General features: G+C 40.7%; 1 protein-coding gene across 6 annotated transcripts; it reads right to left on the bottom strand.

Annotated features, from left to right (window-relative positions):
- Nucleotides 1-44,867: 44,867 nt before the first annotated feature.
- Nucleotides 44,868-273,753, bottom strand: St7 (suppression of tumorigenicity 7). Of its 6 annotated transcripts, none has more exons than XM_051175717.1 (16): nucleotides 273,515-273,753; nucleotides 155,063-155,145; nucleotides 144,073-144,232; nucleotides 132,892-132,946; nucleotides 131,585-131,700; nucleotides 129,670-129,745; nucleotides 127,436-127,504; nucleotides 125,415-125,569; nucleotides 123,093-123,190; nucleotides 101,861-101,975; nucleotides 84,881-84,953; nucleotides 83,268-83,370; nucleotides 64,173-64,323; nucleotides 55,298-55,390; nucleotides 52,698-52,837; nucleotides 44,868-45,222 (listed from the first exon to the last, which is right to left on the bottom strand). In XM_051175717.1, exons 1-16 carry the CDS (start codon nucleotides 273,663-273,665, stop codon nucleotides 45,127-45,129), a joined length of 1,734 nt encoding a protein of 577 aa, XP_051031674.1. In that variant the 5' UTR covers nucleotides 273,666-273,753; the 3' UTR covers nucleotides 44,868-45,126. The 6 variants fall into 6 exon arrangements, with proteins under 6 accessions (XP_051031674.1, XP_051031677.1, XP_051031676.1 ...); XM_051175720.1 differs by lacking the exon at nucleotides 273,515-273,753 and adding an exon at nucleotides 227,970-228,062; XM_051175719.1 differs by lacking the exon at nucleotides 273,515-273,753 and adding an exon at nucleotides 222,708-223,072.
- Nucleotides 273,754-285,126: the final 11,373 nt, after the last annotated feature.

Here is a 285,126-nt window from a genome sequence, read left to right as displayed (position 1 = left end):
GTTCTTGACAAAGACAACCTTGTGGATGCAAACTTTGAGAAAGGTGAGGCGAATGTGATGCTGACAGAGAGGTCTACAGAGCCTAGGATCCCCTCTCCCGTACCCAGATGCCCAACAGAGCTGTTGAGGATCCCACCAACCTTAAGCCCTGAAGCTTTTAATTATGTTTGTTTAATGCTTACACAATGAGGTAATAGTACAGCCTAGAGAAAATAGCACATAGCTTCACCTTTAACATTGGTAACACTAGTATATTATATATTGCAGGCAGTTTGCAACTTGGAGAGTGTATTTAAGTAACCCAGCTGTAGTTATGGGAATATCGATTTGGAAGTGATGATTGACTTCTGCCAGGAGATGACATTCAGGGAAAATCAAGAAGAGGCTGCCTGCTACATGTTTTATGTTAGGTTAAAAAAAAAAAGTGAACTTGATAAGGCTGCTTCTCATCATGCTGTACATCTTGGCTCTGTTCTACATGACTTCCTTATAGAGCTATATTAACTAATGGGATGCCACATGGTATACATCCAGTAGCAAATTGCTACTTGCTCATTGTTTCACACTTTGGTCTTCATCTTTCCATCCTTGTCTAGGTCATTCAGCCTGAGGCTCATGGGAAGTAAACTGGAGTTCTTTGTTAAAGCTGGTATTAGCCTCCTAGCCTTTTCAAAAATGACCCAACTCTAGTACTATCCTCCCGTCCTCCCTTTCTCCCATCCCATTCTGGTGATTAAGGTCAAACCAGGTCTTATCCTTGCCAGGCAAGTGCTCTATCCCTGACCACGTCTACATCCTTCTTCTTTGTATTTCATGTGCATGGTAAGTAGGAACAGTGGAGCAGGAGAGTGGCAACAAAGGGCTTAGCATGTGGAAGCTCAGGCTACTTCATAGCTCCCAGTGTCCAGGGTACTGCAGAAGCTTTCATGAGGGTCCTGAAGCCACTAGCACTTCTTGCTACTAGATGGAAGGTGAAATCATAAATCCTTGGGTATATTTAGTGTGGGGAATATTCCTAGAGGATATCAGCTCCTTCCAATATGACAGCACCAGAAACTAGTGGCTCTACAACAGCAAGACCTAAACATCCCAATGCAAATGAAGATGAAAATGGCCTTAAAAATAATTTTATGAAGATGATTGAGACTCTTAGAGAGGAAGTGAAATTTTTTTCCTAAAGAAATGAAGGAAGCTGGGCATTGGTGGTGCACGCCTTTAATCCCAGCATTTGGGAGGCAGAGGCAGGTGGATCTCTGCGAGTTCAAGGCCAGCCTGGTCTATAGGACTAGTTCCAGGACAGGCTCCAAAGCTACACAGAAACTTTGTTTTGGAAAAAGAAAAAAAAAAAAAAAGGAAATGAAGGAAAATACAAACAAACTGGAAGGAAATATATAAACAAAAATGAAGAAAAAGCAAACAAACAAGTAAAGGAAACAGTTCAAAACTTGAAATTTTAAATAGGAGCAGTAAAGAAAACAAAACCTGAGGGAATTCTGAGAATTGAAAATCTGGAAAAAAAAAAACAAAAACAAAACAGGAACTACAGATGCAAACATAACCAAAAGAATGTAAGAGGTAGAAGAATCTCAGGTGTTGAAGATACAATAGAGGAAACAGATTCATTCATCAAAGAAAATGTCAAGTCCAACAAATTCTTAACACAAAATATCTAGGAAATCTGGGACACAAAAAAAAAAAAAAAAAAAAAAAAACCTAAGAATAATAGAGATAAAAGAAAGTGAAGAAATCCAGCTCATAGGCATATAAAATATATTCAATAAAATTGTAGAAAAAAACTCTCCCAACCTAAAGAAGGATATGCCTATGAAGGTACAAGATGCTTACAGAACACCAAATAGACTGGATGATCCCAACTAACAGTCTAAGCAATAGTGAAGAGGCTAACTTAAATGCCCTTCCCTCATAATGAGATTGATGATACCTTATATGCCATCCTAGAGCCTTCATTCATTAGCTAATGGAAGCAGAGGCAGACACCCACAGCTAAACACTGAGTCAAACTCCTGGAATCCAGTTGTAGAGAGGGAGAAGTGATCAACAAAGGGATCAAGAACAAACTGAAGAAACCCACAGAGACAGCTGACCTAAACAAGGGAGAGCTTATAGACCCCAGTCTGATAGCTGGGAAACCAGTATAGGACCAACCCAGACTCCCTGAATGTGGGTGTTAGGAGGACTGGGCAGTCTATTGGGCCTTTGCTAATGGATCAGTATTTATCCCTACTATACAAATGGACTTTAGGGGCCCATTCCACATAGAGGGATACAACAGATGCCAGCCCAGACCACTATACTCAGCAAAGCTCTCACTCACCATAGATGGAGAAAACAAGATATTCCATGACAAAACCAGATTTTAAAAATATCTTTCCACAAGTCCAGTCCTACAGAAAGTACTAAAAGGAAAATTTCAACCCAGGGAGGTTAGCTGCACCCACAAAAACACAGGCAACAGATAACCTCACACCAGCAAACCAGAAAGAAGGGAAATACACAAACACTAGCAACACCACCAACAAAAAAATTATAACAGAAATCAATAATCACTGGCCATTAATATCTCTTAATATCAATGAACTCAATTCACCTATACCAAAACAGAATCCATCCTTTGCCTACATAAAAGAAACACATTTCAACCTCAAAGACAGACATTACCTCTGAGTAAACAGTTGGGAAAAGATTTTCCAATCAATTGTACTTAAAAAAACAAGGGATGTAGCTATCCTAATATCTAACAAAATAGATGTCAAACTAAAATTAATTAAAAGAGATGGAGAAGTACATTTCATATTCATCACAGGGAAAATCCATCAAGATGAAGTCTCAGTTCTGAACATCTATGCCCCAAATACAAGGGCACCCACACTTGTCAAAGAAACATTACTAAGCTTAAGTTATACATCAAACGCCACACATTCATAGTGACAGACTTCAATACCCAACTCTCACCACTGGACAGGACTACCAGACAGAACCTTAATAGAAAAATAAGGGAATTAGTTGTTATGACTCAAATGGACTTAACAGACATCTATAGAACATTCCATCCAAACACAAAAGAATATGCCTTCTTCTCAGCACTTCATGGAATCTTCTCTAAAATTGACCACATAACTTGGTAACAAAGCAAACCTCAACAGATTTAAAAAAATTGGAATAACCCTGTATCTTTTCAGATCACCAAGGCTTAAAGTTAGAATTTAACAACAATACTAAATTGTAGAAAGCCTACAAACTCAAGGAAATAGAACAATGCTCAACTAAATCATCACTGGGTCAAGGAAGAAATAAAGAAATTAAAGACTTCCTAGTATTCAACAAAAATGAAAGAACAACATGCCCAAACAGTGCTAAGAGGAAAGCTCATAGCACTAAGTGCCCACATGAAGAATGTGGAGAAATCTTACACTATGGACTTAAAGTACACCTGAAAATTCTAGAACAAAAAGAAGCAAACTCACCCAGGAGGAGTAGATGACAGGAAATGATCAAATTGAGGGTTGGAACCAATAAAACAGAAACAAAAAAATCAATGAAACAGAGTTGGTTCTTTGAGGAAATCAATAAGATAGACAAACCCTTCTCCAAACTAACCAAAAGGCAGAGAGAGAATATCCAAATTAACAAAATCATTAATGAAAATGGGGACATAATAACAGACATTGAAGAAATTCAGAGAATCATCAGGTCATACTTCAAAAACCTGTACTCTACAAAATTGGAAAATGTAAAGGAAATGAACATTTTTCTGGATAGCAGCATATACAAAAATTAAATCAAGACCAGAAAAACAATTTAAATAAACCCATAACCCCCAAGGAAATAGAAGCAGTCACCAAAAGTCCCCTCACCAAAAAAAAAGAAAGAAAGAAAAAAGCCCAGGAACAGATGGTTTCAGAGAAGAATTCTACCAGAATTTCAAAGACCTAATAAAACCAATACTCATCAAATTGTTTCACACAATACAAACAGAAAGAACATTGCCAAACTATTTTTACAAAGCTGCAGTTGCCCTGATACTCAAATCACACAAAGACACAAGTAACAAAGGGAATTATATACCAATTTCCCTCATGAACATAGATGCAAAAATACTCAATAAATACTGGCAAACACATCAGAAAAATCATCCACCATGATCAAGTAGGCTTTATCCCAGGAACTGAAGGATGGTTCAACATATGAAAATCTATCAATGTAATCCACCACATAAATAAACACATGATAAAAGAAAAAAACACATGATCATTTCATTTAGATGCTGAAAAAGACTTCCACCACAAATTCCAACACCCTTCATGATAAAGGTCTTGGCTTGGAGAGATCCAGGATATAAGAAACACACCTAATCATAATAAAGGCAACATAGAGCAAGTCAACAGCCATCATCAAACTAAAAGGAGAAAATCTCAAAGGGATCAAAGTAAAATCAGGAACAAGGATGTCCACTTTCTCCTTATCAATTCAATATAGTACTTGAAGTTCTAGCTAGAGCAATAAAACAACAAAAGGAGATCAAGGGAATACAAATTGGAAGGGAAGAAGTCAATTTTTTCACTATTTGCAGATGATATAGTATACATAAGTGACCCCAAATAGTCTACTGGGGAATTCTTACAGTTGATAAATACTTTCAGCAATGTGGCAGGTTACAAGATTAACTCAAAAACATTCAGTAGCCCTCCTAATATACAAATGATAAATGGGCTGAGAAAGAAATCAGAGGAACATCACTCTTTACAATATCCACAGATAACATAAGTATCTTAGGTTAACTCTAACCAAACAAGTGAAAGACCTATAGGACAAAAACTTTACGTCTTTGAAGAAAGAAATCAAGATATCAAAAAGTGGAACGATATCCCATGCTCTTGGATAAGTAGGATCAACATAGTAAAAATGACAATCCTATGAAAAGCAATCTACAGATTCAATGCAATTCCCATCAAAATCCCAACACAATTGTTCACAGACCTTGAAAGAACAATACTCAACTTCATACTGAAAAACAAAAACCCCAGGATAGTCAAGACAATCGTGAACAATAAAGGATCTTGTGGAGGCATCGCCATCCCTGATTTCAAGCTCCACTATAGAACTATAGTAATAAAAACAGCTTGGTTTTGGCATAAAAATAGAAAAGTGGATCAATGGAATCCAATTGAAGACCCATACATCTATTATCACTCCATTTCTGACAAAGAAGCCAAAATTATAGAATGAAGAGAGAGAGAGAGAGAGAGAGAGAGAGAGAGAGAGAGAGAGAGAGAGAGCATCTTTAACAAATTGTGCTAGAATAAACTGGATACTGTAGAAGAATGCAAATAGATCCATATCTGTTGCCATGCCCAAAACTCAAGTCCAAATGGACCCAAGACCTCAACATAAATCCAGTTACACTGAACTTGACAGAAAAGAAAGTGGGATATAGCCTTGAATGCATGGACACAGGAGACCATTTCCTAAATATAACACTAGTATTACAGACTCTGACAGCAACAACTAGTGAATGGGACCTCCTAAAGCTGAAAAGCTTCTATAAGGAAAAGGACATGGCCAATAAGACAAAATGGCAATGAATAGAATGGGAAAAGATCTTCACCAACTCCACATCTGACAGGGAGATGATCTCCAAAATATATAAAGAAATCAAGAAACTAGACACAAAAATAGCAAATGATCCAATTTAAAAATGGAGTATAAATCTAAACAGAGAATTCTCAACAGAAGAAACTCAAATGGCTGAAAGACATTAAAGGAATTGCTCAATATTGTTAACTGAAGAAAGATTTTCTGTCCCTCCTGGTCATGAAGACTGACTTAGTCCCAAATAAACACATAGAAGATTATATTAATTATAAACTGTTTGGCTGATGGCTCAGGTTTCTTATTGGCTAGCTCTCTCTTAATTATTAACACATTTCTATTAATCTATGTATCACCACATGGTCTTTGCATACCTGAGAATGCCTAGGCATCCTTCTTCCCCAGTGGCTGCTTGGTATCTTTCCATTGACTCACCCTTCCTTCCTCTTCTCAGCTTTCTCCAAATCTGGTAGTCCTGCCTATACTTCATGCCTGGCTACATCCTGCCTGTCCATTGGCCCAAACAGCTTTGTTCAACTCGAGATACCATCTCACACAGCTATCAGAATGGCTAAGATCAAAAAACACTGATAACAGCTTATGCTGGAGAGGATGTAGAATAAGGGGAACACACCACTGCTGGTGGGAGTGCAAACTTGTACAACCACTTTGGAAATAAATATAGTGGTTTCTCTGAAAATTGGAACTCCATCTCCCTTAAGACCCAGCAATACCTCTCTTGGTCATATGCCCAAAGGATGCACAATCATACCACAAGGACATTAGCTCCACTATTTTCATAACAGAATTATTTGTAATAGCCAGAACCTGGAAACAACCTAGACGCCCATCAAACCAAAGAATGGATAAAGAAAATGTGGTACATTTACACAATGAAGTATTACTCAGCAGTTAAAAAAATGACATCTTGAAATTCACAGGCAAATAAATGGAACTAGGAAAATAAAACAAACAAAAACATCCTGAGTGAGGTAATCTAGACCCAGAAAGAAAAATATGGTATGTACTCACTCATAAGTGAATGTTAGATGTAAAGCAAAGGCTAGCCAGGTTACAATCTACAACCCCAGAGAAGCTAGGAAAAAGGAGGACCCTAAGAAGGACACACATGAAGGGCCCCAGGAAGGGGAAATAGTTAAGGCCACCTGGGTATCTGGGAGTAGGGATAGGAGGAGGGATGGAAGATGGGAATATGAGGGTACATGTAGAATGTAGAATTCAGAGTGGGATGAAGGGAGAGAGCAATGAAAGAGATACCCATCATGGGTTAGGTAGAAACCTGGTGCTAGAGAGATTCCTAGGAATCCACAAGGATGGCCCTTGCTAAGACTCCTAGCAATAGCAAAGAGGGTTTTGAACCAGCCTTCCCTTATAATAAGACTAGTGACTATTCTAATTGTCATCATAGAACCTACATCCAGTAACTGATGGAAGCAGAGGCGGTGACCCCACAACCAAGAACTGGGCTGAGCTCTTGGAATTCAATTGAAGAGATGGAGGATGAATTGCATAAGCAAGGGGGAGGGGTAAAGATCATGATGGGGAAAACCACAGAAACAGTTGACCTGAGCTCTTGGGAGCTCATAGCCTCTGGACTGACAGCTGAGGGACCTGCATGGGAGCAGACTAGGCCTTCTTAATATGGGTGAGTTAATTCAGTCTCTTCACTATCTGAATACATAGCCACAACTCATTTTTTTTTACTAGTTTACTAGGTCTTTCTACAGAATAATCTTAACATGACCCTAAGATTAAAACTTGTTTGTGCTGCTAACAGTTGTCTATTATCTTGACACATGCTTTGTCACATTACCCTTCAATTATAAGACCCACATACATCAGCAGAAAGGGCAGGTACGGCCTGGCCAGTGAGGATGGTAGAGGCTTCTCTCAGACTGAATAACTAGCTTCTCTCAGGCTTCTCAGTTATGCTTCAGCCTGGTGACTCCCAATAAGGAAATGTTCTGGGGGCGGGGGGGGGGGGAGCATGCCTCTCCTTCCCTCAGGAATCTGCTGGACAGCTAAGGTAGGAACTGAGCATGGCTATGGCTCTGGGATTCTCTACTTAGGCTTAAGACATTTGAGGGAAGGACTGGATTCTTGAGTTTGGACACTGATTTCACACTGGAAATGGACCAGAACCCTCTTTTGTGCCTAGTTACTGCATTTGCATCATGGCTTCCTTATCAGAAGAGCAAGAGCCGTGCTCAACAAGCAAACTCTGCTAATTCTAAAACTGGAAAATAGCCTCTGACAGGTGTGTGTTGAACTTGTGGAAAGAAACACTGGGCTGTGGTCTTACAGGTAAGGCAAGTCAAATTTGACCTTCTGAGGCAGACAAAAGTTTCACTCACCCATAAGGATACTCTTGACATTTCTCTGGGGACCAGCAACGTGACAAGTAGTTTGCAAAATCCAACATGATCATTGTTTTCCTAAATGATAGTTATCCCAGCCCTGGCTATTTTGTTTTGGTTTTTTCTTTCGCCAGAATATTCCCATGGATTCCTGTTTAACCAAACTCCTACTTCCACAAGCTAATAAAAGTGTCACATAGGTTGTTATGAAGAACTATTGTTATTTAGAAGTCTGCATTCTGTGAAATCAAAACAAAATAAAGTGAATGTTTGGTGTTAACTTTGTTATTTTAAACTCTTGGTGATCTTGCCAGACTTCTGCTCAGAAATTGTTTCAGGTTATGTGAACTATTCCCTCATCTTTTCTCAAGACCATGATCAAGAGACATCTTTCATGTTTATAAAGAGTTTCAGAAACAACAACAACAGCTAACTCTCTTTGCTTATGGCTGTTTCATGTGAGTGAATAAATAATGCATACATGACATACATTCAGGATTGAAATATTATCCCCCTCCCCCACCCCCGGGTTTCACTATGGCTGCTACGTAAAGGCTTGCTCCTCTGGGTGCTGTTGTGATGTAGCCCTGGTGTCTCTTTGTAGTGTCTAATGCACTCTCACCAACTTTCCCACATTACTGCTCTTCCTGTAGACTGAGATGTCATTTTTTCAGCTTGATTGGAAAAGTGAGGTCACATGACCTTTCTTTACTAAATGCACATACTGAATGTGTAGGCTAATTATTTCGAGCTTTAAAGGTTCATTGCATAGTACAAATTCTCCCCCCAGCAAAGGCAATCCATTTTTCTCTTTCCTGCTAGTCTATGTTCTAACCATGATAATGATAAGCATCTCAAGGTGGACCTCCACAGTAGAGGTGCTCAGTAGCCTTCCAGGACTCTGTTGTCCCTTCTAGAAATTCCTATAGCTACTTAGGTTATCTGAAAAGGAGATGATTTACATACAGACATTCTTTATTTTTTTTTTATTGTCAATAGAATTTCCCTGTTCTTCAACCTTTTGTGTAAGTGAAATGACCTATACAGGGTAGGATATACAGAAGATAGTCTGGTCTATGGCTAGGAAGTGCCAGAAACAAGGCCCTTTGCTTCTAATTGTGACAACCAAAACACCCAGACATTAACAAAATGCCCCTGATGGAAGAGAAAGGGAGAAGGTGATATATAAATGGTCCTTAGCTACATGCCAGTCACCTAACATTTTGAACTAGTCCTCATAAAACTTCAGTTAGGAACACTTTCCTCCTTCCCATACCCTAGGATTCTCAAATAGGTGTGTCAGACTGGCTGGGAAAGAATCCTCTGGAAAATATAAGTCTTAGAGCCATCCCTCAGCCTATCACAGTACATAGAAAAGGGGCTACAAATTGAAGCCTACCCAGGCCTACGCTATATGTCCCAGGGGTCCAAGAAAGAACGAAGTGCCTTGGTTTTAGCAGCTGGAAGCATAATTCTTAGGAATCCCTTAGTTTCACAATGCTCCATTTTTGTTTTCTTTTAAGCAAAAAAAGAAGAAAAAAAAAATCCACAAGATGTGTCCTGGAAGGCGGGGGAGTAAGAACATTAAAACTCAGCATCAACTAGTTGAGTAATCTTGAGTTCCTCAATGCAATTGTAGGGGAGGGTAGGAACAAAGGAGAGACCGCAGAATACAAACGGTCTGCCTTTCAAATAAAGAAACGCTAAGTTCCAAGTCAAAGCCACAGTGCTGGTTGCCCCTACTGTAGCAGTAGATTGCAGGGAGCCTGGCCCACCAGAGCAGTAAGTAGTTACCCATTGTTAAAGCCCTGGCATTAGTTGTTTTATCTTTATTGTTACCAAACTGCCTGACAGAAACAGCTCAGGGGAAGAATAATTGACTGTAGCTTATGATTTCATAACGTTTTAGTCAATGGTGACTTGGCTACAGGTGTTTCTTTAGACCGTGGCAGTGTGAACATGTAGTGTAGGAATCTAACAAAAGGGTATAAGCAAGGCGCCAGGACAAGACACGGCCCAAGACATACACCCGGTAATACATATCCCAAGGCTCCACCTCTTAGCCTCTACCACGTCCTCCCAATGATGTGAGGGCATTCTGAATTCCTCTGGGGTTCTATCGTTCATTGGGTAAGAGTCCTTGTGATCCAGTTACCTCTGGAAATACCATCATCGAGACCTTTAGGGATGCGCTCCACACATCCTCTGATGGTTTTGATCCAATCAAGTTGACCATCAAAATTAAACCATCACAACTCTGTAAAATACTTTGAAATCACTGCTAATATTAATGGTAGACTTTATTTTGTAAGTATGCCATTGAATGCTTTTTTTTTTTCCTTTAAATAAGGTAAGATGTTGGGGGCTCAGACGACTTGGCTCCCTGACAGCTCTTAGCACTTAGTGCCCTAGCTGTGTTGGTAGAACCGTCAGCCAGCTAGACTACTTGTGCCAGCACTGGCTATCTTGAACATGCTGCAGATGCTTTGAAGAAGCTCCATGGCAACCATAGCTGCCTGCTGGAGCCTAAAACAGCTCTAGCTCCTCAAGGGCGCCGTCCCCCACACACGACTATTTCAAACTCAAGCGGCATTCATTGGATTTTTGTCATCATAAGTGTAATGTAATTATTATTATTTCTTATTCTGCAGACATTTTCACCCAGGCTAGGGTAGAGGATACTTTCAGGAAAAAGCCTGTGATTGGTTCAAGCACAGCACTTCATTTCCATGGTTCCATGGAAGTCAGCTATGACTGGTGCAGGGAACCTTTCTGCATCCTCTTTCTGGATATGTATGTATGTGTGTATGTATGTATGTATGTATGTATGTATGTATAAAACAGAGAAACAAACAAAACATTTGACTCATTTGTAAGCCAGTTTGGAGATGGCAGTCTCTTGGGTTGTCTTTTCTTGTCTGCTTTTTACTTTTATCATCACTAGATCAAGCTAAAAGGATAACACAGAGATGAAATTGGCAGAGCAGTAGTGGAAATGAAGCATCAGCATCAGCATCAGTGATATGAGTAGCAACGAGGGCACCAGTGGGCTACTGGAACACAGCAAAGATAATGAAAGCTGGGAAGAGCTGACGAGGGGAAACTGTGAACCCTACTAGAAGAGTTCCAGAGAACTACCAAGCCTTAAATGTCAAAGAACTCAGCCACAGCAACACTTTATAACAGCCATAACGCTACATGAAGTGTTATCATGTCAGATGCTGTAATGGGCTAAGGATTCTAAAGCACTGGGCCTGACAGCTGCAATACTTGTTGCTCTGTTGAATGCCCTCGCATTGGAAGACCGTGCAAGGGCTATAACAATTGAAGACACCTGCTACTACTTACTGCTGCTGTAGCCACCACCCACTGTTGTATGAGTTGAGGATTACAATAGCTTCCAAGTGCTGGGATCCACTAGGATTCAAAGCTCAGCACAAGAAGCCCCTCTAACTTGAGTTACTTGAGCCTTAAGTCTAGTTCCTAAATCCTTCAGCAATAGGGCCGGAGCTTTTAGCATGTGAAGTTCAATTTAGCCCTTAGGTCAGAAGCATTCTAAGACCCAGGATTTCCAGCATGAAAACAGCTTCCCCTCTCCCACCCACAATTCCTATTCAAGTAGTGCAAAGGGCCTTCAGATAGCTGGGCAGGAACTGGTGACCCTAGCCTTATGTTAGTGATAGTCAGATACCAAGGTAAATGGCACAGGGAAGGTGAGGTACATCGAGGAAGAAAGCTTGGTTGATGGATGACAAAATGGCTACCCCCAAGAACTAGGGAACTTGGGGCAGGTGGCAGCTGATTTATGGGAGGAATCTGAAGGCCTAACTGTTTGATTTGATAATTTTTTCATGGGCCAAATTACATTTCTATTTAATGCTGCCCAAAGAAGTAACGAACAGTGAGAAACACTTGCATGAACGTATAGTTCACAGTGTGTTTCCGCATGTTATCAACTAGTTCTAGATAATAGTAAAACTAAAATTAACATTTGTAACAACAACTAAAGAAAAAGAGTCCATGACTTTGAGAGAAAGTAGGGGAGAGGTGTTCATGGGAGGGGTGTAAGGAGGGAACAGAAGGGAGAAAATGCTGTAATTATGTTTTAATTTCAAAAAAATGAAAAGAATGGATTTTAAAACCTGATGAATGTAATCAGTTTGCGTTTGGACTATGTTTGGACTCTACTTGATTTTGTATTTCTGAGTACCAATTGGGCCTGTGAAAACCTTTGTAATTGAATTACAGTCTCCAATTTCCCCCCAGACAGTCTATCCATTCCTATTTTAACAGAGCCATGGGCTTTCTTAAGTTCTCAGAGGAATCACATTACTGTCTGTAAACCCAATTCGCATAATCAAATGACAAGGATGCCTCTGGTATCCACTCAGCCAAGTGTTCACAACAGTGGCTTTAGCAGAGCCTCACCATCCCATCTGTAAATATTTGGGGACTTGGGGTTACAGGTGGAGATCATCATCCTACCAAGTCACTATCAGGAAAAACAGACAAATCTGAACTGGAATCTCCAAAAGCCTATCCACCCGAATAAGCTTCGGTACCTGCCTCTTGCTCATTATTCTCCAACAGTAACGTAGGCCTTGAGCCCTGAATCACTACTTTGGAATCATGATTAATAAAGACAAATATTCCCAGACAAAGTAGGACTAGACAGAAGAGTGTGGGTTTCATTTTCCTATACATTGCTGTAACTATAAACAAGGCCTTATCTTCGCAACGATTCTCATGAAATGACACACACTGGTGTTTTTAAAAGTATTTACACCAGCCCTGGGAGATTTTCTTAGACTCATGATTCACAGATGAGAAATTTTCCTCTTCTACAGGGTTCGGTAATTGGCACAAGAATTACCCAGTAGACTGTCTATACAAATGAATTTGGATGCACCTTCAGTTAACTATTCATTGACTTTTAATTTTTCTCAAACTGACTAGAAGTTAGAGTCAAGATGATCTCCACTTTGCATACCGTAAACCAATAATTTGATGTTTTCTGAAAATTGTAGCTGACTCTTAAGTGGTGCAGTGAGATCTCACGGTATTTTCAGGATCCCAAGTGTAAGGATTCCTGGGAACACAGACTGTCACATTTGTAAGAAACTTTGCAGATCATTTATTCCGACCTTTACATTTTATTAATGTGAAACAAAAGATACTCCATGGTTTGGACTCTGATGTTAGCAAGAGACTCTGAATCATGTTTAGAAAAGAACATTTGTTAATCACTCCGTGAGTCTGCATTGAGCATCCCCCCGTGAGTCAGTCAGTGTGTTACATTCTAAAGACACAGCAGGGAGTGAGACAGCTATGCACTTGCTCATACTCACAAAAGACAACTTATTATTCACTCAGCGATTCTCTATTGAGCATCCCCGATGAGTCAGCCTGCATACTACCTACTAGAGATCCAACAGAGACCAAGCCTAGAACTTACTATTGTGTGCATTTGTTCAGGGGCATGGTTATATTCAGTACTTAAAACCATTCTTAGATATGGATATGATTAACCTCATATTTGAGCTGAGGCAGATTTCAGAAAGATGTAGTAATTTGCTTAAAGGACTCACAAAAGCTTGGAAACAGGATAACCAAGGAATCACTATGATTATTAATTCAATTTATATGACAACAAAATCCTTCACAATTAACAGAGCTCTATCAGTATTCACTATATATTTTAAAATGCATTTTGTCCAGACTCAAATGAGGTACACCTGAAAAAGTCATGAGAAATCTGCTTGTATGTGGAGAATCAATATGAAAATACTTCTAAAATATTATTTTTAGTGTAAAAGTAGCCCAAGTCATGATTTATTTAAAATTTCCCTAAACTCTTTCCTAATGCTTCATGGGCTAGGTGAAATGGACATACTAATGTGTGTGTGTGTGTGTGTGTGTGTGTGTGTGTGTGTGTGTGTGTGTGTATTCTTTCTTGCTTCTCATACAAAAAGAAGAGGGACAGAATTTTCTTAGCAACAATGCCAACAAATACTTTTCAGAATTGTCCTCAAATGTAATAATATATTTTGAAAACTTTTAAAGGCACAAAGTGCATATAAACATAATTTGGCATTCACTTGCAGTATCATTTTTACTTTGCTCGACATAAAGTGTGAGTCCTAGATATCTCCATAAGGAAAATTGGGAAGATTATTTTTTTGTATTACCAGGTGACCAGATAAGGGTTCCAGGAGCGACAGGTTTCCTGCCCCCCTTTCATCCAGCAAGCTTGGAAAAATAATGCAGGTTGCCAGTAGGGACCTTTAATTGACCCTAGTTGACTGTTCTAACCTGTGGCTGGGATTATTCTGACGCTGGCCAAATTCCTCAGCATTAAGTCCCTTCAGAAACTGAGGGGGCCTAGGGCAGGTCCTGACATGAACAGTGAGGAGTAGAGTGAGAGCCAGAGAAAGAATCTTGTCTAAGTGGAATCTTAAATGTGGGGGTCAAGGGAGAGGGTGGAGAACTTTCATTACAATTTTTCTAAAAGTGTATGGAACAGATTGACACTCATGTTTATTTATAATGCAGGAAAAACTACCCACAGACATGCATTTGGTTTGTGAGGAAACTGCCAGGATGTGTGAAATCATGCAGAAGGTAGTACTATAAACACGCAAATAGATAGCAAGCAAACAAATGTAAACAAAATATAGGGAGATTAATACTGGTTAGAACATGGCTCATTGCTTTGGAACAATAAACAGAGTGAAATAATATCCAAGAGCAATTTTTTTTCACTTATTGGACACATCAGCAAATTTTCCTTATAACTTAGTAGATTTTTTTTCATAGATTATATTGACACCCATGAGAGGCAACTCCTTTTATTTAGTTGCTCATTCATTCATTTTAATACATTTTTTATTAAAACAGAACTGCCCACTCCCCCACCCCTGTTCCCTTCCACAAGCCCCTCCAGGTATCTATCTTCAACCCCTCTGTGTCCCCAACTCCTACTCTTGTGTTATGTCTCCATATGCCCAAATATTTAGATACAGCCTGCTTGTTGTGTTCTGTTGATGTGTGTGTATATGGTTTCAGAACTGACCATCTACATCCCCCCAGTTCCTGTATGTAAGGTTCAGGGAATACCTCAGAAGCGGGGGAGAAAAAGTTGGAAGAGCTAGGAAACTGGGAGTCTTCTGTGAAACATTCTCTCCTACAAATGGTAACATAAATAAGACAGGAACAACAGCAAGATCAATAGATATGCCAAGGTGGAAGGGGAAATTTCAGAGTCACACACCCACACAAAAATCTATAGGCAACTAGTGCCTGCTGGGAGGAGAAATAAGCCTTCCCCAGGCAGGAGCCCCCTATTGGTCATTCCCTTTGTATTACTTTCAGTGGGGCTTAAAAATCTCACCCACACTTAAGGGTAGGTAGGCCTCATGCCCAGCAGAAGATAACTAACACAAATGAACTCAGCAGCGTTTTTGTAGAGTTTTTGTTTCCTATTGTGTTGTTGTTGTTTGCTTGGGGTTTTTTGTTTGTTCGTTTGTTTTGTTTTGTCTCAGTGGTCTTTTGCATATTATGCTTTCTGATTTTGTAGTCTTATAGGTTTTGTTTGTATGTGTGTGTGTGTGTGTTTCTGTGTTTTTCTTTTTCCTTCATTCTGGTTTGTTGTGTGTTGGTTGTTGTGTGTCTGGTTTTTTTGTTGTTTTGCTTGCTTGTTTTCCTGTTTGTTTTATAAAGAGAAAGAAAAAGTGTGGAGTTTGGTCGGTGGGAAGTGAGGAGAACCAGGGAGGAGTTGGGGGAGGGGAAATCATGATCAGACTATATTGCCTAAAAATATGTTTTTTTAATTAAAATAAAAAAACCAAAAAGCTCACCCTTGACAAAGTTTCCTGTTATTGACACTATTTTCTAAAATTTCTTCTGAAAATGTACAAATTTTCCTTTCTGCATTTATTTATATTATTTTTTGCCAGGTAATAAACCTAGCACTGTGAAACCCAACAGCCCCAGACCTACATTAGATCCTTTAGTAATTCCTTATTCAACAGCTACCCGGCACAATTTACTATCTGCCCATCATTTCCTTTTGTATTGGGATCTATCATTGAATAAGCATTTCTACTAATAAGGCAAGCCAAATGTTCCTTCCCTGCCCCCTGGAAATCTTCTTGCTACAAAATGTCCATGATTCAGGGAAGACAAGCATCCTTCAGAATAGCATGGGAACTCTACCAACACCCACAACCAACACAAGGATGTTTCTCAGGCCAGGAAAAACAAGAGGGAATTGAAGAGTCAAGCTTGGGTACTTTGTGGTGGTTTACTAATCTTTCCACCTGGAATTTGAGGTTTTAAAGACCAGATAGACACAGGAAATAAAGTCATAATTTTTTGTAATATAGAAGAATTGAAATTAGGAGGCAATGTACATATAGTCAGCACCTTCAAAAGGGTATACATTCAGTACAGGAAAATTCTGGATAGCAGCATAAAGAATCAGCAAGGAACTGTGATTATGCACTGCTTAACAATGGAGATACATTCTGTGAGATGCATCCCTGGAGACTGTCATTGTGCCAACATCACATAGTATAATAACACATAGTATAATTAACACAGGCTAAAACTGCTACAATGCCATTGAGTCATTTAATTCTATGAGATCATTGTCCTACATGTGATTCATCATAGATCAAAATATCATAGAGGGTATGACTAGTTTGTTGTGAAATGGGATTGTGGTAGACAGATTCGTCTGCTGCCCATTTAGAAACAGCAGCCTCTTCTCACTTTAATGTTGGAATTCATATAATTTGTATGTCTCAAGAATTGTCTAGACAAGACATTAGCTTTAAGGAAACAGTTTTAGACTGAGGTGCCTAGCTGATGCAAAGCCTCTTGGAAGGTGACATTTCCAACCAAGCAAAAGAGAATCCTCACATATCAAACTGCACCAAACCTGAGTTCATAATCCAGAATTGCAAAATACTCCAAAAAAAGCCACAATTATCACAAGACAAAACAAATTATATAATTAGACATTCCAAAATATCAAATATTAAAGTTATATTACTCTTCATTAAAATTTTGAACAAGATAACTAAGGACCAACCATTCCAGTCCTTGAATTTGTTTCATACTCCACCATGGCACAATAGATTCATCAGAAATAAAAGGCCATGTAAAGAAGAATAGTGATGTGAAAAGGAGATCTTGAAAAAGACGCTCAACAGATTCTCACAGCTAAATACTGAGCCAAACTCCTGGAGTCCAGCTGCGGAGAGGGAGGAGTGATGAGCAAAGGGGTCAGGACCAGGCTGGGGAAACCTACAAAAACAACTGACCTGAACAAGGGGGAGCTCATGGACCCCAGTCTGATAGCTGAGAAACCAGCATTGGACCATCCCAGATTCCCTGAATGTGGGTGTTAGTTATGAGGGGTGGGCAGTCTATGGAGCCTCTGGTAGGATCAGTATTTATCCCTAGTATATGAATGGACTTTGGGAGACCATTCCATATTGAGGGATACTCTCTCAGCCTAGACACATGGGGAAGATTCTAGGCCCTGTTCCAAATCAAATGATATGACTGTAAGGAGTACGGTTTTTCAACCCGCTGCCTGGTCTTGTCCCACCGCCGCACCAGCCCCAAATAATGCACAGAGACTCTGTATTTGATATTATGCTGTTGGCCAGTTACTTGTTTCTTATCGGCTAGCTCTGTCTTAATTATTAACCCTTTTCTATGTATTTCCACATGGTCTTACCAGCGAGAGTAGGCTGGCGGTTCTGCCTTCTCCAGACCCTACTCCATCTTGACTCCTCCTTACTACTTCCTCTTTCCTCCTTGTCTCCTAGTCCCTCCTATCTTCCTTTCCTATTGTCCAACAGTGCTTTTCATTAACCAGTATGAGAAACATTCCCGAAAATATGTTGGACACTGTTGTTGCTCCTGCTCGAGTTCATTCTCGCCTCAGCTAATGGCCTGTTGGGCAAAGAATTGCCCCCACCTTGACCACTGATTTGGACATGCAGTCCTATGTGTTTGCAGGAGACAAATATAGAAGACTGCTTGATCTTGCCAAGTCAGGGTAAGACAGACATTCTACCTCCCTGCTGTTGTTGTGGTCTGTCAAGTTCTCTTGGCCTTAGCCAAAACTGGGTGTACCAACATTGCTGAGAGACCTAGGGTGACTGTCCAGGTAGCTTGCTGTTTCTGTCCTTGCTGCACCTTTTGGAAGTTGCCCATCCGCATTTCCTGTCTACCCTAGTATCATTATTTTCCTTCTCAGGTCTTGATAAGGTTGAAGATTAAACTATCACAACTATAATTCTCTCTTCCTAGTTAGATGTATTAGGTACTAGACTTATGTTTTACAACTCTATTGTAAACTCCGTTATGCCTTCACCCTAGGACTAGATATGTAGGTCATTTTTTTCTCGATTTTCCTTTTCTTAGAGCACACTTGTTATTCACTGTTTTGTATATAGTTTTGTATCAAGCCTAAGTCTTTTCTTTAGACTAAAAGGGGAATTGTAGTGAGATATTTACTTTGTCTCTTTCTGTGGCACTGACCATGCCCATTGGGGGTGGAGCCATGGGTGGAAGTGACCTGTGGAAGGAGGTCTGAGGAAGAGCCAGGAACGCTCTCTTGCTGGTGGGACTCAGGAGAGCATCCAGTGGATGCTGGTGTTCATCTGTCTAGGTTGTAAGTTAGTTCTCCCTGAATAAATCTATTCGGCCTGATTGTTTATCCTGATCCTTATTTAACTGCAATAATATGACAGACTTTGAAGACTCCCCATGGAAGGCCTCACCCTCCCTGAAGAACAGAAAGAGGATGGGGTGGGGGTTGGTGCGGGGATCAGAGGAAGAGAGAGGGTGAGGGAACTGGGATTAACATGTAAAACAAGCTTGTTTCAAATTTAAATTTAAATTTAAAAAAAAGTATTTTCAAAAAGAAAAGGATGCTCAAGCAGTGCTCACTAAATACTCACTCATGGTCATATTTTAAATTAGTACAGAATTTTGGGAAACTGTGACAATTCTTTTTTTTTTTTAAAGCCAGAATTACTGTATGATTCAGCAGTCCTACTTCTGCATATATACCTAAGGAAATCAAAATCACCATGCAGAAGATACATCTGCATTCCTACATTCTTTGCAGCATGGAGTCTACCTCAGTATTGATCAACAGATGGATGGATTTTAGAAATAGTGGTCTATCTACTGACCAGCCCCCACGATTCTCAAAGGTTTCATTGTACTGTAAAAGGAATAAAAATTCAGCAGAAATCAGGCTACAGATTTCAATTTTGATATTTTCCTGGCCTAGCAACACAAAGGAGGGTTCTCTTACATGTGATGGGCAGGCACTGGCCACAAATGTAGCTTTCAGCCATACATGTGATCAGGTAGATGAGCACCTAATACTTGCCCTACAGGTAACTGTGCTGACAAGCTGTTTGGTGTGTGGTATTACTGTAAGTGTATTTTTGAGTTATAATATTCTCCAGTCATGATTGGTTCATTAGAACCTAGCCCATGGTAAGTCAAGGAATTAAATGTTCTTGCCACAAAGAAAAGTGGTCTTGAATATTGGACATGATGGATATGCTAATTAACATGATTTGAGCATTCTATAATGTGTACTTCTATCAAACATTATCTTGTACTTCACAAATATGGTGATTACTGTCTGTCAACCAAAAACAAAACAGCTACTTATAAACATGCTATTTGTGTGTGGCATTAGGAAGCCCTGTAAGAATTTATTTTTAGGACTACGGGAACATTGAATGGGTGAAAAGCATTACTGACTAGAGCAGGAGCAATACGTTTGCTCCTGAAGCTTTTGATATTCATAACCTCATAGATGTGATGATTTGGATGAGGATGGTTCCCATAGGCTCATATATTTGAATGCTTAGTCATAAGGGAGTACACTGTTTGAAAGGATTAGGAAGCATGGCCTTGCAGGCAAAAGTATGTCACAGGATTTTTAGAAACCTAAGCCAGATCCAGTGGCTCTCTCTTCTCCTGCGGCTGTGGACCCAGATGTAGAAGTCTTAGCTATTTGTCCAGCACCGTCTCCCTCGAATGATCTCTGCAATGATAAAAATGGACTAAACCTCTGAAACTGTAAGCAAGCCTCAATTAAATGCCTTCTTTTATAAGAATTGCCGTGGTCATTGCATTCTTCATTGTAATAGGACAATGACTAAGACAGTAGATAAAATGTCATTCACACACACACATACACAAAACAAAATAAAACAAAACAAACATGAATTTGCATCACTATGGATAAGGGAGAATCTTGGCAAAGCAAGAAATTGCCGGTGTCTTATACAAAACAAAGTGATTCTGAAAACTGTGGTGGGTACTATAGTCTATAAGAAATGGCAAGTTTGATCATGGAGGAAACTAGTCTGTGATACATCTGATGGCATCATATTGAGGGTGGAGAAGACTGCAGTGGACATAGTTTATTTTTCTAGTTTATTTCTCTGTTGCTAGGACAAAAATCTGACCATAAGCAACTTGGGAGGAAAAGGTTTACTTCCTGTTGAAACGTCCTGATCATAAACCATCACCGAGGGAACTCATGGCATTGAACCTGGTGGGAGGAACTGACACTAACATCATTAAGTGATGCTGCTTACTGACTTTCTTCCTCTGGCTTGCTGATCTGCTTTCTTTTGACAGCTCATGTCTGTGTGCACTGGTATAACACTGCCCACAGAGGCCTTGGCCCTCCTCTATCAATTAGCAATTAAGAAAATACTCGCACAGACTCAATGCGGTCAACCTGATGTATGCAGTTCCTCTTTGGAGTTTCTCTTTTCCCAGGAGGCTCTAGTTTGTGTCAAGTTAACAAAGACTAGCCAGTACAACTGACCCTTGTAAACATGAGACACAAATACGTCATTATTCAAACATAACCTTTCCTTTCTTGTTTTCCCCCCAGGATCCCATGTTAATATCACCATATAAACCCAAGCCAAATTTAGAAGTCCAAGTCATTAAAAATTTCCTTCACTTAAAAGCTCAGCTTCTCCATCTAGATTGCCTCCACACACGACTGAACATCCAGATTGGGTGCACTTTGAACATTAAGTCTTTGAACATTCCTCCCTAATTGTTTAAATGATGTGTGGATTTTGTCTTTAGCAGTTGGCTTCACTTTAACCTTTGGACAAATTGAAAAGGTTTTTGGTTTTTTTTTTTTTTTTTTTTTTTTCCAGTAAAACTCCTTTCTTCTTTGTAGTCTTAAAAACAAAACAAAACTAAAAGTTCAGTGCCTCTTTAAAATATTTCATTTCTTAACAGTGGGTTCCTATAAAATCAAGACAAATTAAATAATCTTATTATTTAATTAAATAGGTCTTATTTAATTAAATTAAATAGGTCCTGTTCCGAAATGGAGGAACCAGAGCACCGTTACAATCAAATCAAATCAAAACCAAAATTCAAAAGCACAAATGACTAGCACTCACTCACAATCTTCTAGTCTCCAAAGGGCAGCTCCCCATCTCCAGCTCAGGCATTCATTGTTCACATAGTCCATCTAGTAGGCTCAGCCACCTCCTCTTAACAGCGGCTGCTGACCCTGGAGAGTGTCCTTAAGTCCAGGCATCTGTGCTACCCTGAGGTCTGCACAGCAACTGGGCCCTCACCCTCACCCTCACCAACGATTTGCCTTTTCAAGGACTCTGACCCAAGCCTCAGCTTCTCTGGATGATCCCTTCAGTCCTGGGGGTCTTTCCACTACAACTGAGGCGGCACCTTCACCAATGGCCTCTCCTGGTCTCTCACTGTGCCAAGCCTCATACGCTTTCCATGACCCTTCAGTCCACCCGCTTTCATGCCATGAAATCCAGTACTACATGGGAGACTCTTACTCATCACCAAGTTTGGATGGCAACTTGAGATGCAGCCTTGGCCCCCCTGTGGGGCCACAGCTTCTATGTGCTGTGGAAATGCTTCCCTGGGGAAATACTTCTCAGAAGATTTCACCTCAATGATACTGGTTGTTTTGGGTTATCTGCTCCAACACCCCTTGGGGGAGGGGATGAGAAGACAGAGCACCAAGGATTCAGACACTGGGAGTCAGCGAGTAGCAGTACCCCCTCCCAAGGTCCCACTGGCTCAGGCAGCTGACTCTGCTGCAATTTCCTTTTCTCATTGGTGTCTCTGGTCAGCAGTCTCTGGGCAGGCTTTGCTCAGGGAGGAAGTGCCTGTGGAGCATCTCATGAGGGCTGGCCTAGGCACCTAGGCAGGGGGACTGCTGCTTGGGTAAGCTTGCCAGCAGTTTCTCCTACAGGTCTCTTAATTAATCACAGCTGATTCTTCAGGCCCAAATAAGCAGCATTGATTGCCTTAATCAAAGCACAGATTTCACTTCCATAGATCTGATTCAAATACATCACACAAAGAGCCCTGATAGAATCTTTGCTTCCCTGTGAAATTTCTCAAACCAGGCCTCCAATCATCCATTTATCTCAACCTTTTCTTTCAAGTGCCTGCAACAGTCCATTAAGTTCTGAATACCCATCAGTTTTCCCTGTAAGAGTTCCACAGTCCTCAACATATGAAACAATATGGTCAGATCCATCATCACAGCATCCTATACCCTAGTACCGACTTTCGTCCTAGTTACTTCTGCTGATGTGATAAACCCTGACGAAAGAAACTTGATGCAGGAGTTAATTTTCACTTATACATCCTGATCACAATCCATCATTAAGGGGAGTCGGAGTAGGAACTAAAGCAGAAGTAAGGTAGAAAGCATGCAGGAATGCTGCTTACTGGTTTGTTTCTCTGGCTTGCTCAGCTACTGTTCTTACATAGCTAAGGGCTGCCTGCCTTGGAATAGCACTGCCCACGGTAGGCTGGGTTCTCTTTTATTAAGTATTAATTAATAAAATAGCCCCACAGGCCAATCTGATAGAGGCCATTCTTCAATGGAGGGTCCTTCTTCCTCAATGATTCTGGTTTGTGTCAAGTTCGCAGAGTTAACCAAAACAGTTGTGATGTGTTTGGCAAGGATTTTAGCAATCATTCTAATCTCCAAATTGTGAACTTAGAAAAGCAGGAAACTATGAAGGCAGAGGCTCTGATCTGTAAAGCAGGGAAGGCCAAACCACAAAGAAAAGCTGGCTGTGATGGTCTGATATCAGCAGTCGCTATGGAAATAGTGGAACAATTGAATTTCTAGAAAGAAAAACAATAGGTACAGAATGAACAAGAAAGCTGTAGATTAAGTAGGTTGATGACCTTAGCCAACCACAGTGGGGGGGGGGACTACCTTCTACAGGTAGTTCTATAGACCATAAAGCAAAGACTGTATTTGTGTCTAACTTATTGTATATATTAAATGCAAAGTATCACAACAAAAGACCAATAAGAAATACTTTGGCCAGGTGGTGATGTTGCATGCCTTTAATCCCAGCACTCTGGAGGCAGAGGCAGGCAGACCTCTGTGAGTTTGAGACCAGCCTGGTTTGTAAGAGCTAGTTCCAGGACACCCTCCAAAGCTGTAGAGAAACCCTGTCTTGAAAAACAAAAATAAGCAAAAAAGAAAAGAAAAAGAAAAAAGAAAGAAGGAAAGAAGAAAGGAAAAGAAAAAAGAAAAAAATACTGTGAACATACAGAAACATACATAACAGAACATACAGAAACAGAACATACATGAGAAATATAAAATGTCAAGTTTTCACAAAAATTAACCCATTTATTGATCCCCATTTCTTCATACTAAATAAATGAGTGCTTCCACTATTCTTCAAGCAACTTGGATTTAACTTAAAAGACCACATTTGTACCAATCATGGAACACTATGTGTGAAGGTAGAACCCAGTTTTGACTCATCTATATAAGTCATCTTGCCAAGGTCATGATTGATTGCAATTGGAAAGTCACTGTAGAAAGTTTTAATGAGAGATTCAAATAGATTATAATACTTAATTATCATGATTGATCTAAGAGCCTGGAAGATTGTCCAGTTGGTAAAGTGTGTGAAAAGCAAGTTTAAAGATTTGAGTTTGGTCCCCAACACCCACTCAAAAGCAAACTATAAACCCAGTTCCAGGGAGGCAGAGACAGGAGGATTTTGGGGGACTGATGGCCAGCTACTCTAGCCAAATGGACAAGCTACTGAAAAATAAATATGTCTCCAAAATATGGTGGAGAGTGTGATCAATGAAGTCATCCAACATTAACTTCTGGCACATATATATATATATATATATATATATATATATATATACACACACACACACACAAACATATAATATGTCATATACCACATTCTTAAAATTAATCTAAAAATAACCAAAACTGATTAAAATATAAGAACAGCAACTAATAGTTCTAAAATAGTTGTTAAAAAGGAGAAAAATCTGATTTTAGGTCCCAATTTCAATAGCTCCCCATGTGTTAGATGGCTCATGAACTACCTTGAAATTTCAGAAGCACAGACATAATGAATGACAGACCTATGGGCATCAGAAATGCTGGTAAATTTTCTGTAGATGATCAAAAGAAACTCAAAAGCTTAATGGTCACCAAGGACTTATTTTTCCGAAGCACAAAAGTTCTACACTTAGAACTTCCTTCACATACACTATGCCTCCATTCGCGCTGCTAACAACTAAGCTAATTCTGTGTTAATGACTAGAAAAATAGCCTCCTTGATGTCCATTTTCTCTACTGGTTGTCAACACAGGCTGAGACCTGGACCAAGGAAAGAGTGTTCACTTATGAAATTGAGACTTAATACATCATGCTAACAATAAGGGGTGACTTGAAACCAGTGATTGGAGATCTCCCTTTCTCTCTCCCTCCTGCTACCCCCTCTCTCTGTCTCTCTCTCTCTCTCTGTCTCTCTCTCTCTCTCTCTCTCTCTCTCTCACACACACACACACACACACACACACACACACCACATTTATATTCTGTAGATTGATGATGAGGCAAAGGTAATGTAGGTGGAGACAGGATGTCTATAGATGTTTCTCTCTCCATGTGCTCTCATCGTGTTCCCTGATATCAAAGAGGCCCTACAGCATATGTAACAAGCCTGTGACATGTACACTGATGTGACTAGCCCCCACCTCCTTCAGTCCACCATCTTATATGAGTCTTGTCCAATAGTTAGGCCTTGAAAGTTTCTGCCTGGAAGTCAACACTTAGCACTTAAGAGACAGAAAGGAGACAGAGGTGTAGATGAAAACTTGAGCAACTAAGGCTGTTTGCTCCATCAGGAAGGATGCTGAGGAACAGGACTGGAGATGTGGACCTACCTTTCTACAGTCAATGCCCCCGGGGACAGTCTTCCTCTCAACTTGAGCATCCTGTACTCTAAGTGTGAATTTTATGTTAAGGATTGGTTTTGAGTTTTTGTTTTTGGTACAAATGGCCCTTTTAACACATAAACCAGTTACTCCTTCAAAGCTTAGGGCAGAGTGGGCAATGTTTTATCAGGAGAAGAAATACTGTTGACCATGGGAGTTCAAGGCTTCTTCTTGATGTAATTTGAATGTACCTTTCTTACTGACTTTAGTGTCTGCTTTCTGGGTAAACTGAGGCTCTGCTAGGCTTGGGCAATATCTTTTAAGAACTGTAGCTTGGGGTATACCTTCACTCACAGAAAGGCCCACAGGACTCACAAGCAGAGAATGAAGTGGTTCTTTGTCTACTTAGAAGTCCAGTTAAAATTGTGGATGCTTCTGTTTGGGGTTGAGGCGATGTAAATTGAAAATACTCTACTGGGCTCTACAGGGGAGCAGAGATTGCTCATTCTGTGGTCTCTTCATCCTGCAAGATGACATTAGTAAACCAGTCAGGTCAAATTCTCCTAACAGTCCTGTCCATCAGTGGAACTGTCTGGGGTCACGAGAAAATGTAGGCAAGAAAGCATTCAAATAGATAACCAGAAATGCTGACTTAAAAAAAATATGCACACCATATGGTCACATCTTCTACCTCATTCTCTGACCCACCCTAAACTACCAACCCTATCCCTAGCCACCACCCACCTGCACTGGGGAAAACTGGGTCTAGACTAATGAAACCAGACTGTCTGAAGATGGGCCAAGGAGAGGTGTATTCTGAAAGCTTCTTTGGTGATTGTGATGACTCCTGGAGCCTGGTGGCTGGTGACCACTGAGACACACTACCCTGACCAGCCTCAGCCACACTTGGAAAATACTCCGATACAGCAGCAAATCCAGTTCCAACATGCAATCTAGTACTTTTCCTGACTACACAGTCTCGTCAGTTAATGACATCAACTTCATGAAACCCAGAGAAGGGCAAACAGACACACGGAGAGACCTGTGCCATCACAGTGTGTTGGGAAACAGGGAAAACTCCTAGAGGATTTTTTTTTCTCCTGGAGGCAGACTCATTACTCTGTTCACTATCTCCACTCCCAAACTTCAGAATTATTTTATCGCGTTTTTCACCCAATATCTGTGTCTGACCCCATCTATTCCTTCAAAATAGTTCTTCCTTCCCTCTTTTTCATTGTGTCAGAAGCAAGGCCCTTAACAGCCATTTCTGAGGCTCTGTAGCAATGCTCACGAGAGCTTGCTCATATAACTCCTCTCTTCAGTCCATTCTTTCCATAACTCACTCTAAACCACTGGACTGTAATCTCCCAGAGTCACTCCTGCTTCTCATGTCAGATCAGGACCAAATACCCCTCTCCCAATCTAGGCTAAACTCACTGAGCCTCTTTCCAATTTGCTAGTCAGGCCATGCACTGTGTGTGGCCTTGCTCTAAGCACTGTCTTTTTAAGGCAAGAAGAGCTTTGAAATCAGATAATCCCGAGTTCAAATCTCATTCTCCCTGCCGCGTGCTGGGAAAGGATGGAGAGTTATTTAACCTCTCTGATCTTTAGGTAAGTAACAAATACTAATTTCATAAAGTGTGTGTGAGGAATAAGGAATGAACGGGTAGAACAATACAAAATAGAGACTTAGCTGTCGTGGTTGTAGTTACTGCTTCGATTGAAGGGTTTCCCCCTTTTAAGATATCCCTTCCCATTCTTTCCGACAGTAATTACAGAGCTGACCACTACTCAGAACCACGCCCTGGGCTGGGCTCTGCCCACTGAGCAGAGACATCAGCACATAGCCGCACTCCGTTGGACTGTTGAAAGAGATGCAGAAGGAGGCAGAGGAATAGAGGTGCTTAGCCGCACCAGCGCCATCACACGGGACTTATCCAAACATTCACATTTCCATGTTCCTACAGTCTGAGTCCTCCCATTGTCCCCCACTGGTCTCAGTGACAGCTGGCTGCATTGTGCATATCCTATCCCTGTCATACCTCTATGATCCCTTTCTCCTCCTCTTCATCTGCCGATTCTTTCAACTGTACATTCTTTGTCACCATGATTTGTCTGCTGTGTTTCTGTCCCATGACTTCTCCATTCCAGGCTGAATGTCCATTACAAGAACACCTCTCTGGCCTCCTGTCTCATGGACCCGCAGACTCTCATACTCACCACATGGACCCGCAGACTCTCATACTCACCACAGAGCTAGGAGGAACCTTGGGAATGAACTTGCAGTATGATTCTCATTTCTTGCAGGTGGAAACAATGAGCTGCAATACATCAAAGGTATGATGTGGGCCCAAGTCCCTCAGGCTGTGTGCCCGGACCTTGTATTTAGTGCCCAGTAGTTTTAGCCACAGCAGAATCACCTCCATTTCTTCCTGGGGGCTTCATTTGGCGGGCACTGCTTGACTTTGCTTCAGGCCCCTTTCTGGGAGACCACTACATTGTGATTCAGGGACTTGACCAAAAATTGTGGCCAGATACTGGAAACACATGCAGAGAAGATTCCAAATAAAGTTTATGAACAAATGATTCAATCGTGGAGAACTTTGAGCATACCTTTTCTCACACCTCTTAGTCACTCTGGATCACTGTTAGCGGTGATCAACATCTGGATCCAATAACAATGGGAAAGTGTCGTTTTATGGCTCCACAGATGCTGAGCAGCGCCCCCCTCCCCTCGCCCGCCCCCAGTTTGCTCCTTAAATGCAACAAAACACAAGCCTTCCGCGGGGGTTTGTAACAGTGTAGGTTCTACCCATTACACAGGAAGTGCATGTAAATTCCCAGCACAGTTTTATCAGGTAATGGTTCCACATTTGCAGGATTGGATATTAAAAGTTATAAATGAAATCTTAACTGAACAAAGTATTTTTTTTTTAAAGACATAGTCTATTTGTCAAATTTCCTTCTGTAAATTTGGCCATATTAGGAAACTCGTGAAGAATGCAAACGGGGACAATTGACCCGAGGAGCTTTTCCTCCCAGTGACTCTTGGGGGTGCCTCGTGACATGACAGCCTGCTACGGAGACAGTGTGGAACATTCAGGGAGTGTGCCCTGCTTGTCTACGCCTTTCTCCACTTCTCCAAAGCACCTGAGATTCTTTACCCAAGAGTGTGGCGTCTGTCCTGAATGTAGGCTCTGCCCTGGGATAAATCAGCAAAAGTAAGTCAGGTAAATGAGCAGCCCCCAAAGGGAGGAAACCGAGGCTCAAGGAGACCACCAGGAAGAGGCAGGCCTCTCTCACCACAGGCAGACAAGCAGGCATCCAGACAAAAGGGCTAGAATTTAGCTGTGGCCCATGCTGCTTAATTACATTTTCTTACTGTGACATTGCACTGGAATTTGATTTGGGGCTCGGGTTTGCAACAGGGTTCATTTTGTTCTATGCCCCCCACCCCTTGCTTTTGAATAGTTGCCAACCTTAAAATTTAGGGGTAAAGCATCCAGTGGACCAGAAAAGCATATGAAGACAAGCTTTTGCAGAAACACATAGAGTTCACTCTGGGCAGGCCACTGTGAGATGTGGAGAAGTAAGTTCTCTGGAGCCGAGGGGGAAGGTCTCCCAATTATCCGCAGAAGAGCTGCAGGTGGGGAGGGACACTGTTTACGTTCTGGGTACCCAGGTAGTACTCCTCCGTGCCAGTTAAATCAGAAAGTCTGTGTAGAGAACTGCTATAGAAGGATCTCCTCCTGATTTCAAGGGAACAGAAAGACTCAGAGCATTGGTTAGGAGAAAGGCAATAGGGATTAAAATTTAAAAGAAAGAAAGAAAGAAAGGAAAAAAACAGAAAAAAAAAAGAATTTTGTTGGCTTTCAGAGTCTATAATTCGCCAACTGGATGTTCTTACAAAGAAATATAAACTTTTCCATTTCAGTTTTTCCCTTTATCAGTAGGGATATCACACCATTTTTCAAGAGCTATGGAAATATTAAAAGAGTGCAGCATTTGCTAGTAAGGAAGCCTTTTTATGAAGGCTGAAGGAAAGTGACTGATCACAAATCGATGTATAGTCCAATTGGTAATGAACATTCTTTACCTCTTTTCTGTTGCTTATAGAAAATAAAGCTTAAACATCTATTCAACTATGTTCATAGCAGCATTATTTGTAATAATAAGTACCTAGAAGCAACCTAGATGCCCCTCAACTGAAGAATGGATAAAGAAGATGTGGTCCATTTATATAATGAAATACTACTCAGCAGAAAAAAACAATGGGATCTTGAAATTCGCAGGCAAATTGATGGAACTTGAAGAAACCAACCTGAGTGAGGTAATACAGTCACAAAAAAGGGAGCGTGGTATGTACTCATTCATATATGGATTTCAGACATAGAGCGAAGGGTCACCAGCCTATAATTCAAACTGCCAGAGAAACTAGGATACATGGATGATTCTAAGAGATCCATCCATACAAGGTCCATCACAGAAGAGGAAAGGAACAAGATCTCCTTAGCATATTGGGAGTGGGGGGGCAGTGAGTGAAGAGGGAGTTAGGAGAAAGAGAAGGAGAGGAGAACATGCGAGACCAGGAAGATTGAGTCAAGGAACAAATAGATGAGAGCAAGAAAAGAGATATCATAATAGAGGGAGCCATTATAGGTTGGAAGAGAAAACTGACTCTACAGAATATCCAGAGACCTACAAGGATGACCCCAATTAACAATCTGAGCAACAGTGGAAAGGCTACCTTAAATGCCCTTCTCTGATAATGAAATTGATAACTAACTTATATGCCATCATAGAGCCTTCATCTAGTAACTGATGGAAACAGAAGCAGACACCCACAGCTAAACACTGAGCTGAACTCCTGGAATCCAGTTGCAGAGAGGGAGGAGTGATAAGAAAAGGGGTCAAGATCAGACTACAGAAACCCACAGAGACAGCTGTCCTGAACAAGGAGGAGCTAATGGACCCCCAGACTGATAGCTGGGAAACCAGCATTGGACCAGCTCAGACCCCCTGGTCATGGGTCTCAGTTAGAAGGCCTGGGCAGTCTAAGGGACCTCTGACAGTGGAACCAGGATGTATCCCTGGTGCACGAAAGGACTTTGGGAGCACATTCCCCATGGAGGGATACTCCCTTAATCTAGAGGGAGGGAGGGCCCAGTCCCTACTGCAAATGACTTCACAGATTTTGATGATCCTTCCTGGAAGGCATCAACCACCCTGTGGAGTGGGGGGGGGGTGCGACAGGAGCATGGAAGGGAGGAAAGAAGAGGGAATTGGGATTGATATGTAAAATAAGAAAAAATAATAAATAAATAAAAGTAAATAAAAAAGAAAAGAAAAGAAAGCTTGATTTAACTTGATTTGTCCGGAGCACTGGCATGTTCACTGTTAGGGTGATACGCTGGTGAATTCTTTTCCTAGTAGAGACTCTGTCTGTCCCATGTCAGGGCAGAACATGGTGTGGTGACACAGATGACACCATGACACAGAGCATCCTAGCTCAGGCCTCTCGTCTTACAAAATCACAGGCGAATTGGATAAATGTCAGTGTGATGAGGTGAGAAGTCCTGACTAAGGAGAAACTTCCTCTTTCATTCTGTAAACAGTATTGACACTTGACTTTGTGGGTGGAATTCAAAGAAAGAAAGAGAAGACATTCCATAAAGTGATGGGCTATTTTAAAGGATTATCATTGTGGTAAATATATGCTATATGAAGTCTATCTTCTTGCCCTGTAATACATCCATTATGCTGTTGTAAATCAGTCCTGTTGTATCTGGAAGATTCTGTTTCCTTGGAGTCATCCACACCTCTGGGTCTTGAAATCTTTCTGCTTCCTCTTCTGGATAAATCCCTGAATCTTAGCCAGGCAGAGGTGGCACACACCTTTAATACCAGTAGTTGGGGGGCAGAGACAGATGGATCCCAATGAATTTGAGGCCAGCCTGGTCTACAGAATGAGATCCAGGACAGCCAGGATTGTTACACAGGGAAACCCTATCTCAAAAAGAAAAAGAAAAAAAAACTTTGAGTCTATTTTTTTTCCTTTTATTGAAAATAGCCATTTCTTCTCCTCTCACATACTGTACCCTGAGTATGACTTCCCCTCCCTCTACTCTCCCAGTTCCTCTCTATTTCCCCCTCCTACCTGGATACACCCCCTTTTTGTCTTTCACTACAAAACAAACAGGCTCCTAAGGGATAATAAAAAAATAAAATATAGTAAGATAAAACTTGTACATTGGAATAGGATAAAACAAAAAGCAAAAGAGTCCAATAAAAGATACAAGAAACAGAGATAGATGCAGAGAACCACTCATTTACATATCGTGGAATCCCAGAAAAAAAATAACCAAAACCTAGAAGCCATAACATACACACAAAGGATCTGTAAGGCAAAAAGAGATGAAAAATATAAATAAAATCAAGTAAAAATAAAAAATTAAATAGCCCTGACGTGGCTTTGTGAGACAAGGAACCTCCAAAGATGCCATTGAGTTCATTTTCTGTTGGCCATCTACTTCTGGGCACGCAGCCTCCCCTTAAGAATAGCTTGTTTCCATGGTAAGACAGCCTTGAAGAAGACTCAATTTTTGTTTGCAAGTGGTTATCAATTGGAGATGACTTCTGGGTTAGGGCATGTGTCCACTTCTTTTAGCTCTGGGACGGTACCTGGTGCAGGCTCTAGGCATGTGGCCTCAGTCTTTCCGTAGTATGTATGTTGAAACCCTTGAGTAAAGGGTCTTGGTTTTGTTGCTGGTGATTTGTTTTGAGTTTTTTTTTTGTTTGTGTTGTGTGTGTGTGTGTGTGTGTGTGTGTGTGTGTGTTGTGTGTGTGTGTGTGTGTGTGTGTGTGTGTGTGTGTGTTCCATGCCCTCTGGCATTTACACTCTTTCTGCCTTCTCTTCTACAGGGTTCCCTTCCCTTATCTCCAAGGAGAGGGATTTGGTGGAAACATCCCATTTAGACCTAAATATATTAAGGTACGTCACTCTCTGCATAAGGTCTGGCTGTGGATTTCTGCATTTGTTCCTATCTGCAAGAGGAAATTTCTCTGATGATAGCTGAGCAAGGCACTGATCTATGAGTATAACAGAATGTCATTAGGAATCATTCAGTTGGAAGGTTTGGGATTTTTGATTTAGAACAGTAGTTTTGCCCTAGGTCCATGGGCTCTCTAGTCTCTGGTTCTTTGTCATTCACGCAGTGTTGGGTATGGAGTCCATCTCATGGAGTGGGCCTTCAGTCAAGTCAGATATTGGTTGTTTGCTCCCAGAGCTTTGTGCTACTTTTACACTAGCATATCTTGCAGGTAGGACACCATAATAGATCAAAGAATTGTGCCTGGGTTGGTGTTTACATTTCTCTTTTGGTAGCATTCGGAGTAAATTCCTGTGCCAAAAACACTACAATGTAAGTGTGAAGGCTCTTTGGAGGCACCAGATCAACTTATCCCTATTCAATGAGTTGTGTAGGTGTTTTCGCTAGTGTGGGCCCTTACCATCAATTTATGGAGAGCAACCTACAGCCTTGGCATCAGATTGGGTTGTTAGGGGTTCCCACAGAGCCACTTTGGCCAACAATTCAATTATATGTAACCCAATCCTGGTGCTAGAAACTTCATTTGGTGACAAGTCATAGTTAGTTGCGGCTCTGTTTCCCAGTTATTTGGCAATTTCATCTAGAACCCCTTCATATATGTATATATTTTACAAAGCTTCTGTTGTATTAGGTTTTTAGACTGTCTTTCAAATAGACCTTAAGTTTAGCTGTCTCTCTCCATATTCCCTTCCTCTTCTTCCTCTGCTCTCTTGATCCTCCTGTTCCAGTCCACTCCATCATCCTATAACCATTCATAACTATCTATTTCATTTTCCTTCACTAGGGAGATCCATGTGGCCCCACCCAGTCTCTCACTTTATTTCTAACCTCTGAGATTCTATGGATTATACCTTGGTTATTGTTAACAGCTAATATCATCATATAAGGAAATGCATACCATATTTGTCTTTCTGCATCTAGGATACCTCACGCTCGACTATGTTTTTCTAGTTCCATCTATATGCCTGGCAATTTCATTATTTCATTTTTCAAACAACTGATTAACACTCCATTGTGTAAATGTACCACATTTTCTTTATCCCTTCACCTGTTGAGGGACATCTAGGATATTTCCTATTTCTGGCTATTGTTAATAGAGCAGCAATGAATATGGTTCAGCAAGTGTCTCTATGGTAGGATGAAGGGTCTTTTGGGTATAGAGTGGTGTATCTGTTTCTTGAGATCGATCAATTCTTGTTGCCACATGGATTTCTATAGTGACTGTGCAAGTTTGCACTCTGTCAGCAATCCACATCTTTGCCAGCATGAACTATCCTTTGCTTTACTGATCTTAGCCATCCTGACAGATGTAAAAGGAAATCTCAAAGTAGTTTTGATTTGCATTTCCCTGGTGCCTAAAGATATTGAACATTTCTTAAAGTGTTTCTCAGGCATTTGAGTTTCCTCATTTCAAAATTCTCTGTTTATATCTGTGCTCCATTTTTTAAATTGTTTTTTTTCTTGTTGTCTAGTGTTTTGGGTTTTTATGTATTTTTGATATTTGCTACTTATCAAATGTGTAGTTGATAAAAATATTTTCCCATTCTGTAGGATGTTGCTTTGCCCTGATGATGGCATCCTTTGCCATATAGAATGTTTTTCAGTTTTGTAAGTCCCATTCATAAATTATTAGATCCCTGAATCTTGATTCAAGGTATGATAAAGACATCCCATTTATGTCTGAGTGCTTCAAAGCCTTTCACTTTCTGCACATTTTCCAAATGTAGTTTGTGTCAGTTGCCATCGACTGCAAGAAGAAGCTTTCAAATGATGGTTGAATGATGGACTGATCTATGGGTATAGCAACATGTCATTAGGTGTCATTTTATTGCCATGTTTCTCTAGCAAAATAATAGTAATAGGTTTTCCCCCTAGTGGCCACAATTGGTGTTGTCTCCAATTCTTGGTATTATTAACACTGTCAACTATGAATTTCATACTCAAATATTGTACTTACATAATTTCCATGGTCTCACTGCTCCAACTTCTCTCAGGCCCCTCTTCTATCTGCTTCTCAACTTCATGAACTGATGGTCTGTAATTATTGTTGCTTTAAAAAAATAAAATAGATGCCTTTATTTTTATACACTTTATTGTAAAAGTCTGAAATAAATAAATACATGTCACACTAAAATTGACTACAGCCAAAGTCTATACAACTCAATGAACTTTTATAGAGTTGGAATAGGCATCAGGAAAGGAACCCTTGGAGCTACCCAATAAATTTTGTACTTTCAGTATAGAATATATTTTATGTACTTTTATACACCACTAAAACCAAAAAACACCATGACAGAATTACAACTAGAGAAGTGTGTGTGTGTGTGTGTGTGTGTGTGTGTGTGTGTGTGTGTAAATGCATGCACATATCCTACTGAATCTATTTAGTGTTGCTTTTATGATTATTTGGAACTGAATAACCTCTCAGAGAGCTTATTCCTGGAGAAAAACTGATTCTTCCTCTCTCAGCAGCCATTGCTTGTCCATAGCTCTTTACCTAGAAAAGAGGATTAGTGAAATTGCCCTATCTGAACTGGCATGCCAACTGGTTTGTCATTATGCTGATCTTGTTAGGTAGCCGTATTGTTGAGGTTTTATGGGTAGAGCTGCCCTGTTATGTCTAGAAGAGACTATCTAACAGTAGAGGTCTGGTCCTCTGGCTTGTACAATACTTGTGCCCCTTCTACCAAGATGTTCCCTGAGTCTTTGGTGCAGGAGTTACAGGAGTATTATATAGGTGTACTAACTGGGGTGGTCACTTGGTCACTTACTCTCCTCATTTTGACCAGCTGTGATTTTCTGTAATCGTCTCCATCCACTGAGAAAAGTTTTTCCTTTGATGAAGGGTGAGAACTACATTTTTCTGTGGTGAAAGGATAAATATTTCAAATACAGTTATAAATAATATTTGTTTAGGAAAATGGCAGTAGTAGATTCTTCTCTAGGGTCTATCACCTCTCCAACTACCAATTGTTAGCTAGGTTTACAGTATTATGTTTTATTTACCTGTCCGTAGGGTAAGTAAAGTTGCTTGCTTTTCAAAAACTCAAATACGTTTCTTAAATGCCTGGTTAAAACCTTTCTGAATGAAAATACAGCTAGAGAGAATTTTGAAGGCAAAATGTTAATGAGTTCAGAATGTACATGTATGAACCCATTTCCCACTGTGACCCAAAAGAAATATGTTGGCTTCATAATGAAGCTATAAATCTTGAGTTTGAGTTGTCTGTGGATATAAGCACTGCTGAATAAGGTATTGAAGTTAAAATTAAAAGCTGGCATAGCTGTTGTGGCTCAGATTTTCCAGTCTTATTTGCACCATGGAGAAGGCAGGCAGATTCCTCAATGACATTTTGACTTGTCTTTGGCTGAGGTGGTTAGTGATCACTAAACAGTCTTGACATTTTTTGTGAAGATACCTATTTGCTAACAGCTTGGCTATTTCTGGACTCTAATAGTTTCGGAAGTTCGAGACATTATTGGCAAAGAAGCTGAAAGGAGTTGAAGACAAAAAGAGACGAGCCCCTTACAGCTCTTGCATATGAAATGGCAATAATAGCCATCTGAACAGCTGATACCCCCCTCCTGGTGACAGCTGTAGGCACATGAGAGCTGGGACTGTTCAGCTAATTGAAGTACCCTGGAGGTTCTCTTTGCCCTCAAGAACCTCTCTGATAAACAGCTCTTGACCAGCTCCTTATATGGTTACAGAAAGCCCCAAGAGTCTGTGATGTATTTTGGATACAATCTGATTCTCATTTGTCAAGGGTCTCAGGCCTTCAGCTTTGTAGTCAAGGGAAACTGCTGTGGGCTCCAGAGACTCTTGTGCCCCGGTCCCATTGTGAGCACTTCTCCTCTGAAGATTCCCCTTATCTTGAAAGAGACAAGTGCCTGCAGCTCATCACTATGTTGGAGAATGGCTTGGATAATGTGAAAAGAAGCATGATGGGAGGGGGAGATCGGAACTGGCAAGCTTTCACAAGAGAAAAGAGGCTCTTGACTTCTTCACCTTTGGAAGGTGTTTGGAGTCCACTGAGAAGTATTACACAAGGCCCTTCAGTTATGACGCAGGCTCTCTGATTTTGCCCATTTACCACACTAAAGAACCATACCAGAAGGGAAGGTGGTGCTGGCACCAGCCAAGAGGCCCATATCCTATGAGCACTGGCCTCATATGATAAGCTCATACAGACTTTTTTTTTCAGCTTCCAGAGCTACAGGGAACCCAATGCATAAAGTCCACTGGATGAGGGAATCAAAGAAAGCAGGTGGCGGCTCATTAGAGTTTGGATCCTGCAGTAAATGCAAATAATAGTGTCATCATGGTGGGCTTTACTGGAGACATTAGAAAGATTACATCCTCTGAAATCCCGGAAACCATCTCTAAAGGATGTTGTAACACAGATGCTTAAGTGCACGCTGGCCACATGAAATGAAGCCTCCATGTCCGCAAAGGACAGAAACTCCTGCTGATGCTAATGTCGCAGAAGGAAAGACACTGTAGCTTTCTGTCAGTGGACATGCTGGTTTCTGGCACCCCACTCCCTTTGTGTCTCATCAGCACAGCCACGCAGGTGCAAATCATCACTGGCCCCCACAGAAGATGACAGGCACTCAGTCAACCAGATGCCACTTGTACTCTCCCTTCCAGAAGACTCAAGAGAGAAATACTTTTCACCTTCCCCAGGTAGACGCCTCTTACTGAAGGCACACCTTCCCTGAGGAGTGCTCAATGGAAGGAGGAACACTTCCAGGGAAAACAAGAAGCTGGGAATGGAATAGACAACTCTCTCGGGGTCCACTTGTGGCAGCCCATATTTAATGCGAAACTGTAACTGTGGAGTGTGAGCTATTCAGAAATGTATACCCTGGAGTGTAATGGTACATAATATATGAGCTGGCTTCGGAGTAACATGTAATATGCTTAACATAACATTGTAACCAAGGGAGCCATTTTTAAAAATGAGAACAACAAAGGAGAATAAATACCATTAATATAGAATGAGTGACATGGGAGTTCCCTGTTAGCAGGGGATTTTCGCACTCTGACATCAGATTTTAATTGCAGGGGGATCATCCTATTTGTCAGTAACCTGCTTTTTAAAATGTAAGATATAATTTGTTAGATATATTACCCAAAGGCTTTGGCAGTTAGTGGGATAGCTCCTGAAAACCCAACATGGTAGAGTTTCACTTGGTACATTCCAGAGGGAGGGATAGTTACTATAGGCTGGGTTTTTATAGGCTCTCGAAGAAGTTAGTGGGGTTTCTTGGGAGAGCAAAGACCATTTGAGTTGTGGCACTTGCCCTGATCCTGAATTTATCTACTTTGTTATGAGTAAGTTTTTTTTTTTTCCAGCCTGGACCCACCGTGGTGCCAGTGCCAAATAATACACTGAGACTCTGTATTTGATATAACGCTGTTGGCCAGTTACTTGTTTCTTATCGGCTAGCTCTGTCTTAAGTATTAACCCATTTCTATTAATCTAAGTATTTCCATTGGTCTCATCTTACCGGGGAGTGGGGCCGGTGTCTGGTCTCCCCAGTCTCTCCATGTTGACTCCTCCTTACTACTTCCTCGAATCCTCCTTGTCTCCTAGTCCTGCCTATCTTGCTTTCCTATTGGCCAACAGGGCTTTATTCATTAACCAGTATGAGAAACATATTTACAGAATGACATCTCCCATCTCCTCTTTTCTGTCTAAATAAAAAGGTTTTTAACCTTAACAAAGCAAAAATATATAACACAAACTTATTAAATAAGAATCACAGTTAACAATATTTAGTCCATTAACATTTAGCAAGATTTAAAGAAATATTTCAGCATGGAGAGACTGGGGAAAGCAGGATATCAGCCAGACTCTCCGGTAAGATGAGACCACGTGAAAGTACTTAGATTAATAGAAATGGGTTAATACTTAAGACAGAGCTAGCCGATAATAAACGAGTAACTGGCCAACAACATTATATCAAATACAGTGTGTCTGTGTGTTATTTGGGGCTAGCACTGCCGTGGGTCCTGGCTAGCAGGAAAAACCTTACTCCTTACAATTACTTTGTTGATGTCTATGAGCAGGAAAAAGGCTCCAAGCACTCTTGAAAGATCTGGTGCCATCATTCATGAACCAGACACAGGAGCATCCCAGGCAGGCTGGAGGAGACACAGAATGCATAATCCCATTTGAGAAGTATGGGCACTTCAGACTGAGCACACCCTGGGATGTCACTCTCAATCCTGTGTTGCTGGCTCCCTCTTGGGCTGGACGGACAAGATGCATATACTGATCACATGTCTTACTTGTGGGAATACCCTTTTGATTCAGTACTGCTCTAAGTCAATGTTTTCAAAAACAAATATTATTAAGATACTAATAAGTATTTGGGTGTGTGTGTGTGTGTGTGTGTGTGTGTGTGTCTGTCTGTCTTCTTTTTATTGTGAGACAGAGTGTCACTGTGTAGCCCATGCTAGCCTAGACCATATTGATACCCCTGCCTCAGGCTCCCAATTACTGTAATTTTAGGTGTCTGTCACCACTTACAGCTAGATACTAATAAGTATTCTTTGGAAGAGGGGAAAGAAAGTAGGGAGTCTCAGGCAGGCAGACAGGCAAGCAGGCATAGTAGGAGTAACTCAAGGTAGCACCCAATGTTTCAAGGCTCGAGGGTCCAATCTGGCTTCTCACTCTGCCTGTGTTTAGCTAACAAAACTGATTTGGAGGATTAGAAGGCATATACCTCAACTTGAGTGGGACATGAGCTGCCAGCTGCAGCATCATTTGAACCTGTTTCTTCAGGGCATTTGCAGTGATTAGCTTAGGATTGATGGGTTTGGCATCCACCCTGATATGAATACCATCATCCTATATCTACTGAAGAACTACATAGGAAAGATAGACTTAGGGCCAGTGAGATAGCTTAGCAGGTAAAGGCACTTACCACCAAGCCGGCCTAACTGAATTCTGTCCCTGAATCTACACACATTAGAACAAGCTGTCCTCTATGCCTCAAAAAGTTAGACAAACAGACAAAAAGAAAAAGAAAAGGAAGGAAAGGCAGAGTCAGGGCAATTTGCCCCTTCTTCCCTCCTGTCCTTTTGAGCAGGAAATCTCATCCTATCTTCTCTAGCCTGAGGTTTTCATCATGGCCTCTTCCAGTCATTAGACCATCAGACTCAACTTGAATCCAGTTACCAGATATCCTGCATCTCCAGCTTTAAGTCTCTCTCTCTCTCCTCTCTCTCTCTCTCTCTTCTCTCTCTCTCCTCCCCCCTCTGTGTCTGCCCATGTCCACATCCCACATCCCATCACCCCTGAAGCCCCCTCACCATCACTGTCCACGGAGTCTATTGCATAGTTTCTGGGTCACAACACACATTAGCAGTCATTTGAAGAATGTAGAATAGAAGAAACACTACCTCTCAGATAAAAATATTTTTAGTTCTGGGTGTGGTGGCACATGCCTTTAATCCCAGGCAGGCAGGTTTCTGTAAATTCAAGACTAATCTGGTCTACATAGTAAATTCTAGGCCAGCCAAGGCTATGTAGTGAATTGCTCTTTTCTGGGAGGGGGGTGGGAAGAGGGAGAAGGAGAGGGAGAGAGAGAGAGAGAGATGCACATGTGAGTGGTACACATGTCTGCATGTAGCATGCGTAGCATGTGTAGCAACCAGTGGTATCATCATCTTCCCCCACCCTATTGTTTTGTATGATAGAGTCTCTCGCTAAACCTGGAGCACACTGGTTGGCTAGATTAGCTGACCAGGGAGCTCCTGTCATCCTCCTGCCTCTGCTTTCTGGTGCTAAGATGACAGGAATGTGCTACCTCACAGAGATTTTTACATAGATGCTAGGGATCAGAACTCAAGTTCTCATACTTTCACAGCAGGCACTGTAATCACTGGACCATCTCGCCAGTCCCTCATATGAGAGTTAAAAGAAAAAAAAAAAAAAAAAAACAGAACAGACAAACCAACAAGTTAAAAAAAACTCAAAGCATTCTAATACAACATTATCAAGAGATATATACTAACTTGATTCAAGCTGAGGGATGATGGTAGGAAAATATTAAGTCATTCTTCTCCATAATTAAACTACTAATGTTCCTATAAGGACGGAAACACCAGAATTCCTAACATACAATAACCTTGAATCTGAACCAAAGCTTTTCAGGCAGTGTCTGTTGTATGACAGTACATGCAGAGCAAAGTGCACACATGTTCAGAAACAAGGCTGCAGTGTAGTCATGCGATACAACAGAGGCACTACCACATACATGTTAGATTCGGTGCACATGTTAAATTCATTGCACATGAGTTTGAATTAATTTTTGATAATTATATTTTCAGAAACCCTTTATTGTCATGTTCTTCCACAATCCTCCACGTTCCTTTATGAAGCCCCATATGGGGATTAGAATATAGAATTTCTAACTTTAAGTCATGATGGTGTAAAGATGAATGCCTGTAGTATTTTTCCATCTATCTCTCTACCTATACATCCATTTATCCATATAATGTTAGTTAACTTTCCATTATTGTGACAGGTACCTGAGATGATTTATAGGGAAATCAGCTCACTTTGGAGGTTTTGGTTCATCACTCACTGTCTCCATCTTTGAGGAAGTAGACTGTGTGTGACAGCACATTGTAGTGGGAGTATTGCTAGAGCAGAGCCTTCACCTCATGGCCTGGCATGAACTAGAGAAGAGGGTGGGGCTCTGTAGTTGCCTCCAAGGGCATGCACCCAGTTACAAGACCTCTCATTAGACCATCATGTCTCAGCAGTCTGTCCTGCGACCCAAACCTTCAGCACATGAGTTTCTGTGGGACAGTACACATCCAAACTATATCAAACATGGGCATTCAGAAGCAGAGCCTTTAACATAATTAAATATGTATAACATATTTTATATTAAAATATATAACATGTACAAAAACACACACATATATATGTGTGTGTATGTGTGTGTGTGTGCGTGTGTGTGTGTGTGTGTGTGTGTGTTTTGGGTTTTGTCCATAGCCCTGGCACTAGTCCTCATTGCTATATGAGAGTGTAATGAACAATTCTCTTATTATGGTTTCTAGCCTTTGTTTTCTGAAGGAGGTTTATTTAGAATAGCCTCAGAGGGATAGAGATGAAAGAGAATTAAGTCAGGACATAGCAGGCCTAGGAGAGCAAAGTTTCTTTACCCTCTCCTAACCTTATTTCACCCACCTCATTTTTCCCTAAGGTAGGCCACAGAAGCTTGCCTTTCTAGGAATATATTCTAACTCCTTCCTGATTGTCTCTTTTGAAGGTGGCCATTAGGAAATTCTTTCACCTGCCCATATAATGGTAGATCACAAGGCTCTCAGTGTTAGATTAGAGCTCACCTCTATCTGCAAGGAAGGAATGCTACCTGGAAAGGGAAAGAATACCCTAAGTAGACCAGCCTCACTGGGTATTAGCCGGTCCTCTAGTCACATATCTGTATATTTGTCCATCTTTCAGACATGGCTTTTGTTTGAAAATAAGCCTCCATCTGTCATGCTTAGCTTTTGTCAACTTGTTACAAAGTTACACATATCTGGGCAGAAGGAATCCTAATTGAAGGATTGCCTCCATCTTGGATTTTGATAATTACTGATGAATGTAGGAGGGCCCATCCCTCTGTGGATGCTGCCAGTCCTGGGCCGGGGCTGGATAGGAGAAGCAGCTGAGAAAGCTTGGGGAAGTAGGCCAGCAATCAACGTTCCCCCAAGGATTCTTCCTCAAGTTTCTATCTTGAGTTCCTGTGTTGGCTTCCCTCAATTATGGACTGTCAAATAAACCCTTTCCTGTCTCAAGTAGATTTTATTTGGTGTTTTATCACTGCAACAACAACAACAACAAAAAGCTAGTATACTATCAGAATCTAGGTCGGGGTTTGGAGATCACCTGGTCATGTGCACACTTACAGGAAGAAGGACTTTATCAGGCTCCTGCCTAGCGGGCTTCAGCCATCCTGATGCTCAAAAGCCAGAACCACAAGACTGATTTCTTTATAAAGCTGGAATGACTTTGACATTACTAAGTGCTGACAATGAAATTTGAAAGCAAGACTGTAGACCATTTTATATCGTCACGTATTGCCCTGTGTACACTGCTACACATAGCTAGATTTGACTGCTACACATAGCTAGATTGGTTTTAAATTTAGAATGATTGCATTTGTATTCTAACAAATACATAATAGATGAGAATACTGGATACTTATTGTTGGCATGGAAGAGTCTTCACAGATGAAAGTTCCCTAGAATGAGCTCTGATGGCAGAATGCAACGTGAGGAGTGTACCACCGTCTCAGTGAAGAGCCAGGGTCCCTCAACCTTAGGCCACAGGTAGGGGAAGTTGTGCAAACATGATCAACTTAAGAACTTTTGTTATTTTGGTTGTGCTGGCCTCTCCACAGGTTTGCATTAACCCTTTTAAATAAAGGTGGCTTGGGTGCTGGTTCTTTAGAACTACACAAAACAATGGATATGTGGAGAGCAGGAATAAGTCTTGGGCACATTTGAGAAGAGGCTGAAGGAGTTGGGAAGTAAATAGAAGAAGCTAGGGGATCAGGGCCTGTGTCAGAAAAGTGACTATGGGTTATTGGGTGAGGGTCTAGTGAGTTCACATAATTTGATATCCTTAAGCGAGTACTCATAATTTGCTGGTACCTGTCTCCTTGCCTGAGTAGCCCTTTAGTTCTGGAACTCATTTCTTCCAAAATCCCCTGTTCATCTGTCACCATTAGTTTGGGACTTGGTCTCTTCTATTGACTTTTTTTTCCTACCCAGTAATGCTTAAGTTCTGCCTACCTTTCCATGAACCCACTCTAAAATCTTGGTTGTTAAATTTGCTAAGTATATTTAAATCCTAGTTTTAGCTGGGCATGATACCAAACAACTGTAATCTCAGCACTCTAGGGGACAGGCAGGACTGAAAATTAGAGGTCAGTCTAAGCTATGTAGAGACTGTGTGTCTTAACCACACACACACACACACACACACACACACACACACACACACACACACACACAATCTTTATCTTGCATTCCTTGGCTTCATTTCCTACAACTCAGGATTTCTAGCAACAACTGGCTTTGAGCCATTTCCACTTCCCAGTGCTCCCAAGCCTCTCCTTCAGGACTTAGCAGAATCCAGAGTCCCAGCCCCCATAGACCCAAATCTCTGATTTCCTCATCCATTAGGTTAAAGAATTGTATTAGATAATTTGTTTGTTCAGCTCAAAAGTTGTACTTGTAAGCCTTCCATGGCCCTTCTCATCTGAACCACTCTCCTCTCACACAGATCAAAGTTTATTTGTGCCTGTCATGTCCTGCGCCACCTGACTCACCAATCACTTGAGCATCCACTCTGTGTCAAGAGTTGTCAACAAGGCAGGCACAGCCCCTACTCCCAAGAGCAACACTACCGGTATGTATATGGAGTCACCCTCTCAGTAGATAAGTTCTGTAAGGGCAGAGTCCAGCTGTACCTTCTCTTCATGGCTTTGCACAAAGTAGATACACAGAAAAGTTAGCCACTTGTAAGAGCAGTCCTGGTGCCCTGCAAATTACACACCCACCTCACTGCCCTTAGGTGGAGATCGGGAGCTCAAGTCCTGAAAGGAGACTTCGTGGTGCTTCCCAGAACACTGCTAGCCTTGATGTGCCTGAGGAAGAGCCAGGGTTCTGAATCAAAGAGAAAAGTATGCAAAAGACAGACTGGCCTGAGATGTTAAATAGAAGTACTTTTCACTTCAGATAAAGGATTTGTGTTTATTTATTTTTCTTCTTTTGCTTAACTAAAGCCAGATGCTCTGCGAGGTTTGAATCATGCACAAAGCTTTGAAAGGTGGTGAGGACAAATGACCATTTTGGTTCAGATCACTAAAATACTCAAAGAATGTTCAGATGAAAGTGTCAGGAATGCCAACATGACAAAAATTAAAAGGCACTCTCGGAGAAACGTTTAAAATGGTAGTAAGGGTGGAATGGCCAGGACTGTTGCCCTGTGTCGCTTCTCATCAGTGACTCCTGGAACTCCACTAAAGTCCATGAAGCTGGACCAACCTACTGAGGCAAATGCATTTGTTTCACTGGGGTGATGTTCCCCCTGGAAACTTAACTTCCGTGCGCCCAATTGGCATACGAGGATACTTGGTTTAGGCAAGGTGCTTCTGTGGTTCTATTTTCCTCCTTTCTTTTCGTACTTGTTTATTCATTCGTGTAAGTATGGTTGGACGCACAGAAACCAGGGCCCTATGCAAGTGCTCTACCACTGAACCGCATCCTCAGCCCTGAGATTCCATGTTCCAAGCCACCAACTCTTGGGTTGTGAACTCTGCAGAGACTAGTTCTGTCAGCAAAGAAAATCAGTGTGGATTTAGCAGACCCCACAGCATCAGAGGACAGCATAAACCCACGCGTTTGATGGGAATCGTGGAAAATCTAGGGTTGAAGAAAGATATCAGAAGACACACATGCTGCTGCAATACACAAAAGTTTATTATGATTTTTTTTTAAAGTTTTTCTTCAGTTTTGGAGGCAAAATAAAATAGAACTGAACATCAATAAATTTTATACAACAAAACCAGCCTTTAATATGGAACTGATAGTCCGTGAACAGTTTAACATCTCCGAATGGTTTCCCTTTTTCAAAGACATGCTTTCTTGCGGTCCATGAGAAGTTGGCACAGAAGAGATGGCGGATGGTAGGGAGAGTGAAGGATGGGAGGCTCCCTCAGATCCGAGTCAGCTGATGCCACAAACTGGAGGGGAGGATGCTTTCTACTTTCTCCATAACAAAGTTCAAGGGGGCAAACAAAGTGCTGAGGAACTGCAAGGAAACCAGACAAAGAGCAGTCAGGAGAAACCCTGTCAAGACTAGGGTCGACATCTCTAGCCCAGGCCAGCATCTCACAGTATTTCATTCTGAAAGCCTCCCAGGGCTACAACCCTCTTCATGTTTACAGGAAATGTCGGGAGAAAGTGGAAGACACATTCCAGCCCCACCCCCAGCATGACAGATAAGAAGGAAGTGTCTGCGGACAGCCTCCCTCACCCCTCTGACAGCTGCCACAGTTGCTAGGATCCTAGCAGTTTTCAGAGTTTACCCCCTGTCTATGGAGATGAGTATCATCCAAGGGGATGCTGGGTAGGTAGCAAGTGGGTATAGGGGCTAGACAATGGTGACAACTTAGGCCACTTGATTGTATAACTGGCTATACAGCTTACTTTAAATGGAAAAGGCAATATAAAGAGTCAAGTCTATAACAACAGATAGATTTGGTTTCCTAGTGTCCCCCAAGCATGCACACATTCTAGGCTCATTTCTAAATAGTATGCTTTGGGTCATGTGTCGGAGCTGAGGGTGGGTAGCAGGCAGGTACATTGGGAAGCCCTGTCCTGCAGGAAGGGCTGTTCAATGGACCCCTGGGAACTTTCTTACTTAGCTACAAAACACTTCTCTGCTTTGCTTTGGAGCCTGCCCTAGAACTAGCTCTTGTAGACCAGGCTGGCCTTGAACTCACAGAGATCTACCTGCTTCTGCCTCCCGAATGCTTCAAATCCATTTTGATGATGTTCTTGTGAACAACTGATTTCAGTTCCCAAGCTGGTATTGTGGTAGAAGCTATAGAAGACGTGTCTATCCAGGGAGGAGACTGGTATTGAAAAGGACTCTTTGTCTTCTGTAAGCTGAGAACCAAGGCCTTGTCTTGGTCACATTCTACACCTGATTCTTTATTGTGGTAGTGTCCTTTGCATTAATCCCTATCCATGGCACAATACTGACAATACTAACAAAGATTGTGCATTTAAGGGAGGGGATATAAACATTGGGTGGGGACATTGTTTTAATGGCAAACAAATGTCACAGGCAGTGCAGACAGTAAGCCTAAATCACTGTCCTTACTGGTCATATGTTCTATGTCTTGTGAACCTTAGAGTAAAAGGTATGGAAAGCAAGTGTCCCAAATTCAAGGACCTCAAAATGGTGTGTGTGTGTGTGTGTGTGTGTGTGTGTGTGTGTGTGTGCGCGCGCGCATAGGTATGTGTGTGTCTGCATGTGTACATGTTTGTGTAATGAGTATGGAATATACTAAGGAGGCCAATAACACTTTGAAATTGCATCATCAAAAAGAAATGGGAAAAATTTCTCTAGTCTGCTTTTTAAATCAATTATATACATTTTCTTGGTGAGGATACATGAGATAAAAGGACCCTAGGATAAAACTTCCCCTCTTGAAGGCTCAAAGCTGAGGGGTAAAGGAAGCAAGGGCTTTAAGATGTAGACAGAGCATGCCAGGTAGTGGTGGTACATTCTTTTAATCCCAGAACTTGGGAGGCAGAGGCAGATGGATCTGTGTGAGTTCGAGGCCAGTCTGGTCTACAGAGCTAGTTCCAGGACAGGCTCCAAAGCTACAGAGAAACCCTATCTCAAATAAACAAAAACAAACAAACAAAAAATGTATGGACAGAGCAAAGAAACACACACACACACACACACACACACACAGAGAGAGAGAGAGAGAGAGAGAGAGAGAGAGAGAGGAGAGAGAGAGAGAGAGAGAGAGAGAGAGAGAGAGAGAGAGAGAGAGAGAGAGAGAGAGAGAGAGAGAGAGAGAGAGAGAGAGAGGCCATGATAGCAGTCAGGTTCAGGAAAGGAAGAGAAGCCAGGCTAGAGTAGAAGGGAGAAGTGTTGAAAAGCTCAAGGAAAACACTATAAAGTAAGGCAATCTAAATACTGCAATAGACAAAAGAACTCAAGAAACTAGTCACCAAGACACTAAATAGCCCTATTAAAAATGGGGTACAGAACTGAAGAGAGAGTTCTCAACAAAGGAAATTAAAAAGGCTGAAAGACACAAAAGAACTTGCTCAAAATCCTTAGCTCTCAGGGAAGAGTATCATGGTATGGCAGAAACACCAAGGATGGCAATATAAACAAAGTAGGCATTCTAGATCTAACTAGTAGAATATGAACAAGGAAACCATCAGATGGTGAATAGTTCAGTTTCACAGGAATACAAGCAGAGCTCAGGCTGGCTGGCAGCCTTGAGTGCCAGGCAGAATTATGCAGGTGAAAAATAGACAGCAACAGGTGTGGTAATTCCCTGCACAATGGGTATTAGATTCACAGTATTTTCTGATAACCTGTAAGTACCATTTTGTGAGTATGCCAAAATACCTGGGAGAGTTATCCATCCTTCCTAGGTTAGAAAAGAACTGTGTCCCATCCTGAATGAAGCTGGAAGGCATTAGGAAACACTGGACTCTGGAATGAGTAACCCCTGCCTGGCTGTCTCTGAAATCCTGATATACACTGATCTCTCTAACACTGTAAAATTACATTTACAAAATCATAATGGGTATATGTGTCTGTAGCATACACCATGAGATGTGACATACACAATGATAGATGGCCAAGGCTGAGAAGGTGACAGTATTCACCTACAGTACTCAATTCACAAAGAGGATCCAACTGAGAAAACCATGGACATAGCAGAGGTTCTAGCAGGAACTGGAAGGTACAGCTCAGTAAGCAAGGTGAGATTGCTGTGGGCATCCCTGAGCAGCTTTGGGAAGACTGAAGCTGGAAAAGTGTAGGGGAGGAACTGCTCAGCACCCCCTGAGCCAGCCACGGGAGGAAAGGCATTCTCAAAGTCTGTACTCAGTGTTCCACACCCTAAACTGTGGGCATCAGGGGCCTCTACAGAGTGCAGGATGAAGGGGGCCGTCTGTCATAAGCAGCTTAACAATCAAAAGCAGTTTTGTTTGCTTGCTTTATTTCTGGGGAGAATTGACCTGACTCAGATAAAAAGCTTCACTCTAAGGTCTAAAAATTGCCTCCTTTTCCCCCACTACATGCCAAGATAAGCTGGCTTTCCTTACTATATTATATTCACTATATTATATCTCACTGAGGTTCTCTGAGAAATGACACTCCAGCCCCCCAAAACACATGCAGGCAATGACATACCCTTGCTCCCTTCTACCCCGATGGGTTATTCTTGAGGTGACTGAGGAAGGCCTCCTTCTAGCATTTAGCCCCATTTATTCACCTAAAGAACCCCAGCTGAGATGTGTCCCTCTCACACCCAAGCCACCTTCCCTCTAAGCATCCGTCCCCTCTCCCTCCTCCCTGTCCACACCACAGAGAAGCCGTGTAGAAAAGAGGCCTCTGACATGACTAAGATCTTCGACGTCCTAACAGACCAAAGTCAGTGGCTTTTGTCGGGAGTTACAAAAAGGTTTCAGGAACATGTCTTGGTCCTCTGGATGCCTTGGGATCCTCAGCTGTTTTCTTTAAATTGAAAAACAGTCAATACCTTCTACCAGAAACCCAACTAACGCATGAAGAAAAACAGCAGCTTTATTTCTAGACTAAGGGGGGAAATTTATTGCCTGAAAAGTTAAACCTGAATGAGCAAAACCAGGCAACTTGGATCAACCCATCTATCTCAGTGTCCAAAACTTCTGTCCAGAGGGCAGAGAGACACGGTCAAATTTCTAACCCAGGTGCCCCATAACTCAATTAGTGTCCACTGGTGAGAAAAAGCAACCGAGCTAATAAAAAGGAGAGAGTGACACTTCAATCGCCCGATCTTCCTTTTCCCAAGACACTGTTAGTTAGAGGAAGGTCACAGCTTGCAGCACGCTGGGTTCACGGTGGAAACCTCTTGCTTATCTGAATAGGTTCCAGACAATTGACATCCCACTGTAATCAATATCAGACTTCAAAGAGTCCAGGCCTATAAGTGAAGATGAGGCAGAAGTCAAGGGGTGCAGTCTCAGGGAAGGGGGGGCAGCAGAGGAGGAAAGACAGACCCTCAAGAGCAGAGGGGTCAGATGTTGACCTTCCCACGTTCGGTGCAGAGCTGGGTCTGCAGTGATAGCTTACTTATATGAGCAGCCTTATCTTAAGAAGCAAACATTCTCGGAAGAGTTAGTCCTAAGTCATCGAGGTAGATTAGATTGCGGGCAACTAGTCGAAGCCTCTCTACTCAGGCCTCTTCAGTGACTCACTGTCTATGAGTGTGGGGACTGGCTGTGTTAGTGAACAAACATGTTAGAGTTCCCACGCTGTGGAGCCTGGGGGGGTGGCAGTGCAATCTCTCTACATCTACTAAAAGTCATCACACTCAGGGCATTATCTCAGGAGAGGACTGAAAAAACTCACTTTCTCAAGCTGCAAATGGCTACAGACAGCCTGCAGGGCAGCTGTGATAACCCCCGGGGTGTCCCGCAGAGGCCTGGAGGGGTGAGGAGGTACAGATGAAGACTGCCCAGAGAGGACATGCTGGCCTTGTCTCCTTCATGCCACCCATCTTCCTTTCTTATTGGACCTCCCCGGACCCGGAAAATGATCCTTCAGGTAGAGGTTTAAAAGCACGTTTGTTAAAATCAGGAGTAGTTGACCAACTAACCACACCTGGGTAGAGAGTAGGAACACTCTGAAGCCAGATCTATTTCATTCAATCATTTGATGCTTGGTGTAAAACACATGCATTGGAAATAGAAATAAGAATAGCCACCCCCAATTTTCTGAAGTGTCTACTGCTGTTGTATGGCCTTTCTAGAGAATTGATTTGCTATCTGCCCTCCTTCGGATCCCTTTGCTGACTAAAATGGTCTCAAGCAACCGGTTTTCATTCCATTCATTACTGTGGTTCTCAGCCCTGATGGTATACCTGAATCTCCAGGGAACATTTGAAAACTCAAAGGCCTATGCAGCGTGGGGTCAGGTAGGCGAGAGGCCCTACAGGGAGCAGCTATCAGTAATCTTTAAGCTTCCTTGGTTGTTTCAAGGTATGGGCATATTGAGACCACTAATTCTGGATAGCTGTCACCTGAATAGCTGTGACAGTATGGCATAACTTCAAATGGCTTCTCGGTCAGACCACTTAAAAGGAAATATAATCTTCAACCCCCACCCTCAAAGGCTCATGGGGTCATTGGTGTGAACATCAATATCCTGAATTTTGGTAGTAAGGCCAGGAGCATTATTGCACACTGGAGGCTAAGAACCCCTGAGATCCCATCCCCCACCAAGTGTTATCCCTTAGTGTAATGATGAACACTGGAACAACGAGGTGCTTTTGCTCATGTTTTTAAAAATGCTTACGAGGGAAAAAGAAAAGGGGGAACCATAATTGTCTAGTTCCAGACCAACATCCCAACTATGCATTTTAACTAAATTACACTCTAATATGAAACTTTGGCAACAACTTTTCCTCAGAGGCTAGCGATGGAGAGGAAGGAAATGGTGAACAGCACAGGCCCTGCGGCTGAAAGGCATCCAGGGCAGCGACTCGGCTAATGCAGATTTTAGAAAATATGGAAGAGACGGAAGAAAACTTGATTTCCCTGAAGGAGGGAATTAGAACTTCAAGTTGGCCTTGAGTAGAGAAGCTCTCCTGAGAATTTTCGAAAGAAAGCAGATTTCTTTGGTGCGCTCCCCGAGTGTGAAACCAGCCTAGGTAGACGTGAAAGAAAGAGCGGAAGAGGTACAGTAAGGAGCTTGGAACGGCCACTGGTGAAATGGGCATGATCTTAAACAGGAGAAGCCCATGTACCACGGCACTCACAACGACCCATGCACACCAGTATTCATGATGCACCTAGATACACTCCTGTCACAGCAACAGTTGAGGCGCTTTGAGGAGCCTTTCGACTGTAAGGGTCTACGGTCTCAGGAGAAGGGAAGAAAAGCCAAGTGGTACCTGAGATCACTAGGCACTCACTTGACAGCCATTGACTGAGAACCTACAATGACCAAGGCTCTGTGTGAGGCTCTGGAGGCAGATGTGGAAAAGGCACCTGCTTTTAAGGAATGCACAGCCTCAGGGGGTACGGACAATTCCTTACCAATCACATATGATAATATGTGATAATATAGGCATTCATGGAACTCTGGGATCATGGAGACATCTTGTCAATTTAGGAGAAATGAGTACATTATTAGCTAAGAAAGAGCTCATTAGGAGTGGGGTGGTCAGATAAGGCATTCCATGCACAACAAACAGGACACATAAAGTCACTGAGATATGTTAGGCCCTGGCACATCCGGGCACTGTGATCACTTCACTATGGCTGAAAAGAACTGTGAGGAAGGAGGCTAACAAGGCAAGCAAGAGCCAGAGAAGACAAAAGGCTCTTTTAGATCAAGCAAAAGAAATGAGATTTATGGCCTGAAATAACAGGGAACCAGTAGATAACAGCTGGGAAACGGCATGCTTATTGGAAATTTAAAAACTCTTTCTTGTGTTAGTGTGAGAGACAGACTGACAACAATAAGCCCCGAAGCAAGGAGTCCAGCTGAGACAATTATGCAGCTCAGGCAAGAAGAGCGAGGACACAGGCTAAGGGGAGGCTGCAAAGGGAAGGGGAGCAGGACAAAGAAGGCAGGTTTACAGTGTGGGTGCTGAGCGCTGGGGCAGCATTTGGAAGTTGACCCAGGCAGCATAAAGGCAGTGAGGGGCCTGAGAGAGCACGGTGTTCGTGGCTTGAAATGACTCCAGGCTGGGCAGGGCCACTGTGGAGTGAGAAGTATGGAGAAAGGACATCCCTGCCGAAGCCATGCATCTCGAAATCAGATGTCAGGGCAACAACCAAATGCTTTCCTCTCTATTCCTTCTACTTAACACCCAGCTACGGCAAAATCAGCACACTCAGACCCATGGGCTTACAGAAATCATCAGGCCTCTCCAGGGAAACAGGTTCTTAGCACGCAGGGCAGATGGCTTCCTTACAGGGCTCTGTCTTCCACCATCTCACCAGGCTCTTTCTTAGTGGCTTTTCCTATTTCTAAGTGCCATGATGGTACACTTCCACTACCAGCTTTCACACTTTCTCACAGTTCATTACCCAAACAAGCCAAGAGTTTGTATCCATTTAAAACATCACAAAAATAATCTGTGGAAAACATAAAATCTCATCCTTCGTGAACGGAAGACTCCCAATAGCCAAAGATTAGAAAGTGCCATTCAGTACACACCAAGGTGAATCACACCCCTCCCACCTCTCATTTGTGAGGATTCCCTACATTGCTTCATTCTTTTGGACTTGATACACTCTCTGGAAGGTACCAGAATTCCTTTGGGAAATGGGGTGAGGCATGCACTAACCAGTGCTCTCCCTTGACCCTTTGGCCATTCATCGATGGCTCTGATGATAGCGAAAACTGAAAGACTCTCCAGGCCTTCCACTTCTGCACAGCAGCCCCTTCCCCTGAGCCCTTCCCTTGGCTTTCCCTGTCCACCTGCCCATTGCCCACCCCCATCCCCCACCAACCCCCAGGTGAACACTCACAGCTTTTGCGAAGACGCCCATAAGTTCCGGGAACTGATGTGTCAGGAGGGCCAGCATGGCTGTGAAGGAGCACAGTCCAGCAGTGAAGAGGATGAAGAAGGGGAGTTCCTTCTTGGGGTAAACTGAGACTTCATGGAAAGCTGAGGAGAAGGCCAAAGGGGAGCCATTAGGACACAAGTAGATGCACTTTAGGGACTCTGTTCCCCCTCGGCTGCAGTGCGCTGGCGATGATGGGCAGGACACTGGGCATTCCCCAGCTCTCGTCTGCCTCTGTTGCCTAGCTATTTCTCCCAAACAGAGTTCCATCTGCAGCACTTTAGTGACACCATCTATGTTTAGTACACAGTGTTCCTTTCCCAAAAGCAAACACAAAATAGCAAAACCCTGTCCAAATTAAAACACACACTTCCAGAGCGAATTCCCAAATCAAATGTGAGTGGGCAAGGCATCTATGCACATCTGTGCCATTTTTATTTTACTGTAGTTTTAATAAGGCAATATTAGTTTATCTTGTTTTTCCTCTTGACAATTCAAAGATGTCAGTGGAGGGTGCTACCCAATAGACATTGGGTGAAGTCTTCACATACAGACTTATCCGATCTTCAGCAGCAAGGATCACATTGCTAGGGTTATTTACACAACTGTAGGAGACGCCTGATGATAAATACATTCAGAACAATCATGAGGCTATGGGGACTAAAGGTCTTTAGGGTATCTTTCATAGCATTCAAACATTAAACACTGGGTTTGGGTAAAACCAAAAAAACTATGACATCAAAACATAAAGAATGTAATGGACTACTCTAGTCAACTCATCACAGGACTGCCTGTGGCTGGTAGAGATGCAGGCCAGGGGCATGGGGCTGTGTGCACAGAGAAGATACTGGGAAACTGCAGGTTCACAATACTTCTACTGGAACAGACAGGGCTGGCCCATTATCCCACCAAAATACAAACTCTACAGATCCTTCATTGCCCATTAAGTTTTGTCACTGAGCCCCAGTCAACAGGACTGAAAAAGAAGATTAGAAAGGATCTATCAGGAGGCATAGAGCACATGTAAGCAAGCCTCCCTGCACATCCCTGGAAGTCAGCCTGCTAAGGAACAAACCTGGGGTAGAGTGCACTTGGGGCCCCCTGTGCCAGTAATTATACTTTTAACACTCAAAGTATGAGTAGTGTTTACAACCACTAAACCTCTTTATACTTCACTCTCAAAATCCAGCCTCTAGGAGGTTCTGGAAAGATATTACACTTGGATCATGGCACCCATTTCAATAAATCTGAGCCACACTTAAAACATTTTAAAACATTGCACTTTTCAGAAAACTGACTTTCTACCAGAAAACTGACACTTTAATAAGGATCTCCCTCAAGGGGGCATCAAAAGGTGAATTATGGACCCATGCGGGGATTTCTGAAATCAAATTTAATGTCATGTGATATACCAGATGCCATTAAAAAGAAGTCCTGACAGCGGAACTCCACCGAGCTCTCCCAGCTCCTTAAACGACAAGCTGCAGGCTGGGGTGATAAGCAAGGAAACTTCCAGAGACCCCAGGCTCATGGCATCAGTCACTTTTGTATCCAGCTGCCGCCATTCACAACTGGCTCAGTAGTGCTGGCATCTGAAATTTTACTATGTGCCAGCTCTCCAAAGTTATGCTGTTCTGGAAATATTTATATATGCTGTAGCTATTAGAGACTGATATAACCAAGGCTAGTAAAAGGAAAGGAGGGTGACGGGAAAGAGGCAAAAGGGGATTAGTATCTGAGGGAGCAAAGTATTTCCCAAGTCAGGGCCACATGAAGAGCCTGGACATGGTCCTTGCACACAGTCTGATTGGATAATAGCTATTTAGCCTGGATTGTCAAAACAATGCTGTATTACAGTAAACCAAAATAATACTTTCCACATGTGGTGTGACCATTAGGCTGCGAGCTCCCAAGGCACCTGAGGGCAGGGTTTTCATCCTGCACTCTATGACACAGTGCTCAGGCTGCACGTGTGCTCTGCACATGTCAGCCAACTCAACGATGTGCAACCCATGAGAAGCTCACAGGGACTGCCTGGCCAAGAGCATTGCGTCACCATGGACAGCACAGCACCCTTCTTCACTCAGGACTCCGCCTCTGGCACCGATGCCAGTGGCCTGGCTCTGCCCTCCCACCTGTGACTCGACTGTAGCATCCTCTGACATCAGTACTTCCTCTTCAAACCCCAGCTGGTACAGTGCCCCTCTGACCTGAAGGAGAGCCCAAGCCGAAGTTTCCACATAAAGAAGCCTGCAGAGAAGCTGCTCTCCATCAGGGCTCTGCATGCCAATGTCAATCTCTGTGAGCTCATGATAGCTCATCTCTGCTAAACTTCAAGCCTTGGCATCTTTCCCTCTGATGGATGTGGAAAGACCTGGAGAAGCAGGAAGTCCAACCCATTCCCATAACTCATTTCTATACATATGCTATCAAACAAGACCAGGGGTTGGGAGAAACTTAACAAGGACATTATCAACACTTATCATTCCCACCTCTTCACATCCCATCTTCTGTTATGCCACCCTCCCTGGATGAAAGGAGGGCTGCCGAGGGGTGACACTTACAGGGAAGCAGCTCCCGGTCTGCTGTTTCTGTACAGATTGGGTATGGATAAAATAGGTGTCCCTTCTCCAAGGGATAAGGGATCATGCGGAAGGCTGCAAAGCAAAGACAACACATTAAAGGCTTCTGTTTACCTCCTAACTTCCCAACCTCAGAGAAGAGTTCCTGAGCATGTTTCTTCCTATAAGGCAGGCAAGACTCACCAAACTCCAAGGCACGCGCCAGACAAAATGTCAGAGGTGTACCGTGATGCATTACTCACACATTAATCTCACACCATATATTCTGGGCAAAACTCACAAAACTGGGTGGGGACAGAGGTGCAGAAGGGTAGGGAAACCATCAATATCAATGCCTAGGGTTTCATCATGTATAAAATATTATAAAAATGTTTTAAGCACTAATTCAGTAGAGCCCAGCCAACGGTAATAATGCAGACCTGGGGTGAAGTGCTTTCCCCAGAAGTGCATGTGGATTGACTTGTTGGAGCGTGCTGCAGATTGTACAAAAATGAAAGGCATTCTGCTGTGTCTGCTTTAAAACTATGTCTAAATGGATTACAAGTCCAACCAGGATGGATGAATACAAAAACTTAAAAACACATGATTGGAGAGGAATTTCTAAACTTTATGAAACTTTTAAATCTTTCAATATCATGCAGGGGAAAATGGCTCCGAGAGATTGATTGTCTACATTTTGATGATGTCAGGCCACCTAAATTCTGGGCCCCTGGCATCAGATGACATTACGCTTTACACTGAATTATGGCTTTCCAATCAATCCATCCATCCCCATTATCAGGTGTGTTATTCTCCCTGTTCCAATGTCATCGGCATGTTAGTCTCACTGTTCCTATGAGCACTGCTCACGGAGTTAATTGTTCTTCAACAGATGTCCTTTAGCGGCTGCACATTGTAGACACAGAATGGAAAAGCCATACACTACCCTGAGAATGTCAGTTAACAATCCTGGCCCATATGTGTGTTCGTGAGGGATGGTGAGGGATGGTGGCAATGAGCAACAATATTTATAGTTTTAAATGCTACACTTTAACGGATCATGCTACAACCTTAGCCCTTATCCTTACCAAAGCCTTTACAAAATGCTGTCAATGCACACATTTGTCTTTTGCATACTTATTTTAAATAAGAATCAGAAACAAAGAATGCCCTCCCTCACAAGAAATGACAAGGTCCCATTGTAACCAGCATCAGTGCACATATGGTATTTATTCTGGTGTCTGAATATTATTTAAAAGTAAAAACAGTATGTATGTGATTCCAGAATTTGGAATGCGGTCAATCTACACCACAGTGGTATCTCTGGGAGGTTACAGCACATTGCCATGGAGAATATAAATCACGATAAATGTGGGATTAGAGCAGAGCCATTTGCTGGCAGTTTGCTGAGGTAAAAATGTTATCAATTTTCTTCTTGTAACAGAAACCTCTTAAACAGATTAAAACATTAAAAACACCCTAGACTTCAGCTCTTCGTATAATGGGAGGCTCACCCTAGTTCAAGCAGACCCTTTCACACAAACAAAGATGACTTTTGCCCGTTAGCACAAGTGACAGAAGAGTTGTGTCATGGTTGTTAAGTCAGGAAAATCTTGAGGAGGAAGCCAACATCTCTCCCACCAGAACTAGGCTTGCAAAAGAATAAAAACAAACAAAATAAGGAAGGAAGGAAGGAAGGAAGGAAGGAAGGAAGGAAGGAAGGAAGGAAGAAAAAACTTGTAGCAATTGTATAGCATCCACCCACCTAAATCTCTTCACTTATTTTTACACTTAAGCTGCAATATGGCAGGGTTTCAGGACACCTTTCCATACATGGTAGTTTCTCTGAAAGCGTCCCCCACTCCTACTCTGTGGGTATGTCTTGGATCTTCATGTGTACCCCGGCTACCATATGACACCAAAAGAAAAAAACAATTTCCATAATGACTATTAATTTTGAAAAGTAAACTTTATTCAAGATTGAAGCTACTTTGAACATCAGGAAATTACTTTTTTAAAGAGAAATATAAGAGTACATAGAGGGAGACTTTCTCAGCCCAGACACATGGGGGAGGGTCTGGACCCTGCTCTACATGGTATGACAGACTTTGACGATCCCCCATGGAAGGCCTCGCCCTCCCTGGGGAGCAGAAAGGGGATGGGGGATGGGAGGGGAACAGAGGAGGAGGGAGAGGGAACTGGGATTGCCATGGAAAGCATGCTTGTTTCAAATTTAAATATTAAAAAAGAGGAACAAAGAGAGTACAAGGACTTGAGAGCACTTGACAATAGAAATATAATGGCAGACTGGCACCTTCAAATGAGAATTCTTCCTTCCACATTTGGCACGCACAGAGAACTTTATGCATCGATCGATTTTACTTCGATCGGCTCTCATCTTTTTCAGAAAGGGGGACTGTATTAACACACAACTTTTAAAAAATAATACAGACATGCTTCTTGCATGTTTCTGGAACCCTTAAGACCTCCTTTTCTCATGTCAGATGCCATTTACATTAAGTTCATAAAAATAATATTAAGTTTTGGCTTCACTAAACAAAAGCAAATACAATTTCTACTTGCAATTCTACCCTTCACCCACCCTGCTGCGAAGGGCCCAACAAGGACTGAGATAAGAATGGGGGTCTGAAGAGGGGAGAGGCACTGCACACTCCCTGCCTGCTCCCCCTCCCACCTCCGGTTCCTTTCACTGAAACAGGCACTGGCTCCATGAGCCTTGAAACAGTCACCAAATGCAACGCTTTTGCCAGTGTGGAGCTTAAGAACGTACCTCTTTAGTGGTTCAATAGGACTAGAATTAGATCATTGGCGATAACTATTTTACAAATGACTATGGATTTCCTAAAGGTCTTTGAAAAACATATTTTTTAGATATTAAAGTTGTACAGATACTGGGTTCAAAACTAAGCAAGAAACCTAGGCTGCTGGCAGTTGAAACGCAGCATACAAATGACATTTCACTTCACATGCACCCTCCCTGGCTTGATGTCGTTTGTGCCTTTGTTTAGAGGTGGGACTGAAGTCCCCAGTCACTTAAGGACCTCATGAAAACATCCCACACAACTGTGTCTGATGCATGCCTGTACTTGTGTCCTTCCCTGTCTGACCAGAGGCATTTCCTGGGCTCCAAGATGCTCAGGGCGGAGCAGCTCAGAGGGTCTCGTGCACCAACAATACCACAGATGACAGAAGAACGGAGACAAGAGAAAACTAATGAACTGTCCCCCTACCCATTAAACAGATAGAAGATACCTTTGGGTATTTATTGGACCTTGTTTGATGGTTTTTCTTTCAGATAGAACATTACGTATGGAGATTATTTGTAAGACGGAGAATTGAGAATGAACCCCAGCTCTACCTCTTATCGTTAGTCTCTTGTCAAAAGGTGTGAGTTTTTAACAACGATACTAGGTAAGCTAAGGACCCCCTGTCCCTACACTGGTGGATCTCATCAGACCCAAGTGCCAAGCTGCCCTGTACAGGTCAGAGTTCTCTTTAGCTTCCCTCTTTCTGCACTGAACCTACAGTCTTCACCTTCTCCACCAGGCCACACCATGAGTGAAAATGATGATGTATGCTAACAAATAGACCTGCAACTGCTACAATGGAAAATTATCAACAAAATACAAGTTTTATGTTCCACGTCCGAGTGCAGGCAACAGGCGAGGAGGCCACCTGTCTTCCATTAGTCATTTCAGTGCAGACATAAGGAAAAGACAGAGATCAAAGCCTGGCTTTTGATCCATATTCTTTCAACTACAACAGTGAAGTAAACTGTCCTTGAAAAACTCACTTTCCTTTGGTTGGATTTAAGCATGGTTTGTCCTAATTTTGAAGAATGAATTCTAGTGTATTACAGTGAACTTCCTAACTTTCTAGTGACTCCTCTGTTCCTAGAGCCATGAAGGCACTGCTTACACTATCTACCATTATACACAAATACATGTGTAGTTGATTTTAAACATATATGCATAAAACGTGTATGTGGAAAATGTATGTATACACACACACATGCTTCTTACAAAACATTTTCACCTTGGTATCAGCAGACATTAATGCCTGTTCCAAAAGAAGACTTCAATAATTGTTTGCTCAATAGAATATATGCATTCAGAAAAAACACAGAATTTATCTTTAAGAATTTAGATAAAAACCAAACAAGGCTGCAGGAGCCTGTACTATTCTGGAGACTGAAGCAGGATCACTGTAGCTTGTGAGTTTGGGGGCAGCCTTGGCAACACAGGAAGATCCTGACTCTTAAACAAAAACTTTAGGCACCCCAAATTATAGTGTGTTACCAAAACAAAACACATTTAGAATCAGGCTGGTTCTCTGTCTTGCCATATTTAGAGGCTGGTTTTCAGCAACTTCAACCAATAGCCACTTTCTCACAAATACAAATTGCATCCTCAGAGCTGTTTAGGGGCAGAGGCAGGATCAGCTAGAAGTGCAAAAGGTAGCGGCCTTATGAAGGGAAGGTATGGTTGGAGGAAATGCCCTAAGAACCACATCCTACAGTGAGGGCATTTACCATTAGGTTCAAAGAGAATAAATTAGAATCATAATCTCATCCTATGCTTCAACAATGGGCCATTTTCCCCTCTCAAAGAAAACACCCTGCTTAGTCCCCCTCAAAACCCACCTTCAAATCTTATACATTATTTAGTGGATTCTTTGGGGGGCTCCAAAAAGAAAATAAAGAGTTCTGTTTGGTTGGGTAGAAAAATATAGACACAAAGAAAGGCCAAGTGGTTTTTACCCCATGGCATAGCCCTCTTCTGATGTATGGAATGAGAAAATTAAAGTTCACAGCTGTGGTCAACAAACCACCATTCTTTCTAAAATAAATACTGACAAAGTAGAGCCTTGGAAAGACCAAGGTGGGAGGGAGATAAGGATGCATCAGTACTGAATGTAGGTAAAACAGATCTGCCATTTAAAACAGATGCAATAAAGTGCATTACCAGTGCCCCTGAAATGAGACCTTTCTTTCATTTATACGTGGTCTTTGTGTTCAGCTCATACTTGCAGTGGTGCACGTGTGTGAACATAACCAGAGCCAGCAATGTTTAAAACAAACATAATTTCGATAAGGTGGCCGCTGTGCAATAATCCAAGAAACATAAAAATCTTAATAGTTGAAATTCTTCCCCCTTTCTAATTATCTTGACTTTGAGGGACATATTGTGTGATTTTACGGGCCGGGACAGTATTGAATCAAACATTTTGGAAACCTTTGAAATGCTGATGTATTATGTTTGAGGAGTCAAGGGTGTTCCCTTCCCCCCCCCCCCTTAACTACCACATGCTGCAAACACAATCTCTGTTATATATCAGCTAGACTTTGGAGTTTGAAAAAAAGGAGGAGGGCTCCTTAATTGGTGGAAACCCCACTGAATTCTAAAGAATGACTAGTTCTGTAACATAATAAATTCACTGAAAGGGGGAAAACGCCTTCTATTTCTACCTTCAAATGAATAAGAAAGAACCAAGTTTGCTTAGTTTATAAAGATTTCTAAAACACAACTTGGGTAATGATCATTTCTAACATGGAACCGGGAATGGGAAGATCAGGTTCTGTTATCTTCTCTCCTGAGTTCTCTTTCTAATGAAACTGAGAAGTTTGGTGGAGTCAGGCAATGGCCTTACATTTCAGAATGAAGAAAAATGAATGACTTGGAAGAAAACCTCAACTCGGAGGCTGGAGATGTCAAAAGGTGCCACCAAGTGGCACACTGGGGGAAGTGCAGTGTCTTCTATTCAAGCTGCTGGGAGGAGGGCAGTCCGCCATCACTGGAGCTGCAGCAAGTGTGGACCGGAGGTCATCACCATGGGGCATTCATATGACATTCTGTTTCATATGGCGTCACAGTTTCTAAAGTTAGGACAGTAGGTACCACTATCAGTAGCTGAACCAGAATTCTAAGTCTTCTGATTTTAAACACAGCTATGGGGCTGGAGAGAAGGCCCATGGTTTAGAGTACCCTCACAACCCCCAACACACGCACACACAGAACTTAAAAATAATAAAAGTACATCTTTAAAACACAGAGATGTGAACCTCTAATGTAACTGAGACATCACCGATCTAGTAGAAATGTCTGCAGACAAACACTTGAAGCTGCAGTAGTAATTCTTCCTTCTACATTACATAAAAGACCTATAGCTTCTCTAAAATAGGAAGAATGGCTGAAAAGCACTTATCATGAAAGACTTTTCTAAATATGTATATAAGTATACACATATAAGTTCATATACATTTTGTTTATTGAAAACACATGTGAGTTGTACAAAATTTGAAGAGTACCAATTGTGCCATGGGGCAAACCACTGGCCTTTGATTGTGTCTATATTCAACAGTAGCAACTAAAGTTAGGTAAATCCATTTCAGCTTCCTTCGTTTAGACATACGTATCTATTCTTTTATTCCCATTGAAATGTTTGAACCAATATTAAATAATAGCAAAGTTTAATTTTCCCGGATGGGTAATTAAGACCCCATACCCTAGCTTATATGTAGTGATGGAATCTAAATTGTGACCTTCACTGCAGAGAAGAGCATTTGCCTTCTGGCTATCTGGACACAGGCTACAGCTACAAACTCACTGGCCACTCTCCTTCACTGTTCCTTCTGCTGGTGAACAGAGGCGACCATCTCTCTTCTGCCTAAGTTAGAACATCATCAGGACAGCAAGTAAAAAGATACAAATGGAAGGCAAATGAACACCATCCAGGCATGAAAACACGTCTCAAGGTTCCTGGCATTCAGATTTCGTCATGTGCTGCACAGTGAGCATACTCGTAGATCTAAAGTTGATTAGCATGGCTCTCTCTGGAAACTGAATGGCACTGCAACTGATTTGGGCTGCGATGACTATCTTATTTTCACAGGGAATGTTCATCTCTAAGTATCAAATCCCCAGTTGGTGTTTTCTATAGGCATCTGGTTCTCTTGCCTTACTATTTCATATATAAAAATTCACCCCCTTAGTCCCAATAAAGTATTCATTCTATCCATGTAGTTTGAGGTAATTCCTGCCAGTCCTCCTACTCTGCTTGATCTGGCACTTCACCATGTCACTCTGTGTCTCTTGACCCTTTCTGTTGCTTCAGAGAAACTATGTATTGCTGGCTGATTACCAACTTCCCAACAATTTCCAGTTATTATCCAACGGCTTTTAATTGTTTATGGTGATGTCATTCCTAATGCCATTTTTTTTTTTTTATCACCATCTGCTTTGGCCATTTTGGGTCCTTTCCAGTGGCTTGGATCTTATCAGTCAGGTCCAACTGATATGTTTCTACTATTATTCTCAGGGAGCCAACCTATAGGTACGTTTTTAGTTGCTAAGGCAATTGGTCTACTTAGCTTTCACACTAGATGCAATGTCTCGTATTTGATTCTGCTGGGCTCTTAGAAATCTTTCTCACATTTAATTAACATTTTCTTTTGTGTTTTAACAGAGAACCTTATAAGCAATGATCAGCACAAGCTGGAGAAGACTGTGCACAGGGCCACAGTCACTTGAGCGAGCTAGTCTACTGACCAGACACCTGGCTATATTGTTACACTCATCAAGGAGAGTGAGAAGCACTGGCAAGCCCACATCTTTCGAGTTATACACAGGAAATTACATAAAGAAAACATGTTAATTATCTGAGAAAAACATTTCAAAGCCACTACACAAAAAATTTCCAACCACCTTCGAACCTCATCTTTGTGGGCTTACCGCTACCCCCCCCCCCCCCCCCCCCCGCCACCTGTCACTTCCTCAACCAAGCTGGACTCTGGGTCTCGGAAGGGCAGGGACAGGAAGGAACAGGAGCCTGTCAAAGTGCAAACGGGAACAGAAAAGATAAAGAATGAAAGGGATTAAAAAGACTTGTTTGTGAGCCTGATCAGAGTAAGTGTAAACCAGAAAAAAACTCAGAGACTCCAGTACTTTTGGTTTTGATTTTATGTAAGAAATGCTATGTGTTGTGCTTGTTTTTGCTTAAAATGGTATTAGCTGTGTTTTCGTACATGTCATCCAATAACATACATGGGATTGGTTCTTTTTCCTTAATTCACAATCTCCCAACAACCCTACAACTCCACATTTCTTCACAATATTCTTGCTTACACTACTGCCTTGGTTTTCGGGGCTTGCTCACCTGTCACCTGACTCCTACAGTTACCCCTTGGTGTTCTAAGCTCTACCATCTTAAAAATCACCAGACAGCAGGCAAGGGCAGCCATTTACTCCCCTTCACTAGATGAGAATGTCAAGAGCCTACTTTCCTTACACAGAGTGATGGCCACCATAGAGGTCATGCCGGGGCTAATTTATGCCTCCATCTAACAGACATTTATTATTCACATGGGTTAGCATATATCCATAAGACATCAGTGTTCAATGGGCATCACTGTTGTTTTGAAACATATCTGGGGTACGTTTGATTATTCTTACTTGAGTGCAAGGTAACTGTGGCACGTATCCAACTCTACAACCAAGGCTTATAGGAAATGATAAGCAGAGTCCAACACAAGGCCTAAGCCTCAGGCAAAGGTTACTATGATGTCAAGGGGCTGTGCAGAGCTCCAGGGAGGGTGCTCAGAGTGGTACAACACTCCTCTAGAGTACCCAGCGTTACTTAGCTCTTGTATGGAGATACAATTCTAATGTAGAAGTGGCACCACCACAGAAACAGCCCATCTCTGGGGATCTGGAGCATCAACTAATCAACTAACCTGATAATATGACTTACTGCAAACAAAAGCCAGATGTGCAAATTCTCATTGTTCATCATGAACTGTTATGGCATAAACAGCACTTTATGTTCTTAACGTTTAAAGAAAGAAAACAAAATTACTTACTGCCTTCCCACGTACAATGCAGGAGATTCAAAGCCCCTTCTACCCTCTTCCAGTGTGCAAGATGAAAGAAAGCATATGCTATTGCTTCACTGTCTCCTCTCTTCAGGATGTGCTCTGGTGGGAGGATCAAGCTTTTCATTTCTAGCAGATACTGAAATGAAAAAGGCACAAGGCAGATGTGTCAATATGCACTGACTAGGATTTAAGGGAACAGACCAGTTTCCCCGAAACCACCATTCACAAACATTTCTCCACACACGCAGCCTCACTGCTACATTTGATGGCAATTACTGAAACACCCAGAAGTATCCAGTTTGTTGACAGCTGATTAGCTTTGTACTAAATTCCTTCCATGAAGATCAGAGACTTGTAGACTAAAATATTCTACTCCAAGAAATAAATATAGGTTCAAAACAGCAACAGGGAAAATGTAAAAGACATAATAATTTGGTATAACTTTGTAACCACAATGAAAATACATAAAATATACACATGAAATCAAACATGTTATATGTCTGAACAACCTGCACTAAAGAGATTTTGACTTTGAGTAGCACTACCCATATATTTTTTCTATATAGACATATCAAGGAAAATTCATTTCTTGAAAAGGACTGTTGATACAAATGGTGCTGGCACAATTGGATGAGGGTGTGTAGAAGACTGCAGATAGACCCATGTCTGTCGCCATGCACAAAACTCAAGTCCAAATGGATCAAAGACCTCAACATCAATCCAGCCACATTGAACCTCTTAGAAGAGAAAGTAGGAGGTACCCTTGAACAAATTGGTATAGGAGACCGCTTCTTGAACATAACTCCAGGGGCACAGACACTGAAAGAAACAATTAATAAATGGGACCTCTTCAAACTTAGAAGCTTCTGTAAGGCAAAGGACACAGTTGACAAGACCAAACGGCAGCCCACTGACTGGGAAAAGATTTTCACTAATCCTATATCCGACAAAGGGCTGATCTCCAAAATATACAAAGAACTCAAGAAACTAGTCAACAAAACACCAAATAACCCTATTAAAAAATGGGGTACAGAACTGAAGAAAGAATTCTCAATGGAGGAAATCAAAAAGGCTGAAAGACACTTAAGAAAATGCTCCACATCCTTAGCTATCAGGGAAATGCAAATCAAAACAACTTTGAGATACCATCTTACCCCTGCCAGAATGGCTAAAATTAGAAACACCAGTGCTGACTTATGTTGGAGAGGATGTGGAGAAAGGGGAACACTCCTCCACTGCTGGTGGGAGTGCAAACTCATACAGCCATTTTGGAGATCAGTATGGCGGTTCCTCAGGAAAATGGGAATTAGTTTACCACAGGACCCGGCAATCCCCCTCTTAGGCATATACCCAAAGGATTCACATCCATGCAACAAAGACATCTGTTCAACTATGTTCATAGCAGCACTATTTGTAATAGCAAGAACCTGGAAGCAACCTAGATGCCCTTCAATTGAAGAATGGTTAATGAAGATGTGGCACATCTACACAATGGAATACTACTCTGCAGAAAAAAATAATGGTATCTTGAAATTCGCAGGCAAGTGGATGGCACTTGAAGAAACCATCCTGAATGAGGTAACCCAGTCACAAAAAGAGAAACACAGTATGTACTCACTCATATATGGATTTTAGACCTAGATAAAAGGATCACCAGCCTATAATTCACATCACCACAGGAACTAGGATACAAGTTGTATTCTAAGAGATTCATATAAAGTCCCTCACAGAACTGGGAAGGGACAAGTCCCCCAGAGCTCAGGTAAAGTGGGGGAAGACAGCTAATGGAGAGAGAAGTAAGAGAAAATGAGAGGGAGGAGAGGAAGGCATGTGCAACCAGGAGGATTGAGCCTGGTTAGGAATGGAAAATAGGAAAGAGAGAGAGAGAGAGAGAGAGAGAGAGAGAGAGAGAGAGAGAGAGAGAGAGAGAGAGAGAGAGAGAGAGAGACAGAGACAGAGACAGAGACAGAGACAGAGAGAACATAAAAGAGGGAGCCAATATTGGTTTGAAGATAAAGTTGAACACAAAGAAAGGTCGAGGGAACTACAAGACTGCTCCCAACTAACAATCTCAGCTCCCGTGGAAAGGCTATCATAAATGCCCTTTCCGGAGAGTGAGATCAACAACTAACTTCTCCATGGAGTCCTCAACTAATGCCTGTTGAAAACAGGAGCAAACACCCATACATAAACACTGAGTCGAACTAGAACCCAGAAGCAGATGGAGAGGACAAGACCATGCGGTAGAAGTACATAGAGACAGCTTACCTGAACAAGGAGGAGCTAAGGGCCACTAGACTGATAGCTGGGAAGCCAACAGGGGACTGACTCGGACCCCCCTGAATATGGGTCTCAGCCAGAAGGACTAAGCAGTCTAAGAGACCTCAGACAGTGGAGCCAGGATGTATCCCTGGTGCACAAAAGGACTTTGCAAACATATCCCCCATGGAGGGATAACTGCCTTATTCTAGAGATAGGAGAGAACCCTAGTCCCTACTTCACAGGACCTGTCAGATCTACATGACCCCAACTGGATGGCATTCCCCTATATATGGTATTGTGGTGGGGGGTTGGGAGGGGAGGGTGTTTAGAGTGCATGGGAGAGGGCAGAGAGGGCAAAAGGGAGGGAAGGAGGGAGGGAGGGCTGGAGGGGAGGGAGGGAGGGAGGGAGAGGGAACTGGGATCGACATGTAAAATAATAAATTAAAAAAAAAAAAAAAAACGCTTTGACTCCAAAATTTAAGTTGAAGAACAAGTTACTGGGGAAAAGTATTTCTATTTTTGTTTCCACAGAAAATGAAAAGATGTGGATTCCTTCCAGACTAATGTGGTTTGATCACGCCAGACCGCCTGAAACAGAGTACCAGGTGACCCTATATTCCAAACAGCTGGACAAAACAGCCCTACAGACTACAGCTAGGATATCTGAATCTTCTTCGAATCCCCCAAGACAGCGCCCCTTACCAGCAGGAAGTAGTTTGGAAAGAACGACGCCCAAATTCCCAAATATTGTGTATAAATGTTTGTTTTCATTTAATTGGACTTTGTTATATAAAATAAATAAAAATAAATAAATAAATAAAAATAAAAAAGAAAAGGGCTGTTGATAGATGCTTAGCTGTGGGAACAAGGAAGGTGTCAGCGTGTGTGTAGGAAGATCCAGGAGAATTAAATACAGACTCCAAGCTGAAAGGAACTTGTGGATCTTTCCCAGATTGGAGGGACTTGAGGTACTGCCGTGACTGTATATCTCTTCATTCATACTCTATACAAAGGATCTGGGTTATGGGGCAAGAACAGGTGTCACTCTCCTGGAACTAAGAGAGGTCTAAATGTCCACTTTCATGCCTTTGTATTTCCTGTAGGATAGTCAGGCACACTTATTACAGTTTCCCGGCACTCCATCCTTCACTATCTTCCTGCTATAATCCATCCACAAATACATCATGTGCACACATCGCCACCACCGCACCACACTACCACTAACTATCAGTGTCATGGGCAACAAACGGTAGACCTTACAGTGATACATTTATTAACATGATACAAATACAAAAAAAATGCTATAACATATAATTTTTAATGTAAAAAAGAGCGGTCTGGTTTCTTTCTGTCCCAGAAATTTGTGAGAGAAGAAAATGTAGACGAGTTCTCATACAACAATAAAGGCCAGAACAGAGCTATTGCTGTTTCACCGTCCTCTAGCAAGAATTTACCCATTCGTGTGCCAATACCTGCCTTTAAGCTGCTCCCATGGGCAGCACACTCAGGGTCAAGGTACATGGCCAAGCAGGAGCCAGGAGGACATATGTGGGGGATTTGGCTCTGAGACAGAAAGGTGTTCCAAAGTTTGGGTCTGATTTTCCACATGCTCTCCAAGCCACTGGCCTTAGTACAAGAAGAGAACAGAGAGGGGAAAGAGGCTCTCAGAGAACAGCAAAAAGAGGAGTCACCCCTCTCGTAGGGCTGAAAGAGACAGCCCTCCTGGACAGAAGCTGTTGGCGCATGGACCTCTTTCCTGGAAAGTTTGTTACTGAGATGGTGACTCTTTGAACAGGAATCCCCAAGAACTTTTGGTCGTTTCCTTTTTGTGATCCCACAAGCTACCGATTTCTTCCTATTATTGTCTTAAACCAGTGTAAGACAAAACTCGTCTGGGAAAAGTAATGCTATCAATCCAACTAGCACTATGGTTATAATAAGAAAACATAAATCTGGGTGGTGGTGGGGCATACTTTCAGTTCCAGCACTCAGGAAACAGAGGCAGGTGGATTTCTGAGTTTGAGGCCAGCCTTGTCTACAGCGTGAGTTCCAGGACAGCCAGAGCTGTCACACACAGAAGCCATCTCAAAAAAACAAACAAAATTAAATTAACTGTAATATAAATACAAAAGGCGTATTTTGCACTCAGACATAGCTGGTTATCCTCTTGTGACTCTGTTACCTTAACAGAGTTCATTGTGATTTACATAATGCCAGTAATAATCTTATAAGCTCCCAAGGCTATGAATCACCAGGAAGATCTAGGAGTAATACAGTGCTATGGACTATACTGTTTTAGAGTAAGGAAGCATAGGAAGACCATTTTGCTGCCATCAGTAATCAAAAATCTTATCTAATGAGAGCCTCAGAATAAGATCTTTACCTGATATTTTAGAAAATATTCATAAATACCCTTCTAATTCATCAATTTCTAAACTGAGGAAAGTGCCATATGAATCTTGAAATAAACCAAATGTGAATAAACTGGTTTAATCAACCCAAGCAGAATGAAATCTCTTTCAGGTTGCAGAGAACCAGATGGTGGTGAGGGAAAAGTGTAAACTACTTTCCCTTTTATTTCTATGAGTAGGAAAAGATCTTAAAGCTGCATCATTACACGTGTTCCCTATTTGTGGGTCAAAAGCAAGCTAGCATATAAGGCAGAGAAAACATGGGTAGAGGGTCCAGAGAATTACAAACTGCCTGTCAATTGCCCTATCTGGTGGTTTATGTGGTTACTTAAAATTAAACAACATAAAATTCAGTTTGATTCTCGTCTCCATGTTTCAAATCCTCAAGTGCTACATGTGGCTAATTTTACTACTGCAATGGGAATTTTAGAGATTACTCCCATTATTATAGAATATTCTTTTGAACAGAGATGCTGTAGCCAGGGGCTTATAGTCTACAAACACCTAGACCAATCTTAAGATAGAACTCGTGCCTAGTATTATTATCAGGGCAAAGAACTTGGGACTAGACATAGGTCATAGGCCTTGGGGTGAACCTACTACTTTTATCTTACCAAATAGACATAGTATTAAATTGAATCATAATGATTTATCTTTAACCCAATGAATTCATGCATCTCTCAACCCTCAACAGACAATCTTCTTTTATCAGTAATGGCAATTCTGAATTGCCACAATTGGCCAACATGCAAACTCACAATTGGCCAACATGTAAAGAACAAGAGACTGCCATAAATGTGACATCTACATTATACCTCCTCCCAAAGCACAGGCACAATCAAAGGAGCAGCAGAAAGATTATAAAACCAAAGGCAATACATGACTACAAGGAAACAGTGTTTCCAGAACATGCCAGGGCAGTTGGACATATGAACTCACAACAGTTGTAAACACACAAAAGTAGCACAAGATCACGCCAGACAAAAATCCCAACAGAGAGGAGGAGGTGATCATGAAGTCTCATCTTTAGCTCTGAAACTACTGGGAATTGATGACTGATAGGAAAAGGAGAGTTAGTTTTCTTCAAGGAGTGGCTCCTGAAAGGGGATCCATGCTTCAGTAGATGTTTCTGGACCCATATACCTACTGACAGCGGGGAAGAAAAACAAACAAACAGACATGATGTTGGGAGAAGATAATGGTAGGAGGAGGTGAGAAAGGAATGTGGAGCACAGGGAATGGGAGTGACTTTGATTAAACCTCATTGTATAAAACTCAATAAACATGGAGAAGTTGAGCTGGTGCCAACCTAGAGCCTACCCTCCTAATGACTAGTGTTCATGGTATTGGAAGGTTCTCTATACACCACTAGAAGATAAAGGTAACCATCAACCCAGCTACCGATTCTTCAATCTACAATGATGACCTGTCTGCATGATACACTGGTGCAATTGTGGCACAAAAGTTGTTGGAGTAACCAACCACTGTCTAACTGTATTTAAAGGTCCACTCCATGAGATGGGACCCATTACAGACACTGCTCATGTGGCCAAGAATTAGAGAATAGATTGGCTGTGGACCTACAGGAAAATCAAATACTACTGTTATGGTAAAGGAATTTATCAATAAAAAAGACTTCTAGTTAACATTCTGTTATTCTCATAGATCATCATCCTGCTCAGCTGTTATCAGAGAAGCTTCCTCCAGCCCCTGATGAAAACAAACAGAGAGTCCCACAGCTGGACAATGTGAAGAGAATGAGAGATCTTGGACCACTCAGCCATAAATGTTATGTCTTCATCAAATCCTTCCCCTCAGATTTCAGACAACTTGCAGAAGAGGGGTTGAAAGATTGTAAGAGCCAATGGGGTTGGAGGACTCCAAGGAAACGAGGGTTTCTAGAAAACAACAAGGCTGACACACATAGGAACTCACAAAGTGTAGGGAAGCACACAAAGGGCCTGCACAGGTCTAAGCCAGATGGGGCCCCACTGCTGAGATACTGAAATGTACACAAATTCCCATCCTTAACCCAGAGGCTATCTCCAATTAACAACCACTTTCAGAAGAAAAAAATTAGTTTTCTCCAATGTAGCCTCACTGAGTATTACAAACTCAGTATTAAAAGTAGACCTGTGCTCAGATGACCAACATAAAACAAAGTCAATGTTAATTTCGGAGGGTTTTTGACTCCTTAACTGCCTTATCTATGCAGTTTTTGACCTTACAGACCCTTTGCTTATATATAATAACTTCCAATTTTCTGTTTTTACGGGATGTCTGTGTATGAGCATGTGTATCTCTGCATCTGAATGTGTTTCTGATACTTTCTCTTTTCTCATTTTTGCTTTCTATTGTTTTTTCCTTATCACTTTTGCCTATTTGTATTCTAATGAGAAAGAAAAGAAACGGGTGTGGATTTGGGTAGATGGGGGCATGGGAAGGAACTTGGAGGAATTGTTTGAGAGAGGAGAAATTCTGATCAGACTATATCATATGAAAAAATCTGTTTCCAATGTAGATTAAAATTATATTAAAATTACATTGTATGTATGTATGGAATTCTCAAACAGTAAGAGAACAATCTATGGATACCCATGGAAGGAGCATATACTCACTGAAAATGAGCATACATTATAATTAAAACTATAACAAATATAATACAAACTTTGATTTAAATCATTGTTGACCACTAGAACTTCTACATGCACTTGGAAAGTGATAGTAATGGTAGTGAGACAGACAGCTTCAGATGGCAAACTGAGTGCAATGCATGCATGTGGCTTCAAGGACATCATCCATAGCCCAGTATGTAGGCTGTGAGGTGACATTTAGTTCCCCTCTAAGCTCTGTCTGACCCTGATGTATGTATATGTAACCCCTTAGTTACACAAGTCCCTTTCTCAGCTCACTCACAAAATCTTCAGGAACATGAACCTTGCCAACTTTATGCAAATTTCTTACCACTCCCTTTCAAGCACCTTGCACGTATATATGCTAACTTAAATTCAACTCTTACATTCAAAGAACACTCCCAATGTGGACACTCCTGACCTGGTCAATCTAATGAGGTCAACAAGAACTCACCTAAGAGAATTAGCTCTGCCTTCTCACTGCGTCTACTTTATGGCAGGAATAGGTTATGTCTATAAAGGAGATTTATAGCCCTTTAGAGTTCCAAACAGAATGTTGGCTATAACCAACCGATGAAGGCTAATAACAACAATGTGCTATGTTTGGGGCCAAGCTTTAAATGGCTGGTGATATCAGGTCTCAACATGTGCAACATTTAAATTAGAAAGGCATGGAACAACATTTCACATCCCACTTGTCAAGAGAAAAATAAATGGAAGAGGGCAGATCCCTATCCACAAGTATGCAGAAATCAATTAGGCTAACTGCACTTTGCAAATCAGAGAACACGCTCTGCCTGTCTGCATTAGCGACTTGGCTTCTGTTAGCTAAGTCAGCATTCTGTGCTATCTTGCCTGCATCCTACCTCTAACTTCCTTCCCAGATTCTCAACCACATTAGCTGAAGAACAGTGCTTCTAAAGGTTTCGGAAGCAACTTTTCAAAGTCAATTTGTGTCAGAATTGCGCTCCTTATGCCTAATACATTAGCACGTAAAGCCACAGCGTACACAGAGAAGCAGAAGGCCCTGGAGTTGAGGAGTGGTGCCTGTTCCTGCATGGAGAATAGGATGGTTCATTTATGAGGAAAACCACCTAGATTCTACTCCAAGGGACAGACTGCCATGGTATAAAACTCCACAGTAACCTGAGGAAAAATGACTCCCCAGTTATCCTTCACATAGATATTAATGCAAAGGAATAACTTGTTCACATTTCTAGGATGTGTAATACCAAAAATACCATGAATCATATGAAAACCATCAATAAAAATACATGCATAAATAAAATATGAAAAACAGGGTAATTAAACTACAGCAAATTTAGGTAGTAGCCATCAATTACTCTCCAAAGCCCAAGAGTAAAAGAATATTTATTCTCGTTGAAAATCTTATATACTACAAAATGAAAAAGTCTGTTGTGCTATATATAACAGATTATTTTTACAATAAAATGTTTGTTTGGGAATTAAAGAGCATTGGAAAATGACAGAATAAAAGTTAAGAGTAGTTAAATAGTTATTATTGTGGGAGATAAATTTCTTCGTGATATAATTCCTAGATTTTCTGTAATAAACATTATTATTTTCATATATATATGGATAAACAGTTAAGAGCGCTTACTGCTCTTGCAGGGGACCTCAATTTGGCTCCCAGAGCCCATTTTGTGGCTCACAACCACCTGCAACTCTAATTTCAGGGGAACTGATGCCATCTTGTGGCCTGTGCCAGCTCCTGCAGGCACATGCTGCACATAAACATATGTACACATAAATAAATAAGTGAATAAATCTGAGGAACAGAGGAGCTCAAGGGGCAAAAGGGAAGGGTAGAAATGGTGTAAATACAGTATATTCATATATGAAATTCTCCTAAAATAAAATGCATACTTAGATTAAAAAAAAAAAACGAAAAAAACCTAGTGACATTTGGAATAAAAGCAATATATGCTGAAGTTCATTGATGACTGCTCCTTGGACTCAATGTCAATATAATAGGATTAAATAGCACAAGTAACTGGTCCATTCAGCTAGCAATGTCATGAGAAGAAGGTGTCTATCCATACCAGGGATCCTGTGTTGCTTCCTCCTACCTGCCTTAATGAACTACTGGTTAGAGTCCTACTCTGCCTCACTGCTATGACCTTGGGTATGGTATCTAACTGATTTGCGGTTCAGTTTGTTCATCTATAAAAACTGAACAGGAAAAACATGTTATTGGTGCTAAAGTTAGAAATGACATATGATAATATAAAAAGCATTTACAAAGTACCCATGCACATGTGTTCACTGAACAGCAGATCATTTTACTTGTTAGTAAAAGAAGAAATGCTCATGCTATTGTAAAGGTGAGTTCTGCTTTATGGGGGGGGGATCTACACATAACTGAGTCAGTCTCTAGGTGAAACACATGTGAAGTTTTATCATAGTAGCAAATCTGTGAGGAAAACCGGCTACTGCAGCACCAATCGACCAACAGGAATAAGCATGAAGCAAGACTGAATATAAGTGGACCCCGATCTACAGTCACAGGTACCTGCTTCTCCCTGCTTTGCTTACCTACTCACCAGTGACTTTGCTTCATCTGAAACATTTGCAAATCCCACACTATATCCAAAGGAAACATGTGAGAGGGCTAAAGTAGGTGTTGGGACAGAGATGGCCACACCCATGATGTTTTGCAGGTTCATAGACATGGGAGTAGCCACAGATTATCTGAAGACATAAATGGACACACAGTACTCCAAGAACAGACAGGACTATGTAAAGGGGCAAGAAGAGATATAAGAACACACATACTGTATCTCAAACACACAGATCTTGTATTATGCATAGTGTGCCCCAAAGACAAAGATATTCAAGGGCCCCAAATTTACCCCACGGGCATAAATGTGGATAACATTATGCCTCTACCTTGCTCCTTGATCCTCCATAACCTTTGTATAGAGGAGAAGGAAGCAGACAAAGATAAAGCATAGGCAAAGAAATTAGAACACATTTAACAAGGAAATAAACAGACTGAGCTGAGGATGGGGTGATGTCAGTGAAATTAAGTGAGCATGATTTTGCCCTACAAACATAGATGGGGAGACACCTGGGCTAGAAGCAAGGCTAGACCATGGTCCCGAAACATCATGGGGACTAGGTAGTACTTATGGTCTGGTGAAGTGTGAGTACTCTCATAAGTGTAACCACCTACATGAACACCTGACAAGCAAACCCTGGAGATGCCTAGGGAAACAGGAGGCTCAGCAGGCTTGGTAGCTTGCCCAAGGCTGCACAAGTTGCATAGGATAGCAGTTGCATTTAGAATCCAGCCTTTCTGCTGCTATTCAAGGAAGGGACACAAGGTAAGTCCACTCAAGACATCCTCCAGTGTGCCCTTGATCATGGAACCTTGATCATGGAACAGTTACTCTGGTTTTCTAACTTTTCAGACACAGAATAAACCTGGGGAATGTGGTGTGCGACCTGAAAGAGGTCTGAAACACTTAATAGCTTCTACAATGACAAAACAAACAAACAAGCAAACAAAAACCAGCAACAGGTTATGGGGAGTAAGATTTGCAGAGAAACCTGGGGAGGAAGCATGTACCAAGTCAACAAGGAGGAAAGAAAACCTTTATAAAGTCCCTGTCATAGTCAAGGGAAAACTGACAGGAGATAAAGGGACTCCCCCTGGACTTAGGTGTCTGACAGACACGAGAGTGGAAGAAGGAACTGAGTATGACTGTGGATGTATGTCACTCAGGACACAGACTCACCGAAGGTCCTCCCTCAGCTGGGATTCCAACTGCAGCAGCAGAAGTGGTTTAGCAGAGGGGAGGTGACAAGTAGACCATAAAGGATTTGCAGAACTTTCCTGGACAGATGGCCTGTGGGATTCAAGTGCCAGGCCTAAAGTCTGTGAAAGAAGCTGGAGACACATTCAGGCATTTGGGAACATAGGCAGGAGCTGAGCCATGGAACTTAGAAGACTCCCCAGGAGAGGGCTCCACATAAAGCCAGAGGAAAGGACAGAGGGGTGCCTACAACTCAGGAGAAGATGTGGGTTTGAGGCTGTCTCAAGATGTAAGAAGTGTCTGGAAGCTGGGTGTGTCTCACCCAGCTCCGGGGTTAATACCCATCATTTTCTAAAGACAAAGGGTGGAGGTCCACCAGTGGACCAAAGGCTGAGGAGAGAAAGAACAGGATGAGGGTTAAGAAGAAGCCATGGGACCTGGTGGCTGAGGTAGGGGCAACTTGTGCCCCTGGCTGGGGACACCTTCAAAGAACATGCTTTTTTAGAGACTCCTAAGAAACTTACTGTTCTTGAGAAATGTAACTTTAAAACTCTTTTCTGTTCATTTTCCTTTGGAGTGTGTTTCTACGATGTATCTCCTTACTGACTTTCAAAAAGGCTTTGGAACAAAATATGGCTCAAAGAAACGTATACTGAAATAATGTTTATGCAATATACTATCGATATACAATATCACAGACCATCTGCCAGGGTGTTTTGAATTTCTGCTTCCATGCTTCAAGTATCTTTAAATGCTAAAACTCGTGACACATTGTTTTCGAAATTGGGTTAAAAAATAATTTTCTCCTCTGTCAATCAGCTTTACCAAGAGATATAGAGGGGATTGCTTTAGTGTTTGCAAGAAGTAGAATTTCCTTCATGCTGCAATGTCCTGCAGACAGCTCATTAGCATATACAATTACTGAGATGTTTTCCTCCACAAGTCTCTTGAAATCACTGTGAAATGAGATTATAAACTGACAATGAACTTTTCACAAGCAAAAGGGGGTAAATTTTGAAGGGAATGTGTGTCTGTCATAACAACTTTGATCCTCATCTCGATTTTCTCATGTCTTTCATATTCTAGACAATGGTTTAAAAACTTAGTTATCAATTAGGTTAAGTCCTTGCATTATATTCAGAGCAGAACAGGGTGTCATGTGGGTAAACTGAGTTTTAGTGATGGGGCAAACATCCTTCTCTAAGGGAATGCCAGTGTCCCTCTTGCCTCGGTTGGCCCATTGAGAAGGAAACATGGCTCAGTGCTTTAAGATTTCAGGCAAAATTAAGACAAAAGCTTTCCGACGACTGCTTGTGATTTTTCTTGAATATTCCATCTATAATTTTTTGGCACCACAGGGAACTAGCTATGGCTCCCCAGTCCTGTGTATTCCTTCAGAGTGGGTATGGGGCCTCCAGTTCTGTAGGTGGGATCACAACCACTTGAGAATTTCTGTGGCAGCGGTGGCCTTTGGGCATCTGATGCATGTTCTCTAGATTGGATGCAGAGGTGCTTTGAGCTGCTGGTACTATAGTTTGGCTATGAAATGCCCCCACTGCCATGTGAGAAAGGTAAAGACCCTAGCCCATGGACCTAATGTAGTATGGTGGGACATTTCATGGGGGAGTTTAGTGCAAAGGAAGTTAGACCACTCAGGCGTGTCCTTGAAGGACTCCTGTGATCTCAGCTCCTTTCTGTCCTTGTTTCCCTGTACCTAATAGATAGGCAGTTTCCTCTTCCGTGAGCTTCTGCCGTGATGCAAAGACAACCACCAATAGGCTAAAACCTCAAAAAGTGCCAGGTAATCAAATCTTTCCAATTTGTAGGCTGATTGTCTCATTTGCTGGGAAGCCGACTGCCATGCTCGGTTAGTAAACTTCAGATTCAACCAGAGTAGCTCTAATTTTACCTGTTAGTCAAAGCTTCACAAACATGCAGCAGGAGGGAAATGTTTTCATTTCTACGCTTCTATGGCAATGAAAGCTAAACTACTGTGAGTAGTCTAAGTCAGCTGAGCAGTCCGGGACAGGCCAATGGAGCAGAGAACATGGCACTTGGGAGCCCTTCTGGTGACTAACTGCGTCACTTTCTTGTCAGCTGAGGCTCAATTCTGGGGTTCGGGATGCTTGAGTTTTCAGAGCATATCAGATGACTTGCTCGTCTGCACACAGTCAAGACAGCTTCACAGTGCTGGCCATGTGGAAAATTTTTAGAGCAGTCATCATAGGGGCCAAGAATAGCCAAGTCTCTTGTGCTAGCTCTGAATGTGAGCTCCCTACCTCCCTTCTTCGGGTCCCTGCAACATGCTTCCTATTTCACAGAGGTACTGCCTGGTCTCTGAACTCAAGAATGTGAACCGTGTCCCAGTGCCTAGTCCACAGCATGTGCCCTCGAAATGAACCTGACTGTACTATTACAGTACAAATTACTCAACTTTAGAATTGGATACCACTGGAGAATACAGAAGCCAATAGATAGCAACAAGAACATTATCCCCAAACTGGGCACAGTGGTGCATGCCTTTAATTTCAGCACTCAGGAGGCAGAGGCAGGTGGATTTCTTTGAGTTTGAGCCCAACCTGATCTACAAAGTGAGTTCTAGGACAGCCATGGCTGTTGCATAGAGAAACCCTGTCTTCAAAAAACAAAAAACGAAAATTATCTCCTTCATGATGAGGTGATATTGGCAGGCTGCCTCCCGATCATTCTGTTAGAGCAGAGTAATGCTGGCTAAGAGGACAGTTCTAACAAGCTATTGTTGATGGACAACCTAGTGAGGTGCATAGCCTCCAGGTAAAGGATGAATGCCTCTTCTGGAGCAGGGGAGTTTTCCCCCTAATAACAAGAATGGACGACACCAGTTGGAGAACACCAGAGAGACCTTAGCTTGGGAAATATAAATGGAAGTCTCCAACAGTACAATCACCAGTAAGGGAAAACAAGTGAATCCAGGTACTCTGCCTGTCAACTTGACTGGGTTGAGAAGCTCTTAGGCAATTAGTAAAAAGCACATCTCTGGGAATGTCTGTGAGCATTTTCAGAGAGGATTAACTAAGACAAGAAGGCCTGCCCTGAATGTGGGCAGCAGGATCCCTTATGCTAGGGGCCCCGATGAAAGAAAAGTAGAAAAGAAAGAAGCTGAGCGGCATGACTGTATCCATCTCTCTGTCTCTCCCCCTCCCCCCCTCTCCCTTCCTTTTCTCTTACTTCCCTCTCCCATTTTGCTCTTCTTAGCTGCCATGATGCAAGCTGCTCCATTCTGCTCTGCTCCTCCTCTAACGATGGGCTAAAACTATTAGCCAAAAATAAATGCCTCTCTTTTTAATTGCTCCATGGGGTTATTTTCCATGGGGGCAATAAGTCAAATGAGGAAAATTCATACTAGAGAAGTTGTGATGTTTGACAATGTGGTTTAGAAGACTTTGTAACTGCTTTGTAGCAAGGAGTTAGAAATGTTTGAAGAACTAGGCTAGACAAAGAATGTTACAAGTGAAGATTAGTAGGCAATTCTGGCTAATGTTCATAAGATGAGAATGCCTAGGAATGTGGATAGTGAAGACTATGATCAATAGGAACTGATCTGGAGGCCATTTGTATTACATTGTGACAAATAATTTCTCTAAATTTTTATCCATGTCTTAGCACACTAAACCAGGCTGGTTGAGTTTAAAGGTGGAAGGCTAATCATCTGGTAGAAGGAATTTCAAGGCAGCCAGTAATTCAGGTAATAGCATAGTAACTGCTTGCTGATTTTAGCCAAGTTTACAGTGAGAACTGTAATGAAAAAGCTCAGGGGGAAACTTTAGAAAAGCTTGCAGTGTGTGCATTCGGGAACCAGGTATAATTCGGAGGCCAAAGAAAGTATGGCAGGATAATTAAAAAGAAACTAAATACTTGGTATCAGGACAGTGAGAAGCATGCTTTGAGGCTATCTTAGAAAGTATCCAGACCCCATTTATCCCAGGATTACAGGTATAAAAGCTTTAACTAATGGGAAATATTTTTCTTTGCGAAGCAGACACTCACTCCAGTTCTCTGCTCTGCACTGAGCCACTACAGGAAGTGTTTTCTCATGTTCGGTCATCTGGGTTGTCACAGGCTACTGCAGCTGTGGTGGGGGACCTTCTCCTGGCAGAAGATTCTGAAATCACACACACTGTGCCAGTTTTGCAAATGTGTAGAAAGTAAAAATGATAGGTCATGCAATCTTCTATACTAATGTCTAAGAAAGGCCTGGGAGGCCAGGTAATGTCTGGCAGGGTCAGTTTCTCTTTGGGTAGCCTCAGAGAGGGAAAAGCTACGATGGCACAACCCAGAGGTAGAACCAAGACCCTTGGGAGTCACACTAGCGAACCAGGAACATATGAAAGGAAATTGCAGGCAAGGAGCAGCATCAGTCCAAGAGGGAGGCCTTGTGGGCTCCAGGCAGAAAGGGAGTAGTAAATGGGCTGCCACAGCCTTTGGGAATGCATGCCATGCTACCATGTGATTCAGAAACCAAACATAAAGTTTCCAAGATTAAATCTTTACCTGGGTTTTAGTCTTGCTCTAGTACTAACCCTCCTCTGTGTTTCCCTACTCTGTCATTCTGACATAGGAATGCCACTCTGTACTAAGATATATTCCTTATTTTTTTATTTTAAAGGATTTAAAGGCTAACCTTTTGTTTCAAATCCCAGCAAAGGCCTTGAGCTTGGGCTTTTGAACAACATTAGACTATTAAGAGTCTTGGAGATAGACTGGATGAATTCTGTATTGTAAGGAGGACATGGCCGTTTGGGTATTAACTCAGTTGGGAAAGAGTTTGCCTTACAAGAAAGAGGACCAAAGTCTGATCCCCCCCACCACCCCCACACACAAATGAAGTATCGAGTGTGCCCACATGCACTTACATTCCCAATGCTGGAGAAGTGGAAACCAGTGGATCCTTGGAGCTTAATAGTAAGTCAGTTTAGCCTACTTGACAAGCTCCAGGCCCCTGAGGAATAACACTGTGATAGTCCTTTAGCTTCCGCACAACGTGCACTACATACATATATGCGCTTACACACATGAACATGTACACACACATTTAAAAGGAAAAGATGGACATGAGCCTTTGGGGACCCAAAGGCGACTGCTGTGATTTAAGACATGTCAGCGGGGGCTACATTTGTAATGGCTTATCTAGGTAGTTGACTTCACTGGAGAAGCACCTAGGAGACTGGTGAAGTTCTAAGTGTGTCTCTGGGGGTATTTTCAGAAACCGTGGCAGCACTATTGCATAGACTAGAAGCCCCGATGGAAGGAAGGCAAACAAAAGCATCCCTGCACAGCTTTACTCCCTTCTTTCCCTCCCACCCTCTTCCTCCCTGCCGCCCTCACTCACTTATTCCCTCTCTATCTCTCTTCTTCCTACAATCCATGGTCTGACTTACACATCTGAACCAAGATCAGGAAATCCTGCCCCAGTAGGGATTAAAAGTATAATATACTCTCTTCTCTGCTTTCATGATTAGAAAGTGGAGGGACATTAAATTCTGAAATGTTCCCAAAGGAATGCTGTATGTCTGAGGTGAGAGATAGGACAATGTACTTAATGCGATCATTCTACATTGCATACATGGATTGAAATGCCACATCCTATCTCAGAAATATATGCAATCACCATGTATCAATTAAAGCAACACTTGAAAAATTGCCACTTTTAGAATAATTATAATTGGTACAAGTGTCAGCTGATTGTCAAATTTTTCCACAACAATTTTGAACTATTTCTAAGAACTTTAATGATTTCTGCTATCAAAGAATGACAACGCCATCAAAATATCTAAACAACAAGAACTGTATAAATTCCCTACCCAGGATTATAGGGCCCTCAGTAGAGTGTCTGGAGAAATTGGGACCTGTTTCCTAGGCTTGAGGGGCCACTAACAAACTAATATCAATTACTTTAAGCACTTATACATACATGGTATTCACATGTTATGGTGGTTTGAAGCTTCCATAACCTCAAATATTTGATATATTTGAATGCTTAATCACCAGAGTGGAATTCTTTGGTATAATTAGAAAAATTAGGAGGTGTGGCTTTGTTGGAATAGATGTGGGCTTGTTGGAAGAAGTATGTCATTTGTCACTGGAGTGGGCTTTGAGATTTCAAAAACCCACAAGGAGCTAGCATTCTGTGCCCCCCATACACACACACACACACACACACACACACACACACACACACACACACACCACCTCTCTGCCTATGGATCAGGATGTATCTCTCAGCAATTGCTCCTTCATAGCTCAATATTCCCTGATATTATAATGGACTAATCCTCTGAAACTGTAAGCAAGCCCCCAATTAAATGCTTTCTTTCATAGTACCTTGGTAATAGTGTCTCTTCACAGCAATAAAAGTGACTAAGACAAGTGTTTTGCAAAAATTTCAAATATTTTATCTCATTTAATCCTTATCCCAAAAGATAGGCAAGGCTTATAGTTTTATCATTTGGAAGATGAGTTCAGAGATATTTGATTCCAAGGCTCTGTGAGTAAATGACAGCCAGAACTTGAACCCAAGTTTTTATCTCAGAATCCTGGGCTCTGTTCCTCAATAATTCCTACAAAAGAGCCTTACTTATGTTTTCAGAATAGTTCTGTAGTTTGAAGGAGTATCCAATAAATATTAATAGATGACTTCACTATACTATAATTGAGAACAACTTTTATGAGTAGTTTTACATTTTAATCAGAGTTCAATCAACATTTTGGCTTAGGCTCAAAATATTGTATAAAGATTCATGCTTATAGCATCCTACATATAACCCCCAAGCCTCTGTAAATACTTTGCTGATTGGCCACTAGCACTGGGGTGGTTAAATACATCCTTATGCAAAAATGCCACTCTGGAGCACTCTTCAATTTCCTATTAAATGAAAACACAGCCTTGACTTAAAACCTTAGGAATGATATTAGATCACTTATCTCTACCATTCTCAATATTAACAAAACAAATCAAAATAGGTAACTACACACAAACTCACACACACATCACACGCACATATACACACACATACACTCACTCACACACACACACTCACACACACACACTCATACACACACACTCCACCCTCTTGTTGTAGTGCTGTCACAATGCAAGCAGACTGTCTTTATCGTTTGCACCAAGGTTTGCACCAAGGTCTTCATCAGATCTTTTCCCAAATACAGTATGCCATGTAAAATCTGATGTGAGCTGCAGGGTTAGTTTCTTAGAGGCTAAATGTTCCTAATATTAACAGACTGAAATAGACCCACAGCTAAATACCTACCACAGAGCAGATAAAGCCAGGGAAGCCCAAATATACATTCAGCTCATGAATAAAACATTCCAGAAATACCTTTTGCCTTGATTTGATTCTTTTAAAATCAACTCCTGAAAGAGTATGTAAAAAATATTGAGCATTTACCAACTGTGTATCATGGGGGTTTAACTATGAAGAGACATACTTTCTCTGTGTGTAAGTATTAAAGTGGCACTCACAAATCAAAACATTACATCCTCTGGGAGTTCTCCTGTTTTTTCTAGCCAGTACTAATTACCTACATTTATCTGTAGAGATGTCGAATGTCACATTAGTTGGTGTTTTGAAAGAGTTCTGAGCAAGAGGTTTATTTCCAGAATTTGCCTCACATAAGACCGAAACTGGTGTAAAATTCCTATCAAACTCACAAGATCTTCACTTCAGCTGGTTTTAAACATTCTTAACCTAGTTGCCTAAACACAGGCTATCAGTTTATTTTATTATGTTTACCCTGAAAACCAGACCCCTCCCCCAAGTTCCCTTGAGTATAGCTTTTGCTCAAAAATGAGGCTATAAATGCCTATAGACTGCACAGGTCCCAACTTTTGTTGGTTGCAATTCACTGCTTTATAACAGGGGATCCTGGGGAAAGGGGACTGTGGTTAGCAAATGCTTTCTATACTATCATAATGAGCTCCTAGGGGATGCAAAGACTCACTTTTGGCACGTGCGGATTAAATTCCACAGCTCTGTGAATGGCCTCTACTGCATTCATCTCTGCTGTGCTCAGTCCTCGCCGAGATGCAGCCTCTGGAGAGAATCTGAAAGGCAGAAAGACAATCATCATGCAATTGGGACCACTGCTTGGGCAGCTACCTAGGGAGCAAGTATACATCAAGGACCCCTAGGAGCGCAGTGAGCCAATGGCTTAAGCTCTCCAAACTTCCTCTATGGAGGACCTCTGAGTGACCCCTTCCACCAAGGCAAAAAAAAAAAAAAAAAAAAAAAAAGCCCAGCAGAAGCAGAAAGCGTGCGTACACTGGATGGCGGCAGGAATTATTTTCAGCTGTCAACTCACTGTCTAAATAGCTAATCTACATTTTCTGCAAGGTACCTGCTTAGGTGGGGGCGGAGGGAGGACTGACAAGGGCAGACAGTGTAGGAAAAAGAGAAAGCTAGGTTACAAAAGAGCTCACTTGGTTAAAAACAGAACTGGGGAGAATTTTAAGGGAGGCTCCCGACCCAATGTCAATGCTGTGGTGGAGGCTAATGGCCACAGCTTCAGCAACAGGCAAGCCTGCGTGGGCTGTTCCAGCAGGAGGGTGTGCATGCCCAAACTGTGGGCAAGACACCCACCCAAGGGAATGAAAAAAAAACCAGACCATGCAATCTCTTTCTCACCTCACACCCAGGGCTAACTCCAGAGCTGTGCTTGGCAGGCAGACACCACAGGGGAAGCTGTGACAACCCTGGCCCTGCCCTCCCAAGCTGGAGTCGCTGTGTAGGGAGAAAAGATGTTGCAGTAGGTACTGGCGATCTACAGGATAAAAAAGAATGAAAGAAAATTACTCCAGTTTTGAAGTGCACACACACTTAACAGCAAACCTGTCTGACATGGCAGAGGCTGCTACCTGCTCTCTGCTCTTAGAAACTGCAAACGGGGCTGGATTGCATGAGGGAAACGTAAGCATTTATGAACTCAAAAACAATGAATCCCTCTGTTCTCTTTAACCTGCCTGGTCATCTTTTGGAATGTCTATGCGTCATAGCCACCTGCCTCAATAAAATGGGCAAATGTCCCACTGAGATGGCATCTCCAAGTTACCAGACCAGGGGTGCTGCGGGAAAGGATGGGAGAGGACTATTCCCACTGTCATGCTTTAGGGCCCAGGAACAGACAGCAGATGGGAAGGGAACACACACACACACACACACACACACACACAAAAAAAAAAAAAAAAAAAAAAAAAAAAAAAAATGAGTACAGGGACAGCAATTTTTGTGTAAATCCCAAGAAGTCCTTTTGGTTCTACTGTCTGAAAAAAAAAAAAAAAAAAAAAAAAAAAAAATGTAAGAAAAAAAAAAAAAGTCACCCCAGAGGAATATAATTTAATGTCATTCTGCGTTAGGGACCACGCACCCTTAAAATAAGTAGGGACAGACATTTCCTTCTTCCAGTAGTGAAATAAAAGATCAGCTGGTTTGGGTAAATGCATGCTTTCAGGCAGGGTCACAAGGACCAAGAGAGGCTTCTGGAGGAAGTCCTCAGAGGCAACAGGTCTCCTTACATCCGGCCAGCAATGGGAACCACACAAGCAACCACTCACTTACTTGTCAGACACGGCTCTTGCTTTAAGTAGGGCGGCTGTGTAGCATATTGTTGCTGACTTTGGTAAGCTTATATCTGTTCAAGAAAAAGAGAGCAAGAACTCTTGTCAATTGGCAATCAAAGGGACAATGCTCTAAAAGCACAAGACTAATCATGTAAGATCAAGACAGTACAAATTAAGAATATTAAAGCTATTACATAAGAACCCCGGCTCGTTCTTACTGTGTCAAAATGCTGTTATTTTGTCAATAATTCATATTTAAAATCCAACTGACCCCATCTTTCAAAATCATCTTGTATTTTAAAATATGCACTTATACTTGGATTTTAAGCAGAGAATTAATATAGATACATAATGTAGTTATTATACAAATACTCCTGATATAAAATATAAATAGGACCTTTAATCAGTTATAAAAATTAATCTGAGTTTAAAATACCCACACAGCTAAACAAGTTATATTAATTTAAGACAGGTTTGCTTTGTATTAAATTTCAGAAATTCAGACACATTTTTAAACAGTATTTTTTACAAATCCAAGTCACAGTCAAGGAGAGATAGGGATCTCTCTGGTGCAAATAGTTTCTAAAGGATCCATGTATCAAACATTTTGACAAGTGCCCCAAGTTTTCTCATTCAAATCATGATCAGGCTTCTTTCATATGAAAGCCTAATTTGTCACCTAGAAAGACAGTTTTATAAAGTTCCTAGAAAACTACAGATGGAGGAGAGGAGTAGCTCAACTAAATGCAAATGACCTGAAGGGGGTGGTCTCTGGTATGTGTGGGGGGATAGGTATTTAAATTGGAATTCCCTTCTTTTCAAAATAGCAGAGCTGGTACCTCTTTAGCATTTGTTAACCCGATTTTTACTCTGACACAGAAATAACTCCCTTTTAACAATGGATTTGGAAGGACTATGAGTGTACCACAGCTCCTATGTGAAGATCACATCTTGCAGGGGTCCATTTTCTTTCACTGAGCCATGTAGGTTCTGGGGGTCAAACCCCAGCAGTCAGGCTTGGCAACAAGCACCCTTTCCTACTTCCCAGTCCCCCAAACATTTTCCTAATTCAACATAAACTAGGGCTGGAAAGAAAGTGTAGCCACTACAGGCAATTACAATGATGCTCTCTCCCACATGCCTCAAAAGTCACCTTTCAGATCTGAAGTGCCTGCAAGGCTATCTGCATCTTTGAAAAGACTACATAGGAAGGCTGTAAAGGGATCTCACAATTAGCCAATGGCGGCAGAAGAATGTAATTCCTTGAAAGAAAAATGATTCCTCTCGCACAATTGTACTCACCATCAATTCCAGCCTGGGAAACTCCTCTTTGAGAGTTTTCACAACAGTAGTAAATCATATCAATCATGGAAAATACTGAAGCCAAAAACTGAAACTAGACAACTGACTCCTGTTTCACCTCAGCTGACCTTGACCCCTCAGTAATGAGGGAGTATTTGCTCATTAGTACCATGACCAGTCATGGTGCCTGGGGAAGCTGCACATCTGTTCCATACATGTGTCATGTGTCAGGACCACTCAGTGAGGCAGGAAGCTAGAGGGACAACAATGATCTTAGCTCTTGGCATTTGCAGAACTGAAAAGCATCTTTGGGCCATTAGAATCAGGTGTGTGTGTGTGTGTGTGTGTGTGTGTGTGTGTGTGTGTGTGTAGGTGTGTAGAGCCCATGATCACCCATCTCCCATTAGAATCAGGTGTGTGTGTGTGTGTGTGTGTGTGTGTGTGTGTGTGTGTAGGTGTGTAGAGCCCATGATCACCCATCTCCCATATTAACCAACCTCCAGACAGATGGCCCTGTCGGACAAGATGGTCCTTGTCTCTTGCCATCAGCTAGCTGATCAGAATAAAGTTCCTCTCTGGCACAGCCTTGTCTCTGGACTAATTGGCTTCTGTTGTGGGACAAACAGATCCAGCCTTTCTTACATGTTGGCTGGTAACAATAAGAACACAGACTGAAAGGGAAGGAGGGCTTTGCAGTCTAGATCTCAGAATCCATATTCAAGCAAAATGTCATCACCACTACCACCCACACTACAGATGGTTGTTTTTGTGTGTTTGTTCATGTGTTTCAGACAGGGTTTCATGTAGCCTAAGCTGGCCTCAAAAGCATTATGTAGTTGAGGATGACCTTGAAATCTTGATCTGATGTGCATTACTAATTTCAGATATATTTAATATGGAAAGATATGAAGATTAGGTAATATCTAAACACCTTCAACTACTGCTTTTCTCTCTTCCTACAGCTTATTACATGAAAACTAAAATTGTAAATGTTAACAGCACTGCTAGAGGAAGAATTCTGTTGTGAGAAATGTATGAAACAGATTCTTTAGCAAACACATTGGTGGAATGGACACAGACAGACAGAGGGATAGAAGAACAGACAGATGACAGATAGAGGCATCAAGCACTGTCAACCTGCCTATCTAGCAGATGCACAATATTCAAACTCCCAGTGAAAGCTGGAATGCTCCCTTTGCATTGTGCCTGCCACAAGATATCACCTCATTAACTAATTTTAGCTACTAACACCCAAGTCAGAGGCAGAAGATGACATCTGAGATCATTTTAAGAAACTAGAAGGGACCAAGCAGTGATGGCACATGCCTTTAATCCCAGCACTCGGGAGGCAGGGGTAGGCATCTCTGTGAGTTTGAGGCCAGCCTGGTCTACAAAGCTACACAGAGAAACCCTGTCTCAAGAAAAAAGAAAGAAAAGAAAAAGAAAAATAAATTATAAGGGGTTAATTTATTATAGGCATCTTTGACTTCTGGCCCTGTCTCAAGCTTAGTAACTGCTGCCTAATACAAATTTTATGTGATTTTTGCTAATTGTAGGAGTACAGTAAAATGGGAAAATAATACAAAGACCTTTGAATGCTTCACTCAACTTCTATTCCATACAACCATGTTACCAAGCACCAAAAACTAAGCTGGCATTGCTACAGTTATTTGAATAACCTTTGGCTTTGTTCCATTTTGCCATGTTACATGTGCTTAAGTATGTATCTGTAACATCTAAATTCACGTAACCCTATCACCCCACCAAGATAAAGAACTACTCCATGGTGATAGAGAATCCGCTTGCTGGCCTTTTATGCTGCTCCCACCCTGCCCTTCCCGTACATTGTGGTCACAAATCTGTTTCCTGAAGTTTTGCATGGCCCTCTGATTTCATGCTTTGCCACTATGGAAGAGGATAAAATGACCAGATAAAGAAAGAAACCATCAGATTTGTCATGGGAATGGTAGTATCACAAGCTGTGCACAGAGGACAAGTTATCTGCATTGCTCATATTGCCAGGAACTTATGCAGAAATTTTATTCTGTGGAAGAGACTAAAACACAACTCTAAGTAGAGTATTTAGTTTGTTTTGTGATGGCAGACTAACTCTACAGTGGCTTTCTGCCTTTTACAAGGGGCATTTATCAATAATTACCATAAAATCCTCTTAAGGGCTGGAATTTTGGTTGGGGTATATAGTTCAGTGATAGATAGATACACACACACACACACAATTATAATGCAAAAACAAACACACAAAATTCACCCCATTACCCCCTATAGAAACAAGGTACACTAACTGTGTATTTCCCATGAGCCAACCTGAACTGCTGGCACCTGTCTAATTTTTCTTTGATTTGATTCCAACTTGTGTTTACGTAAGTTGTTTTCTGAAAGGGGAAAGGATTTCCCTATGTAAGCTAATATGTGAAATCAAATAGTCATCAAAATCTTCATTTAAAGTCCATGCAAATGGAAGCCCATAGAATTTCTGAAATCTATCCATATAACAGCACAGAATTACATTCCTTTTCATGGTTGAGTACTACTCATTACATGTATACACTAATGCTTATTCTCCTATTTATGGCTATTTGGATTGCTTTCTAGCTTCAACCTCCTATAATGAAGGATGTCATGACTTTGCTTATTATGTACACTGTAAAAATATTCATTTCTCTTGTGTGACTGAAGACAAAATGGCTGGGTTAAAAGGTGGATATTTAAATTTACTGCAGTCCTAAAACATGTCTCCACATAGATCCACAAATCTTTCAAAATTCTTATCTGATGGCAGAGAACAGGAAGTGGTTACTCAGGGATGGAGGGGAGTTCTTGGCTGAAGAAGACATGAGGCAATGTTCAGAAACGACAGGAAGTTCTACATCTTATCCTAGGTGGGTCACACAGGTAGCTATCTAAGTAAAAAGCCATTTCCCTGTCTATATAAGACTGCATGTGCCTGTGTAATTTCTACCTCAGGAATAGTCTGTTTGACTAAAACTGATAATCCAAAGTCATTTCTTTTAACAATGTGATCTTCCTCACATTTTAATTGACCTTCTATAACTTGCCCCAACCTCCACTTAGGCTTTCTTTCTGCAAGCCTAAAATCCACTACTTTTGCCTTCTATGACAAGACAGCATAGGATTATTTCCCAAGTTAGTCCTACAAACATTAAGGTAGTTAAAATGTCCCCCACCCCCCACCCTCTCTCTCAACCCCTTTCCCATGGTAAAAACCTTTAGTTTCTCAGCTATGGGAACTTTTACCTCGTTTTGTTCCTGAGCAATGGGTGGTTTTTAAAGTGAGAACTGGGAATAGCAGCAAGCCCCACACCTGTCCTGGAAGGAGCTTAAGAGACCTATGTGGCTCAAGGAGCCGCACCCACTAATACCCTGTTGAAAACCAGCCAGGGCCAGCGCTGGGCACCTGGGATCTCATTTGTTCCTGTGATTGTGTAGTCTACCCAACAAAGCCCCAGCAGCTCTTCAAATCTATTTCAGCCAAAGTTTGTTCTTTTCCTCTCATCCACAGAGACCATGAACATTTTCTGAAAGTTTGAAAACCTCCAGGCAAGAGTTGGCATGTGACTCCACTGAATTTTCAATCTTATTAAATCCATAACATTAATTTTAGAGCTTTCAGCATGTCAGTCAAGCTTATCAGTCATCTTTCTGATTCAAACTGCCACCCACAGCTTGACTCCATCCATGCATGTCACTAGCACACCTTTTTCTCCACATCACTATGTCTATCAAAATTGCTGCAAACAGTTACTGAGGGCTTGCTAGGGGGAAGACCTTGGTATTATTTAATTTTCAGTGTAACAGTATGTATTAGAAGCTGTTAAAAGGGGGGAATGTAGAAATATGCTGCTATCACAGCTTGAATTTTAAAAAATCATCTTAATCATCTTTACATGATCTTTAACTGTACTATCAGTCTCTAGAATGACTTAAAAACTATTGGCAGGTGGGTAGAGGCTTCAGGCCTATAATCCTTGCACCCTGGAGGCTGAGACAGAAGGATTTTAAATTCCAAATCATCCTAGCTATATAGAAAAGTCTCGGAAAAAAAAAAAAAAAAAGAAAAAAAGAAAAAGAAAAAAGAAAGAAAAAAATCAACAAATCAACAACAAAACAACAAGAGCAAAAATTGGCAATGGCAACACAAGGAAGGAAATCTGGGACTATGCTTCTAGGGATCACCACAATTTGCAACTGTTTGTAGTAATACATTTGCAACCATGATGCTCTGTGCTAGCTAAAAGAATGGCATTTAAAATACTAGCAAATGTTTTGTTTCAAGAAATAATCAGTTCTATGGCATCCATCCAATTCAGAAACATGAAAGAAATTGGCCACTTAAACTAATAAGATAAACATTTAAATACTATTGTATATACTATAAATATTTTCACAGCCACTATCTCATCTGTGTTTATTTGCTACAGAGTCTCTGGTATATACATCCTGGAATTTCAGTCACCTCTATCTCTGCTAAATGCTCATAAAACACATAAGTACGATTTTTAGAATTTTGCTGGGACCTTTTTATTTTCTCTCATTCTTAGAAAAGGACCAAAAAGCATTAGAGGACATAGAAAACAGAATGAGTAACTGTGACGTTTTACAAACATTAATACAAAATTTTCTGCTCTAAACAGTACTGCTCTGAAATAGGGTTGCTCTGGTCCTTCTGCCCAGTTCGTTGTTTGTTTTTGCTTTTGTTTTTAAGAAAATAGGCCCCAACAGGCAGAGTGGCACACAATTGTAATCTCAGTACTGAGGGAAGCTGAGGCAGGAGGACCTCAAGGTCAAGACAAGCCTGAATTATATACAGTTAAGACCCAACTAAGGGAGACAGATAAAGGGAAGGAAGAGGAGGGAGGGAGGCAGAAAGAAAGACCAGCAGGCTGGCTAAAAGAAACTCATGAGAGCTACTAACTAACTATTGGCAAAATCAATCTTGTAGCACATATCTTTGTCACCATCCCAAAACTACCAGTTGTATTGTTTGCTTTTATTTTCCTTCTCATATTGTCTTATATTTTATCCACTGCTGTGCATTGACCATGGCATCACACTTGTGTCCCTAAGATCTCCACTACCCTATACAGCAGCTTAATGCAATATACCTCACTTGTAGGTATTTAGCTATGTGTTATCCTTGTATTTCCTTTCATTTTCTGTGTATGTGTGTCTATGTGGTGTGTGTGTGTGTGTGTGTGTGTGTGTGTGTGTGTGTGTGTGTGTGTGTGTGTGTGAATGCATGGGCATCCACAGGGGTCAAAGGAGACATTGTGAGTACTGTTTTATCAATGCACGCATGATTCCCTTAAGATGGGATCTCTCACTAAATCTGGAGATAACAGTGGCCATCAATCCCTGATCTGCCTGTCTAAGCCACCATAGCACTGACTGACATTTTACATGGGTGCTGGAATCCAAACTCAGATTCTTGTGTTCTAGAAGCAAGAACTGAGCCATCTCTGCAGCCCTGCCATTCAATCATCTCACATGCTTTAATCACTGTACCTCCTTTGCACTTTGTTCCAAAGGGAGTAACTATAATTTCATTATTCAGAGTCAACCATATTTAATAAAATACTTTCCTGTAAAAGACATTTTTCCACATACCCTACCCTAAATCCATCAACACCAGATCAGTTATGTTCAATGAATCTCCATTCGTGAGTTCACATTCATCCTTCCCTTGAATTAAAGAAAAAGTGTGTGGCTTTCTGCTAGTGTTTCTTTTAAACTCAAGGAACAGTCCCATGCCTAATGCTCCTGTCTTTTACTTATGCTTAAGCTTCTCCATTTAAGAATCTACCTTTTGATAGAGCAGGATATCATTGATGGTTTGAACTACTTTAGCAATAACTTGAATGCTTGCAAGGCACCAGCCTACCAGACATTTTGATTATCAAGCAGAACTCACAAGGCTTCCTATGTGTTCACAGCTGGAGTTTCACTGTCACAAGTTCAGCTTGTAGGGTGTTTCGCCTAGTCCCTCCACCCCATACAACCCTGCAAAAGCAGGTAGGCACTGAAGGACTGTGTGGCTGAGCAGTCTCCCTGTGTCTTAGGCACACTCCCTGGAAGAGGAACTGAGGCTGTAGCTGTTTTTATAAGCTTCAGTTCCCTGCGGTTGGGAGAACAGCACAGAGCATACATGGATATAGCTTACAACAAGAAGACATGCTCATCTGGAAGACAGAAGAACATCCACATGTCTAAAGAAGAAAGCCAAATTTCACTTCTACAGACGTCAGCTGTTGGTTATGAAGCCCTCCAAATCTCCCACCTCGGATGCAAAGGTGTCCAATTGTAGTGTCAGGAAGCCATTACTTTTCAGACTATTTCAGTCTCAGGCAGGTCTAAGAGCTTTGGCACAATGTTCACTTCCCAACCACCTCAAGTCACGCAAGGGCAGAGTGTGGGCCATTATCCTACTCTTTACACTCTCGGGGATGGAAGTGTTCCTTTGAGGTTGACTCCTCATCACTCAAAGGCTTTTTAGAACAAAATCCCAGCCAGGCACAAAGCCTATCAGGTCTGTCTCCTAAGCAATTCATCCTACGGATCTGCCACTTGCTGTGCCCTTTGTCTATCCCCTTGCAATGTAGAAAATGGGGAATTTCTCACACGAGTCATACTGGTCATGGCCCCAGCTTGCACACATTCTCTTTATCAGCAGCACATTTGCTGTGCACTTCAGTTTCAGGTACCACCTCCTCCAGGAAGGATCTCTTCCCATCTTGCTGGATGACCTTTCCATCTTAGGTCAAAAGCCACTATCACAGTCCATATTCCTTCCAGTGACTATTTCTTCCCATATGAACTTCACTTGGTGTTCTGGAGGAAGTGGATGCTATGTATCTTGAATTCTTTGTAAACACAATATAAAGCAATGTCTGACATATACTTAATAGTAAGTGTTTACTGAATAAAACCCAAATTAATGTACACCCAAATTTGACAACATTCACATTTAATTGCTCCTGAAAGACAAAAGTGATCAGGGTTGAGGAGAGTTTTAAGAGGAGCCACACATGGTTTATGTCTCAAGATGTGGGTCTTGCAATTATCTTTGCCCCTAATGTTGCCCCTAGTCACAACAGGATGTGTGACAAGTTGCTAGTGCTCTTATCAAGATGCCGGCTTGAAATAGCAGAGGAAAGAAAACAGGGAGGGTAGAGAAAACATCAATGGCTGAAACAGGATGAAGAGAAGAAGAAACTTCATCCTGAAACAAGGAAGGCGACCACACCTCTTCTGGCTCCTCATAGACCTTTTACTGGAACGCTGCTGAAAGGTCATCTTAGGGAGAGTGACTCTTGAATTTTCCAAAGTTATAAAGGGCTCATGAGAGCAAAAATTCAATGCAATAATCTTGAAGAAGAATTCATGGAACGAAACTTCAGATAAGATAAAACAATTTAAGAGGCCAATCGCTTTGATCTCTTTTTCTTTTGTTCATCAACCAATGATAATGATCAAGATGTGGTTTAATGGATGATTACTGTACTTATGTATGAGACAGGTCAATGGGGGGGGGGTCAAGTCTCATATCTATGGCTCTAAAAAGCTTTGAAGGGTAGCATCCAGCAGATAAATAAACCCCAAATGGCTCACAAATGATACTACCACATAGTGGCATCTCCATTTCCAATTCATTCATTAACAACAGCTGTTCCAAATGTCTACTCTATTATACAAGGGCCTAAGACAAACAGGACACAGAGCTTGTTCTCAAAGACATTCTTTCTTGGCACAGTTTATGGTATGTTCAAAATAAATGCACCAAGTACTGGTTAGCCTTCATCAAATATATCATTTATGGGGTACACACACACACACACACACACATCACAAATTATGTAACATCTTTCTATACCAGAATAAAAACAAAGTGACATAGAATAGGTCACATTAATCCCTGAATCCAAAGGTACCTAAAAGTATCTTCTACATAATGTGTTTTAATAGATCTTTGATGAATTTGAAAAAAGTTAACCTAGTCACTCTCTACAATCCAGCACCAACTACAAGTTGAATATGTATGCTCCAAAGTCCAAAACTTTTAAGAATTCAAAAAAAACTTGAGATTTTAGAAATTTTTCAGAATTAGGGACTCTCGATTAGGCAAAAAGTCTAACCTCCAAAATAACAGCTTCCAACTATAAAACACATCTGGTTCCGAGCATTTCAGATATGGTATCCCATCTCCCTTCTGGCAACAAATTGGAATCACCTCTGTGAGACACACTTGAAGTTCAAATTAACTGAACAAAGGTAGTGTTCACAGATTCTCCTGGAACCCCGAACCAACAAGTAGAAAGGAAAGACAAAAGAAAATAACTGGTTGACTATTTCACTTTCATAACCGTTTGTGGACTGTAGAACACTATTTATGTCCTGTTATATGATGCTATCACCAATGCAGATGTATCCAGAAAACTTTATACATTTACTCCTATTCATGATATGATAGAAACAACAGCAATGTAGAATTCTATCCTTAAACGTTTGTTGTTGTTAGTTCCAAGCAGTGTGAGGTCTTTTTGCCACACCTTCAAGAAAGTTAATCCAAGGTCCCCTTTCAACCAAAGAGGGAAATTCACTGAAGAAATAAAAAGGATTGATATACAAAAATCTCAGAAAAATGTGCCATCTGGGATTTCAATGATTCAACCGGGAAATTCTACATGGTCTTAGTAATTTTGGGCAGGGGGAAGAGCAAGGAACATGCATTCAGCTACACCCAGAAAAATTCATCTTATGCTGCAAAGCCAAACACCAGATGTGATTTGCAACTTTTGGACTGGATTACCCTAGAAGTTCTGTCAAAGGGCCCTTCTGTGGCTGGTGCCTTGGAGCCAAACACGGCAGTTTCAGCGATGGTAATGGCTGGCTGGGGAGGAATGTTACCTTGGTAAATTATGATAACTGGGCAATAAGGATTACCAAAGCCAACATAAATTTAGGGGGTCTGTGAGTGTGCCAGCTATGTGAATTACAGATGTATGCACTTACGAACACTCTTCTCCATCATCAGAGACAGAATTTCCTCATGCATGCAATCCTTGTTGAAATGACATCCATTATCAGAACTCATGCTTACTATATACATGGCCCATCATCTGACAGTCCATCATTTGTTTTAAGTGATCTCATGGGCCTAGTCTTCTTGGCAGAACTACCTCTGGTATCCAAATCAGGAGGGCACCCAGTCCAAAGATGCTTATAAGCCTGAAGCCACAGCTCATGGTATCAGTGATGATGATTATTCTCATGTTGGAAGAACAAAATGGTTCATTGACCCATTTTTACACTAAAATTCTCTTTAATCACTTGCCTAATATAATTAATCTTTTCCATAGTAGCTAATCCAGGAGATGGAGCTGGACTAGGTTTAGAGTCACTAAAAGGGGTTGACAACCTTCATTTGTTAAAGCAGCCTAATTTTGTGGTAAATATTTCAGAAGGTAGGGGTGTGTGTGTGTGTGTGTGTGTGTTATCAAACTCAAGTTTACTGTTTGACTGCAATGTACTGTTTAAGGTCTGAATAATCCAATGATACTGACTATATATCTTTCTCACTGGTCATCTGACACCTCAAACACCTGTTTTCTTCAAAGGCAAACAGAAAGAGACTAACCATAAAGGCAGAATGTTCAGTGACCATTTCACAGCAACTTTGATAATGGGCAGACAAATGATTACAAGGGATTGGATGGTGAACAATCACATGACTTGGAACATACCAGCAAAGACTTGTTTGCTTAAGTCTCAACACACCATGACTTCTCTTTATAGCCTCTGCTTTCAATGTGTTGGGATGAAAGTACTCCCTCTAGTTAGAACCACACACTGTTCTAGAGCATACCTTTGTAAATTGCCAGCTGAAAGGCGGTAATGCTAATAAATGCAATAAAATGTCTTGATGCAATGCTATATTTATACATTTGTGACTATAAGAAAGACCAGCTTCTCCTTACAGGGGAGTTTATGTCCACCACTAAATTTAGGGCCATGCACATTGCTGTAAGGCTGGAGGGCAGGGACTCTTATGATTTGACTGTGCAATGTCCCCACAAGCTCATGTGTGTAAACACTTAATTCTCTAGCTGTTGTTGTTTGGGGGAGGTTAGAACCTTTAGCATATGGGGCCTATTTGCCAGCCGTAGACCATCAGCTGTGGGCCTTTGACGGTTATAACTCAGCCCTACTTTTGGTTCAAACCCTCTGCTTCTTCTTGATACCCCAAGATACAAGGAGTGGCAGCAGCAAGCTGCACCATAGTGGATGAAGGAGCTGCACCACGCCTTCCCCACACAGCAGCTGTGAGCCCAAATGGACCCTTTCTCCCTTAAGCCGCTTCTGTCAGATAGTCTCCTCATGCCAATGAGAAAAGTAACTAACTCTGAATCCAAAGGAATGCTCTGTCTCTGTATCAGGACTCAAGATGCATAAGGTTTCTGTTTACACCTTTCCGATTTGTTTTCTTATTTTACATATCATTCTCCCATGCCCCCCCTATCCCATTCCCCATCCGCTCCCCAGGGAGGGTGAGGCCTTCTAGGAGCGATCTTCAAAATCTGTCAAGTCATTTGGGGTAGGTCCTAGGCCCTTCCTCGTGTCTCTAGGCTAAGGGAGTATCCCTCCATGACGAATATGCTCCCAAAGTCCTTTTGTGCACCAGGGATACATCCTGGTTCCACTGTCAGAGGTCCCTTAGACTGCCCAGGCCTTCTGACTGAGACCTAAGTTTAGGGGGTCTGGGTCAGTCCTATGCTGGTTTCCCAGCTGTCAGTCTGGGGTCCATGAGCTCCTCCTTGTTCAGGTCAGCTGTTTCTGTAGGTTTCTCCCGCCTGCTCTTGACCTCTTTGTTCATCACTTCTCCCTCTCTGCAACTGGATTCCAGGAGTTGGCTCAGTGTTTAGCTGTGGTTGTCTGATTCTGTTTCCATCAGCTATGGGTGAAGGCTCTCACTCAGGGAATCAGTCTACCACAGGATCCAGCAATTCTACTCTTAGGTATATACCCAAAAGATGCACATCCATGCAACAATTCTGTTCAACTATGTTCATATCAGCATTATTTGTAATAGCTAGAACCTGGAAATAACTTAGATGCCCCACAACTGAAGAATGGATAAAGAAAATGTGGTACATTTACACAACGGAGTACTACTCAGCGGGGGGAAAATGACATCTTGTAATTCACAGACAAATGGATGGGATTATAAGAAACCAACTTTCCAAATTTTTAAGAATTACTTTTAGGTGGACTTAAGCCATTCTGCTTTTATAATCAACGATCTCTACATATGTTCTATTGTCTCTATTAGTTTCCATAATAGGCCATACACTGGCTTTGTGGGGGAACAGAACTGGTTCTTATCCTCTGCCATTTTATACATAGCTTTCTATTTATATGAGACTGATCAAGGCTGGGAAAGGTGAGGACAGAAGCTGGGCTCTGCAGACCCAATAACAGTGAACTCCCACTCTGTGCTCCACAGCTCTCGATACTGAGATCAAGTCTCTGTCTCTAACTCCTAAGGCAAATCACCTGCTGTGCTAACTTGTGCAAGTTACTGAAACTTCTGGGCCTTGACTCCATCTCCACAGAGGAAAGGAGACTGAGAAAGTTAAGTACCCCACCCATGATGCCTTTTACAATACCCAGGGATCATTAACTAAAAACAGCAGATCTAAATGCTTCTAAAAGTACCATATTGTCAGCACAGGCACTTCATTGATGCTGTAAGAGTCTTCTAAAATTGAAAAGCACATATTATAATGAATAGATGCATGGATTCTTTTCCACATGACCATCTTAAGCTTTGACAAAGTTTTCAACTGAGGTAGCTTCCTTGAAAAATGATCCAAAGCTTGTAGCTGCTTTCACAATGACTTCTAAAAGAGTTTCTGATGATTTCCTAATAGTGAAAATATTTCATGTGTAACAAATACATGGCTGGAAATTTATGATAAGTCTCAAATTAAATTAACATTATACATAAAATCCTTTTATTGACAAATTAAAAGGGTTGATTGAAGATAGGAAGCCATGTTTTGAAAATAGCATGAAAAAAGGCCAGCAAATATAAATGTGCCTATTTCCTAAAGAATGATTAAAAGGCAATTTAGCATCATGGAAATTGCACCACTGCCCCAGCTAAGACTCACACTTAGAGAAATACATGAAGTTAGAGCTGACGCTACCTGCATTTGAATCCTAGTCTGCAGCTGTCTAGGAATGTGTGACTTGCACGTTACATATAAATTCACACACCTCAGTTTCCACAACTATTGAAATGGACTAACCATCTTCTTTTTCGAGGCCACTGTGAGAATAATGGTACAGTAACAAAAATAACAAGAACCATGGTAATATGTATGGTAATATGTATAATAAAATGTATAAATATTGCCAAAAGCAGATAGTAAGTGATGGTGAAAAGGATAGACCTGGAGTGGGCAGACATGACTTTTATCACTGACTTCCTCTTTTCTTACAACATTCATATCATTTTAAACAGTGATTATTCACAATTGGCCTCTTTTATATCATTATGACTTTACTTTGAAAATTTAGGAGATTCCTATGAGTAAGATACTTCTGAGACACAGCACAAGCCTAAATGAAACTAACAACAGTATTTGCCAAATATGCAGTCTCATGAAGGCTTAGACAATGTCTGACACTGACATAAGAACCCAATATATGTTAGCTGTTACAGCTGCTGCTGCTGTTGCTTTAGTCATTGTGCGGAGGGCACTATGATGGTTAATAAACAGAAAACTGAAGAGAATGAAAACTCCTCAGAAATGGCAAGCCAGCATTGCAGACAAGATATTATCTCACAGACAAACTCAAAATTCAAATGCAGACCCATTAATCTGTAATCCTAGAAAAAACAGTTTCCAAAGGATCCATTGTAAGACGAATTTGTGAATATCAAGGGTTTTTAAACTCAAAACTTTCTTCTTCTTTTTATAACAGTAAAGAGGAACGAGGCAAGGGGGAATGCATTTTGTTCTCCTCTTCTTCCCAAAGCATGTTATTTCTCAGGTTTTTTTTTTTTTTCCTCTCCATTCTTGCCATTTTTCTAAATCCTCTTTGAAAAGGTCAGAAAAGCATCACTAATCCCTTCATATCACTTCCCAGAACATGACTTATAAAACTTAGCCACTTAACAAACAATAAAGAAGGACTGCTGTACCCATAAACCATCCCAGACCCAGCCACCCAACCAGAACATTCCAATTTGCAGAGATAACATAATCCTGTTGCTTTGGGTGTGACTCTATGAGAGGGACAGAGGGCTACAATTCAAAGTGCTGTCTCTAGCAACTTAGATAAGAATGACTGAACTTGAATCAGGGCAAAATACAGGATGCCCCATAAGCTGTCTACTCTTAAGCACTCACTTCCTTGTGCAGGGCCAGATAAAGGACCAGCAGCTCAGTTAAAATCCTTTGGATCTCCAAGAAAAGCATCAGGGATGAACTTTAAAGAACCATGCCATGGGGTGGGATAAAGAATGGGAGACATGTTTTTCCACAGTCTTAAGTGTCTGCAGCTCACCCTCAAGAACAGTAACTTCAACAGCCACTTCATTATATTTCTACTGTAAATGACACAAGCATAAGCCAAGTCAGCACCAAAACTCCCCTCAGAGTTTGGTGATGGGGTTAGGTCATCTGCATTCTATTGACAACTGCTGAACTCAAAGTCTCTAATGAGGCAGCTCTGCAAACTATGTGTCCTGCCACCAGTGAGACTCTTTTTCCATGAATAATGAACAAGAACATCATGTCTGTTGCCAGGTACACAACATAAACAAAGCTCAACATGGGCCTTGATAGGGTGAGTTTGTCCATTTGAAATACAGGAATTTTTCAAAGTGCAAGCCAAGTTTTAGTAGAGGGTGGGACAGGCTGTTGTAACAAGTAATGCGAACATATGTTATCAGAATTTAATAAATCAGCTTTTGATTGTTGAGGAATGGAGGCCATGCAATAGGCTACATTGAGACAATGAACAAATCCAAGTGAGTTCATTTCTTTACTTGGCAATCAGTTTTATAACACAAGGCTGATGATTTTTATAATGAACTGACATCTTCACAAAAGGAGTCCTGAGACTTGTGATCTCAAAGGCCTTTTACTTTTTAAGGCTTATCACGCTGAGTACAGATCAGTACTCATGATGAGAACATGAACTTTGCACTGGGCAAAGTTCACTGTCAGAGAGACAATGGCATAAGACTAACTCCTTTGGCACTAAAAGACACTCAGTATATGAGCATTGTGCCCACAATGCTGTATAACTTAACATCTCCAAGCTTCAACTGAACAGTGAGATTCTAGAGGATAAACAGAGAATAAAAATGAGCTGATGTGAAGGCCAAACAGTCTTGAGTTTGTTTACTTTAAAGTATTCCACAAATACTTTAAAATCAGCTCCATACTAAGTTGTGTATATCTTGTTACATGGGGTGTGCATATCTACACAGGCAAAGTGATGCCGTCACTGGCTGAAAGCCTTTGGTTTCCATCATTCTGAGCAAGACTTGGAGGAAAACAAAACAAAACAAAAACAAAAACAAAACAAAAAAAAAAAAAAACCAGGCACACAATAACTCAGTTTCCTCAACAGAAGGGGCAAATACCACCACCCCTTAGGAAGAACTTGTGTGTCACAAATAGAATCCAAATGACATAGTTTTCTCTCTGTGTTTGAAGAATTCCAGGAGATCTGTTATCTGAATAATTCTTAAATAGACTAATGAAGTGTACTAAAGAAGAAATATTTTGCAATACAAAAAATATTATATAGTATAAGTAATCACACCATAATACCAAATGTATAAGCAAACACATTTTTATGGAGAAAATTCTCGAAATAAGTCAGGAGAGTGTAGAACTCTACAGAGTCTAAGCATGGTAGGTAATTATGTATATAATTTTGTACTACTAATAAAATACTAAATTCACAGAAAACTACTATAAGCAAAATAGTTTTAAATTCTCTAGACTGTACCAATTTCTTTCCCTGACTCATTGGTAACAGGTAAAGTAGAATAAGTTCATGAGGAAGTAAGCAGGACGGTGAAGGGCCTCCAAAGGCATCAGCGCCATGTAAAGAAATGGAGGTAGTCTGTTACTAAGGAAGACCTATGGGAAAGGGAACATGACTTGTTCTTCAAACTCTTACTTCATCACTGTCACTCTTGGAAAGGCAATTAATTGTTCTATGTTGATCTAGAACATCAACAAGGCCACCAATAGTGATCACAGTGAACCTGCAAGGTGTCATGGGAAGACCTCTTGGTGCTGGCCAACCCCACATGTGCTGATGTGCTATCTCTAGATCAGGAGGGAATCAAGGAGAGACACACATCTGCCTGGATGGGAGTGCATCAAGAGAGTGTGTGGGAAGTATGGCTAAGAGTGGAGCACAGCCACATCATGTTTCTGCGTTAGTAAGCACTAAATTGAAGTCTCTAGAGAATAACCATCTAACGCTATAGGTGACAATTCTTAGAGTGTTATCAAAGTCCTACTTGAAGTGGTCATTCCTATCTAATCATTGGATTATATCAGGGAGAACTGAGTTCTCAAATGCATAAAAATACACAAGGACTTACCGTCATACTTTGCTAAGACTGCCTGGACATCGGCATAAGCTTGGAGTTCCAGAAGGGCTTCTAGAAGGTTTTCATGGATATTGAACATGCTTAGGAGGGGAAATTCTTTCATTAACTAGGAAACAAGAGACCAGGGGAATAATTAATATTAATATACATGACTTATATTTTCACATTTATACTTAAGGAATATAACATAGGTAGGGTAAAAGGATCCCTACAGTCAAGTAGTTTAAGAACTAGTACTTGAGGCTGGGGAAGTGGCTTAGTAACCATAAGGACTGAGTTCAATCTCTAGAACTGTTTTACAAACAAAGCAAACACACAACTCTAGTGTATGCCTGTGACCTCGGTGCTGTGTTAGCGAGGCAGGAGAATCCTGGGGCTGGCTGGCCAGCTAACTTAGCTGAATCAGTAAGCTTGACTTTCACTGAGAAACCCTATCACACAAAACAAAAAAGAAAAGAAAAAATAGACGAGGGAGGGAGGAGGGAGGGAGAGAGGAAAAAAGGGAGGGGGAGAGGGGACAAAACAAGATAGATATCTGACATTGTCCTCTGGCTTACACACACACACACACACACACACACACACACACACACACACACACACACACATGTGTACACGTAGAAAAGGAAGTATTTATTTTTATAGTGTAACAGATGATAATCACATATTTGTATAGTATAACAATGTAAGGACTAAGAAGATGGCTGAGTTGGTACAGTGCCTACAAGTGGGGGGGTCTGAGTTTGATCCCCTCCTCGGCACCTGTGCTAAAAGCAAAAGTCTGGTGCAGCAGCCTGCTTGTGTAACTCACAGCACTGAAGAGGCAGAGACAGCAGCACCCTGGAGCTTGCTGGGTAGCCAGCCTAAGCCCAAGCAGCAGGCCTCAGGTGCCACTGAGAGATGCTGGGTAAAAAGCAAGGTAGATTCACAGATAGGGACACCCTGTTGCATCTGCGGAACACTGTGCAAGGCTAAATCAGACAAAATCCCAGTCTGGAGCAGGAGGTAGGCACCAACTCCTCCCCTAGATGAGAAGCTAGTGGCTTCAACTGGTAGCTTCTCAGGGAGAGAAATCAGTTTCCTTTAAGTTGACCACACTTCAGTGGGTAGCCCCCACACTCAAGGGTATATTGACAGCACAGACAGAACTTGGGAGGATTAAAAAAAAAAGACACCAAGCTGGATGGGTAGAGCAGAGAGAGGTGGATCTGGGAGGAGCTGGGAGTATGGTCAAATACACTGTATGAAATTCTCAAAGAACTAATAAAATATTTATTTTTAAGTTTTAGTGAAAACAAAACAAAACAAGGCAAACATCACCTGACAACACCCAAAGCTGACCTCTGGCATCCATATGCATGAGCATATACATGCACATGCATTTACATGTACATGTAAACCCACACACATGCACACACACATACATGAAAACATATATACATATAATCCCTATAAATACTGAAAGTAATACTAGATTACAAGTTGACAATATATTTAAATCACTAAGCACTTTTTTCTGTTTATTTCTTTTAGAAGAATAACAGGACTGAATTTGTACAAATCTAAAGCGGAAGAAATTCTAAAAGAGAGAGGTTTTCAAAATAGAAGATGTTCAGTAACTACAAAATACCCCAGAGACCAGTGAAGATGGAGACATAGCTCACAGACTTTAACTGGTAGCTTGTCTAGAGCAATTTATTTGGAAGCCAGAGAGTAAAAGGAGAAGAAAGGGCACTACTGTTGCAAACAGCTTGAACAAAACTGAGAACTAGGGAAGCAGCTAGCTAGAAGGTAGTGAGACTAAGAGAAAATTTGGTAGAGATTGGGGTGGGGGTAACCTCAGTTAAACAGGAGTCAAAATCCCTATGGACCATGGGAAACAAATGGCAGTTTAAATGGAGTTTAAAGACAGAGATGAATGTGCAAAAGACCGAGTCAGGGGCAAGATCTGCTTATAGTAAGACCATCTTGACAGCCTGAAAACCAGAGACTGAGTGCATGGAGGCCACTGTTGCCATGATTGCTGCATTTCAGAAAACAGGGGGCATCATCTGGGCACAGCAGCAAGACATCCCATGGTTAGGTTGAACTTGGCAAACTGAAGTTCTATAAAATGGTAAGGAGCAAGACATGTGACTCTAGCAGGAAAATAGATTAAAGGAACCGCGCAACATTTTTCAACTTGATGCAGAGAAGGACAGGCCCACTGGCATTCAGACATAATGGTGTTCAACATCAGTGAGCAGTAAGGAGAAAGAGGGATGGGACAGGAACTTACCACTAACCTTCTCGTAGATAATGGTAAAATTGTATCTTAAGGAGAGAGAGCCAGTTCTTTATAAAGTAAGTTTATGGATTTCTGTTGATTAATCCCCTACATGGAAAACTACTTTCAATTATCATAGATTACCTATAAATATTAATACATCTTTTTATGTCAGTATCTATGATAGACACTATGCTGAGATAAATAATAAAGTATAGGTGTGTTGAGTAGTTTTACAACTTGACACAAATTAGAGTCACTGAAGACCGCCTCAGTAAGATCTAGCTACAAGTAAACATGTAGGATTTTTTTTTTTTTTTTTTTTTTTTTTTTTTTTGATTAGTGATTGATGTGGAAGGGCCCAGGCTATGGTGCGTGGTGCTCTCACTGGAAAGGTGGTCCTGAATTCTGTAAGAGAGCATGCTGAGCAAGCAATGAGGAGCACCCCTCCATGGCCTCTATATCAGCTCCCTTTTCCAACTTCCAGCCTTGCTTGAGTTCCTCTCCTGACTTCGTTCAGTGATGCTCTATGATGTGGAAGCATGAACAAAATAAATTCTTTCCTCTCCATAACAATAGTAACCCTAACTAAAACAACAGGCTAATTTACTACCAGCCAATGGACACATGGGTTGAATGTCTACGTCCTTTGTTAAGAACATTTTTAACATCTTAACTATGTTAAGAATATTTTTTAAACCCATGACTTATTTAGCACATCTTTTAACTTTTTTTTTTTGTAAACCCAAAGAACATAATTTTACTACTAAAAACACATATCAAAATCATTTGGTGTCCAAAAAGACCCACAGTTTGAACTCCCAGAAAGAGGCCTGCAATATTTTCATTGTTATTAAAGGAAGCCAATGAGACAACCCCACACAATGTGGATGTTCTGTAACTAATAAAAGTATTTCTTGTTCTGGTTCACTTTGGTCCTGGCTGACATCATCCTTTGATTTTTTTTTTCCACTTTTTCTAATTAAAGCTTGTTAGAACTCAAGTTCTGTCATGAAGCATCTGGCAACACAATAAAGACATTTTCTGAACTGTAACATTTAAACATTTATCACTTTTGACCAATTTTTCAAGCAATAATCAAATTCCAAGGACACAATGCAATTCCAAGTATTAGTTGCTAAAGTCTAAACACTGATTCTTATTAAAACTCAAGGAGACACGTGTACGTATGATGTCTAAAGCTATATTTCTGTGCCAGGTCTCAGTGCCATCATCTCCATGTGAAGAGCTCCCACATTCAAATGTCTGCTCCGTGCTCTCACGTAAGAGATCAGGACCAACTTATAAGCTATCTTTCTGACAGCTTTGCCTTCTGCTCATAAAAATAACACTCCTACTCTCAGCTGAAAGTTTCCCTCTCCTAGAACAAACTTTCAAATCTAATCCTCATCCTTGGTATCTCCTGTATTGGAGTCACAGTGCTACCAATCTCCCTTTGAGGTCTGTTCCCTGCCAGGGCAGAAACCTTACAGGTCCTTGAGGCCTTTAATATAAGATATACAGATAGCATTCAAATTCTCACAAAGTTGCTAAGCAAACAAATACATCAAACTGTTTTCTTTGACCTTGACATGGTGGCTTTAGTTATACCCTCCTACTCTAAGCTGAAGTGTGCCTTTAGAAACATTATTCTCACCTCAGTATCCAACTCAACCTTTGCAAGCCTGCTGCAGTTTTTCATTTTGTTGTTTTTAACATATAATGAGATCATCTTTCATGACTCTTAAATGAGGAAGTATGGGTATGGGTAGCTAATGGCTTCCAGTGAACAGAAAGGCTTTCTTTAAGGGTATATGGGCAGCACAATTTTTAGGGTTGGGGGTAATGAGAGGTGGGAGTGGATCTGGGAGGAGTTAAAGGGAAGAACAGGGAGTGACTATGATCATTCATACACTATATGAAATTCCCAAAGAATTAATAAAAAATATTTTTTTTAAAGTTCCCCTCTAAGACCCACGTCCTAAGTAGATCCAGGCAGTTGGTTTTGTTTCTTGTACCAGGCATGAGTTCCTCCTATTGGGTTGGGTCTCAAGTACAATTAGTTACTTGTGACTGCCAATATATGAGTGCCATTCTTGCTCCTTTGGCACTACCTTGGTATGTTGGTCATTGTTGTGGTTCACAGGCATCACAGATGGGTAGGACTATTCGTTGAGCCCCTCCCTTGGCATAATAACTTCTTGTATTACAGATGCTAGACTGTAAGACAGAGGCTTCTAGGTTAGATCCAGTCCAACTCTTCTAAGTACTGTGTCTGAAGTATGGAATGTCTTCAGCAATAGGGACATATTCATCTTCGGTGTCTGAGAGGCAGCCAAGGGGATCACCAATAGCTTATATTGTTTCAAGGGTCACTTAGACTACTGTGACCGACAACTCAAATGGAGGCTTCTTATGCCTGGTCCTGGGGTTTTGTTAGGTAGTCTAAGGCTCTTGTGGGGAGCACTGTTTGGCCCAAGTGGCATAACGTCATTTAAAATACACACACACATTACATCACATACATATGCTATGTATATATCATATATATATACATATATATATATCACAGATAATTTTAAGTAAATAATAAATTAACTGATTTCTTAAGGCTTCATCAGACATCCTTAGTGTTATTTGTCTCTCCTCCATACCTCCTCCTCCTCCTGTTTTAACCTCTTTTCTTCCTCTGATGTTAAAGAGCCCCTCCCCGTTTCCCCTAGTTCTCCAATACATCACCTGTATCCTCCTGTTCCCATCTCTAGCCTCCCATCATTATGGTTCCTTTTCATTTTCTAGTTTCTGTGGTTAATCCATATTATATACTCACACCCAAAGATTTGGAGCTATGAACTATGTTTATTTTCCTGAGTCTGGGTTACCTCACTCAATATAATATTTTCCAGTTCTATCTCTTTGCTGTCAGATTTCACAGCTGAATAGAGGAGAACATATTACCACAACTTTACTATACCAGCATAATTCCTACCTGCATTCTAAAACTTTTCTTTATACCTACAGATAAGTGCAGACCAATCCTCCCTTTCAGTAGGCAAAGAAGATTCTCTGTGCAGACAGAGACCACTGCAGAAAACCAGAACTCGTCATGATGAAGCATTCAAATGATCTTGTGGAGCTTAGCCCCAACTGGGACATCTACAACATAAATCCTGTACCTAAAGACTCAGAGAACATCATAAAACAGGGGCCCAGGAAGTTGGCTGTGAAATTATGTCTCCTAGAAATAACAAGGTGCAACAACAATATGGTTGCCTAAAGAAGACCTAAACATGTGCTAAAGGGAAAGGAGGAAGGTTTGCTGAGTCCCACTCTTAGGCAAAGAGCTACAGGCAACTAATAATTGCTGAAAGGGAGAACTGGTCTCTCCTAGGGATGGGCTGCCTAATTCGTTATTGAATACCAAGCGACCGTACCTGAAATCATAGGACAGCACACAAGCAGCACTAAATGGATTCAGCAGATTGCATTCATATACATATACATACACATGTAACGATAATAATTAGAGGAAGTGAGGAGGGACATGGAAGGGGTTGGAGGAAGGAAAGGGAAGGGAAGAAGTGGTGTAATTATATTTTAGTTGGAAATTTAAAGTTCTCAAAACTTTTAGTGGCATGACCTGGGATATGCTGGCATACAGTATTACATCAGATAAAAGCTGATAAAAGTATACTAACCCATGAGAGCCTGCTTTTCTTGTCTGCCCCTCCATAAAAACCCAGGCATATGCTGCTGAAGTGAAATTACTTCTGATTGGTGAGATTAAGGGCAATTTTATCTCCTTCTCCATATCTTCTGTGGGTTCTAATATTTGTAAAGGGTCTCATATATATTTGATACAGTTAATAGGAAAATCGGTCACTTTTAATAGCACTGTCCACTCAGAGCCAGCAAGATGATTGTGTTAGTAAAGGGACTGACACACAAGCCTGACAGCCTTAGCTGGGTCCCTCAAATCCATATGGCAATAGATAGAAAGAACCAACTATACAAAGCTGTACTTTGACCCTCACAGCACACATGCTGTGCCATGCATAAAAGCACACATGCCACATGTAGATGCACACACTAATTAATTAGTTCATTAACTTTAAGAAGAGAGTACTGGATGGATTCATATTAAATTCAGATGCACACAGGCCATTTTCCGGTTATTGAGGGCTTTTAGTTCCTTAGACAGGACACAACCACTCATACCTTTCTCTCCTAGCCCCCTTCCTTGAGCATTCTCCTTCTGTCCCTGGCCCCTCTGACCAAGCCCCAAAACTCCAGGACCCCTTCCTTCTCATCCTCCAGCTCCTACTGACCAGTCTTTGTCACAACAGCCTGGCAGTCAGCTTCCCTGTGAGCTGTTACATCATGCTGTCGCTGTACTTTCAGTCCGAGACTGACCCTCTGTGGATGCACAATACTGATTCCATGACCAGGGTGCTTTCTGACCTTGTGGCTGCGAAGGACATCAGGGTGTCCCAGGTCTGTGTCAGTCCTTTGGCTTACACATCCCTGAACACTTTCTTCTCCTGTTTATGGTCTCCCATTATTTACATGCTGGAAGAACTACAACTCTCCATTGACTCAGTGTAATGATAAATTTTCTTAAACTAAGAACTGCCCAGATACACAACAGATGATGTAGAAGTCGCTACCCCTGGGACTGGTTTTAGGAGAAAAAGGTAGACACAATATTAAACACTGCAGGACCTATGGAATTCTACAACTACAAGAAGGAATTCCCAGTTCCTAAGCTAACTTAAAGTCCTTTCTCAGTGCCAGACCCCATTTTGGCTTTCTGGTTTGCTGCAAGGTTAAAGCCGTGCCTTCTCAGACAGGGCTAGTATATACATCATTCCTAGAATTCCTTCTACAGTTGCTAGTCACTGTGTTTTTGCTCTGTTTTCACCACCTGGAATACCTTTCCCCCTCATTTACATGGCAGCCTGTCAAAATCACCCAGCACTCCGAAGCCCAGATCAAATGCCACCTCCTAAAGTCACCGCATCATAGAGAGTGAGAGCCAGAGGAGCCCACAGAGACCCTCCAGACACCGCCCTTGCTTTTCAGAGGAGCACTCCCTCCTACTGCCACCAGAACACAACACATCGAGGGCTGCAAATTCAAGGGACTCAGCCAAGGTCAACGCTGGGTCTATGATTCAAACCCAGTCATCAGCACTGAGTCCAAATTTCAACACATCCCAGCTCATCTCAGCACTGCCAAGTCTGGAGAACTGAACCACTTTGCATCTCAAACGCTTAGATTTCTCCTTGCATTGTATTTGCATGGACTTAAGGAAATGGGGGGGGGGACTAAATTTGGAGTTGTTCTGAGTTGAAATCCAGCCCCAGCCCCTTACTACCTGCTTCATTTTATAGACTGTTAAGCACCTGAGCTTTGGTTTTCTTCTGCCTTGGCTTTCTACTCACATGGCATCATCTCCAGCTCTTTACCATCTACTAATATCACTGGCCCCTCACACCCCATGCTCTACTACTTCTCTCACCTTCTAAAGTCATTTTCTTTATGTGGCTTGGTAATAGATAACGTAAAAACAAAAGGATTGGATAGTGATAACAGGCAATACTATATCATCAGCAGGACAAGCCAACACTTCTTTCCTAAGGGCCAGGGAGCTGCCATTGGAGGTGTTTCTAGACATACTGTCTCCATGGCAACTACTCAATACTTACAACCTGGAAACAGTTGTGGGCAATATGTAAATGAATAAGAAATCCTGTGTTCTCATAAAACTTTCTTTACAGAAGCAGGTAACTGGCTGGATGTAGACCATAGGCTTTCATTTGCCAACCCCTGGTTAATAAGAAGAAGATTTAAAACCCAAAAGGTTTTCTAAAAAGCATTTCTCAGTGATATCATACTTTAAAGGCCTGCCTTCTCTTCCCACAGCTGGGTCCGCAGACTGCTGTAAAATGTAAAGGGCCTTCCCTAGAACACAACACTTCCCCTTCCAGCTCAGTTTCCCAGAGGCCATGCACCTCATCCCTGAGGAGTCACCAGCTGAGGTGTACACCACGGGAGCAGGAAACGCAGCTGAAAGACAGGACTGGACAGACGTAGTGACAGCTATTCACACCACACTATGTTGTTTATCAGAGAGAAGGAATAAGCTAGGACCTGATGTAATGGGAACAAAAATCAACAGTTTTCAATAAAGAAGTATACTGTGGGAAAATATGCTTTAAAATACAGTATCATATAAATAAACTTAAAAATACACACAATTCCAGGTAGTGTGGATATATATATATTATATAGTATTCTTTATGGTTTAGGGGACTGTAAATTTCTTCAAGATGTTCAATACTTTCTATATATAACTTCTCAAAACAAGAAGGGCTAATTTTTATCAGATTTATTTTGTTTTCTTATATTCTGACTTTTTGTTACTCTTTTTAAAATTATTTTTTTGAGATTATGATGTAATCACATTATTTTCCTCCTTTTCCTTTCCTCGCTTCAAACTCTTCTATATACCCTCCTTCCTCTCTTTCTAATTCATAGCCTTCTTCATTAGTTTTTGTTATATGTGCGTGCGTGCGCACACACACACACACACACACACACACACACACACACACTATGCAACCCATTCGGTCTATGTACTTGCATGCATGTCTTCAGGGCTGACCATCTGTTATTGAATTGACATGTGGGGGTGATTTATTTCACTAACAGACCTACTATGAGGAATTATATAAATTACCACCTCATCTTGAAAGATATTTTGGAGGTAAGTCCATTGTAGGGTAGATTCCTTCCCTTTTTGACTTTTAGTGGTAAGCTTGGGTTAGGCTTAGACAAGGCTAATATATATTTGGGGGGGATCAATCAAAGTTCTATCTCTTCCAGATCTACATTGACAGGCCTACTCCCTGTAACTCATTGTTTTCAAATTAAAAGGACTCGTGGTTGGAGAGAAGGCATATTTCAGAAATGAACATGACCATCTGGAGTCAAATATAAATATGGGTTTGCATTCAGAAGCTGTGAGCTTCTGGGGTGAGCTCATTTTTTTTCCCATCAGCAAGAGAGAAGAAGCACCTAGTACGCAGGACACATACATTACCCCCAAAACTTACTCCCAGCTAAGTATGAAGCCATCATCTTTATACAATGTTGACACGGGTATATTGAATTTCTGATATACTATTTGTTTATCTCTGGTATAACTGGTTTCCCTTTGAGTTTGGTTGCACAATATTGCATAGTCTATCTCTATTTATTTAGAAATAAAGTACAAAAAAAATGGTTTGGCTACATAATTTGTCTATTAAGACTACATTTCCCATATCAAACTTGAATGAAAGCATATGATAAATGTCGAGGCCTGTTTTCTATAAGCCAAGTCATTCTAAATAAATCCTTGAATTCACTCACTATCTACCACAGTTCTGTTTATTTATTTCCCTCTGTCTTCTCCTCACTGCTAATTGCTTTTTTCTGGCAGCAAGAAATTTATATGCCCTGCTTTTCCTAAATATTACAGTTTCTGTAGAATGAAAACACTAACTCTCCTGATTCCTCTAATACCGAGGAAGAAGAAAATGGGATGGGCCATGGATAGAATTTCAATTCCAATTTTACATCATCTGGCTATTGTCAGTTCAAGTTTGTTTCAATGGAAGGCTCTGAAGCATTTCTGAAGCTAACATTTATGAGCTCAAATGGATGGAGGAGGAGAGTTCATTCACTTGGATTTCAAATGCTCTGTGGACATAATTTAGAACTACAGTCTGTATGTTTTTTCTCAGCTAACTTACAGGATGAAAACAACAGTTCAAACTTTTCAAGTCTGATATGCATCTATTTAAACATTTTATTAGTTTAGCTATCCATGTATTGTTCCTTGAAAGGGAAAGCTCTTACATATTTTAAGGCAAAGGTAATTAAAATAGAGCCTCAGCCAGATTCCTACTGAGGTCAATTCAAGCTTATCCTAATTAAGGTTTAAACAAGTTGGCCTGTATTATATTAAAATAGCAGATATTATTTTGTTAGAGTTTCAAGTTTGACATTTTTAATCAGTGTCAAATAAAGGCATAAACAGAAAATAGAAAAGACACTTTTCATTGCATGGCTATTATTTTGTCAGTCATTTTTACTGACACTATGGACCATGAGACGGAAAAATGAATTACTTATTAGAGTCCTCAGAGGCAGAGGAACATTCCATTTGCACAGATACTATGAAATGCAGGCTCCAGAGGCTTAAATATACACTAATCAGAAAATGTCACCATTAGAACTAGTTAAAAAGTAAATATTGTACCACACCAACTGAAACGTAACGTGGTCAGTACCTACACGGATGGCGGTTAAATCACTACTGTCCCTCAATGGTGTGACACTTCTCTACATACAGATCCAGTTACAGGCATGACCATGGTCTGCCAAAAAGCTCTGTATCGCACAGAACCCCAAAGGGCTAGAGGGTGACCCACATGACTTCCTGTGTTTCCTGTCAAGGTAATGCTCAGTTCATGCAGATTTTCAGTAATCAATCTAACTCGTGTACTCGCTCATACAGTCCCTACCATAGATGCCTTCAGGATATAACTTCCCCTTGTGCTTGTCCCTCCTGTGCAACCTACACTACCCAGACTCTCTTCCCCCTCTAGTGGGAACTTTTTCCCTTACTGTGAGATTAAGTTGTTTAAGAGCTCTCCTTCCCAAATCCCAAGTACTGACAGCACCACTGTTCTATCTGTTACTACAGAGGAAATCTCCCAGTGATGAACTCCATAGGAAAGCGTAGTGTCAGCAGCCTCAAGGTAATTCTTGGAGTAGAATATTTCTGTATCATCCTGAACAGCTTAGAATGTGCTGGGGCCTCACCCTGAGATAAGGAATAAGCCTGAAAAGTTCAGCGCATATTTTGAATGACCTGGAAGCAGGCCCAAGGAAAAGGGGACACTGTGTGTCCTTCCTTCTGTGATGGCTCTGGTCTCCTGTGACAGGAGTGGCTTCAGTGAGCAGCTAAACATACTGACCAACCATTTCTGTCAGAAAGAGCTTTTGTTGCCAAAGCCACAATCACTGTTTTTGGCCGACAGCCTTCCACAGTCACATAAGTAACAGCATACAGCATGATTCGGGAGATTCACTCCTTTACCTGCAGCACAGTTAACAGATACCCTTGGCAGGCATTTCGCAAGGTGCTAAGCAAGGTAACTTCAATGAAGGTTCTTTTAGGATGGCAGCAGGTACTGAGCTGTACTCTACATTGTGACACTCATCTACACGCTGTTGTGTAATCACCTCAGTCTTTGAGAATTCTCGTTCCTCCATTTATCTGTCCACTGAATCTTCTTGGGACCTGTGGCCATACAATTCCCAGACATACCCACACTCTGTGTACATTAGTGAGCTACTGGCCTGGGTTTCCTGCTTCACCTACAGCTGATTTCTCCAACATCTATAACTAGAAGGGACAGTGTAGAGCTGGCTTCTGGTTCCCCACCATGAGCCCAAGACCATTTCTACTTAGCTGTTGGGTGGTGGTACCTCCCCCTTGTAAGCTCATGCCATAATAACATCTGTCACCTTTTGTCATAATTAGGATTTCTATTGCTGTTATTAAGAGAGGAAAGGGTTTATCTCAGCTCACAGGTTCCAGTCACAATCTACCATGAAGGTAAAATGGGGCAGGAATTCAGGGCAGGACTGCAGCAGAAGCCATGGAGCAGTGTAGCTTACTGGCTTGCTCCCCCTTACATACTTAGCCATATTTCTTACACAACCCAGGACTGCCTGCCCAGCTGTGGCACTGTCCCAGTGAGCTGTGCCCTCCAACATCAACCACTAAACAAGAAAATGCACTACAGGCTCACCTACAGGCAAATCACACACAGGCGTTTTCTCTATTGAGTCTCCCCTGTTCCCAAATGACTCCAGATTATGACAAGTTGACATAAAAATAGCCAAGACACCCTCCTTTGATATATTTTATACTAGCTAAAAGGCCCCTACACACTGAAGATGTTGGCATCCCAGTGCATAGTCTTACTTTTGACCTCAGCTTATCTGCAATGTACATAACTCCAGTCCATCTGAACATCATGTATAACAGACTCTAATCAAAGCAAGACTAATTAAGAAACCTAGGGTCATTTTCAAACTCATGATTGACATCATCTAGACATGTTTGAACTAAAGTTAAAACATGTATTGCTTTGACCAAAGGATACTGCACCCCTGTTATACCATTAATTAGTCCCTTACACATCTCGCCAGTTTTCTAAACAGACTCCTAGGAGTGAACCTCGGAAGGGTATCTAGCCTGATCCCTGATTCTGGTGCTTGCAAGGCTCCCCAAATTCATTTCCAGTAAAAGTGGAATTCAGCACCATCTGTACACCTACATGACCTCCAAGGCTCTCCTTTCTCTCCTCTGCATCTACTCTGACCTGTCAGCCAGGACTGCTTTGTGGTTAGTGGTACATTCCAGGTGCTCTCCTGCCTCAGGGCTCTCGAGCCTGTATTACAAGACTAACATCCGCTTTGGTCTCTGTCTAAATGTCACTGTCTATATTGTACATAGCTCTGACTTCCCCGAATTCACTCCTCTTTGTCCCTGTACTTCTTCAAACTAGATCTGCCTTACGTAGCCTTTGTCACTCTAATGTACATGAACATGTATCTGTGCTTATTAGTTATTAGGAGAGTTCTCCCTCTCCTAGAATATAAGCTGGGTAAGGGCATTGGATTTGTTCACTGATTCCAGAAACCACAAAGAACAGAAGTTGATATGGAGAGATAGCCCACACATTTTTGTTGAATAAATATATAAATGAATGGGGAATGGTTTAGGGCAAAGTGGGTATAGCAAGACCAAAACCAGGCTGCAGGATAAAAGAGAAAAAGAAGGTGGAGAATCAGAAAAGAAGCAGGCCAGACAAGAGCCACTGAACAGAAGCAGAACATAATTGGGGAAAGTCAAGAAAGGGCACTGAAACTCTGACAGGACCGAGTGTAAACACAGCTGAGACATGGACCTGAGGCCCTCTTTGTTTTCCTCCTCCATGCTCCTGTTCATGGCCGGCACTCCTGGCCTTTCTGTTGCTAGAATGATTGCTTCATTCTAACTGATATGACAAGTGGGTTCTTATTTACATAGCATTTAATTCCAAGGCTCACTCTTTACTTGTAAATATATCCAAGAAAGAATCTAGAAATGTACCAGCAGTCACTATAACAAGATAATTAACATTATTTCATTGTTTGTTTTTAACCCAGTGGTACATCTGTATATCTTTAAAGATTTGAAAATAGATTGCTCAAATGGAATCTTGGCTGCCTACAGGTAATAAAAGCTTCCTTCTGACTCCCCATCCTCATATATGGAGGATGTATTTTCCTTAACTATATACCAAAACAACCTCTAAATCAAGTTATCTACCAAATCAAATTGCCCATAACAATCCATTACAATCTTAAGGAAAGAAACAAAAAGCTGTATGAAAGAAAATCACATGACTTCTGGAGTACAAAGCCAAAAAAGGAAGGAAAAGGGCTATTAAAAATTAAGAATGAAGCCAGGCAATGGTGGCACACACCTTTTTAACTCCAGCACTCAGGAGGCACAGCCAGGCAGATCTCCGTGAGTTTAAGGCCAGCCTAGTCTACAAGAGCTAAAGAGCTAGTTCCAGGACAGCCTTCAAAGCCACAGTGAAACCCTGACAGGATAAATAAATAAATAAATAAATAAATAACAAAAAGGAAATAGAAATATTCATTTAGTATCCTTCCTGAAAGGATCTTTGCATTTTTATAATAAGATCAGAAATTTACACAGGTGTTGACAGAGTTCAGACAGTGAAGTTAACATCCTGCAAGTGGCAAGTGTAAGGATCTGAGTTCAATTCCCATAACCCACATGTTAGTTTTTTAAGTGTGCAGTTATAATTCCAGTCCTGGGAAGGTGAAGTCAGGTAAATCCCTGGGGATTACTGGCCAACCAGACAGCCAGACTAATTTACTTGGCAAGTTAAAGGGCAGCGAGAAACCGTAACTCAAGACAGTACCTGAGGTCACCTGTGGCCTCCATGTCTACATGTGCATGCTCGTGTACGTGTGTGCGCACGCACACGAACACACACATGTGCGTGCACACACACACTTCTTATAAAATATATTTCACAACTTGTATAGGACACACCAATTCTCTTTTATAAGTCATTGATTTTATAAATCATTCAATTTGCTATTTAAATAGCAAAATGAGTATCAGCAGTCCTTAATGGATGACAAGTTTTAACTTATCCCAGAGGCGTACAGGTATTTTTTTTTTGTTGCCTGTGTGGGTATGTATATATGTGTGTGGAGGCTAGAGGTCATCATCAGATGTCTGTGTCAATCATTGCCCACTTTATTTCTTTTATTCCTCTATATTTTACTAAAATAGGTAATTCCTTAGGCAAAGTTTACTCTCCATTATAGAAACCAAGGCAAGTGCAAGGGGACCAGTCTTACAATCAACTCACATCCAGAGAGAGAACTTTGCCTTGTTATCTCTAATTTTATTCAAATTCTGGAGATATACATGGTATTTCATAGGCAGTCCCAAGGCCCATCTTGTGTTTTTGAGGCAGAGTCCCTCACTGAACACAGAGCTCACAACTGACTAGACAGACTGACCAAGCAAGCGTCTGGTTCTGCCTGTGCATGACTGACTCTTCACGAAGATCACAAGTGTGCATCACTATACCTGGCTTCCATGTGGGTGACAGAGTAGAATTCAAGTCCTCAGACTTGGGTGGCAGGCTCTTCACCACCTGAGCCATCTCGACAACCCTATGTTTTCTAAAGCATGCTTTAGAAATGTTTAATTCTAGTTTAGCTATCATAAGAAAATAGTATGCTTATTATAGTAATTTGGTATTATAGAAATATTTAAAAGGATAGTGTAATTTTACTGCTTAAAACTTTCTATTTCATCCAGATTATTTTCTCATGCTTAAATAAATGGTCCTTATGACATACTTAAAGAACCCACTTCTCAGGGATTCTTCATATCAAAACTATTTTATAGTAATATCCATTTTTTTCTTTTCTTAGTCTCAAATTTTCGATATATATTTGGCAGTACTCTCAGAGGCTACAAGTTGAGAGTACAAAATAAATGCAGAATCATACAGGATTCTTTGGATAGACACTAAAGAGATTTGAACAAGCATTAAATCAATGACACCTTTTTCAATAACTGTTTTGCCTAAATAGTTATTTTTCCATAAAAACATTTGTTAATATAGAATATATTTGAAATAACAATACAGAATTGGTGGTCAATATTTAGATTGTACTTAAGACTCTGAGATTGAATGTTGTCACCAGGGAATGGCTAATTGTGACGATGAAAACATTGGAAGCTAGGACTAATGAGGGGGAGAATGTCATGGGTTGGATGTAAAACACCCCCTTCAACTCATATGTTGAAGGCTTAGACCTCAATACAACATTTATAGATGGAAATACTGGGAAAGTGAATGGATTATGAGAGCTCTGGTGTAATCAATCAGTGGGTTCAAACATGCATGACTCAATTTATAACTGAATGAACTATTGGGAAATAGTGGAAACTGTGGAAGGTAGGATCTGACTAGAGAAGGTGGGTCATTCATCTGATGGTTTTGAAGGTTCTGTCTTGTCCCTGGCCTTTACCCATCCATCTCTTCTTCCTGACAGCCAAAAGCTCCCATACATCGTTTTACCATAATGAACTTCCTCAACCACAAGCCAGAAACTATGGAACCAGTTGACCATGGACTGAAACCTTGGAAACTCTGAGCCAGAATAATTTTTTCTCCCTTATGATGGTTCATGTATGTTGTCACAGTGACTAGAAACTAACACAGCATAGTTTTCTACATTGATTGGGTAATGTATTTCAGAAAGAGTGTGACATCTGTGTCAGGTGGGAGGTCCGGACACAAAAAGGGAAATGATTCCACAGAAACAGTAAAATAACAATGGAAGAAAATGGCTCAGAGATGTGAAGAAAACTACAGAGAGCCGGGAAACAAGTCAACTCTCAGAGAGGCTACAGACTCGGGGAAAGAAGACAAATACTGATCCAAAAGCCTAAACAAGGAACAAAGAAGGCCTCTCACCAGGAATTCACAAAAACCTCCAACTTAGGTTATTCTTGCCTTTGACACCTCCTTAAGGAATTCCAGATGGGCGAACAGGGTACTTGGGAGGCTTGTGCCCAAACAGAGTCCAGGCTACAAGTGGGACACACATAAAGTCTGTATGGAAACAGATCTACTCAGTCCTTCATGAGGTTCTATCCTGCACTACTACCACCACCACCGCAGCCTAGGTGCAGTTAGGAATGTCTGTGGACAACTGGAGAGTGATGGGACTTAGGTCACTACAGTATACGGCCCGGTCTCCCCTATCCTACAATACACAGGACAGCAGCTCCCCAACAAATTATTACACAGCCCAAATGTTCACAGAGCTGAGCTCTGGGAAACCTGCTTTAAACAGATGAGCACAGGAGCTGTTAGGTTCTTTCAGAGAGGCAGACTGCTCCATCCTTATGGTTTATTCATACCCAGCTTGACAAGTATGACTAAGGAGTTAGAGCACAGATACCTGCCTTGTAGATTCCACTTCAAATACACTCAAATAGGACCAGGGAGAGACAAGCATAGTAGATGTTAAAAGGAAAAAACAAAAGGGAAAGCAGTAGCCTATACCCAACATTAAAGATAAGAACCAACACAATGACTTTTGCTTACATTTAAGACAGGAAAATGCAACTCTGTTCATCCTGAACCATCACCACATTGCGGCAAAGCTCAAAAGGCAAGCACCCCAGCTCTGTTCACTTCCAAAACACTCCTTTTGCACTAAGGTGCTTGTGTACTCTTGGCTGCAAAGGAGTTCTATGGTAAAGGAGCTTGGTTCTTATATATAAAATATAAATATAGATAAAACAATACCATCCTGGAATGTACAATGGCTAACAGGTTGTTTTAAGAATGGAGACTCTATTCATCTTAACAGCAGAGAGTCAAATGTGCATTTACGTCAGCAACATTTCACCGATGAAATCCAGTATTTCATTTGAACTGTTGAATAATCTTAAATTTTGGAAATAAAAGTCTCTTCAGCCACACTCCCAGAATTCTCTTTCATGTTCTTTCAATGATAGGGACTTTGAGACTTTTCCAGAAAAACCTCTTCAAATGGCCCTGCTTTTCATGTGGAAGGTGTTCCAACCCTGGCATTCCAATTTCCACTCTAAAATCTGCTCAAGGGAAATTTGAACTCATGCATATGGAGAAGAGATAGCTCTGTCTCAATGAGAAAATAGATCTCCCTGCCTACATGTTTTGTCAGCAGGCTGCCTGGAACCCACTGTGCTACTTTATCAGAGGACGTTTTAAGGCTAGATGGTTTCTGCACATGCTGTTAACTCTGAGGAGTTGATCCTCAGAGAAGAATGGCCCCCACAAGAAAGGAGGACTGGCCAACAACCCTGTGCTGCAAGGCCCAGATGCATCCTCTGTGCAGGGTGAAAGGGCACTTACGGAGTTTCTGAAACCACACTTTTAATCTTTTCTTTTAAAACACATCTCTCCCAGGCCTGGCACTGTTCCCCATAGTAATATGGCCACTCCAGCAAGGCCTGTATTGATGGACACTCCATAAACTCAGAGAAAAGGCAATGTGCATTGGCATTTTAAGAATGAAAGGTAGTTTTGTACTTAATACAAAAGTCATACCTATCTTGTGCATACAATTATGCATGTAATATGTAGGTATACATGGACATGTCAATAGAGAAAACCCAAAGGAAATTATTTGATTTATTCACTCAAGAAAACAAAACTGGTTTGAGATAAACGACTGTCAGTTCCCCTAATCTAATCAGTAAATAGTGAAGGCATAAAATGGTGTGTTCCATCCAGTAAATATGCACAATATTATGACAATTTTCAAAAATACTTAAATTTTAATTTAAAAATGAAATTGGAATTACCTCAAGATGTCCTTCAGGACAACTGGCAAGAAACCATATTCATAACTTATGTAATGGAAAATATGAAGAAAACTATAAGCATTGATATTACATGCCAAGTGTGTTCACATTATTAACTGGATTCTCTTCACCCAGTAGAGTTTTCCTAATGATAGGAAGTATTAGCCCCTATTACTGACAGAGTAAGTGATGAGCCTACACCACAGAAAAGGTAGAGGTCAGTCCTCAGCCAGGCTTTTTGACTGCTTGCCAATGTCTCTCCCTCTGTGTCCCAGAATTTCTCTCTAAACCTATATTTGGACTAGATTGGAAAACAGAACTGAAGATACAAAATAATGTGAAACCAAAAGCCAATCACACACTAAATACGTGATAGATATGCTGATTTTAAGCTTGTGAAATTTTATATGTATACACTGAAAATAATCAGAGAAGACCAACGAAAATGGAATTAAAACACTCAGAAATAGCTTTTCCTATGGAAATGCTTAAGCACATAAGAAGAACACTGAAATATATTCCTCTGTGTATTATGTCTGCTCCAGGGTAATTAAGGCTAAGAATACATGAGAAGAAGACAGTCATTTCATATTCATCTCAGGAGAAATCCATCAACACAAAGTCTCAGTTCTGAACATCTATGCCCCTAATACAAAGTCACCCACATTCGTAAAAGAAACACTACTAAAACTCAAAGCTCATATAAAACCTCACACACTTACAGTGGGAGAATTCAGTACACCACTCTCAACACTAGACAGGACCACAAATCAGAAACTCAACAAAGAAACAAAAGAATTAACAGAAGTTATGTCTCAACTGGGGTTAACAGACATCTATAGAACATTCCATCCAAAGACAAAATAATATACCTTCTTCTCTGCTCCACATGGAACCTTCTCTAAAATCGACCACATACTAGGTGACATAACAAACCTCAACAGATACAAGAGAATAGGAATAGTCCCCTGTATCTTATCGGACACCATGCTTTAAAATTGGAATTCAACAACAACACAAATAGCAGAAAACCTGCAAACTCATGGAAACTGAACAATGTGCAATTGCACCACTCCTGGGTCAAAGAAGAAATAAAGAAAGAAATTAAGGACTTTCTAATATTCAACAAGAATGAGGATACAACATACCCGAACTTATGGGACACCTTGAAATCAGTGCTACGAGGTAAGTTCACTGCACTAAGTGCCCATATGAAGAAAACAGAGGATAGTCACATAAGAGAATTAACAGCCCAACTGAAAGCCTTAGAACAGAGAGAAGCGAATTCACCCCGCAGGAGTAGACGCCAGGAAATAATCAACTTGAGGGCTGAAATCAACAAAATAGAAACCAGGAAAACAATACAAAAAAATCAATGCAACAAAGAGTTGGTTTTTTGAGAAAATCAACAAGATAGACAAACCTTTATCCAAATTAACGAAAAAGCAGAGACAGAACATGCAAATTAACAAAATCAGAAACGAAATGGGGAACATAACAACAGACACGAGGAAATCCAGACAATTTTCAGGTCATACTTTGAAAATCTGTAACCACAAAAATTGAAAATTCAAAGGAAATGGACAAGTTTCTGGATAACTATCACTCACCTTTTTTTTTTTTTTTTTTTTTTTTAATGGAGAAATGATTCTTACTAATAATGACAACAACCAAAAAGGAAGACCAAAGCTCCCTTAATGACTTTAAAAACACTGTTCTCTTCTGCTTTATAACTCTTCCAGGCTTCCTTTTTTCTTCGTTCTTCCTTAAATTGTATTTTATCTTATTACACAATTTTAGCACTTGGCCTGGAACCCAGCGCCTGTTCCATACTCTGCATGTGCTCTGTCAATAAGCCAAATCTCACAATGTTTTTTTTTTTTTTTTTTTTTTTTAAATGTATACAGACAGGCTCTTTATCTGCATGTATGTCTGCAGACCAAAAGAGGGCATCAGTTTGTGAGCCAAAATGTGGTTGCTGGGAATTGGAACTCAGGACCTCTGGAAGAGCAATCAGTGCTCTAAACCACTGAGCCATCTCTCCAGCCACTTTTCTTAGTTCTTATGATGGCTACAACTAATAAAGCGCCCTGGTTCTCAAGAATCTAGGGAAAGTGACTGAACTTGCTACAGTAGGGTTAACTCACTGTAATACTAAATTTGGATGTAACAGTGTGACCCATAATCCATTTCCTAGTAACTACACATTGAAAAAGTAAATCATCCACCCTTTCCCACTGCAGAAGATGGGCAGAAACCTGGGAGGAGATGAGGACAATGAAGCAGTGCTCTCCAGACACGACAAGGAGGCAGAGCATACGAACTCCCACAGGTAATGGCATCATTCATGAGACCTGTACCAAAGCCCAGCACGGAAGCAGGAGACACTGAGTCCCATGAAACTGGGAGGGGATGTTGGGGATGGACAGAGAAGGAACTGGGACAGCAGAAAACAGGAGTGGATTCAGTCAAATACACACGATGAGTGTAAGGAATTCTCAACAATAAAAAAAATAATTAGATTACTGGACATTAAAATATCTTGAAACAAAATTTAAAAATGAAATAAAAAAACCACAAATTATCTAAAATGGGTAAACTTCTTATTGGTTTCCTGCAACAGTCCCAAAGGCTGACGAATAAAGAAACCTACTGATATTTCTAAAAATATGTCAGTCAGCCTATATTAAACACTTTGCATATTATCTCACTTAAATCTTACAGGACTCTTACAAGGACACTGCAAAAACCAAGGTTACCTTACAGATAAGGAAAATGGAGCACAGAAACTAAATGAATTTAAATGCCCCAGGTTGTTCACCCTGTCAGATGGGAGCTGACTTGGCCACCCATGGGACCACTGTGCTATCACTGGCTCTGTGTTCAGGGTTCATCGCTGCCAAGGCCACGCCTGAGTGCAAACTCACATCTCTCATCATTTTCACTGCTTCTCTGGTCCTCCCAAGTCTTCGGGCACACATTGCCAGTCTCCTCTTGATATAGACCAAGACATTGGTGTCTCGTCCTGAGAAAGGAGAGATGAAACATCAACATTAAAAAAAAAAAAAAAAAATCAATAGAAGCTGAGAGCTTTAAGTTAACTAGCAAGAAAAAAAAAATGCAAAGGCCCATTTGCCTTACCCTTAAAGAAATTCCTCAAAGAGGACAGTCTGCTCCTTTGGCCTCTCCTACTGCCAAGAGCACAGAGAACTAGTTTTGTTAATAACAGAATGGACACAGAGTAAAGCAAAAGTACTCAGATGCCCAAAGGCCAAAATCATGACTGATTACCTAATCTGTGCTTTTGAGTTAGGCATGTTGAATATTTGATAATAAATAAAATCTGTCATACAGGGCTAAGAAAATGAACACACCAATGTTGCGAGCAGTTTACAAGCAAGAATTTTGTATTCCTAAGTGTGCGTGCTTTTGGTAAAGATGCAGAGGTGAATCTCAGGTTGCATCCTGATGAACTATTTTTTTCCCGTTCCTGACATTAACTCTGGAGAAGCCTCGTCTTGAACTTCTGGTTCATATTATTCTTTCTCTAACACTAGTGACATCATAATCATCTCCAGGTCCCAAAAGCAGTTGGTTTTAGATGGCAATATAACACATTCCAGATATGACAATAGAGTATGCAACAAAATGAAAAACTACCCTAGTGTTAGCGAGAGCACTGACAAGCTAAACAGTTATAACAATAGCCATTGAAACGGCCCTTAAAAAGTATATTAGCAGCTTCTTATCTCAATCTTTTATTTAATTATGTATTTTGGATATGTTTCCAGACCAGTGAGAACATGCATATGCTTAATCCTCAATAAAATTACCGTGTTTGAGAAAAATATGACACACCTGTTATGGATTAAGTACATGTAGATACTCAGCTATTAAAAGATGTTGAGACCAAAGTCTGAACATTTCAAGTTTTAAACAATGAGAACAAGATGTGTGCTGAAAAACTGCCAAGTACCTACAAATTATTTTAAAGATGTGATTATATTTTTGGATAGATTTAGGCAACAGGTTGAAAGGATTTAATTTAGAGAAGAAAGGAAAGAAAATGTCTTATGTTATATTACAGGCTATGTAGTTTATATATTAATTCCCATTTAGTTCACAAAATTAGACATCTACCACACATCTTCAAAATGCACTATTATATTCTTACAATGATCAGAGACCTTATTGCAGAATAAAACTGAAAACCTGTGTATTGACAGCTTGTGAGGACATACTTCCACACGTGTGGACTATAATGTAATGATATTGCTGGCACCTGAGACCTAGAGACTGAGTCAGTCAGGTCCTATACCAAATCCAAGTTTAATATTAAAATTTAATTATATGATATCAAGTATGAAGGACATATACCCCTACTCTCCAAACCAAAGGAGAGAAAGATGAAGTGAGAGAAATTCTACCTAAGAGAAACAACTCAGATTTTTGTCAGACCATGAAAACACTTTTCTCCCACAAGGATCACTGGATTTCTGTTTAAATAACCAACCAAGATGAGTCAAGGGGCTCAGGGAACCCCAGCAATTACTTTACCCTACTTCTATACTGTTCCCGCAAAGCATCATGGGTTCTCAGGTTCAGGGTATTGAAGTAAAGGGCCCCACCCTTTAAGGAGTTACCTTACAAAAGTGTTATTTGTAATAAAATTTCAATAATTAGGAACCTATGGTTCTTTCTCAAAAACAATACTAATGATTTTTAAATAAGGACTAAATGCAGATAGACTATAACCAATAGAAGTTATATTCTAAATTGTCCTTTTTCAACCATGCCTCTAGACACGCTATGCAAGACTTAGAAAATAGCATTTTCTTATGATACGAAACTTGGACTTAACGTTCTGAGATGGAGAAGCAGCTGCTGAACAGAAGAACTATGTATGAATTCTGAAGAGAAGCGACTATTAAAAGTCATTGTGATGGGAGGTGCGTGGGAAGGTTTGGAGGAAGAAACGGGAAGGGGGAAATGATGCAATTGTGATCTCAAAAAAAAAAAAAAAAAAAAAACTGCTTAAGAAGTGACTGCTGCTTGTTCACAGCAATGAGATTCTGTGGGCATCGATAAAATGTGAACACAATGGTTCAAGTTAACTGAGGTTGTCAAGTTAACTGTGCACTGAGTGGTTTTGTCTAACAGATCCCAGGTCTGTGCTGGACTGAACCTTTGTTCCTATTAATATTTTACCATTCTGATTCCCCCGTGTGTCACCCCAGGGAAAACCTTACTGTGTTGAGCTTCATACTGGGAGCCATGGTGCTGAAGCTGTTGAGAGCGTCGGTAGCAGCCATCTCCAGCCTTCAGGGCCTGCTTGAAGAGTTTCTCTGCTTCAGCAATAGTTGTTGCCTCTTCTTCAGCCAGGAGGATATAAGCAGTTGCACACCTGTCCGTTCAGATATTCAAATTACAACTCCAAGCACACTGCAGGAGATTGTGGGAGCTCATGCAGAAGAGCAAGGAGTTACACCAAACATGCAGCATGACCAACTGTTTCATGCACCTGTTTGTAGCTGTTGACACAGTAATGGTACAAAAGAAACAACTACAGTTTAGCTTGAGAGGTAGGATGCGTAGTGTTAGGAGCACGGGGCTCATGATGTGAGTTGGCCCCTTATTAATGTGTCACTTGGGGTAAGGGATCACTCTGCCTCCCTGAAGGATAGCATGGGATCTGTTCTGTGTCTTTGTGAAGGTTCATAAGATACTTTCGGTGAAGCGCTTAGTGTAGCTGTCAGCTCTGAGGACATGCTCAGTGAATGTCAGCTAATGATGACAGCTATAATAACTACTAGGGAATGTCTCCTTCCAACACTTGGAGAGTTACATACAGTTTCCTTTTGTTTTCTAAATACAGACTGTTTTCAATTCAAGAGTTTCTCCAGAGTGTAAAATTCATGAAATCAGGTTACTGACTGAAAAAAAAAACAAAACAAAACAAAAAAAAAACCCCAAAACAAAACAACACAGTGCTTGGAAATCCCATGGCAGCACTGATTTTCTGCATCAGGGAATGAGAAGAACCTGGAAAAGTAGTTTCTGAAAAGCCTGAGCTCTGACTCAGCTATGCTACCTAAGAAGAGTCCAGTCTCCTGCCGCCAACAACAAGCTAGCATTTGCTGCTTGTGTACAGTAAGCACTGCACCCGGCACTAAACATCACCTCACGTAACCCTTTAACAACCCTCCGAGGTAGGAAGCCAAAAAGGATATGCAGTTAACTCAGCAACAGAGGAGGCTTTGAGAAACGCAGCCCTTCCAAATCCTACAGAGAACAGCCCAGTGGCAGGGAAGGGAGGGTCTGAGGGGATGAGAGGGCCAGAACAGACCACAGGGTGTCGATCCACACTCATCCCTTCTCTCTCCATGTCGACTTCTCTGTGGCCAGTGCCCTCGTTCTCTCCACAAGACCACAGAGAGGAAATAAGCAGAAATTAAAACTAAAGGTTACTGGGTGAAAACTGCAAAGCCAGCCAGGAGAAAGTATGAATGTAACAGATAATGTGAGGTTTGGGGCCATCTGATCCTTGAGGGTGGCGGGGAGTCTTACAAATTCTTTATAATCCATCTAATTTCAAGTGAGAGCCAGCAGTGCAGTTTTACCTAAATCTGATAAGGTCGGGAGAAAATATACAGAATAAAAGCTAGAAACGCAATTACTATGGAGGACAGAATATATGACTTGGGAAGAATAATAGCAATGATAAAACTGTGTCATGGGTCACTGAAAGAAACTACTTAGGTAGGCATCACAGGAAGTATATAAGGCTTCAGGTGCCCACATATAAATATGTGTTTAAAGGAATGAACTGAATGTTGAGATAATGGTAGCTGTAGGCGCGGTGTCAAAGGAACTAGTTATAAAATTGCAGCTGCTGAGGTGGGAGCTCTTGAATAGTTAGGGCAAGGCTACTTGCTTTATGTGTTCTTACTTCAAACAGTATTTTTAGAAGGAGAGGCAGAGTAGCAGTACTAGCCAAGACATGTGTCCATGTGGAAACTCGTGAGTTTTGGGTAGGAACATGCTAAGAGCTTGTGAGTGAAAGAAAAAGGAGAGAGCAATAGACTTGCTAATGGTTGGGGGGGACAGAACAGGGTTCTCAGCTCGATGGAAGGTGTAGATGATGCGTCTTTGTCACAACACAATACACAGACAGAAGCAAGAAGTGTGGTGATGGGGTGTCAACCATCCAGATATCTGCTAGAAGTCTTGTTTGGTTAGAAGTAGGGTACCCGACAGGTTCTTGACTTACTTCGGTAACAATTTTATCTCCCAGATGGTAGAGGAAGCAATTAGGGGAACTTCAACTCTGGACCTAATTCTGACCAAGAAGAAAAAAATAGTTGGTGAAATGAAAACGGATAGAACATTCAGCGAGAGTTACTACGTCATTCCAGAGGTCAATCAAGGAGGTGGAGGTAGACTGCAAAACTTCATAGGAAAGAGGCATGACTCAATGGCACAAGATGTAGTGTGGAAAATGGCTCAAGAGGACAGAACAGCTTCCAAATGTTCAACTGTAATCATAATGACACATAACCTCTCAGGAAGGGTAGAGGGACTGCACTGAAGTAACCAGCATGGCTTCGCGGAGATCTAGCCCAGGTCAGATTCTTAAAGGACATGCAAACAAAACAAAAGATGAAAAGAGAGCACGTGATGGACTGTAAGAAGTGGAATGGATTCATAAGAATAACCTCGGGAGAACTGAAATCCCAAATTAGCCAGGCTTGGCTAAATAAATCACAAAATGAGCAAACATACAAAAACCACTAAAGAAAACTACCTATTCTCTGTTTTAAAAGTATTTCTATTGCTCCCCCTCCTAATTTTTCCAAAATCACCACGAAAACAAATAAGCAAAACAGACAATCCAACAACATTAAAATAAAGGAGGTTTATGGTTAATAGAGGGAGATTAATAAAGAGAAAAGGAGACTCTCTCACTCCCGTCTTGTTCCTGGCCTTTATCAAGGAGAATGACTGTCAGACTAAAAAGGAGAGAAGAAATTAAACTCTAAAATGAATAAAAAGATGTAAGACAGCACATTGTAATACATTCTAAATGAACTACTATTCTGAGAAAGGCAAATTCTAGGAAGCCAACTGACTTTGCAGGCAGGACATGGAATTGCACTCAATGGATAGTTGTGGGATCACAAAGAATAGAGACTACAAGATGAGATGACAAATGTGGCATAAATTTTCAAACCAGGAAAGAAGGCTGACTTCCCAAATGACAGAACAGTGATCCAGAAAGAAATTCCAATGGGTTATTAAAGAAATGGCCTCTAAGCACATTAAATAAAAAATAAAAATAAAATAAATGAAGCAGAAACCACTAGAAGCCAGCTTAAATGGTTAAGAATAACTAACACAGGGTTGCTAACTTCATTTTCCCTAGCAGACTTACAATATATGAAAGCTCTCTGAACAGCTGACATACTTAAGATTAAAATGGAGAAATGTGGGCTGAGTCGCAGTGTGACACAGTGCTGGTAACTGGCTGAATAATACCAAAGGAAGGTGATTTATGAAGGCACGAGCCTTCAGGGTACTTTCTACATGTCATGCCCCAGGATTTTGTCGTCCTGATACTTTTCTCAGAAATATGAATGACACATAAAAGGCAGGGATATTAAACTTGTAGATGACAGGAAAGCAAAAGGTAGTTGGCATGACAGAGTCAGAACCCATGAAGATCCAGCATAACAGGGACAGGGTTAGAAACTTAGTGACTCTTTTATTTTCCAAGACCTCTGGAGAAGATTCTGTAACCTTCTTGAGAAAATCACAAAATAGTTTAACAATGACCACTTGGCAAGGGTCCTGTTGAGGTGATTCAAACACCAGATGGGTGGTTGAGGGAATTGACCTTTAAGGTCTCTGCCAACCCTGACTTCTAATGACTCCAATATTAAGAATCTCATTTTCTGAAACCTCCCGAAGAAAGTTCCCACTCTTCCTTGATAGCCCGTAGAATATTTAGCAATGGTAAGGGCAACGTTTCCTCTTGTTTTCATCTTTACATTAAAACATTTTAATCTTTTTTTCCCCACTGTTTGTCTTTTTTGTTGTTGTTGCTGTTATTCCCACTAGCAGAAGTTAGATCTAGAAACAGGGATGCGGAGATAAGTATTCTACATCTAGAAAGGAAGGTCCCTGTCAAAAACGTTCTAGATATGCCAAGAACTGCCCTCAGCTTATGTTCTTACAGTCTGTCAAGTATATCCCTCAAAGGGCTTAATCACAATAAAGGCACTTTGTTCTAATCCTCTGCATACACATACATACACACACACACACACACACACACACACACACACACACACACACACACACACAGAGCTGTCCTTCATAGAAGCAAAGATTTAGAAAGCAATAGCCTCAGATACACAGCTTAACAGAAGTGTCCCATCGGTGGTGACTGAAAATACTCAGCACTCGACCTGACTCCTTAGCACAGCAAGTCTGTTCCCTACTTACTCATTTATCTCCAAGGCTTCATGAGCTGCAGAAATCCTGGCTTGAGGGTTCCTCTCTCTCCAAGCTTTTTGCATTACTAGTTAGAAAAAAAAAAAGGAACAATGCAAGTCAACTGGTACATATAAATGGAGTGACAGGGTGGGCATAGGACAGTAAGTAGTTGGCAGCTCTAATTGTAAGAGAACATGTTATTATCAAGAAAGTCAGGCCATATCTCCAACATCACACCAGCATTCTGAATTACTGTTGCTATTCAGTTGCCTATAACTATTTTGTGCGGGTATTAAAGGACAGATATAAATATCACATCCTAAAAAAGTCAAGAAAATGAACTTATAGTTCATTTTCCTGTCTTTTAACTTCAATAAGCATTTGTTGTTAGAAAACATTATTTTACACATTTTGAAATTGCTATTTTTATGTCCAGATCATCTGGAATGTACCTGCTCCCATCTGAAGTGACCCTCTCAGTAATTTATTCATTCTATAATACATAGTTCCTACTTAACATGTTCCAAAGAATTTGCTATAAGCTCTGGATATTTGAATGCTGAAATTATGTAGATAATGTGAACTGAGTTAAAGTGCTGTAGGATTTTGCTTTGACTTGGATATTTGTGACAGCAACAGGGACTTAAAAAACAGTATTATTATATAATTTGATAATTCATATTTTATAAGTCAGTTCCTTAAAAGTATGTAGAAATTGTTTTTTTAAGGTATTCTCCTGACTATTTTTATGCCAACTTGATATCAGCTGTGTAATTTGGGAAGAGAGACTCTCAATTGAGACTATGCATCTATAAAACCAGGTTCTGCAAGCCAGTGGGGTGTTTTCTCAGTACAGACAGCGGAGGACCCAGTCCATTATTGGTAGAGCCATCCCTGGGTTGTGATCCTGGCTCTATAAGAAAGAAGGCTGAACAAGCCATAGAGAGTACACCAGTAAGCAGCATTCCTTCATGGCCTCTGCATCAGCTTCTGGCCCAGTCTGAGTTCCTGCCTTCAGCGGACTGTAATTCAGGATATGTAAACCAAATAAACCCTTTCTTCCCCAAGTTGCTTTTAGTCATGGTGTTTCAGCTATTTACTTCTCACCACTTAACAATACAAAATTTACCAGTAGGAAAGTAATGAATGTGGAATGCATATTAAACAAAATCCTCTCTGAGGTAGAAAACATATATGCAGTCCTATAGCCAAAGCCAGGTGCCCTTTCAATGCTAGACCAGTGATATATTAAGTTAGTAAAGTAGACTGCTCATTCATACCCAGTGGACCCCAGCTTCTAATAAGAATGTGGTCAAGGAGACCCTGCATTTCGCCTTACCCTGGAATTCAACTCACTTTAAGTGTCTTCAAAATTCATAAAGCTTACTTGGGTATTTTAAAATCATGTTCTAGATAATAACAAGCCTCATTTCTACATTGATAATCATAATGAATACATTTCAGTAAGTGTTCTTTAAGGATCCTGGGTTTTAATAGTCAATGGAATATTTTTTTCATTATAGCGGTGTGTATGTATTCCATTGGTCTCATCACACAATTTAAGCTGTTTAGACAGCAAGCCCTGGGGATCCACCTGTTTCTGCCTCCCCAGATCATGTGCTTCCAAATCTGAATGGGTTCAAGGATCAAAATTAGGTCCTCAGGGGGGAAAAAATTAGGTCCTCATGCTTACAAGGCAAGAGCTTCACCCACTGAGATATCTCCTCAACCATTATTATTCTTTTTGTACAGCCCAGGCTGGCCTGGAACTCACTATGTAGTCCAAGAGATCCTTCTGAGTGTTAAGATTACAGATGTATGCTACCAAACCTAGTTGCAGAGCAGATATTACAGAATCACAACTATGATTTTGAATATGCTGAGGATCTTTCCCACCCTGAAGTATCTCAAGGGTTTTCCATACTTGCATCTGCAGGACGAAGATGATCCGAATCACAAGTAAAAAATGTCTGGTGATCCTGGGCAGAGAGATTCATGTCGTAGTATGTCAGAGGTTCTCGTCCTGTGACCCAAGTGTACCTGTCAAGGGCAAATGTGATGGTCAAACAGTTCTGAGGAAGGAAAGAAGACCTCCAAAGGAGGAAGCTACTAAGCATAAAACTAACTTTGCTCATGAACATCAAAACATATTTTCAAAAGTCATCCTGCTCTGGGCTCAGTGGTTAAGAGTACTGACTGCTGTCCCAGAGGATTCCTCTTGGATTCCCAGCAGCCACATGACCATGACCACTAACATTTGCTTGTAGCTTCAGCTCCAATGGAATCTGATGCCCTCTTCTGGCCTCCCTTGGTATTGCAGGAAAAGGGCACAGATAAATGCAGGCAAACCATCCATACACATACAATAAAAATAATTCTCAAAAAATTCCTTCAGGAGTTATATAGCACAAAATAAATACAAATTTTCTCTTCTACTTTTGCCTTAACATTTTAGTAGTCCTTGAAAAGACAAACTCCCCTAATTAATATTACAAATAAACATTTCCCCAAAAACTATATTTCTCATTTGCCTAATTACTACATTCAAATTAAGTTGCAATATAACCTTTAGGAATCCATATATTAAGTTCCAGGGAACCTTCAGAATTTGGGAGGTGTACAACATATACTGAAAAGAGGGAGTGCAATAGGCCACTGAGGTGGCTCAGGGAATCAGGGCCCCTGCAGCCAAGCCTGAAAATCCAAGTTCTGTCTCTAGAACCCTAATAGTGGGAGGGGACCATCAGCTCCCACAAGCTCCTCTGCAACATATAGATATGCATGCATACATACACCCACTTAATAGTTTTTTCAAAGAATAAGTGCAATAGAAAAAATTACAGCCTAGAGTTTTGCACATTATCTCCAACTACAGTGTCAAAATACCTATAAAACGGAAAAGTAAAACCACATTAAGACAGTATAAAAATGGAAGTTGCTGGACATGGTGACACATGCCTATAATCTGAACACTCGCTCGTGAGACCAAAGGATCAGGAGCTTAGGGTACTCATGGCCACACGGCAAGTTCTGGACTCTGAAGCGGTCTCAAACAAAAGCAAGCAAGAAAATAAGAAGGAGGGGGAAAGAAAGGAGGATGGGCGGGAAGAAATGCGGAAGGGGGAGGGGGGAGTAAAGTACACTGCATGACCCCTAAGTGAACTAGCAGTATAGCAACTTGCCACTTCTGCTCTCTACACCATTTATTTCCTGGGCTGACAAAAGACTCACCGATTGTATTCAGCACCCCTAAACAAATTCAGCGGGTTTCGCCACACTTTGCACTCTGTAACAAAGAGGATATGAAAATGTAAGCCCAGCGACGTTAGGAGCTAATTACTTCAGTAAAAAACACCCTTCCGGGCCCTTTGATAAGATAGTTTTCTTTTCTACCCTCTATGTAGGAAGCTGAGAAACAAAAGGCAGCCCTTGAGATTAATCAGGTAATTGAGACTAATAGGGACTGGGACAGGGGAAACTTCACATAATCTCTGGGCCCAAGTTCCTTGTTTTTTCAAATCATAGCACATGCCAATGTCAGCTACTGTGTGACTGTCTGTGGTTATCCTAAGAGATTTGAGCAGATTTTATGAATTTGCCTTGAGAAGTATAGGTTAGGGTACATGTAGAGAAGAGACTACTTTCCATCGCTCTGGAATACGTCTCTCAGTGACATCATCCATGACAAACTCAAGCCCTGCAGCACAACACAGAGAGCCTAGACTCAGACGATTAAGGACGAAGCTAGTTTTTATTTGGAGATAATTTGCTACATTGATATTGTCTTCCCAGGAAGGAATAGGAAAATTAATAAAGTTACCACAGTTGCAGAAAGAAGTTCTATTCAAATAAACTGTTCGGGGACATTTTGATTTTCACACTAATGCTGACGCATACATGCGAGCCATCGCTCTAATGCCATAATTCTGATTACTAAGATTATACATTTTTGTTATATAGGGAGCACAGAAACTTAGGACCATGGGGATTTTACTTTGAGAAGTCCATTAATAGCTTTAAGATTTGTTATATTAAGCATGCAATTAATAAGCAACAATTGTTTTCAAACATCCTATTAATCAAGACTTTCTAACGATTAATAATACTAGATCTCTTTGGATACAGTTTTATTAGAAAATAAAACTAACTTGACCAAAGCCAAAACATCAGTACTCAAAGAACACACCCAATGATATGTACAATCAAAATGATGGCAGAAATCCAAGATATATTAAAGGCCAGAGGATGAGTCATTGGATTCTACAGTAGGCTTGCTCATCCAACTTCTAACCCTCCACCCCTCTATCCTTCTACTTATCCAATAGGCATTACTTTAACACTCAGTGGAGGAGGAAACGTGTGAGCCCGTGTTACAATACTCTGCAGGTAATAAAATGAAAAGCACTGCTGAAATGTCCTGTGTCATCACAGAACAGGACTGCTGGAATGGTAAAGCAAGTACACACATATAATGGGATATGTGTTTTCATTTCAAAGAGATGAATTTATATTTAAATTAAGCCAGTACCTCATTTTAAAATTACCCAATGTTTGTGTTGGCCCTAAAATTTTGCCACCTAGCTTAATTTATAACTTAACACAACATCTCTGAATTCTAACAAAGATTTGATATTTATCATGTCATATGACACTAACCAGTTAATTCTCTCTGCTGTGCAAACAAAAGCCTATTAGAAGGGTCATGAACACTGTGATTCCAGATCTTGGCTTGAAATATCGTGGCCAGCCAAACAATCGTGGTTACTCCACACTTGAGGGCTGGAGTAACTCTTAGAATGTGATCACTCCCAACTATTCCCCAGTTCAACTACAGAGATTCAAAATGCTCCTCTTAGCACTTCCTGAATCCTGCAAGGTCTATAGTCAGGCTACAATAAACTTGTATGTGACTTGTATACAAGGATGTACAGGGTAGAAATATTTACAATAAAATATTTTTGGATATTTTAAAAGATATTTCTTCTATTTGGTTTTATAGGTAATATTAATTGGCCAATTTTTTTCCTACAACAACTATATTATTATAGTGCCTGGGAAAATAAGCACTATTCAAAACCCAATTGACAAATTAGAATAAAAATTATGTCCTGTTAAATTTTGTCTCTATTACATCAGTTGAAACTTAAAATATTTCTAAGGAAAAATAACTCCAAAAAGAAATACTGTGTATACTTCAAATAGTCAAAAAGCAGTGCCTAAAGAATGTCTTATTTAAGAATTTGCTTAAAATAATAGCCAGCAGGGGGTGCTGCAAACTTCTAAAACGTTAAATTTATCACTTAAAATCCTTGTTAACTTGATGTTGCAAAACTGTTCTGTATTCTCTTTTAAATGATCCCTGGAACTTGGAGATTAAGATGCAAGTAACTGTAGACGACGTAAAGGGGAGAAAGGAGACCAAGAAGTACAAAGCAAATGTCTTCCTAATTTTCTATGTTTGAAATTGAAGGCACAGGGCAGATTCTTTTTCCTTAAGAAATTAAGCAATATAAAGGTTGTTTTGTATGCATACATCAAATGTTTGCCTTAATTGACATCACAGCTACATAAATTTCATCTTTGTTGTTTCCTTCCATAATCTTTGGTGTTGAAATTCTTTTAGCATGGGATCACCCCCCATAGAGCACACCCCATAAATATCCATCGCCTGATGTGACTCAGTATAACAAGAAAAGGGTATAAATGCAGAGAAATGGACTGCCACGGGGTAAGAGAGCATGCACATATGTTCTTTGCTTGTGTGTCCTCTTGAGGAATAAACTTATTTCAGATCATATTTCAATGTTTCCTTGGAAAACCATGCTCCATTCTTTGTTATCTTCCACAATTCCTGTGTCCCGGGGAAGGAAGCAGTGATGTCACCTGGATGTCACTAAGTGCTTGTTCACATCATCAAGAGTCTACTATAAATGTGTCTCTAACACATGCACACTCTGTGTCTGCATTTGCAGTGTCCACACTACAGACTCCACTCGTGGCTTCTGTCGGCAATGTTGTGACCTCAGCATGCCTGCAAGAACACCAAATCTCGAGGGAAAGGGAACCAGCCGCCGTTAAAACAACACTTGATATTTCCCAGAGTCTAAAGGGCACATATACTACTTTGTCAGAATGGGACACAGAGGACATCAAACAATCCACTAAGGGTTTCTAAAGCGAGCTCTAAAGGTTTTTGAAGTCTCCCCCTGCCCCCTCCCACTAAAACCTTCCATCACCATCATCATCACTTTTGACCCAGTCACTGTGATGGCAAATTTTATGTCAACTGGACACAAGCTATAGTCCTCTGAGAAGAGGGAACCTCCCCTGAGAAAATGCCCCTCAGAAGACCGGGCTGCAGCAACACCTGTAGGTCGTTTTCTTTGTGGGTGGGACACACCTGGTCCTGAAGGCTGAGGTTACAGGCAGAAGCCACCACACTAGGCTTTTCATAGGAGCAGAAATAGCAACTTTTATCACAGTTTTAAGCTTAGCTTTCACTGATCCTTTCCATAAGGAGGCCTAAAGCTTGTCATCTATACCCTAATATAAATGAGTGAGATGGAAAGGTCTAGAGACCCTTTCCTCAGGGATCCTAATATAAATGAGTGAGTTTAAGGCCTGGTGTCCAGGCCTTATGACACCAGGCCTTATTACAATAGTAACAAACCTGTTCCTACCAGAACATCATGTTTCAATGTGCTGTAGCTTCATCAATTAAACTGTCCAATGGAAGAATGGGACTTCAAGATTCCTCTAGGGAATGTCAGTTACTTCAAAATAATACTTCCAATATGTCTAAAAGTTTCACTGGACATATTAGACTAACCCCAAGTGAACCAGTCTTTGAAGTGATTTGATGCTTTGATACTTCGAAACGAATACCCAATCGTCTACATCGTACTGATCAATTTTGGCAATTATTACAAGTACTCCTTCTGAAAAAAATAGTACTAATAATAATTAAGCCTTAACTACTTCATAGCTTTTCAAAAGAACTATTTTGAGAAGTGATATAAGGGTTGACTGCTGTGTTGAGCCTGCGGGAGCGCAAATGAGAGGCCCATCACACAGAGGGGAACTGTCTCCAAGCCTGGCTGCCCTGCTGAGTCTTTAGCTACAGGAGTTTAACCAGCTTGCCTAGAAGAGTTTGGAGTAAAGACCTCCTACCCGGATTTGTGGCGGTCAGGACAGAACCCCGAGGGCACAAAACACCTAAAGAACTGCCAGCAAGCCACGCGGGTGGTAGAGCCTGAGATGGAGAGAGGCCTGCTCAAACCGCCATGCTGCTGGGGGTTGACTCTCCTGGGCCCACAGACCAAGCAAGCAGACCCTGAATGCGAACCTCCAGCCGCCGTGCACTTGTCCCTCCAGAGCAGCCGGCCTGGGTGGGACACCATGATGCCACCGAGCAGAGGAGGGATGGGACCTTGGGGCTGAGCCCTGGGGCCCATGCCCGCGGCCCAGCCGAGCCGTCCAGAAACCCGAAGTGGGCCCGGCACGAGCCCGGGGGTCAAGCCCTCGGAGGAAGCCACCCCACGGCACCGGGCCGGCCCAGCGCTGCCCTGGCCTGACCTTGCTTACAACGTTTGGCCAGTCGGAGCCGCTCGGCACCGGTCCCCGCCGGGGCGGGCGCCATGTTCCCGGCCGGCCGGCCGCACAGGTGCGGTTCTTCACAGACCCGCCCAGTCTCCCCGCGTCTTCTGTGTTCTCACCGGTATGTGACATTTGATTTCACTTCAGTTTTCATGTCACTATTTCAGCGGGGGGGGGGGGGCACGATACGCTTGGGTGAACCCATGGGGATCTACCGTCTGGGCTTCAAGGTGCCTCCAGCTCCCCGCAGCCTTGAGCATCCCTGTCCTTTCCTTCCACTTGTCCCTTCCTCCCCCACAAGCCCCCCTCTCGGGGACCTGGGCTGCTGCTTATGGGCCGCCTTTATGTTTTTTGTGGCGTTCAGTAGGCATCATAGTTTAAAGAAACTGCTCGTGTAAAGGAAACATAATTTTATTTTAAAGGAAAAAAAAACTGGCAAAGGAAACGTGGACGGCATTCATTCTACAAATTTTGTTACTACAGATTCTTGCACAGACTACAAACAGGGATTAGTGAGCGTGACTTGTAAGGCCATTTTTATTGGGTTGCTTTATTCAAAATAGCACTGCTTCCGACAAAGATACTTCGAGGCGGCTAAATCTTTTAATTCAAATGACACACATTTCTCTCTGGCTATTTGTGGCCACATCAACTCCACCAAACAATGTATTAACCCCGAAACAAGTTTTAAATACATGCATTTCACTAGAAATACAGCCAGTCCAGGCTTTGTCACCATTTAACTAGAAATCTCTTCTGTACTAGAATATAAATTTTAATGGCAAATAATTTTGAAAAAAATGGCTAGGGAAATCACTTTCAGGTCATGCGCTAAATTTTGGCATGTACATCTCTACTTTATCCTCACTGAGACTATTAGCAAGCAATCCCAAAGGACCCTGATGCATAAAAGTTCACAGTTTTGCAGAGGGAAACATCTGTATTGAAAGGCCTGGGTGTAAAAGTCACTGACCATGTAGCCATATCCCTAAGTGTGGTGGCATTCTCCCAGATCTATTTATAAAGTCAGTTTATCTGGGAGTCACTGCTATGTAAAAAGCTGTCCTCTGACTTGCTATTTCTACATGGCCTCATTTATTTACAAAATACTCCATGACATTGATGTTACTATTATTCTTATGTTTTCAGATTAAGATACTAATGTTTAATTAGCAAAGTTAAATAGCAAGGCTTAGCTTACTGACTGTGAAAGTCATAAAACTAATACTACAGCAACCTGAGCTGCCAATCAATGCCACTGAGCCAGTTTTAAACTCATTTAATGTTGTGTCCTAAATCTTGTCATGCACGGTATTGCAGAGTATTAATGCTATTGTTATTAATATTTCTGGGGCAAGTTATCACTCCATAGGTTAAACTGACCTTGAAATTTTCAATTTTCCTGGCTTTGCCTACCTAACACTGAGATTACATGTACGAGCCAAGGAGCCCAACAATAAGTCTTTTAGTCCCTTACAGAGGGTCTGGGGCAGTCCTTAAGAACTTGGTTATGCACACCTACTTTTCAGCATTTGAGGCAGCCTGAGTTATAGAGGAAAACATTGCTCAAGGAGAAGGAGGAAAGAGGGAGCACAGAGGACTACCCAGGTTGTAGGTCATGTCATGGGACTTCCTCAAACTTAAAACAGGCGTAAGAATAGTCATCTGCCTAGCCAGGCTATTATAATGATAAGTATGGTAATATTTTTAACTGATAGCAAGTGCTAAAAGTGTTAAATGTTACTAGAACTGCATGGATGTTTACGGGAGAACCGTTTAATTGTGAGAATTTGCCATCTATGGTGGTTTTAGGATTTTTTTCCCTCACTTCCCCCAAGTTGGTTATTTCCATTGCTTCTTTGTTACTCTTTTTAAATAAGTGTTTGAACTGCTCCCTAATGATCCAATGAGTATTAATTTAGAATGCAAAATATAGACTTATATGGCATGATTAGATTTCACTACAAATTAGAATTCCTATAGCTATCCAGTAGGATAGAAATGAGGTCACTTGGACAGGAAGCCCAGTGGCTATGTCAGAGCTGTCTAGAGACCCAGTTCTCCTCAGGGGTTGTTGAAGTGGATGAGAGCTGCTAAGCTTGGCTTTGAGACTGCTGCTCACACGATGGAACAATGAGCACTTTTCCCAGTATCTATCTGGAAAAAAGGCAAATGTGCAGACTTTGTCCTTATGATACTTTGTTTGAGAACAAGAATAAATTACAAAAAAAAAAAAAAAAAAAAAAAAAAAAAATGTCCTCCTAAAGCCAAATCTAGGTCTCACTGGGCACTGGGCTGTGAGAATCCTGTCTCTCTGGGAGAAGTTAGCCACATTTTAAACCGTGTGCATCACCAACTCATAAACTGTATTGAATTAAGAAATAGCAGTAAAACTCGTGGTACTGTGGAAAACTACATAGGCAAAGTTCATCAGAAATCATACATTTGGAGGAAACATGGCAGTTCAGGTCCCAAGTAAAATAACAAAATAAAACAAGAATGTCCACAAACATGGCCTTTGGCCAAACATGATGAAGTTTGGCTAAACCAAAACACTACACAATTAACCACGTTTCTCTACTGAACCGCAGATAACAGTCACAGGACAATTTGAACAAGGCTGAATTCAGTCCACTCTAGGGGCTTTAAATGCACTCACAATCTGCCCCATCCCCCTCCATCCTCACACTGCCACGCTCATCCAGGACCTCTGTTAGCCGGGCCATGTCTGGAAGATTTTAGTCGGGCTCTGACTACTTTTCACATGGACCAAGGTTTGTATCTAATGTTTTCATTTTATTTTTAACTTTGCCCATGATCTTATTTTTCAAATAATGCCAATAGGCTTCCCTTGCTCAAGTCCATGAGATTTTACTTGCCAAGTTATGGTCATGTAGAAATGTGTATGGCATCTTTAGAAAATCAACAGACTCTACCTTCTGTTATGAACTCAGTAGCCTTTTATTAGGTTAAAAGCAATACATATTTTAATACAAAACCATCTATTTTAAAGAAACACATGAATTATTTTCAGATCTGGACCTTTTTCTCTTTTACATTAAGCTGAAGTCAGACTATAAACAGAAAGTGATCAATAATAGAGATAATTGCAGATAAATATATTTTTGTAATACTTTCCTTATTCAGAAATAAAAACCAGCTAAGCATGGTGGCTCTTGCCCATAAATCCAGCATTTCAGAGAATGAGAAAGGAGGAATATAGTGAGTTAGAGGCCATCCTTGGATACACAGTGAATGCAGAATAACCTAATAAAGACTCTGTCTCAAATAAACAAACAGCACACACACACACACACACACACACACACACACACACACACACACACACCAGTCAACACAGGAGAGAATATAAAGTGATGTTAATCCATGATATCTCGATATCTCCTCTTTCTGTACCTGCATACGTGCTGGTCCACTGAATTAGCCACATATTGAGTCTTGATGTCAAGAAAAAGTAAACATATGTTTCACAAAAAATAAAAGACCTAGAGACTGGTACTGGGGTTCAAGCTTTAAGCTGAAGGTCAGAAAAGCAAAGTAGTGAGCCACTAGCTCTTATCACTACCCCAGGCTGAATGGGCTGACCCTACTGCCTCTGCTCTGCGTGGCTGGAGAATCCTGAGACTGAATGTCTTCCTATCGTCATTGTGGCTGGAGAATGAATGCCTGATTCTGATTACTGACGACCCTGCTCCTATCTTTTATACCCCTGGTGTGTGATCCCAGGTGTGATCCCAGATCATCTTTGTGTGAGCTGTTTCTCTTTAGGACTGGATCAATCTTGTGCAGATCTGGGTAGCCTTGAACTCACAGAGATCTGTCTACCTCTTAATCCAGACTCCTAGGATTAAAGATGTATACCATCACCTCCTAGCTTCTGGGGTTAAACATGTGTGCTCTAATTCTTTTTAGACTGATTCATTTTAATGTATCCCCGGATGGCCTTGAACTCAGAGAGATCCATCTGCCTTTATCTCCTAAATCGTGGGATTAAAGGTTTGTGCCACCACCTGCTGACCTCTTATCGTTTGTGGCTGTCTTTGCTTTCTGAATCCTCAGACAACCTTTAATAAATCATAAATAATATATCATCACAGCATATATGTTATGTCTGTATCCAATAAATTAATAGAAACATGGTGTAAAGTGGTAAATACTAGTGTAATTGAGTCAGTAATAATACTCAAAACTTTCATCTTACACTGCTTAAAACCTGATAGAAGTAAACTTGAGAATGTTATTACTTTTTAATATATTTTTCCTTTTGTTTTGCTTGGTTTGATTTTGAGACTGGGTCTCATACTGCCTAGACTAGTCTTGAACCTGTGGACTCAACTGATCCTTTGGTCTTTGCCTCCCAAGTATCTGGGGCTGTGCACATAGCCTTCTACCCCAATTGTACAGACACATGATGATAAATTTAAAAAATAATGTACTAAGAAGGAGAGCATGGACTTTGTGTTGAATTAAAGTATGTCAAGAGCTTTGAGTTGGGTAAGGACAAAGGAGGAGCTTTCATGCTAACATAAATGTAACTGTTTTTAAAGATCATAGAAGGGCATGCTTTCTGTTTGGAATCTGATAGTTTTCTGTATCATACAAATATACAGAAATCCAATCCATGTCAATCAACAGTCCAGTTAATCTCTGGGGCCATCACAACAGATACAGTGTGACAGCAATCACGTGTCACGCCACATGTATAGATGATCAAGATGACCCTCTTTAGAGCAATGAACCACAATTCTTTGCATTGCTGGCTAATGCTTTGCTGCACTTGAGTCTCTATTGCTTTTCAAAAGGTAGGTGAGTTTACAAAGTCCCAAACAATGTTAGTAACTGCCTGGTGCCATGTCCCATGTGTGTCCCATTAGAATGAATTAAGCACACACTAGGATCGCCCCAATACCATTCATATCCGGCTGGAAAAGCATGGACTAAAAGCAATGATCCAACATCAGGAACAAAATGCTCCTTGGTGTTTACAGCCTGGTTAAGGAAGTTATTTAAAAAAAAAAAATCTAACTTAACCCCCTAATGTCTTCCTTTCATCCTTCAAATTTAGAACTCATGGAACCCCCTCTCTCAGCTTGGTTGGAGATCCCTACCCTGTGATGATACATTGTTTATGATCTAATAAAACCACTAGGGGTCAAAATGCAGAGCTAGCCATAGCGTGGCCATAGAGCCAGGAGTCAGGAGATAGAAGCAGAGGGATCTCTGTGAGTCCAAACCCACCCTCAGCTATGTGAGAGTAAATCAGTCTAAAAGAGTAAATCAAGGCTAGATGACGCAGCTCAATAGGAGGAAAAGGGTTCTCACTGAACCTGGAGCCCTCAGACTTTCCTATATCCCAGTAGCTCCTAGTTCCCAGAGCAATAAAATGCATTGCTGTTGATGCTGTCCTGATTATTTTTATCCTGGAAGCATCTCTACAGCCAGTCACAGTTGGGTGACCATGGAGTCTCCAAGAACACCTTGGCCTTCCTGTCTTTGGAGAAGAGAGGCAGGTGGATGAGCCTGGAGTTTTCATCTAGCTCATTGTGTATGTATGGCTTCTTTTCTGGCTCCTTGGCCTGGATCGTCATCGGGAAAAATTTTTCTACTAACAAATTTATAAATGTAATAGGAAAAATTATTGAAGGAAATAAAGAAAAAAGTTTGTAAAAAAAAAAAAAGAGTAACAGAGCCATGTCTTTAACCCCAGCAGTAGGGAGAAGCAAAGGGGATTTAGTTTCCAGACATGGAGAGCATTGTCTCTGAGGATCTGTAGAGACAGGACAGCCATTTCAGCCTGGTAGAGGCAAGAGCTACTACTGCCTGGCTGCTTTGCTTTTCTGATCTTCAGCTTGAACTCCAGTATCTGTCTGGGTTTTATTTCTGTTACACTCCTTCACACCCACACCCCCTTGCTTTCTACAGTGTGTTCCTCTAATGCAACCAGAGCCCATACCATTTTGTTTCCTCAAATAACCCAATGGAGATGAGGGCAAGGATGTCGACTTTTTAATTCATAAGGACCAAGAGAAACCAGGCTCATAATAAGTACTTAGAAATTATTTACTGAGTTAACCTAGGAAATTAGATTCTTTCCTCTTGGTTGAACTTGTCAGCTTCAGACAAGTTGTGTAATATACTATAGATGCTACAAAGAAACACGCTATCTGATAGTGTCCCTAAAGGTAAATTATCATCAAAAAAGTAGAGACCGTATGTGTGCGCATTAGAAAAGGCATTTGATTTTGGCAGTGACAGATGAACAAACACAGGAACAAAAGAAACATTTCTGTAGATCAGGTCCTAAGGAGCATGGCAAGTACAAGCAATGAAAAGGAAACTGTGACAGAGGCAGAGTTTGACGAGATGGGTTAAATGCAGCTGGTGCTGTGTTGAGGAACCTAGAATATGGGCTTTACCATCACTGGAACAAGAGAAGGAGGGCCTTTACAACAGAGAAGCAATGAAGCCAGACCTAGTTAGTTAGACTCAACATTCAGCCACCACTGTGGAAGAAAGTGGGCTTGATGAGTACTTTATATGTATACTATATGTCGCAATATACTATCTGCTTCAAGCTAATGCTATTAACATTTGTTACATTAAAGCTAGCAGGAGCAAAAGTAAATTTTAACAGAACATATATTTCCTATCCCGAGAATGCTTGAACTGTACTTCCTTGATACAGCCTTTTTTTAACTCCTTTGAAATTTAACATATTTTTTCTCTGAAACTTAAGCTTTTAAAACAGTTTTTCTGTTTTAATTTCACAAAAATTTTGTAAGAAACATTGCATACCTGAGACACTCTGCCTGTTGGAATCTGAGTCCCCATTACTGGAATTAGAATTATTGGAGGAGTTGTTGTCAACGCCTCCCAGAAGGGGGCGCAAGTGGCTTACTGAGACTTGTTCAATGAAAGATGTTCCATACTTGCGAAAATACCACCATTCAAATATCTAGAACAGAAAAATAATGTGTTTATGACCTCCATTCCCAGTTGTAATTTCAAGATACATTCCATTAATACATGTTTGCTATTTCTTTCCACCTTTCAAATAATGTTTAGTTCAGTCTAAGGTAATAGATTTCAATAAGTACTACCAATATTGTGTTAATTATTGCTGAAGAGTTGTTTAAAAAAGAATCTATAACTACAATGACCTATAAAAGAATATTAAGGCATATTCTAAATTATTTTCCTCTAAGTTAATATAATATTCAAATAACAAAATCATCTTAGCTGAAAGACAACTCTTGAAATGCATGTGGATACAACAGTTTTCCCACAGTATACCTTATAAAATGGTTTAATTCTTGGCATTTTGTATTTTTTAAAATGATACCCACCATTAAAAAACACTTTTAAGAAATGTTTTAATTGTAAACGTAGGATTTCTTTTGAGAAATGCTGGCTCTGGCAAACAAAAGAACAAAGCGGGAGTCAGGCCTAGAGGCACGCTGTTTGAGAGGTGTGGGCAAGAGGATCACTTGAGCCCCAGAGTTCAAGGTCAACCTGAGCAACATAGTGACACCTGGTCTTGAAAGGGGTTAGGTAGTCTTTTCACGCATGGATGGCACTCCTGTCCTGAAACTCACCAATCCTTGCCTGCTAAGTGCTGTACAATAAGCATTTGCTGTAATCCATGTTTGTTTCTTAGTTCACAAGCTTCCGGACTGTTAAGCACTTTGAACTCCAAAGGACAAGAGAAACAACTGTCCTTAATAAAAGACGAACCAGCACTGCTTGTATGGCTAACGGAAGTCAGTGGTTCCTGAGCACATTAAAAGAAGATGTTCTTCCCACCTCTGTCTCCGGATACTCTATGCTGCCCTCTCCATCCTTTTCTCCTTATACTACCTAATCATAGTTTGGTCTCCCCCAGTCATATATCCCTCAATAAAAGAAATTTAAGATTAGCTACTAGCTGGGCAGTGGTGGATCATGACTTTAATCCCAGCGCTCAGGAGGCAGAGGCTGGAGGATCTGTGAGTTCAAGGCCAGCCTGGTCTACAGAGGGAGTTCCAGGATGGGCTCCAACCCTACACAAAAAAGCCCTGTCTGGGGGGAAAAAAGTTTCATTATCTGCTCTGGAATGGACATATGGACATTGGGCTATTATTTAAAAACTATTGTCTTCTCACTTATTAAAACAACAGGAAGGGCATATATGAATACCATTGGGAAGATAGCAGCCAAACCAAAAGTTCCCAGTCATATAGGGGATACCTTGGTTAAACACAGGGAGTTACTTCTCACATTGCAATGTATAAGAAGAATATAGTTTGAACGTTATGTGGATATGGGACTAATTTGTGTGAAGTAGGAAGAAAGCTTAAGAATGATAATTGTTGGAAGCACAAAGTTCCTTGTGCCCAAGGACCTTCAGGGAAGCCAGGAATATTAAGCATGCATTATTGGCCTCTCAATGGAAAGAATGCAAAACCTGTTTTTCCACCCAGAAAGCTAGGAATTGGAGGTGACTGACAGCCTGATGATTTGCATTATCTGAAGGACCAGGCCATAACAAGCTCAACCAACCTGGAGGGGAGGTGGCTAGTAGCTCAAATGATCTCTACAATATCTATATGACTGAGACCACACCAGACCCTTCCCTGGGCTCTTAAGCTAGCATAAGTAGCCTATCTCTAGAACCCATCTTCTTGGAGACTCGTACCTGGATTTGACTTTCAATATAAATGTCGCTCTTTGTGAACTGGGGATTATATTACACCAGGAAACTTTTCCCCAAATTGTTCTGTGTTTCAGTATGCTGGCAATAAACTGCCTGGCATTAGACTCTCTACAAGTTTGATGGAGCCCGATGAAGTCGAGCTAAACAGTTTTCATTCTCATCTCTTCGTAGGTGGGCTTGCTGCCAGCCACAATGCCTGCAGGGACCCCCACGGGTAAATACTCAAATTAGGGATCCATAAAGATGTCTATGCGTTGTGTGATTTGTGTGGATGCCAGTACCTTTAACCATCTTATTTACCTTGAGGAGTCCTCAATTTTCATACCAGCTCAACATGAAGCACTCACTTCAGTGTCTGGCCCATAATTAGCTCTCAAAAGTGCAACAAAATTACCATTTAATATGTACATGGCTTGTACACCATACCACACAAGGGTGGGGTACCAACGAGTCCTGCAGAGAGGTGCTCTCTTTTTGCTGGTTGGGTAGCAGTTTCCTCCAAAACAAAACTGTTCTTCCTAGAGGGAAGATGGTTAAGACAGGATGAAACACTCCATCCTGCAGGCAAGCTCACTGGAACTCAGGAAGTAAATGACTCAGGAGCTTCCAGAAGCTTGAACTGAGTAGGCCCCCTCATTCCTCATGCTCATATGTGGGATGATGATGGCTGAGAGACACTGTAGGACCTGCCAAACTGCCTGGAAAGGACACTCTCCAATCTGTCAATTTGTCGCCTGCAATTTATGCAGTGTGCTTCAGGTATCCATCTTTTGTGAGATTTTGGTGACACGGTTGTCTTTGAGTCATTCCTGCCTCTATAAGTAACTTCTCACCTAAGTAACCCCCAAAGGTTTGTGAGTTCAGCAAGCTTAAGTCGTATCCTTATTGGTCTGTCATTGATTCTGTGTTTCCCCAAGAATAATGGTGTGCTAGTCTAGTCCACAGCTCAGGTTAGTGCAGCATCTTCTCTATCACGAGGATGTTAATAGAAAGCATTGTGACAATGTAGTCACAATGTTCTCAAATTACATGAGGACAAAGGTTCCAAAGACCCCTTATCTTTGGTCGCAGAACTGACAGTGGCTCTCCATCAGTAGCAATGAAGTTTTTCTTCTGCGTCCCCATGTTATGCTATTGGAACACCTACTATGTCATAGTCCACTGATTTCATCACACAGCACCAAGTCTAACTACCCATGAGTGATACCCCAGGGTTACAACAACCATGTTCCTGCACTATGCCACAGACCCACAGTGCCCCCAACATGCCAGTATCCATCGCATACACAAAACCTTGTGATTTCAGATTCCCTAGCTCCTCTAGCAGAACCACAGACCAATACTGAAATGGACCTTAAAGAACTCTGTAGGAATCCACTTACAGATGAGGAACAAAGACTGTTCTTCAAGCTGCAGTGACCTGATGAACTTCATTGCAAAGCTAATGAAGTTGTTGCTTAGATGAAGCCCCAGCTCTCTGCCCCCTCTTTCTAAACCTCTTTATTAAACAAACAAAACATAAGTGTATCATTTAAACTAGAGCTGACAAGCAGGCAGCCCTTCACTTCCCTCTAAGTGTCTTCTGATAGCCTCCCTATGCTTTCATAGTTCTAAAAACCAAATCAGAAGCGGTCTATCAAATGTGACCAGATAATTCAGCCCAAGAGGAAAGTAACTGAAACCAACTGAACATTTGCATTAGATCACAAGACTGTCCTTCTCGATAGACCTTCCTGCCTTTTTAGTGCAGAAATGACACACAGGTAAAGGAAGTTGTTTGGAGGCAGGGAGGCTGTCTTCCCAGGCACGTCACACTACTGTCAGTCCTACTGTCCCATCTGTGTAGAGGGGGGCACTAGTATTAAAGAATGACCCCTGTCCTTATAGTGTGAAGGAAGAAAGGAAGGACTCAACGCTATCCCAAACTTCAAAGCAAGCCCTTTAATTTGAGGTAGTAGCATGACAATCTTCCACGTATTCCGAAACTCATCAGACTTGGAGGGAACACTTCATAATATTTTTAAAGTACTGAACAGATCCAACTGGGCACATGGTGTTCTTTAATGCATGCATATTTGGTGTCACTTTGAATACATTTCCCTGGTGCATACCTACAGTGTAAACAGTAACCACTCATAAACAAATTCAGATTTTAAAATAGTTCTTAGACGTGCTAGTTTAACGGCCCTGACACACTGGGGAGGGGGGTGCTTGTCTCTCTAGTCTACCAAATAAGTTTAAAATGTAAAATTATGCATTTCTTAGCTTTAAAACCTTAACTCTCGACTACCCTTTCTCCTAGCCATGCTCCATCCTTTAGAGTAATACATAGTAAATAGGATTGGAATTCAAACCATCACTGGGGTGTGGCATTTAGGAAGACAACATTGAGTCTATCTAGTTTAAGGGCAAACCAGAAAGCCAGGATCTGTGACTTTGGCTGGTTATCTGGATTCCCTGGGGCTGTTTTCTAGTGTATGTAATCAAGTCAGAGAGCACCCATTAGCATGGGAAGGGAACACTGATGCAGAGATTATAATGCTGAGTGGGGGCTGATAATGAAGGACCAGTGGATTAACTGCATATAATCTAAAGAAACAGCAGAACCATAAAGGTTGGAGGGGGAGGGTACTAAAGGTTTTTTTGGTTTGCTTATTTTAAAAGGTTTGGGGGTTGTTGCAGGTTTTTGTTTGGTTTTACTTACTTTCAAAAAGAAAGGCAAAAAGTTTCACACACACTTTTGAAAGGGAAAAGAAACTATGAAAAGAGAAAATCTGATGCAAAAGTGCAAATAACCAAGACGCATGATGCCAAGATCTCAGGAAACAGCCATCCTCCCTTGAAAGGCAGCTTACTGTGTATGAGCTGGGGAGTGGGAAGGGGAGGTGTGTGTGTGTGTGTGTGTGTGTGTGTGTGTGTGTGTGTGTGTGTGTGTGTGTGTGTGTGTGTGTGTGCATGTGGGTGCACTCATCCATGTGGTGTATACACAGTATTTTCTTTAATTAGCAAAAGAAGATTGTCTGAGTATATGAGATGAACCAAGGCAATTGACAGGCGCTGCAGTGAAGTCCCTAACTATTTTTAGTCTTCCTTTGAATTCGTACGTGTATCCTTTTCCTTCGTACTCACTGGCCCTTTTCAAAGTCCCTTCCTCACAACACAATACTGACATCAACTGAAAAGAAAAAAGAAAGGAAGGAAGATTTGGAGGAAGGGAAGAGGGGAGGGAGGGAGGAAAGGAGGAAGAAAGGAAAAGAAAAAAAGAGCAAGCCGCTCTCTCTTACGTATGTTGTGTTTATAAATTCTGTATAGCTACTGTGTGGGGGATAGGCCTCCTGCTTCCTGAGACTCAGCCAATCCCTCATTCGCCACCTGTTTCCCTAAACAGCTGTGGCAGCTCTGTGTGGAACTGACACTCATACTCTCCCACCCCCATCTCTGGGCACCTGCTGCAAAGACTAAATGAAGCAGGAAGTTGAGGCAGTCTTCAAGGTCAAAAGCCCTCCTGCATGCATATATACTCACAGGCTAGGATTTTCTACTGTATCATTCATTATTGTGGCCTGGAGATGAGGATCACTCTCCTGGGGCTAAAGAGTAGTCCTGGAGATCGCTAAGAATGGGGAGAATTTGGCTGTGTCATCTGTCCCAAGCCCTGTAGTTCATGCTGTGATGGTGCCTGCCTCCTAAGACTCTCCGATTCTAATTGAGGCATTCCTCTTGGAATCCAAAGCAAGCTCCCCAGATCATTCTGATGCAGCTAATTCATGCACTTGTTGTATGATTTGTGCAGTCAACTGCTGTCCATGGTGTTCAGGACACAGAGAAATACATATAAACACAAACATGGGAGCTGAAGAGATGGCCCAGTGGTCAAGAGCATTTGCCACTCTTGCAAAGGACCCAGGTTCGGTTCCCAGCACCCACATAGTGTCTCACACCCATCTGTGACTCCAATTCCAGGGACCTCAATGCCTTCTGGCTTCTGAAGTCACCAGGCACATACATAATAAACATACATATGCATATATAAATTCTGACAACATACATGCATACATAAGAGATGAATCTAAAATTTTAGTTTAGAAAGGAAGAGGACAATAAATGATCACAAACTAAAATATAATAAGTTGTGCTAATTGTTGGTCTGTGTTCTAAATTGGCCATGTCTGACCTAATTTTCATGGCCAAATAGGAAAAGAAAAAGCTGTCTCCTCCTAAAAACACTATACTCTTCACTCTGCCTCCGGCCTCCTTTAGAGGCCATATTTCTCTTCTCGTTTCCAGTCCCCACTTGGCCCATTTCTGTGAGTCTGATAGCCACCTTCCCAGACAGAATGGCACGGCAGTAGACAATGGACATCGCACGCGGTGGCGTGTGTGGAGGAGAGATGTCCTCACCCCCCCCCCTAACTCCCACACCCTCCACACCTGAGACAGGTTGGAAAGCTGGCCCCAGGGCCATATGAGCAGGAGAGCTGCCCCCCCCACACACACACACACCAACTGCAGCATTCAGGAGAGCAGGCCCTGCACCTCACCCGGGCAGCACAATAGAGCCGACCCCACTGGCTGAGGGGTGAGTGAGCCGGCCCCAAAGTTGTGAGCATGGCAGATTTGTCCCCATTACTCCTCCGTCATGAGATGCCCTCCGCTCACCCCTACCCCCCATTTCTGCACATCAACGCCTGAGGCAGGTAGGAGAGCTGCCCCTGCCCCTCATCAGCTGCAGCACTCGGGAGCGGACGCCATGCCTGGCCCCCACAGTAGAGCTGGCTCTGAAGGCGCAGGTGTGGCAGAACTGACCCTGAGACAGGAAAGCAGGAGCACTGGCCTTTCCCCTTGCTCATCCCTGCCAGGGGTGAACTAGCCAGGGCAGTGCAGGACAGCTCACCCTGGTGGTGAGGACAAGGGAGGTCTAGTGGGCTGCAACTACCCAGAGGAAGAACCAGGGCTATGAGCTGGGCCACCCCAGCATCCACCCCATCTGTGATCTGCTGGAGCATGCGAAGGGACCAGTCCTGAGGACCTAACGCTTCAGAATTTCTACAGCACAGGGCAACAGCAGGATAACCAAGAAGAGTCCCAGGGAGGGCCCAGGATAGATGGTGTGGCAGGGACCAGAGGCCTCAAGCCAAATCAATGGTCCTTTGCAATGAATGCTTGCAAGCAAAGCTAGATGGATGAAAGGAATTACTGCAAGAGGCACGGTGTCACAGTACATACAACTTCCATGACAAGATTGATGTTTTTTTCCTCTTCTATTTTATTTTATTTTATTTTGAGGTGGAGATTGCAAGGGTAGAGAACAGATATGGATGAACAGGGAAATGAATGGAATGGGGATGCATGATGTGAAAGACACAAAGAATGGACGGAGAAATTCTAGTTGTCATCCCACCCTCACTCAGCAAGCAGGGTTGAGTGGCCCTTTCTGGATGCCTCAGTCTTTACTGGTGGTGTTAAATGACTTTTGTTTTTGCCTCTCTTCTTAAACATCAAGTGACATGGTGATTTCCGATTCTAGTGTGGGAATCTTAAGGTTCTCAGACAGCCAGTTTCCTGGGAGCAGCACTGGACTCAGCGTGTGGCAGGCACCCAGAGCATTTCTGGGGAGAGCAGTAGTTAATTGTCTCCCTGATGCCTGGAAGCAAACTGCTCAGCATTCAGTGCACACAGCCATTTTGCAGAGCATCTAACTTTTTCCTCCTCCTGGAAATGCACTAAGAAGAAGACACAGTGGCAAGAATAGAAACCTCAGCTTAAATTCATTTTAAAGCCTGGCAAAGCTCGTCCCTAGAGGCAATGTGATAGACACCGGGGTCAGCCATCTATTTCTAAGGCAGGAACCTGGGGTAATCAATAGCTATTACTGCACACGGTAGTGATGTCCTCAGAGAAGGCCAATGGTTTTGAGAAAGGCCGTTCACATTTTCCCTACATGACATTTCATCAGTCCACGACAATTTCTGCTTCTTCCATGTAGCCCAGCCGTGGCCATGCAGTTTCAGCAGCTGCATGGCAAACACAAGAGAAAGTGTGGCCAGCCCAGACCTACAAAGGCTGCTGAGAGGCCCAGGGTACCCCTGGGTACCCCTGAGGTAGAGGCCTTACAACCCTTGAGCTGAGTGAAAGGAAATACCCTCCACTGTGGCAATTAATTTGCAGCCTGTAAACCCACAGCAAGACACTAGCAGAACGAAATCCAGAACTGCCTCCACGCCCAGGCTAAAGGCAGCTGGCACTTAACTGGAAAGGCAGCGAAAGGAGTGACGAAAGGCAGACTACCTGTGTGTGACAGCCTGGGTTCTGCTCCTGCTCTGCCCTTTGCCAACTGTGGACCCTGAGGGCAGCTTACTGATTTGCCTGGTTTGGAGTACAAAGGAGCGGCAGCAATCGCGCTGCCGAGCTGAGGCAGTGAATTGCTGGAAACGGTGCCAGGCACAGCAAGCATCACTGGAACATGCTGGGTTCTCAATGGAACCTTCTGGAAACAGGAATGCATGCACAAAACTGACTTCTCCCCAGTCCAGCAAATTGCTGGATTCGGGATAAGTCATACCACCCTCCCCAAAGTTTGCCCTTTCTATCTGTTTAATCAAAACTATTTCAAGGCTACATCATAAAGAAATGTTAAAAAAAAAAAATAGGTTATTTAAATGGGCCAGGGGGTGATGGCACATGCCTTGAATCCCAGCACTCTGGAGGCAGAGGCAGGCAGGTAGATCTACCTATGAGTTCAAAGCCAGCCTAGTCTATAGAACAAGTTTCAGAACAGTCCGGGCTACACAGAGAATCAAAAATAAATAAACTGTAAACAGTAACTATTGGATATTTAAAATACATCTTCCTGTCCCATTCTTCCTGCAAGACATAAAGTGTGTGTGTGTTGTGTTATAAAATATCTTTTCAGAATGTACTTTAACAGGAATTTACCAAGAAAATGAAAGCATTTTCTATATCTGCAGTTTCCTTAGTCAACAGGCACATACTACAATGGGAACTTGAAAATGTGGGTTGGAAGCCTGACTACTTTGCCATGAGTTTAATCTCAGGAGTTTCTTTTCTTTCCTTTTGAAGTCTCAAATTTCCCACCTGAAAATAGGTTTGGACCCAATGACCCAGGCAGGAGTCCTAGGAAGTCCACATTGCTCAGGCCATTACAGTCTCCCTTCTCCATCACTAGGAGGCTGGCCATGACTCCCTTGTGTTACTCCCCATTATAACCCATGACTTGTGTTCTTCTGACTACTGAACAGCTCCAGGCAGGCTAATGTAATTTCCTACCTAGCCCTAAATAGCAAGCATGCAATCTCCTAGTGGAAAACCTTTTATTTAATCAATAAAGTTAGAAGCTTTTGGAGTGATTCATTCTCACACTTTTGCTACTTAGCTGATTCCTCCCCCCCCTGAGGTTTCCTAGCAATGCAGTTCTACAGGCTTTGTTCAACCAAGTCATCTGATCATTTTTCTCTGCTCTAAGTCCCCTACATTTAGAGATAAATATTTTTCGCCTCTGTTCCTTGTCAGATTCAAATATTCCTTTTTTCTCTTTTTGTTGATGTTTTGTGTTACCCCACAAGTTCAGTTAAATTCTTGCAGTTGGTGATCTCTTACCACATTGGTTTCCAGATTATCGAGTTTCATGTTCCATTAAAATCTCCTCAGCTCTCCAGTTACCTTACCAAGACTGAAGATGAATGTGGGGTTGCTATAATTTCTCTGCCAAGTATTTATAGTAAACTAACACCACACATAATCACTATTATTTCACAAGAGAATTTTAACACTAAAAACCAGGAGGAAGCCAATGTTGAATAAAATGCAGTTCCTGGGTAGAATAATTAATAACCAACCTCGTGATTTTATGAGCAACTCTCCATAGCAATGCCCTTACTTGTTCAACTTTCCTGAATAGAGAGATGTCAGAGATGCATGTGTGGGCTGTGGATGCTTAAGAGGCAGCAGGCTACAAACTAGAACATCTCCTTCTTATGGGTGAGTTTTAGTACATGGCCCCTTGCCTCTGGCTCGTGTTTGCGCTAGGATCTGTCTTGCAGTCACTCCTGCTGATTTCCTTCCTATCCTAACTCCATTTCACATAACCATGACACAGACATAACATGTTGAACCTAGATGGCTCTCGCTCTCACCTCTAAAGGATGCTCTCACACTGCCCTTCTCTACTACCAGTTGTTTACAGAAACTGCCTTCCTCTGCCTCTTATGCTCAGGCTTCGGAAATCTTTCATTAGTCCAGGTAAATGCAATCTCTTTGCTCAATATGTTTGTACCCGTCTCCCCTTTGATTTTTTTTTCCTACTGATAATTCATTTGTCTTAATATTACCTCTACAATCTTTTATATGTGCCTATTTCTATAATAGTTAATAATCACAATTGTGCATAGAGAAAAACATCTCTTTAAAACTTCTGTATAATCCTACATACCTACATCCATTACAGAATATAAGGTAATGGAGTTTTACAGGTGCTATTATTTTTTAACTTGTTTGAGGTTTTTAAAGGAAGCCATAAAGAAATAAATGTAAACATTGAGAGAAAATAAGATGAAGGGAAAGTGTAGGACGGCCACAATCCAACACATTTAAAAGCAATAAGCAATATTCCTACAGATATTAAGCCCAATAATGCATTATGACAAATAAATGAAAAATTCTTAGTTGGACGAGCAACTTTTATACATCAGCGGTGTCTGTCTATCTGTCTGTCCCTCTGTCTATCTAATTTTTGTGGTGATGGGGATTGAATCCTAGACTTCATGAATATGAGGCATGTTTCTACCTCTGAGTGATGGCCCCAGCACATTTTATGTGTTAAGATACTAGAATTTTCTTATTTTCCTTTATGAGTTATTTTCCCTTTCAACAAAAGAAGGCATTGATTTTCACCTATCCAGAGCATATGACCAGGATAGCACAAGTCTTCTCTTCCGTCCTATGCAACATGTACACACATGCAAGGGGAATAGTGACAATGGCCCATGCATATTCTCCCAGATAGATGTCTTTTTTCCATGAAAACACACTAACATACATGTTAATACATTTTTAGATTAGATTTCCATCACTTACCAAAATAAGTCCTGATATTAGTGAGGAAGTGCCTGTCAGGGCCACGTAGAACTTCGGTGTTAATGTGTTCAAAAACATGCTCACTGAAAATAAAAGGAAAGGGAGAAGAATGAGAAAGGCATGACTGTATCAGTAAAACTTTCTATTTGTTTCTTAAGGTCGGGATGTATGTGTGTGTGTGTGTATGTGTGTGTCTGTCTGTCCATCCGAATGTGTTGGGGTGTGTGTGTGTGTGTGTGTGTGTGTGTGTGTGTCTGTCTGTCTGTCTGTCTGTCCGAATGTGTTGGTGTGTGTGTCTGTCTGTCTGTCCGAATGTGTTGGGGTGTGTGTGTGTCTGTCTGTCCATCCGAATATGTTGGTGTGTGTGTGTGTCTATCTATTTGTCTGTCCGTCTGAATGTGTTGGGGTGTGTGTGTGTGTGTATGTGGTGGGGTGTGTGTGTGTGTGTGTCTGTCCGTCCATCTGAATGTGTTGGGGTGTGTGTGTGTGTGTGTGTGTGTGTGTGTGTGTGTGTGTGTGTTGGTACGCATGTATGTGTACCAAATGCATGCAGCATCCAAGCAGGGCAAAAGAGAGCACAAAATCCCTAGAAGTGCAGTTACAGATGAAGGTTGTAGCCACCTCATGGGTGCCAAGAACTGAATCCCAGCCCTCTGCAAGAACATTGAGTGCTCTTAACTAACTGCATCATCTCTCTAACATCTAACTCGTTTACTTTTATTCCTAGAACCAGAATCCCTAGAACCGTAGCAAAGTCCCACCAAGATGAGGAATTGGTATACTAATCGGAAAGGCAGGTATCAAGTTATAGCCTAAATACTACAATATCTGCCAAGTAAAATGTGCCTATTAGTAAGGGTATAACCAATGGTTTTCTGCTCAGATTTGAGAGAGACCTGCTCCACAGAAAGGAATTTATGACCAGTAATATAAACCTGGTTAAAAGCCTATGGCTGAAGAAGACATAGGTACTGCTATTATTTTGTGCAATGGAAATTTTAAACTGCCTTCTAAAATATTAATATCTGTGCCCGTAGATTAGTGCTATTCTCAAACTTAGAAACATTTCTTTTTACAGGAGTTATCAAACAATGCAGAAACTTATAAGTGGTCAACGAGTTGAAAATAAGGGACAATTAAGTGTTAGCTGAGAATAAGGGACAATTGAGTGTTCACCGCTAAATTGGATATTTAGTTTACCTTCAAAGCTCAGGGAACATCACAGAAGAAGGGGAGAAAGGAAAATAAGGACCAGAGGATGAGGCAGAGTGCTGTAAAATGTTATCTTCTGCATGGGACATGGCCACTCACTCAAGAACTCATGGCAGCACAAGACCTACACAGAAAAGCCAGGCAATATCCCTGTCTGTTTGGGAGATGGTTTTATGAGGCTTCAACCCTAGTTGAGGTGCTACTAGCAATTGACAGATGCTAAATAAGGGTGAGTCATTTTTCATTGTGAAGTCATAGAGTAAAGTTTAAAGTCTCTGCTGGGGCCATTTGCTATTTTGAATTAGTATTGGGTGGTTCTGGTTAGCCGGGACTAAAGAATCATCTGTAATTAACAAGATATCAGAACCACTAAGTGAAACCTTTGCTTTGCTGGGAGAATCAATGGTGGTTGGCTGGAGCTTAGAAGCTAGTGATGATATAGAAGACACCAGCATCCTTTAGGTGGTCAGCACACAGAACCTGGGCTCCAGAGGCAACCAAGGTTGTTAACTTGTGCTGACAGCTGAACTTGGTCATGTGCAAGAGTCACCCAGGCAGAGGTCACGGAGAGCAGCTGAGACCTGGCACTGTGAAAGACCAGGGGGGTGGGCACTGGTAAATGTGCAGCCTGTGTGGCAGCTGAAGACCCAGGACAAAGGGATCACGCTAAGAGGCAGAGGCTTGGCATCATGAAGAAAGCCCAGGCTAGTGGTGCATCCAGTTACGGCAAGAGACCCCAGCATTTTGGAGATGCCAGTGCCACAGCGTGACCACCAAGAACAGCAGCAGCAGTGGAGAGGAATGAGCAGGAGCCGAGAAGACAGAGCTGTGTGAGCTGCATAGGACAGAGGTAGACAGTGACCGAAGGCCTTTGGAGGAGTCCAGTGAGGGATTCCCAGAGACGGTACTTTTAGTTATGCACACCGATTCTGGTTTGCCTTGGTCAAGATTGCAACTGCACCCTGGTTCTTCCCTCTTGAAGTAAGAAAGTATTTTCATTTTACAGCAACCCACAGTTGAGAGACTTTGAACTTTTAAAGGAGATTTTCAGATTTTAAAGACTGAACTTGTATTGTGTTTAAATTTGTAAAGATGTGGGACTTTTAAACTTATTTATATTTTATATTGTACTTTTTACATGAATACACCATCTTGGGGGTAAATGAGAAAGGAAATGTTCTAACGGAAAAATGACACACTTGTGTGTCAAGTTGACAAGGGGCCGGTGTGCTTGCTCGTTTTATGTCAACTGGATACAAGTCATCTGAGAGGAGGGGACCTCAGTTAAGAAAATGCCTCCATAAGATATGGCAAGCCTGTTGGGCATTTTTTAAATTAGCGATTGGTGATGGAGAGCCCAGGCCATTGTGGGCGGTGCCACCCCTGGGCTGGTGGTCCTGGGTTCTATTATAAAGCAGGCTGAACAAGCCACGAGGAGCAAGCCAGTAAGCAGCACCCTCCATGGCCTCTGCATCAGTTTGTCTCCAGATTCCTGTCCTGTTTGAATTCCTGTCCCGACTTCCTTTAACTATGAACAGTGATGAGGAAGCAGAAGCTGAACAAACCCTCTCTTCCCCAAGTTACTTTGGTCATGTTGTTTCATCACGACAATAGTAACCCTGACTAGGACAGGCAGCAATGTGGACCTGAGGCAGTCACCAATACAGTATCTGTGAAAATGAAAATCAGCATGGGCATTTGATAATACTGGATATTCACAGGATGCCACAAATGAGTGGTAAGGGAAACCACAACTGCACCATTCTCAAATAAAACACAACTCCCTTCTCCGCTGCCATTTAACAGGATGATACGCGAGTCTCTGAAAACCTGCTAAAATCGCAGCTGAGGGATGGGATGCTTTTTTAAAAATCTGGGGTTAAAATATCCTCATAATAGATCTGTGAATAGTCTTTTTTTTTCTAGGCATATTTTAAATACATAGTATTTGTATCACCTTAAAAAAAAAAAAAAAAAAAAAAAAAAACAGTTTCCCATCATGTCAGTTCAGTTCGGCTTAAAGCACAGCGGGAGCACTCCTCTCTCTGCTCCTGCTCCTCCCCTGCTCCTCCTCCTCCCTGGCTCCCTTCCCTGCCAGGACTGGTAGCCTCAGCTTTCACGAATCACAGGCCTCTGAAGAAATGCTATGGCCCTTATGTTTGTGAGGGAGGAGCAAGGAGATTTATTTTTAGACTCATTTCTAAGGTAAGAAACCCTCATAGATAATTTTGTCTACTCTTCCTCTCCCCTTGATGTTGCCGGGGCAACTTTACAGGTATCCAGTTTCTGCTTCACAGAGAGAGCATCCAACTCCTTGGGAGGAGCTCAGCTGAACACATTCCCTCTTCTCAGCTGTGATCTGAGAAAGTACTGTTGCAGCATGCTATATTAGCATGGGCATCGCAGCATTCGCTTTTCGTGGCACCTTCTCCCTTGCTAGGCAGAGGCCATCTGACACTTTTTTCCATACCAGTAAGGACTGCCCAAAGCCCCAGTCACCCTAAGGACAAGGGAAGCAAGATCTCAGATGCTGAGTTCCCTTTCGCTTACAAATAAATACATACTGGTGAAGAACTTCATCCTCATGGAAAACCAGAGGAAAAAAACTTTATTATGTCATGTTCTCTGCTATTTATGATGTTTTCATCTAAGTTTCAAGTTGATTTTAAAAGTTAAATATAAAATACAGCAAAAGTAAGTTTCTGATGCCTAACACTTTGTATCCTCCCCCTTCTACTTCCCTACTCCCTGAGCCTGTGTGTGTGTGTGTGTGTGTGTGTGTGTGTGTGTGTGTGTGTGTGTGCTTGCAAGCGCACTGCACTCACATGTGTATGTGCATGTGTGTTCCAAAGTACACAAGCAGGATGAGATGCACTTCAGGTAGACTGAATGACTACTTCCTTGATAAACCAAGAATTTCTTAGATATTATGAGATACTATCCCCAGATTACAACACATAGGTTATACAGAACCTTTAAATTTAGTCATTTGTGAGGAAAGGGAAAGGAGAAATGATATATAATTTTATTATAACCTCAAAATTAAAAGAAAAACTTTTAAGAAATTAGTTACTTGGGATAAAGACTTAACCTATCAAACTCCAAAGACACTTTTCTTTTTAAAGGAATTTTATATGCAAATGGTTTTGAAATGCATTGTGCATACTTGACTTTACTCTTAAGCAGAATGTTTTTAATATAGTTCAATCTTTCAGTAGTAACTCTACCAAAATAGACACAAACTGCACTGTGTTAGCAGGTAGCAACGTTTTCAGAAACTGACTTCATTCAGGAAGAAATACTAGTCACCTCCAAAACTAAGTAATACAGGATAGAAGTACTGGTCTCGTCTTTTCCTGTTCTTTTCACCATTTGGAATGCCAATCCAGGACTAACTATTATTCTCACCATGTTCCTGCTCCAACATGTTTTCTCTCCTCTATGATGTGCTATTTAAAATCTGTTACAAATCCAAAGGCAGGTAACCTGCTATCGTTCAACAAGCTACATATGTTCAATGTGTATCAGGCACTGCATAAAATTCCGGGGACTCAAACATGTATGACATACGTTTCTTATCCTTAAGGAACTTCGGGCATGCTTTTGAGAAGCAGACATGGGAACAATTTAACAGGCCTTTATGATTCTGAGCGCCACTGAGGCACTCTTTCCGCAGCTCTGGCTGGAGTGGGAGACAATGGGCACCAATGTGCTCCTTTGAGAAAGCCTCAGAATAATGCATGCACTAGAATCATGCAAAATAAGAGCTTTGATTGACAGCCAAAATGAAGGGGTTCTTTGGCAGCCTTTGAGGCTGGTCTGGGTGTATTCTATGCACTGGCTTTCTTTTCATTTAGTGCTGATAGTCTGAGGAGTTGGAAAGGCTGGGCTGCTGAATTCTTGACAAGCAGAGACTCATGGTGTGAATGATACTCGCTCTGTTCTCATAAGACAACGGTGGTGAGTGATGTAGAAGAACACTCCCAGAATTCCTTGTGTCCACAGCGTCAGCCACACAAAGCATGCTCAGAGCTTTCTATCAACTTGAGAGAAATTTCTGTCACTGGCTTCTCATTTTGCCCCCCTTCGCTGGAATTTACACGGGAAATAGTATAGAAACGTCAGTGGTTTGGTTTAGCAGACTGAATGCTGCAGAGGGGAACATAGGAATTCATTACTTAGTGTGTCAGAAAGAATGGCGTAATTGGAGACTAACGGTATTGGTAGCAGTAATGTGTTATACCAAATTACTTAAATATAAAATTCATAGAAGTAACAACGCCGGCAAGAAAGACATTAACAAGAGTGGAAAACCATCTACTTCCTGATGAATCAAATATTCACCAAAAGATACAGAACCAGCTCTGGAAGTGGTATATAAGATATATATATATATATATATATATATATATATATATATATATATATATATATATCCCTGTTCCAGGATGGGAACAAGGGGCCCTTGGAAGAAATAAATACTGCTTTACTCTCATATTACAGGTTTAAGCTATATGGTTAATTCTTAGAAATGTGTCAAATATCTAACAGTCTTCTTGTTATAGAAACCTTTAACAAAAATTAAAAAACAGTGAAGGTGTGACATTTCAACTGATTTGATTTTAAACCTAATAATTACACATATGTAGATCCTTTCTTGATTAACAGATGAGATAAAAGACCACACAAAAATAACTCCTATCTATTCCATCCTGCTCTTCATGCTATTAACTGGTTTGCTTTAAAATCCCTTGCTGACTCACAGGTAAAGTTTGCCTCAAAGTAAGGTAACATTTTTGGCCACAGGCTGGTAAAACTCAAAATTAAATTCGAGGTTTAGGTTCAGTCTCTCTCTCTCTCTCTCTCTCTCTCTCTCTCTCTCTCTCTCTCTCTCTCCCTATCTCTCTTCTCTATCTCTCTTTCTCTCTACCATTCTCTAAAGGCTCACAAACTAATTTACTTCTCTTTGAAGGTAGAACTGTCACCCTGAAGAAAGTTGACTGGGAACATGTTGTGTATGCTCTAGAGAATTATCTAGAACAACTGGGTCTCAACCTATGGATCATGGCCCCTTTGGGATCGAGTGACCCTATCACAGGCCATCAGAAAACATAGATATTTATATTAAGATTCACAAAAGTAGCAAAATTTCAATTATGAAGTAGCAACAAAATTAATTTTATGGGCTGGGGTCACTAGAGCTGTATTAAACGGTCACAACATGAGGAAGGTTGAGAAGCACTACTCTAGAACAAGCATATTTTCTGTTTTGAATGATTGAGTTTATTAAGTAATGAACCGGGAAGGGAGGAACACAGAGAAAAACATTATCTAGTTGGGTAGAATAATCCAGCAGAAACTCCCTGAGGAAGACCTTTGGAAGCAACCAGAGGAGCGCTCCAATATAAAGGGTCCAGGCAGAGCCAAGTGTCCTCACACGTCAGGCTTCCAATTAAACATCAATAGCAGAAGGGTAGGCACCAAATCCAGTAGAAGGGGGCTGGGAAGTTGAGGCTGTCTGCTGGACTTCCTGCCTGAGCTTTATGTTGAGTTCCACAGCTTCCCTTCCCACTGCAGGCTATTAGACACAGGATGAAAAACACTACCGTCTGCGGGAAGGGCTCATCTTCTACCTGTTCTCTGGGACACAATGGCTTCACTCGTGGGCTGCTTTGCTGCTCTCTTCCCTCTCTATTACAGAGTCCAGCCCTTGCCCAGACATTGGAGGATACAACATAGTGTGTCTGAAATAGAGGTAGGAAACCCCACTCCCAGACCCAGCTTCTTAGTGTGACAATTTTTCAATGTAATGTCTATTACAGCTGTGTTTCTCTGGCCTCCTGAGTGTACAGCCAGAGGTAACAGAGCCTCCAGACAGGCTAGGCCAGAGGAGTTGAGCTGCTCCCCTGACTGGCTGCCCAGAATAGGCCTGGAGTTTCACTATTTCTAATTCTATTACTACATTTATCTTTACATTTGCACCAAATAGCCAATTCCTATTCCAGAGGGCACTAAACGCCATCTCTTGAGACCTGTGACTGGAAGTGAATGTCCAAGGATAAATCATACACGTGCCTTGCTTCACATAATTACTATAGGTGTGAGAGGCAATGAAAACTGGAGCACTGCTTTTCCAAATGTCAAAAAGCCAGTTTCTTTAAGAAAAGGAGGGAGGGCGGGAGGGAGGGAAAGAGGAAGAAAAGACAGAAAGAGAGATAGAGATAGAGAGAGAGAGAGAGAGAAAGGAAGGAAGGAAGAAAGAGGAAGGAAGGAAGGAAGGAAGGAAGGAAGGAAGGAAGGAAGGAAGAAAACTGCAAAAGATGCATCTGAACGCCAGGTTCTCAGTGCTCTGCCCCTGAAAGACATGTTCCCAGTCCCAGAGGTGACATCCTTCGTTTTCTTCTCCATTCTATTATCACAGCCATTGCTATCCCTCACTGGGATATGCTCTATTCATCTGTGACAAAGAAACAAGTTGTGCATACTTAGTTAGCACATAACTAATGCCAAGAGTGGGAAAACCAAGGCAGTTATTTTAGACATAGGTTAAGCATTTGACCAAAAGCCCAATGTTAATGCAACACCTATCATTAAGTCCGACTGTGGCAATTAGCCTCATACCAGTATGACAAATAGGCAATGTCATGGTACATGGAGTGTAAAAACACTGCATCACTATGACAATAGCCCAAATCAAATCTTTTTAAATGGTAGATAGACTAGGACCACACCATAGCATTCATCATCAACTGAAACAACCAAAGTTACCTTATTTTAAAAAAGAACTAAATGAGCATGGGGCATTATATTAACTAAATGAAAATATGCTACAAAGCTATTATAATTAAAACAATAAAACTGTACATAAAGCAGATGTTTAGACAAATAGAGAATACAGAACTTAGAAGTAGATTCATAGCCAACTGATCTTTACCAAGGATGTGAACAATATTCATGGATAAAGTTTTTTGTTGTTGTCTCTTCTTTTTCTTTCTTTTCTTTTTTGTTTGTTTGTTTGTTTTGGGTATTTTTGTTTGTTTTTTGTTTTTTGAGTTAGGATTTCTCTGTGTAGCTTTGGAGCCTGTCCTGGTACTTGCTCGGTAGACCAAGCTGGCCTCACCTTGAACTCACAGAGATCTACCTGCCTCTGCCTCCAGAGTGCTGGGATTAAAACCATGTGCCACCACTGCCAATAAACAGTTGTGGTAAAATTTAATGTTCACATATAAAAGAATGAGGCAAGATCCATCTCCTATAGCATTTACAAAAATCAACTCAGAACAGATTAAAGCGTTACACATTGTGGCAATGCATTATTATAAAAATACCTCTTACAGTCTAAGAGACTGAAAGACTTCACAGCCAGAGTTTATACTGAACTCTGAAGTCACTTAAGACTGCTATCCCACTGGGTACTCAGCTTGTTTGTTTAACAACGATATCCAACCTAATTTACCTTGCATTTTCCATGCAATCTACTTTTTACACTAATGCATCGCTGTACTCTTAAATTGTGTACCTCCCATGCCCTGCCCCAGAGTAATGCATGTGTGTTATGATAAGCATCTGCCAGAAATAACAATATAGGCTGAAAGTGGTCTTTAAAATGAATATCCACCATAATGGTTGAGTCCTATATACAGATATAGCTTGATAAACAATGGTGTTTGTAATATTGTTATCTTGGTCTGTGGGAGTCAGGCACTTAATTCCTCTTGAAATTCTGTAAAAGATTTCTGTAAAGTATCCCTCATTTCTTCTCCATGTTATACTTTCTGTGCCATTCAATAAAAGAGAGAGCAAAGTCTCTTGTTAGGGACAGACACACAGGATCAGACGCAGACGCAGGGACAGATTCACAAGACAGCCTTCAGGCAGGCACAGATTCAGACTCACACGGCAGGCAGACAGGAATAATGGTAGACACTGGGACAGTGACCTTGCTCTTGGTTAAATCATTCCACAGAGAAGTGCTTTGATTTCTTTCCTTATGTGATACTGATGGATTATGGGTAATTCTGAGTTTATTAGTAATGCATTCAAACTTGCCACAAAAAAAACTTGAGAACTAAAACAGTGACACTCCTAGGACAAGGTACTAATGGTATTTTCTGGGACCTTGGAATGGGTAATTGTTTTGGACATGAACTCAATAACAAAGACAACACAAGAAAAACAAAGGGATGACAACTAACTGAAAAGCTTCTGCACAGCTAATTATCTCATTCATGTGGAATCTAAGAAGCTAAGACTCACAGTATTTGAGAGTAAAACAGAAGATGGAGATAGGAGTCTAAGGGAAGACTGGGAACAGGTTGGTAAATGGATCCTGAAACTCCAGAGTAGAAATACATGATAGTGTGCTGTTTCACATCATTGTGGCTAAAATGCTAAGGTACTACATAACTCCCTACCACCAAAAAGAAACTTAGGAAAAAGGACAGTGGGTGATTTTATCCCCAAGAAAGGATAAATTCTTCATTAGACTGCTATACACAGCCTGACTTGACCATTAACAATTATATACGAATATAGAAATACTACACAGTATCCCATCGATAAATATACTGAGTTAAAACTCTAAAAGCATTCAAAGAGCAAAAAAGAGTTACTTTTCAGGCTTGTTTTCAAAGATTAAGATTTATTTTATTGGGTGGGTGGGTGGGTGGGTGGGGGTGTGTGTGTGTGTGTGTGTGTGTGTGTGTGTGTGTGTGTGTGTGTGTAGTACCCAAGATGTCCAGAAGATGGCATCATCAGATCCCTCCCTTGGGGCTGGCGTTGTGAAAAACCAACATGCAACATGGATGTAGAAACTGAACTAGGGCCCTCTACAAGAGCAGTATTTCTTAGCCGCTGAGCCATCCCTCCAGTGCTCTCATTGCACTTTTTAATACAGAAAATAAAGAAGAATAATTCTTCCTCCACTTTCACCCAAAGAGAAAAAAGTAACACAGGACACTGCTAGTAGTAACCTGCACAGGCTATTTTCCTTCTGGGAAACTGAGCTTGTCTGCAGAGACAAAAGGAGGTACCGTGCCCCAGCTTTAGCACTGCTGGCCACTCCCTACATCAGCAGCACTTCTGAGAGGATCAGTGCCTGTTCTGAGGACAGGCTCTGTGCTGGAGCATGGGGGCCTCTGGGTCTGAGAACAAGGGGCTGCCTAGGTGCAGACCACACGGCCCTGGGGGACCTTATCCCGAGCTTATCACAACCATATTATCACCACATACAAGCTAAGTGACTCTGACCCTCTCGGAAGGCCAGCATTAGCACTGATGGTGCCATTCTGTCTCTTTTAGTTTATCTTACTGTATGTCAACATAAACTGGAGCAGCTCCCAAGGAGACAGCACTAACCATTGGGACACGCAGATGGGCACAGGAAAATCTAGCTTCTCCCTCTCATTCTTTGCTCTGTACCGTGCAATTTTTTTTTTATTTTTAATTTAAAATCATTTTGCCACCATAGTCTCGGAAAACATACTTTAATAGGAATGTTTCCTTTGAAGAGTTTTCTAATCTGGAAATTAGGTCATTGCTAAATTTTCTGTATTGAGAATACCTGCAGCATCAAATTGAATTAGTTGATGGGGGATTACTAGTATACTAAATTCTCCATGCTTATTTCCCCTAGTGTCTGCTCTCTGGGTAACTCCTGGTATGTGTGGTTTGTCTGTTTCTCCTACTGGAATGTCACTCATCTATAAAAACTTTCCTTAGTAATAAGTATATTAACCTTTTATCTGTCACAGTTGATGCAATTTTTCTTGGTTGGCTTTCCATTTCCTTTCTGATTTTTATTTCCAGAATTTTAACAGAATATTTTCTATGTAAGAAATAGGATGACCATTATCTGAGAGACAGTTACTCTATGGTAAAATTTGTCACTGATGGAGAAAATACAAGGGACATTGAGTGTCAGGCTACAATAATAATAATAACTATTATTATTATTTTTTTACACTAAATTCACCAAGTTTCTTAGTGTCCTAAGCAACTGCATTGCAAAGAAGGAACATGCATGCCAAAACCATAGATACTGTTCAGTAATAAGAAAGGACATAAGTGGAGAGAGATATCACATGACATGATACAAATACTGGATTAAACCTCTTCCAAAGAATGAAAAGCAAACAGACACAAAACATGTACACTACTTAAAGGATATTTCCCAGGCTACACTATTTAAAGGATTTTCCTAGGCAAAACAAGACTTAGAAATGATGGGAATATGACACAGACCCACACCTGCAGAAAAAAAAAAAAAAAAAAAACAAGAACCTTGTTGCTGCAAAGAAATATTCAGGAAAACTCTAAATGGAAGGGTGCTGAGGGGAAGTGTGGATTTGCTTGCTTGCTCCCTTGTTTTAAATTGGTAAGATGTATATGTGTATGCATGTTCTCCCTGCATGGACATGTGTGCATCATGTGTTTCCCTGGCACCTGCGTTCAGAAGAGAGCATGGGGGCCTCTGGAACTGGAGTGGTCCTAAGTCACCATGTGGTTGCTGGAAACTGAACCTGGGTCCTCTGGAAGAGCAGGCAGTGCTCCTAACAACTGAGCTGTCCCTTCAGCCCTGGAAACTGCATTTTAACACTAAAGTAACTACTTGTTCTTCTATCACAGCATCAGTGATCCAATGTGTTTTCTCTCAATCTGGTATTCCCTTCTTCTCCAGCATACAGAGTGGGTGTATGCCTGCCTCCCACCTCCTCTGATTTTCTGAAGAGCTGTCACTTTGAATGATGCTGCAAAACATAGATGGACACACCCAAATGACAGAGACAGGAACCTACTCTTCTAAAACCAGCCATTTGGGGGAGGAGAACAGCCTGAAATCGATTTGCTCCTATCAGATTTCATTGAAGAACATAAAATAGTTTTAAAAGACTTATTTATTTATTATGCATACAGTACCCTCCCTGCATGTCTCTCTCCCTGCAGGCCAGCAGATGTCACCAGATTTCAATACAGATGGTTGTGAGCCATCATGTGGTTGCTAGGAATTGAACTCAGGACCTCTGGAAGATCACCCAATGCTCTTAACCTCTGAGCCATCTCTCCAGCCTCAAAAACATAAAACATTTTTATATCCTCACCACATTAGAAAACAAAGTAGAGCCTGATCATGTTCCTAAATTTAAAAAAAAAAACAAACTTATAAATGAAATGTTTGAATGGCTAAAACTTTCAATGACCATAACATTTTGTTTTCTCCCACAATGCTCAGAATGACAGCAACTATTCATGGGGACTTCATGAAACACCCACAAATGGGTTAAAGCTTTCCCATGTGTTGTCTTGATTTTTAAATCAACAAATTTAAACAAATGTCATTACCCTGCCCATTTTACAGATAAGGAAAGTAAAGTTCCAAACCCTTATTGTTCAAAGGCACACAGCAGGTCCAGGATATAAATTTAGACAAACTAGCCCCGAAGGCTGAATCCCACCCATTGTTTTGAGGGCTTCTCTCACTGGATCCTATTCTACGTTTCCTCTCACTGGATCTCTCTCTGTTCAGAGGGCTTCTCCATTAGGAGATTCCAAAGCAGGTCCCATCCTGGATGCATACAAACGCTGCAGACAAACATGTAGTCACATATATCTGTACTAAGATCATCCCTTTCCACCTGCTCTGCCCTCAGTGTCCAATCTCCTTTTCCTCACTTGGACAACCACAGCTCCGACCTGCCTCCCAGATGACACTGCTGAGCACATAGCCTAACATAATGTGCTACAATGCCACCCTAACTGCCTTTCTAAGAACTACCAGATTCCAGATTAAAGACCATTAACAAATGTGACACATGGGAAATTAATGCCCCAGAGATTATGTCATTATAGGTCTTTTTTCCCAAGGACTAGAAAAATCTTCTGATTTCTGACTTACACCACAAATTCATTGCATCATAATAGAGCAGAAAGGACAATTTCTGCTACTGAATTGTGAATCATGAATTTGAACATTTGGGTGTCTTTTTATTTATTTATTTATTTATTTATTTATTTACTTATTTATTTATTTTATTCCTGCTCCAGTTCAGGGGATTGAACCCAGAGCATAGTGCATTTAGAGCAAGTGTTATACCACTGAATTATATGCTGTGTCTCAAGTGTTTGGATGCCCATGATGTTCTACCAAATTCTCTACATATGTTGCTAATGTTCTTAATGTTCTCCATATGTTCTTAATAGTCTACTTATGTTCTTCACCCTCCTTCCCTATTATTATATTATTATTATTATTATTATTATTATTATTATTATTATTCATGAATAAAGAGAAGAGGGGGAAGGAGACAACAAGCCATGAAGCTAAAATGTAAGTTCGCCTTGTGATGCTGCTTCTGTTTGCTTACAAGGACAGCTCAATAGCTCAGCACTGGCCTAGGTTTTGTGCTTAGACCAAACCAGGAATAAGCCCTATTGTTTTCTTTCTTTTTTTGTGACTTGAGGGAATACACACACACACACACACACACACACGCACACACGCACGCGAGTGTATATGTATATACATATAACAGGATTATACAACAATATGTAAAATATATCATAATTATCTAATTTGCTTAAATCCAAATATAATAATCCTAATCTCTATAGAATTTTGTTACTTCTTTATTCCTATACTTGTTCTGATTCTTTCACATATGGTTAACCAATTCCTAATTCAGAAATAACCCTGAGCCCAGTGGTGGTGGGACATGCCTTTAGTCTCAGCACTCAGGAGGCAGAGGCAGGCGGGTCTCTGTGAGTTCAAGACCAGCCTGGTCTACAAGAGCTAGTTCCAGGACAGCCTCCAAAGCCACAGAGAAATCCTGTCTCGAAAACCAAACCAAAAAAAAAAACTTATAAAAGAAACTATTTAACTGGGTTTATTATTCCAGAGGATGTCTTAGTTACTTTTCTATTTCTGTAAAGAAATACTATGACCAAGACAACTTATCGAAGGAAGAGTTTATTAAGGACCTAGAGCTTCAGAGGGTGAATTAATGACTCTCATGGCAGGGAACACGGCAGTGCACAGGCATGGCTCTCGAGCAGTAGTTGAGAGCTCACATTTTTATCAACAGGTATGAGGCAGAGAGAACATTAACTGGAAACGGCATGGGCTACTGAAACCTTTATTCCCACCCCCAATGACACATCTCTCCAATAAGACCATGCCTCTTAATCCTTCCCAAACAGTTCCATCAACTGAAGACCAAGTATTCACACTTAATGAGCCCATGGGGTCCATTCTCATTCAAACTACTACAGCAGTGGGAAAGTGTCCATAATGGCAGAGCAAAAACATGGTGGCAGGAACAACACAGAGCTCCATATTAATCCACAACTGAGAGGCAGAGAGAGAAAGAGAACCACCACACTGCCTCACTGTAAAATATGGCATCACAAGCATAAGCCACAGACAAGATCAGTCTTCATCAGTTATCAGCAAACTAAGAACTCAGCCCACTGCCTATGTTAGTTAGCAAGTGGAGTTTTATAAACATCACCACATCATGGCTAGCTGCTTTTAGGCTAAAACAGAGAGTTTAAATCAGTGGTTGTCAACCTTCCTAATGCTGCAACCCTTTAGTACAGGTCCTCATTTTGTGGTGACCCCCAACTATACGTAAAATTATTTTTGTTGCTACATCATGACTGCAATTTTGCTACTTCGGTGAGTGGGAGTGTAAATATTTTTGCAGATAGAGGTTTGTCAAAGGAGTGTGACCCATAGGTTGAGAATCACTGAATTAAGTAGTTGTATATTACACTTGGATATGAAGTATCCCACCCCATCCTAAAAGCTCTTGTACCAAAGGCCTGATTCCCAGCTATGAGGAGATGAGTGATGAGCAGTGCAGTTTTGGGAAATGAGTCACTGAGGGCATGCTCTGAAGGGTATGTCTTGATGCAACTCCTTCCTGTCACACTACTTGTTTCTTATTTGCCATGAAGTGAGCAACTCCGCCCTTCATACCGTGATGTTTTCTTCCACCAAGTTCCAGAAACAAGGGAGTTAGTTCCCATAACCGAGACTCTGAAATCGTGAGTTAAGAGAAGATTTCCCCCTTTTACATTATTTCTCTCAAGTTTTGTTTGTTTGTGTGTATGTTTGTTATTCTGACTTCTGGTTTATAATAAGTAAAACAGGACTTCTCTAGTATGTTCTACTAATGTACCTTAGTGACCAAATAAACAAACAAAAAAACAAAAACAAAACAAAATACACCTGTGTTTCCTAAGAGGAGCAATGAGCAACAGTTTGAAAGCACAAAGTTAAACAAGAATTTCCTCCTTTAAGTCCTATCAGGAAATCATTCTATTCTACTGTCATTCTTCAATTCAAAAGATAATTGTAAGTGCAGCCTTTTAACTCTGATTAGTAGCAATACTAAAACAATGTATATATCATTTCTATTTCCATAAAATCATTTTATAAGTTATATTAAACACCAGCACTGTCATCAAATTTAGCATTTCTGAATTTTATCATGGATACACCATGATTTTACATTCACGAAGCTGATGTCTTTATATGTGTTGTGAACTGGTTCACATATTAACATATTAACATATTAACATATTAACATGCTGATGACTTTTTATTGTCAACTGGACTACATCCCCATTATTTAGCTAAATATAAGCACTGCTTGTGTTTATAAGCAGACATAGCTATAGCACATAATCAACTGTAAAGATTATCCTGGGTAGCCAGGGCGGACCAATTCAATCAGTTGAAATGATATAACAGGTTTTGCTGTTAAGAAGTTTGCTTCTAATAGTTTCACTTGTGCTCAAGTGTTCTACCCCATCCTTCCCCACAGTCTGCCTTGTCCACTTAAGACATGTGACAGCCCCCACAATTTTGCAATTCAGCTCCTTGTTTCCACATACTTTCCTTATCCATGTTATGAGTTCTGTTTGTCTAATGACATAGCAAGTACTAAGTCTGAAAGTATTTCAAAACTATATTTATCCCTTTATCTTTTTAAAGAATAGCAATTTCTTGAATAAAAATTGCTACCTACAAATAAATTTCAATGTTTTATAGTTACAATACTACATAATCACTCTTACTACATCTCAGTCCCTTATTTCACCATGGCAAGGCATAAATTCTAAGAAAAACTAATCTCCAGCTAAATAAAAGCTAGTTGAAAATAAAGCAGCCTGCATAGTCATCCACATTCTAAAAGTCACTAGGTGTGGAGTGGTGTCTCATATCCCAGGACCTCAAACACAAGGGCAGAAGATCACAAGTCTGAGGCTAGACTGGGCTGCAGAGAAAAGCCATCTCAGGAAACAGTGTAAGAGTTGCTGACCCAGATTTATGTGTCTACAACAGTAAGATGAATAAGTAAGAATTCTGCTATAAGTAACATTTAAAGCCATTTCTACAAAAATGTAACAATCTAAAGGAAATAGTTAACCACCTAGGGAAAGTTTAGTAAATCATATAGATATGTTTAACTATTTCCAGATCCAAACCATTAAAAAGGTATAATTTAAAGAAGACTTAAAATTCAAACCCTCAAGTTTGTCACCTATTGATCAACATCCTGTGTGCAATGAAGTTTCGGAAGAAAAGCAAGGGTTCCTAGGACCATGTCAGTGCCCACTACGAACTAAATAAAAAGGAGGAAATCCATGACATTTATAAAATTGTAAGTTAATTAAAATCAGACAATTATTGTTTTTATCAACATTGACATATGCTTTTGAGCATTTAATAAAACCTGTGTATATATTTTTTTAGTCTGCATTTAGTTTGGGGATGATATTCTCTGCTCTGAGCAGATCACTGGCGGAACTAAGTGAAATAAATAGAGGCAATATCGAATGTGTTAATAGGCATCTCTTGAACACAAATATACTGTTTAATATTAGAATATTGTCTAGATGCCTGAAATTTAGGGCTCTAAATGTATTTACTGAAAATCACTCTATAAATCTGATGAGATATTATTCATCTACTTCTCAGTCCCAGAACTTTTTTACATGGTAGTCAATAACCTTTCTGTGATTCTTTGATAATCTCTAGCCATCTAAGAATTAATTTTAAGGAGATAATAGTGAATATATTTACTCCAATATCAACAAATCATAATTATACATGCATTATCTGTAAAACCAAATAAAAAAACTCTCCCAAAACACAAAGGGGTAAATATCAATAAGACATTTTCTAAAGCAAGTATGTAGAGAAAGTTTTAAATGAACACTTAAATTCCATTTAAACTAAGAAATTTAAGAATAATCTACCAGAGCAAATGAAACAACAGTGGTAAGAAAATGACCTTCCTGGTTTTTCTAGAACAACGAAAGAGAACAGCATCACATGTGTCTGTGGTCTGTGTGCCCAAATCTCGGCTTTTGACAGATGGAAACTGAACACTGAACCATTCTGGGCGTTATAGTCATCGTCACGCTCTTCAGCAGTTCTTTGTCTCAATACATTTAGTGCTACATATGGATGCCACAGAGGTCTATTCAGGAGCCTAAAAGCTGTCCCCAAGCCAGAAAAAGAACCCTTAGGAAGCCAGAAACTGATTTAATATGCACAGAGTGTACTGTGTAGTGCTACCCACCCAGGCAAGGTCCCCTTCCTTCAGTGCTGCTGTATGCCATGTCATGACTCACTACTGAGCCACAGCTAATTACAAGGCAGATGAAGTGCTAAGAAAGAATTCATTCTAGACAATTAACAGACTGGACATTCATTGTCTAGGAGTGTTCTGCATATGCTAATTCAAACTTCATCATCCATAAAAGCATCCATGCAACCATGACTCTTTTTGTTCTGTTCTCTTTCAAGCTTCATAATAGCAGGAATGACCCTGACGTAGAGCACCCTGCTCACACCATGTAGCTGCCATTCATCTCCATCCAGCTGGGCACAGAGTTCTGTCTCACTCTGGGCTTTATAGGCAGCATTGTTCAATGCAAGTTGCTGTGCGGGAGTAGGGTGGTAATAGCATAATAATTCGAGGGTCACAGGAACGTGGGGTCACAATGCTCACATGATAACCCAGTAAGTGTAGCAAATCCGTGTCACCATAAGGCTAGACTATCACATCTAAGCCAGCACGTCCCCTAAACAAAGGCTGAGGAGATGTGATCATAGTCCTTCCACTCTACTGTTAAGCTGCGGAAGTACCCAGCTCTAACTTTTTCTTCTTTTCTATGGTACTAGGGCAAAGATTCTCAATCTGTGGGTCACAACCCATTTTGGAGGGTTGCATATCAGATATTTTCATTACAAGTCATAACCATAGCAAAATAACAGTTATGAAGCAGCAATTAAAACTATGGTTATGGGGGTCACCATAACATGACGAAGTACACTAAAGGGTTGCAGCATCAGAAGGTTGAGAACCACTAGAGAGTGAACCTACCACCTAAGCAACCACTGAGCTACAGCCCAGGCCCTCTTTTTATTTTTATTTTTATTTTAATATGGGGTCTCAATAAGCTGTCCAGGCTGCACTGGAACTCACTGGCTTTGACCTTGCAGTCCAACTACCTCAGCCTCCCAAGTAGCTAGATTACAAGCCTGTGACATCAAACCCGGTCGTATTTTCAACACTATAGGGCTTCAAACTAAGCTTCAAAATCTGTCAGTGCTGTGTAAAACTGCAATATACACAACAGCTGTAGCTGAGTTCTTTGTCCTTTGTCCTGTCCTTCAGTCCCTTACAGTGATGTGGCATGCTATTTACTAGAAAAATAAATGGTCAAGGTTGACTTTCTCCTGAGTCGATAATTTTATCTCTCTATCACTTTTTGTCATAACAAGTCGAAGGACTCAGAGTGAGAAGTTCTTTTTGGCTCTACGACAAATGATATCAGCACAGGAATTGAACTAGTAATTTATAAATTTGCGTCACTCCTTTAAAAAGTTCTTTTTTAATCAATTCTTTCACAACCCACACCGTGACACCTGCTCTCAGAGATGACGGAATCCAAAAGCCTGATAGCATGTGAATTTTTTTCAGATTCGCTTAAAAAGAAGCAAGCCCACATGCTACCTACAGCAACAATTGTTATTATTTCAGCTGCATATTATCTGTTCTTAAGTTGTTAAACACATGGCGAGCTCCCCCAGAGTTTTGATGGCTTACATCACAATACCTTGGCTGTAGCATGCTCACAGCTTTCTAAAAGCACAAGCTCGGGATCCCTGAGTCATACTCTCTTCACTTTAAAGCCATCCTTTAGGCTCTTGAATAAATTGGTGTACTGGCCACAGTTAGTCAAAAATGTGCAGCCTTCTTGAAAGTTATAGACAAGTGAGATGGTGTTTACAAACCATTCAGAATTCTCAAAAGAAGCAAGAATGCAGTTTGGAGCATATATACACATAATAGATTTCTGAATAGGTATCTTGATTAGTTAATTAGTAAATGAATAATCTGAGCAAGGGAGGTCTATTTCCTGTTTGCTACTAATTTACCATGACTACATCTGTATCTTTGTTTTAGAACCTACTTTAAGATGAAAAAAAATCTGTCAGCTAATGGGTCACAGGGCCTGTTACCACCTCATTGAGCCCCTAACAGGCAGGACTCAGGATAGAGTCCTGTCACCAGTAATTCTAGACAGGGGGAATGAAGGGACCAGGCCCCTGCTTTAGCAGCCATGACAGACTGCAGAACAGATTCAACATGCCCTTGCCTCTCCCAGGCTTCCAGAGAGTTGGGCTGCAGGGAGATAGCTAGCTACAAAAGAGTCTGAGCATCTCTGTCTTCTAATTAGTATAAATGTCTTAACTTGGCATCAAAGAAACATGCAACCCTGACTCCCATTTCAACCGTCTCACACACCTTGACGTCTATATTCCTGCAGGTATGACTTCTGCCATGGGACAAAGCAAAATGTATCAGCATGATGAGCTCAACTATCTACCACACATGCTCAAAATAAAACTATAAGCCTTGAACTATGAGTTCATGAACTTAAACAGCATGGAGGAAACTAGTCATAAGTATACTTTTCAACTAAAAAGATCTATTTTAATAGATTTGTGGCATTTGAGGTAACTACTTTCATCTTTATTCTTCATAAAAATGCTTAGGAAGAAATAATAATTATTCTGATCTGATTAGCATTTCACTATTATCACCCTCATGTCCAAGGAAGAATCCTAAATGTTCAGTTTCTGGGAATTAAAGAAAATTAGCTAGTCGTAGTTAAGAGTAATAAATCTACTAGTACCCCAAACTGTGAGGCCTTCTAGCTCATACAACAGTAATACTGATTAACTTGAAATCAGTCTATAAGGCTGTAAATCTCTTCTGAGAAGCGTGCAAATACAAAGAGCAGCGTTAGCCAAGGTTCCCCCCCCCCCCCTTGCTGGCAAACAGGCCTGTCCATTCACTCTACCCTCCATCCACACTTAAACAGAAGCCAGTAAGGAAAAACATTGTCTTGTTGCCCAATGCTAGCTTCCTGAACTTTATCTGACAGCATTACAAAGATTTTAGAAGTTAATCTCCCAACACGTTGTTCATGAGGCATCTTGATGTATTATTTCAAGTCACATTGTATCAAATAAGTCTACACTCAGGTCCAAAAGAAACTAACTGTGGTGCCTATTATCCTACCAAAGAGTCTGCTGGCCTCCTGGCTAGCTCAGGTCCTGTGACTCATTTCAGCTCTCCTTGCCCCTCGCCCTCCCCTAAACTTCTCCAGCTCGCAGGTTTCCCTTCTCCTAGCTTCTCATTACTATATAACCTTGCCAGCCACGTGCTCTCTTGGCTCTTGATTCCTCCTTTAGCCTTATCTCCTCCTCACTCTCTCTTCTCTTCCTCTTTAGCTCTCCCCACCCTCTCTCCTCTGCTCTCGTGACCCGGTTCAATCTACTGGCCACCTTTAGCCTACTTTCTCTTCCTGCTCTGGACTCTCCCAGACGCATCTGGCTGTTCTCTCTCCAGCTCATATCTGCAATGAAAACCTTCTCCTCAACCATACCTTGGCACAGCTGTGTCCTCACTTTGTACTGTGTACTAATCAGTCCTTGGCACTCACAAATTTAAGCTGGCATTCTCTTTTGTCAAACTTGCTCCTAATGTGCTTACAAAGTTGGAGGTCTGGACAGTTTGGATGTGGTTTACTTTCCCCAGTATCAGATTGTGGGGAGGTCTACAGAAAGGGTTAATCAGCTTGTGGACTTGTCCGCATCATCATTGAGTCTCTTTAGCTTCTTCTCCGATAGTCATTCGGGTCACCTGCATTTACCCCACTCCTTTCCAGAAACTGAAGCATCACCTCTGAAGCCCCGCCTCCCTGTTTCCTACTGGGTGCCCTCAGAGCAGGCCCAGATGTCTAGAACCCTGAGTCTGTGGCGTTTATGTTACTTCATACGCTCCACTTTCCTTGTCTCAAACTGCCTCTGCTGTGTTCCCTGTGCTCTGACTACACCTCATGTCTGATACTGTTTTGGACTCTGGACCTGATCTGGACCAGCAGAAGTGACTGTAGTTCTTTCCCAATCCTGGCTCTTACCCACTGGCCATGTCTACTAGAGGGAATTGGCTCTGCCTGGAGAGATACCAAGAAGTGACAAATCAAACAGTCTCAATTGGGGGTAATTAAACTGTTGGCTCTCAAGCTTAGAATAGATTGTCAATGGGACTTTGCAGTGATTCCCATGACCGAGCAAATACAGTGTTCCACATTTAGTTTAGAATCTGAATTCTCCAATAGGATTCCTGGGGAAAAAAAAAATCAAGAACAAATGAAAGCAAAACTAAATGAGAAAAAAAAAAAAAAAAAAAAAACAACACTAAGTACAAAATATGATCATGAAGGAACCTGACATTTCTGAAATCAGATGTATATTACCAAGCAGATCAAGACTAATTTAACTTGGTTTCCAGCTGAGCTGAGTAAAAATGCTTAGTTGTTATAACATAAATAGTTTTTTTAACATTTATTTTTGTTGTCGGCACATATTAATTATATGGAATGTTGAGTTTCACTGTTGCATTTTCATATGTGTAAAACAGACTTTGATTGTATCCGCCATTACTCCCCCCCCACACACACACACACCCTTTACCTTCTCTAGTCATGCCTCTTCCATATAGATTCCGAATCTAATCTATTCTCTTGCCATTTCTTCTATGCCAGATTCTCTATGTAAGCCATTTGGAAGGTGTACAATACACCAGCTGAAAATGCCTCAAAAAAGACCTTCAACACTAGCTGATCAGTAACAGTTTAAAGAGTGTATTGACATGAATATGCTTTTCTCCCATCTACTCCACCTGATTGCACCAAATAATTATTCCTCTAGGAAATATGACTTGAAAAAATCCTCAATTAAATGAGAATTATGCTTATGAGATATAATATATAATTATATATATATATATATGCTCTTATTCTAAAACTAAGATGCTTGATATACAGAGCGATATTATTAATATTCTAAACTTAAAAATTACTGGTAGATTAAAAGAAACAAAATATGTAATAGTAGTTTTCTTTCTTTCATTTCAGTTGTGCTTAGATATTTGGATGGAAACTTTTGGCAGCCTAAGAGCAAAATGCGCTTACTGAGGCCACACACCTCCTTGAGGAACATCACATGCCAGTGCAAGGTGGCCCTCTTCCATTCCACAGGGCTTTTTCTTTTTAACATGCCTCAAATGATGTGTATCAGTATGCCTGTCCTGGCACTGGGTTCTGGGTATTCACTCTTTCCTGGCTGCTCTCTAAAATCACAGTTACCAAAATGAAAGGCATTGAGTGAAATGCAAGAAAAAGACATGGACCATGACTATTAATATAAGCCGAGCAATTATTATTTGACTCTACTTCCTGTCATAGAAGTATGCACAAAAGAAGCTAGTCCATGTTAGGTCCTCATACACAGAAAAAGTTAACCATAATAAAATTCAAGCTCTGTCTCTTCCAGGCCTTCATTTTTTCTAACTGAGTAACAACTCAGCTCTATTTCCTAAGATAGGGAGCATTGCTAAGTGACTAAAACCAATCTGAACTGGATTAACTGAAGGCATGTGGTATATTGTGGATGGGTGGTGGCTAAGTACAAAAATACAGGGTGAAATACTTTGGAAGAAAGTTAAAACCACTTTTAATAGTTGCTGATTAATTTTGAAGTGCCCTACACTATGCTTTAGTAAGTGGGATGAGTAACTGGATGCATGTGCTGTATGGGAACCGTAGGCATAGGAAGAAACAAGGAGAAACAAAGAAGAAAAAGGGAAATAAGAGGCAAAGAACATCAAAAGACATAGTAATTTAATTGTCATCAGTGTACTAAACTGTGAATTAGACAATATATGATGTTACTTTTTACTCTTTATAGATAAATTTCCAAAGAAGACTAAAACATCAGACTTGCCAACTATTATCATATAGATCAGAAGGAGGAGGAAGAGGAGGAGAAGGAGAAGAAGAAGATAAAGTGACTTTACCAACATTAAGGAAATGCTTTGCCAAACGCATCGCAACTTGGCTGCAACAAATCAACCAATACTGCTAGACACTGAGCAAAACATCACTGTGTAGAATTTCAGGGTTGCCTCTTTGCTTACATGTGCAAAGTCTCGATCAATCAAGGCAGGATCCTCAGATCTTGCCTCCAGTGAGGCCTCAGCTTCTGGATCTCTTACTAATCATTGTATCTTTCAGTATTGACAGGAGTCTTGTTAAACCTCTTTAGCAACAACTTCACAGTCTTCTCAACATCTTTTGCTATAAATCCCCACAGTTCCTTATTATAATTTCAAATTTGAAACTGATTCTTTCCCAGTTTCCCTACCAGAATACTTCTGAATGAAACAGTTTTTATTATTGAAATACATTCAGCTGTGGCCTCCTTAGTCATTGTGCTACTCCAGAAAATTTGGAAGTTCTTCAACATGCTAAAAATGGGACTGCAGAAATGGCTTGCAGTGGTGGTTCCAATAAGAATGTTCCCCATAGGCTCATGTGTTTGAACATTTGGTCACCAGATGGTCGCACTGCTTGGTGGAGCTTTAGGAGGTGTGGCTTTATTGGAGGAAGTTTGAAAGTCTAAAGATTCCCACCATTTCCAGTTCACTCGTTCTACTTTCTGTTTGTGTTTCAGGATCTGAGCTTTCAGTATCCTGCTCCAGCCCCCACGCTTGCCTGCCTACATGATGGACTACTTCTGGAACCATAAGCCCAAATACATTCTGTCTTCCATAAGTTGCAACGATCATAGCATTTTATCACAGCATCAGAAAAGTAACTAATACAGGTGCTAAACTGCCTGCTGCATAAGCATGGGGACCCAAGTTCAAATCCCATCACCTATATTAAATTCAGGCACAGCAGTGTGGGCCTGAAATCTTAGGACTGGGGAGGTGGAGACCAGAGGTTTCGGGGTTTCCTGGCCAGCTCTTCTAGCCAACCAGCCAGCTCCAAATTCAGTGAAAGACCCTGTCTCCAAAAAAAAAAAAAAAAAAAAAAAAAAAAAAAAATATATATATATATATATATATATATATATATATATATATATAATAGAGGGTGATTGAGGAAGATACTTGATGGCTCCACATGTACCTCACACACATGAACATAAACAAACATGTACACACATATATAAGCACAAATACACATGTATATTAAAAATAAAGTTACCTTATGACCCATCAATCCCACTACTTGTTACAAACACATGAACACTAAAAATATATACCAACACCTTCTGAGAATATTTTGTATTAAACAAAGAGAAGAAGCAACTCAAATTAGTTCATTAGTTGATGAATGAAGAAATAAAATATAATATACCTTTATAAAATTCAGCAATAAAGAGTGGTAGAGTACTATTACATGCTGGAATACAGATGGATCTTGAAAACATTACTCTAAATAAAAACATCCCCCCCATGCAGTGTATGAGTCTGTTAAGATGCAATTTCAAAAAAAAAAAAAAAATCCAAAGACACGAAACAGATTGGTGGTTTCCAGGGAATGCAAGCAAATGGAAATAAAAGTAACTGCTCATGGGTATAGGGTTTCTTTTGGAGTGATGAAAATGTTCTAAAATTAGACAGTGATGATGGCTGCATAAGTCTGTGAAAATACTGAAAAAACCACTGACGAACATTTTAGACTGTAGTTTTGCTGTGTAAATTATATCTCAATATATCTGCTATTTTGAAAGTCATTGATATAGGTTCATTTGCTAAATATGTATTTGTTGAGAGTCTACTGTGTGCTACCATTGGAAACATATCAAATGTATGAACACAACCTCTCCCCTCTTATTTTATAGTCTTTCAAAAGAAACATGATGGTTAATCATTATTGTCAACTCAATCAGACTAATACTAATTTATGTGTTATTTGTTGATTTATAATTGCTTGTTTTTATGTATGGTACATGTATTGTGTGTTCAAATATGTACAATTGCTCATGCATGTAGAAACTAGAGGTCTTCGTTACTTTTTATTACAGGGCTTTTCATGGAAGTAGGATCTTGCTAATTCAGCTGGACTGGCTGGCCATCAAGCCTCCAGGATCCATCTGTTTCTGCCTACACTGGGATTGCTGGTATACACAACCGTACTGACTTTTTTTATTTTGTTTCATATGTGTGCATAGCATCTGAACTCTGGGCCCTAAGGGTTACATGGCTAGCACTTTATCTGCTGTGATATCCATCTAGCTTTTTGGCTAGATTTAGCATCACCATGGAAACACAGCTATGGCTATATAGATAAGGGTGTTTCCTGACAGGTTTAACTGAGGAGGAAGGATCCACTCTGCATGTAGACACGCACCATCTCCTAGCCTGGGATTATTGAACTGATTTAAAGCAAGCAAAAATTCCTGAGTATTAGATACAGTGTGACCATCCACCTCATGTTTCTTTACTTTGTCTTCCCAGCAGTGATGAAATGGACCTCAAACCATAAGCCAGAACAAACCCTGCCTTCTGTAAGCTACTTTTGTCACTGCAATAAGAAGAGCTGTTGCAGAAATCTCTGCCTATATCTGCAAGTAACATACACACTGGAAGGGCTTGTTAAATGGTAGTTTACACTGATAAATAGCAGAAAAGAAGAGTGAGAAAAAATGAGTAAAACAGACAGTTCTTTAGAAATGACATTTCAGCTGAAATCGGAATTAGAAGTAGTCAAAATGAATGAACTTGAAGAGATTGAAAAGAAAAAAGGATGTAAGTGCCAAGGTCCTGAGACAGGAAAACAAAAAAGAGCTTGAGGCACTCCAGGAACTATGGTCAGATGACACTGGACAAGTGAGGGACAGATACACAGATTTGCCTGCAGCCAGATCTTATGATCTCTCAGATGGCCTTAGGTGTGGCAAGTTGACATAAAACTATGCAAGCTCAGGAGGTAGAGGTAGCCTGGTCTACAAAACTAGTTTCAGGACAGCCAGGGCTGCTACACAGAGAAACCCTGTTTTGAAAAAAAACAAAACAAAAAACTATCCAGGACAGAGAGTGTGTGTGTGTGTGTGTGTGTGTGTGTGTGTGTGTGTGTGTGTGAGAGAGAGAGAGAGAGAGAGAGAGAGAGAGAGAGAGAGAGAGAGAGAGAGAGCGCAAACTCATGCTCGCACATGTGTGAAAAGTGGCTATAGTCTCTCAGGTATCATGCTATTCAAATATTAGCATCCCAAAGGAAAAACAAAATCTTTATTTTGGATTCTCCCATCTTGAAATTGATGTATTTTGTTTTGCCCAGCATAAATTAAAGGTTTTAAAATATACTATTTTCTGGTTTCTTTAACAATCACACAAATCTTTCATCTGTTTCAATGTGCAGTGCCCTGCTACAGATACAGAAGTTTACATCTGTTCCTGCCCCGTGGCACTTTCTTGGTGTTACAGGCTTTAAAAACAAGCCACAGGAAGCCATTCTTTTCCTGAGCTCAGGAACTCTGCCCCAACAAACCTGCCTAAGCTCAAATGGAATCACACTGCAGTTGTGATCACAGCAAGGAACCAGAGACTAAATAAAGTGTAACAGTCAGTTTTCCAAATAGGCCAGCCAGGTCACCTCACCATAATGAAGTTCCCTCTGCCAGAAGCTCACACAACAGAGGTCAGATGAACAACCCAGTGTTAACCAATAGGTTTTTTTTTGTTTGTTTGTTTGGTTGGTTGGTTGGTTTTTGGGGGTTTTTTTGTTTTTGTTTTTGTTTGTTTGTTTTCCTGTTGTTCTGTCCCTGTTCCAGAAGAAAAGGAACTCTGGAATGATGGCCCACTTTTGCTATCTGCGTCCTGTGCCTTTCTCTTATAAATGAGCCTCTTCTGCTGAGACTTGCTGGAACGCTTGGTCTATTTTATAAAATGATGTGCTGTCTAGTTATGTTACAATCTATCAGCGTCCTAATATAAAGGCAAACGAACCCAATAAACATCTTAAACTAAATGCAACGTCTCAGACCACCTCTAAGGAGAGCACACTATGGAGAGAATGCATGTTTATAAGAAGCCCTAGGTTAGGGGGGCAGAGGAGCACCACCCCAGCGATAACTTTGCCATCCAATGGGCTTAGAAGCAGAGGACTGAGGACTGATGTCAGAGGACACTTTGGCAAAGTTTGTGCCAAAATAATCTGATTTCTATGCTTAAACCCCTCTGAAATCACTTAATTCTCACCAAGTTCCTATGGAGCACTTTACCCTTGTGAAGATGTCACTACATACTAAAGCCACCAGCTGCTTCTGGAGTGTTTATACTTATGGTGCCCCTGAGATATTTCTCAAGTTAATTAAAAAGTGTTTTGTTCTTTTTTGTGTTCTTTGTTCTTCTGAGACTTTCCTGGAAACCCCTGACAGAAGCCAATGGGAAAGTAATTTTTAATTACCTTGATGTGTCATTAATATTTGCTTTTTATAATTGTTGTAACACATTTCTTCTTAAAAATTCTCTAAGAATTGGCTAGATGAAAAGCAAAAGGGTGTGTGTTTATTTATGTTAATTTTGATAAGGCGGTGATAGAGAGTGCCCATGTACATAAACTTATTTCACACTCATCTTCAACAGGACAGAGAAGCATCCTTGCTGTGAATTAAATGCCATCAAAACTATCAAAGATAGCCAAACTACAAAACCTAAGTAAATTTCACATGATGCTGTCAAAGCTACAGTTATTAGTAAAGAAATCCCTAAAGAGGGATTTAATGTTCTCAAAATTATTATATTAATTCCTATGAGAGAATACTAATATAAATTAATATAAACAAAACACTTCTTGAGGACTGCTACAAATAGCACACAGTGACAATAAGTTGTAGTGTGACACAGTACCATTGGCATTTCCAAGTTAGTGTCCATCTGTTGTGAGATAAACACATAAGCATTTACCCTTTTATGTTTTGTTTTGTCATTTTTTTTTTTTTTGTTTTGTTTTGCTAGAGATCAAGTCCAGGGCCTCACACACAGTAAATAAATCTCTATCACAAGCTACAGCCCTAGTCCAGCATTCACTTCCTCCTGCAAACAGCCTAAGTTTAATTTAATTTCATCTGATAAACCACTGTAATTGTACCATTTGAGGAGGCTATGCAGATGTACACTATCATGGAAAGTTTGCTAAATTAAATATATTATTGTCCTAGAAAAGGAGAAAGACTACACATGTGAACCAGATGCATACTATTGCTTAATATTCTATCAAAAACAAAATGAGGACATTGGCATTAAAATACGTTCCATTGGTTGCTACAAAGTCTGGTTGAAGGCATCACAAGAGTTTAACAACTTATCACTTCTAATCAAACATTACTGACTCTGAATCCCACCCTAGCAAAAATACCACAATTAGAATGAACTCTCTACTTAAGAGTTAGAAAGTGTAGTATAGTCCTCTTATCAGCAAAATGACTGTAACTCTAAAGTGTGTTTGCCTGAAATCCCTATGTTTAAGATAAGCCCCCAATATGATGCTATTTGGAGATGGGTCACGAGGAGTCTCAAGGTGGGGTTGGTGACCTCACAAGATGAGACAAGAGAGTTTCTTCCCCTACCCACATGTGACTATGTCACAAAATGGTGACAAACAAATCAGAACTTTACCAGAGAAGCAAATCAGCTGGCATGTTTATCTCCTTAACTGCAGCCTCCATTGAATAATAAGTTCCCGGATTTTGATCAAAGTTGATGGCATTTTGTTATGGCAGACTAATGAATGGACGCCAGTCAATGATGGCCGAATTACCCTTTGCCTCAAACTGAACCAGAAATCGATTCTGAAAGTGTATCTGTGTTCTTAAGCTCCGTCTTACATATTAACTCCCCGAGTGAGCAATGCAACTATTTCCTTTCTCTGACACAGCCAGGGCTGCACATATTCTTGTGTGCCGATGCCACCTTCTAGCACTCACTCTGCAGAGACTATGGATCCCAACCTCCCATTCTCATCACTAACTCAACCTGCATCCTGCCACGCTTTCCCAGCAGCAGTAAAAGGCTTCCACTAACACCTGATGAGAGGTAGAGCATGGACATGCAGTTTTTCCTCACCACTCAGGATATAGATTGTTCCATACTTTATATGTCTAATTTCTTTGGGTTTTAAGTAATGTGCATCAATCTATTGCAAACAGCAATTCACAATGCTTTGCAAGTAACATTTTTAAATTAATGTTTATTGAAATTAAAAATAATTTTATTTTACATACCAATCCCAGTTCCCTCATCTTCCCACCCCCCTCACCAACCCTCCATCCACTCCTCAGGGAGGGTGAGGGCTCCCATAAGGGGTCATAAAAGTCTGTCACATCACTTTGGGCAGGGCCTAGGCCCTCCCCGATGTGGTGTTTCTAGGCTGAGAGAGTAACCCTCCATAGGGAATGAGCTCCCAAAGCCCATTCGTGCACTAGGCATAAACACTGGTTCCCCAGCTGTCACACTAGGGTCCCTGAGATCCCACTTGCTCAGGTCAGCTGTTTCTGTGGGCTTCCCCATCATGGTCTTGACCCCTTTGCTGATTCCTTCCTCCTTCTCTACAACTGGATTCCAGGAGTTCAACTCAGTGCTTAGCTGTGAATCTCTGCTTCTGCTTCCATCAGCTACTGGATGAAGGCTCTATGATAGCATATAAGGTAGTCAGCAATCTCACTATAGGGGAAGGGCATATAAGGTAGCCTCTCAACTACTGCTTAGATTCTTAGTTGGGGTCTTCCTGGTGGATCCCTGGAGATTCCCTGAGTGCCAGATTTTTTCATTAAGTCCTTAACAGCGCCCTCTATTAAGGTACCTCTTTCCTTGCTCTCCTCTGTTCTTCCCCAACTCAACCTGATCCCTTCCCCCACTCCCCTTCTCCCCTTCTCTTTCTCCTATCTCCCTCCCCACTCCCTCCACGCTCCAAATTTAATCAGGAGATCTTGTCCCTTTTCCCCTTCTCGGGGATCCATGTATGTCTCTTTTAGAATCCTCCTTGTTTCCTAGCTTCTCTGGGGTTGTGAACTGTAGGCTGGTTACCCTTTGCTCTATGTCTAATATCTACTTATGATATGAAAGAAAAACATGTTTTTCTTTCTGCAAGTAACCTTTCATACACAAAAGTTGTAGGACACAAAGTTCAAATAAGCTCCACCAGCAGGTTGGAGACAGTGCTGGGCCAGTGGGTTGCATCTTGTGACAAATGCCCTCACCCCTCTCTGTTTCCAATGTTAGAGTACCAGGGTAGATCTGTGCAGCTGGAACAGTAGGCATGAAGCCAAAGGACCAATCCGTTGATTCCCTACATCACACTCACCTCAGGGACCTGAAGTCCCATGAACTCCATGATGCTTTCTTTCAATTGGCCTCCCAAGTGCAAGAATTAAATTTCCTTTCTCATTATTAATAGAAAAAATACTATTAAATTGAACGTTGTTTTAATTATTTGAAAATCTATAAACTATCCTTGAGGAAATTGCTTCATTGCCTAATAGCTTTCAGATAAACAGTATGCTTGAAATCATATTATAGGTTCAATTCTCTTTAATGTTATCCCTAAATGTATTTCCCAAGTGTTTGGTGTCCATGCTTTACATCTTAATGGCCTGGTGAAATTGTCAGGTTGGAGAGCATCACTAGATCCAAGTTTATACCTTTTCAGCAGTATTATTCATTGATCTCTTTCATTTTTAATTTTTCAGGAGTCCTTCATATTTATTCCTACATTCAATTTCAAGATCCTCCCCCCCAAAAGAAAAACAAAAGGATTTTGAGTACAATTGCCTCTATAAATCAATGTGAAAAGTATTATGAATTAAAACACTGATCATGGGGCTAGAGAGATGGCTCAATGGTTAAGAGCGCCAATTGTTCTTCCACAGGACCCCAATATCCACATGGCAGCTCACAACCATCTGCAACTCCAGGTCCAGGGGATCCAACACCACCTTCTGGCTTCTGCAGGTACCATGCACACAGGGCACAGATGCACATGCAGAAAAAAATCATTTATTCAAAATAATATATTTTGTAAAGTAAAACACTGAACATAGAAATTTTTATGCTTTCTACTACTTTTCACTTTCTTTTAGATTTACCAGCCCTCACATATCTATGCCCATTTTTTAAGTGTTGTATGTAACAACAAAGTCTAATTTCCATGCCCCCTTTTACTTCAGTAAGAACACATTAAAGGCCCCTCACCAATTTTAGCTACACATATACATGGACATTTTCCTCACACTGAGGGATTTACAAAAGTGGTAGAGGGAAATTAGTTGCAGTGCCACAATTGGAGGCCTTTCCCTTATGCAGTGGTTTGGCTGATACACGATATTCTGTTCATCTCCTCAGAATCTCCTGCTTCAATTGATCTTGCAGCTTTGGGGCCAATTTTGACTATCATTATTCATAGGATCTCCCAGCAGCCAGTGTCTAGACCCACTGAGGATGGCCTACAGCAGGCCCATCTCCTCTGTCCATGCAGTACAGCAACCCAACCTCCACAGCAGAGTAGATTCCCACAGCACTACTGTAACAAGTAGCTTTGCTAATCTAATGGATATAAAATTTCAAAATAAAAATTAAATTCTTCAGCAAATATTAGAGATTGGTGGAAACCGAAGAATCGATGTCAGATAATACATAAAAATGCAGAAAAAAAAATAGTTGGTATGTACAAATTTGATTTAATATCAGAAGATAGAGCTACATTACTTCTGCCAAGAGGCACATGACTTATAAAAAAATGTGACTAATCTAAACCTCAATATGACCTCAGTTAAAAGCAATTCCCTATTACATATATATGTGACAGAAACTGACATATATTTCTTGTACACTGTACATTCATATTCATACCCACAGCATGTGTGAGATGGGTAGAAATACCTTTATTATTGAACTTTCTCCTCCTTTTAAAGACTAACCTGTCTGAAGGTAGAAACTATATCTGGTATTTGCATCATACAGCAGTTTACCAAATAAACCTGGACAATCTATTGACTTAAAAGTTGAGTAAAATTTATCTACATTGTGATTTCTCATAAAAATGCTGAAGATGAATATGGCTGAAGAAGAATATGAAACTAGACTTAAAATTCTCAGGTTTTTCTTTTTGATGATGCTCTGGTTTCCTCTTACGAACTATACTCAATTCCATCACATGAAAGTCAACGTAAATTCAGCCTTCAAGTCATGTGCCTTCAGGAAAAGAGTTCTCCACTAACAAGCAATAGACATATAGAATGACTAGTAATCACAGGGTAGAGCATGATTGCCAAGCAACTGCTATGTTATTGTTAGTGTCTGGCAACCTGAGGAGCCAAATGTTTACATTTCCCTGGGAGATACTAAAAATAAAAATACCATGGTGCAAATTGTAGGGAAATAACTGCTCTTGGACCAAAAGAAAATCTACTATTGATCTCCCTGTCTTAATTGAGATAGATAGCTGAATGGACAGATTACAGTCTAGTCTCAAATACTAAAAGCAGATGGATCTCTAACATTTCATTCTCGTGTTAGTCAACATTCTTGATACTTACATTTGCAAACACAATAATAAAGAATAAAAGTAAAGTGAGGAGTGATGGTATGTATCTGTAATCTCAGTACTTGGGAGGTGGGGTTAGGAGGAAAAAGAGTACAAAGTCACCATCTCCAAGTTCTTTTACACAAGACCAAGAAAGACATGTGGGGGGCAGGAGGAGGGAAGAAGGAGATAAGAAGAAGTAACAGAAGGTAACAGAACTTGGAAAAATAATGGTGGAGAGGTGGCTCGGCATTTAAGAGTGCCTACTGCTCTTCTAGAGGACCTGAGTTCAGTTCTCAGCATACATATCACATGGTTCATAACGACCAGTAACTCTAACTCCAGGGAATACAACACGCTCTTCTGTCTCTACAAGCACTCACATATATGTGTCTGACACACAGACACACACACATGAATATAAAAATAAATATAATAAATGTTTCTTTAAAAAAGAGAACTTAACAAGACAAGAGAACTTGATTTTTAACCCTCAGACCTATAGCAGTTTGTTCCAGAGAGTTAATATGAGAGTTCTGAGGTAATATTTGATGTTATAATAAAACTCAGATTTTTTTTTTTTTTTTACTTTTTCTACTATATCACTTCTCTTTTGAAGGGTATTCTGTAAGGAAGAAAAGTGTCAGTAAAGATGGCCCCTGTATTATTCTCTAATTGACTGTTTAGTATTATTTTAAAATATTATAGCCAGTTAATGTTAGAGGTCTTCAATTATTTACCATTATGCTTGACCATTTGGGACCAGGTAATTAAATATAACATGTTATTACATAAATCACACAATGTCTCATTAGGGAAATCCTAATGCAAAGCAGATGAACAAATATCACACCTTTCCCTAAGGCTTAGAGTTTTTTGTTTTGTTTTGGGGAGACACATCAATGTGTACATGCACACACCTGTGCATACACATTTGGAACCCAGAGCAGGGTTCTGGGTACCCTCCTCCACCACTCTGACTTACTGCCTTGGTACAGGATCTCCACGACAGCTGATATTCTGATTAGACTAACTGCTCAGAAAACCCTCAGATCTGCCTGTCTTGTAGCCTTCATAATGTTGGAGTAACTTTGTCACCAGCTCCTTATGTGAGTATTAGATTTAAACTCAGGTCCTTAGGTTTGCAGAGCAAGTTCTCTTAACAGTTCATCTCCTGAATTCCTAAAGCTTGGTATTCAATTTTTTAAAAATTCATATTAAATCAATAATATAACAAGAACTTACTTGTATTCAGAGCCTAATACTTTCAACTTTGGGGAAAGGAGAAAGGCCAATTACCCATTTACAGATGAGATGATAATTTGGGTGGAGCGTGAGGGGACAGCGCTGGGGAACAAACACAGAACCTTGCACAAGCTACAAGGTGTCCTCCTAGTGAACAATAGCCCCAACCCAGCATAATATTAAATAGAGAAAAAACTAGAAACTCTACCAAAAATGAAAAACAAAAAAAACCCTATTGAAATGAAATTAATAATCTAATTCAGTAGAGTAAAAAACATAAAGTAACATATGATATCAACACACTGAACTATCTCATAAGAAATCAATAAGGCAATCCCATTTACAATAGCTACCAAAATATCTAATATCCAAAAGATAAGCTTAAAGAGGCAAAATATTTTACAAGGAAAACTCTGGGGAAACTAAAGACACATGCATGTGTATGCACATGCATGGGCGTGCACACACATATACACACACACAATGTAAAGATACCATGAGCAAATAGTGCTGGATTTCACATTTTTAGCATATCCAAACAACCCAAAATAACTTATAATTTAATGCATTCTCTATCAAAATAATATTTCTTCACACAGGTAGAAAAAATAATTACAAAATATCCCAAACTAAAAAGTAACTTGAATAATCAAAGTAAACATGAGCAAAAAGAATGATCACAACATCCAAATTCACAACATACCATAAGCAACAGTAACTAAAATGATATAACACTGATAACTAAAAGGAGCACAGAGCACTGAAACAGAACAGACAGTTGGGAAATAAACACACATATTTGGAACAAACTGACTTTTAACAAAGACAAGATACATATTGGTAAAGCAGAATGTCCTGAAAGTCTGTCCTACCTTGTCTTGGCAAAGTTCATCAATCATTTTCTTTTGTGTCCAATTTGAACAACATATTGTCAGTAGTCCAGACATGAGCACTTTCTTGCCCAATAGCTAACTTTTGCCACAAAGAAAATAAACTCCATCTGGAGTTTATTTTATGCCTATCAGATTCTCTGAAGTAGATTTGTGCTGCCAGGAGCAGACATGTATATATTTCATATATATATATTTTCATATGTATGTATATATGAAACTATGTTATTAAAACATCTTACATGCCATATTCTGTAGATCTCTGAAAGTCTGAAAGTGTTTGAAGATGACCTATCTAAAATATCTCTACTTGACCTTGAAAATATACCTAATGTGACTACAAGTTCAATTGTAATAGGTGACTAATTACTAACTTAAATTTCCTTATTATCCTAAACAGTTGGTAATAATACATTTCAAGGACTACAAATTTGTATTGCATTGCTAAATATGTGCATAGGTATAATACCTTGAATAAGATTAGAAATGAAAGTACAGTATGTTCTAACAAAAATAATCTTAAATTTGTATCAATGTAAAGAATCTGCAGACCACTGAACAAATGAGACATATAAAGAAAAAGGATAATTCATTCAAAAAAATCCCAAGCAAAAGAGTAATTTGGCCTATTGATATATCATATTTTCAATAGGATGAAAATTTTGTAAATCTTCCCAAACATTTGTTTCTGCCGTTCTCTATAGATATCATAATCCAAATGCTCTTTTTGTAATCCTATTCCAATTAAAAATTAATGCTAACTTTGGAGTTGGAGTATGGCTCTCTCCTTCTCTAAACCCAAGCATGCTTGTTAAAGTAAAATCCATAATCTCTGTCTCATGTCAAAAGAGCCACCTGTTTTGGGACATAAGAAAAACCAACATTTAGGATCTATTTTATTGTCATTAATCTCGCAACCCTTTGGTTTTATTTTGACTCTTTAACAGCTTTTCTTAAGTTATAAATATTATCTCAAAAAATATAGGATTAATAAATATATTTTTAAACTTTTTGTCATGATATTAATGGTTATATAGAATACTAACTAATTCTTAAAAATGACTTCATCTAGCCTCCTGTACATGATTTTGAATTTGAGTCTCCATTAAGTAAATAGAAATTAAGGTTTTGTACTCTGGGTATATATAACAAATATTGATCCTTTAACCTCTTTGAGATCTGCTGCATATGAAATTTGAAATGTTTCAGTATTCTGCAGTGAATCATGATCATACCTAACAGTAACCTTTGAAGTTTCCAAAAGGAAGATGGGGCCCCAGAATAATGAATCCACCAGGACTATGATAACACTACTAAGCTAAAAAAAAAAAAAAAACACACACACACACAACCTAAAAGTCAGTTTCAAACTACAAACTGCTCAGGACAATTTTCAGGTGGCTAGCTGAGATGATCCAGCCTCACAGCCTACTCTAGCCAGGACTTGAGATAAGCCCTGCACTTTCCCATTACGAAAAGTTTGGGCATCAAATGATACAGATACCTCTCCCAGGACATGACAGTTAACCCAAATTTTTCCTTTCAGGATCACCTGAAAATGTCATCACCTCCAGACAGCAGGAAGCAAATTTAAGGACATGATTCCCACATTCCCAAGAAGTGGAGTGAGTAGTTTTTTGTCATTCAATGAGTTATAGATATTTGTCATTGTTTAGGGTAGTTGGCTACAAGACATTATTGGTAATAGTCAGGAAAAAAAAAGTTAAACAAAGGAGATTAGATTCAGAGTTCTTATTTGAAAAAAAAAAAGGGGGGGTGTAAATGTGATATTTTGTTTGTGCTCTAAAAAATAAAACTTGCCTGAAGATCAGAGTGCAGAGTGAGCCACTTGGTAACCATAGAGGCCAGGCAGTGTGGGCATACACCATTAATCCCAGCACTTGGGATCTCTTTAATCCCAGTATTTAGGAGGCACATGCCTTTAATCCCAGCACTATAGAGGAGAAAACAGGAAGTGATATGACTGGGTGGAGAGAGGGATATAAGGCAGGTGAAGACAGGAGCCTTCCCCCCCACCCTTCAGTCTGAGGATTTCATAGAGCTAAGAAGTCTGGTGGCTGGGTGCGCTGCTTCTCTGATCTTTCAGCTTTCACCCCCAATATCTGACTCCAGGTGTTTGATATTAAGACCTATTAGAATTTACGATACATTTTGGAACAAGGAAAGCTTTTGTAATAATTGGTGCTGAGAAAACTGAACATTAGGAAGAATTAAAGTTGAGCCCTGTCTCTTACTGCTACAAAAATCTAAAACTCAACTCTAAGTACTCTAAGTAGAGCAAAAACTCAAATAGAAGACTTGAAACTGTGAGTCTACAAAAAAGAATCAGGCAAACCCTTGGGCCCACTGGTCTGAGAAAAGACTTTTTTTGGAAATAATCTCACAATAATCAAGAAAAGCAGACCAACTGTGATGGCCAATCCTTGTCAGCGCGATTGTGTTGAGACACCATGTTTTTAAAGCTCCCTCGTGAGGTGTTTGTCATTGCATTTCCAGTAATGACTAAATCACAAGGGCTCCACCATAATGAGTGAATTAACCCATTGCTGGACCAATATGATGGTGCTATTATCTGTGGTCTTGGCATGTTGGCTCATGCCTATATAATCTCTTGGGAGACCAAGACAGGATGATTGCCATGAACTAGGCCAGCCTGCTCTATATAGTGAGTTTCATACCAGCCTTGATTGCATTACCAAATGATATCCTGTCTCACAGAGCAAAAATCTCCCTGGACTCAAAACTACTCTAGTCTAACTCCTAGGCTACCCCAGTGTCTCATATAATCAAGAGCCTTCAAATCATTCTCCAGCTTCCATTCCTTTGATTTCAGTGGAAAATGGATGATATAAAATTTCAGACTATGGAGCATCCAATCAATAGATGTTGAAGACTGGAACAAAATAGTTTTTGTTTGGGAATTACAATGTTTGTACAACTTTCTTTTTTTTTTTTTTTTTTTTTTTTTTTTTACTTTTGAGTTTCTCTACAATAAAGATTTTATGCATCATAGGAAGATTATTTATTTCAAAAGAAGATCTGATGAGAATAATCATTTTCCTAGGAAATACCTACTACAGAGACTGCAGAGGTATTCCTCTAAGACCCTTTCTCTCTGTGAATGGGGAGGAAGCATCTGAATGCAAATTGCATCAGCCAACCTGTCTTGTTCCTATAAATAGAGCACAGGTGTTGATACAACAGGTTTTGGGGGCGAGTGACCTTTCCAGGTAAATTACACATGTCCAAAAAGGAGAGCGACCCTGCCTATAACTCAACTGTGGCCTCTCAGATTGCTACATAGTAAATGATAGTGATCTATCTTTCTGTTTTCAAATCTTCCTTTTCATATCTATCTGTGACTATTCTGTATTTTGGGAAGCCAGATTAGTATTTCAAGGCTTGGACATCAATGCTTTTACTTGAGGTATGATACCACATAAATTATTAATCACATAGGCAATACACAGTGTTCAACGAGTCTGCAGCCAATAAAAAACTATCAATCATATTGGCACAAAGCAAGTTGATGGGAATAAACACAGGAGTGGCTAGACTCTTCTAAAGGCTACCACTCTTCAAGACTCCTTTTGTTGCATATCCTTCGGTAACAACTTCAGATGATCCCAGCCACCCAATTCCTCATGCTAGAAATTCAGGAGTCATTCAGGCATTACTTCCCACATCTAATACAATGTTCCTTGGCAGTTCTGCTATCCAAATATATCCTGAATCCATACTCTTCCCTCTCTGTCCTCCCAAATGTTCTAATCCAACTCCTAGTATTAGACCCCAGCTGCTAATCAAGAGCCTTCAATATGACTTCCATCTTCAATCCTCACTCCACGCCTTCTAGCCCACTGTCCATATAATAGCAACTCCCAGCTCCGTTGAGTTATATGCCCCCTATGGTTGGTTCCAATACACTCAGAATAATTAACAGATTTGATGGCTTGTAGATCAGGCCCTTGTGTGGTTCAGATCTTACCCACCCTTCCTGTCTTGCTGTCTATTTAATAAAACTGTTCTCTTTTCTGAAGGAGCCACAGTCAATCCCTTTCCTTTCCTGCTTCAGAAGCTCAGCATGGGCCAAGTCCCTGTCTGAAATGTTTATGTTTAATTGATAAAGCCAATGAGCAACAGATATGCAACAAGAAATCTTACCAATCAAGGTGCAGGGGTGAAGGATACTTGGCCTTTGACCCTAGAAAGGTCAGAGAAGGCCTTTCTGATTACTTGAAGGCTAAAGTCAAGATTCAGGAAGGCAGAAATAATTCCCATCTTTTCCATTCTTGCATCCCTAACAGCTAAACACATGTTTTAATGAACTGAGGCACATTTTGTTTTGTATATAATTTGCTGCTTCTATAATTCTATAATTCTATATAATAATGAAAGCAAAACTGAGAAAGTAAATCTCTGACTCTGAAGTGGTTCTGTTAAACGATGCAGCTTCTGTATTTTTTCTTGGCATGTCTTTTCATGCCAATGCCTAGTATAAACATTTGGCACAAAGACTTGTAATCACTCACAAAAATCTCAAGTATACAACCTGATAGTAAATGGGCTAATGCACACCCATATCTCATATTACATCGATTGAATTCAGACCCTTCAATTGTTACCCACCTAGCAAGTCTTTTGACATAGAGAAGTTGCCAGGTATGAAATTCATGTACATTTTATTGTGATTGGATATGCACATTTGCATGGTTTCAATTTTTCCTTGAGTAATATCAAAGATAATTCTTCTTTATGGATATTTGTCATATCATAGGGCCTTCCAAAGAGATTCGGGACATGACTCAATTTCTAAATCAAATGATTCACCTACTCCATCTCATGAATAATTTAAATTATCTCTTCTTACAACTGAATTATTCCAGCAAAACATACAACTTAGAAAACCAGTTTCTTTGGAGTCAGTAGATCCCTTTATCTCTTCCTCTTTTCAATGTAAGCCCAATGAATAAATTTCAGTTCCCTGTTTCTCACTATCACTTTCTTTATAATTCATCTATTGAGGATGATGAGTGAAAAAAGTCTAACTTGGAGTTACTGGAGCCCAGGCTTTCACCAAAAAAACACTCATTATAATTTTGGCAAAATAAGCTGGGGGAGGGGCAGGATATTTGCTTTGCATCAGCAAGTTAATCTCAGGTGGAAAGGGAAGAATGAGTGATCCAACTCAGCAGTTGGAATCACTTTTATTCTACAGATTTTTTTTTTCCACATCTTTCTATTTTGTCCAGCACTGGCTGCTTTCACCAATCTTCAGCAGAGCAGGGAGGTGCCTGGATACTTAAGGTCTCCCTATAAGTATACAGTAGGCCATTCTCTTCCTTTTTTCTTATAAATTCCAAAGTTGTTTTGAGTTCAGTTCTTTGTTAAAACAATTTTAATGATTGCCATTAACTTCCTGTCAGATTCCTTGTCTGTGTGGGCTCTTGAGGCAACCCAAAGATATGTTCAACTACTTTGTCATTGATCTCAGGAACTCTTTAGACTCTAAAGTTTAGATTCACTTGAACTATTTAGACATCACCTAGTGTGATGGGCAATTTGTGTTTGTTAAGTAGCATAGAAATGATATGACGTAGACAGAGAAACAAGAGTGTTTGGGAAATCTCTACTGCAATTTGTGTAATTACAGGATGTGAATGGGAACTCTAACTCTGTACTTACTACTTTGGTGCTCTGGGGAAAATTCTACTTAACTAGACTTTTGTAATTTCATGAAAATTTACCTAAGAATATACTCTGAATTAATGTAATTATTTTTGTATGTCATTTTATGTCTAAATATATCCTGAATTCATGGATTCCTGAAAATAACTTGGTGGCAAGCCTATGGCCTTATCCTCCTTACATTTTCTTAATTTATTAAACTAAAATTACCATTCTTGGAATGCTTAACTTAACACATATGTATGAGTGTATTTTGAAAGAGAATTTTGGACTACCATAACATATAAAGGCTATATACGGTTGCCTGTTTGTGTTTTTTCCTACTGCCTACCTCTACTATGGCCTCTTTTGAAAAAAAAAAAAAGGAAAGGAGAAAGAGGGGGAGGGAGGGAGGAAGAGAGAGAGAGGAAGAGAGACCACATTCATTCCAGATGCTAATCTTGGCTAGCCCTGAAATGAAGGCATTTAAGAGTTAACTGTAAAATTTGGACTGAAAGCAAAAAAGCAAAATTAGATGTTCTAACTCAAGGCTTTTGTTGCCACTTAGAGACTTTCAGAAGCATCACAACATTGTGAAGTTTGCCCAGGGTAACAGGTGGCCTTACTCTGTTCCATTTTGTCATGAATAGAATTTGGACCCAGTCTCTTCAGCAATATATTTGGGACTACTGACAGATGTGTTCTCATAAATTTCCAATGCACAAGAAGGAAGTTTATGACAGCTTTCTTCCTGCATGTTTGTTGGGCATGAGATTATGTAGAGGAAAATTTTTAATTAGCATATACAAATCTACACACAGGAAACACAAAAGGAGTTGATTATGTTTTAACTAAAAAAAATATAAAATATATATTTTTTTTAAAGAACTTTATTTATTTTTTTTTTTTTTTTTTTTTTTTTTTTTTTTTTTTTTTTTTTGAGACAGGGTTTCTCTGTGGCTATGGAGGTTGTCCTGGAACTAGCTCTGTAGACTCTGTAGACCAGGCTGGTCTCAAACTCACAGAGATCCACCTGCCACTGCCTCCCAAGTGCTGGGATTAAAGGTATGAGCCACCACCGCCAGGCAAGTACCTTTTTTCAAGGAACAATTTTGTCTAAGCTTGAAATTTTGTAAGAAGGTTCAAAATGAACATTTATGTAATGGACTTTCTAAGTTCAAGTTTTAACTTACTGTGTAAAATGAGAACATAATTCTGCATCTAAAGCAACAAGAATCTTGGGGGGCGGGGGGAGCTGTTCTACTCTGTATAAGATCCAGAAAGGATGGAAGAAACCAAGGAAACAAATCCCTCTAAATCAATAGAGCAAAACTCGTGTGAACTCAGAGACTGAGGCAGCAAACACAGAGCCAGCACGAGTCTACACTGGATATATATATATATCCAGTGTAGTGTTTTTATGGGGTTCCTGAGAATGAATATGAGTGGTCTCTGATTCTTCTGCCCTCTCTTTTCCTTCTGTTAGTTTTGTCCAATTCCAATGCCTTAGTTTTTGTTTTCTTATTATATTTTATCTTATTGTTATCCCCTAGAATACTGTTGGTTTTCTAGTGATAGAGAGAAAGGGAGTGGATCAGGATGAGAGAGGAGGTGGGGAGGAACTGGGAGTAGTAGAGGGAGGAAAACCATGATCAGTATATATTCTATGTGTAAAAAAATCTATTTTCAATAAAAATTATTCTTTAAAAAATACTATTGTACTCTAATAACTGCTTTGAAACACTGGCATACAGGATATGATTTTGTGTTTTGTTAAGACAATTGCTGGGTTTTCTACCAATTTTTTGCAGGCTTCTTAGGAAACTGGGACTTAAAGTCATAGTTTATTTATGTATAGATTTATGATAAAGTCTTTTTTAGTGACATGACCACTTTATAAACAACTATTTCAAGGAGCTTTAATACACTTAGTGCTATACAAATACGTATGTGTGTGTGTAGAGCTGTGTGCCTGAATAGTATCTTAATATTATGCAAAAAAAATCTACAAAGTTAAAGGCATATAAGCTTAATTAGTGCAAAGTGGCCACCAGTATGCATTATATCTAGAAAAACAACACTTTTCATGGCAGATCATCTCTCAGATGCAGCTACAACCTAAAGTGATTATCTCACAGGGACCAGATTAATCGCCCCAACTCCCAGTACCTGATGACAGCATAGGTACTTAAGGACCACCAGACAGAGCCAGAACTGAGATCAGGATGGGCAGGACTACACTTTGACCAGAACTGTTTAATTATGCATATCCCTACCTTCCCTAATTTTCCTTCTATTTAAATGTTAAGCTCAATTGATGGGAGATGTCATTCTGTAAATATGTTTCTCTTATTGATTAATGGATAAAGCACTCTTGGCCAATAAGAAAGCAAGATGTGTGGGAAAAGGAGAGGTGGAGAATTCTGAGAAATGTAGGACAGAGTCTCAATGTGATATCAGGAGGAGAGGACACATGAGTCTGGTGTTCTTGGTAAGATAAGACCATGTAGAAATATATATATATATATATATGGATTAATATATATATATATATTAATCCATATATATATATGGATTAATATTTAAGACAGAGCTAGCCAATAAGAAGCTCTAGCCATTGGCCAACAGCATTATAACTAATAGAGTCTCTGTGTGTTATTTTGACTGATGCAGCTCTGGGACCAGTCTGGTGGGAAAGTGCTTGTAACACCCAAAAATGAACTCAGGATCACTGCCAGACAGATGTGAGAGTCATTCATATATATATATATATATATATATATATATATATATACATGCAAAACTATAAATAAACAAGTCTCTCTGCTACACACATATACACACACACACTTACTTCTCAGGTTCCGACTGTTTCCTCTTCCCAACTCCTCTTTATCAGAATGTTTAAAATTTTCAACCACAGCTCTTTATTTCTTCAGTCTCTCTAAAGATGACCCACCAATATATTGTGAGAAACCCCTTAAGTAAATAACCCACAACAAAGCAACCAAGATGCAGAGTCGTATTACTCCTCAGGTCCAGCAGTGCTGTTGTATTGCTCTGAAGAAACATGAACTGAGAAAAATAACACACAGGATGCAGAATATTCTTAACCTTTGGCCAAGAGTATGAAGGAAAGCCAAAGAAAATCTCCAGGAATGGACTGCCAAGGGACAAGCTGTCCTTGTTCAGAGTTTGTACTTCTAAGTCCGAGTTCATTCCAAATTATCCATTAAGAAAAACAAAGACATAATTAGACTTTGTACCTCAAAAAACAACAACAAGAAAATCAACTCCAAATGAGTTCTCCTTGGGAGGGCAGGAGGAAATGAGTGGCAGACAGTACTCTAAAGCATGATCCTATAACGTAACACACACACTAGGTGGCTGTGCTTAAAATGCCTTAGCATTTCTGTTCAGTCTATTCAATGCAATTTAGATGTAAGACCATGTAATATAAACACAAACTCCTTCATAAAATCTTGTTGTAATTATATATGTTTGTTTGGAGTTTCCTGTGCTGCAGGTCATTTATATTCACTGTCATTAAGTCCTCTTCACAACTGCTGGGTGGTTACCAGGACTGAAAACTGAGTCTCAGAGAGATAAGAAGCTAGGCAAAGTTAAACACCAGTGTCAGGGCAAGGTTTTTACCCCAGTAAGTCCAGGTTCTTAGTAACTCTTCTATAGTAAGAAATACTACTGAGTTCTTTGTCTGAAGCATTTCTGAAGTGTCAACTTCCTTTCATCACTCCTTATTGTTTCACTTCCAAGTGCAAAGTCCTCAAGTGTTTCTATTACCCATTGCCAAGGAAGTCATCATGTCATGGAATTAAAGCCACTTAGGTAGGTAGGTGTGTGTGTGTGTGTGTGTGTGTGTGTGTGTGTGTGTGTGTGTGTGTGTGATCTAAGGCATTAGCAAAGCAAAGAAGAATGAAAAACTCCTATTCCTGGAGAACCCACTATAACATATACATGGAATGATAACTAGCAATTGCCAGTGTCCAACAACCTTCCTGATAGAAGCTTTACACGCCTTCATCATAGTAACCTGTGCACCGAGATTCAAAGGACAAGCACAGATTCCTTAGGCAGAAAGGGAAAAAGTATACTTAAGTTGAGGAAAAGCACTTGGCAAAGGTGTGAGATGGCAAGCACATGGCCTTCTGGGTGAAGCTGTGGCTGGTGGAGCCCTTGAGGGAGGAGAAAGAAAAGATAAGATTCCCAAGCACAGTGGATGCATGCTAGGAAGGGTCTTATGTTCTAAGAGAGAGAATGAGGATTCCCAAGCACAGTAGATGCATGCTAGGAAGGGTCTTATGTTCTAAGAGAGAGAATGAGGATTCCCAAGCACAGTGGATGCATGCTAGGAAGGGTCTTATGTTCTAAGAGAGAGAATGAGGATTCCCAAGCACAGTAGATGCATGCTAGGAAGGGTCTTATGTTCTAAGAGAGAGAATGAGGCATACCTGCAGGTAAGGTGGTGAGAGCTGCAGAGAAAACACCAGGAAACATGGGAGTGGATCTCACTGTGCTACTTACAGCAAGGGTGACTTTCCAAAGGGTAGATAATCACCCCGAGAAATTTCCTCATCTCTACAGATCGCACATCTCATAGATTCTATGATATAGAGGTCTGTGGGGTGTAGGTGTGTCCTATTTGTCTTCCTGAAGCATCCTATGCCAACCAACTACAGCACATTAGAAAGATAAAGCTCCTCCTTCCTTCTGTCTTCCATCTCCCTCTCTTCCTTTCACTAAAATACCAACATGGAACATTTTATAAGGCATGTAACCAAAAGTACAACAAACAAAGAAAATGGAAGGAGTTTGAGTTCCCATTCCACAGCTAAGTAGAGACAGTGCAAGTTTGAAACCAGATGAAGGGAAGCAGGAATGGTCTAAGAGGAAGAGCAAGCAAGCATCCTCCAGAGCCAGTCTAGTGGTTAGACTGTGGTTTTTCCATTGGTCTTTCAAAGGCTCTGCACCCAAGCAATGCATAGGCAGTCAAAGATGGGGGGGGGTGGATGTTTAACAAGCACAGAACTGTCATCTTCACCTTCAGAAATACTCATTCAGCTAGAATCTCTGCAACTGGAATGCAAATTACGCTTGCTAGCTCATGTGTGTGATGGTTTTATTTTGCACAGCTGAAATTTAAAATATCGGTAGACATAAACTCTAAAGGCCTGAGGTAATATTTGTGAACATTCCAGAAGTTCTGTTAAGAGTAGCAACTGCACTGTGATCATGTAGGTAGCTTCTTCCTCTTCTGGGAACATGAGGTCAGACTCCCTTTAGTCTATGCATGCAGGACAAGCCTTAGTTAGCTAACAGCAATTCAACAGCATAGGAAATACCTTATCCTCCTCTGAGAAGCCTTATAGACTTTGGAATATGAGGCCATTACCAAGGAGAAAATGAATAATTAATCAGGAAAATATTCCTCAACCTGACAATTACTTTGTCTCAAACACGACTTTTTTTCAAATAAAATAGAATTTCATTAGGACACAATGGGAAAATTGAAAAGAAATAGTCACAGACGTCCCACCAATGCATATCAATACTTGATTCATTTGCCATTATTTTTATCAACGCCAGTTTCAACAACTCTAGGAACATACAGCATTAATAATATGCCTTTATTCTTCCACTGGAAAATTAAGTTTAAAAATTAAACTGTAAACATCAGATAAAGACACCCCCACCACCCACAACCCCAGCACTGAACTGCTATAACCAGCCCTGGGAAAGTAGGAAGCTAGCACTCAGAAGGTGCTTCTGTTATTACAGCCAGCCCTCAATGACGACTGGACATAAGCCCATTCTTGAATGTCTATTTAATTCCTTATGAATTACTACAACAACTTTTTTTTATTTCTTGCCAGTATTACGAATGGAAGCCAGAACCTCCCACATGTTTCTCAAGTGTTCTAACCCTGACCTATACCCTCGGCCCCAATGCATTAATTCTAAAACAAAAATATAATTTTTTTGTGTGTTGAAACGATTGCTTAAAACATTATTTTTCCTGCTTCTAAAAGTGCTGGGATTTTTCAAAAGTAAAAAAAGAATTATTTAAATAACAGCCTGATGAAAGAACACACAGATTAGAAATACTAAACAATGTTATATATTTAATAGAAAAACTATAGATTGTGTTACAGAATTTTGCTTAAAAAGAGAAAAATGCCGCTACTAAATCAAATATTCAAAAGTAAACCTGAGAAGAATGCAGGTATTAAGAGTCCAAGTGGGAGGCATTTACAGGATCTTTAATTTCAGAGAAAACGTGGCCTTTGGTGGTGAGATCCAAAACAAAAGCCACAAACAAAAGTTATAAAGCTGGCTACATAGATACCAAACATGTCTACAGCTGATAAAAATTCCAGAGACAAACTCTACAAGTGTACTTTCAAAATACATGCAAGAAAAAAAATCCTCTTAATATAAAGTAAGCTACTATAAATTAATAAAAACAATTTAAGATAGAATTAAGTATCAATTATGGCACTGTTAAATAAATCTCATAAAGATCTCTAGGCAGTTAATGGTTGCTTAGGGAGGGGGAAATTTTTCTTCATTACTGTAGCCACCAGTTAGAGGTTCGTGCTCCTGTAAATGAACCCCTCACCCTTGGGAGCCTGAGTAAGCAACTGCAATGAACCTCACTCAATCACGCACACAAATGCATGAAATCACTGGGGTGATTGGATGGGATGAGGAGGGGGTTAGAGGAACTGAGGACAAGGACAAGCAAGGGGAACAGAAAGTAGATATATTTAAAATACATTATACACGTCTATTAAAATGTCACAATGAAAGTGAATATTACATATAATTACGCTAATAAAAACTTTTAACATAGTCAAATGAGTGTTCAACCTGATTTCTAATTCAAAAAAAGAAGTTGAAGTGAGATGCTCTTTTCATTATGGGTCTAAGAGAGCCAATAGTTTAATTGGATCTGCTTGTTGTGAACTAATGGCTTCTCTGTGGGTGAGAAGGTTGTGGGATCTTCCTAATGTACATAGCACAGCTAGGATGTTGGAGTTGACTCTTCTGAGGTCTGTTAATACACAGCATTGGTGAAAGTATGGCGGGCACTGCCGTACATCACTGCTACTGTTTTATTGAAGAATTCATGTTTTATGCATTCTACAGGGGCTCAAGGGACTCCAGAAACACAACATGATTTTTCCTATAATATAAATATAAAAGTCTCATTTTATTTGTTGTTATTGAATCAAGATAAGTTTTGTGCTGCCAAAGGAATAAAATGCATACAGAAACTCTTCATTCTAGATCAGCACTATGTTTCTGTGTGTATCTGTATCACAAATATGGTAAAAGAGAAGGTTGGCTATCATGAGGCTATCATATATGGAGTTATCTCAGGGAACAGACATGGCAGAGTCTTGTGTCCACCTTCATTACTGCCATAAGAACCACAGGCTTCCTAAAGCCCAGACAAGCTTGCCAAATGAGAATCTTTCCTTGCAATGCCACAATATTTGGCATTATACTTAAAAAGCTGTAAAGAAAGGTTTCTAATCTCTTAGTGTCTTACACTTTTTTCTTCACGGTTACTAAAATCAAGGTAAAACCTATCCCTGATTTGGGCTACAAGCAACATAAACTAGATGATTTCTTTAAAGGAATTTAGCAATATTTTAGCAGAATCCTAAATTCACAAATGATGATTCCATTCATACAAATATTATGTACAGTTACCAAAACATGTAAAAGTACCATTTAAACAGATCATACTATAAGTCACATAAGAACTGCCATGAAGTTATTTTTTTAAAAAATTGTTGGTTCTGTATCTTTTTTAAAGCACATTAAAAAAAAAAAAAACTAAAGGAAATTAAAAATAGGACCTGAAAAATTTTTTTTAAGATTTCTTTTCATTTTTGTTCACATATTGATGTTTGTGTCTGCCATATATGTGCAGAGGCCAGGAGAAAGCCTGGATACTCTGGAGCTGGGGTTACAGGTAAAGTTTCACATGGGTGCTGGAAGCAGCAATAAGCACTCTTAACCACTGGTCCATCTCTCCAGAGCCCAGAGCTGAGACCTCTCATTTAGGTAAGCCAGAGGAGAAAGAAAATATATACAGGAATTTTTATACACTAATGTGTCTAGAAAGCTATGTAAGTCCACTGATATGTCTTGGTCACTAACCCTGTTCTTCCAGCTCACAGGCAGCAAAAGAAGGTTGCATTCAAAAATGACATTACTCTGTCTTCCCAGTCCACATTCAATGACCTCATAATTATACAGATCACATGTGGATGACCTAAGCTAACCTCTACATTCTAAAGTTGGTACACTAATTGATACTTTATTTCCATCTAACTTTCTGACATTTCATGTAACATGTCAATAGATGCCAGGAGTGGATACACAGACATGTTTGTGGGATGCTGCATCTCCTCTAAACTGTATATTGATACATCACAAGCAGCCTAACAGATCTGAGAGGAAAGACCGTTAAGGGTGACTGGGTGTTAGATGTTCTGGCCCTAAGGATGGATTAACCCCTCTGTCACATTAGGTAGCTATCCAGGAGCTCCTGACTCAAACGCACAAGTTGAACCCACATCTTCTCCCAGTCTCTGCCACCCATATTCCACCATGGCATGTCATGGACATAAGGTTCCCACTACATGACACCCCTCAGTCTTGTACTTCTCCATCTCCAGAACTGTGAGCCAAAGAAACAGATTGCTTCTAAATGGCCTGGTCTATAGTATTCAGTCACCACAGCAGAAAACAGATGGAGACAAGGCCATCAGCTGTTTATCAAGGGTATGGGTAAACAGCCCATGGAAAAATTACTTTCTTAATTGTATGGCAAAATATGCTTCATTAAAATAGCCTATTCAGCTTCATTGTGAAAGAAGGAATAACTATGCAGACAGAAGTCACACTTGTGTGGGAAGGATGGCTTCATAAATGAATATAGAAGATGCATGTCTAACGTAGTAATACAATGAGAAGCAACATGTAGGGAACACATAGAGTTGAAGGGAACATCCCACTAAAATAACTGTTCCCATAGCAACCACTACTCAGCGCTTCCACCGCTTTAAAATTACTCATGTCACTGTGTTCCTGCTGCTCTGTGTGCTCATTCCTCATTAACATTCTCTTTTTAAAAAAGGAATCCATCCCATTATCTTACAGGTCTGTCTGGGTAATTCAATGACCATCTTAATGACTTTTCTAATGCCATGAAGACTCTATAACCAAGGGAAGTTTTAAAAGTAAACATTTATTGGAGCTCATGGTTCCACCATGGCAACAGGCAGGTATGATATGGCACTGGAGTAGTAGCTCAGTTCTTACATCCCAATCCACAAGTTTCAGACAAAAAAAAAGTACACTGGGAATGGTTCTAGCCATTTGAAACCTCAAAGTCCACCCCAGTGATGTACCTCCTCCAGGAAGGCCTCTCCCCCCCACCCCCCCGCCAATCCTTCCCAAAACATTCCACCATCTGGGGACCAAGTATTCAAATGTATGAGCCTGTTGAGGCCATTCCCATTCAAACCACTGCTCATGATTCTTTGACATGCAAACATCTCTAGTCTTCAGTGGAAGAAAAAAGCAACACACTTCCTAAGAAAAGCTTTTACAATGTGTAACAAATCTACTTGCTATGTAAGTTGTGGTATTTTCAGTGTAAGCTATGAATGGATCTGAAGGAGAGGGAGGGGAGGCATTCAAGGTTTTGGAGGAAGAAAAGACAAGGTAGAAACATTGTGGTTATGCTATAATCTCAAGGAGAAAAATCCGTAAGTTTGTAGCAGAGACTCAAGCCTACATTACAGAGTAACTGGTCTCTTCACCCTTAAATGGAAACGAACACATGTCCTCCCACTGACATCAACCAGGCTTTCCTGCTTGTGGTCAGTATCTACATCATCAGACAGATGCAGCTCCTGAGAACCGTTCCCTCAGAGGAATCCTGAGTACCCAGAGAGACTTCTACTAATAGTAACTAAAATTCACTCCAGTGAGAAGCAGTGGGGGAGTTTATGATGGAATAAGTAGAGGCTTTTAAAGCCAAAGGGGAGGTAGAAGGTCTGATGGTATGTATGGCAAGGTGTAACTCCATAAAATAAATTCTACCAATAAAATTAGAGAACAGTCTTCAACATTAGATGAATTCAACGTTAACTATACACTCTTTTGGCAATGACACTACATAGGCTAGCTGACATAAATAAGAAATTCTAAATATATCAGCAACTGTTCCATGGATAGTACCCCCCCCATAAGAGGAACTGGTAGGAATCGGCTCTCCACTCTGTCAGATGTATATACCCAAATCCACTAGCTGAGAAAAACACATCAGCTCTAAGTGGTGATGCTCACTTAGAATCCCAGCATTGGAATGGGCTGAGATGTGAGGATCACAAGTTTAAGGCCAGTCTGGGCTTGTTAGTGAGACCCTGACTCGATAAATAAATAAAACCTAGAATGGTAGATTAAGATCCCAGGATTTAAAACAGCATTTACTAAGGAGCATTTCCTACTGAGTTATAACACAGCAACATACTTCATATTAATGTGCTGCCCAAGAGGAGATTGGCACACACAGATACAGACATGTATCTATCTAATGTCTGGATTTCTTATTATACTAACCAGTTTTTAAGTACAGAGCTTATTACTGGCAAATTTTGTGTTCTTCTAGCTCTTAGGAACACTGTCCCAGTTTATAAGATGGTTGACCGGGTGGGGAAGCAGGTTTTGCAACCATGAAAAAGAAGGACAAGTGGTTTAGACTAAGTGCAGCCAGACTCCCAGGATCACAGCCTAGAGTTTGGAACAATCTCCTAGGAGCTGAAGAGAGACTTATTTCAGACTTTGCACAACAAAGTGTGTGTGTGTGTGTGTGTGTGTGTGTGTGTGTGTGTTTTCTGAGAGGGTTTCTCTGTGTAACAGCTGTCCTGAAACTAGCTCTGTAGACCAGGCTGGCCTCGACAAAGGACAAATCTTTTAAAATGCAATAAAAAATATATCATTACATAAAAAGTAGAAAATAAAAGCTATCATGTGCTCTTCCGTGTCTTGACTGCTTTCCTCTGGTCCCTTTTAATCAGGAACACAGCCTTCTGCATCTCCACATGCCAAGCATGATGACCCAAACCAAATGGAAACCTACTGCAGTACATTACACACCAAACCACCCATTTGACAGCTTACATTGGGAAGAGATGAGCTAGACCATATCAGGTATAAGATTCAACTATATAAAAATTTCATGATATTAAGATGATACTATTTGCCATATAACTGTCTTTTCTATCCTCTCTGTTCTCTCTCTCTCTCTCTCTCTCTCTCTCTCTCTCTCTCTCTCTCTCTCTCTCTCTCCCTCCCTCCATTCTAACCTTTACATTTGAGTGGTCACTCAGCTTACATAGCATCATGAGTTTGTTTCCTCTTCATCGTGGAATCAGCTCTCTTGAGAAAGCTTTTGCAGTAGAACAGTGTACTGCATAAAAATGCCATGCTGCAAACGCCACGTTTTCCTAATTACCGGTATAAAATACTAATGTGGGGGAAGCTGCCTCATGAAACACATAACTACCCTGTCTGCCCACGTATCTTCCATTGCAGCTAGTCAGGGCAGTATGCTCATTATATCCCTAATTTTCCTATGGGCAGAATGCAGGGCCCACAGTGGCTGTACATTATCTAGGAAAAAGGAGTCATTATAAAATGACTGACCTGGGGGCTTTTGTGAATTTGAAAGAGGACATTAGGGTGATGCAATAAAAGAAAGAACGAGAAAAGTAAGTCTGACTCTCATCATGGCTACTCATAGCCCTAGGGAGGAATCTGAAACAGTGTGGGTGGGAAGAGTCAAGAAGCTGGGGCTTCTCCCATTTCAGGACATGTTTTTATCACACATCTATTTAAAGACACAACATGGGCAGCCAAACCAAAGGGTGTGTGAATATATGCAGGATGTCCCAAGGATCTCAATGTCATCTAAATGTTTTGGGTCCTTTTACCTGCTTCCTGGTCACTGGAGTTCTCAGAGAAGCATTGCAAATAAGTCTGGCTCACTCTTACAAAACAGTGGCTGGACAGTAACCAAACAGAGCCCATCATAGCTCATACTCAGCATTATTCCTTCTATCAAATCTCAAAAACAAACAAGTCCACTTACTAAATGAGTAAAACACTAGGAATTTCCTGTCCAGATAAAGCAACTCCACTGAGTCATGATCATGTTGTGTTATCCATTTTCCCAGGCTTGATTTTTTTTTTCCACCTCCCACGGTACAAATGATAAAATAGCCTATGCCATTTAGGCTCATTTCCAATCATCCGTACCAGACATGACCACCTCCACAGCAGCTCAACTGTAGGGAGAGAGTTTAACTGAATGAAAGAGAAATATCACTGTTCCAGGAGTAGGGAGTTTTAATCAAGCACAGGAAAGTCGAGTCTTAACATGTGGAATGAGCTCCAAGCACAATAAACCTTCCCAGGAAGACCTTCAAACAGTAAGTGACTCGTTTACTTGTTAGTCTGGGACCTCCACAAGTGCAAACCATCTCAGAAGAAGAAAAGGCAGTATCTCAGGCTCCTAATGTTCATACCTTTGGAACTCTCCAGATGGGTTATAGAAAAATTATGAAGTCTACATTCAAGAATTCCCAGTTGTCCAGCTTTTTATGTTAATTATCAATAGATATTTATTGATTTACATTAGACCCTGAATTAATATTTTTAGAGAAAACTTTACAAAGAATTTACTCACTCAAAAGAGAGAGACAGGCAAAGAAAGAGACAGAGAGAAAAAGAGTGGGAGAGAATGGAAAATAGAAAAGTTAAAAGAAAAGCAAACAAGACTAATCCTAATTTTAGAGGCATCCAATGTCAAAAAAAAAAAAAAAAAAAAAAAAGATGTCAGAACTCAATTCTATTTATTTACTTAAAAATGTTAAGTCAAGAAGATCCTGAAAATATTCATGTAATAAAAAGTCTCCATACTAACCATGGTGCCTAAAAGATAAACATTCCTATTGTAAAAAATGAAAACCACCCCCCAAAAGAAAAAGTAATTGAGTCACTACAACAAGAAAAGGTCTGACAACTCTGACATTGTCTCAGTTAAAATGTCTGATTGTGTTTTACTTTAAGCAAATTAGACATGCCAAAGAAAATTTGAATTTGCAGATGAGCTGCTTTTAAAACTCTATACCCACCCACTGAAACTAAAAATAGAAGATGTTGCTTTCATTCATTTGAAACAGTTTACAGACGAAGAAATCAATGCACAATATCAGGAAACAAAGGCAATACGCAAGGCATGCTCTGCAACCCTGAATTATTGTGTTCTCCTGACACTACACACAGATGGCATTTGCAGACTTCAGCTTCCTCAACAGAGAAGTTGTAAACAGTCAATTTAGCACTGAAGTCAAATGGAATACAGTCAGGTGGGCAGCTGATAATGCACCGGTAGACAAACACCTAAGTTCTCAGGGCCCTGGTAATTTATTGATAGCTGGGGGGAAAAAAAGAAAAACAAAAAGAAATCACACAACAAAACCAGTTCTCACACTGGATCCACAGTACTGTCTGCTTGATAAAAGCTTGAGGGAAATAAGGCTGTGAGCAACTAGAGTGAGGGATTACCAACATATACTAGTACTAGATAGGACATCAACAGGGTGACTGCCCCCTCCTGTAGACAAACAAAACCATCTCAACCCTATCCTACTATGAATTTGAAAGGAAAAAGGCAACAAGTAAACCTACAGGTATTTTATTTTTCTCCCTAAATGGTATCAGACTCTGTCCATCCTCATTAAAAATCAAGATGTTTGGGACAGTGAGATGTCTCACTGGGTAAAAGCATTTTTCATGCCAGCCTGATCATTGAGCTCAAACCTCTGAACCCTCTGGAGAAGCAGAGAACCAACTGGCAAAAGTTGTCTTATGACCATGTATGGGGTCCATGGCATAGAATAAACAGCACCGCACACGCTAATAATAACAAATTTTAAATAAAAAGTTTATCAAATTCCTCACAAGGTAAAAGTACCAATGAATCTCTCTAAATTGCAATAAAAATATTTGCAAAGCCTGTTATAGTATCTATATCAATGTATTATAAAACTTTCAAGTAAAGAATTTCAAAAATGTGTGCCTTTAAGAAAATATAAAAACATAAATAAACCGGGCATTGGTGGTACACTCCTTTAATCTCAGCACTGGGGAGGCAGAGGCAGGTGGATCTCTGTGAGTTTGAGGCCAGCCAGGTCTACAGGAAAGGTTTCAAAGACACTCTGTCTTTAAAAAAAAAAAAAAAATGTAAACATACAAACATAAAATCGTATACTAGCTGGTGGCTTTTTAGAAAGATTTTCTTTACAAATCAAGCTTAAAATGATTTAAAATAATACTGACATATATGAGCTCTGTTTACACTTTTCGATACATTCCTGGAATGAGGATACTGACATTGCCAGGTTTAATTCAATAGGTAAACTCTCTGAAATGAGATGAGGTGTAATTGGTAGCTGACATCAGGATAAGAACTGTAACCACTGAGGTAAAAATAACTCGCTAGCCTCCCTCAACACATCATCCTGTCAACTATTAAGTGGACAAATTACTCTAAATACTCAGTTTAACAAACACCAAAATAAACTCCAGACCTAGGGAAAATATCATGTTACTGAAAAGAACAGACACTCGCATGCATGACTGACAGAGAGCAACATCTTACAAAACCAGGTAATGTTTGTTGAGCCTTCGCTAGAAATAGCTAGCTTAAGGCACTGAAAACTGTCAGTACATAGCGTTACTTGTATCCTCACTTGACAGAGGTAGACATTAAGATAATTAATCTACCTAAGGTCATTTAGCTGATACACAGAAAAGGTCCCAGTCCAGAAAAAATAACCCCAGAGCATATGACAGAGTACCCATGCTTCCTCCAGTATAAAACAAAGCAGGGTGCTGGGAAATGTAGGATACTTTTGGTAGGAGGCCGTGACTCGGGGGGAAGGTGTAGAGGAGAGGTGATGCTGGAAAAGAAGTTGAGAAGATTTATTCTGTGTGGTAAAGAGGAATGTTGGGTGCTGGTGTTGGGATGAGGTTTAAAAGGAGGGTTGGGAAACACATGAGAGAACCAGGGAAGCAAGTGGTACTCTGAAGGAACATCAAAGAGTGAAAGGCAGTTACAGCTGTGGACAGCTAGGAAAAGAGGAAGGTCAAGTGGAAGACCCTGCTTGAGAAAAAACGTTTCAGAAAAGGCAAATAAGCCCTGCTTGCCTGCAACACATACACAAGTAGTGGTGGGGGTTAGGACAGGAAAGTTGGGACCATATGGTGGCTAGCTTGCAACACTCAGCCAAAGAGTTTATATTTAGCCCAAAAGCAAGGAGAAGTTACTGAAAATGGCTTGAACAGGTGCTGGGCAGGGAGGAACATGGTCAATCAGCTAGCTCACACAAAAGAATAGGAATTGTGTAATTCCAAAGCAAAGCTAGTTATAAGTTATAAAAATAAAATAATGCCTGGTGAGATGAGAACCTGTTCAGAAGGGGTCCCAGGGGGCTTTTTAAAATGACAGAAGTGTCATGTGTCTTACTTCCGGTGTTGAGATCAACCATGTTAGCTGTTTATCAACAAAGAAGAAAGAAAACTCACCCTGTAGATCAAGCCTGGGTATTGAGAATGAAGAGCTTAGTGAAGGTGACTATTAGAAACACCCAGAAGAATATGGGAAATCAGAAGACGAGATATGAAGATACAAATGGACCATGACTTGTGTGTGTGAGACCAGACCTATTTTTTTTTTTTTAGTCTCACGCTTTCCTCTTTGTATGTGTTTAATGCTGCCATTTGTACCTTGTTTACACTCAATTTCATATCAATTAAATGCACTGATGACTACAAAATGTGTTTGTAGCATGGAAAGTTTTAGCCATTCATGATGGTCACTTGATCTGTCTACTTTAAGCATCACAACAATTACAGGAGGTTAACTATTATGCCCATTTTCCTGGTGAACAAACCAGATCTAAAGAATAAGGTGCCCAAAACAACATCACAAACCTAGGGTATCTTATTTGCCATAAATATATATTTACAATAATAAAAATATTAACAAAGCTGGACTACAAAGGACCAACTCAGAAAAAAGATGAGAAGGTCAGTCCAAATGAACCCACTATGTGTTAAATATACTCATCTTGCGGGTTTCAAAGACTACAGTAGCTAGCTGGGCTTGCTTCTTATAGAATACTAGTAGAAGCTACCCGGAAAAAGAATGGCAAGTGTGATGCTCATACTTTAGGCATAATGAAGAAAACTTACCGATTCATATTGGTATGACATATATGTCATATACCAACCATTTCAGGCAATTTAACCCCTATCAAATAAAAAAATCATGAAACTTGAAGAAAAAGTTCTTAGAAATTCAGCTCTAATTTAATTTTTAAGGGTGACAGATGTTGTGATGAATCTATTTCAAGGGTGGCTTGCTTTATCTCTTGGGATCAGGAGGGACACAGATATGTCAGAGTCTCAGGCAGGCTGGCTACCGTAGAAGGTGACCGAAAAGGCTTACACATGAGGTCTTTTTTTTTTTTTTTTTTTTTTTTTTTTTTTTTTATCAGTTTGTTCTATTTTTCAAGACAGGTTCCCTCTATGTAGCCCTGGCTACTCTGTAGTAGGCTGGCCTCTACAGCTCATTCTGTATTCCAGGCTGTTCTCAAACTCAGAGATCTGTTTGCTTCTACCTCCCAAGTACTGGGATTAAACGCTTATCATCACATAAGACTCTGAACATAAAAATTCACAAATTTAAATTATCCTAGCTAAAGAAACACAAATACTTAGGCAAGAGTTAGAGGGGAGTATAATATAATAGTTTCCAAACATACAAAAATAGAGAGAGAACACATGATGTGAAGGCATTTAGTAACACTGACATGAACATAATTCTAAGCATGCTAGGTTCAAACGTCCCTATCTACAGTTCTTTATTCCTATCTTCCTATCAATATTTTATGGCAACTCTTGTTTGGTAAAAATCTCACTTTCTAGTTATTTCAAATTCTTAAAAGTATAAATATACCCTCCAAATTCAAATTTTTACAACTACCAGTAATTTTACCTTTTATACTACATTTCTGGGAGCACATAGTTGGTTAAGTGATGTAAGTTACTCCCCTCCATATATCCTTTTGTTAGTGAATTTCAAAAGCAGCTCTAACTGTTCTTGTAATTTCATAGCTGATTTCTTCATTGCTCAACCAAAGTGCAGTCATAAATGAAGGAACAAATAAATATACCATCTTCATAAAAGCTTCGGGAAAGATACAGCTCAGCTGATGAAGGTGCTTGCCATCAGGCCTGACCACCTGGTCTGATGTTCAGGTCACTTATGTCCCATCCTGTGATCACCACACATGCAGCATGGTGTGCACATACCCATACAGGTGCATAAAATACATGAAGAAAACTCAATCGCTGGGCGAAAAAAGGAACACCCATTATTAACACACACTATGTGTAAAAGTGTGTTCACAATGGACCACTGCACACTCAGAACCAAAACATTTCAGAGGACAAAGTCTTTACAACCTGGAAGTAGACATAACTTTTACATAGTGCATTAGAAATTGATAACTGGGCTTGATCAAATCTAACACAACATTGTTGGGAAAATACAACCAAAGGAAAAAAAACTATATATCATAAGAAGTGTTGTCAATATCTGTATCTAAAAATAGTGTTGTATCAAAATATATGAGGAACTCTTAAAACTCAGTAAGGATGTAATTTGTAAAATAAATTATTTAAATGCTACTTCACCAAAAGATGATATACAAATGACCAAAAAGTATTTGAAAAGCTGCTCAATATATTTAAGTGGAAAAAATGCTAATTCAAATCACAGTACACCATCACACACCCACTAAATTACATAGATTACAGGAGGTAACAATAGCAAATACTGGCAAGAATAAGGACAAAATCAATTCCTATCTACTGTTGTAAAAATATATATAACTATTTTGGAAAGTTTTTTGGCAATTTCTCAAAAACTGCATTTCCAGATGTACAACTGTTGAGGAAGACAGAAGAAACCGTGGGGTCCGGGGGTGTAGCTTGGTGGTAGACATTGACTTAATGCACATGAGACCCTGAGTTCAATCCACAGCACTGAAAAGTAAAATAGCCAAATAAAATGAAATCGTGGAAAACATGTCCACATAAGGAATTGCCCCTGAGGATTTACAGGGTAGCCTTATTCACAAGAACTAAGGACAGCAATACATTCAGCCCCGACAGTCAGGTGGGCCAGTATGTTCATGTCTGCCATCCAGCAGTAAAAAAAAAAGGACCCTCAAAAGCTGCAGCAACATGGCTGAAACCATTACACTGCACAAGAGAAGGACACATCATACTGTTCCATGTGTATGAAATTAAGTGAATATAAACATGGGAATTGGCTGTGAAGCACAAGGGAACTCTTTGGAATGATGACAACATGCTCAATCTTGACTGTAACAATGCTGGGTACATGAATATACACAGTTCATTAAACTGAACATTAAAAGTGAATACACTGCATGCAACATCAATAAAGTTATTTTAAAAACTGCTTTCCCAGGGCTGGAAAGATGGCTCAGTGGTCAAGAGCGATCATTGCTCTTGCAGAGGATGCGGGTTCTGTCCCCAGTACTCACTGAGCAGCTCACAACCACCTGTGGCTCTGGTTTCAGAGACCCAGCACCTTTTTGTGGCTGGCCACTGGCTACAATGGGGATGATACACACACATACAGTCAGGCAAAAATCACATAAAATATAAATAATTATAAAGGGATTTCCCACAAATATGCTGCATATTTTATAATTCTAATTTAAGGAAGAACCATTTTTCTTTTGATTCATATGTGCTGGTATAAAACTTAAATTTCAGCTACATGCATTTTTATTATTTGTCTATGCCAATTGGGTGTTATAATGGCAGAAATGGATAACTAGGAAAAGAGATAGCATACAAGTCTAAAATATTCACTTTCTGAAACTTTATATAAAGTAGTTGAAGGTCACTGAGCAGCACCCTCTTTAGAAACTACTTGTGGCAAACTCTAGCTTCCAGATAAAGCCACAATTATATTTTCCACATTGCATGATCTTCTGCAGTGACCTTGCTACTCACACTTTCACCACAAAATGGCCCTTGCTCTCCTCCTTTTGAATCGACTCATCCTGGTGACTTATGTGGCCACTATAATATATGGAAGTGACTTCTGAGACCTCAGAAGCCAAAACAAGAAACACCACAGCTTCTATCTGATCTCTTAGAACACTCTGTCATGGGCTGGCTGTTCCTCCCAAGAATTCAGTACCATGCTGCAAGAAGCTTCAGCCACATGAAGAAGCTAGATACCAGCACTTCTGCCCATTACTCCAGCCAAGCCCATGTCAACAGGCAAGCACCACAGTTATTCTGGCCCTCCAGCTCATAGGAGCCCTAAAAATGACTACTGAGATCTGGCCATAATTTCATGAGAGACCTAGGATAAGAGCCACAAGTAGGGCTTGCTTAACTCAAAGAACAGTGAAAAATGGAAACACAAACTTACCGTAAGCTGCTGTGTTTGGGGATTATCAACTAGTAACAGGTAACTGAATAACCATTATACTAAAACAAGCCTAGGAAAGTTCAGGTGAGAAATTGCAGGTTTCTGGGAGAGGCAAGGCTAGGCTAGACCACCTATGAGTTTTAAGGTCAAACCCTACCAAACAAAGCCTTGTCTCAATACCAGGTATTGTGTACATAGGCAGAGTGGAGGAAGCAACAAAAGTTACAACAGTGATGTACTCTGATTTCTCAGCCCATATATATCGTCAACAGGCTTACTGCTGCCCAAAATATATGCAAAATCTGGAATCTTAAATACATGCTTAACTTTTAATTATAAAAGGAATGCAATTCTAGTGATGGCTAGAGTAACTCATCGTTATTACTGAACCTTTCAGAATCGTAATTTAACTTAGATCTGAAATAGTAAAGCCATCAATTTAACGGAAATTATCCATACACTTCAGTTTATCTACCCACTACCCACAAAGTGTAAATTACTAATTTACACTTAGTAATTAATGTCTCCCATGCTACGGCTCTTTCTTGTCACCTGGTCTTGCTCTGGAGGGTGACAAGTAAGAGTTATTCTTTGACATATTTCTGGTATAACAGAAATACATGAAAAACTCCTTAGGCTAAAACATGTCCTTAAACCCTATATTAACCCCATATAACTCAGCATACCATATTTCCAATAATATGCTTTAACCCATAGCAGATTCAAGTTGTTAAGAATACATGTTAACTAATAAGAGCTTTGTATATTGTGGTACCTGCCATGTTCTGAGGATGACTCATTAACTCACTGACAATGCTGAGAACCACAAAGTGACAGACACAGCCCGCACATTTTACATCTGAGGGTACATTTCTGGAACCCCGAGGATTCCTACCTTACCTCAATTTGGTATATTTACTTAAATTACACATTCATATGACTATCACACTGACATGGACAACATTTACACTGATAAAGCATTTTAAATGGTGAACATTTCTGCAAGTGTTATGATCACTTAGTGATGACTGCCATAGGAGTGACCACAGGCAGCAAATACACAAAGCATCTTCCATCCTGGAAGCACTCATCCAGTTCTGTGTAAGCTCTTCCCATCAAAGGTTCTCTCTGAGACTTTCAGTCTTCCAGGCAGTCTGAGGAAGTGATGGCTTCCTTTCTTTTGTTACTCTTACCCAGCGCTAGATAGTATTTTACACAGATGTTTCTTTGGTAAGCCCCTCCCTGCACATGCACTGGCCCTGAAAAGCCAGTTCTCCTAACACTAAAATGTGATTCAATAAGCCACACTTTACACATACACCACAAAACCCTGGTAGTATCTTCTACAGACAGCATTTGAAAGCAACCAACTGACAGCCTATACTTGGTATTCTTTATCTGTTCTGGATGTCATTCTACTTCACGCATTAAATTGTAAAATCATTTTTAATTCACAATTACTCCTATGACCTAAGAATACAAATAAGATAGAATGAAAAATCTTATAATTTACTATTATAGCATAGCAAATATGACTTTAACTAATATCAAATGTGTATTTTCTAGGTAAAAATCAAAGGACTGACCATACAATTCATATAGTATCCCAAACTGTCTCAGATTGACAGTTAAAATAACTGATTATATTAATTATAAATGGCTATTATGAGTGTTCAAAAAATACACATGCCCAGTGACTTTCCTAGCTCAGAATGCCTTACAACAAGGACTATTCACATCCTGTGTAATTCCAAGGGAATTCTACGGGGAAAGCTCCATATACGGTAATTTCCCTGATGGATTCCCCACAGTTTAGACAGGATATGAATCTGGTCCATTGTAGCAATGAAAACAACAAACCACTGAACACTTGTGTGATTTTTTTTTCTGTATGTAAACTATAGGCAAACAATTAGGGAGTCCAACAGTGAGGTAAAGGTATGAAGTCAATGAATATTTTATTCCACTTTTGAACTAGTGGATAAACATGGAAATATACACAAAAGAAATTCACTCCTATCTTTGTTTAAAATATTCTCTTGTTCTAAAGTTACAATGTTAAGTATCAACAGAGGGGGAAAAAAAAACTCAAAAGGAAATCTCACTTCAGACCTTGTTTTTAGAATGAAAGTAGACAGCATATGGCAAGTCAAAAATATTACATGGGCCATAATTCCCCAAGCTCCTGTGTGAACTCTTCCCAGCATAAATCCCTACAAGTCAGGAGTGGCTTTCATTTATCTACATACTTTAGCTGTCTGTGCAATCTGCTTATCTATGCAATAATATTTTCTTTTACATCCATGTTCTAAGTGCAGACTTGCGAGTTTAGCACAACCCCAGTTAAGCATTTCTATTTTTGCTTTGAGATGAAAGCATCTAAAATCCAATATAGCTCAATACTAGCAGCCAGATTAACGTTGGAAGGGAGAAAAATAGTTGATGTCCCTAAATTACCTAGTTATAGATGACAAATACTAAGCAGAAAATAAGAAATAAAATGTTAAGCATACAGCAAAAAAAGTTCTAACAGTTATTAATAATAATTAGGTGTTTATATTGAGAAATGGTCCATTTTAAAGGTGATTTGGGGCAGCTATACTCCATCTTCATATTTCAACGTGTTTACACATGTTACAGTAAAACACAAACCAAAGTCCAACCCTATACACAGCCAGCTGTCAAGAAAGTCCCTGGGGTATACACAAAAGAGTGTGACTTCTTGTTCCTTACCAGATGCACTTCATCCCAGAAGCCTTCTGACCTATATTACAAGGTGTATTCATTTGATTATCTCTCATACAACTGCTCAAAATCAAATTTGAGGATGCCCATGTTCTCAGTAGCATGACACCATGGTTACTACTACTACTACTACTACTACTAAGCTGCCAGTTCCAAGTTAATGAACATATCTATAATTAAAGTAATGACAAGAAGTCAATTTTGGTGTCTATCACAGACAACATCATTACCCCATCCAAGGTGATGCAGGTAAACTACAGAGGTCCAGGTAAACTCTGGACTCTTGCCATCACCTCTTGCCACTAAGATCAAATGGCTGAGTCTCACACTAGTTACTATTTTGTTGGTACTCTGGTATGTTCTGTCATGCCTTACAAAAGCCCTGGTTCTAAAGCGTTCTCTTTAGCAAATCTGTAACAAAATGTGGAAGGAGAGATTAGATGACATTTCCCTCAGGGATATCCTATTTCTCAGCAGGTAAGGTAATAAGGCAGGTGCTTTGGGAGACACTAAGTACCAGGGCACAATTCCCACCACTACATAGTCTAAATGGTCCCTTTCATTGGCACCCTTGAGAAATAAAAAAAAGTTAAATATGAGGTAAGGCGGGGACATAACTGAGCCCAGGCAATACTAATTGAATATTGTGCATTACAGCTAAAGCATCTATCCTTTGAAGAATAACCCAACTTTATGAGGCAGTATGTAACCAAATAGCAACACTGCAGTTTTCCTCACTTAATAAATAGAAAAGATAAATGTTCTTTTTCCTGTTAGCAATTTTCTTTACTTCACAAAAGCTGAGATTGTGTTTGCCTCTTAAAAATTTTCCAAGAAAATTTTAATTTTTCAGAATTCAACTGATTTTTCTACACAAATTCCATTAAATCAAGTTAAGTACTCCAAATATGCACGTAATGATTGCCTTACTCAATGAAACTTTACTGATAGCATTTTCCTCTTACACTTTAATTATTCTGACCCCGTTACAAAGTAAAATTGCATTTCTTCAAAACCAACAAAGAATGAAAGCATTGATCCCATCTTTAGACGTGAAAATTTCCAGTAAAGGAAAATTTATTTGAATACATCCATATGGTAACAGGATGACAGCACATCAGAGCTATTGTACTTTCTACTTCATCATGGTGAGTCTCCTGACACTACAGACATCTTCATGACAGAGACCCAAAGAGACAATGCCAGTCAATGCAACTACAGGAAACTGATATCCACTAGGCTGAAAGATGAGAGTAGGATTGTTAGACAGAGCATGAGATGATGTTAGTGGACTGGGAGGGGAAGAGAGCTTGCCTAGGATGTGGAAATCGCTATATTGAATCACTTACACTATAAAAAATAAATAAATAAAATAAACTGTCAGACATTAATGGAGATGTACCCATTATTTCTGCATAGTTATTGAAGCCTTTAACTTTCAATGTATTTGCTCTTTCAGATACATTTTTCTCATTTAATAAGACTACTTTTTTTTTTTTTAATTTTGGGCTCAGCCATTAAAGGCTAGGTTCATAACCAAAAAAAAAAAAAAAAAAAAAAAAAAAAAAAGCAACATTTGGTGAGATAGAAATATAATAATGTAGAACCCAGGCCATTACAGACACCTTAATTATGTATCCAACAAGTTAGAAATGAAGATGTGCTCCCTTGTCTTTACTTCACAAGAAGGCAAGAAAGAAAATTTAAAAGAGTCATTAACAAAGAGTCTGGGAAGTCACAGATCAGAATGGTGATTATCACTTGGCCAGGAGAAGGAGTAATAATGAATGGGAAGACCATACTACTTCCTGAGGAAACAGAAGTGTTCCTTATCTCCATCCAGGTAGGAGTTCTACCAGTACCAACATGGGCACAAACGCACAGAAGTCATGCTAAGACTTATCCCTCCTATGATACATCAATCAGACCTCAGTTTAAACAACAAGCAATTAAGGAATGCTGAGAACTAGTCTTCCCCAGGAAAGAGCACACCAACTGGTTATCCAATACCAAATGGTCAGCCTGGAAAACATACATAAAAGTAACATAATACAGATTGAGCAGGTTGTATTTAGGCATTTTGGAATAAATATATACATAAACATATACATATCTGTATGTAAACAACAATTAATGAATAAAAGAGGTCATAAATCTGAAAGAAAAAAGGGAAGGGTATGTATACAGGAAGAATTGGAGGGAGGAAAAGGAAGGGGGAAATGACGTAAGTATATTATAATCTAAAAAAAGGAAGGAAATAATTTTTAAAGTAAAAAAATCTGATACAAGTAAGGAACAGCAGCTTGACATCAAGAATAAGACTCACATCATCTCTGATGGAAGCTTTACCTAGTGTTTCCAGGCCCTGCCACCCACTGTAAGCAAGGTGGATAAAGCCTTCCCAAGGCAGCCTTGTAAGAGCATTGAGGTTAGTTTGGGAGGCTCCTTCTACACTAATTAAAACTTCAAACAGTACTGTTTCCTACATGTTCTGAATGCCCAAGGTGAAGTAATAATGAAGGTGAAGGGCTACAGCTACAGAGCAAACACACTCAGCTCAGACACACTTAGTACACAGTAACTCCTCATCTAAAATAAGACAGTCGTTTCCAACCCTAACTGTCCACAGGGAGCATGGATACCTGTAGGCTTCTAGTGACAAGCAAGAGATAAAAATTAATCCTCAGGCAAAGCAAAAAGGTTCTCAGTAAAAACAAAACAAAAAATGTTTAAAAAAGTTGCATGTCAGTGTTCTGTTTGCTGAATAGTATTCAGTTCTGTTCCATAACAGTAGCTATGGAAACGATAAGCAGTTTTCAAATATACCAGATAGCACATGCATGAGACTATCAAAAGATAAGGTTTAATGATGAAAAAAACAGTGTCTGTTTAGAAAAACAGACCAGACAATGGGAGAGAGCCTTGTATAAGCGCCAACAATGTATTTCTATTGCCACCAACAGCACTAATTTCCCTTAATACGCAGAATAAACATTTCTGTCCTCACCTAGGGTCTCGCATCAATTAAGAATGATCTGAAGAATGCTCTGTTTCTTGGATGACAAGAATTCCAAATGTACCATTAAGTGAATTCGTTTTTAAATATTTTCAAATTAGTAAGAAACATGTTGAATGGACACTAAGTCTCACTGTTAGTCTGTCTTGAACTTGACTACAAAGTGTGGTAGCATTGGAGAAGTGAGGCTTCTGCAATAGAACAACAAAACTGAGCCTTTTCAAAGCCAGTCAAGAAACAAAAGAACTGAGGGCTATTAGCTCTCTTCAATGGCTGTTCTCCTGCAATCAATAATCAGCAGCTATCCAACAGTCGCATGGACAGCTGTGACCAGAAAGTTAAGGTCAAATTACAAATTCATCAGAAATAGATTTCCTCAATGTCCTGCTTTAGCCCAGCCCCCTTCTCCCCTGCAAAGCCAGGCCAGTAGGTCAAACCTCTAGACATCCATAACTGTCACCTTTGCTTACAGACGATGGCAAAATGTTCTGCAGAGCCTGTACAACCTCACTGACATCAAACATTAAATAGTTCTCAGCTAGGTTGACGATCACCATTTTTTAAATACCTATTTAGTGAGTCTACAACTGCTGTCCAGCCCAGCCCACTGTGCCGGACCTGCTCTGCACCAAAGCAATTTCATTGTATAAGTTTAAAACACATACAATGCTCCCATTCTGTGATGTTAGCCAACATACCAAAATTGAAACCATTGCTGAAAAAAAAAAAAAAAAAAAAAAAGCACCGTGTCTCAAGTAAAAAGCTATTTATTGGTCTTCTTAAATCTACATGTAGCATCTACCCACGTGTTTTTGTAAAAATATGGAGGGAGATATATAGACACCTTTATCTCTCCTTGGTTGAAAAAATGTAAGCCCTTATCTTAGAAACACTGTCATTTCAGAGTCTTCTAGCACCTATTTTAGGGTTTAAAGACATTAGGAGTCTCCAACAATGGATCAGTGACAGGCCTGATCCCATCAATTAGCAAGGTCTGGGAGGCAGCCTACATCCTGTCTTCTTACCTCCTCCCTCTTGGAGGCCTCGTTTTTTTTTGACCACATTGACATGCCTGGCTTTAAGAATGAATAATCCACTTCAGGGAAGTCTCTTACCCAAGACCAATTCTTCTGTAATTAGAGTCAAATGCAAATATCATTAACCTAAGGCAAAGTGACATGAACTCAAACCAGTGAAACCCTGACAGCATACATTCTATAGAAGTAGCATCCATTTACTTACATGAGGATTCAGTACCAAACATGGCTGTCTCCAGAAGCTGCTTTTTAAAAAATTAGAAGAAAGGAAAGAAAAGGAAAAAGGAAGGAAGAAAACTTAAGATGGGCATGTGCCCCTGAGAGCTCAGAGATGAGCCCGCTACACAGCAGGGGTCACGAAACCAGACAATGCAGTCCGAGCTGTGTCCAGCTGCCAGATTCTCCTCTAAGAGCTTCAGCTTTCTCTCGAGAGTGGAAAGCAAGGTCTCCTACACCATTTCAAACCGAAGATCTGCTTTTCCAAATCCACCAGGGAAAGAAAGGCCAACGCGGCTGCCCACAGATGCAGTGAGGCAGGGCTAGGTAGCGCAGGGCAGGTCTGGGAGCAGCAGCAGATACTGCAATCCTCAGCCCTGCTGTAGCAGTAAGACAATAGCAGGGCTTATGCATACGCCGGATGACGTCAGGGACACTGCACAGACGACTGCCGCTGCTTGAACCAGAGGCTCTAGGCTGCTTCAGGGGAGCAGCGCGATTCAAAAGGGAATTCCTTTGTCATAATATGCACGAGACCGAAAACCACAGGCACATTCCCCCTCCTGAAGAGCTCTTCATCCTCAGCAAGAGCCCTCAAAGAAATTTAAATACTGGCCTTCTACCAACTAACCACAAAGATCCTTGGATCAGGGATGTTGGTTGCATTACAGCAAGTAAAGCTTTGCAGGAGAATTAACAAGTATCAGAAATGAGAAAAATAATCTACATTTACAAGTAATTACAGAAGAGCTCAAGATTGTTTCCTTTAAATTATGGATGCACATTTGATCACAAATAGATGAAGAGATGCATGCTACATACGTTTGGAACGTTTAACTGCACATGGCTGTTAGTGAAAAAATAGTGTAAGTGGTTGGCACACAAACTCAAATAGAAGACGTTACACTTTTACTTACTGGCAAATATTATTCAAATATGAAAACCACAAATTCATGTACACATATTTCTCCTCTTATTCCTTTTGCCTTATTTTACCTTTTGAAGATTTCTGTCATTTTCAGAGAAACTCAGGCACTTTAAGGCTATGTTCATTATCTGTGGGCATTTGTGACTAACATATTTCTTCTTAATCTATTCAAACAAAAAGAATTGAAAATAATACCAATATGCTTCTTGACTTACTGAGCACACAAAAGTCTTCCTACATTATCTGAGTTTTATTCTTGTAAGTCTGGTTTTAAAAAACACATATTAGAAGTATGTGGGCTTTCCTTAGAGTGCCTACTCAACTCGAGAAAAGAAGGAAGTTTGTTTCAGTGTTTTAACAGCTCTGCGCTGTATAAAAAGAGTATTGTGTGCATAAAGCAACACTTTAAAAGTCATGTACAGAAGGAAGTTCAAGAGTTCAAGACTCCCCTCCACCCATTCTCAACATGCACACCTTTTCCAATAATTTCTTTCGTTTACAAAGAACTGTCTTAATATGGATACAGCTTTTAAACATTAAATTTATGACAGGAATGTGGAACTGCAAATTACCACTCCAAAAATAGCATTAGTAGTTCCTCTGGTTAGTAGATGGAGAACCACCTCACCATCTTAGCTGCTTGCATAATAGTTCATTGTATTCACTGTACAATTTATTCAAGGTAAATTGGCTTAGCATCCAGAAAAGGCTGAACCACTGTGAATAAGGGTGAGCAAAGATGGTGTTGCAGAAAAGAATATCAATGTGTAATGTTTTTGTTTGCTATGTGCCAGGCACTATTTGGGACTTCTACCTGCACTCAATCATTTAATCTCACTAACTCCACAAAGAGATGCTGCTATTACCTACATTTGCAAGTTAATTTGCCAAGATGTGTAAGTAGTAAACATTATGCTGAGACTCAAATCCAGGAGGTTTTATTCCAAAACAAAGCTGTTAGCCTATCTACTGTAACACCTCCTGAGAAATGAACAAATACTTCCCAAAATTAATAGCATTCCCCCCAAAACAGTCACCAAAGAAAACTGAAAAAATTATAGAAGTACTAAAAACTTCAGTAGCAATTAAATTGCAAATATATAAAAATAATCTCCTTCAAAAAAATCTGTCAAAACACAGCTAAGGATGAATATTAACAATGTTGAGAGGTATCTGCAGCAAGTGGCAATGGGTAAGATACTTAAAGTTGTGGAACATTAAAACCAAAGGCTCTCTTATGTGAGCTACTCATTTCTTTGCTTACTTACTTTTATCTTAGGAAAGGTCTACTTTAAATTCTATACAAGATCTTGTCACCCAATAATAGATGAATATGGCCATTAAAAAAAAATCAGAGAAAGTAGAAAAGAAGGTGACCCCCTTGAGGACGAGAAACTTTCCAACGAAAGCCATGATGATCTCTACACAACGACCCCTTTACCAACTGACTAGATGACCCTTGTTTCAGCTCACATGTGAGCTGAATGCACATATCACACATCAATATTTCTTTTTTGCACAGGGCTTATAAAGATGAAGTTAAAGGTTACTATGTTTTTCAAGAAGTCTTCTTTTTAGATAATCTTAGAAGCACCCCCCCCCCAAAAAAAGGTCAGATAAATAGATTCTAAAACCAAAGTCATCTTTGAATTCCTTTTGTCTAATTATTAACACCCAATGCTTTGCCCTTCCACTCACAAATACAGCACTGTTAATGCCAGGATAAAGTTAGCAGTGAAGGCCAGCAAGACAACTAGTTGACAAAGTATTTTCTGCACAAGCCTAAGGGAGTTCGGTCATAGAAGCCATGTAACAGTGGAAAGAGAGCACCAGCTGCACAAACTTGACCTCTGCCTTCCACATGCACGTCATGGCACACGTTCCCACACACATACATAGCACAAATGCATGCCATAGTAACAAATAACATTTTGATTTAGTTTTTTATCAGAGATGTGGTTTATAAATAAATTGAAGTCAACAATGAGAGAAAATGCTAATAGTCCAAATAATTTTTTGTTCAAAATAATAACAAGGGGGATGGCCTGGTGGTTAAAGCAAGCTGTCGAGCTACTATTTGTGCTGAGTGAGTGTGTGTGTGTGTGTGTGTGTGTGTGTGTGTGTGTGTGTGAGAGAGAGAGAGAGAGAGAGAGAGAGAGAGAGAGAGAGAGAGAATGTATTAAGCTACAAGCCATACCTGGCAGCTCTGGGTTCAATTCAGAGACTCCCACTCAGTGAAGACAATGGAGAGAGCCTGAAGAAGATGCCTATGTCAACCTTGGACACACAGGCAAAAATGAACATGCACACCATAAACACATACAGATAAAAAAGAAATTATCATAAAACTGAAAACATTGATAAATATAACAGTGAATTTTTTTAATTAATTGATGGGAGTGGCAGAAGTCACAGCGCACATGTGAAGGTCAGAAAATGTTTGTGAAGTTGGTACTTTCCTACCTATATGTGGGTTCTAGGGATCAAACTTGGGTTGCCAGGCTTGAGTGTACTTTTACCTGCTGAGCAAGTAAGAGAAGGAACTTTTAAAAGAAAGCTCATGCATGTGTGTATTCCCTGGGCTCTTTCCTGGAGCCTGCTGCTTTACTGTACGGGCATAGTATGAACTAATACTTTCTTCCCTAGAGCTTTTCAAATCCTAGTTGATGGGACAGAGAAACAGATATGTAGAAGGTCAAGCAGTGGTATATAGAGAGACAGAAGGAATCAGAGGAAATAGAATGAAAGGTAGAACATTTTAGCAAGATTTCCAGGTGGCTCCTGAAAAGGTGACATTGCAACAGAGATCGTAAAACAAAAAGATGAAGCCATATGAATAACACGGAACCCAAGGGGGAGGTGTGGCACAGGGCAGAAGCAGGAATACATGTGGTATGGTTTGGTTTGGTTTTACAGAAAATCTATTATTAAATTACCAAGTATCAGTTTCCTATTGGAAGCTATCCCTTTTGTTGTTCTAGAAGTGGATTTAGGCTGTGCTGATGGCACAGTGCATAATCTATTCCCACACAAAATAATTGACTGTTCAGGAACTGAAAACATGAGTTACTCTCTTCAAATGCAGTGAGCTACATGTAACCATGTTTGAAAACAAATAAAGTAATAATGGAAGATAATATTCAAAATAGCTTCCTTCTACATGAGATAGTTAATCTAATGAATGCATTTATTAATATGACAGAACTTAAACTATACATTCTTTCTAAGCATACACACAAATTTTAAACTGTCCTAATCTTAATGTCTACCTTTACCTTCTTTTAAAGTTTTTTCTTAGTATCTCCCTTGATATCTAGTTAAAGTTGCATGTAAAAAAAATTCAATTATGCAAATATAAAGCATTACTTGAAAACAACAAAAAAGTGTATTAATGGCAATATAAAAGCAATTACAAATGAAAGACTTAGCACTCCTAGTATGGGGCAGGAGGCATAATTTCATTACTGCAAGCATACTCAGTGGGCAAGATGGCTCAACAGGTAAACCATCTGCCATGCAAGCCTAATGACCTGCATTCAATGTCTGGAGCCAGAGTGAAGTGAAAGAAGGAAAAAGTCAGCTCCATAAAGTTGTAACCTGACCTCCATGAGTGTGGGAACATGCACACTTGCAAACACACACACACACACACACACACACACACACACACACACACACTACAATAAAGTTTTCAGAAATTTGCAGCACACTTAAAGGAAGAGTGTCCGTTAAAATGTTACAGAGTTGGCTGTTTTACATTGAGCTATGAGGTATGCCCCTTCCTGTCTCAACACAATATGCTGTAGAGAGTGAATTTTCTAAAATCTAGGTAAAGTTTAGTGTTCAAATACACTTGATCTATAAATCTTCAATACCCTATTTCAGATTTTCTCTAAAGCAAGTACAAGCACACTCTGTGTCTGTGTGTGTGTGTGTGTGTGTGTGTGTGTGTTCCTACCACTTGTATACTAAGACTTTTGTTGCAGAACTGTGTATATAAATTTTATTTTCTGTTCAAATGTTTGACTTTAAACTTTTGGCCAAGAGAAAAGATGTGAATTCATTGTGGGCTGCAGTTTTAGTCTCTACGAGTGTGACTCAAACTGATACAGAAGAAACAACGGGCTATGTCTGAGAAACTCCCTTGCATGGCTATCTGAAATTAGTCACAATGTGTATATAACTAATTCATACATATTTAAAGCATAAACTGGTGGGCACTTGTAAGCTTACATAATGCAACACAATTTTAAAAGAGCAAATTTAAATATTTGCTTTAAAGTAATTCTAGACAGGCAGAATGTATTCTAAATTTCATTTTACCTGTATATTCCATAATGAGGCATTTCTCAAAGGACAACTCTATCAGCCATAAAACCAAACAGCTCCCTGGAAAACTGGCATGCCCGGGGTTGGGGGTGAAGCATGCCTTGTGGTGCTGAGCGTGTGCGCGCACACACACACACACACACACACACACACACACACACACACACACACACTTCTGCTTATCTCAACCCAACAGTAACCACTGCGGCTCTGCACCCCTTTGACTGTTTTTGTGAAGTCATCTTTAGAAAAGTCTCCCCAATTTCCATTTGTTTCCTGTTATTTTAGGTTAAAATGGGGGGGGGGGTGTTAACTCTCTGATTTCTCTAAGTGGAATAAAAAAAAAATAAATGCTATCAGTTACTTCCCCTAGTTCTCTGTGCTGTGAATTCACATACTGAGAGGAGCCAGGGTCCAAGCATTTGGTCATTGTGTTCACTCATTTCATGGCGTGTATATGCAGTTGATCTAAAAACTTAATGAACCCTATAGAGGTGATAAGTCAATCATCAGAAGCATCTCTAGAATCTAAGACCACAGACTCATTTACCCAAGTCCTGAAGTAGATTTCAGCTGGTAAATGTATATGGTCATCACTGAGACCACTCTGTCTAGTGTGATCTTTAATGTCACATTGCCAAACACCCTGAGCCATCTTTTCCTTCACTGCCCAGTGTTAATTTTTTCTTTTAATGTTTATTGATTTAATGTTTATTCTCTGTGTAGCTCTAGCTGTCCTGGAACTTGCTCTGTAGACCAGGCTGGCCTCTAACTCAGAGATCCAGCTACCTTTGCCTCCCAAGTGCTGGGATTAGAAGTGTGTGCCACCACCATCTGGCACTTCACTGCCAGTTGTTATGATCTTGAATATATGGCTACTCTATCATGATATAATTATTTACCTTTCCTAACGATAAGACAAAGAAAAATGTATTTTTTCCACAACTTTTCTTCCTTTTCCAAGTAACTTGAACATCTGGACAATTTACAATTTAGAGCTAGTAAATAAACACCAAAATTGCAGCTATTTGCTCTGCTTTGTTTTTTGAGACAGGACCTCACAGTAGGGCCTTGACTGGCCAGAAGCTTCCAATGTATAGACTAGGCTGGCCTTGGACTCCCAGAGATCCACCCACCTCTGCCTCAGAACTTCGGGGATTACAAAACAGCAGCTACTCTGAAGATTGCTGCTGATTGCTGATTGCTAAGACGGTTTGCATAAGAGCCAGAAGTGGGAGAGAGGGGGGTAACTGCAAGGAAACTATCTTCCAGACACAGCAGGATAGTTGCGCACAAGAACATACAGCGCCCACAGCAGCGTGCATTAAACCTGTGCAAGTCCAAGCCATCTAGGCCACAGGGACAGAGCAAGGAGTGAGGAAATCCCTCTCTCCCTCCCATGACTTTCTTACTTGGAGTAGCTCTACCACATGAGCCCCTGGCTCTCTATTTTCCCCAGAGGAGAATAAGCACCGCCCCTACTTCCTTGTTCCCTCTTAAACCCCCAAACCATAGCTTTCCCACAATAGCTTACATTTCTAACCCATACAGCAACTCACTTTACAATTAAAGGTTTGAGTCAGTCGATAACCGTTCACCCTCTTTTCCACGTTGTAGAAATGATAATAGAGGGTTTCCCTACATTATCCACAACTCATTTCTTACCCTCCTCACTACACATCACAGCTAACCTTAGATTACACCTCATCCTGACTTTCTCTTGCTGATGCATCAAGGGCAAACTTTACCTGAGACGTCTCCCCTCAGCCCTCTCCTGGTTTCACATAAGGCACTCAGTCTGCAAACAACCTCAGCATTCCCTTTCATCTTTTGGCACTTCTAACTTACCTTTGCTTACTGAGCAGCTTGGGCTCACATCAAAGTCTGAGAAGGCTCCACTCAAAGTGTCTGTGGCTGAAGCAGAGTCCCCCAGACTGAACCCAACTCCTAATAGTGAGTGAGCTCCACCCACATCCCTCACCTCACAGACCAGATAGTACAACAGCCCTGCAAAATAGTAAGTGAGCAGTGCCCAACTCGTTCCTATGACTCAGACAGGTGCTATATCTTCACCAAGACACAGGACACAGTTATGAACAAATGCATGGGTGAACCGGACAGGAGATTTCCAAACTCCAAATCTTCAACTAAGGACACCTTCTAAGCTTTCAAATAATAGTGACAGCATTCAAAGTTTTCAATGGCTGCCAGGCACAATCTTCTTATATATATAGTAGCAGGGCCCTCTCTTCTTCCATGGACCTCAAGGAACCCAACACTGAATAACCAGAGTGGGAAGGAAGGGAGATAGCTTTAAAAGAGTAGAGTAAAACATCCTGACCATTGATGCTTTTCCTCTATGAGAAGATGGGGGGAGCAGAAAGTGCTGGCACATACCTTTAATCCCAGCACTTGGGAGGCAGAGGCAGGTGGATCTTTTTGAGTTCGAGGCCAGTCTGGTCCACAAAGTGAGTTCCAGGTCAGCTAGGGTTACACAAAGAAACCCTGTCTTGAAAATCAAAAACAAAACAAAAGGATGGGGGGGGGGTAAGTATTTTAAGTATTGAAGGTTAATCGACAAAAAAGAATGCACATTAATAATTTTAATGTAATGAATTATGACATGCATACCTAAAGCTGAAAATGAATAATTAAGATTTTCTCCTTACAAACATGAACCTAACAGCAATAGGTTTATTCAGCTCACTAAGAGTGAAAGCCACGTTGTATGTTTGAATCAATGTTCTCCTATGAAGGCCAGAATCAAATTCCAGGTTTCAACAACAAATAGGGAGGTAACGTGTCTGGAACATCCTTGTGTAGAACAGCTTCATCAGGCAGACCACAACCCTTCCTGTGTGGTTTTAGTCTGATCACCTGGTCCACAAAAAGAACCACTAGAAAATAAGCAGATGAAGTCAGGAAAATAGTCATGAATGAGCTGCTCTCGGTTGTTCTGGAGGGAGAAAAAATGAGAAACTCTTCGAGAAAATATGGTCGAATTCAGCTAGCATCCCAGGTAAGCAAAAGAGGTTACAAGGGTCATGGCTTTCCAATACATTAATCATTCTTATGTTTTGCAATGTGTTGGCTAAGTCATGCTATACAATGCCAAATAGTAAATATTTTAGATGTTACACCACCTTTCCGGTCTCTATCACAACTGAACTGCCATTTTCATCTAAAACTTCCCATCAACATTTTAAATAAATGAAGGCAGCTGTATTCTGATGAAACTGTACAGACTCTGAACAAAACTTAAAATAATCATCACATATCATAAAATATTACCCTTTTGAAATTTTAATCAATATTAGAAAATAGCTTGTAGACCACACACAAACAAGCTTGTGTTCTGTATACTCTTCTGTCATTGATTTAACATTCCCTGGAAGAAGTTTCTGGCACTGAATAGACTGAGAGTAATGGACCCCATCAACCACTGTCTAGGATGTGGGGACAGGAACTCACAGAAAGGCCGACCCCAGCTCCCTGCATTTCAAAAGACACTGTGAGAGAATGCACAGCTTTGGTAGTTGAGTATCTTGATCCCCTATTGCATTTGAATTGGTGAAGGTAAATGCTAAAGCTACTTTCACAGGATGGAATCATTTCCATCCCACATGTATTTCTCGTCATCAAAACTCCTCAAAAAATGAAAATCACCTAAGATTTCCAAGTTTCCTCACAATTACACGATAAGCCAAGAAACTGTATATACCAGCAACCATTGTTTTGCTATGATGAAAGTTGGCTCTGTCCACCAACACTGGCTCAAACAGAATTATTGATAAATAAATTTAGATTAAATCTTAACCACACAATTAACTTACTTAGGAGATTTGGCAATTAAAAACCTGATTTGTGAAAAGAAGAACATGGATTATTTCTGATGTCCTTGAATCCCTAAAATATAATGATGTCATAGTGAGCTGCACCAGTCTCTTGTCAACCAAGTTCCTGGGGATGGTGTATCCACTTAACCTTGTCCTTCAGGTAATTTCTTCTCTCTTACCTCTAGATTTCTGAAAGACCAAGGAAAACATATTTCTCATCAAAGAAACACGATTTTCTTGGAAATAACCCAGTGTTGAGCCAGAAATGAAGCCAAGAGAAAATACACTCAAGTTATGCTTGGGAAATGACTTGCGCTTACTACAAACACACTCGGCATTATAGCTTCTCTGGAACAAAGCATAAGGTCACAGATAGTTTTTGGCTGCAAAGAAACTTTCCTTTAGCACGGCTTTATTTAAAACACTCACACTTATGACCAATGGGAAGCATACTGCATAAACTAGAACTCTAGAATCATACAGTCCTGGGTTTAGATCTGCAATTGCTACTTGTAAATTATTCCCCTCCAAGCCTCAGTTTCTCAGTCTACAGAACAAGAGTATCAGATCTCTTACAGCTGAACAGTCCAAAGAAGGAAGCCTGGGTGCTCAGAACACAAACATCTACAATGCAAGCATGCTCTCCAAATGGAAAATTCCACACCTGATCTCATGGAACAGATTTCAGCCAAAATAGAGGCACTAAAAGTATATTTTAATTGCTCGCAGACTATGGATACAGAGCATTCATGAATCATAAGAAAATTTTATGTCTACACATGGGCTTGACCCCAAAGATATCTTACTATGCATTTACAGTATTCCAAAATCTGAAGAAACATGCATCTGAAACAGTTTTGGCCCTGAATATTTGAAATCAAGGATACTCAACCTGTAGAAAAGGAAATTATATATACTAATATCAGATAACATCAGTAACACATTTTTGTTACAGACAAATAATTTTTTTTTTCCAAGACAGGGTCTCTCTATGTAGCTTTGGTATCTGTCCTGGAACTCACTCTGTAGACCAGGCTGGCCTTGAACTCACAGAGATCCACAGACAAATAATTTACAAAGAAATAGGAATAACATCATGGGTTTGCAGGGTTTTAAAAACACTACACAGACCAAAAAAAAAAAAAAAAAAAAAAAAAAAAAAAGATACAAGGAGAATTCTGATATGTGCTCTAACCCAAATGAACCTTAAAGACATCATGATAAATGAAAAAGCAAGTCACAGAGGAGCAAATTCATGTACAGGTGGTACATAAAGTATACAGAAAGAGACAGAAATTAGAGGCAGGGGGAGAGAGAGATGGGGATTTACTGATTACAGGATACGGAATTACAGTTTTGTAAATTAAAAATTGGTTGAACAATGTAAATATCCTACTACTGAACTGCACACTTGACCATTTAGAAAGATTTTAGGGTGTGTTTATCTGGTGTATATATTTTACCATGGTTAATTTTTTAAAACAAAATATATTAAAAATAAAATTAACTTTTAAAATGCAAAGCAGCCAGCTAATGCCTGACAGTAGAATCAATGGCCGTTTCTGCTTTCTAGTTTACAGACATCTTCACTGTTGCAAAAGTAGTACAGCTCACTATGACACCCACTCTATCCAGTTTTTAGAGGGTACTTTTATTGTATACGTAATGTCAGCCTAAAACCTGTGCAATCCATCAGCTAAGAGACCAATTGATTTTGAAATAATAAATTAAGACAGAGTTTTGTAACCATAAACCATATATAATAACAGCCGGAAAGAAATAGTTAAAGAATTATAAAGGCTTCATAAAACTTAATTGTATTTCTGTTTTAGTTTTGCTAATATTTATTCTAAGTGGCAGTTAATTAGAGTCATATGAATTTTAATTATAAATAGACATTATACGTGATAAAGAATACAAATTGTACTGTTTAATCATATGTTCAGCAATGCTCGTTAAAGGATAAATAGACAAGCTTGAGTAGCTGACCACTTCCTAAACCAGGAAACCCAATCCTCTAGAATAGGCAAGTATGTTTTGTTCCATTCCTAAAACACAAGGACAACATGGAGGAGGAAAGAACAGAGTAACACACTGTGACAACTGCACTCCTTGGAAAGGTTTACTACCTAAAATGTTACATTGATTCTACTTATAAACATACTAGACAAAGGGCATGAGATGAACATTGAAGGTATTAAATTTAGAGAAAGATCTCCTTTGGGTCCTTCTTAGGCAACTCTGACCTCAGTTGCACAGATAAGAGCTACTTTGCTGTTGAGTTCACATGGAAATACCATTAAAAGCACAACTGTTTAGATGGGAACATGGCAGGAGTTGGCATCATTTACTAATTAGTATTATAAACCTACCATCACTGACTTTCTTTTTCAATAGTAAAACAGCTCTGAAACATTTTGTCTCATGATGTGTATAGTTAGAACTCTCAGACAAAACACATTAGCCTTTTGAGTGTGAAAGCAACTAACTAGAGAGGCCTCTCCACTGAAATATTCTTATATATGAAATTTCTCAATTCAGCTCATATTTCTTTCCCAGACCCTTGTTTCCCTTTTTATTCTTAGCAGAAACATGTCCTATATACTTTTCATGAACATAATTTATTTTTAAATTAGTGTCTGAGAACTGAGCTTCCTCTCATATCTTAAAACAGTGTTCCACGTTAGTCATTATTTCCACAGCCCATCGGCACTTAAGAGAACTTGTGATATGATATGAAAGAAGGAACCAGGTCTCATGAGCTCTGTCAATTATACCTTCCGCAACTCATTAAAAATTTGACAAGAGAGGCTGGACAGAGGGCTCAACACTTAGGAGCACACATTGCTCCTACAGAGAATCTAGGTTTGGTTCCCAGCACTCACATCAGGTGCTTCTCAACCCCTGTAACTCCAGTTTCAGGAATGCCCATGCCCTCTGGCTTGACTGGGCATTTGCAGGCACGTGATGGAAGTGAATTCCCATGATGTACATAAACTCACGCTGGCACGTACACACATATACAGAATTAAAAATAAATAAATCTTTTTTAAAATGTTGAAACAAGTGCCCATGAATACTGGACACACTTTCCTACTAATTCTAGCACTATGTGGAGTGTTTATGGCTCACTATAGGCTAAGAAGAAAGGGAGCTGAATCTAGGACGAGATCAATGGCTTTTAGATTTGCTACAATGCTAAAATAAAATTGTTCAACATCCTTAGCCACCAGGGAAATGCAAATCAAAACAACTCAGAGATACCATCTTGCCCCTGTTAGAATGGCTAACACCATTGACAGCTTATGCTGGATAGGATGTGGAGAAAGGGGAACACTCCTCAACTACTGGTGGGAGTGCAAACTCGTACAGCCACTTTGGAAATCAGTATGGCAGTTCCTCAGGACAACAGGAATCAGTCTACCTCAAGGTGCAGTAATTCCACTCTTAGGTATATACCCAAAAGTTGCACATTCATATAACAAGAACATCTGTTCATAACAGTATTATTTGTAATAGCCACAACCTGGAAGCAACCTAGATCCCCTCAACTGAAGAATAATGGATAAAGAAAATGTGGTACATTTACACAATGAAGTACTACTCAGTGGGAAAAAAACAATGGAATCTTGAAATTCGAAGGCAAATGGATGGAACTAGAAGAAACCATCCTGAATGAGGTAATACAGTTACAAAAAGACAAACATGGTATGTACTCACTCATATAGGGATTTCAGATACAGAGCAAAGGATTAACAGGCTACAATCCACACTGCCGGAGAAGTTAGGACACATAGAGGACCCTAAGAGAGACATATATGGTCCCCTGGAAAATGGGAAAGGGGCAAGATCTCCTGAGCAAATTGGGAGCACAGCTGGGAGGGGGGGGTAGGAGAAGGGGAGGACATGAAGGAGCAGGAGGATAGCGTCAGGGGAAGAATAGAGGAGAGCGAGAAAAGAGATACCTAATAGAGGGAGCCATTATAGGTTTAAAGAATAATCTGGCATTTAGGGAAATGTCCAGAGATCTACAAAGATGACCCAAACTAAGAATCTAAGCAATAGGGGAGAGGCTACCTTAACTGTCCTTCCCTTATAATGAGATTGATGACTACCTTAAATGCCATTTAGACCCTTCATCCAGTAGCTGATGGAAGCAGAAGCAGACGCCTACATATAAACACTGAGCAGAACTCCTGGAATCCAGTCGTAGAGAGGGAGGAGTGATGAGCAAAGGGGTCAAGACCAGGCTGGGGAAACCCACAGAAACAGCTGACCTGAACAAGGGTGAGCTCATGAACCCCAGACTGCTAACTGGGAAACCAGAATAGGACCAACCCAGACCCATCCCGAATGTGGGTGTCAGTTATGAAGCCTGGGCAGTCTATGGGATCTCTGGTAGTGGGTCAGTATTTTTCCCTAATGCACAAATGGACTTTGGGCATCCATTCCCCCTGGAGGGATACATTCTCAGTCTAGATACATGGAGGAGGGCCTAGGCCCTGCTCCAAATGATGTGACAGACTTTGATGATCCACCATGGAAGGCTTCACCCTCCCTGGGAAGCAGAAAGGGGATGGGATAGGAGGTCAGTGGGGGGCATGGAAGGAGGGGATGGAGAGAGAACTGGGATTGATATGTAAAACAAGATTGTTTCTAATTTAATTAAAAAAGAGAAAAAAGATTTCAACAAAATGTTAAAAAAAATAAAATTTGATTTTTAGTCATAAAATAGTGTTTAGTGTTTCATAATAAATCATAAGTAAATGGTGCTAAATAACATGAACAATTTTAAGTATTTTATCATAACATATTAACAAATACATTCCACTTCACCAGAACTTGTCTCTATACTAATAATGTAAAAATGATACAGGGCTGAAGAGAAGGCTCAATGGTTAAGGGAATGGCTACTCTTCTAGAAGATCCAGTTTCAATTCCCAGGACCCACAACTATGACTCCAGTTCCAGGGGATCTGACACCCTCATACAGACACACATGCAGGCAAAACATTAATATATTTTTTTAAAAAGTTGGGCAGTGGTAACACACACCTTTAATCCCAGCACTAGGGAGGCAGAAACAGGCAGATTTCTGTGAGTTTGAGGCCAGCCTGGTAGAGAATTTCAGGACAGCCAGAACTTTTAGCTTTTACATAGAGAAACCATGTCTTGAAAAAAACAAACAAAAAGAGTTAAAAGATGCTTAAGAATGTATGTTTCTTTAGAAAAAAAGAAAGGAAGAAGAAGAAAGAGAATAAATCAGTCAACCTGCTGGTCTACATTGAGGATAGAAGAGGTCATATGAGCAAATGGCAGAGACCAGTGATGTCCCAGGCATTATACAGTGATATTTAAACAGATCCATGTTGCAAAAATAGCTGAGGAAAGGAAACACAAAACTTGTCTTTTTCACACACACTGTTTCTCCCAAATACTTCTCATTGCACTTGAATCAAGTTGCCCTTATAAAATATAGATTAAAATATCATAAGTGGTTCCTTTTACCCAAAATGTTTCATGAAGGAATATCCTTTTAACCAATTCTGTAACACAACTTTTTAGCCCTATGTACTATTTTAAAGTTACACTTAAGCACTTATTCCTAAATAATAATAAAAATAAGGATTGGTATTTATTTTTAAACACCAGTCATAAGGTATAATCATATTATATGTTGCCCATAAAAACAAACATGAAAAGAAAAAAAAGGTTTTACTTCTATAATCAAAGCTCTGTTTTCAGGCATTCATCATTAGAATATGTCTATTTAAAAAAATGTCTTAAAGGTGAATCTATGTCTATTGAGGGAAAAAAAATGTGTCTTAGAGTTAAGGTCTTATGGAGACAAGTTCAGCTATAATATCCACATTTCTCTCCTAAAGCTTAAAACAACAACTTAGCTGCTCAAGTGCCCTAGGCTAATTCAGTGCCTTAGGAATAAAATGTGTGATAGCCACTGAGTTTTGGAATTTGCAAATTGAGGCCCTCTTTTTGGTAGTTCTCTTCGGTGTAAGAGTATAAGTGCATTTGTATGCATGCATTAATGAAAAATACCACCTGCCCTAGCTTCTTTTCTATTTCTGTGATAACAAAAAGAGCAACTTAGGGAGGAAAGGGTTTCTTCGGCTCCAGAGGAGCTAAAACATAAACTCAGGCAGGAACCCAGAGGTGGCAACTGAAGCAGAGACCACGGAGGAATGCTGCTTACTGGCTGCTTTCTTATACAGCCCACAACCACCTGCCCAAGGACGCACTGCCCACAGTGAGTTGGGCCCTCATGTATCCCTCATTAACCCTGATAAGGCCAACAGACTTCCCTGCCAGCCAATGTGATGGAGGCAATTCTTCAAGTTAAGCTTCCATTTCCCCCCACCCCCTCATGACTATAGTTTGTGTCGAGGTGACAAAAACTAACCGGCACCGTAGCTGTCATATAAGATGAGGTTAGGATGTTCATTTCCTGCAGCTTTCAATTAATGACAGTATCTTGAAATGAAAACCCTAAAATGTACCGATTACTTTAGTATATTTTTGTACTATAACACTGATTGAATGTTTATGTTACATGGTCAAAATCATGTTCTCTATCTTACCATAAAGCCATGAATTGCTCTTTTAAAGCATAAAAAAAAAGTTTTAAATTTTTAAAATTCTCTACTTGCAAAGTTTTGAAAAGGTCTACATGTTATTTGTTTTGTTTGTTTGTTTGTTTTGTTTTTTGTTGTTTGATTTTTTCTGAGACAGGGTCTCTCTACAGAACCCTAGCCGTCTTGGAACTGTGTGTTTTTCTTATGATATGCACAGCATGCTTCTGAATGCCTAGGAGATTTTAAAAGCAAACTATTCCATCCTTTCTAAGTGGTAAAATTATGATACAAGTGGATACTATGACCTTCTAGTCACCTCCCTGCACCTCTGGTCATCACTATCCATGAAAATATCTTCAGAGCACTGGGGGGAGGGTTGACCATAATTCAATTTTTTTCTGATACATATCCAAGAGATAGCAATTCCATATCTGGACCAAGCTACTCTACTAAAAGTTATATTACCTATACTTGTTAGTATTTATTCATCAGAATGTAGAGAAATATAAGGAAACCCCTAAAGGGGAACTTCTGTGGGGTTCCATACATGACAAAAAGAACATACTACAGCAGTGCAAAGATATTCTTAGTAAAAAGACTCAATTCAGTGGGTATCATGGCTTATGACAACACATTTACATCTCTTCCTCAGAAATCTTTCAAAGTCCCTCAATAGACCACAAGGGAAAATCCACAGTCTAAAACTCTAACTCAGAAGATGCATCTGGCCAGGCAGTGGTTGTGTATGCCTTTAATCCCAGCACTGTGGAGGCAGAAGCAGACAGATCTCTGTGAGTTCAAGACCAGCCTAGTCTACAGAGCTAGTTAGAGGACAGGCTCAAAAGCCACAGAGAAACCCTGTCTCAAAAAGAGAGAGAGAGAGAGAGAGAGAGAGAGAGAGAGAGAGGAGAAAGAATGATGCATCTGATATTGTAAGTAACATAGGAGATTATATGTACGCTCTATATATTTGATTTGGGTAAGTTTTCACTCAATAGCTCCTACTTAAGTATTCTGCATTTAATATGTACAGAGTCAGGGATCAGGGGAGGCAAAGGAAGAGAGAGGGAGAACACTAACACTCCAACACATTGGATGACATATACCTGGCTAACACTTGAAGTATATTGCACTGAAAACATATCACACTACCAAGTGAAATTAGTTAAATGAATCTCAAAAATAACCAAATGCTACACTGTAAACCTGAAATACCAAAATAATCTTCATTGATTTGTGGCTAAAATGATATACACAAACCAGCTTTCCACATGTTTTTATTACACATTTTCCTCTGGGCATAATGGAAATTCTGATTATATTTTATCAGAGTAAGAATCTTGTACTTACTGTGCTATTAAAGGGGGAGAATAAGGAAAATGGTCACCTCTGTCCTTTTAAATACATAGATAGCTTATATTGACATTAACACAATTGTCAGTCTTTCACAAATAACTGCCCCAAAAGTGACAATAGTTCTGAGACTATCACACACTGTCTCTGGTTACATATGTTACAGAGGCAATACCTTCTTCCAAGCTTGACTCCAGAAACCCCTGATCGGCTAACACCTAATACAGACCTTCCAAAAGTACTACCCCCTGCCCTGCACCTGAATCACCTTACTTTCTGTCACACACACACACACACACACACAGAGAGAGAGAGAGAGAGAGAGAGAGAGAGAGAGAGAGAGAGAGAGAGAGAGAGAGAGAGAGAGACTGACCTATCAGATGAAGAGCTCATTTCCAGCCTGACTCCTGTAGGCCACATCACAACAGAAAGCAGGCAAGCTGCTCAACCTCGCCTAGCATTGGTTGCTTTCTTTCCTATGATGTTCTTTGAAGAAGGTAGCCTGGAAATTTGGAAATACAATTTATAAATACACTCTCTTACAAAAAAGACTAGTAGTGATGCAATTTGTCTTCTAAAATGGAGAGAAATCATAGCTGCTTGGGGTTTCAACTCACTTGAGACCCATACCTCCATTACTCCTTTTTCCTCTACTTGAAGAATACACTTTTCAATCATTTCCCTGGATTTTTAAGCACATCAGATACCATACCAGTTTCACTATGTCAACTCTAAGCAAATATCAATAGCTTCCTATATTTTCCATCATCAACTTTAAAATACTCTACTACTTATTTGACTCAAGCTAAAGCATAGAAAATCTTTAGGGTGAGAGTTTTGGAGAATGTAAACCAAATACAGGAGCTTTTGTAAAATGATACAGGCTTTGAATGCTGGTATCTCTAAACTTTAATAAAATTCTTACCTTCCAAAACAGCCACCAGCATTTCTCCAACAGGATGCTAGAAATGCTTTGGGCAGGATTAGACTAAACAGTTAACCTCCAGCTCCTAGGCATGGATGCCCAGTCACACCCATCAGACATTATAACAGCACAAATCCCCATAGGCATTTCCACATGGTCTCTGGTGGGACCCTCCAACGCATCCACTAGTCTTCCTAGTGCCCCAAAACTTAGAAGAAACTTCCATTTACTACGATAGTTATTTTTAGAGCCTACATAATTAGCTGTAAATGCAAATGATGATAGTACAGGATAACTGATGACCACTGAAAGAGATAGTAAACTGCATGAAAAAGGCCCAAAGCCTCCCCCATCATGGGGGTATTAAAGCTCTTTGAAGCCTGTCTTATCTAGTAAATGCCTATATATAGCTATTTAAATTTAAAATGCAATGCCAGACATGGTAGTACACACCTGTAACACAGCACTCAGCAAGTTGGGGAGGAGGTTTGTAAGTGCAAGCCCAGCATAAGTAACAGAGATCCCTTCCCCTCTCAAAAACACAAAAATGTCTATGCCTTAAGAATTCTCATGGCAGCCAGGCAGTAGTGGTGCACGCCTTTAATCCCAGCACTCAGGAGGCAGAGGCAGGCAGATCTCTGTGAATTCAAGACCAGCCTGGTCTACAGAGCTAGTTCCAGGACAGCCTCCAAAGCCACAGAGAAACCCTGTCTTAAAAAAAAAAAAAAAAAGAAAAAGAAAAGAAAAGAAATTCTCAAGGCTAGAGAGATGACTCAGCAGTTGAGAGCTCTTGCTGCTCCACAAGAGGAGACCAACAATTTTTTAGTTCCCAGCACCCACACTGGGCAACTCACAACCAACTGTAATTGTAGCTACAAAGAATCCAACACCCTCATCTGGCATCCATAAGTGCACATGTACATAGGCACACACAGTATACAACCACAGACACATACATATAAATTAGCATAAAATAAATCTTTTAGACATTCTCCAGTGGCAGTAAAAGATAATGCCTGTAGTCCACAGTTTATCTCCAAACACTCTTTAACAATTAATTAGAAGCACTAAGCCATACTCCTGGAATCCAGTTGTAGAGAGGGAGGAGTGAAGAGCAAAGGGGTCAAGACCGTGCTGGAATAACCCACAGAAACATCTGACCTGACAGGGATCCCAGTCGTAAAGCTGGGGAACCAGCATTTGACTGAACCAAGCCCTCTGAATGTGGGTGCCAGTCAGGAGGCCTCAGAAGTCTATGGGGCCTCTGACAGTGAAGCCAGTATTTATCCCTAGTGCACAAATGGACTTTGGGTGTCCATTCCCCATGGAGGGATATACTCTCAGTCCAGATACATGGAGGACCTAGGTCCTGCCCCAAATGACTTGACAGACTTTGATGATTCCCCTATGGAAGGCCTCACTCTCCCTGGGGAGTTGATAGGGAGTGGGACTGGGGGAGGGGAGAAGGGGGTTGATGGGGGGCATGGGAAGATGGGAGGGAGAGGGAACTGGGACTGATATGTAAAATAAGATTGTTTCTAAATTAAAAAGTCTAAAAAACAAAAAATAATTGGCTTTAAATAGAAACTTCTGGCACAAGCAACGTTAAAAACAGAAACTTTAATATCAGAACAACTGGTTTAGTAGTCAGCAAATGGGTCTACTGTTTTATAATACTGCATAAATAAATAGCTATAGCAGATCATTCAGGTCATGAAAATAACACTAGCTGTGAGCTTTAACTTTGCATCTCTGGCCTTTCTGGGCCACAGGGATGTCTGCTCGTTCTTCCCCTGCTCACAGACATTGATTGCATCTCTTTTACCTCTCACTAGATATCTTATCATAACTTGGGACTGTGTCTGCAAAGGGGCTGAGGCTTCACAACATTTATCTAAGATGAGATGTTTATAGCATAAATTCTTGAAAAAGCATCAGGCCAGGCTGCCTTCCCATCTCTGGACCATTTGAAGCTCCAGACTGCGGGCAGTGATTCTGTCATAACCCCTAAACACCAGAGCTCTCCAATTTGAAATACCTAAGCTTGTTAATGGCCAGAGTGTTTAGACTAGAGAGAGGAGATATACCAATCTCAAGCAGTTTGGGAGGCAGTATAGCACAGGCATGCCTGATTCCTTCCCTTAGAGAGCCAAGTTTCTCATCCACAACATCGATGGTTAGATTATTATGCAAAGTGCTTAGAACAGTCTGGAAATGACTGTTAACAGACTACAGAGAGAACATAATAAAGACTTCATATCCTGCCTGGTTATGCCAAGAGTATGTGCACATAGACAAGTCTGGTATGATGAAGCAAGGTTAACCAGTCCATGTTATCTAGCACCAGCCAGACTTTTGTGAAAGTGGGCAGGCATTTTAGCTCAGTTCCCTACAGTTTTTCCCCAAATGCACTACCACACTCTGAACACAGGCATAAGAGTTACTACTAGAAACAAAAAAGTGGAAAACAAATCCATCTGTATTTGAGTATGAAGAGGCAGGAACCGCAACACAATCCTAAATCACTAGAAGATTTAAAAAAATAATGTAAGCCTGCAGTTTATATCCAGATCTTTGATATATGTCTTCGTTCAGTTCAAATGATATTAATATTTTTAATTAGCTCGTAACATTTCAAAGTTGGAGGAATTTATATTATTGTTGACAAGTCCAACATTCCATGAAAAGTTAGAAGCCAGTCCAGAGATGACCCACATTCCACTACGGCAGCAACAGACTAGAATAAATAATTCACTGTCTAATTTCATGTCCCTACCTGGCTCCTATCACAGGATTTGAGTAACAACTGCTGGATCCTCATTAAGAGTTAAATCCTAGCCAGGTGATGGTAGTGCACGCCTTTAATCCCATCACTGGGGGTGGGGGCAGAGGCAGGCAGATCTGTGAGTTCTAGGCCAGCCTGGTCTATAACAGTTCCAGGACAGCCTCCAAAGCCACAGAGAAACCCTGGGAGGAGGACTGGGGGGGGGGGAGTTAAATACTAGGAGCAAGGTAGAAATAAGCACAAATGAAGAAAAATTAAGCAAAATACCTCAGGAGATAAGGTGTTTGCTGCCTATCCTGATGCGCCAAGCCCACAAGTTACTCTAAAACCTACATTTGTGAACTGTGACAAGAATGAACACACCACACACACACACACACACACACACACACACACACACACCACAGCTTTTAAATGTAACAAACTAAGGAAAACTAAGACTCTACAGTTCATGGCAACATCCACTCCACGCTGCAAGGCAGCTTCTCTCTCACAGGATTGCTTTCCATGCTCTTCAAGCCCAGTGCTAGCCCTGACCATATAAAGTCCTGATGCCACATTTCTGATCATTAATATCCCTCAGAAGGGATGGTTTGTTGCCCTCGCCTGTCAGTTCACATTGCTAATGAGTACAATTATTATGTGTATGTGTATTATGTGTATCTTCACAAATCCACTTTCACATGAGGTGGGGTAACTACTATTACTGTTTTGAACTTGTCCATGACAAATTCACAAGGAGAACAAGGAGATTCCCTATCCAGTCTCGTGGGTTATGTTGGTGGGCTCTTCTTTCCTTCAAGTAACCACTTGACTGTGTTGTGTGTTGCTCAGGGTTCTAGCAGAAATAACACCCTGCATGAAAATTAAAATACTTGGAGGAAAACTTAACAATAGAACTGCATAAAGTTGTGTAAATGGCTTAAGAGTTGGTGAAGGGGCACAGCTAGATGATCTACTTTCTTTAAAACCCCGTCCTCCTAAATGCAGATAGAAGGTAGAGGCAAGACCACTGCCTGAGTCTTGAGTCTAGAGTCAGTTTTGGTCAACTTCCTCTAGAGAACCCATGCTAAAACTGGTACAAAGTTTGGGCTGAGATGGCTCAGTGGTTAAGAGAGCTCGATGCTCTTACAGAGGATGACAGTTTGGTTCCCAGTACCCACTTCGGGGGCCCACAACTGCCTGTAACTCCAGCTGGAGGGATCCAACACCCTCTTCTGGATTCCTCAGGAACTTACACTCACATGCACATGTATGCACACACCCCACAATTAAACAATTAAAATAACAATTTTTTTTTTAAATAAGAAGGTAAAAAATAACTCTGTGCTACACTTTTGGTAAGTACCTAGGAAGGGAACAGCTGGGTCCTATGGTAGATCTGCTTTTGATTTTGTGATTAGCCTTTATATTGATATTCTGTAGTGACGAGACAAGTTACAATCCAATCTATGTGTTTCCTTATGTCCACATCCTCAGCAATATATTTTATTATCTGTTTTCTTAATGATCTCCAATCCAGCCAAGGTGAGATAGAATGTCATGTAGTCTTAATTAGCATTTCTCTGATACCCAGTAAGGCTAAGCATTTTTCATGTGTTTATTGGCCATTGTACTTTATCTTTTGAAAATGCCTGTTTATTTCATTAGCCCATTTATTGGCATACATACATATAGAATTATACTTCAGTAGAAACAAAGATGTCTACAGAAACAACAAAGGGGACTACTGGGAAGGGGAACGGGAAATAAAGGAAAACTGATAGGGTAAAGACAGGATCTGTTAAATATATGATACACAGTTGTATGAAAGTCCTTATGTGACACTTTACCCTGTACAATAAATACATATAATAAATTTTAAGTTGAAAAGTTAATCTAAACAAGCAAACAGAAAATAAACAGTCTGTAATGAACCAGTCATTTATTTAAATGGGGAGACATTACATTTATTCTCCGAATTGATTTTTTAACATAAAATAATACCAAATTTTTGTCTAGAACCATATGCCTACTTCTCCTTTTTTTTTGTTGTGGTATCTAACAGAAATTTCCATGTCAAATGTTTCCTCTACTGTCTTGTAGAATTAATTTTCATAGTGCAGAGCACAAAAACATCACCAAAGGTTTCTTTTCATCTAAAAACATTGAATCCATGGTTTGAAAGTAAATTACAGCCCCTCAGGTAAATCTAGTCAGTTCTGTCGTAAAACTCAGGGTAACTTCACCCCCAAAGAGTTACAGTGGCTTCTTTAGTCAGAAAGCCTAATGTGTATCATATAAAACACACTGGTAAACTAGGGGCTGGGGAGATGGTCCGACGGCTACAGCACAGATCAACAAGTATCAGTACCAGCATTCATATCCCCAGCCCCAACATAAGCACTAGGTGGGCTGTCTTCTAATTTCAGCACTGGGAAAGTGGAGACAAGGGATCCTGGGAGCAAGCTGGCTGATGAGAATAGCCATGTTGGAAAGTTCTGAACTCCCTGGAGAGATGTTGCCTCACTGAGTAAGTAAGGTGGAGAGTGACTGCAGGCCTCTTAGGCCTTCACATACACACAGAAACACATGTGTGAGGGCCTTGAGACAAGACTGGAACTGAAGCTGGAGCTGGAGCTTGGTTTGCAGCTAGGCTGGCAGCCAGTAAGACCTAATCCTGTCAACTAACTCTGGCATTACAGGCATTGCACGGTCCATGTGCACGAAGATCTGAACTCAGATCTTCACATTTGTGCAACAAGCACTCATACACTGATCCTTCTGGCCAGCTCAGGTCATCAAATGATACATTTTTTCCATGTGTCTGCTTAGGGTCAGACTATTCATTTTGCTTGTTTGGTTGAGACAGGCTCTTGCCATATAGCTCTGGATGTCCTAAAACTCACTATGTAGACCAAGCTGGCCCTAAATTCACATAGATCTGCCTGCCTCTCCCTCCTCAGTGATGGGACTAAAGTTGTGCGCCATCACACCTAACTAGGATCAGACTCTTAATCTGTGTACATTTTGTAGTGTTCTGTTGAAAAGGCAGGGATATGAAAGGGGTAATGCTAAAGGATTGGAGGGCAAGAAGCTGGAGATTGGCAGTGTGGACAGACAGACAAACTGAAAAGCTCAGAATGAGCGTTAATTCTCACCAAAAGGCCCTGCTGTGTAACTTGTTAATCATCCTGTTTTCTTGGCTAGTTCTGCTTTCTTCCCAACCTCTACATTAGAAAGCCCAGAATGCAATTCCACAATTCCTGTGGATAACTTTTTTCAGTAAGCGCACCTTCTCTGAGGACTTTAAACACACCAATGAGCTGAGTGCCCTCTCACTACTAGCTGAAAGCGTTTGAAGGTCTGAGATCTCCAGTCTAATGCAGTGTCCACCCAGAACCTGCCTCTCCCACTTCTCTTCCCTATTTATCTGATACCAGCAGGGATTGGGGCATGGTGCTCACTTCGACAAGGACCAGTAGTTATCATGATAATTTAAGGGATGAGACGTGATAATAATAGAAACTAAAGTGGCTGGGGAGCATTCATTCTAAGAACTATCTTGTTCTGGGAAGAACTGTCCACTGCTACCTCTCTACCATAATCCCTCTGCTTTTCATTTGATTCTAATGTTTTCTTGCTTTTTTTCAAACATAAGAAACTCTGATCACATGTGCCCAGATCTGTTCTGAGTGCTCCTTGGTGATTTCCAAAAATTAAAATTGCATACTTATCCAAGTATTAAGTCCCAAACTATTTACATCATCTCTTTATGGAAAATACTGAAAGTAGGAACATCTCACAGGCTTCTTCTTTCAGGCCATCTAAAATTGTCCTCTGCCACAAACTTGGGTAATTCTTTCCTCTCTTTCATATACTGTATCTGCCAGAGCAATTAACCTCAGCAAAATATAGTCAACTGTTCTTCCCTTTGTGTGAAGAAGGACCAAGTCTTCTCTGTGTATCTTCAAGTAAGGCAGGCCTAATGGCTGTTCCTGGGATGTTAGCAGGAGACAAAGCAGAAAATGCTACATATTTTTAAGTAGTCACTAACTTGGAACCATGTGAGCTCCTTGAGTGTCAGTGTGTTGATTGCCCACTGTCAACAGGTCTCAGTGTAAACTATATGATATATTTTCCTGATTGTACTGAAAAATCAAAAGTAAATTACATTTTTTTCCTTTTATGTTTTTAATTTAAATTTTATTTTATTTGTTGGGGGGAGGTTGCAAGCGCAGACGGAAGACACGAAGGGATGGGGATACAAATGGTATTGGGATGCATGATGTGAAAGTATCAATAAAAAGTTTGGGTTTTTTTTTTTAAGTAAATTACATGGGAGAAATTGTTTTCACTCTGTACAATTGGTTTGTAACTTTCATAGTTGTAGTTATTCAGGAATTATCCTCTTTCCAATTTTGAACACATCTCTACAATACAAATATCATAACCCTACTATCTCCTCCTATCATTTTTTTTAAATATCTCATGTTTACACTTAGGGGTTGGACGTTAAAACAAATAAACAATAATTAATAGACTGGCCAACAATAAAAAAAAAAAACCAAAAACAAAAAAAAGAATGGCCAACAATAAATCCTCAGATAAGTTTTGCCTCTACTCTATAGTACTTTAACCATAAAGAAAAAAAAAATTCTCATTATCAGGGTGAGCATGATTATCCACCATTACACAATTCTCAAAGATCCACAAAATGTGCCCCTCCACCCCCAAATAACACAGGCTCCCATGTGGACAAGCACCATCTAGTGGCAAAAATAATGAATCCACATAAACGGTCGGTTGAATCAGACAAAAAGGACTTAGGATCGAAACCCAAACCACAGACAGCTCTTATTCAGGACTAAGTTTTGTTAACAATTTTAATCATGTAGCTACTGTTTCCAGGGTAAGGCCAGGTTTCAGGTAATGGTAAAAATTCCACAGTGACTGGGGCAGTACAGTGCTGGCTCACTTAGCATCCTATGAGTGGATGGCAGTAAATAATGTCTGTACTTAGCACCAATCTGCCATGAATGGGGCCCCAATTGCATGTTATATCCTATATCATCTTCACAAGTAAAACAGTTATCACATTACCCACTATATAGGAAATTAACTCTCAGATATTAAACAATGTACGTATCATGGGCATTAAGTGATAGAATCATCACTTATATATCTCATATATATATTTATTACTTTTTCTTATTTTACATATTGATCCCAGTTCCCTCTCCCACCCTCCCATGCCCCCTGAACTCCATTCCATCCCATTCACCCTCACTTCTATATCTCTCATCTACTTCTGTGTCATCAAATACATGGGAGTTAATCAAGTAAAGCAATAAGAGGAGCATCTAAAAATACACATTAGGCTGTGTATAACATGGATAGAAGACCCACTGGCTAGATAGCAGAAAATCTCTCAGACTGTGAGAACCACACACTAGCTAAAAGGGGACAGGGCCCATCCATCTTGGTCTGGAACCCAGTGAGGAGAGATGAAAAGGTCATAGAGTTTGGGATCAAGCAAACACCAAGGTGAGCAAGCATTATTACCTCAAGCCAGTGCCTCCTATAGCTGGCCACAGTGTCAGGATGGGACCACAAGCGTCTGCACAGACATGCCTTGCTCTCACTGAGCCTACAAGTCCTGTCCTGAAATAACTTTTGGTCTAGTGGAAAAGTTGGAAGACTAATCGATCTTTCTGCCACATGGAAAGAGGCTGATTAATCAATAATCAGTTTCAAGCAAAGAGGAGACATTTCTCAGAGATTTAAAAAAAAAAAAAAAAAAGTGTTCCCCTTTACAAGAGAGGCCTTTTTAAGTTACTGTTCAAACATTCATTCATTCCCACTCTTCCCTCCCTCCTTTCCTGAGAGGTGGGTGTGGGCCGGACCTTGCTTTCAGGAAGTTGCTTCCCAGCATAGAGGATCTTTTGAGCACAGTTCCATTCTTCGAGTCCTCTCATAGTCACAGACCAATCCCACCTTCAGAACTGAAGGATGTGACACACACAATGGAATGGCTTAGTGAAAGAGGTCAATACTTTCTCAACTCCACATCTGGGGCCGGGGCCATAGTTAGTCAGTAGGACTTATCTACAATGTCCAAGGCCCCAGGTCGGAAACCCAGAACCACTATTTTTTGTAAACTAACAGTACTGGGAAATCCAATCCCAGATCTGCAGTAACTGGAGAACAGATTTATTTTAGATTTACAAGTAAAAAGAAGAAAGAGAAAGAAAGTAGTCTCCTTCATCTTCCTCGCCCCATTCCTAGAAATGTTAGTTTTGTGATTAGTCAGTCAGGGGATCACGCAGGACAGGTGTCTCTGCCGACACTGGAACAGAGAGTAATGGAGAAAGATAGCACTGAGGCCCAGGCAAGCTTGACAGCATCTGTGGTTTGAATGAAAATTGCCATAGGCCCAGAGAGTGGCACTACTAAGAGATTTCGGAGTGGGTGTGGCCTTGTTGGAGGAAGTATATCACTGGGAGTGGGCTTTCAAGTTTCAGATGGTCAAGCCAGGCCCAGCATCACTCTCTCTTCCTGGCTGTCTGCCAATCTAGATGTAGAATTCTCAGCTACCTCTCCAGCACCATGTCTGCCTTTGTTCCTCCACGCTTCCCACCATGACAATCAATGATGGACCAAACCTCTGAACTGTGTAAGCAGCCCTGCCTAGGGGTTAGAGTCTAAGCAGGAGGCTAGAACAGCTGACCACAAATGGTGTCCATGCCAGGAGCGTTGGGGAGGATACCCATGTCCCAGACAATAGGACACAGAGACTACTGGGTGCTAGAACCCAGACCACATGAGTACCAATTCCGAGTGAAACTTTCTCAGAGACCAAGTATGTCACAGCTAGAGTGAAAGGAAAAGAGGTGTTACCACACACTGGCAGACTGAATAATAAGTAAATATATTAAGGATAATCCCCATTCCTTCACTTGTAAAGGAAGGAACAAATATGGGAAGGAAGAACACTGGAATGATTGCTGGGGAATTCAAGTAATAAAGTAAACTTATGATCACAAAACTGGAGTAAAGGAAGACTAAACAAATTAGGAAACAGTTTCCGTGTGCTTGTGTGTGTGTGTGTGTGTGTGTGTGTGTCTGTCTGTCTGTCTGTCTGTCTGCCTGCCTACCTGTCTGTCTGTCTTTCTGTCTGTCTCCACCTCTCTATCTCTGTGTCAATCTGTTTCTCTCTTGTCTCTCTGTCTCTGACTCTCACTCCCTCTTCTCTCTCTCTCAGTGTGTGTGTGTGTGTGTGTGTGTGTGTGTGTGTGTGTGTGTGTGTGTTCCTTTATTATCATGGCGAACTAGGAATGACGACTTCCAAATGGAAATAATCACATCTTGTGCTCAGATCATCTCTTCTAAATATTTCCTCCAAACAAATATGAGTAGGAACCCATGAGAGTGATGAAATGCAGAAGGACAATGAGACTGAATATCGTAGAAAGCGATTAAGTGTTCAAGACATGATCCACTGGCCATGTGTGGTGGTGTTACAAGTCTGTAATCCCAGAACTTAAGAACATTGTAACTGGAAGGCCATGGGTTCATGATCATTTGAGGTGACATGGAAAATTCCAATCCAACCCTGGCTACATGAGGTCTCAAAAAACCCAAACAAAACAAAATCACAATACACATATGCCAAAGAATTACAGACCTCAGCTTCAGCCTGGGGTTCTTTCACAGGGATCACTGAGTACCAAGTGATAAAAGGAGCCAGAATGATGGTATAGGCCTATCACCCCAGCATTTGGAAACTAAAGCAAGAGGACTGCCACATGTCTGATCTGGGATACACAGTGATTGACAAACCAGGTAGACATGGTCAAGCTTGTCAATAATAATAAATAACACTAGCAAATTATTCTCTACTGAATAGAAAGAGAAGCCAAGAACTAAATGAATGTACTAAAGTCTGATGCAGAATTCCAAAGTTTCAAAGTGCCATTCCAAAAGTACTCATTAACTACAGAAGGAAGTAACTGTAGCAAAGGGTCCTCTCAGAAACAAACTCAGTGATAAGCATGTGACCAAAATGAGAATCATCACTAGAAAACATGAAAATTAAGGGCTACCTAGTAGGCTACAGTGAGAAATGCATAGCCTTTGATAATCTAGCCAAGGCAACATAAATCACCTAAACTCAGCCAGAAAGAACAATGGACAAACTGAAACTAAAGGGATGTAACAACATGAAGCCCTCAAAAGTATCAGTCATGAAAGTCCAAAATAGATGGAGGAACTTTCCAGAATGAAGGGGTCCAGAGAGGAGGCACTTAAGTGCAAGACATGATTGTACATGATGATTTTGTTCTAAATCCAACTCCCGGAGGCAATGGTGAAACTTAAATAAGATCTGAGACTTACATGGTGGCACTGTACCAGAGTATGATTAGTTAATCCAATTTCTCATTTTGGTTGTAACCTGCAGTTACATAAGAGAATATCTCTGTATGCAGAAAATACACACTGACATATTTCACACTAACAGTCAACCACATCAGCAGTGTATCCTCAAATGATTGGGGAGGGGCTTGAAATTTCAAATTTTCTGTAATTTGAAATTATCTTAAAATAAAAATTCTAAATACTAAATTCTAAATAAAAATACACATATATGTTGGGGGAGGGCTTGTGAGAGGGCTGTTCCTATCAACTGTGGCTTTTTCTTTGAGAACAAAGCCATATAGAAGAGCTTAGCTTATACACAAAAGCATGTACTGGGCAGAAGACACTAAGGGCTGGCATCCTGACAATGCATGACTAGGGGAAAGACAGGATCCTCAGGAGCCACAGGGCAAGAGGGTGAGTAAGAAGCAATGGGGCATGCTGGTTATGGGACATTTAGGACCTCAGGTATTTGAAACCATTGGGATTCAGAGAGCTATAGGAATTGTAGATGGACTGAATAGCCCTCACAATAACTAAAGCGAGATATTTATAAAATAATAAATATGAACATGATGAAAATGATAACAAATAAAATAACACATTCCTTTAGTGGAGTTTAGACTAAGAAGGAAAGCCATATTAATAACGAGCTCTACAGGTCCACTGGCTCTAAAGGCAGAGCCTAAGATACTAGGTTTGGATTGGGCATTTTGTTTGCTAGGCAACAGAAAGATATTAAAGGATTTGAAAGCAATATCCTGGTTGCAGGAGAGATTAGGAGAGATTAGAGGCAGGAAGATCAGCTAGGAGATTAGTGTAATAAGATTATAAGGGTTGAAATAAACGCAGAAGAGCTAAAGAGCAGTGATTCATGGCGTACAATAAATTTGATCGCATTTTCCAACTGGAGACAGGTAAAGAGAGGAGTGGATAAACTAGTATGGTTCTGTTTGGGTAACCTTAAGAAAAGCTGAGCTCAGTCGGGAGAGAGACAGGTTGAGCTAGAGGTCTCAATCAACAAACTGACTGGGTGTTATCCATAATGTATTCCTTCTCGTTATCCTGACCACACCATTGAAAACAGATATTTCATTACTGTTTCCTGCTAGGGCTTCATTAACGTACGTCTTTATCTTTACCAGCATAACTATTTCCATGGCACGTTTCTAAGCATTTAATTTTCCACATTACCACTTCACAAAATCCTACCACTTAGGAAGCTTTTCTGGGATGTCTTTGTTTTCCTTTTCTTTCTCTCTCTCTCTCTTTCCTTCTCTCCCTTCCCCCTCCATGCTGGGTGTGTGGGGATGGAATTCAGAACCTCACTACAGTGCTATATTCTAGCACTGAGCTACAGTCCAGCCCCTCTGCTTTCTTCTATGGTACCAGAATCTAAGCTGTCAGAAATGGGATTTGTCCCAAGTGGAAACTGGTGCCTAAAAGAGGAAGGAGGTCTGAGAATATGAGGAACCTTCACGCCTGCGGGTCAGAAAGCAGCCTCTCACCTAATAAACTCTCCTTAGCAAAGAAAGAAATCCAATGCCATCGAGATAAGCAGAAGCCCAGTGTGAGTGAGTGAAGAAACGCAGTAAGTAAGCTAGTTCCAAGGAAAGGAAGTGAGTGGCTTCTCCTTTATCTGGTAAGAACAAGTCCAGCCTTACAGGCCTCCAGCCTTACAGGCCTCCAGCCTTACAGGCCTCCAGCCTTACAGGCCTCCAGCCTTACAGGCCTCCAGCCTTACAGGCCTCCAGCCTTACAGGCCTCCAGCCTTACAGGCCTCCAGCCTTACAGGCCTCCAGCCTTACAGGCCTTGCTTTGTCTCTGAAGATGTCTGCCAAAGGTCTGTAAGTCTGTCTGTCTTACCAATGGTTGGCCACAAGATGTCACACAATAACTCAACTGAGTTAGTAGGACAAACAAACCACCCTTCCTCTGTTTAAGTGGATAAAGTGCATTGGTACTGAATAATTCAGCAAATCACCAAGGACTAAAATATCAAAACAAAACCAAAAAAAAAAAAAATCACAGGATTGACTAAGTCACCTGTTCACCTACTGAAGTGGTGACCCCCCCCCCCAGGGCCAAACTCCTCTGCCAGAGTCCAGAGTTCGAGGCTAAGGTGTCAGTCTGCTATGCTGCAGATTGAAATGTCCTCTTTAGGACCAAGGCCTGCTTGTCTGAATTTGACACTGAGAAGAAGAGGGCAAAGGAGTTGGGTTGTGTGCATGGGAATTCATCAAAACCACCCAGGAGAGCTTTAGAAATGGCCTTGTAAACCTAAACTATCAAACAGGAAGGACCCTCTCAAGTGGAGGCCCTCTGTAGACTCTGTAAGATTTCCTGTATGTCCACCTTCTCATCGGTATTTTCCTTCTGCCACTTCCCATAGAAAAACATGTCCTGCTAAAAGAAGAAGCCAGCAGCAGACATACATGGGTCCATCCTCACTGGGGTCTGCAGACTGAAATCCAGAGCCCAAAGTCTGGAACCCAGCCCAGCTCAAATGAGTTACAGATTAACAAGGAAGCAGACACACTTACTGACTTACTTCACTGAGTTTAACTTTTATTTTATTTAGTGTAGTGGAAGTGAGGGTAGGTGACACATATATGCCACACATTTGCGGAGGTCAAAGGACAACTTTTAGGTGTCAGTTCTGTCCTTGTACTGTGTAAGTTCTGGGGATCAGACACCACACTTGCTCAGCGACTGTACAGACCTGTGAGCCAGCTGGCTCATCCCAGTCCTTCTATCTCCCTTCATAAACAATCATTTTAAAGGCCCTCCAACCTATAAAAAAATTTAATAAGAAAAACCATCACTGTTAACACACATAGTTTTTTTTTTAATCTACACGATATTGTAACTACAGTATAAAAGAGAAATAAGTGAAACATAATTTGGAATCAGGGAAGGACAAAATGTGGTAAACAAGGTATTAGAGTACAGAATTGAAGGAGACAGAGTCACGTGAGTGCTCAACTTGTTCTTACAGGATTGAGAATGTCTTATATTCTGTAGCTAAGCAACCACACATGCCTCAGCTTCGTCCTTGCCCTGTTCAAAATCATGGTAATTGTATTAAAATGCAAATATGTTGAGATTTTGGTAAGGACTTAAGGAAGTAAATAGACACTGGCATCCCCACACAGCATCGCCATGAACACAAACCCTACAAATGCAGGCTGAGACATGTGTGTTAAGCTGGTGACTCAGATGCTATGTATTGCTATTGGATTTGTGACTTTCTCAACTGGTAAACAATTGTCAGTAAAGTTCTGAGCAAAGTAAAGGCTTCGTCTAATCTGTATGGGGTCTGTAATGCAAGAAGCAGCAACACACATGGTGGCAATTGGACTGGGGCTTTTGGAGGCACTTGGGCCTGGAGAGGACAACATTCACAGAAGAGCTATTGTCCTTAGAGGAAAGACACAAGAAAGCTCTTCTCCTTTCTCTGCTTTATTTCTCTGCTTTTCACCATGTATGGATACAAGGAGATGGTTATTCACAAACCAGGAAGCAGGACCCTACAGACACCAGGTCTGTCAGTACCTTGATCTGGGACTTACGGCCTCCAGAAAGGGAGTGATAAATATTGCTTAAGCCACCTTGTCTATGTCTACTTGTCAGAGCTTCTGAATTCACCGGGCACACAGCTTTTGTACCAGGATTTGATCAACACCTCAGAGTGTCTCTAATTTCTCTTCCCAGTTTTGACTTAGGGCTGATCACACAAACTCTATTTGTACCACTATGTATGTACATCTCTACTTGGCCCACATTAACACTTCCAATCCAAGCGAAGCTGAAGCTTCCCCTGCTTTCCCCACTACAAAGCATCCCTGTTCTTGGGCCTGCCTTTGAATCTCTGCCAAGCACAGATGATGGTTGCTAGCTCCCTTGTTAGCAACCTCTGAATGATAAACAGCCTTTACTTGTTCTTGCTTGAGTGCCCGTCACTTATTTCCATGAAGGGCAACAAATCTCTTTCTTCTGTAAGTGTTGTCTGCACAGAGTAAGCCCTTTCTATGGAGAACATCATGGGAGAAGGGGGCAGCCTTACAGAGGAGAAATGGGAAGAACGCTAGTGGTGAACGGAAAGGAAGCTGTGATGAATGGCACTGTACCACTGTGGTCTCCTCCCCAAACTCAATAAGCCAAGAAAAACTCAATGGAGGGAGAGAAAAGCATGTCTTGAGCAATACTGCTCAAAAGTGTCAAGACATTCAAAATAAAGAACAGTCTAAGGAGTCATGACCATGATGCTAAATGGAATGTAGTGTCCAGAAACAACAAAATAACATCACATCAAAACTAAGAAAATCTAAATGAAATATGAACTTTATTCAATAATAATATCAGTTTATTCATTGAAACAAATATCCATAAGATTTTACTATCTCACAAGTCAGGTACAATGTTACTAACAGGGTAAACCAGGGCTGGAGTATGCAGAAACTCTTTATACTATCTTCATAATATTTCTGTAAATCTTAAAATAGCCCAAAATATGGTTTACTTCTTTACAAAAAAGAAGAAAAATAATGTGAACAGTTGTCACAAAATGTTAGCATATGTTTTAGCGGGATTATGAGCCACCTGCTATTATTATTAAACCCTACTCAACTTCCTAGCCTTGTCCGTTTGAGCAAAATCCACCAGAGTTTAAATAATTTTATTGAGCAAAATGAATACAAATTGTACCCATCAGATTCACCCTCAAATACTATTCTGTGAACTGCACTTGGCTTCCTGGTGCCACATTTACTAAGTAGCATGGGAACTCCTAGAGGAAGGCCCAGCAGAACAACTCTACCATGAACTGAAAGTTTCTCTTATCTCTTTCTTTAGTATTTGTGGTGGTTTGAATAAGAATGTTCCATCATAGACACATACATTTGAATGCTTAGTCAATAGGAAATGGCACTGTTTGAAAAGACCTAAGACCTGTGACCTTGTTGGAAAAGTGTGTAACTGGGGGTTGGTTTGAGGTTTCAGAAGCCCACACCAGGCCTCTTCTCTCTCTGTCTCCCTCTCCTCCCTCTCCTCCCTCTCCTCCCTCTCCTCCCTCTCCTCCCTCTCCTCCCTCCTCCCTCTCTCTCTCTGCTACTTTCCCAATGCCATACATACAGCCATGCTTCCCACCATGTTGATAACAGACTAAACCTCTGAAACTGTAAGCAAGCCCCTAATGCTTTCTTTTATAAGAGTTGCCTTGGTCATCAGGTCTCTTCATAGCAATAGAACAGTGACTAAGGCACCATTCCTTTTTTCTCCCTTGGAAGCTTGCATGTGAGAGGGAATCCTCAAGGAAGAGGCTTCCAGATCAGGTCCTGCTAGGTTCCTCCAAGTCATTCATCCAAAGTGTGCGATATCTTTCTCAATAGGGAAAACCCTCAAGTTCTAGGAAGCAAACAGGGGCAATGGCAATTGCCTGAATTGTTTTCAGAGTCTTCTGGACCAACAACTAAAAAAGAGATTTGTCTTGCCAAGCAAGCACTGCTTTTTTTTATAGTTCATGGATCCTAGAGGACCATTGTCGCCCATGTTGTGTAACTCCATTTAAATGGTAATAGATGTGTATATACATATTTTTAAATTAAGTTTACAAAATAATGTATTTACATATGGCTTTTTCAAATATCCTTCTCTCTCTGTCCTTACTCCCTTTCCCAGTATACTACCTACCTTCCCTCCTCCCCAGTTAAGCCATTCCCTTCCCCATGTTTGCCCCAACCCTGCTTCACAGACCCTAAGTCCTACATCCCCCCTGTAGAGCCCATCTCATCCCCATGGTCCCTTCTCACTTTCCTGGCTTCTGCAGTTACTCCAGATTATACAATAACATCTGAAGATTCACAGCTAGGATCTACAAGCAGGGGAGACCATGTGACATTTGCTTCCTGGGTCTGCGATATCTCGTGAAGTATAACATTTTCTAGTTCCATACATCTACCCACAAATTTCATGACTTCTTTGCAGCTGACTAGAATTCCATTGTGCGCATATACCAAATATTCATTATCTAGACTACGATTCCATTTCCTAGTTATTGTGAAGAGAACAGCAATGAACAAGGCAAGCCACTCTCTTTAATAAATTTCATTCTCTTATTCCCACGACAAGTTAAATATAAGCTTGAAAAGTTTAACCGAGGAAAAAGCTGTAAGCATTTTACCAGAATCCAATGCTAATTAAAATAATACTTCAGAATGATACTGCAACTACTTCAAAACAGAGCAATCCCCACAGAAAAGTCTCTAATTCCAGAGAACATACAAACCCAGACCCAAATAGTTTTTGTATAACATCTACTTCTTCACTGAGAAAATGTTATGACTCGGGCATTTTTTTTCTGTTTGTGCTATCCTAACCTGTTCAACTTTTTCAAAATAAAACAAATAAGCTTTGCTCACTGTGTAGCTAGTTTTACATCAACTTGACACACACTTCGGGTCTTTCTTTTAGAAGAGGGAATTCCAATTAAGAAAATGCTCCCAACAGATTGGCCTGTGGGCAAATGTATGGTGTATTTTCTTGATTGATGGCTGATGTGGGAGGGCCAAGAACACCATGGGCAGTGCCAATCTGGGTGAGTGGTACCAGGTCCTAAAAGAAAGCAGCCTGGGCAAGACTTGAGGGTCAAGCCAGGAAGCAGCACTCCTCTGTGGCCTCTGCATCAGCTCCTGCTTGCAGTTCCTGACTAGAGTTCCTATCCTTTCTCCAAATAAATCTTTCCCTCCCCAAGGTGCTTTAGCCAGGGTGTTTTATCACAGCAGTAAAAACAATGACAAAAACACTCCCTGAGGAGTTCCTTTGAGGTTCTTTAACTGGTCACAAGCTTGTTCAACACTAGTGAAAAACTAACACTCAAGAACTTTTACTAGACTTGGAGATGAACTTGGGGATCACAGTAAGGGCTCTTCCCAGAGCATTCATTTGATGAGTGTAAGATCAATGTCTTAAACCTGAGAGGAAAACAAGTGCTCTCTCAGACACGCATTGCCTTATGTTGCTAAAGTCTATAGTAAGTGCCTGAAACTGTGATTCCTCTGGCCTTAGCCACAGATGATAAAATCCTGAAAGCGTGTACTGGGCCTGTCAGTTTCTTATTTCAACTCACAAGGTAGTGCAGGAACCACTCAGAGGGGCAGTGAAGCTATATTTAAATGATGGACGAGAGTAATGCATGACTGCCCTGCTCCACAGTAGCATCAAAACCCTTTCATTCTTTTCTCTCCTATCCAAACAAAATCCTTTATAGATGCCTTTACGACGACAGTAAGAATATTGTGGTACAGTATCTCAGGTTCACAAAAGCCAAGTACTTAGTAAAGTAAAATGTGGATCCAAATAATCAATATATAATCCATTAACCTGATTTCTCCAAGGTTAGAGAAAATATGCAGGGTAAATGTTTCCATTATATATATTTTAACCTATTATTCTAGTGTGTAAGCCAAGTCTATGGGTACAAGTTTCTGGAATTATTATACATTATTATTATAATGTATTGGATCTAAATAGTATTTTGTAGTCTACAAAGCACATTCTCAGACTGAAGTTGTAGCACATGCCTATAACTCAGGAGGCAGAGCTCTTAAAGGAACAAGAGTTCAAGGTCAGCCTGGGCTATATTCAAGATTCTGTCTCAAAAATGAAACACCAAAGATGGCACTTTCTCATTCATTTTGGCATCTCATGTGAGATATACTCTCTCTAGTAAAAGGATCAATTTCATCTTGCTGAAAGGCAACTAACACACTCCCACAAATGTTTCTAAAATGCCTGAGGGGATGCCTAGTATAGGCTATCTTGAATATATACACACGCTATAACTTGTGGTCTTTGTCCAGCTACACATTGTGACTCCCATTGTATGCCCTGATCTAGACAGTCACTGAGCTGTTCTGCTCCAATTCCTCAGGCATGTTTACAGCATACAGGCTCCCTCCTCTCATTTACTGATTCCTATTGGGTTTCTCCAGTGATTTCTCCTCTGGGACCTTGTGTTCTCCACACACTGGAATGCTTTTCCCTTCCTTATCTCTGAACCTTTGACCAGTCACCTGCAGGGGAATTCTCTAAGTTTCAGTTGTGACACAAATAATAAGCCCAGTGTTGAGTACTGCGTATTAGCAATGCCCTTGTGAACTAGGGAAAAGAACATTGGGTGGTGAGGTGAAACAAGAAAAGATGCAGAGTGCCATCAGTCTTGGAAAGTCTTAAAGATGCCTAAGCTAAGTCCCACAGCTTTCTATGTGTTGTCACTGGACAACAGCCATACAATGAAAGAACAAAGATTAAAGAGTTACAATCCTTGCACTAAGGATGTGTTGTCTTCCAAAAGTACTACCAAAAAAAATCTATATTAAGGGAAGCACCAAACGCCATCACTTCTATTTTCCTGTATCATGTGGTCAACACCACTAAAGGGACCAAATGAAAGATTACAAAAGCAAAATGGACATAAAGCCAATAAGCTTGGGCGTAAATCTGAAGATGATCAAGGTGGTCACACCTTTGTTTTGTCCTGGAACTAAAAAAAAGATAAACACATTGAACAAGGTTCACTTTGTCACACTTGCAGATGGTTCTAAATTTTGGGTTCTCCAGGAACCACTGGGAGTGGGGAAATGGCCTGAACAATAGACATAATGATGCCCTGGAAACTCTCAATGAAATGGTTAGATGTTAGAAGGGTAGCCAAGGTATCACCAATTATCATACACTTCATCTTGGATCTGTTGAGTCAGATGAATAGAAAAGCTCTGTCCACGGTGTGTATTTGCAACAACAGAGGTGTGATGCACATTAACAAGGACCAGACCTGAAAGTACCACAAGTCAGGAAGCAGGCATTATCATATTATGGACCTTGAATGGGATGCAGGTCATAAGCTACTGTCCTTGAACATATGATTGGATATGTCATTCTGTAAATATGTTTCTCTTATTGGTTATGAATAAAGCACTGTTGGCCAATAGGAAAGCAAGATAGGTGGGACTAGGAGACAAGGAGGAGAGAGGAAGTAGTAGGGAGAGATTCAAGATGGAGGATGGAGAGAGCAGAAGGCCGGCCCCTCTCTCTGGTAAGATGAGACCACGTGGAAATACTTAAATTAATAGAAATGAGTTAATATTTAAGACAGAGCTAGCCGATAAGAAACTAGTACCTGGCCAACAGCTTTATATCTAATACAGCATCTGTGTGTGTTATTTGGGGCTGCTGCGCCTGGGGACCAGACCAGCAGGGAAAACATACTCATAACAGACATGGGTTCTCAAAAATGTTACAGCGCTACAAATGTCAGCAGTGGTTTCATGAGGCTTATATGCAATGCCTTTGAAAGCTAGTGCTGAGAGGTAGGTTTTATACATTTATTTGCCCTGTCTGCAGTTCTGGGTTAGAATATGTCAAATGTCTACCATCACAGTGGCTAGATAGAGTACATACATGCCTTTACAACTTATGTTATTTACAAGAAATACTTTGATTCTAAAATTGAACTTATGGAATATATTAATGAAAACAGATATATACTGCAGTTTGGAGATGCGGCACACATACCCAAAACTTAAAACCATGAGCATGTTCAGAAATATTAAATGATTACAAGACCATGCTTGTGTCTAGGAATCTGTATCTGACTCCAAGAAAGTAAGCCAGGGGATAGACAGAGCAAAAGTCTATAGATCTTCATCTGAGCCACCTATGGACAGGTCATCAGATATAGAGACTTCTGTGCTGGGTTACCTTGTTCTGTAGGAAGAACTGAGAGAGCCATGAATTTATCTGATTCTGTGGATGTGGATTTCCTGGGTACTTCCAGTACAAAAGAAACTATCTCATCCAGCATTTCTGAGCATTACCCATTATCTGTCACTAGAAGAACTGGCACAGGAAGACCTTGGCCACCACAGCACCACATCTATAGAGATGAACAGGTCACCTCCAAGATGGGTACTGCATACCAGAGCTCAAAAATTGTAAAAGACAAATAAGATTATTAGTTCAGAAGAACTCAAGCCAGACATCCCAAATCACTAGGTAGAACGGCCAGACAGCTCACAACTCACTACTACTTCTTTTAGTGCTAAAGACAGAATAGCACACTGAGCAAAACATCCTAAGTTTTGTTTGGTTCTTCAAGTAACACTTTATGGGGTGGTGTAGGACTTCATGGAATGGGAAGAAGCTACTGCATCCTGACTGCCAGACTGAACAGTTCAAAACCCCACCCCCAAAAGAAAGGCTTTTACATAAAAAAAAAAAAAAAAAAAAAAGACTCAATAGAAGATGATACTAGCCTTAGCATGCAAGTACTTGTCAATATTTTGATTTTGTTGTAAAAGAGTCTCTTTTTAAAATAAAATCAGAAGAAACCTTCACCCAGTTCTCATCCTCACCCATTAACTAAGCTGCTTTTCCATTAAAAAGCACTTTCAAATGTGTTCCTTTTATTTTGAACTATCTTTATTCTACACATACACAGAAATACCAGCTGCATTAAAGGACATAAAGTCATTTCTACAAACCACTCCCTGAAGTGTATCAGTAATAAAAACAGGCAATGTCTGACTCATATAAGAACTCGATAAAAGCTAATAATGCCTCATCTCTTCCTAGCTGCAGTGAGTAGATTGCTCCCAAAGCTGTCATTTGGATGTAACTGCTCTGTAGAGTTCCTGTTCACAGGAAGCATAGTATGTCTGAAGTCACGGGTGAGCAAGACAGCGTATTAGATGACACATAAAACAAGCTCAGCTATTTGGAGGAAAATACTGACATGAGATGTTTGTGTCCAAATAATAAATGACAGGAAAAACACAGCTTCAGAGTTCACAAGCAACTATGTATCCAAATGAATGAACAAACTAAAGAGTAGGTTAATCATTAATTGACACAGGTCAGAGTGAATGAAATGGACTAGTAAAAGGGTATGCAAAGCATGGTGGGTAATAATCTGTACTGTGCTGTGCTCAGTGTTCTGTGCTAACTGCTATTCCACTTACACTGCAAAGCAAACCTAAAAAGGAGAGGTCACTGCCCCCTTCTATAAAAAGGAATCTTATGAAGTAATTTTTCCAGTTTCCCTAACACTTCAGAAAATAGAATTTCAACTTAAATCTTCTTTTTTAACACTTTATTTACTATGTATATAACATTCTGCCTCCATATATATCTGCACACCAGAAAAAGTCACCAGATCTCATTATGGATGGCTGTGAGCCATCCTGTGGTTGCTGGGAATTGAACTCGGGTTTATAGCAAACAGTGCTCTTAATCTCTGAGCCACCTCTCCAGCCCAATTTTTCCTTTTCTAAATACAACACCCCTTTCATTTCATCACAGCTGATATTTATTTTACCTAACACACACACACACACACACACACACACACACACACACAACACACACACTATTTTGCATAGAAAGGAATGCTAGAGTAGAACTGTTAAGGAAACAAATTTCTATAATGCCAAAACTACTTTTCCTCATGCTCCTAGTGTTTTAGAAATGGTTCCTAAAGTTAGAAATGGGGGACAAGAAAATATATAACATTCAGTGAAATATTCTAATCCCCTCACATAGTATTTCTGAGTGGTGGTTAAGCTTCACTAAGCCTGCACTATCATCCTGAAAATTTCCCAAACACACCTTCCCCTACTCTCTATCCTCCACACAAACAAGACAACTTACCCAACTTACCCAAGTTGGTAGCGCCCTAAAGTACATTCTGATGGTAGAAGGTACTTTACTTTGCTAATGCCTGTGGTTGACATACCTGGCTATGTTGGCCAATCAGCTCCTAAGTTATCAATTACTGATGCTTAATTCATTACATTTAACTTACGGAAAAGACTGGAATAGCCTTCCTTAAGTTCTACACCTAAACAATGGATCAAATAAAATAATATTTTAGAAAACCTGTAAACAAGAAGAGACAAACAAGGCCCCTGCCTTCAAAGGTACAGCCATGTGGGAGAGGTGGGAAGAGGGGAAACAATGTGACCATTTAATAAGTAAGAATCATGTCCAAGTGCATTAAGTGTTGTGCAAAAAAAAAAAAAAAAAAAAAAAACCAATGTGTCGAGGTAACAGTGACAGACTTAACATTCACATTTCAGACAAGGTCATCAGGGAGAGAATGTTGGAAGAGTGAGACTTAGGCAGAAATGTAAATGGTAAGGAGACTACCAAACAAACAAACATCAAATGAAAGGGCTGCAAAGACAGCTCGGCAGTTAAGGGCACTGGCTGCTCCTCCAGAGGACCGGGTCCACCTCCTGGCATCCCCAAGGCAGCTAGCTCACCATGGACTACCTCAGTTCCAAAGGATCGAATGCCCTCTTCTGACCTCCACAGGCAGCCAGCACTCAAGAAGCACACCGACATAAATGTATGCAGAAAAACATTCGTACACATGCAGTACGCGTGTTGACTTGTGTTCTGTCAACTTGACACAAGCTACAGTCATATGGAAAGTGGAAACTCAGTTGAGAATGTTGGCCTTTGAGCATATTACTGAATGATAACTGATGTGGATGGACCCAGCTCACTGTGAGCACTGAACAGGGTCCTCAGTGGTATCAGACAGCTGAGCAAGCCAGTAAGCAGCACTTTCCCGCATCAGTTCCTGCCTCCAGGCTCCTGTCCTGAATTCCTATACTGACTTCCCTTAGTAATGGACTCTTATCTAAAAGTATAAGATAAACAAACTCCTCCCCAGCTGCTTTTGGCTGTGGTATTTTATCACAGCAATAGAAACCCAAGGCAATAAGTACTTCAAATTTTTTAATTTTAAGGGAAAAAAAATCAAGTTGAAAAGTATTCTGGGTAGAAGAGAAAACAAGAGCAAAAAGCCACAAGTTGACCATATTTAAGATTAGGAAAATAATACAGCTGTGTCAGAGGTAAAGAACATCCGAGAGCTTAGAAGGAACCTTGGAAAACATAGCTTTTTCATTGACATATGTAGACACCAGGAACTTGAGAAAGGGCCATCAATTCTAGAGGAATATTTCCCAAAGTAAAGGAAATGAGGGTATTTGAGGTGTGTGCTAAACTCATAGCTGACATGAATTAGAAAGCTGTGTTTTCATCTATCAGCGAATTAGATTTGTAACACGCATCAAAAAATTCAAGTTTTGGGGTTTTTTTTTTAACGAGACAGGGTTTCTCTGTGTAATTTGTAGATCATGCTAACTCACAAAGGTCCTACTGTCCCCTCCTCCCAAGTGCTGGGATTAAAGGCGTGTGCCACCACCACCCAGCTAAAAAATTCAAGTTTCTGCAGCAGCCTCTGCCCTCAACTTAATGCTAAAATCTTAAGAGGGGCAAGTATGGAGGAACTGACCCATAGTCGCGCCCTAATCCCACCTCACTGCACATACACTAGTGAATGAGACAGTGAACATAAGGACCTATGATGTGCAGAAGAAGGCAAATAGCAAGTCCAGAGGAAATGGAGAAGCATGTATGTGTATAGAAAGACACTTATGCACAAACACTGATATACAGAGAAGACATACCACACTTCATATGAGGTAAAAATGTTACACACCTCCCAGATAATGTACTGTAAGAGTTAGAGGGGAATGTCCTTCAGTTGAAGAGATCTTAAGGTAGCATACAAACTTGTCGTTAATGGATGAGTGGGATTTACAATTAGAGGAATGATTTTAAACAAAGCAAAGGCAAAAGACGTATATGAACTGCAATTAAGCCCTCTAGAAAACAAACCTGGGGTATCAATTAATTTTAGAGCAACCATCTCCAACTTGGAGAAAAACAACAATAGTAATTAATATGATTAAAAAACTATGACTTGTATATCTGTACTCATCATCATAATATAAAAACATTTTATAATGTAAATAATTTTAAGGTCAGGTCAGGCTACTGAATCACATCTTTGTTTTCCAAACAGAGTGAAAAGGAATTTCAAAGATCTTTTAAATTTGCATTTTGATAAACTGAATTGGAAAATCACTTTATCTGATCAATTCAAATGATGACTAAAGTGCATATTGTTTTAAAGCTATCTTGTGCAAGGTGTTTAAAATGCAGTATCCAAAACCTTGAAGCTTAGGGTAGATGAGACAGTGTTATTATTAGCACAATATGAAGTAAATTATGTTTCTTTTTCTTTCTTTTCTTTTTTAATTTGACAAATCTATTGTTTCTTTCAAATAATACCTATAATACTATTCTAGTCTGAAATAAATTTTCTGTTTTTCTGGAAAACTTAATTCACTTGAAAAGCAAAAAGTAATATATCTTGTGATGTTTTTTATAATCGTATTCATCCTATTTTCAGTAAATCATAAAAACTACTTAGACTCTCCATCTAACATCATACTTGAGGTCAAAGCTAAGCAGTATTACCTCTATGGTTATATTCTTCCCTGTCATTTTTTAAATTCATTTTCCATTACAAGATTTCGTTGCCCCTTGTGACATGTTCTCGGCAAGGTCTGTATTTATCATCAGAACCCTGAGGAATTCTACGAACTGTTTCCATACTCTTAATGGCACTACTCCAGTGCCGTGATGATTGAGCCCAAATGGTCAAAGTGGAAAATGGTGGTGGTTTAAAGAAAATGGCCCCCAGAGGCTCAAAGGAAGTGGCCCTATTGGGAGATGCAGCCTTGTTGGAGTAGGCACAACCTAGTTGGAGGAAGTGTGTCACTGGGTGTGGGCTTTGAGGTCTCAGATGCTCAAGCCAGGCCAGTGGCTCTCACAGTGTCTCTTGCCTGCAGATCCAGATGTAGAATTCTCAGTTACCTCTCCAGCACGACAGACCCCACACTTCCTCCCACAATGATAATGAACTAAATTTCCGAATAGTAAGCCAGGTCTGATTAAATGTTTTCCTTTGTAAGAGTTGCCTTGGTCATGGTGTCTCGTCAAAGTAATAGGAACTCTAATAAATAATAAACAATATAAAGAAACTTGCTATACTTTGAGAAGAACCATATAATGACTTCTATGTGGAAAGCTACAGGTGATAACAGAGAATGTTTTTAATTATAGTTGCTCATAGAGGTCCTTCTCTTTTATTGTTTTAAATTCCACATGATATCTTGGTTTTCTAAACCTTCCCTGTTTGTGCGTTCTGCTTGGAAGGTCCACTCCCCTGTATTTCCAGCTCATAATCAAAATTCTCTTCACTCTCAGAGGCTCAGCTCAGGGAAAATTCCTATTTAACTTGCTCTGCTCCACTTTACATTATGGGAAAGTGCACTTATGTTATAAATGCCTTATTTAGCCTGACATTTACACACTTGTACATCTTCCTCACCTCATTACCTATGTCACAGGGTCCCATGCAAAGGCAGCAATGAAGAAATTAACTGTACACACATAATTATGTATGCAACACAATTGCATATGTAAATCAATATATAAATATATAAAGCACATTTACCACAATCTAGTGAGGTTATAATTAAAGTTGTCATATGCAATCAAGATATTGGGGAGACTGCCAGAAAAAACAGGTAGCCCCCCCCAGACCTTCTCCACCCTCTCTGTTCCCCTAGACCCAATCCCTCAGTCGTCTCCCGCCGCCCCCCTCCCCCACCACTTCCTCCACCCCTGGTGCTGCAATAGATCACCACTGAGGCCTTCCTTCCCAGCCTGCCCAGGTCTCCTATGGATCCCACCAATCATCCCCTCCTGACCTCCCTCCATTTGACCCAGTAACCCCAGTAGGCATTCCCTGGGAACACATCAGCCAAGCAGGTGAGTAAAAGAGGCAACATACAACCATTACACTCTGAAAATCCAGAGCAGAAACAGAAACCAAGGAACAAAACACCAACCCAACAAAGACAAACCCAGAAATCAGCAGACCTATAATTATCCCAAACCCAGGTGCCTAGACACCAGCATAAGAACACAATCAGTAACACCGAGGGCAATATGTCACCACCGCAGCCCAGCTATCCTATGACAGTAAGACCTGAACATTCCAACACAGTGGCAGCACAAGAAAACTTCATCAAAAATAATACATGAAGATGATGGGGGTTCTTAAAGAGGAAATGAATAAATCCCTTAAAGAAATCCAGGAAGACACAAATAATTGGAGGAAATGAATAAGTCCTTTACAGAAAGCCAAGAAAAATGAACAAACACCTGAAGAAAATGAATAAAGCTGTTAAAGACCTGAAAATGGTAATAGGAGCAATAAATAAAACATAAAATGGGGGAATCCTGGAAGTGTAAATTTTAGGAATTTGAACAGGAAGTACAATACAAGTTTCACTAACAGAATGCAAGAGTTGCAAGAAAGAATCTCAGGCATAGAAGAAATGGACATATCAGTTAAATCTAAAAAAACCCTGATACAAAAAATCCAGGAAATGCGAGATATTATGAAAGGAACAAACCTAAAAATAATAAGATTAGAGGAACAAGAAGCTTAAAGGCCCAGAAAATATTCTCAACAAGATCATAGGAGAGTTTCCTAATTTAAAGAAGGAGATGCATATAAAGGTATAAAAAGCATGCAGAAGAGCAAATAGATTGCACCAGAAAAGAAATACCCCTCACCACATAATAATCAAAGCACTAAACATACAGAAAAAAGAAAGAATATTAAAAGCCACAAGGGAAAAAGATCGAGTAACATATAAAGAATTACACCTGACTTCTCTAAAAGCAAGAAGGGTCTGGACAGATGCACTGCTGAGTCTAAGAGACCCTGAATGCCAGCCCACACAACTATACCCAGATGGAGAAAATAAGATATTCCACAATAAAGTCAAATTTCAGCCAAACCCAGCCATATAGAAGGTACTAGAAGAAAAACTCCAACCCAAGGAGTCTGTGTGGAAAACACAGACAATAAATAATCTCATACCCAAAGAAGGGAAACACATACATATATACATACATACATACATACATACATACACACACACACACACACACACACACAGAGAGAGAGAGAGAGAGAGAGAGAGAGAGGAGAGACTACAACCACCACCAACAACAAAATAACAAGAATTAACCATCATTGGTCAATGGATTCACTCCCCCAATAAAAAGACACTGGCTATCAGAATGGGTATGAAAACAGGATCCATCCTTCTGCTGCATACAAAAAACACACCTTAACATTAAGGATAGGCATTACCTCAGAATAAAAGGTTGGAAAAAGATATTCCAAGCAATAGTCTTCTTGTGGGAGCAGGGGTTTCTCTGACTCTTTTGCCAGCTTTTGGGACCCTGTTCCTCATACCGGGCTGCATTGTCCAGCCTTAATGTGAAGGGATGTGCTTAGTCTTATTGTAACTTGATATGCCATGTTTTGTTGATATCCATGGCAGACCTGCTCTTTTCTGAATAGAAAGGGAGGAGGAGTGGATAGGGTGGGCAGAGGGAAGGTTGGGGGGATGGGGGCTGGGAGGAGTGGGAAGGGAAGGGGAAGAAAGGAATTGAAGAAGATATCAGAAGATGGAAAGATCTCCCATTCTGATAGATTGGTTGGATTAATACAGTAAAAATGGCCATTTTATCACAAGCAATACACAAATTCAATGCAACCCCCATCAAAATTCCAACATAATTATTTACAGACCTTGAAAGTACAATTCTCAACTTCATATGGAAAAACAAAAACAAAAAAAAAAAAAAAAAAACAAAAAAAAAAAAAAAACCCAGGTTAGCTAAAACAATCCTAAACAATAAAAGAAATACTGGTGGTTTCACCATTCCCGATTTCAAGTTATACCACAGAGCTGTAATAAAAAACTGCATGGCATAAAAACAGACATGTTGATCAATGGAATTGAATACCCTGACATAAATTCTCATACCTACAGACATCTGACTTTTTATAAAGAAGCCAGAATTATACAATTGAAGAAAGAAAGCATCTTCAACAAACATTGCTGGTCAAACTGGATGTCAGCATGGAGAAGAATGCCAACAGGTCCATATTTATCACACAAAACTCAAGTGCAAGTGGATGACAGATCTCAACATAAAATCATACACACAAAACCTAATAGACCAGAAAATAAGGAGCAGTCTTGAACACTGGCACAGGAGACAACTTTCTGAACAGAACACCAATAGTGCAGGCACTAAGATCAACAATTAATAAATGGGACCTCATGGAACTGAAAAGCTTTCGTAAGGTAAAGGACACCATTTATCGGACAAAGAGGCGGAATGGGCAAAGATTTTTGCCAACCCCACATCTGATAGAAGGTTAATATCAAAAATATAGCAATAAACTAAATATACAATTTAAAAATGGAGTACAGGTCTAAACAGAGAATTCTCAATAAAGGAATGAATCTTAAAAGGCTGAAAGACATTTAAGGAATTGTTCAACATCCTTAGCCATTAAGGAAATGCAAATCAAAAGGACTCTGAGATCCCATCTTAACACCTGTCAGAATGGCTAAGATCAAGATCACAAGTGACAGCTCATGCTGGAGAGGATATGGAACAAGGCAAACATCCCTCCATTGCTGGTGGGAGTGCAAACTTGTCCAACCACTTTGAAAATTAATACAGCAGCTCCTCAGAAAATTGGGTGTCAATTACAAATGGGCTGAGTATCGGTTGTAGCTTTTACCTTTTTTTATTATTATTTTGGGAGGTAGGGGCAACTGTAAGCAGTGAAAGCAAAAGTGTGTCTGACTCATTTGCCTGCTCTTGGGACTCTTTTCCTCCTATTGGGTCTCCTTAGCCAGCCTCCATATGAGGGCTTTTGCCTTATTGTATTTTGTTCTATCGTATCTGATTGTTGTCCCTTGGAGCCTTGCTCTTTTCTGATGGGAGATGGAGGAGGAGTGGGTCTAGAGGAGAAGAGAGCCTGGGGGAAGCTAGAAGGAGTAGAGGGAGGAGAAACTGTGCTCAGGGTGTACTGTGTGAGAAAAGAATCTATTTTCAACTAAAAAAAAGATATTGAGGAGAGCATGCCACATATCTGCATTTACATCAGAGTCCACTCCCTATAGCTGCAGAGAAAGAACTGGAACATGGAATCTGTGCCTTCTAGTTGCCTCCTAGCTCTGCTTACTTCAGTGCTGTGGAGGCTTACACCACCTGCAGCAACTCTAAAAAGCAACTCCAGACCCAGCAGCCTTTGCGCTTCATCACAGGAGGAACAAGCATCATGGGGCTAAAGAAGAACAAAATGAATTGGGTGAGGCTGAGCATGGTGGCCCACACCTTAAATCCCAGCACTTGGGATGGAGAGACAGGGCTACATCAAGATATCCTGTATGAAACAGCAAAAAGAAAGAGGGAAAGGAAGAGGAAGAGATGGAGAAGGAGGAATGGGGTTGGAATAGACCCCATTTAAAGAGCTCCACAAAAGGACCAGCTGGACCACAGGAGGGCAGTTACTGGGAGGTGTGCAAGCAAGCCAGCAAATTCTTTCATTATAGAAAGTTGTTTCCATGGGGAAGAGAAATTGGCAGGGAAAGGAGGAAAATAAGTTGACAGGACTCTTCTGGCAGACTTCCTACAAGAAGTTCTCACTTTTACTTAAAAGGGAAGAAAAATGCCATCCAATGTCTGCCACTGCCTTTTGAAAAACCTAATCTTAGCTGTGGTGGCTCACTGCCATTGTTGCATGTCTCAAGACCAGTGCTAAAGCCTTCCCTCGTCTACTATATTCTCACAGAAATAGCAGAGAGCTGAATATTCTCTGTGTGCTTAACCTTTTGTCTCCCTTTATGACAAGGACATGCATAAAACCCCAGGACAAACTGAGGTCCTGTATCACAGAAGAAAGAGGCTCCACACTCCACACAGTATCTAGAAAGGCATAAACCAGACAGCAATTTAGTCATGAGTCTCTATTAGAAATGTTCCTATGCAAACTAAGCATCTGTGAGAAATGCCAGGTCTAGTGTTGCTTAGGTATGGGACGAAATTCCAATTACCTTCCTGAAAAACCTTCTTAGTAGGTATCTTGCTTCCTGCCTGTTCTATATAGAGTGGTAGTATGTGGGTCTCTGTGCACACTGCACACGCTAACATATCTGTATGGATGACTACTTAACCTATTTTAAGCAAATGTGGTGCATAGATATTTGCTCTAAAATAAACACCAATGTATATTATGTATAATGTTCAAGTTTTAAAAAATTTCTGGCAGGAAAAAAATTGGGGTGTATTTCCCACATAAATAGGTGATAAACATATTTAAACATGTTTAAAGAATAGGCCTCTGAGACTAGACTTTAGTCTCTAGTCAATAGATCATAAGGAAAATACTCTACCCTAAAGCAGTGCTTCCCAACCTTCCTAATGCTGCAATCCTTTAATTCCTCATGCTGGGGTGATTCCCCATTCATAAAAGTATTTCGTTGCTACTTCCTAACTGTAATTTTGCTACTGTTATGATCCGATATGCAGGACTCACGGGTTGAGAACCGCTGCTCTGATAAAGCAAGGTGAGCAATAATGTGACAAGCAGTCAAGCTAACAGATAAAAAGCCAAAAGAACAAGACATTTGTAATAACCAGAGCCGAAAAAGCGGAGCATCTGGTATTGAAGAGCGACATGATTCTGTCTGGCTCTCAGGGAGATCATCCAAAGGATACTATGAAACAAACATAGCAACACAATCACATTTAAGGACATTTATGACGTTAAAAGGTTATGTCCAAACAAAATGAGTACTTTCTGACAACGCATCTAAAAGGGTCTACCACCCACACCTGTCCCCACCCACAGTCAGGGTCATAGGACTTGCATTTCCAACCTTGTCCTCCCAGAGTAAGTAAACTGAAGACACATGCGTGAATGTGTACCTATTTCTCTAAATAAGTCAAAACTATAAAGACTTCCCAGAGCAGTGTGAGGGGGAAAGGGTACCTAGCTACCTTGGACCCACAATAATTTGCAGACCTGAAGGGGCTGTAAGCGTTCCTTCAAAGTACTTTTTGTTTCTAAATCGCCTCTGGGGGTGTTGTCAGCCCGAGTTTGCCCTGTCTCTTTTATTTAACAACTGGGTCTGCACATTCACAGAGACCCTAACCGCCACACGCACGGCACGCACACTGGTTTAGCCGCACCGCGCTTTGGAGCGAGCTCAGCACCGAACGCGGGGCCGTCCGAATTCCCAGACCCCCGCGCGCCCGCGCGTCCCCTGGACATTCCGTTGGGTGACCCGACCGACACGTCACCCAGGCTCCTAGAAGGACCTGCAGGACGTCGCCTCCGGGTCCACCTCACAGCGACACCCTGCGGGCCAAGGCTGCACTCGCGAGCCGCGCAGCGCGCGCCCACAGCCCGGGCCACGCGTGGGGCCCCTGGGCGGCGCAGCCGGGAGCGGGACGCGCCGGTGGCGGCAGCTCGGACGCTCGAGCCCCGGGCGGGGAGTGGAGGGGGGGGGTTCGGGGCGGGGATCGGGAGCTCCGGGCGCTCGGCGGGGACAGCCAGGGGCGGCCCCGACAGTCCCGCGCGTGGGGTCGCCGCGCGCCGCCCGCCTGCGGGCACCGAGGGCCCCGCCGAGGCCGCGGGGTTCGGGCGGCCACCGGAGGCAGCGCGTCCCCGAGAGCGCGCGTCCCCGCCGGCCGCGACCCCGCGCGGCGAGCGACTTGCACTTAACTTTCCGGGGCGGGGGAGGGGCGGCCGCCGCGCCGCGCCGCGCCGCGCCGGGCCTGACCTGTGCTCAGGTTGTCGTTGATCCTCAGGGGCACCCTCAGGATGTAGACCAGGAAGAGCACGATGAAGAACCACACGGTCCACAGATAGGTCCACGACCACACGATGCAGGACTTGAGCTGCTCCAGGAAGCCCGCCGCCGCCTCGGCCATCTTTCCGGCGCTGCTGCGGCCCGCCGCGGCGCTCGCTGGCTGCCGGGATGATTCACCGGCCCCAGGCACCGCTCGAGCCGCCGCCGCCGCCGCCACCGGAGCCCCCCGAGCCCGCTCGCGCCCCCGAGCCCGCTCGCGCCCCCGCCCGCCCGCCGGGATGCGGCGGGAAAGCGCGCGGCCTGCGCTCCGAGCCCCCGCCGGTGGCCTTCGTGGAGCGGTCACGTGGGCCCGGTCCCTGCACACTCCCGGGCCATTTCTACTTCTTATACTAGTATTTTGGGAGGACAGCCCGGGCGCCGCCGAGGGAACCACTGACGTAACAGCCCGCGCGTGTGGTGCGCGTCCCAGAGCCGGGCGTGTTCCACGCTTTGTAACGTCTGGGTGAGAGCCTACAACAGTTAGTTGCCAGGACCCTGATGATGCACGTAGGGAAACTGAGGCACAGAGCGCTGCAGTGAGTGCCTTAAGGTGCAGGCAGAATTCAGTTGCAGTCAAGAGTTCCGGGACGCGGGGTCCATAGGATCTGTTTCCCTCAGGACTCGGGCTTGAAGGCGTCAATAAAACTCAGAAGAGCTAGAAGATAAGAGATGTAGTCCTGGTCAGCAGGCCTGAAGGGAAATCTCCTGTTTACCTTTGTTCTGCTTTCTGCTAGGTATTTTTGTTTTTGGTTTCTAACAGCTCTGTGAAGGGTTTTCCAAGGAAGTTGACAATGTACATATTTCTTACTCTTTTATTTTTTGAGTGATCACCATTCAAACAATTCTTTCACATGTTTTTTTGCATATAAGCAATTTCCCTAGGATAAGTTTGGCGTACTTCTACTGAACCTACTGAAGAAAAAAAAAGTTGTGAGCATTTTTCCCATGCCTGAATTAATTAGTGTATTTTATACAAGGCTTTAGATGACATCTCCAAGTCTCTTTCTCTCCATAAATGATATGCCTTTTAATATATTCAATGTTAATGAAGCAAGTACAGGCTGTCCCAACTATAACCAAGTCATTAAAATTCGTCATCGAATAGAATATTTTATTGTAAGTTTTATGTTCAGGCTCAGAATGCACTTCTTCAAAATGTGACACTTTGAGCGGTCATGATAAGTGCCTTGAATGAAAGGAAATTGGGAAAGGCCTCAGAAGCAAGGCTGAGCTCCCAGCCTTCTTTTACACCTGGTTTGTCCTCCAAAGCAAAGCCAACTCCCAGAAACCAAAACTCCTCTCCTCCAAGCTGAGTTGTAGAAACTAGACCGAATCTCCCTCAGACCAAGCCATTAAAACCTAGGAAGTTCCTATTCCTTCCCCATTCTCATCCCCTGGGCTTGAAGCTCAGGAAGAAGGAATGTTAGGGAGAGGCCAAGGATGTCCATGGACCTCCCTCTCAGCCCCTCGCTGTCACATTCCTGAGCTGAAAAAGTTTCTCAGAGTCTCAGTCTTCATCTCTGGCAGCTCCTGTGTCAGAGAAGTTGTTGGCTAAAAAGCATTCATCACCCTTTCCCGTTGTCAGCCTGTTGTATGGGAGTGCTGCTCTTACAAAGGGTGTGGAGAGGTGTCACACCTTTTCTGTTCCTACCGAGTACTCCTAGTTCACTCCATCGTGAAACAGGCTGAATTAAGTTTTGCATGTGGGACCTGTTTATGGCACACATAATTGAACCGTCACATTTTCTGTAATCCCAGCCTCATTCTCCGCTACTGTTTGCTCCACACATGAGTTCTTCTATAGTGAGACGCAGGCTCTGAGAAGAGAAACTGCTTCATGCATGCTTTTGGCATAATTGCTTATGGCAACACACTACCATGCGGTTGTGTGTGTGTGTGTGTGTGTTCTTTTTAATCTAACAAAGATGCCTGTAGAGTAGAATGTGAATGTACTTTATGTGATACTGAAGTGACCTCCAGAATCTCCACAATTCACAGAAGTAGGTACTGCTGGCTTCCACTAAGTGAAGAATTTGAGGATGTGCTTTTTTTTCTTCTTCTTCTTCAATTAAGAAACCTCAGTGAAGGGTTCTGAATATACGGCTTACTTGAACCACAACTTTCCAAATAGGTGTTCCTGGAGGGTCAGTCTATCCTGTTACTTAACAATTATGCTACCAGAGGTGGGGGTAGGAAGTGCTTCAAAAATAATAATAATAATAATAAGAGAGTGTAATCTGTTAACACACTTCAGCATAGACAAGCAAAGGCTATATGCAGACATGGTCTTGAACACCTCGGACTGAGTGTCATTTTGAAGGGTCTGAAGGCAATGTTAATTAGCTATTTCAGTTGTTTGGCATTGTACACAGTAGAGAAAACCAATCCAGATGTAAGTGGGAATTTTACAAATACTGAGATACAGGTGATGGAATTAAGCGTGGTGGTTTCAGGAGGCAACTCAGTTGCAGAAGATTGTCTACGAGGGTGTTTCCAGAAGAGACAGATAAATAAGGTCGAGTCCATTTGAAGGGGAATGTTCACCTTCAGTGCAGTCACCATTCAGGGGCCCAGAGGCGATAAAACGAGAGAAGAACATACTCATCTCCCAGAACAGTGGCGTTTCTTACCTCTTCTTCTATTGTCCTTGGCCATGAGAACTCCATGCTCCATGGACTCCAGGACACGTGCCACCCTGAGGCCTTCATTCTCCAATTGTAGGCTGTAACATGGCTTCCCTTCCCTGCCATTGGTCATGGCCTTTGAAATCAGACTGAGTTGTGCCACCAGCTCTCAGATTCCCCAGCTTGCAGGAGTCGGCCTGCATGGAGCTTCTCATAATGTATAATATATGAGCCAATTCCCTAGTAAATCAACCTCCCTTTTTTTCCTTCCCATTCCCAGCTGGGCCTCAAGACATCAAGATTCAGGTTACTTCTGTTTGCTCCGCAGCCATAGCCTTAGTGACAGCCTGATTGCTAGGCATGGGAACCAGGCAGTGGGCTCCTACCACCAATTTTACCACCACCACTCCCCATGCTCTACGTCAAGTATGAAATCTAAGCAGTATACAGCACCTTTATCAGGACTCTTCTGCCAACCTGCTCCAAATATATGCACTTGCCGTATATTTCGATGGCTACCCTTCGCAGCCAGGCAACCTGTAAAACTGCCTGCTGGCAGATTTTTCAGAGACTCCGTTGATGAACAACCTCCTCTGACACACCAGTTCGATCAGAACAACAGAATACTGGGCCTTTTCTAGAAGATGCAGCAGCAGGAGGCTTGTGGTAACCCGCTACAGCATCAGCCCACAGCCATTCAGCACATGAGTCTGCCATTCACTAACAGGGTGCTTCTTGCAAGTTTCGGGTCCCCTTGTACCTATTCCAAAGGGCCTTGGTGCGGATTCAATGACATATATTCCAATAGTCCTGAGCGTGACACCTGGTCCATAGCTTTCCTCCTGTTAGTAAATTATGGCCTTTTGTATTAAGCAATTTGTGGTTAATTTTAGTCTCCCTCGCCTCCTAGTGCATACAGTACTGTTTGGCACATGGTACGTACTCATGAAATATTCAGTATCATTTAAAGGAATGAAGATTATATCACACAAAAAGAGATTCAAGGTCTTACATTTTATAGATGCAGGTTTCCGTTCCTAACAAACAGATTTAATGCAAGGGTAAGTTTTTTTTTTTTTTTAAACACAGTTTTATTCACAGGAACAGGCGTGTATCACTGTGCTGTGTGAATTCCCTCTGTAGATGTTGCGCTCCTTTCAAAATCTAGTAGTGTTGAAGATATTGTCAACTAAAATGTGCACTCACATTCAAACCATTTGAATCACCAGTAGCCTAATTTTAAAGAAACTTGCAATCAAAGCATTGCCCCAAATTGTATACGGTTTGTATGACATTCCCATTTAATCTATTTTCTGCTCTTCATAAATCTCTAATGTCGAGCGCCTGAATGTCATTTTCTCTTTCCAGATCAATTACCATCTCTTTTTTATAAAATCCAGAGTCAACCATGTTTCTCTAGTGCTTTCTCCTTCTTGTTTGAAGTGTTGAACCTTCAACTTGTGTTACCTGCTCTTTCAAATTCACATTTGACGATTCCGGCTCTGCATGTAGTTTTCCCCTATTGAGGTGTCATTTATTAACTGTCAGTATCAATTTTTTATTTTTTATTTTATATTTTTTTTTTTTTTTTTTTTTTTTTTTGTTTTCAATACTATCATTACAATGTTTCTGTTAGCACGCCAATTATCTCAAATGTGTATATTTTGGCAAAGTTACCCATTGGCTGATAGTCTGTCAGTAGAACTATTTTTATCTGTTTATTTACAGTGTTATTCATAAATTCCTTTTGATGTTTTTTTATTATTTAATTTTATATAACAAAGTCCAAGTAAATGAAATCAAACATTTATACACAATATTTGGGAATTTGGGCATCGTTCTTTCCAAACTACTTCCTGCTGGTAAGGGGCGCTGTCTTGGGGGATTCGAAGAAGATTCAGATATCCTGGCTGTAGTCTATAGGGCTGTTTTGTCCAGCTGTTTGGAATGTAGGATTAGCTTGTACTCTGTTTCAGGCGGTCTGGCGTGATCAAACCACATTAGTCTGGAAGGAATCCACATCTTTTCATTTTCTGTGGAAACAAAAATAGAAATCCTTTTCCCCAGTAACTTGTCCTTCAACTTAAATTTTGGAGTCAAAGCATTTTTTTTTAATTTATTATTTTACATGTCGATCCCAGTTCCCTCTCCCTCCCTCCCTCCCTCCCTCCCCTCCAGCCCTCCCTCCCTCCTTCCCTCCCTTTTGCCCTCTCTGCCCTCTCCCATGCACTCTAAACACCCTCCCCTCCCAACCCCCCACCACAATACCATATGTAGGGGAATGCCATCCAGTTGGGGTCATGTAGATCTGACAGGTCCTGTGAAGTAGGGACTAGGGCTTCTCTCCTATCTCCAGAATAAGGCAGTTATCCCTCCATGGGGGATATGTTTGCAAAGTCCTTTTGTGCACCAGGGATACATCCTGGCTCCACTGTCTGAGGTCTCTTAGACTGCCCAGACCTTCTGGCTGAGACCCATATTCGGGGGGTCCGAGTCAGTCCCATGCTGGCTTCCCAGCTATCAGTCTAGTGGCCCTTAGCTCCTCCTTGTTCAGGTAAGCTGTCTCTATGTGCTTCTGCCGCATGGTCTTGTCCTCTCCATCTGCTTCTGGGTTCTAGTTCAACTCAGTGTTTATGTATGGGTGTTTGCTCCTGTTTCCAACAGGCATTAGTTGAGGGCTCCATGGAGAAGTTAGTTGTTGATCTCACTCTCCAGGAAGGGTATTTATGATAGCCTTTCCACGGAAGCTGAGATTGTTAGTTGGGAGCAGTCTTGTAGTTCTCTCAACCTTTCTTTGTGTTCAATTTTATCTTCAAACCAATATTGGCTCCCTCTTTTATGTTCTCTCTCTGTGTCTCTGTCTCTCTCTCTCTTTCCTATCTTCCATTCCTAACCAGGCTCAATCTTCCTGGTCGCCCATGTTTTCCTTTCCTCCCCCTCATTTTCTCCTACTTCTCTCTCCATTTGCTGTCCTCCCCCACTTCACCTGAGCTCTGGGGGACTTGTCCCTTCCCAGTTCTGTGAGGGACTTTATATGAATCTCTTAGAATACACCTTGTATCCTAGTTCCTCTGGTGATGTGAATTATAGGCTGGTGATCATTTGATCTAGGTCTAAAATCCATATATGAGTGAGTACATACTGTGTTCCTCTTTTTGTGACTGGGTTACCTCATTCAGGATGGTTTCTTCAAGTGCCATCCACTTGCCTGTGAATTTCAAGATACCATTATTTTTTTTTTCTGCAGAGTAGTATTCCATTGTGTAGATGTGCCACATCTTCATTAACCATTCTTCAATTGAAGGGCATCTAGGTTGCTTCCAGGTTCTTGCTATTACAAATAGTGCTGCTATGAACATAGTTGAACAGATGTCTTTGTTGCATGGATGTGAATCCTTTGGGTATATGCCTAAGAGGGGGATTGCCGGGTCCTGTGGTAAACTAATTCCCATTTTCCTGAGGAACCGCCATACTGATCTCCAAAATGGCTGTATGAGTTTGCACTCCCACCAGCAGTGGAGGAGTGGTCCACTTTCTCCACATCCTCTCCAACATAAGTCATCACTGGTATTTCTAATTTTAGCCATTCTGACAGGGGTAAGATGGTATCTCAAAGTTGTTTTGATTTGCATTTCCCTGATAGCTAAGGATGTGGAGCATTTTCTTAAGTGTCTTTCAGCCTTTTTGATTTCCTCCATTGAGAATTCTTTCTTCAGTTCTGTACCCCATTTTTTAATAGGGTTATTTGGTGTTTTGTTGACTAGTTTCCTGAGTTCTTTGTGTATTTTGGAGATCAGCCCTTTTTTGGATATAGGATTGGTGAAAATCTTTTCCCAGTCTGTGGGCTGCCGTTTGGTCTTGTCGACTGTGTCCTTTGCCTTACAGAAGCTTCTAAGTTTGAAGAGGTCCCATTTATTAATTGTTTCTTTCAGTGTCTGTGCCCCTGGAGTTATGTTCAAGAAGCGGTCTCCTATACCAATTTGTTCAAGGGTACCTCCTACTTTCTCTTCTAAGAGGTTCAATGTGGCTGGATTGATGTTGAGGTCTTTGATCCATTTGGACTTGAGTTTTGTGCATGGCGACAGACATGGGTCTATCTGCAGTCTTCTACACACCCTCATCCAATTGTGCCAGCACCATTTGTTGAAGATGCTGTCCTCGCCCCATTGTATAATTTTAGCTGTTTTGTCGAAAATCAGGTGTTCATAGGTGCGTGGATTATTATCAGGATTTTCAATTCGATTCCATTGGTCTACCTGTCTATTTTTATGCCAATACCAGGCTGTAGTAGAGCTTAAAGTCAGGAATGGTGATGCCTCCTGAAGTTCTTTTATTGTATAGGGTTGTTTTGGCTATCCTGGGTCTTTTGTTTTTCCATATAAAGTTGATTATTATCCTTTCAAGGTCGGTGAAGAACTGTGGTGGTTTTAAGATTTAATGTGTTTACTTTAGGGTAAGCTACTTTGAATGTTTGTTTCTCAGGCATAGCCATACCTGAATTAGATAACATGAGTTAAGTGGTCATTAACTCATGAGAATTATGTCAAAACAATATATTCCTAAATTCTTCTTAGCATATTTACATATAGTTATGCACTGCATGGTTAGGTTTGGGAAGATGTTTGGACCTCATGTACAATAGTAGTGGCAGAATACTGTATAGTGACATAGTAGCCACTTTAGTGTAAGTTTACCCTGTGATACTTGCACAATAGCAAGATTGTGTGATGGGGGTAGATAACGCTTAGACATGTGGGTGCGTGCGCATGTATTTGCACGTTTGTGGAGGCCAGAAGACAATGCTGGGCACCATTCCTATGGGAGAATGGCTCCCATGTTTGAATACTTAAAAATCTGTCTGAAAGGATTAGGAGGTGTGTTCTAAGGTGTGGTCTTTTTGGAGGAGGTGTGTCACTTTGAAATTATCAGAGCCACCCTAGTGTGCCTCTCTGCCTCTGTATCATGATGTAAGCACTCAACTGTTTCTGTCACCATGTCTTCACTTGGCCATCGTGGACTCTAACCCTCTGAAATGGTAAGAAGCCCAGTTAAATGCTTTCTTTTGTAAACTGTAAGTCTGCCTATCTAAACTTCCCGAGTGCTGGGATGACAAGTGTATACCACCATGCCTTGCTTTGGATAGATGTTTTCTGGATACCAAACTGAACTGAAGATCAGAAAAGCAAAGCAGCCTGACACTAGGTCTTACTTCTGCCAAGCCTCAGACTGCAATCCCAGACTGCTATGCTCTCCTCCATATGGCTGGAGAATCCTGAGACTGACAACTGAAGACCCTGCTCCTCTAGAATTAAAGGTGTGAGCTCTGTTACTCTTCTAGACTGATTCAATCTTGGGTAGCCCTGGGTAGCCTTGAAGTAATAGAGATCTGTCTCCCTCTTAATCCTGAGTCCTGGAATTAAAGGTGTATGCCACCACTTCATAGTCTCCATAGCTCACTAGTGTGGCTGGCTTTGCAAACTGATCTCCAATGGCTTTACTATATCATAAACAATATATCACTACACTATCTAAGTGGAATAAGATACCAATACTTATTAGCAAAGAGTTTCAAAAGTATTTTTTAAAGTAAATCTCTTTTGTTTATCTTTCCTGTAGCATGTGATAGTACCTATAACAGTTTTTAACCATATATTTGGTTTTTAAAGCAGTGGTTCTCAAGATCCGGGGATTGGGGGTAGCGTGAACACCTTTAATTCCAGCACTCTGAAGGAAGAGGCAGGCAGATCTCTGAATCCAAGCCCAGCCTGGTCTACAGAGTGAGTTCCTGGACAGCCAAAGCTGCACAAAGAAATCCTGTCTTGAAAACAAAATGAACAAATGAAAGCAGTGGTTCTCAACCTGTGGGTTGTGACCCCCCACAAAGGTCACATGTCAGATATCCTGCATATCATATGTTTACATTACAATTCATAACAGTAGCAAAATTACATTTATGAAGTAGCAACAAAATAATTTTATGGTTGTGGGTCACCCCAACATGAGGAACTGTATTAATGGGTCACAGTATTAGGAATGTTGAGAGCCATTATATTAAATAAAGTCTGCTTTTGTAAATTATTTTCAGAACTCATTTACCATTTAAATGCCAGGAATAACTTTTGAATTTTTGTTTTGTTTGAAAAGTCTCAACTATGTCCATAAGTAGCATTTATGAATTAATTGTTGGATATCCTATATTCATAATGATCTACACAAGCGGCTATTCTTATTTAACTATTTACATGGCCCTCAGTAAGTACAACTCCAATTTTGTTTTAAGAACAAGAACTTCTCCAACATCTTCTTTCATAGAGGATTAGAGAGATACAATTTCAACTGTCAACATATAATTGAAAGGATTTTTCAAGTAACATAAGGTCTGGGGGAAAAGCGTTAATATACAATTCTGAATTTAAGAAGAATGCATGTTCATTGCTGATATGTGTACGAGCTGAACTGTGAATGAATGATTCACAGTGACTACTTTTAGAAACTGCATGTCTCCCAGGGAAGGGGAAATAGAAGAGATCTCATGATGGGCTGGGAACAGGTGGAGACAGGATCGTGAGGATCAGACTGGAGAGTGGCTAGAGGGGGATACTACTAAAAGAGATGTCTGGGAAGTAGAGGGGATTTGGGGATCAGGTAGAAACCTGGTGCAAGAGAAATTCCAAAGAATCTACAAGGATGACCCCAACACAGACTCCTAGCAAAACAGGGGATATGTAGGCTGAACTGGCCATTTCCTGTGACCAGCAGAGACTCAGTAGAAGGACTGGGACACCAGCCTAGCCATACAACCTTTGGGATGTGGGGGGTGGGGAAGGAGGTGGTAAAGGTGGCATGGAGATTTTGGGAATGGTCAACCAATGACTGGTCCAACCTCAGACCCAGACCGCAAGAGTAAGACCACCAAGACACTGTCTTAAGTGCCAGGACCCAGAGGTTGGATGTCCCAGAGACCTAGGAGAGGATCAGACACAATTGAGAGAAAAAAATGGAGGGGTGATGCCTAATGATATTCTATTATATTCATTGATTGATGACTACTCCAGTTGGCATCAGAGCCTTTATCCAGTAACTGATGGAAACAGATGCAGAGACACACAGTCAAGCATCAGGTCAAGCTCCTGCTGAAAAGAGGGAAGAAGGATTGCATGGGCAGGGTGGGGTGGGAGTTTGTTGAGGACATGATAAGGGAACCCACAGAAACAACTAACTGGGACTCATAGGAGCTTAAGTGTGGACTGACAGCCAGGGAGACTGCATGGGCCTGACCTAGGCCCTCTACAAATATGTGACAGTTATGTAGCTTTGTCTACTTATGGGATTCCTAGCAGCAGGAACAGGCGCTGTCTCTGAGGCTTTGGCTGGCTCTTGGGACACTATTCCTCACACTGGATTGCCTTGCCCAGCCTTAATGCAAGGGGAGGAGCTTAGTCCTACCTCAACTTGATATGCCATGCTTTGTTGATACCCATGGGAGGCCTGACCCTTTCTGAACAGAAACAGAGGAGTGGGTTGGGGTAGGGAGCAAGGAGTTGTTGAAGGAGAGAATGAGAGGAGGAAGGGGAAAGTGTGGTCAAGTTGTAAAATAAATAAATAAGTTTAATGAAAAATAAAAAAGAAATTATGTCAGGCTCTGGGTGGTACACACCTTTAATCCCAGCACTCAGGAGGCAAAGGCAGGCAGATCTCTATGAGTCCAGCCTGGTCTACAGAGCTAGTTCCAGGACAGGCTCCAAACCAATATAGAGAAACCCTGTCTGGAAAAAACAAACAAACAAACAAACAAAAACATAATGAGCTGAGAGCTGAAGTCTGTACCATTTGTTTCCCCATTCCTAAGATGCCTAAGAAAGGTATCTTAGTTTCTATGGAAAGTTTTTTTTACAGACAAGTCAATGCTCAGGAATGATCATTGGAATTCCTGGTTTGTTTTCAAACGCAGAAGCAAGCACTCAGCCTCATGTGTTACATTAGCGGCTTTTATATATGCAGGAAAATTCTCAGAGCAATACTGAAAAACATTCTAGAACAATCAGAGGCTTGTATAAGTATTATGAAGGCAATAATCCCTGTTTCCTTTCAAAAGGGGGCCCCCCCCCCCCCCCCCCCCCCCCCCCCCCCCCCCCCCCCCCGGGCGGGCCCCCATTCTGGCACATCTATTACTTCCAAAACACAACATGATAGAAACAACTACCCCACATTCTTCACATATTCTATCTGTTTTTACTGTAATACTCTTCCCTTGGAAGACACAGATTAATATTTCTGTTGTACTTGTTACTATGATCATACTTTATTCTTGACTCTCAAACCCAAGATTTTTAACATATCTTCTTTTTAAGCATAAAAAATTCTAATCCACTTTTAAAAGTCATTTAAAATGTATTTGCGTGTATGTCTGTGTGTAGATTAGAGCACATCTTTTCTTTATTGTTGTGTTTTGTTTTGTTTTTTCAGACATGGTTTTTTTCTTTGTGTAGCCTTGGCTGTCCTAGAACTCACTCAGTAGACCAGGCTTGGACTTGAACTCACAGATCTGTCTGCCTCTGCTTCTTGAGTGCTGGGATTAAGGTGTGTGCCACCACTGCCCAGCTAGAGCACATCTTGTAGGAGTTAATTCTTTCCTTCCACCAGACAGGTTCTGGGTATGAAACTCAGATCATCTGGCTTGGTGGAAACCTTCTTTATCTGCTGAGCCATGTGAAATACCAGTGGTCTTGATTTTGTTGCTTTATTTTAAAACTGCATAATTTGGGTCCACAGTTGGCTCAGATTTCTAGAGCCAGAATTGCAGCTAGAATCTTTAGGTTTCAAGTTCGTGTCTGGCTGACAGATATAAATACCCAAATCAGTGATGTTTTTGCACTGGAGAGTCAGGCAAAAGATTAGGACAATGTTTGAGAATTGCCA

Source organism: Phodopus roborovskii, unplaced genomic scaffold (assembly GCF_943737965.1).
Source record: "Phodopus roborovskii unplaced genomic scaffold, PHOROB, whole genome shotgun sequence".
In the NCBI taxonomy this organism is placed as follows: Eukaryota; Metazoa; Chordata; class Mammalia; order Rodentia; family Cricetidae; genus Phodopus; species Phodopus roborovskii.
The sequence above is the reverse complement of the archived record's forward strand: the minus strand, read 5'-3'. Positions and strand labels throughout refer to the sequence as shown.

Excerpts from the sequence above, each read along its gene's own strand:
- St7 (XM_051175717.1), bottom strand. The coding sequence starts at position 273,665 with ATGGCCGAGGCGGCGGCGGGCTTCCTGGAGCAGCTCAAGTCCTGCATC. Across the intron at positions 127,505-129,669 it reads GAAGCCTTGGAGATAAATGA|AATTAGGTCCAGAGTTGAAG; the intron begins GTAAGTAGGGAA and ends CTTCTTGGTCAG. Across the intron at positions 64,324-83,267 it reads TTAATCCGCACGTGCCAAAA|TATCTGCTAGAAATGAAAAG; the intron begins GTGAGTCTTTGC and ends TTTTCATTTCAG.